At 41.2% G+C, this 243,793-nt stretch overlaps 1 protein-coding gene across 9 annotated transcripts; it reads left to right on the forward strand.

The window, feature by feature from the left end:
• Positions 1 to 5,357: 5,357 nt before the first annotated feature.
• On the forward strand, positions 5,358 to 242,976 carry EVI5 (ecotropic viral integration site 5). 9 transcript variants are annotated; one of them, XM_008264880.4, is made up of 20 exons: positions 5,358 to 5,495; positions 51,313 to 51,542; positions 81,321 to 81,510; positions 82,136 to 82,360; positions 83,634 to 83,708; positions 89,696 to 89,821; positions 90,375 to 90,518; positions 92,049 to 92,138; positions 92,232 to 92,329; positions 114,071 to 114,131; positions 126,944 to 126,997; positions 128,440 to 128,472; positions 129,044 to 129,190; positions 142,291 to 142,425; positions 150,817 to 150,957; positions 151,830 to 151,988; positions 163,796 to 163,942; positions 166,335 to 166,430; positions 201,994 to 202,089; positions 239,007 to 242,976. In XM_008264880.4, exons 2-20 carry the CDS (start codon positions 51,394 to 51,396, stop codon positions 239,319 to 239,321), a joined length of 2,481 nt encoding a protein of 826 aa, XP_008263102.1. In that variant the 5' UTR covers positions 5,358 to 5,495; positions 51,313 to 51,393; the 3' UTR covers positions 239,322 to 242,976. The 9 variants fall into 9 exon arrangements, with proteins under 9 accessions (XP_008263102.1, XP_069934135.1, XP_069934136.1 ...); XM_017346082.3 differs by lacking the exon at positions 5,358 to 5,495 and adding an exon at positions 5,557 to 6,054; XM_051857509.2 differs by lacking the exon at positions 5,358 to 5,495 and adding an exon at positions 48,357 to 48,492.
• Positions 242,977 to 243,793: the final 817 nt, after the last annotated feature.

Consider the following 243,793-nt stretch of genomic DNA (forward strand, 5'->3'; position numbering starts at 1 on the left):
CCAGTGCTGCAAGGCGGAGGATTAGCCTAGTGAGCCGCGATGCTGGCCGGCACAATTTCAAAAGCTGTTGTTTGGGTTGCTGTTTCATATGTGTGGTAGCACATATGAAAATGACATCTACACTCTAGAACCGGAGAGCTTGTTCTTTATCACAACGATGACAGATACAGAATCTACCTGTGCACAAGTGGCAAGAGATGGGAACAGAATTACATGCTTCTTAACAATGTTCTTTCCTAAGATGCAGCCAGTGTCATGCAAACAATGGATTTATTTTATTTTTATTTACTTGAAAGCAGGGCAGTTACAGAGATAGATAGACAAAGAGAGACCGATAGAGATCTTCTATCTACTGCTTTACCGTCCAGATGGCCACATGGCATGAGGCTGGACCAGGCTGATTCCAGGAGCCCAGAACTCCATCCCGGTCCTCCCATGCAGGTGTCTGGGACCTACATGATTGGGTCATCATGTGTTGCTTTCCCAGGCACATTAGCAGGGAGCTGGATCAGCAGTAGAGCAGCTGGGACATGATCTTGCCCCTGTGTGGGATGCTGGCATTGCAGTGTGCAGCGTAACACACAGTGCTACAACGCATGCTGCCAATAGAGCTTTCTGATGGATAAAGATGTCCTATATCTGTACTGTGCAGACAACATCCACTAGCCACATGTGCTATCATTGAGCACCTGAAATATGGGAATGTGATTGAGAATTTTTTTTTTAATTTGTGAGAGAGGAGACAGACAGAGAGCTCCCATCTGCTGATTCACTCCCCAAATGCCTGCAAAGGCTGAGACCAGGCTGGCCTGAAGACAGAAACTGGCAATTCAATCCAGGTCTCCACGTGGGCGGCAGGGACTCAACTACCTGAGCCATCACTCGCTGCCTCCAAGGGTCTACATTGGCAGGAAGCTGGAATCTGGTGCCAGAGGTGGGAATTGAATCCAGGTTTTCCCATGTGGATTGTGGGTGTCTTAACTGCTAGGCCAAATGCCTGCCCCTAAAATTTTAAGTTTGAATGTCAGTAGTTCTATGTGGCTAGTGGTTCTGCAAGCCCCAAACGCCAGCTGCCCAGGAAAAGCATGGTGTGTTGTTCATTGATGGGTTTGACCTCACTGGTGAGTTCTGCCTTTGCACTTGGGTTGTTTTTGACTCTCAGGGGAGGCCTCTCCCTTGCTTTGCTTTTCTGTGAGCAAGGGGTCTCACATGACTTAAACATGTTTTGCAGTTAAACATGTTTGGCAGATAAGAATCCTGCTATTCTGGGATTTAACCCTTGCCAGGTTTGGAGGGATTTTCCTTCCAAATGAATGCTAAGAGTGTGCAGTATCACAACACAGGAAACTTGAAGTGCTAGCTGAATCTACTGCTATCTCTGAGGGGGGTGCTCGGTGCTTCCCCCATCATCTATCCACGGGTGAGGCTCTGGAGTGTGAGGACAGAATGGCAGGAGCTGGAGCCAGGTGGTGTTGGTGTGGAATTCACACAATGGAATTTCACTTACGCAAGTGCTCAAGCACTCATGAGAGGTTGGAATTAGCTCTTTCTCTGGTTAGAATGAGCTATTTCAGTGAGCTGTTAAAGTGTAAGCTCTTCCACCCAATAAATTGATGTGCTCAGGCTGAGTGAAAGAAAAGGGTAAATAGGCATAGTGCTGGGGGCTCAGCACTCATGATGCAAGCTTCTGTTCTCAGGTGAGAAAACAGCCCACCATGTAGCAGAGCCGTGCCAAGTTGGTATAAATTATACATACACATATATAAGTATAGCTAAATGTTAATGTTATTTAGAAAATACAACACACACACATATAAATACAACTAAAGGTGTATTATGTAGAAAATACCAGAATATATAATTTGTCCTAATAAAATCAATACCAGGCTTTTTTAATCATTCATTCAAAATATATTTAAGAGCTACTATGTAAAGTGCTGGGGCTACTAAGAAGCTTAAGACCAAATATGGTTTCAGTTGTTGTTGAAGCTCTTGATCTAGTAGCCCAGATGAGTGAAAACATAAACCAAAAAATACATAAACCACCACTAGGCTGGCTGCATTCAAAGCTCTACCACCATTTTCCGGTGACATAAATCAAGGCAAATTACTTGGTATATGCTAAATAATAATTTCCTCATATGCAATGGGGTTATGATAATAATACCTATTCTCATGGAGATAGTATGAGGATGAGAATAAACAGTGGTATATTATAGCCCTGTGCACAGTGAGTGCCCAACTATGTGTCAGCTAGTATTGTTTTTAAAAATTTCATTAATTTTTTATATTTTAAGGTAAAGTTTGTATTCACTCAAATGTTGATAACATTACAACATTTATTTGAAAGTCAGAGAAACTGGGGTGGGAGGTAGGGGGTGTCCCATTTGGTGGTTCACTACCAAAATGCCTGCAGCAGCAGGTGGCAGAGCAGAGGGTGGGGAGGTGCTGGCCAGGTAGGCTGCAGGAACTCAGTTATCTGAGCCACCACCGGACTGGTGCCTCCCAGGGTCTGCATTAGCAGGAAGCTGGAATCAAGAGCTGAAGCTGGGAGTTGAACCTAGGCACTCAGTTGTGGAATGTGGGCATCCTAATTGGTGTCTTTACTGCTAGGTCAAATATCCACCCCTGTACATTTTTGGTTTTTTTTGATAGGCAGAATGGACAGTGTGAGGGAGAGAGAGAGAGACAGAGAGAAAGGTCTTCCTTTGCCGTTGGTTCACCCCCTAATGGCCGCTGCGGCCGGCGCGCTGCAGCTGGTGCACCATGCTGATCTGAAGCCAGGAGCCAGGTGCTTCTCCTGGTCTCCCATGGGGTGCAGGGCCCAAGCACTTGGGCCATCCTCCACTGCCCTCCTGGGCCACAGCAGAGAGCTGGACTGGAAGAGGAGCAACTGGGACAGAATCCGGCACCCCGACCAGGACTAGAACCCAGTGTGCCGGTGCCGCAAGGTGGAGGATTAGCCTATTGAGCCGCGGTGCTGGCCCCCTGTACATTTTTTGGTAAGTGAGTAGACTGGTATAACTCAGACCTCTATCAAGAGACATCCATTTTTACTACCCATAAAGTTCTCCACATACCTCCCCATTCAGCCGTCTGTCAGAGGCAACTACTGTTAATGAATTTTTCCATCACAGATTAGCTTTGCCTTTTCTGGAATTTCAAATAACTGAAATCATACAATAGGCACTCTGTGTCACTTATTTATTTTCAAATAGGTAATATATTCATGTGCTTTAAAATAGACAAGGTAGATTTTTAAACTTTTTGAGCAAGCAGTAAAATGTTTTCCCTTCATCCTTGACCTCTGGTCACCCAGTCTTCATCTCCAATGTTATTGGTTTCATGTGGGCCTATCCCATAGCTATATTACTAATTGAGGGGTTTATACAAGGCGCTTTGAGAACTCAGTTTTAAAGGTTACCCAGAAAATCTTGTGACAGCCTAGCTAAAACACTATATCATCAGTTTTAAAATATTTTTTTTTTAGACTCTAATTCCAAATGTCAAATTGTGACATTTTCACCTTTTTGTGATTTAGGTAACCTTTAAGACACATCTAGCTCAAGTTCTAGCATCTGTGAGTCTCATTTATTGAAGAAATACAAAAATATAACTGTGAACCAGACAAAACCAAGCTTCTGGCTTGATGGTGTTAATAGTTTGGTGGAGGAAACAAGAAGTGAGAACCGGGGCAGGGAGGTGAGAGGGTGCTTCTCAGCGTGGCGACTACACTGACGTTGGAAGGATGAGGGTTGGAGGGACATCCCAGGCCCAGAACAAAGCTCCCAAAAAGTGTGTGCGGAGAGGGAGCTGCCAAATAGGAGGGAACGCAGCCACAAGGGCAGGATGGAGTGCGGGTTGAGCCCTGAGATGTGGAGAGGTAGGCAAGGTGCCTGACCATGTAGGCCTTAGGAGATTTTGTCTGAGACAACAGAGCGCTATTGAAGGGGTTTATGCTAGGAAGTGACAAGGTCACATTATATTTTCACAAAGTCACTTGTTCTGTTAAAAGAATACAGTAAACCAATTAAAAGTCAGTTGTCCCTCCACTCCCATCCAGCAGGCGAAGATGGTGATGGAGAAGACAGGAAAGGTCAGATTCGGGGAAAACCTGGCAGATAAAAACCGGCAAGATTTGCTGATAGATTGAATATGGGACAGACAGGTAGATTATCAAGAATGCCTTAGTTTTCTTAGACAAGATGGATTTGGTTGCAAAGAAATTGTTCATTGAAACTTACTTTGAATAATGGCACGACCTGAAGTTATACAGAAATTTGCCTCAGATAAATTTCAAGTTTTCAAAGTTCTCAGCTGGATGCCTTAAGGATATGGCTTTACTTCCTATTTTTTTTGTATTTCCTAATTTTGTTGAAAAAATTGGGGAGTTTCTCTGAAATGCTTATTACAGCGGAACTCCTTCTGGATGCCATGTCTTACACATTTAAATTGGAAAATGACGGGAGACCTCTAGTTTCTAGTCAACAGTTTTGGAGTGTTTCGTGCTGATCATTTATCATCAATTTCTGGGTCGCTTCTGAATGTATAACGAGAGTAACTTTTCTCGCCTACTTTCTTGGGATACGACTGGAATTAATAGGCTGTTACTGCCCTACACTGAGTATTTTCCTTCTAAGAATTTCTTCGTTGATGTTGGCTGGCTGCCCGGCTGGACTTCACGTATTTGAGCCCAGGTTCCGCCCCCTGCCGGACTCCGCACTAGCCCCATGCGTCCAGACAAGGCGCTTGCAGGGAGAGTGCTTTACCAACGCAAGTGCCATTTACACGTTGATTAATGTTTCCGAGGGTGACCTCAGGATACCTCCCAGGGGAGCTCGGGGACGCTTTCGAAGCCTGCGCGTCTGCACCGCGTGCCCGCAGCCCAGAAGCCAGGCGCGTGGGCGGCGCGGCCGCGCGAGGCCCGCAGCCCCGGGCGCGGCGGGGTCGCTTCTGGCTCCCGAGGGGGTGTGTCTTCTGCAGCTCTAACAGGGAAAGGGGCGGTCCAAGCGACTGGGGAAGTCAGCAATCTGCAGGGCCGAGGGCTGCTGCTTTGAAAGAGAGGCGGAGGAGCGCGCGATTTCCCCGCCCCCGCTCCAGTCGGCCCAATCCCTTCGGCTTCTGCTTTCCTCGGCCAGCCCGCCCGGCCCCTAACCTGCTCGAACCCATTATGCGGTAGAGGCGGCTGGGTCCCTTTAAGGCCCTGCCGCGCCTGCGCCTTGGGCTTTCCTGACGCGGCCGGGCCGGACCCTGGAAGAACCGGCGGGCGGCGGGCGAGGGGCTCGGCGGTGGCTGAGACGGCAACGGTGCCCGGAGGACTGGGTGAAGATCGGGAGGCGGCCCTGAGCCCCCGAGCCAGCGCGGTGCGCCTGAGGACGCGGGAGAGGACGGCCCGCGGAGCCGAGAGCGGGGCCGAGGCTCTGGGACGCGGCGGCGCGGCTGCCGGCTGCATGGGAAGTTAATGTTTACAGCGAAGTCCACCCAGCGTTTCCAAGGTGAGGGGGCGCTGCGCCAGGCCGGGGCGGGCGGCGAGCCCGGGGTTCTGAGGGGCGCGCAGCTGGGCCGAGGCGCGGCGGGCGGGGGCGGCCGCCAAAGTTGCGGAGCGGGCGCTCGCGGCCCCGCCGGGGCCTAAGTTCCCTGCGGTCGCCGGCTCGTCTGCAGCCGTCGCCCGCGACCCCGCTCCTGGGGGCGCCAGGGAGGAAACCCGCCGGCGGGTCTTCCTGCGAAGTTGCGGGGAGGCGGAGCGGCTTCGGGGGGCACTTCCTCGGGAGTCCCGGGGAAACTGACCCCCCACCCCCCACCCTCGAGGCCACAGGTCCGTTCCCTCCGGGTGACCTGAGGTGGGGTGAGACCGCCTGCGTGCGCCCTTTACTTGCGAAGTTGGCGTCTGTGTGTGGCCTCGGGGGTGCCGGCGCGGCCGCGTCTCCGGGCAGGTGATGGACAAGCCAGGTGTGCCAGGCGACTCCCAGGGATGCGCTTGAGGAGCGTTTGTAGCCATCACTGAATCACCTTATGACTAGCGGGGCAAGCCTCAAATTAACCACAGGATTTCCGGTAGGTTGGATTGTGGTGCCGGTGTTGGTGTTACGGTTGCTGTGATTTTTCGCTCTTTTTTCATTCTGTCTGTCTTTGGGCGTCTTAGATCATCTCAGTCGGTACTGTTTCAGTGACGAGTTAACCCGAACTTTTGGAATGGCTCCCTCGCTTTTCTCCTGTCTAGGCTGTCAGGGTCATTTCAAAAAAGCACCAGCATTTTTTGCAAAGATATCTTTTCTTTGGGTCGCAGTGTGGGATAATAAACTCCTTTCTTTGCTGAGAGAATGAAGCCCAGTGCTTCATGAACTTGGAGAAAAATGATCTCTTGGTAGTCGTTATCTTTGTTTCTCGGCTGGTATGTGTTAGCAGCTTTCTTTTTGCTTTGGAATTTCACTAGTAAAATTTTGTCTTTGTCCCAGAAACTCTCTTTCTGTTCTGAAAGGCTAACCTTGAGCTCTCTGAGAACTTTGTGTCAAAGAAATATTAGAAAACTTGTGACAGTACAATATACACACAAAGTTCCCAATGCTGAGTGTGCAGGTAATGAATTTTTACTAAGTGAACCACCAGAGATTAGAAAATAGAACATGACTAGGAGGGGTGTATCTGGGAGAATAGTTAGCTTTTGAGGTGAGTGGATGTTAAACTTTAGTATTGGATATTGTTGAACAATCTTGAGGAATGCTATTCCAGTTGCCCCACGTTTGTGCTGATGCTTGTGGCTTCAGAAAATTGTTGCCATTCTGGTAGAGGTGCAGTTTTATAGCAGTGTGGTTTTATTTTGCATTTTCCTGGTGATTGAGGTTGAGTATCTTTTATTGGCCATTCCGGTGTCATCTTGTGAAATGCCTAGTCTTTTAGCTTAGTTTTCATCGGTATGATTAATATCAATTGATTTATAATTCCTTATTCTAGATATGAGTCTCTTCTGGTTTATATAATGCATTTGTATCTTGTCTCTCTCTCTCTTTTTTTTTAAAGATTTATTTATTTATTTGAAAGTCAGAGTTACACAGAGAAGAGGCAGAGAGAGAGAGAGAAAGGTCTTCCATCTGTTGGTTTACTCCCCAATTGGCTGCAATGGCTGAAGGTGTGCGGATCCAAAGCCAGGAGCCAGGAGCTTCTTCCAGGTCTCCCATGTGGGTGCAGGGGTCCAAGGGCATGGGCCATCTTCTACTGCTTTCCTAGGCCATAGCAGAGAGCTGGATCAGAAGTGGGGCAACTGGGTCTCAAACCGCTGCCCATATGGGATGCCGGCACTGCAGGTGGCGGCTTTACCCACTATGCCACAGCGCCGGTCCCTTGCCTCTTCATTCTTCTAATGATTTTTTTTTAATGTTGAAATTCCTAGTTTTTTTTTTTTTTTTTTTTTTTTAAGATTATTTATTTATTTATTTATTTGACAGAGTTCCAGACAGTGAGAGGGAGAGACAGAGAGAAAGGTCTTCCTTCAGTTGGTTCACCCCCTATATGGCCAGGAGCCAGGTGCTTCTTCCTGGTCTCCCACGTGGGTGCAGGCGCCCAAGCACTTGAGCCATCCTCCACTGCCTTCCTGGGCCACAGCAGAGAGCTGGACCAGAAGAGGAACAACTGAGACTAGAACCTGGCACCCATATGGGATTCCGGCGCCGCATGCGGAGGATCAGCCAAGTGAGCCACGGTGCTGATCTGAAATTCCTAGTTTTAATGAAATAATATTTTACAAGTCTGCCTTTCTTTCTTTCTTTCTTTCTTTCTTTCTTTCTTTCTTTCTTTCTTTCTTTCTTTCTTTCTTTCTTTCTTTCTTTCTTGTTCGTTCATTCGTTTGTTCGTTCGTTCGTTCGTTCGACAGGTAGAGTTAAAGACAGTGAGAGAGACAGACAGACAGAAAGGTCTTCTTCCATTGGTTCACTCCCCAAATGGCTGCTACGGCTGTTGCTGCGCCGATCTGAAGCCAGGAGCCAAGTGTTTCTTCCTGGCCTCCCATGCGGGTGCAGGGCCCAAGCACTTGGACCATCCTCTACTGCTCTCCCAGGCCACAGCAGAGAGCTGGACTGGAAGAGGAGCAGCCAGGACTAGAACCCGGCGCCCATATGGGATGCCAGCGCTGCAGGTGGAGGATTAACCAAGTGAGCCACGGTGCTGGCCCCATTACCAGACTTTTTCTTTATGGCTGCTGCTTTTTGTGTGCTAGCCTAAGGATATGAAGATATTTTTCTGTGTTCCCTTGTAGAAATTTTACTTTTTGCATTTAAGGCATACAGTTTACATTTAATTCTAGATGGATTGTAAGAATTGTCTTTGCCCACTTGAAAGGATAAACTGCATGATTCACTCTTTATGATGTGGATATCTGTTTGACCCAGTGCCACTGATTATTATTACAACAATTTTGTTTACTTCCATGTTATTTGAAAGAGAGAAATCTTTCTGCTCCTTTATTCCCCAGATGCCCCCAAATAGCCAGGGCTGGGTGGGGGTGAAAACCAGGAATCTGGGACTCCATCCGGGCTTCCACATGTGTGGCTAGGACCCAGAGTACTTGAGCCATCATCTGATGCCTCCCCGGTGGGCATTAGCAGGAAGCTGGATTGGAAGCAGAGTACCTTGGACTCGAACCAGGCATTCTAATACCAGTTGCTGGCCAAATCCCTGCCCCCTAGAACCATTTATTGAAAATACCATCCTTACCTTCTGTACAGTGATATTTTTTTCATGATCAGATGAATCTGTATGAGTAAGTATGAGTCTGTCTCTGAACACTCTGATTTGTCACTTTATTATCCTTGTACTGATACCGCTGTATTAAAGTAACTTTATAATAAGCCTTGATATGTGACTTTGATCCTTATAACTGGGCTATTCTTGGCTTTCTACACATCCATATAAGTTTCAGAATCTGCTTGTCAATTTCTACAAATTTTGGAATTGGAATTGAATCTGTACATTACTTTGGGGAGAATTGACTTTTTTTTTTTAAGGTTTATTTATTTATTTGAAAGGCACAGTTAAAGAGAGGCAGAGAGAGAGAGGTCTTCCTTCTGTTGGTTCACTCCCCAGATGGCCACAATGGTTGGAGCTGTGCAAATCCAAAACCAGAAGCATGTGCTTCCTCCTGGTCTCCCACATGGGAGGGACTCAAGGACTTGGGCCATCCTCTACTGCTTTCCCAGGCCGTAGCAGAGAGCGGGATCGGAGGTGGAGCAGCCAGGACTCAAACTGGGGCCCACATGGGATGCTGGCACTGCAGGCAGCAGCTTTACCTGCTATGCCATAGTGCTGGCTCCATTTTTTGTTTTTAAGATTATTTTATTTACTTGAAAGGCAGAGTTACAGAGACAGAAGAGATCGAGAGATCTTCCATCAGCTGGTTTACTCCCCAAATGGCTGCAATGGCCAGGACTAGGCCAGTCCGAAGCCAGGAACTTTTTCTGGGTTTTCCATGTGGGTGCTATGGCCCAGGTGCTTTAGCAGGGAGCTGGATCAGAAGCAGAGCAGCCAGGACTCAAACTAGTAGCTGTATGGGATGCTGGCATTGTAGGTGGTAGCTTACTTAACCTGTTAAGCCACAATGCTGGCCCCGAGAATTGACATCTTAACAATGTTAAGTCTTTGAATTTATGAATGTGGTATAGCTGTCTACTTTTTTATTAATCTCTTAAAATTTCTCAAGGTAGTGTTTCATAGTGTTCTGTGTAGAAGTTTTGCACATCTTTTGTTATTTATTCTTAAGTATTTGATGTTTTTCATGTTATTACAAATGATAATTTTAAAACATTTGTGACCGTCATATAGATCTAAAATTGAAACTTTTCAGTGTCTCTGGGATGATTTTAAATTAATTCTAGATGTGATTCTTTATCAAATTCTAAATCTTTGTTTTTTATTCATGACTCAGTCCAAATTATACTTAGTGTGCTGTGATATTGCAGGTAGTTTTGCATGGTATTTGTTTTTGTACAGTGTCTCCTGTGGCAAGTCATTGTGTTAGGCTCTGGGGATACAAAGCTGCATCAGATGCTGCTCTTGTCCTTAAGGAGCTTATAGTCTAGAGGGTGCAGTAGAAGTGAAAGACATTGTTCTTCAGTAGGACGCATACCAGGATGGAAATTGGTTTGACAGCATGCAAAACAGGGCACCTAAATCAAGTAGGGGCATGGAGAGGAATGGGGTAAAGTGGTTCCTTCTTATCTGCAGTTTCACTTTCACAGTTTCAGTTGCATATGCTCAAGCAAGATCTGAAAATATTACCTGGAAAATTCCAGAAATAAACAGTTCAAAAAAATTTTGAGTTGTATGCCGTTATGCATGTTGAAACCTCACTGCCCTGTCTGGGAAGTGAATCCTCCCTTTGTCCAGCATATCCACACTGTATACACCACTGTAACCTAGTAGCCACTTTTAGTAGCCATCTTGGTCATCAGATGGACTGTCTTTGGTATTGCAGTGCTTGTGTTCAAGTAACCCTTATTTTGCTGAACAGTGGCCCCAAAGGACAAGAGTAGTGTTGCTGATAATTTGGATATTCCAGTGAGTAGCTGTAAAGCACTTCCTTTAAGTGAAAAGGTGAAAGTTCTTGACTTACTAAGGAAGGAAAAAAAAAATGTGTGCAGAGCTACCTAAGATCTGTGTTAGGGACAAATTTTCTGTCTATAAAATTATGAAGGAAAGAGAAATTTGTGCTGGTTTTGCTGTTGCAAGGCAGACTGCCAAAGTTATGGTCACAACGTGTGGTAGGTCCTTAGTTCACACGGAAGAGGCACTGTATGAGATTTCAGACTTCCACACCACTCGGGGTCTTGGAATGTGTTCCCCAGAATAAGGAGGGGAGCTGCTGTGTATGCTTGGTCCTGAGATCTGGGCAAAGGAAGTAGACTGTGGGTCAGGGCTGCCGTTTGCTAAACGTGCTTTTGCTTAATCTCTTGGCTTTTGGTCTTGATCCTCACTCTATTATTTTTTTGAGTCTAGAATCTTTACTTTCCAGGGTTTCTGGAGGAAAAATTTTTGAGAAGCTCGGGATAGTGGTATAAAAAGGAACCTATACCTTATACTGATTTAAAGCCACTATGCTTCTCGTGAGCCCATGCCCTTCCACCACTGAACTGGACAGTGCTGGACCTGAGTGAACCAGATTGTCTTGCTTCATGACCCTGCTGCAGGCTGGCAGATTCTGCTTCCTCTTCTCTCTTCAATCACTTATTCCTCTGTCTCTTTTCTTGTTTCATAAATGCCATATCTTTTTTTAAAAAAATTTATTTACTTGAAAGTCAGAGTTACACAGCGAGAGAAGGAGGGGCAGAGAGAGAGAGAGAGAGAGAGAGAGAGAATGTCTTCCATCCACTGGTTTACTTCCCAATTGGCCACAACGGCCGGAGCTGCACCTATCTGAAGCCAGGAGCCAGGAGATTCCTCCAGGTCTCCCACGTGGATGCAGGGGCCCAAGGACTTTTGCCATCTTCTACTGCTTTCCCAGACCATAGCAGAGAGCTGGATGGGAAGTGGAGCAGCCGGGACTTGAACCGGCGCCCATTTGGGATGCTGATGCTGCAGACCGGGGCTTTGACCCACTGCGCCACAGCGCCGGCCCCAGATGCCATATCTTTTCTTACCTGGGGATGTCAAAGATAGTTCTTTTACGTTTTCTTTTTCTCACACAGTTTGCTTCCTCCCAATTACTTTTTGTTGTTTGTTTGTTTGGTATAGTCTCAACAGTAGAAACTCCCCTTATAGGTCTGGTAATCCTCGGTTGCCTGTTCATGATTAAGATTTGGTAGCTAGAAGCTGATCAGAAGCCCTGAGCTTGTAAGTATGGCTTTTTTTTTTTTTTTAAACTTCTGGTTTTACCCTGTAATCTAGAATCTGAAGCAGTGATTCTTAACTTTGGCTGCACATTAAACACATTAAAATCACATGGAAAGCTTTAAAAAAGCTAGACTCAATACATCAGAATCTCCAGGGGTAGGGTTCAGGTAGCAGTATTTTTGAAAAATTCAGATGCGGCTACATATAATAAAATGCATGCAATTTAAGTTTACATTTTGATGATTTTTGCTGTGTAGCCAGTATAAGATTCAAGAGCAAGGTGAAAATCTGAGAAAATTCCTTCATGTACCATTCTTTTATGTCCCCATTTCTTGCTCAAAGCTGACCACTGTTCTGATTTCTATCTCCATAGATTAGCATCCTTATTTTTTTTAAGCTGCCCAAATGATTCCAGTGTGTGGCCAAGACTGAAAGCCATTGTTCTGGAGGACTAGCGAGCCTGTCTCCAGTGTGTGTCTTTTCTTTGGGCCTGATTTTCCAGAGTATTTTCCAGTTTTCTGCTTGGAAGATTGAGGTCTGGTTGCCAGTGTTCTGGCATTGCAGTCAGTGAGGACTGGGTAATGCGCAATAGAGCGTTTCGTAGGGAGGGTCATATAATTTATCTCTTTTGGTTAGTATACCTACTAACGGTTAGTGTGTCTTCCACCATGTGGGATTTACCCTGCTGAGTTGATAAATCTCCAGTCATCTACCGTGATGAGGGTAGGACTGTTCAGCAGCTCAGAGGAGATCTAGTTTTCCACCTGTTCAGCGTTTCCCTAGTTCATTCTTATTTTAGTCTCCTTTCCCCTCTCTGTTCTGGCAGTTCTTGAGCCTTTTGAGGATTTTGTGATGTAAACTGGGTTTGTTTTTGGTCTTCAGAACTGGTAGTATATAATTTAACTGATCTGGGGCCTGCGCTATGGTGTAGTGGGTTAGGCCACCATCTGTGGTGCCAGCATCCTAAGTGAGTCTTGGCTGTTCCACTTCCAGTCCAGTTCCCTACTGGTACTCCTGGGAAGGCAGAGGAGGATGGCTTGAGTGCTTGGACCCCTTCACTCACGTGAGAGACCTAGAAGAAGTTCCTGGCACCTGGTTTTGGATCAGCTCAGCTGCAGCCATTTGGGGAGTGAACCAGGGGATGGAAGACATCTGTCCTTCTGTCTCTCCCTCTCTCTGTAACTCTCCCTCTCAAAATAATAATAAAAAAATTAACATCTTTGGGCTAAGTAATTATCCAACTTCTTTCTAGCTTCCAAAATTTTGTTACTCTTGTCTCTTTTTCCATTCTTCATGTGCTTATGGTTTATGTCCTAAAAATAGCATAAAATAGCAATAACGAAATCTTTATTCTTGTTTAGTAGAGTTTTGGGAGAAAGCAAAATTAGATGTTTGTGTTCAGTCTGCTGTCTTACCCTGGAAGTGTACTTTCCGTTTTATAAAAGTGTTGCTGTTTGTCCTCCATTGTTGTCTCCTCTTGATGGGGTTGCACTTTGAAATACTTGTGTAAGTGTCTACATAGTGTCAGGAGAAAGACACTATTGGGTCAAGTGGCTGTTTCTTTAGAAGTCCCAAAAATTTTTTAGAAGTACTCATTATCTCAGAATCTTATTATCTCAAGATTGGAAATGATTTTAAAGAAATCCAGCCTTGTGAGCTATTTGATACTTTCTGTAAAGTCATGTCAAGCCTAAAATGAGGGAAACTCATGTTGGGAGGAAATGAGTGACTGGAAAAATGGATTGGACTGTGGATCTCTGTGATCCCTCAAGGCAACTTTTTGGGATAGACTTTGACTCTGAAGTTCATGATTAAGTGAAATTATCCTCAATATAATAGGTTTTCTTTTGGGCTAAGTTTTGTAATTTAAAGTATTCACCTTTAAGTTTTATCCATCCTTTCCTGTATTAAAATGTTCTCATGATGCAAGGGGATGTGTTTTTTTCTTTTAAAATTTATTTATTTATTGGGGTCAGCGCTGTGGCGCAGTGGGTTAATGCACTGAGCTGAAGCGCCCGCATCCCATATGGGCGCTGGTTCTAATCCCAGCTGCTGCTCTTCTGATCCAGCTCTCTGCTATGGCCTGGGAAAACAGTAGAAGATGGCCCAAGTCCTTGGGTCCCTGTGCCTGCGTGGGAGACCCGGAAGAGGCTCCTGGCTCCTGGCTTCGGATCAGCGCAGCTCCAGCCGTTGCGGCCATCTGGGGAGTGAACCAGTGGATGGAAGACCTTTCTCTCTATCTCCACCTCTCTCTGTAACTCTTTTGAATAAATAAAATAAATCTTTTTAAAAAATTATTTATTTATTTATTTATTCAAAGGCAGAGGGACAGGGAGAGAGAGAGAGAACACGATCATGATCTTCCATTTGCAGGCTCATTCCTCAAATGACCACAACAGCCAGGTCTGGGCCAGGCCAGAGCCAGCAGCCAGGAACTCCATTCTGGTCTCCCTCATGTCTGTCAGGGTCCTGAATACTTGGCCATCTTCTGTTGTCTTCCCAGGAGCATTAGCAGGGAGCTGGATCAGAAGCTGAGCAGATGGGACTTGAACCAGTACTCTGGTTTGGGATGCAAGCCTTGTAAGCTGTGGCTTAACCTGCAGTGTCATAAAGCCCATTCCAAGTATGGATGGGTTTTTGTTTATTTTTTGGTAAAGTTGTAGCAGAATAAAAAGCTGTCAACACCAAATTGCTCTTCAAATTGATTTTAACAAGTTTTATACAAAAATCTGCTTCTGTACAAAATGCTCACTGCTCCTTTTACTTTACCACAAATGAATTGTTTTACATTTGTGTTTGCATATAAAATTCAAGATATCAACGAGGGATGACTCTGGCAGTTACTACTATGTTGTAGTATGCTAGTCCTTCTTCATTGGAAATATGTAAGTTAGCTAATTTGCATTTTGTAGATAGATAGAACCTGTTGACTGTGCCTTCATAAGCTTGCATTTCTCATTATTGCAACTTGCCTTGTGTGGTTTTTTAAAATTTATTTATTTATTATTTTTTTGACAGGCAGAGTTAGAGACAGAGAGAAAAGTCTTCCTTTTTCTGTTGGTTCACCCCCCAAATGGCTGCTAAGGCCGGCATGCTACGCTGATCCGAAGCCAGGAGCCAGGTGCTTCCTCCTGGTCTCCCACATGGGTGCGGGGCCCAAGCACTTGGGCCATCCTCCATTGCACTCCCGGGCCACTCCCGGGCCACAACAGAGAGCTGGCCTGGAAGAGGGGCAACCAACTGGGCGCCCCGACCGGGACTAGAACCCATAGTGCTGGCGCCGCAGGTGGAGGATTACCCAAGTGAGCCGCGGCGCCAGCCTTGCCTTGTGTGTTTATTTCTTGAATTTCTGTTTATTACTTACTGTATCTGTACCTCAAGAGAGCTTTCCTTGCCTGTGCTGTTTGCAGTAAACTTTTTTTTTTTTTTTTAAACAGGCAGAGTGGACAGTGAGAGAGAGAGACAGAGAGAAAGGTCTTCCTTTGCCACTGGTTCACCCTCCAATGGCCGCCGCAGCCGGTGCACTGCGCTGATCCAATGGCAGGAGCCAGGTACTTATCCTGGTCTCCCAAGGACTTGGGCCATCCTCCACTGCACTCCCTGGCCACATTAGAGAGCTGGCCTGGAAGAGGGGCAACCGGGACAGAATCCGGTGCCCCGACCGGGACTAGAACCCGGGGTGACGGCGCCGCTAGGTAGAGGATTAGCCTATTGAGCCACGGCACTGGCCGGCAGTAAACTTTTGAGTGAACAAAGACAATGTGGGCTTAGTAGTTGTTAATTGTTCTTTGTACTCATCCAGTCCTTACAGCTGTACTCTGAAAAATGTTCCCTAAAGCTGGTCAAACTGGCTCTTGTCTGAGTTTCATTGTTGGTTTTGCTATTCAGTGTCCTGTAAGTTCATTACTAGGACTCTCTCCATAGGAAACTGCTAGCCCTTATGTTCTTGGAACGGACTTTGCTGAGAGATAGGAACAGAACTGGCTTTGTGATGGATCATTGTGTTTTTGTTTGTTTGTTTGTTTTGTTTTCAGTTTGTTCATAGGAAGGTGTGAGCACTGATTTAGAAGTGAGGATGAGAATTTTGTCTTTCAATTGGTACGCAGATGATTAGTTATTGTCTTGTTTGGCCTTGTATGGATCTTTAGCTATTCCAAAAATGAATCCATTGTTTTCATAAATGATGCTTGTAAGTTTACTGAAACATTGTTAACAGATATTAGATAAAATTGTAGCTTTAAGAAAGAAATAATTATGTAACATGATATTTGAATAGAATACATGATAAAGAAGAAAAAGTATTATGTTCAGGTATACCAGATACCAGGGTTGAGAAGACTGCTGAGAAGACTGATGATAAGATAGACATTGATGTATGTTGAGAATGAACTTCAATAAGTTCAGGGAATAAACCCCTGAAAAAGATAGTTCTTTGAATGCTTATTTGGAATGCATGTAGAAACTTTTTGAGAATATGGAAAAGCATCTGTTCTGTTGAAGGAGCGAGGTTATATTTGAGGAGGCCATCAAACATGGTACATTTATGTTTAACATTCAAGATCAGAAAAATTAGCAAATGACCTAGAAGTTTATATAAACATCAGAGGTCACACATTTAGAATCCCCTGTATGTCAAGCAGAATGATAGATATAGAAGAGATAATGCAGACTTATATTCTGTGTAGACAAAAGCCCTTGCTCAGAATTTGCAAATCAAAAGAAGACCCAGTTAATATATTCTTGTTTCTGAGGTGATAATTTTTTTAAAAGATAACGTAGCAATAGCTTAATTTTTCTTAAATTTTGAGACTTTAAAAATTACTTAATTTATTTGAAAGGTAGAGACGAAGAGGGATAGAGAGAGAGAAACAGACTAACAGAGACAGAGGTCTCACTTCTACTGGTTCACTCCCTAAATGCCTGCAACTGCAAAGGCTGTGCTATACTGAAAGTAGCAGCTTGGAACTCAGTCTGAGTCTCTCTTGTGAGTGGCAGGAACCCAACTATATCAACTACTGCCCCATTAGCAGGAAGCTGGAATTGGGAACAGGAATGGAGCTGGGACTTGAACACAGAAACTCTCATATGGGATGCAGGCTGCATCAAATGCCCACCCTTTGAGGCTTTTTATAATTAGTTAAGGAAAAATGCAAATATGTTTTAAATCTTAATGTTTTCTTAAAAATTTTGTGAGATAAAATATAGGTAGTAAAATACACAGTTCTTGAGTATACAGATTAATGAGTTTTTTTTCAAAGATTTTATTTATTTGAAAGTCAGAGTTACACAGAGAGGCAGAGGCAGAGAGAGAGAGAAAGGCCTTCCTTCCGCTGGTTCACTCCCCATTTAGCTGCAAAGGCTGGAGCTGCACCTTTCTGAAGCCAGGAGCTTCTTCCGCGTCTCCCATGCAGGTGCAGGGACCCAAGGACTTGGGCCATCTTCTACTGCTTTCCCAGGCCATAGCAGAGAGCTGGATCAGAAGTGGAGCAGCCAGGACTTGAAGCAGCACCCATAGAGGATGCCTGCACTGCAGGTGGCAACTTTACCTGCTATGCCACAGTGTCGGCCCCTAATGAGTTTTGATAAATGTGTACAGCTGTGTGACAGCTCCTCCATCTCGTGGTTCCTTTAGTTAATTCCCAGTTGTGATTTCTTTTACCACAGATTAGTTTTTCTTATGGATGAACATCACATAAATAGAATTGTACCATCTGTATTTCTGTCTGGCTTCTTTTGGTCAACAGGTTTTTGAAATTCATCCATGTTGTTACATATTTGGTAGCTCCCTTTTTTTTTTTTTTTTTTAAAGCTTCATTTATTTACTTGAAAGAGTTACAAAGGCAGAAGCAGAATTACCAGTCTTCCACCCACTGGTTCACTCCCCAAATGGCTGCAGCTGCTGGAGCTGGGATGATCTGAAGCCAGTAGCCAGAAGCTCCTTCCAGGTCTCCCGTGTGGGTGTAGGGGCCCAAAAACTTGGAGCCATCTTCACTGCTTTCCCAGGCCACAGCAGAGAGCTGGATTGGACATGGAGCAGCTGGGACCTGAACTGGTGCCCATATGGTATCCACTATGCCACAGCATCAGTCCCAGTAGTTCCTTTTTAAAAAATGTTTATTTATTAGAGATATATATATATGTATACACACACATATCTTTATGTATATATGTATATACTCACATATATATATATATCTTCCATCTGCTGGTTTATTTCCCAGATGGCTGCAATAGTTAGACTGGTGGGCAAGTCTAAAGCCAGGAACCTGGAACTCCATCTGTATCTCCCATATGGGTGGCAGGGGCCCAGGCACTTGAGCCGTCATCCACTGCCTTCCCAGGTGCACTAGCAGGAAGCTGGATTGGAAGCAGTGAGCTGAGACTCCAGCTGGCATTCCCTTATGGAACGCCATTGTCACAAGTGGCACCTTAACCTGCTGTGTCACCACACTGGCAGTTTGTTTATTCTCTCGTTTGGCTATTGTGAATAAAGTTGGTATAAACATTTGGCTCTGAGTCATTTTGTAAACGTACAGTTTTAATTTTTGGATAAACAGGGTGGAATTACTGGGTCATAGACCAGAGGTATGTTTAACCTGAGAAGATGCTGATAAGCAAATTTTTCCAAATGGTTATACCGTTTTACATTCCAACCAGTAATGTATGAGAGGGCTAGTTAAGTGACAAATTAGAGTTGAGTTTCACAAAGGTTATTCTGGTGTGCTAGAGGTGTAAGACTTGAGATAGGAAAACCATATAGTAAACTGATACAGTTGAAAACTGATGTATTCATGGGGCTGGCACTGTGGTGCAGCTGGTTAATGCCTGGCCTGATGGCGCTGGCATCCATATGGGCGCTGGTTCTAGTCCTGGCTGCTCCACTTCCCATCTAGCTCTCTGCTATGGCCTGGGAAAGCAGTAGAAGATGGCCCAAGTCCTTGGGCCCCTGCCCCTGCGTGGGAGACTCGGAAGAAGCTCCTGGCATCGGATCGGTGCAGCTGTGGCTGTTGTGGCCAATTGGGGAGTGAACCATCAGATGGAAGACCTCTCGCTCTGCCTCTCCTTCTCTCTCTGTAACTCTGACTTTCAAATAAATAAATAAATCTTTAAAAAGAAAAGAAAACTGATTTATTCCTGTCCCAAGAAATTGGTTGGGAGGGGGAGAAGATTATAGATTCTAGAGCAATAAGAACATGGAATTCTTAGATTTGGTATGTGAGATAAGAGTAAGAGCGGGACCAAGTGACCCTGGATATTGGTATGCCAATCAATGATAGAGTGAACACAACAGAGGATTGGATTTGGAGAGAAGAGGGCCACAGATTTTGTTTTGTTTGTGAGTAATATTTGGGATAAAAGGAAGTGGATTTGATAGCATTGGGAATTTGTGTGGTGAAGAAACCATCCAGGATAGAATTAAAGCTTGGGAACCACTTATATTCAGGAAGTGAACTGAGGCAGGTGTTTGACTTTGTAATTAAGATGCTGTTTGGGATGCCTGCATTCCATATGAGAGTGCCTGGGTTTGAGTCCTGGCCCCACTCTTGATTCTAATTTCCTGCTAATGCACAACCTGGAAGACAGCAGGTAACAGCTCAATTAGTTGGGCCCTTACCACTATTATGGGAGACCTGGATTGAGTTTCAGGCTCTTGGCTTCAGACTGGCGCAGCCCTGGTTATTATGGATATTACAAGAGTGAACCAATGGATGAGAGAGCTCTGTCTTTGTCTCTCTCTTTCTGCCTTTCAAATAAATACATTAATTTTTTTTAAATGAGCTGATGGTGAAATGTCTGCAAAGGAATGGAAGAGCAGCCACTACACTGAAAGAAACCCAGGAAAATAATTTAACAGAAGTTAAAAGAATAGAACTTTGAGGAGCAGGTTTTGTAGTGTGATGTGTTAAGCCACTGCTTTTTGCCTGCATCACAGATTGGAATGTTGGTTTGAATCCAGGCTACACTGCTTTCAATCCAGCCTGGAAAGGCAACAGATGATAGCCCATGAAGTTGAGTTCCTGCCTTTCACATGGGAGACCCAAATGCAGTTCTTGGCTCCCAGCTACCACCTGTTGCAACCCTGGCTGTTTTGGGCAGTGGACAGAAGATTCTCTCTCTCTCTCTCTCTCTCTCTCTCTCTCTCTGCCATTCTTTCATAAATAAGTAAACCTTTTAAAAATATACCTTTGAAGCTGACAAGAGGGAGGTCCTTGAGTGTTGTTAATGTGAATAAAATTAGTACAGCCTTTTTGGAGATTTTAAAAATATTACAGCATATCATTTGATCCGGTAGTTGTACTTCATGGCTTGAATCCTAGTGAAACATTTGAGGATATTTTGTAAAGTGTGTGTAACAATGCAATTAAATAATTAGTTGTGGGGAGCAACCGGACTAGACTGAGTTACTGGAATTAAGACTTATTCTATGCATCTGCTCTCCTACAATATGGCGCTGGGAGAGAAGTAAACAGCTTCCGCACAGCTGCCTCGAGTTCAGCTAATAAACTGTAGGACTTGCTCCTGATTGGAGGAGAGCAGCGTACTCGGCGTGTGGGCAGCCGAGTTAGGATTGGCGGAGGAGGACTATAAAGGAGGAGAGAGACGGCATGCACCAGGAACATCTAAGGGGAACATCTAAGGGAACGCCTGTGCAGCCCCCAGAGAGCCGGCCGGTGGTGTGCCGCTCCCCTGCGGAAGTGGGGAATGTGGCCAGGGGGAACTGCCCTTCCACGGAGGTGGAAGGGATAGTAGCCAACCCGGGAAGAACCAGCAGCAAACCCGGGGAGGGCCGAGCAGACGAAAGAACAGCGCAGGGTCCTGTGTTGCTCCTCCACGAAGAGGGGGAGCGACATAATGGTGCCGTGACTCGGATATGAAGCCTAGGCAGGGCTTAGTGTCGTTCCTCCACGAAGAGGGGGAGCGACAATTAGTTTAATTTGGTGCAAAAAATTTTTGAATTCTGGGCATAGTTTTTTGGTAATGCACATTTCTGTGAATGTTTTTAAGTACCCGTGTGCAAATGTGGAAAGATATATTTAGAGACATTCATGGCTTCTAGTATGTGACCATAAAAAATTGACAGCAACCAAATTAACCATCAATAGAGGATTGGTTGAATAGAACATGGTGCATTCTTGTGATACAAAGTGCTTTACAGTTGATAGAATATGGTGTACATACACTGTATTAGTTTCCCATGCTGCTGTAACACATTAGCACACACTTAATGGACAAAACAGCACAACCTTAGTCTTATAGTTCTGAAGACCAGAGTCAGGATTGTTTCACTGGGCTGGGGTCAAGGTGTTAGCAAGAATTAGTTTCTTCTGGAGGCTGGAGGGCAGAATCTGCTTCCTGGCCTTTTCTAGCTTCTAGAGCAGCAGTCCTTGTATTCATCCTTGCATTGCATTCCTTGATCCCTTCCTCCACTGTCAAAGCCAGCACTGTAGTATCTTCAAATCGCCCTCTGTTTATACCTTTATATCACCTTTACTCTCTCTCACCTGTGACTGGGATAATTTAGGATGACCCTCTCTTCACGAGATCCTAACTTAATCAAATCTACAAAGCCACCTTTGCCATAAAAGGCAACATACTTGTAGATTCCTGGCATTAGGATGTGGCTCTCCTTTGGGGTTGGGTGGGGGGGTGGTTTGTATTAATCAGCATATCACAAATACCATCAAGGACAGAAGACTAGGGTACATTAAGTAAAACAAGTATTCAAGATGTATGTATAGGACAATCTAATTTTTGTAAAATTAAAAAAGTACATATATACTCAAGTATCAGAATGTATATGAGTATTATACAATAAATCTTGAATATGTACCATACTGCTAACAGTGACTGTCTTTCAGAGTGGTATTACAGATTATTTAGACTTCCATTTTTGTCTGTGATGTTTGGATTCCTGAACATGTATTTTCTAATCAGGAAAATTGAAATACATAAAAAAGCATATTGTACTGGGTCAGATGTTGCAGAGATGGGAGTAAGATAGGACTGTAATAGGTTTACTGGAGTTAGCAACAAAGAGGCTCTTGATGAGCAACCTTGATGAGTGTGGTTTTAGTAAAATGATAGAGTAGAAACCAGTTTGAAATGAAAAAGTGGGAGATGAGGAAGGAAAGAGTGAAAAAGCTCAACATGATTTCAGTTGCTTAGCTATGGTGGCAGGGCAGATGGTGAGGGATCTGTGGGACAGGGTAGTGAGGGACTTGTAAGATTCAGGGAGGTTTTTTTTATTTTAAATATTTTATTTTATTTATTTGAAAGAGTTAAGGAGAGAGGTAGAGCCAGAGAGAGAGAAAAAGAGAGAGGTTTTCTGCCAGTTCACTCCCCAAATGACCACAGCGGCCAGAGCTGAGCTGATTCGAATCCAGGAGCCAGGTGCTTCTCCTGGTCTCCCAAGCGGTTACAGGGGCCCAAGCACTTGGGCCATTTTCCATTGCTTTCCCAGGCCATAGCAGAGAGCTGGATTGGAAGTGGAGAGCTGGGACTCACACTGTCGTCCATATGGGAGGCTGGTGCTGCAGGCTGGGGCTTTAACCTGCTGCCCCACAGCACTGGCCCCCTCAGGAAGATTTTTAAAACATGGCAGAGCAGTACATTTAATGGTTGAGAGCAGAATCTGGAAAGAAGGGGGAGTTTGAACCCCAGGAAGGTTTAAAGAGCATCACGGCTGAGCTCTGCTTCCTTCCTTCCTCCCTTCCTCCCTTATTCCTTTCCTTTCATTTTATTTGAAAGGCAGAGAGATCGAGTCTTTTTCTGGTTCAGTCCCCAGAAACCTGCAACAGCTGGGGCTGGGCTATGCTGAAGCCAGATGCTGGAACTTGGTGTGGATCTCTGACATGGGTGTCAGGACCCAAGTAGTCAAGCATTACCTGATGCCTCCCGGAATGCACATAGCAGAAAACTGGAATCTGGAGTGGATTCAGGACTTTATCCAGGCCTTCCAGTATGGTCCCTGTAGCAAACACTGTCCCCTCTTGTGACTTTAGGTAGAAATCCCACTTGGTCATGACAGGTGAAAACTAGAGAGGAATGAATATCAGCAGTATTGAAGTTCGTAATGTTTTAGTTGTTAGAAGTGATGTGATGGAGTTCTCCAATCCTGGCTTCTGCTGGGGTGGGTCAGGGCTTTGTGACCATTTGGAGAGTGAACCAACAGGTGGAAGATGTTTCCTTCTTTGTCTCTCTCTCTTTCTCTGTCACTCTACTTTGCAAATAAACAAAAAGTAAATCTTAAAAAAGAGATTTATTTATTTACTTGAAGGGCAGAACAGCACTTTGATAGGGGATACTGGTGTCAACAAGTAGCAGATTATACTGCACCCCACAGCAGTGGCTCCAGACCTTGGTTTTATAATGTAACGTTTTCCCCTGTCTTTGAAACTAACCACCTCATTAGAGATATGCTTATTTAAGTTTGTATCAATTTTCTTCTGACTCTAGAATGTTACCACAGGAAAACATTAGAGATCTAATCATTCATTTCAAGGAAACCGGGGTTCAGAAGAATTTAATTTGTCAAGGCCATGCATCTTATTAATAGAACATGGTACTTAACCTTGCTGAAATAAATGCTGAGGACCTTTTAAAAAGTTAATATTTCATTGATAGTTACTATATCTTTGCTTAGATTTCCTGATTTTCATTTGTATATTTCTGTCTAGTTTTTTATTGATAAAACATGTTTTGTTTCCCTCATAATTTATTTTTTATTTTTTAAAGATTTTTTTTTTTTAATTTGACAGGTAGAGATATAGACAGTGAGAGAGACAGAGAGAAAGGTCTTCCTTCCACTGGTTCACTCCTCAAATGGCTGCTACGGCCAGTGCTGTGCCGATCCGAAGCCAGGAGCCAGGTGCTTCTTCCTGGTCTCCCATGTGGGTGCAGGAGCCCAAGCACTTGGGCCATCCTTCACTGCCCTCCCGGGCCACAGCAGAGAGCTGGACTGGAAGAGGAGCAACTGGGACTAGAACCTGGCGCCCATATGGGATGCCGGCGCTGCAGGTGGAGGATTAACCAAGTGAGCCATGGCGCCGGTCCTGAAGACTTGTTTATTGACTTGAAAGGCAGAGTTACACACACACACAGAGGCAGAGGCAGAGACTGAGAGAGAGAGAGAGAGAGAGAGAGAGAGAGATATCTTCCATCCACTGATTTACTCCACAGATGGCTGCAACCACAGGAGCTGGGCCAATCCAAAGTCAGGAGGTAGGAGCTGCTTCTGGGTCTCCCACATGGTTGCAGAGGCCCAACCAGTTGGGCCATCTTCTGCTGCTTTCCCAGGTGTATTAGCAGGGACCTGGATGGGAAGTGGAGCAGCTGGGGCTTGAACCGGCACCCATATGGGATGCCAGAACTGCAGGAGGGGGTTTTACCAGATATACCACAGTGCCGGCTCCTCCCCCTCATAATTTATTTTTTTTCCTTTTACCAGTAGCAATGCAATCAAAATGAATTTTAATAGAATTTCTAGTACTTTGTCATAATCTATACAGTTTACTGATTGGGAGAATTATATTGAAGATCCTTATTGTTGCCATCTTAGGATTTTTCTTTTTTAAAGACTTATTTGTTTGAAAAGGCAGAGTGACAGAGATAGAGGAAGAGAGGAGGGAGATAGAGATAGAGATAAAGGTAGATATATCTTACATCCAGTGGTTTACTTACCAGATGCCTGCAATAGCCATGGCTGCATAATACCAATGGCAGGGACCAGGATCTTTATCTGTTTTTCCCATTTGGCTGGAAGGGGTCCAACTGCTTGGGCCATCATCTGCTGCCATCCTGGATATATTAGCAGACAGCTGGATCTGAAGTGAGCAGCTGGGACTTGAACAGGTGTTCCAATAAGGGGTTGCTGGCATTCCAAGTAGTGGCTTAACCCGCTGCAGCTTAACCTGATGTGCCACCATGCCAGTCCTCTTTAGGATTTTTCAGAACAATGATAATTCATTCTTACTTCACATTGGGTATGAAGTGGTAGTTCTTTAGCACACTTGACTCAGTGCTTGATAGATTGTGTATACTGTTTAAAAATTCACACAGTGTATAAACTATTTTAAGAGACACTTGTGAATTTATATGTTTTAAGCCTAGCTTGAGACATAAGGAAACAGATATTTTAATATTCTTGCTACTGCCAGGAGAAAATTGTGTATGTGGATATGCCTCTTTTTTTAAAAATATAATTTTGGGTTTGCAATATTGGAAGGATGAGGTTAGGAGAGTTTTCATTGTTAAATTGCTTCTAAGTCATGAGCTTGGACACCTCAGCTATAGCAACTTAAATGATTAAATTTTAGTTTTTCATTGCTTTTATTTAACATATTTTAGATGGCATTCTCTCCTGCCAGTTTTAATATAAAAGTGCTCGAGGGGAAATTACGTCACTCATTTGTTAATACAATACGGTATTTCATGTAATGATAATTCCTACTTTATGAATGAAAATAATGCTAGATTTTGTTGGGGAATTCACTAAAACTGTGTTGCAAAGAATTTGGTTATAAGAAGAATTGACAGCTTAGTAAAAAGGTGGCATAGTATAGTAGAAAGAGCAAAAACTTATTTTTTTGTCCTTGTTTAACTTTTCAAAATCTGTTTCTTTATCAGAAAAATGTGCTTCAATATTTATTGTGTTATGGGGAGTAGAAATAATACATAAAAAGTACCTAGACTAGTACTTAGCTTGTATTTGATAGTATAAATAGCAACAATTATGATTTGGTGATCATTAAAGGAAGAATAAAAATGCAGAAAATTCAAATGGAATTGAAGATAAATGTATCTATAGATAGGTATCTATCTATGTATAAGGAGGATCTGAGAGCAGGATTGGTTTCAGTTTTATTGAATTACCAATTACCAGAATGATTAAGTAAATTACCAAACTGGCTATAAGATAGTTTTCTCATATGTTAATATGAGGAATTATACTGTCTACCTCATAAAGTTGTCTGAGGCATTGTATGTAAATAAAAATGCTAATGATCGTATTCTTTGTGTAATTTAGATTAGCCTAGTGGCATGGGAGCTTTTGGGTTTGTATGATTCCTTTATAGCTTGAGTATACAGAAGTGTATAGCGTTAAATAAGATATTTTTTATTAAGAATAAAACTTAGATCAATTGTTCATGGAAACTTTTTATTTGATGAAGATGGTTTAGAGGATCACTGCTTCTTCCAAAGAAATAAGTGTAATCTAGCAATAGATATACTGATACTACTGTATATACTACAGTTTTAGGTATCTTAGAATAAATCTGGTAATCATTAGCACCAAGTAGTAACTTAGGTTTTATTGAACTTAAGAGTATGGCTGGGGGCTGGTGCTGTGGTGTATTAGGTTAAGCCTCTGCCTGTGGCGCCAGCATCCCAAATGGAACCCTGTTTGAGCCCTGTCTGTTTCATTTCCGATTCAGCTCTTTGCTAATGGTCTGGGAAAGCAGTGGAAGATGGCCTAATTGCTTGGGCTCCTGCATCTCTGTGGAGACCTGGAAGAAGCCCGTGGCTTCTAGATTTGCATTGGCCCAGCTCCTGCCCTTGTGGCCACTGGGGGAGAGAACCAGCGGTTGGAGGACCTCTCTCTTTCTCTCTCTGTCTTTCCCTAACTCTGCCTCTCAAATAAATCAATAAGTCTTAAAAAATAAGAGTATGACTGGTATTATTCCTTATGTTAGTTGTTCTAGGGAGAAGTTTGTTTTTCTGAGTACACACAAAACTTGGAAGACTTCTTGCCACATCTCTGCTCCATTATAAATTTTTTAACTTTTTTTTTTTTTTTTTTAAGATTTATTTATTTGAAGGAGAGGCAGAGAGAGAGAGAGAGATCTTCCACCTGCTGGTTTACTCCCTAGTCAGCTGCAACGGCTGGAGCTGTGCTGATCTGAAGCTGGGAGCCAGGAGCCAGGAGCCTCCCATGCTTACAGGGGCCCAAGGACTTGGGCCATCTTCCACTGCTTTCCCAGGCCATAGCAGAGAGCTGGATCAGAAGTGGAGCAGCTGGGACTCCAACCACCGCCCGAATGGGATGCTGGCACTGCAGGTGGCGCTTATGTCACAGCGCCAGCTCTGCTCCATTATAATTTTAAAGATTCTAGGATTAACAGACATTTAAAATGCTAAAACTGAGTGGTACATCATTTATTCAAATGAAATGTTTCAATCAGATAACATAAATATCAGCAATGCCCGGATGTTTTAATCAGTTGGAAAAATGTGTGCCTGTGACAACATTGTACATAGCCTAAGGTGTTTCTGAACTGTGGCAGTCCTGTGGACTTAAGGGGATTTTGTTATCTGGAGAGCAGTGCATGTGGTACTGTTTAGTAAAGTTTTTTAACGTGAATATAAATACAGATTTACATCCATAAAACCATAAACTCACACCACTTGAAGTACTAAATATAGAAAAGTTACAACAAAACTGATAATTTATATTTAGAATATTTTTATTTTTATTTAAAATTTTAATTTATTTTCATTTTATTTGAAGGGCAGAGAGAGAGAGAGAGAGAGCCTTCATCTACTGGTTCACTGCCCAAATGCCTATAATAGCAAGAGGTCAGGCTGAACCAGGAGCCTGGGACTCCATCTAGGTCTTTGACGTGGATGCCAAGGACCTCTGTACTTGAGTGGTCATTTGTTGCCTCCCAGGGTGCTTGCCAGGAGGAAGCTGGATGGGAAGCAGAGGAGCTGGGACTTGAACCAGCCATTCCAGTGTGGAATGAGGGCTGTGCAAAACACCTTTCCCTAGAAGATTTTTAAAAATTTAAGTGTTGTAACCAAGTTAGATTAGTTGGAATTGAATGTTTCTGTTAGCTTTGGGTAAAAACTCCATTTACCTTCATAGAGGCATGCAGTAGTGATGCAGTGGCCATTGGTGGTTTTTCTCTATTAACTTCTTTTTCCCCTTCTCTTTTCTTTTTTTTCCCTCTCTTTTTATTTAGAAGCTATTGTGGTTTATAAAGTGGAAAGATTCCCTTTATTGTAGTGTGTTGATTTTGAAGTCAGGAAAATGTCAAATGTTTATCTAGATCTGTTCTAGGTTTTAAATTTAGCGTAAAACATTTAAAAGAGGTTTTTTGATATTCTTGAGACTTTTAAAATATGCTATTATTATTACATTGATCTGGAAGAAAAAGATTAAGTACAGTCTATAGTTGGCTATTTTCAGAGAAGCCAGGAATTTTCATGTGCTGTTGAAAGTTTTGCTTTCTTCTTTTTTTAAAAAATATTCATTTTATTTTGTTTATTTCAAAGCAGAGTTACAGAGAGAGAGGGAGGGGGAGGGGAGAGGGAGAGGGAGAGAGAGATGATAGAGAGATCTTCCATGCACTGGTTCACTCCCCAAGTGACCAAAATGGCCAGGGCGGGGCCAGGCCAAAGCCAGGAGCCAGGAGCTTCATCCTGGTCTTCTGCATTGGGTGCAGATATCCAAGTACTTGGACCATCTGCTGCTTTCCTAGGCACATTAACAAAGATTTGGTTTGTAAGTGAGCAGCTGGGACTTGAACTGGCAACCTGTTATGCCATAATGCTGGCCCCAACAATTTCATTTTCAAATATAATTTCCATCTCAGTATTTTACTTTATTGAATTTCTTAAGTAATCAAGTTAGTTTTAAGCAAGCCTTGTTTGTGAATAAAATCCTCAGGGCTATGATATAGTCTGATGTGCTGTGTTTTTGCTTTATTTTCTGCTTTATAGTTAGCTCTAGCTAACCTTATTAATGATTTACAGTTTTCAAGATTTTTTTCTGGGAGGAAGAGGGCGGCATTGTGGCATAACAAGTGGAGCCTTCACCTGCCATGCTGGCATCCCATATGAGTGCTGGTTCGTTTCAATCCAGTTTCCTGCTAATACACCTGGGAAAGCAGCGACCCAAGTCTTTGAGCCCTCACACCCATGTGGGAGACCCAGTTGAAGCTCCTGGCTCCTGGTTTCAGCCAGGCTCAGCCCTGGCTGTTACAGTCCTTTTGGAAGGGAATCAGTGGATGAAAAGTCTTTCTCTGTGACTCTACCTTTTAAATAAATAAAATCTTTAAAAAAAAAAACAGACTTTTTTTTAAGGGCTGAATGTTTAGTATCCTGGCCCCATCATTTATTGCTAAGGGACCCTGGCCAAGTAGTTTAACTTCCAAGAGCTTTTCAGTAAAAATTCTATATCAGAGTTATTGTGAGGATTAAATAAGATAATGAATGTAGAATCTTATCACAGTGCCTACTGTATATACATAGCCAATCTTGTAGTAGGTGATGGTAGCAGCAGCAATGGTATATTTTTGTGTACAGCTTTTGCTTTTCTGAAACCTAGCTTTCAAGTTAGGAACGGTCAGAGAGGAAAATAACTTTGCATGCCTGTAGAAAACACATTAACTTGGAGAAACTTGTCATTAGACATCAAAGGAAAGAGAATTAGCAGCAGCCTTGTCATTATTTCCTGTTTTCCCCTGTTTCTGTAATTCTTGCTCCTTTGTTTGTCAAGATGCGAGTTAATCTGCAGTGCCACAACACCCACCCCTCTTCTGGTTATTGACTTTGTTAATCCATTACTTCTTTTATCTTTGCTTCTTCTGTCTCTGACAACCATTAGCTTAAATAAATGAAAGCCATTCATAGATTGAAGTTCCTCTTTGTGGATATTTTATACTATGTTTTAAACGTGCATTCTGTATTTATTAATAATACTTAATATGCAAGACATTGCTGTTTATTTGTATATATTTATATAATGATACTTATTCATTTGCAGAGTTGGAATAATAATTCTTCTAACATGGCAAAAGACTAAAGATATTATAATTGTATCAACCTTAAATCCTATTGAAACAGATTAAATATAGATAATTTTTAAAACTTTCCCCATGTTTATTCAGTTGTATATCCAGGTTTTTATGGGCTCAGAGTTTCCAACACCTTGAAGACCTGTACCTATATGTACAGGTACATTTATTAATGACTTTTATATTTATATTGACTTAGACCATTTTGAAATTTGACCAAACATTCTAGAATATATATTTTTTAAAAAATATTATAATTTATTTATTTGAGAGGTAGAGTTACAGACAGTGAGGGGGGAGACAGAGAGAAAGGTCTTCCATCTGCTGGTTCACTCCCCAAATGGCCGCAACTGCTGGAGCTAGGCCAATCCTACGCCAGGATCTAGGAGCTTCTTCCAGGTCTCCCACGTAGGTGCAGGGGCCCAAGTGCTTGAGCCATCTTCTAATTTCCCAAGCCATACCAGAGAGCTGGATCAGAAGAGGAACATCCAGGACTAGAACTGGTGCCCATATGGGGTGACAGCAACACAGGCAAAGGGTTAACCTACTGTACCACAGCGCCAGCTGCTTGTATATTTCTGACTTTTATATATTGTGGTTTATTTTGGAAGCAAATAAGAAGATACCTTTCTGGACCCACTTGGTGTTACAAATACTTAGATACCCAATAAAAAATATTGTGCTATGTCAGTGAGCTTTGTTATTTGCAATTTTTATTTTAAATATTTATTTATTTGAAGGAGTGATAGACAAGGAGAGACAGAGAAACAGATCTTCCATTTGCTGTTTCACTACCTAGGTGACTGCAGTGGTGGCAGGGGTTGGGCCAGGCTGAAGCCAGGAGCCAAGAACTCCATCCCTGTCTTCCATGTGGGTAGCAGGGACCCAAGCACTTGGGCCATATTCTGCTGCTTTCCCAGAAGCATAAGCTTGGAGCCGGATCCAAAGCAGAGCAGCTGGGAGTGGAACCAGAGCTCTCATATGGGATTCTTGTGTTGCAGGAAGTGGCTTAATGCACTCGGCTACAAAGCTGGCCCCTGTGATTTATAATCTTGTTTAAATGGTCAAAGTTACAATTTAAATAATGATGCCTAAAATATAATTTCTAGTCTCTGAGGTACCTGCCAATTTCCTCCTAAGTTTATGGGTCCTATTAAACTTACTATGAAACTTTGAGATGCTTATAATAGTCAATTTTAGACTATAAGTATAAATAATTTAAAAAGTATGAAGAAGTGGTAGAGATTAGAGGTGTATAGAGTTATCTTTGCATTTTTTTTTTTTTTGACAGGCAGAGAGTTAGACAGTGAGAGAGAGTGAGAGACAGAGAGAAAGGTCTTCCTTCTGTTGGTTCACTCCCCAAATGGCGGCTGCCAGGAGCCAGGTGCTTTCTCTTGGTCTCCCATATGGGTGCAGGGCCCAAGCACTTGGGCCATCCTCTACTGCCTTCCCAGGTCACAGCAGAGAGCTGGACTGGAAGAGGAACAACTGGGACAGAATCTAGCGCCCCAACCGGGACTAGAACCCAGGGTGCCGGCACCACAGGCGGAGGATTAGCCTAGTGAGCCACGGCGCCGGCCCATCCATTCTTTCTTTCATCCAGCTTTTATTGTTGAGTGTATTATGTATTCCAGGTACTGTTCATGGAGGGCAAAGTAGCACCTTCTTCTTCCTCAGGGCAGAAAAAACAAGATGCTTTCGGAGGTTGCAGCTCTGCTCACTTCTCAGTAGTGCTGCTGACCTGCAGTCCTGACCATAACGTCTTACCTTCAACACTGTCTGGCTCTCCTCTTATTTCCTTACTGTATATTTTTTTCAGATTAGCACGTTTATCCTTAAATGATGGAGGATTCTACAAAAATAATGATTTCTGTTCATGCAAATAAGACATAATTGTCTAAGAAAACTTGGGAAAATCAAAACTATAAATAATATGAAAACCATGAAGGTGATACCTTACATTTTATTGAATTCCGTTGTGGTAATTGCTTTTGGCAGTAAAGGTGAGACTTGATTCCATGAACTCTGGCATAGGGTCCTGTGCCACAAACGCCTGTCTTACTATTTTCTTTAAAAATAGTTTTCTGGCCGGTGCCGCAGCTCACTAGGCTAATCCTCCGCCTAGCGGCGCCGGCACACCGGGTTCTAGTCCCGGTCGGGGCGCCGGATTCTGTCCCGGTTGCCCCTCTTCCAGGCCAGCCCTCTGCTGTGGCCAGGGAGTGCAGTGGAGGATGGTCCAGGTGCTTGGGCCCTGCACCCTATGGGAGACCAGGAAAAGCACCTGGCTCCTGGCTCCTGCCATCGGATCAGCGCGGTGGGCCGGCCGCAGCGCACCGGCCGCGGCGGCCATTGGAGGGTGAACCAACAGCAAAGGAAGACCTTTGTCTCTGTCTCTCTCTCTCACTGTCCGCTCTGCCTGTCAAAAAAAAAAAAAAAAAAAGTTTTCTTTTAAAAGTTAGTTTGGAACTTTTTTTTTTTTTTTTAAGATTTATTTATTTATTTGAGAAGCAGAGTTAGAAACAGAGAGAGAGAGAAACAGAGAGAAAGGTCTTCCATCTGCTGGTTTACTCCCCAAGTGGCACAATGGCTGGAGCTGGGCTGATCTGAAGCCAGGAGCCAGTATTTTCTATGGATCTCCCACGCGAGTGCAGGGGCTCAAGCAGTTGGGCCATCTTCCACTGCTTTCCCAGGCCATAGCAGGGAGCTGCATCAGAAGTGGGGCTTCCAGATCTTGAACTTGCACCCATATGGGATGCCGGCATTGCTGGTGGTGGCTTTACCTGCACGCTGGCCCCCTAATGACTTTTTGAAAAGATTTATTTATGTATTTGAAAGAGAGAGAGAGAGAGAGAGAGACAGACAGACAGACACAGACAAACACACACATACATATAGAGAGACAGAGAGATAGATCTTCCATCTACTGGTTTACTTCCCACATGACCTCAACAGCCAAGGCTGAAGCCAGGAGCCAGGAACTTCATCCAGATATCCTGACTGGGACCCAAGGACTTGGGCCATCTTTTACTGCTTTTTTCCAGACCATTAGTGGGGAACTGGATCAGACATGGAGCAGCCGGGACTTGAACCGGCACCTATGTTGATGTTGGCATCACATATTGGCTATACCTGCTACACCACAATGCCAGCTCCAAGAATTACCTTTAAAAATTTATTAGATTTTAGTTTTAAGAAAATTTTCTTTAAAAAAAAAAAGATTTATTTATTTATTTATTTGAAAAAGAGACAGAGATCTTCCATCTACTTGTTCACTCCTTGGATTGCCACAATGACCTAGGCTGGGCCAGGCTGAAGCCAAGAGCCTTATCCTGGTCTGCCACATGGGTAGCAGGAGTCTAAACACTGGGCCGTTTTCCACTACTTTTCCCAGGTTGTTAGCAGGAAGCTGGATTGGAAGTGGAGCTTTTTATGCCACAGTGCCAGCCCCTGTTTATATCTTTGAAAGGCAGAGTGACAGGGAGAAAAGGGGAGAGAGAGGAAGGAGTGGGAGGGAGAGAGAGAAGTATCTTCCATCTCCTGGTTTACTCTCCAGATGTCCACAATAGTTGGTGCTGGGCCAGGCCAAAGCCAAACACCAGGAGTTTCATCTGGGTCTCCCATGAGGGTGGCAGGAACCCAAGTGCTTGAGTACTTGAACACCTGGCTGCCAGGTGCATTAGCAGGAGGCCAGATCTGAAGTGGAGACAAGTCTCCATCCCAGGCATTGTGATATCAGATGCAGGTACTCCAAGTGGTGGCATCACTTGCTGTGCCACAGTACCTGATCCAAGAATTAGTTACTTTAAAACAAAATCATGGCACTGTGGCGTAGCGGGTTGAAGCCCTGGCCTGAAGCACCAGCATCCCATATGGGCACCAGTTCAAGTCCCAGTTTCTCCACTTCTGATCCAGCTCTCTGCTATGCCCTGGGATAGCAGTAGAAGATAGCCCAAGTCCTTGGGTCCCTGCACCCAAGTGGAAGACCCAGAGGAAGCTCCTGGCCCCTGGCTTCTGATCAGCGCAGCTCCAGCCAATGTGGCCATCTGGGAAGTGAACCAGCGGATGGAAGACCTCTCTTTCTCTCTGTCTCTACCTCTCTATGTAACTCTTTTCAAATAAATGAAATAAATCTTAAAAAAAATCATATTTTCTTTATCTTGTGTTTTTCTTTCTCTATTCTCTCTTCTTGACAATCTCTCACCTACATTGTTTTGATGTGCTGTCTGATCCCTTAATTATACAGTTTTTATGTAACCACATTGAAAATAATTGGAAAAAGAAAGAAAAAGACTATCTGCTCTTCAATTCACTGCTCTAACCTGGCTTTTTTCTTAATTTTGGTGTATTTTCTTACATCTTCTTCTTCTTTGCCTCTATATCTTTGTTCTAATCAGTGTGTGTGAGAGTATAATTTGAGTTGTTGCTTTCTTTTGTTGCATTAATATTTTGTGTGTGGTCTGCCATGTCTTCTAAACCATCTTTTGAAAGCAAAATTAGAAAAGTTCTATTTGATACTAGAAAATTTTAAATATAGAAGTCTCCAAAGTAGAAGAGGAAAGTTTTTTCTTGCTACATTTATTTCCTTTGCCAAATTCTCCGTCTGTTGAAGAAGCTTTTAATAGTTGCATATATGCCCTGTCAAAAAAACATTATAATGTATATCCTGTACTTTACCAATTACGTGATTGGTTCCATCATATTGGGAATTACATAAAAAAAAAAAAAAGGCTCCATTGCATTCTCTTGTATTAGAGGTGTTGTAATTTTTTTGATCATTCTGTTTTTTTTTTTTTTTTAATTTTATATATTTGAGAGGTAGAGTTACAGACAGTGAGAGGAAGAGACAGAAAGGTCTTCCTTCCGTTGGTTCACTCCCCAAATGGCCACAATGGTCAGAACTGGGCTGATCCGAAGCCAGGAACCAGGAACCAGGAGCTAGGAGCTTCCTCTGCTTTACCAGGCCACAGCAGAGAGTTGGATTGGAAGAATAGCAGCCAGGACTAGAACTGGTGCCCATATGGGATGCCGACACCACAGGCAGGGGATTAACCTACTGCACCTCGGCCCCGGCCCTTCTCTAATTTTTTTTTTTTTTTTGACAGGCAGAGTGGACAGTGAGAGAGAGAGACAGAGAGAAAGGTCTTCCTTTGCCGTTGGTTCACCCTCCAGTGGCTGCCGTGGCCGGCGCGCTGTGGCTGGTGCACCGTGCTGATCTGATGGCAGGAGCCAGGTACCTATCCTGGTCTCCCATGCGGGTGCAGGGCCCAAGTACTTGGGCCATCCTCCACTGCACTTCCCTGGCCACAGCAGAGAGCTGGCCTGGAAGAGGGGCAACCGGGACAGAATCTGGCGCCCTGACTGGGACTAGAACCTGGTGTGCTGGCGCCGCAAGGCGGAGGATTAGCCTAGTGAGCCGCAGCGCCGGCCGAGTTTAAGCTTTTTTATTAAAGATTTATTTATTTACTTGAAAGGTGGAAAGAGTGAGAGAGAGGGAGAGAGGTATCACTCCCCAAATGGCTGCAGTAGTGAAGTTTGGATCAGGCCAAAGTCCATCTGCGTCTCCCACATGGCTGGCAAGGGCCTGAGTACTTAGACCAACTTCTACTGCCTTCCCAGGTCCATTAGCAGAGAGCTGGATTGGAAACAGCAGAGCTAGGACTTGAACCAGTGTTCTAATATGGGACGCTGGTGTTATAGGCGGTGGCTTAACCCACCATGCCACAATGCTGGCGTCTGTTTAAAATTTGAAGGAGCTTAGGAAATAAAGAGGGAAGCAGAGTCAGTAATAATGGCAAACTTTTAAAAAATATTTATTTATTATCATTTACTTGAAAGGCAGTGGGAAAGAGAGAGACCAACCTTCCATATGCTGATTCACTTCCTAAATGCCCACAATAGCCAGGTCTGGGCTTTCCTGAAGCTGGGAGCCCAGGACACCATCTGGGTCCCCCATGTGGGTGGTGGGACTTGAGCTTTCCACAGCGCCAGCTCCCATTTCTTTCTTTTTTTTTTTTATAGGCCTCATATAATTGGCAAAAATTATAACAGAGAAAGGAGGAAATGAAGTAGACATTATAGTCAGGTGGAAGTAAAAAATTCTATTGTTGGATCTGTGGATGATGTGAACTTTTAGAAATTGCAGTTCTGGGGCCAGTGCTGTGGCTAAGCCTCCGCCTCCAGCGCCAGCATCCCATATGGGTACTGGTTTGAGTCCCAGCTGCTCCTCTTCCGATCCAGCTCTCTTGCTATGGCCCAGGAAAGCAGCAGAAGATGGCCCACGTGCTTGGGCCGCTGGACCCATGTGGGAGATCCAGAAGAAGCTCCTGGCCCCTGGCTTTGGATTGGCAAAACTCCAGTTGTTGCAGTCATTTTAGGAGTGAACCAGTAGAGGGAAGACCTCTCTCTGTAACTCTACCTTTCAAGTAAATAAATAAATATTTAAAAAAAAAGAAATTGCAGATCCAAAAATATGTGCATATAGTCATTTGTCCTAATATATGATAATATTTTATTTGAAAAGAAAATTTTCAAATTAATCATCTTCTGCATTACTTAAGAAAACAAGAATGTATCTTCAAAAATATAGCCTACTCATTACACAAATTGTTTACTTGAAGAGGCTGGCATTTTAGAGTAGCAGGTTAACCCGCCACTTGTGATGCCAGTATCCAGAGTGCCAGTTTGAGTACTGGCTACTCTACTTCTGATCCAGATTCCTACTGACATGCCTGGAAGGCGGCAAAAGAGGACTCAAGTACTTGGTCCTGGCCATCTACATGGGAAACCCAGATGGAGTTCCTGGCCCCTAGATTCGGCTTAGCCCAGCTTTGGTTTTATGGCCATTTGGGGAGTGAACCAGCAGATGGCAACTCTCTCTGTCTGTCCCTCTATCTTTGTCACTCTGCCTTTCAAATAAATACATTAAAAAAAAGTTTACTTGAAGATCTTAATTAATGGGAGTACTTTAATGTGTACCTTAGAGTGCCATTTTAATATCAGTGAAAGATAATGATGTGGTTTAGCTTTGTATTTGGAGATTATATACAACTTGACTCTGAGTCACTAATCAGCATTTTCCTTACTTAATCAAATGCTGTTCTCAGAAGCAGGCATTACAGCACAGCATGTTAAGCCACTGCTTGGGATGCCCACATCCTTTATGGGAGTTGCAGTTCATGTCCTGGTTATTCTGCTTTCTATTTAGCTCCCTTCTAATGCATCTGGGAAGTAGTGAATAAATGATGGTTTAAGTATTTGTGTTCCTGCCATCCACATGGGAGGCCCAGATGGCGTTCCTGGCTCCTAACTTTGGCCTCACCCAGCCCCAGCTGTTAGGATCTTTTGGGGAATGTACCAGTAGATGGAAGATCTTGAGTGCTCGCTCACTCTCTCTTTCCCTCCCTTTCAAATAAACAAACAAACAATTTTTAAAATGTTATTTTCATATCTCCAGAGCATTCATGTAATTTTCACATTCTACCATTTTCTCAGTGTGTTGTCCTTGTACCTGCTCGTAACATACCACAAATAAAAAGGTGTTTTTTCTCATCTGTGTATTTGAATTCTCTACTCCCTCAAAAACAAAGCCAAGTTCATTATGGTGTCTTCACTAACACCCTAACTTTTGATTTCTTGGTTTTGTTTTAAATATTGTTAAGTATTTAATTTTATTTTGTGAGATAGTATGATTTTCCTGCAGTACTATAGTTGTGTAACAAACCTCCATAAAATTTAGTGGCTTCAAATCATCATTTTAGTGTGTGTATGGATTTGGTGTTTCTGGAATTTATACTGGCTGCCACAAGAAAGGCTTATGTTTGTCTCATGATATCTGTGGTCTCAGCTGAGAAGAGAGAGACCAGAGCCTGGAATCATTTGAAAGTTCATTCACATTCTTTTTGTTTGTTTGTTTGTTTTTTGTTTTTTGACAGGCAGAGTGGACAGTGAGAGAGAGAGACAGAGAAAGGTCTTCCTTTGCCGTTGGTTCACCCTCCAATGGCCGCCGCGGCCGGCGCGCTGTGGCTGGCGCACCGCGCTGATCCGATGGCAGGAGCCAGGTACTTCTCCTGGTCTCCCATGGGGTGCAGGGCCCAAGTACTTGGGCCATCCTCCACTGCGCTCCTGGGCCATAGCAGAGAGCTGGCCTGGAAGAGGGGCAACTGGGACAGAATCCGGCGCCCCAACTGGGACTAGAACCCGGTGTGCTGGCGCCACAAGGCGGAGGATTAGCCTAGTGAGCCGTGCTGGCCCAATCATTCTTTTAAATGTAAATTACATTTCCATGAATATAAGGGAATTGCCCTGTGCCAAAAATAGAGCCAAAAGCTGGTAGCTTCAAACCTGTGTGTGTGTGTGTGTGTTTTATTTTTAATTTGGCTTTTGGAATAATCAATAGCAGTTTCAAATAGCTACATTAATTTCAGGCAAAGCAGACTTTAGAAGGAAAATTACCAGGGATAAAGACAGACATTACATAATGACTAAGGGGTCATTTCTTCAAGAAGAAATCAGTTTGTGAATCCTGAACTACAAGAAGAAATAGACAAATTTAGTATTATAGTTGGAGACTTCAGTACCTTTCAGTGATTTATAGATGCAGCAAACAGAAAATCGGTAAGGCTGTCTCTGAATAGCAGCATCTATCAACTGGATTTAGTTAATGTTTATAGAATACTTCCAACAACAGCAAAATACACATTCTTCTCAAGCTCACACGGATCATTCACCAAGACAGAAGACTACAATCTGGGGAATAAACGTAACTTGTGCTCTCAGACTATAGTGGAGTTAAGTTGGAAATCAATAACTTAATGATTTATGCAACTTGTATGGTATAGTTAGAGAGATGGAAAATTTAAAGATGCTTGGAGATTAGATGCTTATAATTATAACGTGGGTTAAGAAAATCTTGAGAAAATAAAAATACTTTGAAAAAAAGGAAATGAAAATCAGTGAAAGCAAATCTTGGAGGTTAATTAATTGCACTTGAATGCATGTGATAAAAGAAATTTGAAAAATCAGCAATCTAAGCTTCTGCTTTAGGAAACTAGAGAAAGAAGCACAATGTAAGCCTAAAGCAAGAAGAAAAGAAATAAAACTTAGGGAAAAGGGACCAGACCGGTGGCCTAGTGGCTTGGGTTTGATACCTGGCCCAGCTCCCGATTCCAGCCTCCTGCTAATGTGGACTTTGGAAGGTGGTAGTGATGTAGGAAGCAGTTAGGTTCTTGGCACTGAGGTGGGAGACAGGGATTAAGTCCTGGGCTCCTGCTTTCAGTCCTGGCTCAACCCAGCCTTTGTGGGCATTTGGGAACTGATATAGAGGCTGGGAGTTCTCTCTTAATAAAAATAAAATAAAAAATTAGAGTGAAATTGAAAACACGACAAAAAAAGGAAACTAAAAACTGATGCTTAACAAATAAATTTAACAAAACAGGCAGAACTCTAGTTAGAATAACCAAGAACATAGGTAAGATGATATGTCATTAATAATTTCAGGAATGAAGGAGTTAAGATTTCTTGTTTGTTTTGGTTTTCAGATTTTATTCTGGTAAAATGTGTATAACATAAAATTTAACTGTTTTAACTTTTTAAGTGTACAGTTCAGCGACACATATTAAGTACATTTGCATTTTTGTGCAACTGTAATTAGCATCCATCTTCAGAATTTTTTTCATTTTCCAAACTGAACTCTGTACTCATTAAACAATAGCTTCCAATTCCTCCCCCAGCAACCACCATTTTTATTTGAATTTCTTAAATGAAATTTTCTTTATTTTGTTTGAAGATTTATTTTATTTATTTGAAAGAGAGAGGTAGAGACAGAGAGGTGTTCTATCCGTTGGTTCACTCCCCAGATGGTTGCAATGGCCAGAGCTGTGCTATCTGAATCCAGGAGCCAGGAGCTTCTCATGGGGCTCTCACATGGATCCAGGAGCCCAAGGACTTAGGTCATCCTCCACTGCTTTCCCAGGCCATAGCAGAGAGCTGGATTGGAAGAGGAGCAGTGAGGACTCGGATTGGTGCCCATATGGGATGCTGGCACAGCAGGCCAGGCCTTTTAACCCACTGCACCACAGTGTCGACCTATGTATTTGAATTTAACTATTATAGAAATCTCACGTAAGTACAGTCACATTATTTGTCTTTTGTGTCTTTCTTACTTCACTAATCATAATATCCTCAAGGTGCATTATGTAGCATAAGTCAGAGGTTCTTCCTTTTTGAGGTTGAATTATTCTTTTTTTGGGTTCCATGTAATTTACTTAATCAGATTTGTAGAGGGTTCCAAAAACTTGCATTTTTAACAAGGACTCCATGGAATTCTAGGCTTTGATTAGAAGTATGGTTTGAGAAAGCATTGTATGTCGAACTATATCTACAATAAAATGAAATTTTAAGTGATGTAATTGAACTAAATATTTCTTTATATTAATAGGTACCTAAATACAATATAGTTTAAAAAATGAGGGCCGGGGCTGTGGCACAGTGGGTTAATGCCCTGGTCTGAAGTGCTGGCATCCCATATGGGTGCCAATTCGAGACCCGGCTGCTCAACTTCTGATCCAGCTCTCTGCTATGGCCTGGGAAAGCAGTAGAAGATGGCCCAGGTCCTTGAGCCCCTGCACCCACATGGGAGCCCTAGAAGAAGCTCCTGGCTCCTGGCTCCTGGCTTCGGATTGGCACAGCTCTGGCCATTGCAGACAATTGGGGAGTGAACCATCGGATGGAAGACCTCTCTCTCTCTGCCTCTCCCCTCTTTGTATAACTCTGACTTTCAAATAAATCTTAAAAAAAAAAAAGAAAATGAAACTATATGTCTACAATTGTGTTCATAAAGATAAGTATGCCAAACCAAAAGCTATGCAACAATGAGAAACATTAACAGCAAACCCAAGTACAAATGAAGATACTCTGGTGAATTTTAATGTTTCATCGAGTATTGAAAAATACCAATTTTTCAGCCTCTTTGTTTCTTTCATTCTTTTTTTTTTTTTTAATTTATTTATTTTTTTGAAAGAGTTACTGGGGCAGAGTTGGGCAAGGAAGGGAGGGACAGAGAGGTATATTCCATCTGCTGGTTCAGATGGCTGGCTGCAACAGCCAGGGCTGAGCCAGGCGAAACCCAGGAGCTTCATCCAGGTCTCCCACATGGGTACAGGGGCCCATCTTTTGATGCTTTTCCCAGGTGCGTTAGCAAGGAGCTGGATTGGAAGAAAAGCAGCAGGGACACAAACCGGCGCCTATATGGGATGCCAGTGTTGCAGGTGGTGGCTTTCCACAACGCTGGCCCCTCAGCCCTTTTCTTGTACGTTATTCTGTATCTACGTTCTCTGCATCTGATTGCGTCCCTGGATTCTGTATCATTTTCTGTGTGATATTCTCCACAAATGTGTATCACTGGCTGCTGCTTTGGGGGCTGAACATCATTCTGGGTGTCTGTTAGACTACTTGGGTATCACCTGCTGCCTCCCAGCATGTGCATTAGCAGAAAGCTAGAATTGGAAGCAGAGCCAGGACTCAAACTCGGACCCCCCAGTGTGGGATGTTGGCATCCTAAGTGGTATCTTAACTGCTGGGGCAGAAGCCCACCTCTGAGTGATGTTATCTTAAACTTCTTACCTCTCAGATGGAGAGATTACCTGTTTTACAGTGTCATGAATGAACCCTAAATGAGTTGTGCTGTGAAGAATTCTAAAGTAAAATGCTGAGTTGTTGAATTAGCCTTGATATAAAACAAGTTGACAAAAAGTTGTCACAAAACAGTGACAAAGAAATAACCTAGTAGCTAGTTATCTAAATTGTATCAGTTTTGTTTTCTTTTTAAAAGAAAATCAAATGGGGATGGGCATTTGGCACAACAGTTAAGATACTGCTTGAGGTGTCCATATCCTGTATTGGAGTGCCTGGTTCAAGTTGTGGCTCTGCTTCCAATCCATCTTCCTGCTAATGCCCACCTTCAGCAGCAGGCATAATGGCTGAGGTACTTGAGCCCCTGCCACCCACATGGGAGACTTGGACTGAGTTCTGACTCCTGGCTTCAGCTTAGCTCAGCCCTGGCTGTTCAGGGCATTTAGGGAGTGAATCCCCCGTTGGAAGATCTCTCTCTCTGTCTCTCTGTAAATAAAATATAAACAAACAAACAAATAACCCATTGGCTTAAAGTCATTTTTGGAAACTAAGATTTATTGTGTAGTAAAATTATGACCAACATTCTGCAATCTGTAGCCTTCAGCAATCAGTCTGAATCAAGACTTGAAAATAAAGATCATTGTGGTGAGAAGGAGAATATTTTGTGGCTACTGATTTTTCATCTTTTAGAAACTCCTTAACCTTCTGTAATTTGTTTTCTGCCTTCTCATGGCACAATGGACCACTTCCATTGTCAACTTTTTGTTTTGTCCACTCATGATAGTGGTCAGAAGCAAAGAGTTATAACCAGTTTGACTACATCTGGCTTTTTTTTTTCTTTATTCAAGAAAAAAGGCCTGAAAACATTCAAACTAACCAAAGTGGTACCACTGTGATTTTTTATAAAACATAAATGATTCATATAAAATTTTAAAATATCACAGACCCAATTAGCTAACCCGTTAGCAAATGCAATGGCTATGTGACAGAATGTAAGGTGACAATAAAATATCAAAGAACTTGTACACTTAGTGAAAACATCAGTAGCAGCAGACAGAACACAAATCTGTTTTTATACTTTTCATATTTTTAACTTTGTAAATAAAGCCACTAGTAATTGAGGCTTCTTTCAAGTATTAGACTTTTGACATTAAAATTACATTTTATAAGTGTTTTTATAAAGAAATAAAAAAGCCACAAACTGCATTGTTTGGCATAAATCTATATACCCAAAAGTAAAACATAATTCAACTGAATTTATCCAACTTTCCTTCTTCACCAACAACTTGAGGTATGTTTTCATGTACTTTATAAATTTAAAAATTTTTTTATTTGTTTGAGAGGCAGAGTGAAAGAGAGTGTGTATGTGAGAACTCCAATCCAGTGGTTCACTCCCCAGTTTCCCACAACAGCCAGGGGCTGAAGCTGGGGCCTGGGAACTCAATCATGTTGGTCTACATGGGAGGCAGAAACCCAGTTATTTGAGCCATCACTGCTACCTCCTAGGGCTTACATTAGTGGGAAGCTAGAGTCAGGAGCTGGAGCTGGGAATTGAGCCCAGGTGCTCTGATATTGGACATGGGCATCTTAACTAGATTACATGCCTGCCCTGGCCTTCTCTGTTGAGTAGAATATGCTATACAGATACATATGTGGATATTTCAAAGAGTTCATGAAAATAGAATTAAAATAAATTTATTTTGGTCCAAAAATTTGATATCTATGCAGTTTTTTTCTTTTTTTTTTTTTTAACTTTTATTTAATATAAACTTCCAAAGTACAGCTTTTGGATTACAGTGGCTTCCCCCCAGCCATAACTTCCCTCCCACCCGCAACCCTCCCATCTCCCGCTCTCTCTCCCATTCCATTCACATCAAGATTCATTTTCAATTATCTTTATATACAGAAGATCAATTTAGTATATATTAAGTAAAGATTTCCACAGTTTGCACCCACACAGAAACACAAAATGTAAAGTACTGTTTGAGTACTAGTTATAGCATTAATTCACATTGTACAATACATTAAGGACAGAGATCCTACATGAGGAGTAAGTGCACGGTGGTTCCTGTCGTTGACTTAACAAATTGACACTCTTGTTTATGGCGTCAGTAATCACCCTAGGCTCTTGTCATGAGTTGCCAAGGCTATGGAAGCCTTTTGAGTTTGCCAACTCCAATCTTATTTAGACAAGGCCATAGTCAAAGTGGAAGTTCTCTCCTCCCTTCGGAGAAAGGTACCTCCTTCTTTGATGGCCCTGTTCTTTCCATTGGGATCTCACTCGCAGAGATCTTTTATTTAGGGTTTTTTTTTTTTTTTTTTTTTTTTTTGCCAGAGTGTCTTGGCTTTCCATGCCTAAAATACTCTCATGGGCTTTTCAGTCAGATCCGAATGCCTTAAGGGCTGATTCTGAGGCCAGAGTGCTGTTTAGGACATCTGCCATTCTATGAGTCTGCTCTGTGTATCTCACTTCCCATGTTGTATTCTATCAGTTAGTATTAGCAGAGACTAGTCTTGTTTATGTGATCCTTTTGACTCTTAATCCTATCATTATGATCAATTGTGAACTGAAATTGATCGCTTGGACTAGTGAGATGGCATTGGTACATACCACCTTGATGGGATTGAATTGGAATCCCCTGGCACGTTTCTAACTCCACCATTTGGGGCAAGTCTGATTGAGTATGTCCCAAATTGTACATCTCCTCCCTCTCTTATTCCCACTCTTATATTTAACAGGGATCACTTTTCAGTTAAATTTAAACACTTAAGAATAATTGTGTGTTAATTACAGAGTTCAACCAATAATATTAAGTAGAACAAAAAAAATACTAAAAGGGATAAAGTATTAAGTTGTTCATTGACAGGACAGGGGCTGATCAAGTCACTGTTTTTCATAGTGTCCATTTCATTTCAACAGGTTTCCTTTTTGGTGCTCAGTTGTCACCGATCAGGGAGAACATATGCTATTTGTCCCTTTGGGGCTGGCTTATTTCACTCAGCATGATGTTTTCCAGATTCCTCCATTTTGTTGCAAATGGCTGGATTTCATTGTTTTTTACTGCTGTATAGTATTCTATAGAGCATATGTCCCATAATTTCTTTATCCAGTCTACTGTTGATGGGCATTTAGGTTGATTCCAGGTCTTAGCTATTGTGAATTGAGCTGCAATAAACATTAAGGTGCAGACAGCTCTTTTATTTGCCAGTTTCATTTCCTTTGGGTAAATTCCAAGGAATGGGATGGCTGGGTTGTATGGTAGGGTTATATTCAGGTTTCTGAGGAATCTCCAGACTGACTTCCATAGTGGCTTAACCAGTTTGCATTCCCACCAACAGTGGGTTAGTGTCCCTTTTTCCCCACATCCTCGCCAGCATCTGTTGTTGGTAGATTTCTGTATGTAAGCCATTCTAATCGGGGTGAGGTAGAACCTCATTGTGGTTTTGATTTGCATTTGCCTGATTGCTAGTGATCTTGAACATTTTTTCATGTGTCTGTTGGCCATTTGGATTTCCTCTTTTGAAAAATGTTTGTTGAGGTCCTTGGCCCATCTCTTAAGTGAATTGTTTGTTTTGATGTTGTGGAGTTTCTTGATCTCTTTGTAGATTCTGGTTATTAACCCTTTATCTGTTACATAGTTTGCAAATATTTTTTCCCATTCTGTTGGTTGCCTCTTCACTCTCCTGACTGTTTCTTTTGCAGTACAGAAACTTCTCAATTTGATGCAATCCCAATAGTTGATTTTGGCTTTGACTGCCTGTGCCTCCAGAGTCTTTTCCAAGAAGTCTTTGCCGGTGCCTATATCTCGCAGGGTTTCTCCAATGTTCTCTAATAATTTGATGGTGTCGGGTCATAGATTTAGATCTTTAATCCATGTTGAGTGGATTTTTGTGTAAGGTGTAAGGTAGGGGTCTTGCTTCATGCTTCTGCATGTGGAAATCTAGTTTTCCCAGCACTATTTATTGAATAGACATCTCCACTTGCAACAATGGCCCTATTGTAATAACTGCCAGTGGTTACATCAGCTGGAAAATTATTGCTTGTTCAGGGAAGTTGACTGAGGGGATGCTCTGGTGCTTGGGCTGTGGTGGAAGCCCCACACCAGTTGGCCTTTGCAGTTGTAATGCAGGCGCCTCATGAACTATTAGCTTTTGACTTCAGGTTACAGTCAGGTCTGAGAATCCCACGCAGTCATGATGGAGGTAGTGCCTGGACCCCTGGGCCAGATGAGGGACATGAGTGGGTACTCAGCCAGCAGGGTGGGTGTACCTCAGGCCTGGTGGCACAGATGACTCACCGTGGCGGGTCTGTCACGCCATTGACCCAACAAAAACTGCCCAGGCTCTACCTTCCTATGTTTGACTTGTTAGCTTTGTGATTTTATATAAGTTGTATATGATCTTGTGTCATCATTTCCATGTGAAATGGGAAAAGTGGTAACACCTACTCTATAGGGTTTTGACAGTTAAATGATCTAATACATTCAGTATGCTTAGAACAGTACCTGGCACAACTTAAATGTCAGGTTGTTTGCTGAAGCCTTTCTGTCTCTTCTATGAAATTTTATTTCCTGAACCTCTGCCACCATACAGTTGGAGTTGCATGGAATTCGGAGATAAGGTAGCACAGGAGGTTGATCTTAAGTTTCTAAAAGCCATACATGTGGAAATTGTTATTCTAGTTGTAAATACCATGTCCAAGACTGCCATACAATTAAATATACTAAAGGGACTGAGAGGGAAGCTATTTTTAGATACTTTTCCATAAGACTGTATGAAATACAGGAAAAATGACAGGGTGAGGACTGCCTTTAATTATGATAATCTGTGCTTTACGGAGTGACTTACACAGAGCAAACAGTAAGTATTATTTAATTTTATATAATTGTATGCACATACATAGACACCTGATACATAAATGAGCTTGCATAAATACAAAGGGTCTTTAATGATTCATAGAAAATACAATTTTAAAATTTGGTTTGAAAATTAAAATACATACATATTAAGAGTCTTCAGAAGGTTCATGGATGGTTAAGTGTTTAGCCTAGTGGTTAAGATGCTTACATCCCACATTGAGGTTTGATTCCTGATTCTAGCTTCCTTCTATTGAAGACCATGGGAGACAGTGGTGATAGATCAAGTAACTGGGTCCTGTCACCCACTTGTGTTCTGGACTCCTGGCCTTGGCCCCAGCCAGAGGCTGTTGGGACATTTGTGTAGTAAAGCAGTGCACGGGAGCTCTTAGCCTCTTGAATCAATGAATAAATCATATCCATGACAGCCAGGTGGTGCTCATAAAAAAAGAGTTCATGGAAAATTTGTATATGAAAAAAATACTTGGGGCCAGTGCTGTGGAATAGTGGGTAAAGTCACTGCCTGCAGTGTTGGCAATGCCCTATGGGCACCAGCTGCTCCATTTCTTTCTTTCTTTCTTTCTTTCTTTCTTTCTTTCTTTCTTTCTTTCTTTCTTTCTTTCTTTCTTAAAGATTTATTTATTTATTTGAAAGAGTTACACAGAGAAGGAGAGGCAGAGAGAGAGAAGGAGGTCTTCCATCTGCTGGTTCACTCCCCAATTGACCGCAATGGCTGGAGCTGCACAGATCTGAAACCAGGAGCCAGGAGCTTCTTCTGGGTCTCCCACGTGGGTTCAGGGGCCCGAGGATTTGGGCCATCTTCCACTGCTTTCCCAGGCCACAGCAGAGAGCTGGATCGGAAGTAGAGCAGCTGGGTCTCGAACCGGTGTCCGTATGGGATGCATGCGCTTTAGGCCAGGGTGTTAACTTGCTGTGCCACAGTGCTGGCCCCTGCTCCACTTCTAATCCAGCTCCCTGCTGATGTACCCGGGTAGATGGCAGAGGATGACCCAAGTCCTCTCTGTTCCCACTTGGGAGACCTGGATGAAACTCCTGGCTTCTGACTTCGGCCTGGCCCAGCCTTGGCCATTGTGGCCATCTGGGGAGTAAAACAGAGGATAGAAGATCGGTAGATCTGTCTGTCTCTCTGTAACTCTCTCAGATAAATAAATAAATAAATAAATAAATGTCTTTTTTTTTTTTTTTTTTGACAGGCAGAGTGGACAGTGAGAGAGAGAGAGACAGAGAGAAAGGTCTTCCTTTGCCGTTGGTTCACCCTGCAATGGCCACTGCGGCCGGCGCGCTGCGGCCAGCACACCACGCTGATCCAAAGCCAGAAGCCAGGTGCTTCTCCTGGTCTCCCATGCGGGTGCAGGGCCCAAGGACTTGGGCCATCCTCCACTGCCTTCCCGGGCCACAGCAGAGAACTGGCCTGAAAGAGGAGCAACTGGGACAGAATCTGGCGCCCCAATCGGGACTAGAACTCAGAGTGTCGGCGCCGCAGGCAGAGGATTAGCCTAGTGAGCCGCGGCGCCGACCAAGTCTTTTTTTTTTAAATAAATAATTAGGGATAGTTAAGAATAGCCTTATAATGTCCTAATATAAAGAGATATAAGAAGAGTGACTCTTTCTTATGGGAGAAACATAAACCTTTAAGAACTTGCTATAATTCACATACCACTCCTTTAAACTGTACAGTTCACTGGTATTTACTGTATTTACAGGTTTTGTGGCCATCGCCAGTAACCAGTCCCAGAATATTTTCATTATTCTTGAAAGAAACCCCTGTGACCATCAACAGTCATTCCTCCCTCCTGCCCCTGGGTACTACTAATCCATGTTCTTTCTCTGGATTTGGGTGTTCTAGACATTTTATATAAATGGGATCATATAACATGCAACCTTTTTTGTGTGATTACTAAGCCTTTTGAATGATGGTTTTGGTGTTTTTGAAATATGTTCACTTTTAAATATTAATATAAATACATAACACCTCTGTGAGGTAGACAGGAAGGTTGTGACATATCACATTGTCAAATTTATTTTGTGTTTGTGACCTGAAGTTACCATAGGGAGAGGGAAAGAGATTCAGAGACAGCTGGGTGGAAGTTCGGAGAAGTAGAGTTAAAGGCAAAATAGGACATGATGATATATGAGAAATGATTCAGTTCTGTGGGATTTCTAGAACCATGAGTATTAAACTCTACTAAACTATAACTGCCATTAAATACTCCAGCTATATTTCAAAAATTGAAATCTGAAGATGAGTTGTTGAGTCTTCAGGAGTTACAAGGCGAATCTCATTTCATGAAGACTGAAAGGATGTCAGAAATGTGCTCTTGTTTATTCCATACTCTTTAGATGGATGCCTGTCGCTGCAGAGTGCAGAAGGGGTATGATTAATTTATTTGCTTTAATCAGTTAGGGCAGATAATCACTTGAATAAGGGCCTTCTGTGTAATAGAAATATAAAACATTAATTCTTGGAGGTTGTAAGTATATTTGACATTAATGGTTGGTCTTGGTAAAGTGTGCCAATCTCATATTTATGTAGTAGGTTTTCTGGTTTAAAAAATACTGTCCTTTGGGGATGCAAATTATTGCCATTTTATAAATGAATTTTAATTATAGCTGTAGGTAAGACCACAAGGATAATAAATACCCTATTATTATTCCTTACACTGTACACTCATTATGAATGTTTTGTTTTGCCTTGGTATTTGAACACAGTATTCACATTGGTGTTCATTACTAAAGTGATCACTTCTGTTTGAGTATTGTTTATTACCATTTTATCTTTTGGTTGAATTTGTTGTTTTTATATCTACTTAAGAGATTGGCATGGTTTATGATGAATATGTGGACATATGTATAATTCATGAACTCCTAGAGAGGAATCTTAAAGGTTAATCTAGTCTTGGTTGCCCACCTAAAATTCAAACTCCTCTTTAATCAATTCTTTGTGACATTTGGCTCTTGTAAGTAATTGCTGCTGTAATGTAGCTATTGCTAGGGACTGTACTATGCTTTCTGGGCATCCCATCCTATTTTTGAATAGTTCCATGTATTTGAAAATTCTATCTTGAAGCTCTTTCATCTGTGAATAATTTATTGTAATTTTGTTCCTATGGAGGTAGCCCCCCTTCTACAAAAAATACTCTTTAATAGTTTGAAGACAGATTGGTCACAGGTTTCATTATATCTTTTATGGTAAGCGTTTCCTTTTTGTTGAATTGTTTGAAATATTACAGGATTTCCCTATCCTGTCACTTGATGATTTCTGTTAATTCCTTGGCATGCAATGTTTTTTTGTTTGTTTGTTTGTTTGTTTGTTTTTAAAGATTTACTTATTTATTTGAAAAGGAAGACACATAGAGGTGGAGAAAGATAGAGATCTTTAATCTGAGTGCACTCCTCAAATGGCTACAATAGCCAAGTGTGGGACAGACCAATGCTATGAGCCAGGAACTCCATCCTGGTCTCCTACATGGGTGTCAGGACCTAAGTTCTTGGGCCATCTCCCACTGCCTTCTCAGGCACATTAGACAGAAGGTAGATCTGAAATAGGAGGCTGGCTGGCACTGTAGCATAGTAGGTTACATGCTTCTGCTTGCAGTGCTGGCATCCCTTACAGTTAACCAGTTCAAGTTCTGCTGCTCCTTTTCCAATCCAGCTCCCTACTAATGTGCCTAGTAACGCAGTAGAGGATGGCCTAAGTGGTTGAGCTCCTGTACCCACGTGATAGACCTGGAAGAAGCTCCTGGCTCTTGGATTTGGATCAGCCCGGCTCCAGCCGTTGCATCCATTTGGGGAGTGAACCGGTAATTGGAAGATATCCTCCCTCCCTTTCTGTAACTCTGCCTCTTAAATAAATCAAATAAGTCTTTTTTTAAAAAAATCTGAAGCAGAGGATTTGAACATGCACTCCAGTATGGAATGTTGGCATCTCAAGTGGTGACTTAACCATTCACTGCAGCATTTGCCCCTCAAATGTTTTTGACTAAGACTTCAATAAAGAATATATTTCACATCCTGACTCAGTCCACCCACACATACACGTATGCATAGAACATTTTAATATATATGTTACTGGGGCCAGCATTGTGGCATAGCCTGCAGTGCCAGCATCCCATATGGATACTGGTTTGAGTCCTGGCTGCTGCTCCACTTCCGATCCAGCTCTCTGCTATGGCCTGGGAAAGCAGTAGAGGATGGCCCAGTCCTTGGGCCCCTGCACCTGTGTGGGAGACCCGGAAGAAGCTCCAGGCTCCTGGCTTTGGATTGGTGCAGCTCCAGCCATGTGGCCAACTGGGGAGTGAACCAGCAGATGGAAGACCTCTCTCTCTCTCGCTCTCGCTCTCTCTCTCTGCCTCTCCTTCTCTCTGTGTGTAACTCTGACTTTGAAATAAATAAATAAATCTTTAAAAAAATATATATGTTATCAAAGCAAAAATTTCATTATATGGTATATCCTTTAATATTTTCTGCCTTTTTTCCTCTTAAAGTATAATTTCTACTGTATTTTTCTGGAGAGCAGTGTTCTTCAGTCTTAAAGACTCAGTTCCTTACCTGGGCTTTGGTGGAAGTCATGGGGCAGCACCCACAGGTCTAAATCAGATTGGAGGTGTTCTATCCTTCCAGACTTCACAAATCGATTTTTAATTCCCTTGTTGTGAATGGCACAACTCACGCATAATGTATCTTCACACACAGCTTGGAAAGCACGTTGGTGCCAGAGATACTCTTGTTGGAAATGTTCCTGGTGGCTGTGGCCTCCATTATGTTTCAGTTGATGTCCTTCTTAATGGCCTTGTCCTTGGGCGTAGGTAGAGCTCAGTTCATGCAGCAAACAGGCTGCATGTGGCCACTGCTCTTTTTGTTGCAACTGTTGTTTCTTTTCTTTGCCATCATGGAAGGGAGGACTTGACCTGATCCGCTGTTTCTTTTTTCATTTTTAAAGTGTTCTGGTCTTACCTATCAGAATTATTAGTGGATTTCAGTTTGTAGTTTGGGAAGTATAGTTCTGGTCTGTTTACATTGCAGGACTGAAGTAAATAGTTTTCAAAAGCTGGGTGTTAGAGTACTGGCTACTAAAACAGTGTTTACCTTTGTCAACTCAAAGAATATTCTGACTTAAAACTTAACAGGATTATCAAGTTCTTGGTAATGAATGCCATGAGATCCATATATACAGCTTTCATTTTTGTTCTTAGGTGGCGACAGACAAGGTTGCAGAAAAGCTGAGTTCTACTCTCTCATGGGTGAAGAACACAGTGTCGCATACAGTCAGTCAGATGGCCAGTCAGGTGGCAAGTCCATCGGCTTCATTACACACTACATCCTCGTCTACCACACTGTCAACACCAGCCCTTTCACCATCGTCGCCATCACAACTGAGTCCAGACGATTTGGAACTCCTGGCTAAGCTGGAGGAACAAAACAGGTGAGTGAAGTTGTTTGACTCTTTTCCTCTCTAATTATCATACAATTCCAACCATATATATATATATATATATCTCTCACAAATAGATGCATGCATATACATATATATGTGTATATGCCACAGTCTGAATTTTAAATATTTAACAATGAAATGTATTACTTTTTAGTTTTTGGCTCTTTATTAAAATTACTATTTAAAGATTTATTTATTTAATTTTAAAGGCAAAGTGACAGAGAGAGACCAGAAAGAAATTTTGTATTTGCTGGTTCATTCCTCAAATGACTGCAACACCTAACACTGGGCCAGGCTGAATCTAGGAACTAGGAACTCCATCCTGGTCCTTTTTTTTTTTTTTTAACTTAATTAAAGATTTTTTTTATTTGAAAGTCAAGAGTTACAGATGAGAGGCAGAGAAGAGAGAAGAGAGAGATCGGTCTTGTGTCCGCTGGTTCACTCTCCAAATGGCTGCAATGGTCAGGGCGGGCCAGGCCAAAGCCAGGAGCCAGTAGCTTCATCTGGCTTTCCCACATGGGTGCAGGGGCCCGAGGAAAAAAGGAAAAAAGCATCTTCCATTGCTTTTCCTGGTGCATTAGTGGGGAGCTGGATTAGAAGTAGAGTGCCCAGGACTTGGACCAGTGCCCATATGGGATGTCGGCGCTGCAGATGGCGGCTTTACCCACGCTGACCCCCATCTTGGTCTTTTACATGGATGTCAGGGACCGAAGCACTTGGGCCATCTTCTGATGCCTTTCCAGGTGCATTAGCAGGAAGTGGTATCAGAAACAGAGTAACCAGGACTCAAACTGACAGCACGAGCAGCGTCTTAACTTGCTGCACCACAGTGCCAACTACTCAGGTCTTACATTGGGGAAGTTGATCTTAAAACAGACTAAAATTTTCTTTTGGATTAAATAGCTTTAGATTTATTTTGACAAGTTAGAAAATTGCCTAAATCCTTCTTGAATTTTACCAATTTTTGCCTTTTTTTTTTTAAAGTTTATTTATTTATTCGCAAGACAAAGTTACTGAGAGAGAGGAGTGCTCAGAGAGAGATCTTCCGTCTGCTGGTTCATTCCTCTAATGGTTGCAATAACCAGGGCTTGTCTGGGCCAAAGCCAAGAGCCAAGAGCTTCATCTGGGTCTCCAATATGGGTGCAGAGTTCCAGAGCCATCATCTGGTACTTTCCCAGGCACATTAGTAGGGAGCTAGATATGAAGAGGAGAAGCCAGAACTCAAACTGGTGTCCATTTGGGATGCTGGTGCTGCAGGTCTCAGCTTAACCCGATGCGCTACAGCACCTACCCTGCATTTTATCAATATTTGAAGGCAAACAAAACTACCATTTTTATTTTAAATTCTCTAACTAGTTCCCTTTAATTAAATCATAAAATAATTTAATATGGATTTCTGATTTGTGGTTTAAAGTAGAAAATCTTCATATGTTTATCCATACAAGATAAAATGCTGTTTTTTCATGGTGGGCAGGGAATACAGTGGTCGTGTACCATGCTGGGAACGGGTACTCTGGACCTTGTGTGCTTCTTCACTGTTTTCTTGTGAGAGCTTTTTAAGGCGTCATCCACACAGGACTATAAGGAAGAGTAATCTTTTGTGTTTAGACTTTAAGAAAAATAGCAAACATAACTTTTTAAAAGTTTTTCTGATATATGTAGTTGACATAATTAACTACACATACTTAAAATGTACAGTTTCAATATGTTAGATTGTCACCAAAATCAAGAAAATGAAGACCTCCATTTCCCTCTTCCCTACCCCAGGTAGCCATTATAGGCGAATTTGCATTTTCTGTTTTTTTTTTTATTTTTTTTTAAATATAGAAATTGAATCACTCAGTATATGCTCTTTTTGTATGGAGTACTTCATTTGGCATAATGATTTTGGCAGTCATCATGTTGTAGCACATTTTAGTAACATATACCAATGTCCATTCCTTTTCATTTGCTAATAATATTCCATTGTATGGGTGTATCACAGGTGGTGTGGAATCAATAAATATTTGTATGGCTGTGTGCTTTCAGTTCACTTGAGCAAATATGTAGGAATAGAATGGCTGAATCCTTCTCCTATGGTACATGTAGGTTTAACTACCATGCTGTTTTCCAAAGGGCCTGTACTTTTTCACATTCCCACCAGCAGTGTATGGAATTTTTAGTTTGTTTGTTTCTTTCTTTCTTTCTTTTTTTTTTTTTGATTTATTTATTGATTTGAAAGGCAGAGTCACAGAGAGGCAGAAAGAGAGAAAGAAGTCTTCCATCTGATGGTTCACTCCCCAAATGGCTGCAATGGCTGGAGCTACACCGATCCAAAGCCAGGATCCAGGAGCTTCTTTTGGGTTTCCCACGTAGGTGCGGGGGTCCAAGGACTCGGACCATCTTCCACTGCTTTATCAAGCTATAGCAGAGAGCTGGATTGGAAGAGGAGCAGCTGATTCTTGAACTGGCACCCATAAGGAATACCTGCATTGGAGGTTGTCACTTTACCCACTGTGCCACAGCGGTGGCCCCTTTTAGTTTCTTTATATGCTTGCCAACACTTGGAATGATCAGTGTTTTTAAAAAATTTATTTGAGGGGCTGGTGCTGTGGCGTGGTGGGTGATGCTGGCATCCTGTATGTATGCTGATTTGGGTCTTGGCTGCTGTATTTCTGATCTAGCTCCCCAATGGTGCACCTGAGAAAGCAGCAAAGGATGGACCACATGCTTGGGCTCCTGCACCTACGTGGGAGACTCAGAGGAGGCTCCTGGCTCCTGCCTTGCATCAGCCCAGCTCTGACTGTTGCAGCCATTTGGGGAGTGAACCAGCAGATGGAAGAGCTCTTTGTCTCTCTCAGCAATTCTGCCTTTCAAATAAATAAATCCTTAAAATTTTTTTTGAGAGGCAGGGAGACTGAGAGTGAAGGAGAGAAAGACAGGGAGAACTTACATCATCTGGTTCATTTCTCAAATGCCCACAAGAGCTGGGACTGGGGTGAGCCAAAGATGGGAGCCAGGAAATCAATCCAGGTTTCCCATGTGGGTGGCAGGAACTCAGTTACTTGAGCCATCATTGCTGCTTCCTGGACTGCACAATAGCAGGAAGGAGTCAGAAGCCAGAACTGAGTAGCTAATCCAGGTACTCCAATGTGGGATGTGGGTATCTTAAAAGGCATCTTAGTCGGCACCGCGGCTCAGCAGGCTAATCCTCTGCCTAGCGGCACCGGCACACTGGGTTCTAGTCCCAGTCGGGGCACCGGATTCTGTCCCGGTTGCTTCTCTTCCAGGCCAGCTCTCTGCTGTGGCCCGGGAGTGCAGTGGAGGATGGCCCAAGTGCTTGGGCCCTGCACCCCATGGGAGACCAGGATAAGCACCTGGCTCCTGGCTTCGGATCAGCATGGTGCGCCGGCCGCAGCGCGGCGGCCGCGGCGGCTATTGGAGGGTGAACCGGTGAACCAACGGCAAAAGGAAGACCTTTCTCTCTCTCTCTCTCTCTCTCTCTCACTGTCCACTCTGTCTGTCCAAAAAAAAAAAAAAAAAAAAAAAAAGGCATCTTAACCTTTCGGCTAAATGCCCACCTGTAATCAGTCTTTTTATGTCAGCTTTTTTTTTTTTTTTTTTCATTTTCGATTTTCTTTATATGCAGAAGATCAGTTTAGCATACATTAAGTAAAGATTTCAACAGTTTGCTCCCACAGAAACATAAAGTGAAAAATACTGTTTGAGTACTAGTTATAGCATTAAATCTCAATGTACAGCACACTAAGGACAAAGATCCTACATGAGGAGTAAGTGCACAGTGACTCCTGTTGTTGACTTAACAAATTGGCACTCTTGTTTATGGCATCAGTAATCACCCTAGGCTCTTGTCATGAGCTGCCAAGGCTATGGAAGCCCCCTGAGTTCACCGACTCTGATCATATTTAGACAAGGCCATGGTCAAAGTGGAAGTTCTCTCCTCACTTCAGAGTATTGTTAGCTATTTTAATAGGTATTGGTTATTGTTTTCTTTTTAACTATTTTTTTGAGAGGCAAAGTCAGAGAGTGAGTGTGTGAGACCAGAGCATGCTCCCCCATCCTCTCATATGCCTGCAGTGACCAGAACTGAAGTCAGGAGCTGGGAAACTAAATCCACAACCACTTGGATGGCAGGAACTCAGTTATTTGAACCATTACTGCCGCCTCATGAGATTTATATTAGTAGGAAGCTGGTATAAAACTCAAATACTCCCATATGGATGGTGGGTGACCTAACTGGCATCTGAATCACTTGGCTCAGTGCCCTTCTTGTGTGTGTGTGTGTGTGTGTGTGTGGGTGTGTGCATGTGTGTGTGTGTTTTTTCCATCCAGGAGCCAGGAATTCCATCCAGGTCTCCCATATAGGTGTGAGGGGCCCAAGCTCTTGGGCCTTCTTCTCCTGGTTCCCCAGGCATATTGGCAGGGAGCTGGATCAGAAGTAGAGCAGCCAGGACTTGAACTGGAGCTTATATGGGGTGTGGAGGCTTAACCTGCTATACCACAATGCCAGCTCCCCTCATGTGTTTTTATTTTGCATTTCTTTGATGGTGTTGAACATCTTTTTTATTTGTTGCCATCTATATATCTTCTGTGATTTTAAAAAGTTAAATTATTTGCTTTCTTTTTGAGAATTCTTTTTTTTTTTTTTTGACAGGCAGAGTGGACAGTGAGAGAGAGAGACAGAGAGAAAGGTCTTCCTTTTTGCCGTTGGTTCACCCTCCAATGGCCACCGCGGCCGGCGCACTGCGCTGATCCAATGGCAGGAGCCAGGTGCTTATCCTGGTCTCCCATGGGGTGCAGGGCCCAAGTACTTTGGCCATCCTATACTGCACTCCCTGGCCACAGCAGAGAATTGGCCTGGAAGAGGGGCAACCGGGACAGAATCTGGTGCCCCGACCGGGACTAGAACCCGGTGTGCTGGCGCCGTAAGGCGGAGGATTAGCCTAGTGAGCCGTGGCGCCGGCCTTGAGAATTCTTTACATAGTTGATATATAGGTCCTTTATTTAGTACATAATTTCTAAGTATTTTTTCCTCTCTGTGACTTATTCTTTTAAAAATTTCTCCCAAAGAACAGATTTTTTTTTTTTTCAGAGTTTTTATTTATTTATTTGAGAGGTAGAGCCTACGCGGATGCAGAGGCCCAAGGACTTGGGCCATCTTCTACTGCTTTCCTAGTCCATATCAGAGAGTTGGATTGGAAGTGGAGCAGCCGGGTCTTGAACCAGTATCCATATGGGATGCTGGCGCTTCAGGCCAGGGCATTAACCCACTGCGCCATAGTGCCGGTCCCACAGGGTCCTAAGTTTAATTTTCAATTTTTCATTGCCAGCTTATAGAAATACAGTTGTTTTTTCTTGTTTTGATCATGTCTCCTATAACCTTACCAAATTCACTTAGTGTTCTGATAGATTGAAAAGAAATCCATTAGATTTTCTGTATAGATGTGAGCATATTGTCTGTGAATAGGAGCACTTTTACTTTTATCTCTTGTCTTCTGGTTATTGCAGTGGATTAGAATGTTCTACTTCAGTATAAATTTGAATAGAGGTGGTAAACAGACATCCTTGTTGTTTTCCTCATCTTAAGAGGAAATCATGAAGTATATGATATGAATAATAGGTTTTAGCAGGTGCTTCTTATCATAAGGTTCAGGAGGTTCCTTTCTATTCTATTTTACCAAGTGTTTATATGAAACATATTTTGTATTTTGTCAGATGCTTTTTATGATGCGTGTATTGAAATGATCATATGATTGTCCTCTTTTTAGTCTGAAATATGGAAACAACTTTGGTTTTTGAATGTTAAGCCAACTTTTCATTTCTGATGGAATATACCCCATTTGGTCATGATATATTGTCTTTATAAAATATTATTGGATTTGGTTTACAAAAATTTTATTTGGAATTTTTGTATTTGTGTTTATGAGAGAAATTAGTCTATAGTTGTCTTAAAATGGTTTTGATCTTCAGCTATAATGTCTTGTGACCTGGTAATGTCTCTGTAATCTTCCTTTTCTAATAATGTTTTTTGCTAGCAACATCCTTCTAAATTTATGGTGACTCGTTTTATGGCCCTGAATATGGTCTGTTTTGGTGAACGTTTTATGTGTGTTTGAGAAGAATGTGTGTTCAGCTGTTGTTTGGTGAAGTATTCTGTAAATGTCAGTTTGTTCAAGGTGGTTGACAGTGTTTTTCAAGTCTACTATATCTTTGCTGGTTATCTTCTTACTTGTTATGTCAGGTACTGAGAGAGGAATATTGGATCTTTCAGTTACTTACATAATTGTGAATTTGTCTCTTTAAATTCTGTCATTGTTTTTTGTAATTGAGGTTCTGTTATCAGTTATATAAACATTTAGGATTGTTAGGTCTTCTTGTGAAATGACCTTTATCTCTGGTGATACCGTTTGCTTTGAAATGTCCTCTGTATTTTATTGGTATAGTCATGCAGCTGTCTTTGGAATAGTGTTAATATTTTATTTATCTTTCCACCCTTTTACTTTTATTCTGTTTTTTTTCTTTTTCTTTTAAGTTTGTTAGGCAGCCTATAGATGGATCTCATTTTTTAAAAATACATCTATTAATCTACAATAATAATCTTTGCCTTTTAATTGGGGGTATATAGACTATTTGCTTTTTTTTAGTTAAGAAAGTTTCATTTCTTGCTCATATTCATATTCCTATTAATCTGTGAGTTAGATACATCTTTGTTCTCCACTTCTTCACTTCAGGACTTGTACCTAGCCTGTATTCAGGATAAACTGTACTTATGGCAGATGGAAAAGAGATACAGTTGAGATACATTAAAATATTTGCTAGAGTGGTTCATATTATTTCTATTTAACATTTTATTGGCCAAAGTAAATTAGATGGCTAAACATTTTGAGTGAGGAAGGAAGTATAATCTTGCAGGGGTAGATTAAAGAAAACTTTTTTTATTATTTCGGTTTCTTTATTGGTATTTTCATTTTGAATTTAGTCATATGCCATAAAATTCATTCCTTTAAAGGGTACAACTTAATATGTTTTAGCATATTCATAGAATTGTGCAATTTCAGAATATTTTAATAACCCAAAAAGAAACTTGGTGCCCATTACTTTCCCATTTCACCCTTCTTGCATACACTTGTAACCACTAATCTACTTTCTGTCTCTATGTATTTGCTTGTTATATGTTTTATTAAGGCTTTACAATGGGGCGGGGGCATTATAGCATGCTGGTTCCAGACTCAGCTGCTCCACTTCTTATCTAGCTCCCTGTTAATGTGCCTGGGAAAGCAGTGAAGATGGCCCAGTTGTTTGGGCCCCTGCACCCACGTGGGAGATCTGGAAGAAACTCCTGGCTCCTGGCTTTCTTTGGCTTGACCCATCCCTAGCCATTAGGGCCATTTGGGGAGTGCATCAGTGAATGGAAGATCTCTCTGTTCTCTGTCTCTTCCTTTTTCTCTGTAACTCTGACTTTCAAATAAATAAATGTCTTAAAAAAAAATAAAGCTCATGCTGGTTCACTGTCAGAAACCCACAACAGCCAGGACTGGATTGGGCCAACGCCAGGAACTGGCAACTCAATCTGTGAGAACAGAGGCTGAATTTCTTGAGCCACCATCCATTGCCTCCTGGCGTATACATTGGTAGAAAGCTGAAATTGGGAGCTGGGACTGGGATTTGAACCCAGGCCCTCCAGTATGGGATGCTGATGTCCTAACTGTTATCTTAACTAGGCCAAAAATCCACCCCAATGCTGTCATTTAGTGATTACATTAAAGTTCATGATATTTGTGTTGAACTTGTCACAGAGTGCTTTTGGGGGATGTCATACCATTACACATGTAGTATCAGCACCTTAAAACAGTACACTTGTATTTCTTCCCTTCAGTCTTTCGAGCAAATTTTGTCATATATTTTACTTTTGTTTATGTTGTTGGTGCTCTTCTTTCCTTTATTTAGATCTGGGGTTCCATTTGATCATTTTCTTTCTTCTGAAAGGCTTCCTTATTTAGCTTTTGTATGTTTGAGAAAGTCTTCATTTTGCCTTTGATTTATTTTTATTTTTTATTTATTTATTTATTTATTTATTTATTATTTTTTTGACAGGCAGAGTGGACAGTGAGAGAGAGAGAGAGACAGAGAGAAAGGTCTTCCTTTGTCGTTGGTTCACCCTCCAATGGCCGCCCCGGCCAGCACGCTGCAGCAGGCGCACTGTGCTGATCCAAAGCCAGGAGCCAGGTGCTTCTCCTGGTCTCCCATGGGGTGCAGGGCCCAAGCACTTGGGCCATCCTCCACTGCACTCCCGGGCCACAGCAGAGAGCTGGCCTGGAAGAGAGGCAACCGGGACAGAATCCGGCGCCCTGACCAGGACTAGAACCCTGTGTTGTGCCGGCGCCGCAAGGCGGAGGATTAGCCTATTGAGCCACGGCGCCGGCTTTTTGCCTTTGATTTTTAAAGATCCTTCTTTTCTGACTGTAGAACTCTAAGTTGTCAGTGTTCTCCTCATGAATGATGTTGTTTCATTGATGGCTTCTCTTGCACGGTTTTCACTGAGAAATCCAGTGCGTTTCTTGTTTCTCTTTTCAATGCCTTTTTTTTTCCTCTGCTTTGTCAATGATTTTAGGCAACTTGCTTCTGAGGTGTCTTGCTATAACTTTGTTTCTTATATTTGATGTTTGTTGGACTTCTTGTAGATTTGCAGTTTTCTTCAAATTTGGACACTTTTGGGCCATTTTCCTTCAAATTTTTTTCTATTTCTCTCCTCTTCATAGATTGTAATTACACACAAATCAGGCCAGTTAAGTCATTCCACAGTTTACCAGTGCTGTGTTCATTTTTTTTAAAAGTTCTTGTGTATTTAAATTGACTAATACTGTCTTTTGCCAGATCTATTTTGCTGTTAATCCCATCCAGTATATTTTTCATCTCTCACATTGTAGTTTTTATCTCTAGAAGTAAAGTTGAGTGTTTTTTTTTTTTTTATCTCTCTACTAAATGTTTTAACATATGGAATACAGTAACATTAACTTTTAGTGGCCTTGTCTTATAATTCTACCATTTGAGTCAATATTGGTTGGTTGGTTTGTTTAATTCAGTTTCTGCTTGTTTCTGGGTATGCCTTCCTCCTTCTATGCATGCCTGATAATATTTTTTTTAAGGGAATGACCCATCTTTTATTTTTTTATTTTTATTTTATTTTCCCAGATACCTTTTATTTAAGGAATATAAATTTCATGCATTTCATAAGTAGAAGTTTAGGAATAGTGATTCTTCCCACTGTACCTGCCCTCCCACCCACACTCTTAGCCCTCCTCCTCTTCCCTCTCCTATTTCCACTCTTATTTTTTACTAAGATCTATTTTCAGTTAACTTTATACACATGTGACTAACTCTGTACTAAAGAGTTCAACAAATAGTATGCAGAAGAAGAAAAAAAACTATTCCTTAACAGTTGAGACAAGGACTGTTCAAAGTCATTGCATCTCCTAGTGTCAATTTCACTTCTATAGATTACTTTTTAGGTGCTGTATTAGTTATCACAGATCAGGTAGAATGTATGATATTTGTCCTTTGGGGACTGGCTTATATTACTAAGTATGATGTTTTCTAGTTTCATCCATTTTGTTGCAAATAATAGGATTTTTTTCTTTTTTACCACTGTATAGTTTTAACTAGTTGATGCTATCAGGTAATAGATTTAGGTCTTTAATGCATTTTGAGTGATTTTTTGTGTAAGGTGTAAGGTAGGGGTCTTGCTTCATGCTTCTGCATGTGGAAATCCTGTTTTCCCAGCACCATTTGTTGGAGACTGTCCTTGCTCCAGGGATTTATTTTAGCTCCTTTGTCACAGGTAAGTTGGTTGTAGATGCGTGTGTTGATTTCTGGCATTTCTGTTCAGTTCCATTGGTCAATCCATCTGTTTTTGTGCCAGTACCATGCTGTTTTGATTATAACTGCCCTGTAGGATGTCTTGAAATCTGGTATTGTGATGCCTCCAACTTTGTTTTTGTTGTATAAAATTACTTTAGCTATTTGGTGTCTCCTGTATTTCCATATGAATTTCATCATCATTTTTTCTGTATCTGAGAAGAATGTCCTTGGTATTTTGATTGGCATTGCATTGAATCTGTAAATTGCTTTCGGTAGAATGGACATTTTGATGATATTCTAACAATTCATAAACATGGAAGATTTTTCCTTTTTTTAGTTGTCTTCTGTTTCTTTGCTTATGTTTTGTAATTATCATCATAGAGGTCTTTGGCATCCTTGGTTAAATTTATTCTAAGGCATTTAATTTTTTTTGTAGCTGTTGTGAATGGATTGGTCTTAGAAGTTCTTTCTCAGCGTGGCATTGTCTGTGTATACAAAGGCTATTGATTTTTGTGTGTTGATTTTATATCCTGCCACTTTACCAAACTCTTCTTTGAGTTCCAATAGTCTCTTGCTGAAGTCTTTTGGATCCACTATATATAGAATCATGTAATCTGTAAATTGGGATAGCTTGACTTCCTCCTTCCCAATTTGTATCCCTTTGTTATTTTTTTTTTCTTGCCTAATGGCTCTGGCTAAAGATTCCCGGACTATATTTAATAGCAGTGGTGAAAGTAGGCATCTTTGTCTGGTTCTGGATCTCAGTGGAAATGCTTCCAGCTTTTCCCCACTCAATAGGATGCTGGCCATGGGTTTGTCATAGTTTGCCTTGATTCTGTTGGAGAATGTTTCTTCTATACCCAATTTGCTTAAGAGTTTTTATCATGAAAGGGTGTTGTATTTTATCAAAAGATTTCTTGGAGCCGGCGCCGCGGCTCACTAGGCTAATCCTCCGCCTTGCGGCGCCGGCACACTGGGTTCTAGTCCCGGTCAGGGCGCTGGATTCTGTCCCGGTTGCCCCTCTTCCAGGCCAGCTCTCTGCTGTGACCAGGGAGTGCAGTGGAGGATGGCCCAAGTGCTTAGTCCCTGCACCCCATGGGAGACCAGGAGAAGTACCTGGCTCCTGCCATCGGATCAGCGCAGTGCGCCAGCCGCAGCGCACCAGCCGCGGTGGCCATTGGAGGGTGAACCAACGGCAAAAAGGAAGACCTTTCTCTCTGTCTCTCTCTCTCACTGTCCACTCTGCCTGTCAAAAAAAAAAAAAAAAAAAAAAAAAGATTTCTCTGCATCTATTGAGATAATCATATGGTTTCTGTTCTTCAGTTTGTGAATGTGATGTATCATATTGATTGATTTGCAAATGTTGAACCATCCTTGCATACCAGGAATAAATCCCTTTTGGTCTGAGTGAATGATCTTTCTGATGTGTTGTTGAATTCAATTGGCTAGTATTTTGTTGAGGATTTTTATGTCTATGTTCATCAGGGAAATTGGTCTGTAGTTCTCTTTCTCTGTTGTATCTTTTTCAAGTTTAGAAATTAAGGAGATGCTGGCTTCATAAAAGAAGTTTGGGAGGATTCCCTCCCTTTCAATTGTTTTAAATAGTTTGAGAAGAATTAGAGTTAGTTCTTCTTTAAATGTCTGGAAGAATTCAGCTGTGGAGCCATCTGGTCCTGAACTTTTCTTTGTTGGAGAGTCTTTATAGTGAGTGATTCACTTTCTGCCTTTTTTATGGGTCTGTTTAGGTTTTCTATTACTTTATGCCTCAATTTAGGTAGGTAGTATATGTCCAGGAATCTATCCATTTCTTCTAGGTTTCCCGGTTTGTTGGTGTACAGCTCTTTGTAGTAATTTCTGATGATTCTTTTTATTTCTGTGGTGTCTCTTGTTACATTTCCTTTTTCATCTCTAACTTTATTGATATGGGTCTTCTCCCTCTTTTTTTGGTTAGTGGGGCCAGTGGTGTATCAATTTTGTTTATTTTTTCAGAAAATCAGCTCTTGGTTTCACTGATCTTTTCACTGAACTCTGCTTTTGCTGTATCACATAGGTTTTGACATGTTATATTGTCATCTTCATTTGTTTCCAGAAATTTTTTTATTTTTCTTTTGATTTCTTCAATAACCGATTGTTCATTCAGAAACATGTTGTTCAGTCTTCATGTGTTTGCATATGTTCTCGAAATTCTTGATTTGTTGATTTGTTGATTCATTACACTGTGGTCAGAGAAGATGTACGGTATGATTTTTTTTTTTTTTTAATTTGCTGAGACTTGCTTCACGGCCTAGCATATGGTCTATCATAGAGAAAGTTCCATGTACTGGTGAGAAGAGTGTGTATTCTGCATCTGAAGGATGAAGAGTTCTGTAGATATCCTTTGATTCATTTGGTCTATAGTGTCGATTAACTCTGTTGTTTCCTAGCTAATTTTCTGTCTAATTGATCTGTCCATTGCTGAAAGTGATGACCCATTTTTTTAAAATTATTTTTATTTATTTGATTAATTTGAAAGGCATAGTGGCAGAGAGAGAACATGGGAGAGAGAGAGAGGTCTTCCACCCTTTGATTTACTCCCCGATTGCCCATAACAGGTGAGGCTGGGCCAGGCCTGGATTAGGCCAAATCCAGAAGCCAAGAATTCTCTTTGGATCTCCCATGTGGGTGGAAGGGACCCAAGCACTTGAGCTGCCTCCCAGTTTGTGCATTAACAGGAAGCTGGATCAGAAGCAATCGTGGGAATCCATCCCAGGCAGTTTAGTATGGAGTGCAGGCGTTCCTGCTGGGAGCTTAACCACAGTGCCCTCCACTGCCAGCTAATTTTTTTTTTAAGATTTATTTATTTATTTGAAAGGCAGAATTACAGAGAGGACAAAGGATGGATGGAGGGAGGGAGGGAGGGAGAGAGAAAAAGAGTGTCTTTCATCTGCTGTTTCATTCCTCAAATGTCCGCAGAGGCTGGAGCTGGGCTAATCCAAAGCCAGGATCCGGCAGCTTTTTCTGGGTCTCCCACGTGAGTGCAGGGGCCCAAGGATTTGGGCCATCTTCTACTGCTTTCCCAGGCCGTAGCAGAGAGCTAGATTTGAAGAGGAGCAGCCAGGACTAGAACCAGTGCCCATATGGGATGCTGGCACTTCTGGCAGCGGCTTTACCCACTATGCCACAGGGCTGGCCCCTGCCCTATAATTTTTGATGTGATGTCTAGTGTTGTGAATTTTACCTTGCTGTGTTTGACTGTTTTCCTGTAACTATTCTTGAGCTTTTCTCTGGCGTGCAGTTAAATTACTTGGGAAGAGTTTGCTCAATAGTTGTGTACAGTCCAGGTCTATTACTCTCTCTCTCTGCTAAGGCTAGACCGTTTGGTGTACTCTACCCAATGTGCCTTTAATTGTGTGATTTTTCCTGTCTCTCTGGTGGGGACAGGTGCTATTCCCAGCCCTGTGTGAATGTTGACCGTGGTGTAGGTAACTTGAGGTGGTTTTTTTCTCTGGTATTGAGTAATTTTCTTTGTGATTGAGCTGGTGGGTTCCCAGCTGGATATTTGATGGGGATTCTTTACCAGTCTCTGCAGGTCTCTGCTTCTGTAGTTTCCTCTCTGGTGCTCTGTCCTGTGCACTCTTGCCATCTTAATCTAACTGTAGCTGACTAAAGACGTAGCTTGTCTGACTTGCCTTAGCTCCATCTCCTCAGTTCAGGCAGGATCCTTCTCTGTTGAATTTTCCCTTCCATGTCAGGCTCTGGAAACTCTCACGATGAGTAAGGTGAAAATCATATGGTTTATGTAATTTATCTCAAGAATTATTATCTACTGTCCAGACCGTTGAAAACCATTGTTTTTCACATATACTTTCATATATTTTTTCCGTTTTTTTTTTGGTTGTTTTAAGGAAGAGGGTAAATATAGTCTCTGTTACTCTATTACGGCAAGAATGACAATTTTTAGTTAAATTTTACATTTCCCTTTGGCATGATGAAAAAGTATGAATTAGATTAGAAAAATTGATTTGTTATTTGATAATCCAGTTTAGAAGTTACATATATTATAAGTGTTACATCTTCTCAGCTTTAGAAATAATTTACTGCTGAGTTTTATTACTGAAAATTTTGCTTTTTATGCTGAGGCATGGTTCCTTTGAAATGGAAAATGGAGGCAAGAAATAAATTCCTGAGGAACAGAATTTAGGCTTTATGGATTTTGAGCCTGATTTAATTAAGCCACATGAAAGAGGTCCTGCTGTCTGCCCATTCAGAAGAAAGCCAGGAGCTTCTTCCAGATCTCCTACTCAGGTGCAGGGGCCCAAGGTCTTGGACCATCTTCCACTGCTTTCCCAGGCCACAGAAGAGAGCTGGATCGGTAGTGGAGCAGCCCGGACTAGAACACGCACCCATATGGGATGCCGACACTTCAGGCCAGGGCATTAACCCACTGCACCACGACGCTGGCCCCATATCTTTTTTAAAAAAATATTGCTAAAACAAGAATCCAGGAGAAGGATATCTGTGTGGAGGATCAGGTGCATGTAGCAACATCTTGTTTTGCCTTAGGAGAACAATTCTAGTTGAAAATTACTTCTCTCTAACTTTAATAAAAAATAAAATGGCAAATACCAAGATCTAGCTCTCTTCCCTCTCTTCTGCCCTGCCACTCTAAGAACATAATGAGTCTGGGGGAAAATTTAAGATGTATGGTTTCTTTCCCCAATTATACATGAATTACCGATTGTATTATTTTACTCTCCTTGATTCAAAAGATATAAAAATGACAATATTTTAGAAAATTAAGATTTAAAAAACACAAATACCAAATTCTATAAGAAAACCCTTTCCTTCGTGTAGTTTTACTGTAGCTATTCCTTTTTAAAAATAAGTATATGTGGCAACTTTAGAAAGACATGAAGGATTTAGTGCAGTGTCAAAGATCTGTTTGATAATAGTTAATCATTAATTGTCTTAAAGTTAAAACAGGACTGCATTTTACCCCATGTGTTAAACGTGCAGTTTCTTTTTCATTTTAAACATACAAAAGCTTTGGAAGAGATGAATTTAAAGAGGTGAGTTTCAAGTGTAATAGCAGTACATTGTAATTAAGAAGGAATGTTATTAATTTAGATGTTAAACAGCCATTATTTGTAGGCATTTAAAATTTGGTTTATTTGCTTTATTGTTAGTTGGGATCAGATATTTCTAGCATATTTTTGGGGTGACATGAGAATAAAGAAATGGGAAGTGCTTTTAATATATATATGTGTGTGTGTGTGTATATATATATATTTAAAAATATGGTAAGCAGGAATCTTTGAGACCTTAATGTATACTTGATTGTATCTTACTAATATCTGAACCTGCACTGTTCAGTATGGTAATCACTGTGGCATTTGTAACACTGATATGCAATGATATACCATAAGAGTAAAATGTATACTAGATTTTAAAACTTGACTAGAAAAAAAGATCTCATTAGTTAAAAAATTTTTTATTACATGTTGAAGTGACACTTTGAATATATTTGATAAAATTATTGAAATTAACTTCACCTAGTCTTCTAGAGCATTTAAAATTACATTAAATGGCTTGCATTATGTTTCTGTTGGACAGGCTGAACAAGCTGTTCTAGCATCTGTCTAATGTTTGTCGTTTTACTGCCACAGCATTATCTCAGTTTTGCTGGAGATAGCCTCCAAAATCATCCAAGCAAAAAAGAAATTCCTAAGTCTCCGTTAAAACTTCATGCATTTTTAATTATAAAAAACTGTCTAAATCTGTATCCAAACTCTGTCTTTCTTTTCATTGAGGGTTGTTTGAAATTTCTTTTTAGCTATTCTCTCATTTCCTAAAGAATTTAATGACATGGGATTTTCTAGAAGTTCATTGAAAATGTGTATTATTAAAAACCTATAGACTTCAAGAAGTTTTGTGTCAGAATAAATTTCTAGTTTAACTTTTCCAGTTTTTGAAGTACCCTTGTAATTAATTTAAGTAATTGTACAATTTGTTCCATTGTAATTATCTTAGCTTCAGACAGTCTGTTTTGAAATTAAGATGTTTAAGAAGTGAAACTTTTTTCCTTTTTTTTTTTTTTTTTAAGATTTATTTGAAAGCGTTACAGAGAGAGAGAGAGAAGGAGAGGCAGAGACAGAGAGAAAGAGGTCTTCCATCCACTGGTTCATTCCCCAGATGGCAGACAGCCAGAGCTGTGCCGATCCGAAGTCAGGAGCCAGGAACTTCTTCCAGGTCTCCCATGTGGGTACAGGGCCCCAAGGACTTCGGCCATCTTCTGCTGCTATTCCAGGCTATAGCAGAGAGCTGGATCGGAAGAGGAGCAGCTGGGAATAGAAACAGCGCCCATATGGGATGCCGGCGCTTCAGGCCAGGGCTTTAACCTGCTATGGCACAGCATGGGCATCAGAAGTGAAATCATTATCTTTTTTTTTTTTTTTTTTTTTTTTTTTTGACAGGCTGAGTTAGACAGTGAGTCAGAGAGAGACAGAAAGGTCTTCCTTTTCTGTTGGTTAACCCCCCAAATGGCCTCTGCAGCCGTTGCGCTGTGCCGATCCGAAGCCAGGAGCCAGGTGCTTCCTCCTGGTCTCCCATGTGGGTGCAGGGCCCAAGTACTTGGGCCATCCTCCACTGCCCTCTCGGGCCACAGCAGAGAGCTGGACTGGAAGAGGAGCAACCAGGACAGAATCCGGCGCCCCAACCGGGTCTAGAACCTTGGGTGCTGACGCCGCAAGTGGCAGATTAGCCAAGTGAGTTGCGGCACCAGCCAGAAGTGAAATGTTAACAGGCTGTCTGGAATATTCTTATGAAGCCAAATCATCATTTTCTGATCCAGATTTTACAAGGAAGCTCTGACTCTTGTATTTACCTTCTCTGGGCTTTTATCTTAAATAAAACAAAAGAAAAATCTGTCATTATAGGTACCTCCTTTTTACACGGGCAACAACTAAGTTGTTTCTTGTGCTAATTCCTTGTGTTTTCTCTTAATTCTCCTTCATCTCTCTGAGATAGAGATTTGTGCTTGATGTTGTTCATATGAAAGGGTGTGACCCTGCTCTGAGTTATGTGTGTCATTTTGTTACTGTCTAAATCTTGATAGCCTTCCCAAATCTGTGTATTGAAGTCTAATCCTAATGTGAGAGAGTAAGAAGTGGGGCCTTTGAGAAGTTCCATCCTGATGAATGGGATCGGTGTGTTCATAAAAGGCTTGAGAGGGGTACCACCTGGGAGAAACGGGCCCCTACCAGACACTCAGTCTGCTGTGCCTTACCTTGGACTTCCTGGCCTTCAGAACTGTGAGCAGTAGTAGGTTTTTGTGGTTTATAGATTACCCAGTCTAAGGTGTTTTGTTAAAGCAGCCCAAATGGACTCAAGCAAGTTTGGTGTTACTCATTTGCTTGCTGATCTTTTAGTTGGCAGGTTGCCCTTCCTTTCCCAGCATGTTCACATCCTACTTTTTTAAATTTTTTTTATTTTTTATTTTTTTAAGGTTTATTTATTTATTTGAAAGGCAGAGTTAGAGAGGCAGAGGCAGAGAGGGAGAAGTCTTCCATCTGCTGGTTCACTCCCTAATTGGCTGCAATAGCCAGAGCCAGGCTGATCTGAAGCCAGGAGCTAGGAGCTTCTTCTAGGTCTCCCATGTGGGTGCAGGGGCCCAAGGCTTAGGCCATCTTCTACCGCTTTCCCAGGACACAACAGAGAGCTGGATTGGAAGTAGGGCAGCCAGGACTTGAACTGTTGCCCACATGGGATGCCGGCACTGCAGGCTGTGGCTTTATCCGCTATTCCACAGCACAGGCCACAATATCCTGTTTCTTTGGCATGAACATTATAAGAGATGATTGAAAAGTTAGAAAAGGAGCTTTCCACTTCTAAGTGTAATGTATTTAGCTTTCCAAATGTTTTTCTCATTGAATTTTTCTTCTTTAACTTCATTAGATCCTTATAAAATATGTTATAGGCTTGCAGATTACCAACTGGCATGTTGACCAATTGCTGTTGTATCTTTCCAGCTTAGTTCTGGTATCCACACGAAAACATTTTGCTTAGTACAGTAGGATTCTCAAAAAGTTTAATATGAACTTTTTGCTTATGGTTGCCAAATTTCTGTTTATAGTCTTCCCCTCTCTTGTGAGATTCAGACTTGTCTTTTCAGCTGCTGTAGTTTTAACGTGGATGTCCCCAAGTGCTGTACACTCCAAATACTCCAAAGATACCCTGTTCTTTTTCCTCTTCTCCTTTTTATTTTTCAGTCTATACTGTACTATATAAATAAGTGAACTAAATACACTATACATAGTAAACAGACTATGTATGCTAAACATGCTATACTATATAAATAAATATCTATAATACATGTACTGTAGATGAGTTTTTTTTGGGGGGTCACATGCATGCTGCCAACACATGAGCTGCTACTCTTTTTTTCTGATCTGCCCATCATCAAGGACACATACTGCCAGTTTCCTTTGATATGTGGCACCTTGGTGAGTTCTGAGAAGGTTCAATTCTCAGAACTAAAGATTTGGGGATGGTTATCTAAGATAATGGAGTGTTCTCTTGTTCTCAGCTTGTTTCCTAATCCTACCCATTAGGAAAATCAAAAAATGTTTTCTCTATATCAAGTCTCCTGTGCTTCTGGAAGCCATGAGTCCTGGACTTTTTCACCTTTGATACTATTTGAAAAGTCCAGCTTGGCCTCTGCACCCCCAACTCAGCTAATATGTACTATAGCCATTTTGAATGATTGCCCTTAGATTTGGAGCTACTCTAAGAGAAACTTGGAGTTTCCCAGTTAGGAGACTGAGAATTGAATGTCCTCCGGGTAGCAGAATCCAACTTCTGGGATGGGCATTTGGTATGGTGGTTAAGGTACTACTTGGAATGCTAGCAGGGTTCTGGCTCTGCTTCCCATTCTAGCCTCCTGCTAAAGCATACTCTGGGAGGCATTGGGTGATGACTCCAGTGGGTGAATCCCTGCCAACTGTATGGGAGACTTGAGACTTGGCCTGAGTTATAGTTCCTGGCTTCAGCCTGGCCCAGCCCTGGCCATTGCCGGCATATGGGGAGTGAACTAGCAGATGGAAGATCTCTGTGTGTCTATCTCTGTCTTTTTGCTTTTTGAATAAAATGAAAATAATAAGTAGAATGTAAAAAATAAATTAGAAATCCAACCTCTAATGCTCAGTCTGGAAGTATTCTTGAAGGATGAGCAGACCTGGGACTGTGTGTAATTGTATGGTAGTGGTAGGTAAGCAATGATCTGGAGGCCACACAAACCTGTGGGGAGTATCTTTGAATACAGTGTACAGTACTTCTACTTGTGTATTATTCTTTTCCTTTCATCTGATGAATTTCTTCTTGTATTAGTCAGAGGGAAATTATGGATAGCTTTTTTCCTCCCCTAATAAATCCATGCAGTGTGGGAGGAGGAAAATCACCAAGTTGTGGATAGACTTCTCATTAGCCCACAAACCCATGAGTAATGCTTCATTACCATTTCCCCAGTTGCCAGGCTCCAGTCTGTGATTGTTGACTTTCAGGTAATTTGCCCGTCCACCACCATGTCCGAATATTTTAACTATAATGAAACCAGGTGGCAGCCTGCTTAGGAATCTCCCTGAGTTATTTTATGACCTCTTTTAGTAATAAAGAATAAAATTAGTTAATTCTAACTGCATATCCTTAAAGCATGTGTAAATTCTTTCTGTATGCCATGGCTAAATATAGTCATGTGTCACTTGATGACAGAGATGTTCTAAAAATGTTTCATTAGATGATTTAGTCACTGCGCTAACATGAGAAAGTGTATGTACTCAAACTTAGATGTATAGCCTACTACACACCTGGGCTGTGTGGTGTAGCCTATTTATTGCTCCTAGACTGACACTTGTACAGCATCTCACTGGGCTGTAGACAGTTACAGCATAATAGAAAGTGTCTGTGTATCTAAACATAGAAAAAGCACAATGATATATGTTGTAAAATATAAAAAATTATCTGGCTGTATAGCGTATTAACCATGACAAGGCCTGAAGTCCTGGAAGTTGCTCTGAATGAGTCAGCAAGTGGTGGTCATGAATGTGAAGATCTTAGGACATTACCATACACTGCTGTGGGCCTTATGACACCAAACACTTAGGCTACACCAAATATTTAGAAAATTTTTTTTTCTGAGGCCTTCGTTGTAGCACCATGGGTTGCTTAAACTGCGGGCTATAATACCAGCATCCAATATGAGCATGCTAGTTCAATTCTTGACTGTTCTATTTCTGATCCAGTTCCCTGCTAAAGTGCCTGGGAAAGTAGCAGGAGATGGTCTAGGTCCTTGGTTCCCTGCCACCCACGTGGAAGCCCAGATCAAGCTCTAGGCTCCTGGGCTCATCCTGTTGTGGCCATTTTGGGAGTTATCCAGCAGATGGAACTGCTTTTCAGATAAATAAGTAAATAAATATTTTAAAAATATATTTTTTATAATAAATTAACCTTAGTTTACTATAGAGTTTTTACTCAGTTTTATTTTATTTTATTGTGAGAAAAGAAAAATAAAAGGGACCAAAAAAGAAATTGAAAGACAGTAACTAAAAGAGAAAGAAAATGTAAAAGGCAGGAAAAAGAAGAAATGGAAATTTAGAAAGAAAAAATGTGAAAAGACATGAGAAAAAGAGGAAAGACATGAGGGAAGGTGGGAGACAGGCAAAGAAAATGAAACCAAAATGAGGAAGAGAGAAGAACACATGAAGATTTAAAAATAGAAGAGTAGGAAAGGGAAAGAAAAGGTGATGAAAAAAAGCAAAAGGGAGAAAAAATAAGAAAAGACAAAGAATATTATTAAGTCAAGGTGGGGGAAGAGAAACAAAATTGTAAAATAGAGAAAGAAACTAGAAGGAAAGCAAGAAGAAAGACAAGCAGAAAACAGCAAAACAGAAAGAACACAAGAGCAAGACACTAAAAAAGAAAGAGAAGGAAGAGACAAGAGATGGTAGAAAAATAAACGAGAAAGAGAACATAAAAGGAGAGGAGAGACAAAAGGAGTCAATAAACTTTTTTTGAGATTTTATTTATTTACTTAAAAGAGTTACAGAGAGGCAGAGGCAGAGAGAGAGAAAGAGAGAGAGAGAGAGAGAAGTCTTCTGTCTGCTGGTTCACTCCCCAGATGGCCTCAACGGCTGGAGCTGTGCCTATCCGAAACCAGGAGTCAGGAGCTTCTTCTGGATCTCCCACATTGGTGCAGGGGCCCAAGGACTTGGGTCATCTCCTACTGTTTTCCCAGGCCACAGCAGAGAGCTGGATCAAAAGTGGAGCAGCTGGTACTCGAACCGACACCTATATAGGATGTTGGCACTGCAGGCAACGGTTTTACCTGCTACACCACAGAACCGACCCTGAGTAATAAGCTTTTTTATTTATTTTTTTATTTTTCATTTTATTTTTTTGACAGGCAGAGTGGACCGTGAGAGAGAGAGACAGAGAGAAAGGTCTTCCTTTGCCGTTGGTTCACCCTCCAATGGCTGCTGCGGCCGGCGCACCGTGCTGATCCGATGGCAGGAACCAGGTACTTATCCTGGTCTCCCATGGGGTGCAGGGCCCAAGTGCTTGGGCCATCCTCCACTGCACTCCCTGGCCACAGCAGACAGCTGGCCTGGAATAGGGGCAACCGGGACAGAATCTGGCGCCCTGACCGGGACTAGAACTCGGTATGCCGGCGCCGCAAGGCGGATGATTAGCCTAGTGAGCCGTGACACCGGCATGAGTAACAAGCTTTAAAAAAATATTTTAAACTTTCTGATTGTTTTATAGTTACACCTAGCATATTGTGGATCTGTACAAAAATGTTTTATTTCTTTATATGCTTATTCTGTGACCTTTTTTCTATTTAAAATTAAATGTTTTAAAAACTTTTTTGTATGCAAGTTGAGAGATGAGACACAAATACACACATAGCACTACACAGGGCATAGTCAATGTCTTATTTATTTTCATTTACTTGAAAGGCAGAGAGACAGAAAAGGAGAGAGAGAAGAAGAGGGAAAAGGGGAGAGGGAGATAATCAATAATCAATGTCACTGTCTTCACCTCCCTGACCCAAAGGGCAGCAACATGCAGGAAGTTGGTCTCTCCATACCTTTTTCTGGACAACTCCTGAAGAGCCTGCTTGAGATGTTTTTACAATTAACTTTTTAAAATATAAATAGGAGTACACTTATAAGTTTAGTAAATATGTAAACTAGTAACATTGTGTATTATCATTAGCAAGTATTAATGCAGTGTGTATATAGTTGTGTGTGCTATATATTTTTTTAAAGATTTTTTATTTATTTGAAAGAGTTACACAGAGAGAGGAGAGGCAGAGAGAGAGGTCTTCCATCTGCTGGTTCGTTCCCCAACTAACTGCAATAGTCTGTGCTGCTCTGATTTGAAGCCAGGAGCCAGGAGCCTCCTCCAGGTCTCCGAAGTGGATGCAGGGGCCCACGCTCTTGGGCCATCTCCTACTGCTTTCCCAGGCCATAGCAGAGAGCTGGATCAGAAGTGGAGCAACCAGGTCTCAAACCAGCACCCATATGGGATGCCATCACTGCAGGTGGCGGCTTTACCTGCTGTGCCACAGCGCCGACCCTGTGTGCTGCATTTTTATACCACTGGCACCGTAGGTTTGTTTACATCAGCATCACCTCACACACGTGAGTCATGCATTGCACTACAGAATCATGACAGCCAAGTTTTTGGTTGGGTGATAAGTTTTTCAGTTCCATTATAATATATATTTTTAAGATTTATTTATGTATTTGGAAGAGTTATATACATTGGGAGGGGGACTGAGAAGAAGAGAGAGAGGGAGAGGGATAGAGAGAGAGAGAGAGAGAGAGAGAGAGAAAGAGATATCTTTCATCTATGGCTTGGTCCCTAGAGATGGCTGCAATGGCCAGGGCTGGGGCCAAGCTGAAGCCAGGAGCCAGTAGCTTCATCCTGATCTCCCTTGTGGTGACAGGGGCCCAAGCATTTGGGACATCTTCCACTGCTTTCCCAGGCCATTAACAGAGAGCTGGATCAGAAGTGGAGCAATTAGGACACTAATCGGCACCCATATAGGATGCTCGCGTCACAGGCAATGGCTTTATCCACTATGTCACAGTGCTGGCCCCCTCATTATAATCTTACAGGGCCACCATCATATATGCAGTCCATCATGCAGCTTGTGGCTTGTAGTTCAAGTTCACTGGGGAAGAACTTGATCTTATCAATTCAAGTATTTCTTCTAACCTTCTAAAATGTTTTAACTTTCTTGGGAATTTTTTTTTTTATTATAGAAATTCTTAAGTTTTTCTTCATTCTAAAATTCACTGGGGGAGCAGGTGTCCTGGTATAGGTGTCCTGGTTAAACCCCCACTTGGGACACCCAAATCCCATATTGGAGTGCCTGGGATTAAGTACTGCCTCTGCTTCTGATCCAGCTTCCTGCTAATGTGCAACCTGGGAGGCACCAGATGGTAGCTGAGGTTATTTGGGTCCCTGTCACACAAGTGAGACATCAGATGGAGTTCCTGGGATTTGCCTTTGGCCTGGCTCAGCCTTGGCTGTTGCAAGCATTTGGGGAGTAAACCAGATGGAAGATTTTCTCCCTCTTTCCCTTCTTCCCTCTTTTTTTCCCCTCTCGCTCTCTGTTGCTCTGCCTTTCAAGTAAATGAAAATAAATAAGTGAAACATAAAATTTGCTGGAATGACCAAGAAATTTGAAAAGGTAGAAATGAAGTATTTTTTATTAAGATTTTATTTATTTATTTGAGAGGTAGAGTTACAGACAGAGGGAGAGGTTTTTCTTCCACTAGTTCATTCCCCAAATGGCCGCAACGGCTGAAGTGTTGCCATTCTGAAGCCAGGAGCCAGGTGCTTCTTCCTGGTCTCCCATGTGGGTGCAGGGGCCCAAGGACCTGGGCCATCTACTGCTTCCCCAGGCCACAGCAGAGAGCTGGATGGGAAGAGGAGCAGCCGGGACTAGAACCGGCACCCACATGGATGCTGGCGCTGAATGTGGAGGATTAACCTGCTGTGCCACACTGCAGGCCTGAAGTGAAATATTTATAGTTTCGTTTTGTTACAAAAATATACCAAAAGTAATCTTTTAAAAGTATTAGTAATGGTTTCTATAAAGTTCTAAGGACTTACAATGATAAAAGGCGGTAGTTTTTCACTTAATTTTCACTCCCCCTAGTGCCATTAAACAGAATATTTTAAACAAATACTTTTTTTGTCTTTTTAAGATCTATTTATTTATTTGAAAGTCAAAGTTACACAGAGAGAGGAGAGGCAGAAAGAGAGAGGTCTTCCATCCTCTGGTTCACTCCTCAGATGGCTGCAATGGCCAGAGCTGCACCGACCCGAAGCCAGGAGCCAGGAGCCTCTTCTGGGTCTCCCCTGCAGGTGCAGGGTCCCAAGGACTTGGGCCGTCTTCTGCTGCTTTCCCAGACTATAGGAGAGAGCTGGGTTGGAAGAGGAGCAGCCGGAACTCAAACTGGCGCCCATATGGGATGCCGGAGCTTCAGGCCAGGGTGTTAATCCGCTGCGCCACAGCGCTGGTCCCCAAACAAATACTTTTTAAAAAATATTTATTTACTTATTTTTAAAGAATTACAAAGGCAGAGAGAGAGAGAGCGAGAGCGAGCGAGCGCGCAAACATGCAATGGCCAGAGCTGGGCCAATTTGAAGCCAGGAGCCTGGAGCTTCTTTCAGGTTTCCCATGTAGGTACAGGGACCCAAGCACTTGAGCCATCTTATTATTTTTTTAAGGATTTATTTATTTATTCATTTGAAAGAGTTACACACAGAGAGAAGGAGAGTCAGAGAAAGAGAGAGAGAGAAAGAGAGGGAGAGGTCTTCCATCCTCTGGTTCACTCCCCAGTTGGCTGCAATGGCCAGAGCTGCGCCAGTCTGAAGCTAGGAGCCAGGAGCTTCTTCTGGGTCTTCCCACATGGGTGCAGGGGCCCAAGGATTTGAGCCATCTTCTTCTGCTTTCCCAGCCCATAGCAGAGAGCTGGATCGGAAGTGGAGCAGCTGGAATTCAAACCAGTGTCCATATGGGATGCTGGCACTGCAGGCAGCAAGTTTACCCGCCAGGCCACAGCACTGGCCCCAAAATAAGTCTTTTTTAAAAATTGATGAGCAGTTTGCATAGACATATATAGTTTATAAATGTACAGTTTGTTTTGACAAATGTCTCTACTTGTGTATACTTTACATTCCTGTTTAGACTTAGAAACTTATCATCTTAAAAATGTGCACCATCCCAGAATATTGCTTTGTATCCTTTATAGCAAACCCAACACTTCGAAACTTTTTTCTGATTTTTATTGCTAGTCATATGTTTTACCTTTTTATTCCTATTTAACAACTTTATGGAGATATTCATATACCATACAACTAATCCACTTTAAATGTTTAGTTAGTATTGTAGTTAGTTAGTATTGTAGTCACAGAATTGTACAACTGTCAATGCAGTCAATTTTTGAACTTTTTCATCACCCCAGAGAGAAGCCAAACACCATTAGTAAGCACTGCCCATCCCAGCACACCTCCTCACCTCCTAGTCCTCACTGTAACTAATCTATTTCTGTCTTCTAGACATTTCATGTATATGTAATCATACAGTATTTGTCTTTTTGTGATTAGTTTCTTCACTTGATCTTAGCCAAAAGGCCGAGAAGCGATGTGATTAGTTTCTTTAACTTAGCAAGATGTTGCAAAGTTTATCTGTGTTGTAGCATGTAGCTGAACTTCGTTCCTTTTCATGGCTGCACAATATTACACATTTCATTTCTTTTGGATATGTATCTAGGAGTAGCAGGTGGTGGTAATTCTCTGTTTAACCATTTGAGGAACTTGTTTTCCAAAGTTTTACACCATATTATATTTCTACCACTAGTATATGACAAAGTTCCATTGGCTCCTTGTTCTCACAAACACTTATTATTTATCTTTCTGATATAACCATCCTAGTGGTTGTGAAGTTGCATCTCATTGTACTTTTGATTTGTACTTTCCTGGTGATTCATGCTGTCAAATATATTTTCATGTTTCTATTGACCATTTGCATATCTTCTCTGGAGAAATGTCTACTTAGATCTTTTTTTTTTAAAATGATTTATTTATTTATTTGAAAGGCAGAGTTACAGAGAGGGATGGAGGGATAGAGAGAGATCTTCTGTCTTCTGATTCACTCTCTAAATGGCTGCAGTGGTTGGAGCTGGGCTGGTTGGAAGCCAAGAGCCTGTAGCTTCTTCCGAGTCTCAGGGTGCAGAGGCCCATGTACTGGGACTGTCCTCCTCTTCTCTCCCAGGTCATTAGTAGGGAGCTGCTATTAGTACTTGAACCAGCGCCCATATGGGATGCAGGTAGTGGCTTTATCCGCTATACCACAAAGTTGGTGCCTTTTGTACATTTTTAAATGTGATTATCTTTTTTTATTCATTTCCAAGAGTTATTTATACACACATATATGTGTATATAAATAAATGTAGATGTGGGATGCTGGTGCTGTGGCGCAGTGGGTTAACACCCTGGCCTGAAGTGCCGGCATCCCATATGGGCACTGGTTCTATTCCCGGCTGCTCCTCTTCCAACCCAGCTCTCTGCTATGGCCTGGGAAAGCAGTAGAAGATGGCCCAAGTCGTTGGGCCTCTGCACCCACGTGGGGGACCCAGAAGAAGCTTCTCGCTCCTGGCTTTGGATTGGCGCAGCGCTGGCCGTTGCAGCCATCTGGAGAGTGAACCATCGGACGGAAGACCTCTCTCTCTCTGCCTCTCCTCTGTGTAACTCTGACTTTCAAATAAATAAGTAAATCTTTTAAAAAAATGTAGATGTGAGTTTCTTGTGATTCACAATATTTTTCCCATTCTGTGGGTGGTCTTTTCACTTCCTTGATGGTAACTAGTGAAATACAAAATGTTGTTAATTTGATGAATTCTGATTTTTTTTGATCACATGTGCTTTTGGTTTTTCCTATATTTTCTTCTGCTATGTTTATATTTCATATAAATTGAGTCATATAGTATATACTCTTGATTTTGGCCTTTTTCATTGAACTTAACTTCTATCGGACTCAATCTAAGTTGATACTTTCATCAGCAGTTTGGTTTTTTAATGCTGAGTAGTATTGTGATGAATGAATAATACCACAATGTTAGCATTTAAGTTTCTGGATATTTGGGTGGTTTTGTTTCTGGGTTTTGGGTGTTATGGATGAAACCTCTCTGAACTTTGAACTGTAAGCATTTTATGGATACGTGTTTTCTTTCATTTCCTTTTAACTTTGTAAGGGATTGCCTAATAGTTCTTGAGAGGGGTCGTACCATTTTCAATTTCTGGCATTGATTTATGAGAGCTGCAGTTGTTCCCATCCCGGCAGACATCTGGTGTGGTCAGTCTTTAGAATTTCCGCTGTTCTAATGTGTACATAGTATGGTTTTAATTGGCACTTCCCTGGTGACTAACAGTGACGAACATTTTTTAGGTGCTTATTGCCATTTGTCTTGTTTTGGAAAGATCATTTTAAGTTAGTTATTCATTTAAAAAATGTAGTGCTTGGCTTCTTAATGATTGGTTTTAAGAGTTCATGTATTTTGGATACCAGCCTTTTGTCAGATACATGCATTGGAAATATTTTTTTCTCAGTCTAAAAGTCTAAAACTTTTCTAGTGTTTATTGAATTCTGTTTGTTTGCATTTGTTGAATGTTATTCAGTATGATCTATCTGGAATTTGGTAGTTTTTTCTTAAATATGGAATTAAGATTTTATTTCAATTCAGTAAATATTTAATATACTTTACACTGAGCTGAATGTCCTAAGGGAGATAAAGATGAGTAAATTATAAATTTGACTCCCCAAAAGGGTAGTTCTATAATTTGCTAAATTGTATTTGGTTCATATATTTCTCTTCTTTCTCAGATTTTCAATCTAATAAAATATTATTGGGAGTATTTATTGTACTCTAAGCAGGTGACTGTTTCTGAAGAAGTTACTGGAAATGAGTAGTAGGCATGTTAAATACACATATAGACACTTTGGGACACTTATTATTTGAATGACACATAATCTGTATCTTTATAGTGATAGAGCCACATTTTCCAACTTTCCTTTGTAGCCTGTGCATATAGAAGAAAGGACTTAAATGCTGTTATGAGTCATGGCATGAATCTTCGCAGTTATCTTTGCAGATAAAGGAAGAGGCCTGAAACAGGATTGCAAGCTAAAGTCTTGGGAGTGAAGAGGTCCCAGGATAACAAAACAAGCCCAGTCATAAACAGCAGCTGTAGATGGGCGAGCTGTGGGAATGCAGCAGAGACTGTAGAGACTGGGAGGGTTAAAGTCCACCCTCATCTAAAAGAAGACACTTCTACTCAGCCATCCTTTGTTTTTCTGTGCAGCAACATGAGCCTTATTTTTGCCCTTTTTATTTTTCAACAGAATCTGGAGTGATAAATAAAATGTAGATGTATGTAAACAAATGCATGAAATCTTCCAGTTTTATTATCAGTAACAGTGCTTTGTTTGTTTGTTTGTTTGTTTTTGATAGGCAGAGTTAGACAGTGAGAGAGAGACAGAAAGGTCTTCCTTTTACCATTGGTTCACCCCGTAAATGGCTGCTACAGCCGGCGCACTGCACCGATCCAAAGCCAGGAGCCAGGTGCTTCCTCTAGGTCTCCCATGTACGTGCAGGGCCCAAGGACCTGAGCCATCCTCCATTGCCTTCCCGGGCCACAGTAGAGAACTGGACTGGAAGAGGAGCAACCGGGACAGAATCTGGCGCCCCAACTGGGGTGCTGGTGCCGTAGGCGGAGGATTAGCCAAGTGAGCCGTGGCACCGGCCAATGTTGTTGTTTTTTTTTAACCCAAAAACTACATAGGCCAAACAAAACACTTTATTTGTGAAGATTAGTTATGTTATGCATGTGTGAAAGAAGTGGGAAAAGAAAAGAGATTTGGTTAACTTCTGTGTCTGCATTACTTTTTAAGCCCCTTTGTAAATATGACAGAATTAATAGTTCCACAGAATTTATTGTTCCTTTTCAAGTGATATGTTATCTTTTTTCTCAAGCCTGCCCAAACACTTTTTTTTTAACCCAGTATTTCCTATTTTGACTTTTTAATGGAGACTAAGGGAAATTTTACTAGAGCTAAGATAGTCCTCATAATTTTCTGATTGAAATATGGGAACTGCTATATTATAGGTGCAAAATACAGCAGTTATTTTATTGATACCAGCCAGAAATGATCAAAATTGTGCATGTTATAAAAGCCATAACTGAAAGCAAGGGCTAAATTGTGTTACTACTTTTCTCTGAAGGGAGGAGAGAACTTCTGCTTTGCTTATGGCCGTGTTCAAGTACCGATGGATTCTGTGGTCACAAAAGGTTTCCATAGCCTTGGAAGCCCATGGCAAGTGCCTCGGGTGATCACTGACATCATAAATAAGAATGTTAATTGTTAAAGGAACAAAACAAGTCACTGTGCACTTGCTCCCCACATAGGACCTCTGTCCTGAACGAGTTGTACTATGAGAATTAACTGCAAAACTTGTTCTTACACTGTACTTTATATGTTTGTGTGTGTATGTGTGTGTGTGGAAATTGTTGAACTCTGTACTTTACATAGAGTTGGTCCTCTGTAAAATTAAACTAAAAATGAACCATCATGAAGAAGGGGATGGGAGAGGGAGTAGGAGGTGGAATGGGATTTGGGTTGGGAGGGTGAGTATGGGAGAAAGAATCACTATATTCCTGAAGTCATACCTATGAAAAATGTATTCATTAAATAAAAGCTTTAAAAATAAATAAAAAATTGTGATACTAAAGCTCTAGATGTCATCGCTACTTCTAGCATAACTGTGAGGTGAGACCTTGAACTTTTTAATTATATTTTAGATTGTTAGAGACGGACAGTAAGTCTTTAAGATCTGTAAATGGGTCAAGAAGAAACAGTGGCTCCTCTCTTGTGTCAAGTTCATCAGCCTCTAGCAACCTCAGCCACCTTGAGGAAGACTCCTGGATTCTTTGGGGAAGAATTGTTAACGAATGGGAAGATGTGCGCAAAAAGAAGGAAAAGCAAGTTAAGGTATGCATGTTCTCTGTTGAAGTTTTTCCCCTTTTCTCAAAGTACATCAGGCATAGATTAATAGAGCATTAAGGGAAAAAGGCCAACAGATTCTAGTAATTTCCATAATACATAGTAAGGATATCTGCTTTATATATTTTATTTGTGCTCAGGGATTTTGATTTCTACTTATCATTTGTTATAGAGCTTCTGAAAATATAGAAATATTTAGCTGAAAATTAATAAATTGTCTACATCTTATATCAATATTTTTCTTTTTTGCCTTTAGTAAGCCCTTTTGAAGTGTCCTGTGCCATTAACCACAGCTCCACAGGTTTTCAAGTCCCTGATACCTTCAGAGGCATACTCTGAAATGACCAGAATTTACCCATGGCATTGCACTCCCCACCCCACCCCTGCGACACACGTACATGGAATACACCCAACATACACCCAGATCTTAGTCTGGCTTAAAAGACTGCCTAGTCTTAGCTATAAATAGTATTAAACTAGTTTTGTGAGTCATAAATTTGATAAAGTCTCACTCTCCACTCCAACCCCCCAGGAAGTAGTCTTTGGCTTGCAAGGTAAGAAACTTAAATAATTCATTTTTAAAATTTTATTTTATTTTATTTTTTACTTTTAGGAACTTGTTCGTAAAGGAATACCCCACCACTTTAGAGCAATAGTTTGGCAACTTTTATGCAGTGCACAAAGTATGCCGATTAAGGATCAGTATTCAGAACTCCTGAAAATGACCTCACCTTGTGAAAAATTGATCCGAAGGGATATTGCTAGAACATATCCTGAACACAATTTTTTTAAGGAAAAAGATAGCCTTGGGCAGGAGGTTTTATTTAATGTAATGAAGGTAAGTTCTGTTCATTCATTTTTAAAAAATGAAATGAATTCTTATAAGACTGAAATTACACGCTTCCCATGGTGATACATGAAGTCCCACCACAGTAATTAGTTACTTTGGCAATAAAATTGATTTTAGCATAATTTCTGTGTTAATTCTGATGCTGTGTTACTGTCCAGTTTGGAGAACTTATTAGAAAATTTATCACCTTATTCAGCATTAGCTGTTGGAAATGAAAGAATGTATGGGTCATGTGCATAGGGAGATCCTTGATGGAGATGGATGATTCAGCTTCTGAGAGGCTCCCTTCTGGGCTGTGGGTTTCTCCTGTCATGGCTGCATGCATTTGGCCAGCAGTTTTCCTGCTTGCATTAAGAGTCCCAGCCTTTAAAAGGTATAATGTAATTTTTTTCTTTAGTATTGCCTTGTCCCTTTTCATAATTTCTTTCTCTTCTAGCTAACTTTATGAAATACCAATTTCTTTTTAAACCATTTCAGTTTTTCCAGTGGTTTACCTTAACCTAATTTTATCTTTATCAGATACACAGATGACTTGATTTTAAAGCTCCATTACCTTTGTAAATATAGATCCCTTGATGTTTTTTCCCTCTTTTTTGTCCTCAGGAGCTGCTAATTCCTTCCTTCCTTCCTCCCTCCCTCCGTCCCTCCCTCCGTCCCTCCCTCCCTCTCTCCCTCCCTCCCTCCCTTCCTTCCTTCCTTTTTTTTTAAGATTTATTTATTATTTGAAAGTCAGAGTTACACAGAGAGAGAAAGAGAGGCAGAGAGAGAGAGGTCTTCCATCTGCTGATTCACTCCCCAGTGGGCACAAAGGCCAGAGCTGCACCGATCCAAAGCCAGGAGCCTGGAGCTTCTTCCGGGTCTCCCACGCAGGTGCAGGGGCCCAAGGGCTTGGGCCATCTTCCACTGCTTTCCCAGGCCACAGCAGAGAGCTGGATCGGGAGTGGAGCAGCTGGGTCTTGAATTGGCGCCCACAGGGATGCTTGGATCTGCAGGCAGCAGCTTTTACCTGCTACACCACAGTGCTGGCCCCAAGGAGCTGCTTATTTCTAATTCGGAAATTATCAAAAGAAGATTTTATGTAATAAAAAAAACTGTTGCTTTTAGGGTATTTATAGGAAAATACCTAAATAAGCAAAGAAGAGCTTTTGTAAAAGACAAATGATCTTTTAAATTACCTGTCTCAACAATTTTAGGTTTTTTGAAGAAGGAAGTCTAATATATCATGCTGAAGTATTATGAACAGTATTTTTTCACATTTTAGGCATATTCTTTAGTGGATCGTGAAGTTGGTTACTGTCAAGGAAGTGCTTTTATAGTTGGATTGTTGCTTATGCAGGTAAGTCAAGTTAAATGTCCAATTAAGTTCTTTTTCAAAGCTGCATTGGAGAATTTAAAAGTTATCTTTGTTTTGTTAAGTATAAATGTTTACTTATATTTGAGCATTTTTCTATAGACATAGTTTGAATCCTGATATTTAGTTTGCACTTTAAGAGATTAAAGTGTTAAAATAATATAAAATAATATTATTTTGCTGTTGTACCTGAGGGAGTGCAAACAAAGGCACTCCACACATTGATAAAATTTGATGGTCCTTTATTGCCAGCGGTGGAGAGTGGGCTCATGCCCTAAAGAACTCTCGACCCTGCAGCCCAAAGCAACAGGGTTTATAAAGGCAAAAACCGCAAAATCGGGAGGGGAATTCATGGTTGCTAGGAACAGGGGGAATACATGGTTACCGGGGTCAAGCTGACCTAAAACCTATGTGAAACTAGTATCAATTATAATCTTGACAATACCAGTTACAATCTTAACAATTCCAATTATAATCGACGTTAATCCAGGTGTGGCCTATCCACTTCCAAGCTTGAGCGATCATGCTAGGGGGTTTCTGTGCTCTGCCAAGTGTGATGTTCAACTGTTTTAGATCATAGTTTCAGACCAGAGTCTCACGGTGTGGGGGGGCACCTTCCCAGAATGGAGTCTCAAGTGCTCCAAAATGGAGTCCCTGCTGTCAAGGTGTTACTTCATTGCCACCAAATGAAATTTGAACTTCTTGGTATATACATTTGTACCATAATATTCTGCTAAAGGCTATATCTACTTTTAAAACTTAACTTACTAGTCAGCATTTAATTAGAACTAATCTTTTCTCAGCCCAGCAGGCCATGGTGAAAGTATTAGTATGTAAATCTTATTTTTGTTCTGTAACATTTAAAAAAGTACAGGAATTTGATTTGCCATTTTATTTGTTACACATATCTTGCTGTATGCTTTTAAATAGTGTCTCTCAAGCTACTTTTCTGCCCAGGGAGATAACATTTGCAGTGATTTATTTTTGAGTAGGTTTCAGAATTCAGGGGGAAGAGAGTTACAGCTTTGAAGGGAAATAATGTGCAATATTATCTCTTTAGTCTCATTCAAACTTTTTTAAAAGTCCACTTTACTCTTAATCCAGTGTCAGAATTTGTGTCCTGAAAGGAACCGTGGGGACAAGTTGATTTGAGTCATACAGACTGGGTTTTATATCTCAGTTGTGCACTAGCTCTGTGAACTTAGGCTAGATTGTTTAACCTCTCTTTGAGGTCTCCTAAGATGGTATGATTTACTTTCAGACTCATTTCGAGAGTCACATGAGCTTTGTAGGAGTCTGGCATGGTGTTTAGCACCCAGGAGATACACAATAGAAATTCAGTGACTTGCTCAAGATCACATATTTTGGTGGATAAAAGCAGAGTAGGGGCCGGCGCCGCGGCTCACTAGGCTAATCCTCCGCCTAGCGGCGCCAGCACACCGGGTTCTAGTCCCGGTCGGGGCGCCGGATTCTGTCCCGGTTGCCCCTCTTCCAGGCCAGCTCTCTGCTGTGGCCAGGGAGTGCAGTGGAAGATGGCCCAGGTGCTTGGGCCCTGCACCCCATGGGAGACCAGGAAAAGCACCTGGCTCCTGGCTCCTGCCATCGGATCAGCGTGGTGCGCCGGCCGCGGCCATTGGAGGGTGAACCAACGGCAAAGGAAGACCTTTCTCTCTGTCTCTCTCTCTCACTGTCCACTCTGCCTGTCAAAAAAAAAAAAAAAAAAAAAAAAAAAAAAAAAAAAAAGGCAGAGTAGGCATCAGAAACTCGTGTTTCCTGATGCTTTACTTTAATTTCCCTGCTGTTCCGCCTGAATTTCAAAACTCTGTAGCTGTCAAGAATATTTACATTGCATTTGTGAGTAGCATAAACCTGATGTCAGAGATGGCTTGTTTATGATAAAAATGACCAATTTTTACTCTGTGCTATAAAAGCTATTTTCAGTGGTTGTTGCAGGATATTTTTCCATTTGTAAATGAACTTAGGTTATAAATAATACAATATAAAACTAATTGCGAATGTTAATACTATAAGGTAGAAAATGTGAGGGAACCAGATTCACTAAGCTCCTCACTTTGTTTCTAAACTTTATTCTTTTATACCCCATGCCGTGAAGTCTCCCACAACTTTGGCTTAGAAATGTTAACTCAGAGTCTAATAAAATTTTGAGTTAGTAAATGTTTTGTTAACATGGTTAAAAGCGCTATGAGTGTGTGTGTGTTTTGTGTATTTTAACTTCCCTATAAAATTAGGTATATTGTTCCCATTAAACATTTGAGTCATGCAGACTGCATTTTCTATCTCGGTTCTACACTGGCTCTGTGAACTTAGGCTAGATTGTTTAACCTATCTTTGAGCTCTCCTTAGAAAATACAATTTACTTTCAGATTCATTTCAAGGGTAACATGAGGTTGTAGAAGCTTGGCATGGATTCTTATCAGCTCAGTGTCACAGAGAACATGTTTAGCAGCATGCTGCTCTCTGACACAAGTGTCTTTAATTTTTTTATAATAGAAATGATTATTAAACAACTGTGATCTTCATATTTATATGTATCAATGTTTTTTTTTAAAGATTTATTTATTTGAGAGGTAGAGTTACAGACAGTGAGAGAGGTCTTCTTTCTGTTAGTTCACTCCCCAAATGGCCACAACAGCTGGAGTGGTGCCAATCTGAAGCCAGGAGCCAGGTGCTTCTTCCTGATCTCCCATGCGGGTGCAGGGGCCCAAGGACTTGGGCCATCTTCTACTGCTTTCCCAGGCCATAGCAGAGAGCTGGATTGGAAGAGGAGCATCCAGGACTAGAACTGGCTTCCTTATGGGATGCTGGCACTGCACTTCCTTATGGGATGCTGGTGGAGGATTAACCTACTGCACCATGGAGCTGGCCCCCTATGTGTATCACTCGTGATATGATACTTTTTCATTTTGTCACCGTTATTTCTGTCTTTTTTAGAAGGACCTAGTGATAATATTTTTTTTCTATTTCCTTTTGTCCTTTTATCCAATCCCTCAACTTATTTTTAAAAATATTACCATTTAGAAAAAAAAAATCTCCTCCAGTTCTCATATCAATGCTATTGCAAAGGGAAAAGGGACATGAATCTTTTATACACCTAGAAAAGATAACTTAAAAAAAAGATTTTGCTTATTTATTTGAGAGGCAAAGTTAGAGAGAGAGAGAGAGAGAGACAAGAGAGAGACAAAAGAGAAAGGTCTTCCATCCATTGGTTCACTCCTCAAATGGTGCAATGGCTGAGGCTGGACTGATCTGAAGCCAGGAGCCAGGAGCTTTCTCTGGGTCTCCCACATGGATGCAAGGGCCCAAGCACCTGGTCCATTTTCCACTGCTTTTCCAGGCCAGAAACAGGGAGCTGGATCAGAAGAGGAGCAGCCCAGATAAGAACTTGCACCCCTGTGGGATACCAGCTCCCACAGGCTGAGGCTTAGGCTACTAAGCCACAGCACCAGTCCTCTGCAGGCTCATTTTTAAGTTGATAATTTTATATGGCCCAGGAATAATGTTAAAAGTATCCAAATGGCCCTTGGTAGAGACAATGATGGATCATTTCACTCCACTGCTCAAAGTACTCTATTGCCTTCCCCTATCTCCAATAAAAGCCAAAATTATTTTTAAAAGCTTTTATGTAATAAATATAAATTTCATAGATATAACTTTTGGAATATAGCAGTTATTCCCCCATACCCACCCTCCTACACCCAAACTGTCCCACCTCCTACTCATTCTCCCATCTCATTCTTCATTAAGATTCATTTTTAATTATCTTTTTTTAGACTTTTATTTTTTTAGAAAACTTTTATTTAATAAATATAAATTTTGAAAGTACAATTTTTTGGATTATAGTGGTTTTCCCCCCTATAACCTCCCTCCTACCTGCAAAACATCCCATCTCCTACTCCCTACTCCCTCTTCCAGATGAGTAGCCCTGAATTCAGAATGAGACCAGCCAGCATGGTTAGTGTTTTATTTTTCTCCAGCTGCCTAAATATAGATGTAGGCTTGGATTTATCCAAGGGTGGAGTTTTGCCAGTTAGAATTGGAGAGAAAAACCAAAGTAATTGTGGATTTAAGCTAGTGAATAAATAAAACAGGACAAGCAGCAAAGTGAGCATGGAAGTGTTGAAACAGAAAACATTGTGTTGGCCTGGCAAGGTATAAGTGAATTTCAGGCCTGACAAGTTTAGATAATTGTGACTACTTCATTGCTGCCCTGTGGAATAGATACTGTTGTTTTACCCACTGTGGATAGGTGATGAAGGTGAGCAACAGAGATGTTAAATAATTTGTCCAAGGTCACAGATTTATTAAGTGGAGAAACGGGGATTTCAGCTTTTGATGTGGCTCTAGAGCCTGAGCTAGTAACTGCCTACCAGGCACTTGGAGGAAAGGAAATGAGAGATATTTGCCAGGCCAGAGAGTGACTTGAGTGTTTATGGAAGCTACAAAAATGAGGAGTAAATGGGTAGTATCTGCTGGCATGTGTTTCAGACAGAAGGGGAAGTTAAGCTGTGGAAGTGGCTAAGAGGTTCAAGGAGGGACATATACCTCGCTAAGCCCTGGCCCTTTCAGCGCTATGGGAGAGAAAACAGCCACCTTAGGGGGAGAGCCAGATTTCAGCTAAAGAAAGACCAGAACATCTGGAGAAGACATTAAAATACAGGTGAAGACTGTAAGTAGGGCCAGATTAGGGAAACAATGGAACATTATAGGGCTCAGAGTTCTGGGGTATTAGGCTTCTTGTGGTGATTGAAATAACTAAATGGGGCTGTAGGGCTTGATAGGATGAAAAGGGATGGTCTGCAAGGCAGAATGTGGCTGTGTGTATTGGGAAGAGGGAAGTGCAGGTTTCTCCCAGAGTGTCAAGGTCATGTTACCTGCAACAGTCTTTAGTAAGAGGAAGGCCTAGACATCCTTTGGGATGTTCTCTTTTTAAACACACTGGGTTATTGTTAATGAATGAGAACTACCAAATTTTATTATTTTGAGAAAACTGACTTACCAGTTTGGTTAATGTTATTTGCCTAAATAATCTGAATGTCTTTGTAGCTCTTTATAAAGATTTCACACTCATTCTCTTATTTGATATATCTTCCTAGTGATTTATACATAAAATATATCACTGGTACATTGAAACTCCAATTACAAATAATTTGAAAACTCAGAAATTCTTTTAATGTTTACCCATATCATGGACATCTCTTCTGCTCAGAATTCTCAAAAAAGTTTCCCATCACTGAGGTAAAATCAGCCCAAGGCATCCTGCTTCCCTGTCGTTTGTCCTCTGTAACCTCCCCTCCCCTCGTAACGTCACTTCTGATTAGTAATCCCCTATTTACTGTTCCTTGCGTGTGCCAGGTGTGATTCCATCTTAGGAGCCTGTGACTGTTCTGTCCTCTGGGAATATTCTTTCCTCACAGAGAAAATCCTGTCCTTCAAGATTTTGCTGAATTGTTACCTAATCTAAGGACCATCCCTGACCTACATAAATGTCAGTGTATCGCCTCAGCATTTCCTGTTACCCAACTTTTTTTTCCATAACACTCATCACTATCTGACTTATCAGTTATCTGATTTGTTCCACTTATTGTCTGTGTCCCCCTACTAGAAAGTTCAAGCTCCTTTAGAATGAAGGTCATGTTTATTTTATTCACTAGTGTATACCGAGAGAGAGAGAGAAAAAAATCTAGCCCAACATGAGTGTGTGTTGGTTGGATAACTGAGTTAGGTAAGTTGAGGCAGTCACAGAGAGGTGTAGGGTTGGTCTAACTTCTCATCTTTGCTCATAGAATGGGAGACTGGAATCTTCTGATTGTTAGTCCATTGCTCTTAACATTGCATCACATGGCCACTCCAAGTGGTACATGTGGTTGGATGAGTACTTGATTTAAATATAATTTGGCTTATTTGTATATCACAGAACATTAACCTGTGTTACTTTTATTCTCCTAATGTAGATGCCAGAAGAAGAAGCTTTCTGTGTATTTGTTAAATTAATGCAAGACTATAGACTTCGTGAACTTTTTAAACCAAGTATGGCAGAATTGGGCCTTTGTATGTACCAGTTTGAATGCATGATACAGGTAAAAGTAAAGTTTAACAAACAGGCATATTGCATGTCTATATTTTGTCCTCTTAGTCTGAGTGAAAACTAAACAAATGTGGTGTTAAAACCTTACAACAGTTGAAAAAAAAAAGTCAGTGTTTTAATTATATGATCATTTGTGGATTAGTTAACATAAAAGTAGACCTGCTTCCAAATTTGCTCTATCTACAGGTAGATCAGTCTGCAGCTTGACTGCAGCTTTTACATTCAGACCTTAAGCATTTGTTCCAAAGGTACTATAAACCTGTAACCTAAATATGTGTTTCTTTGTTTTGTAGCATTATGTAGTATTATCAGAAATATAGTCTGAGTTCTCTTACAGGATACTCAACGATACCGTGACACTGATGTCACTTCATTGTTTCTTCCCAGATAGTAGTTACTACATCTTAGCTTTTCTGTTTAGCTTTTCCATATGGTGCTTGATTTTGTCCATGTGTTTGGAATGGCCTAGCCTAGTGCAAATACAGTGATTTGATTTAAAGTACTCAGTTTTATTGTGTTTTAACTCATCGTCTCTTCCTTTCTAGGAGCATCTTCCCGAGCTCTTCGTACATTTTCAGTCTCAGAGTTTTCATACCTCAATGTATGCATCATCCTGGTTTCTGACTATCTTTCTTACCACTTTTCCACTACCAATTGCAACAAGGATATTTGATATCTTTATGTCTGAGGTAAGCTAATGAACAGACTTGGAATAGGAACTGAGCAAAGGGATCGTTGAATTAATTAGAGCAGGACGGTGAGGCAAGCAGTAAAGGAGGCCCACATGTGGCATGCTATCTCATTTAAACCTTGTAACACCCCTGTCAGGTAGATGCTGTCATTTACTCGATGACAGATAAGGAAGCTGAGACTTAAAGGAAGGACAAGTAGTTTGTCTATGGACACAGAGTATGTAAGTAAATAGGATTCAGACGAAGACAGTTAAAATATGGAGCCCACGCTATTTGTGGTTTTTTAAAGATTTATTTATTTTACTTAGTTGAAAGGCACACTTACAGAGAGAGAGGGAAAGACAGAGACCTTCCAACCACTGGTTCACTCCTCAAATGGCTACAAGCAGCTGGGGCTTGAACAGGCTGAAGCCAGGGGCCAAGAACTCCTTTCTGGGTCTCCCCCATGTGTGGCAGGGACCCAAGCACTTGAACACTTCCAGTGTTTTCTCAGGTGCATTAGCAGGGATTAGAAGTGGAACGGCTGGGGCCGGCACTGTGGCGTAGCTGGTAAAGCCGCCACCTGTGGTGCTGGCATCCCATATGGGTGCTGGTTCGAGTCCTGGCTGCTCTACTTTCAATCCAGCTCTCTGCTATGGCCTGGAAAAGCAGTAGAAGATGGTCCAAGCATATGGGCCCCTGCACCCACGTGGGAGACTCAGAGGAAACTCCTGGCTTCGGATCAGTGCAGCTCCGGCGTTGCAGCCAACTGGGGAGTGAACCAGCAGATGGAAGACCTCTCTTTCTCTCTCTGCCTCTCCTCCTCTTTCTGTGTAACTTTCAAATAAATAAATAAATCTTAAAAAAAAAAAAAAAAGGGAAAGTGGAATAGTTGGGACTTGAAACTGCTTATATATGATGCTTGTGTGGCAGGCAGTGGCTTAACCTGCTATGCCACAACACTGGCCCCTGGTACCCAGCTCTTAAGCCTCTTTATCACCTGATGCAATGAGAGTAGAGGTAGAATTTGTTACAATGTGTCCGTTGTCCAAACAGTGAGAAAAACTTGCAATTAGTATAATTAAATTTTTCTATTCTGTGAACACATTGCAGGTTGTCGTTTTGTCAGTGACATGTAGTAGTGATCCTTTATCTTCTATTCTCTGAACCCAGTGTTCATTGTTATTAATTACTTTGAATTACCTAAATAATACATTTAAGTTGGAATTGGCAAACTGTAATTCATTTACTGATCTCTCCTGGTGTTCATGCCAAATCTGTCCTTCCATCTGTGTTTGTGAATGAAGTTGTCTTGGAACACAGCCTTTCCCGTTTGTTTCTGTGTTGTCTGTGTCTGCTCTTGGGCTATCTTGGGCGAATTGACTACTGGTGACAGAACCACCACGCCTAAAATATTTGATGCCTGGCTCTTACTGAAAATGTTTGCCATATTTTGGTTTAGAGCCTTAAATGTTTACGTTAGTAGTATTTTGAATGATTATTTTTTGGTTATGAGAGAGTAAGATGAATTTGACTTTGTTTCCTCAGGGTTTAGAAATAGTCTTCCGAGTAGGATTAGCGCTTCTTCAAATGAATCAGGCAGAACTAATGCAACTTGACATGGAAGGTATGTTACAGGTAAGTCAGTTCATGATTTCTTAAATGTCTTTAGATTTTGCTACTGGTTAGTTAATAACAAATGGCACTGAGTAGTTCTTGTGTTTCTCTTAGCACTTTCAGAAGGTCATTCCACATCAGTTTGATGGTGGTCCAGACAAACTCATCCAAGCAGCTTACCAAGTCAAATACAACTCAAAAAAAATGAAAAAGTAAGGACTTTTTGTTTTCATTTTTAGCAATGGAGATTTGTTAAAGCATAAGGGAAATTCATGGAAGTAGAAAAAATATTCTGGTGATAAGTGGTTTTTTCTTCCTTCAACTTTAGAACTATATTATTTTGTGATATGGTTTCAGGATAACATGAAGTTGATGTTAGAGTGTCATACTAGTTTTCATTTTTTTTTTTTAAGATTTATTTTTATTTTTTACTTGAGAGTCAGAGTTACACAGAGAGAGGAGAGGCACAGAAAGAGAGAGAGAGGTCTTCCATCCGCTGGGTCACTCCCCAGTTGGCCACAACAGCTGGAGCTGCGCTGATCTGAAGCCAGGAGCCAGGAGCCAGGAGCTTCCTCTGGGTCTCCCATGTGGGTGCACGGGCCCAAGCACTTGGGCCATCCTCCACTGCTTTCCCAGGCCATAGCTGAGAGCTGCATCGGAAGTAGAGCAGCCGGGACTAGAACCGGCACCCATATGGGATGCTGGTGCCTCAGGCCAGGGCGTTAACCCACTGCGCCACAGCGCCGGCCCCATCATACTAGTTGTAGTAGTGGTACATAGGACTACTGTGTACTCCCTTTCTTTTTATTTCTTTCTTTTTTTTTAAGTTTATTTATTTTTTATTTTATTTATTTATTTATTTATTTTGACAGGCAGAGTGGACAGTGAGAGAGAGAAACAGAGAGAAAGGTCTTCCCTTGCCGTTGGTTCATCCTCCAATGTCCGCCGCGGCTGGCGCGCTGCGGCCGGCACACCACGCTGATCCGAAGGCAGGAGCCAGGAGCCAGGTGCTTCTCCTGGTCTCCCATGGGGTGCAGGGCCCAAGCACTTGGGCCATCCTCCACTGCACCCCCGGGCCACAGCAGAGAGCTGGCCTGGAAGAGGGGCAACCGGGACAGAATCCGGCGCCCCGACCGGGACTAGAACCCAGTGTGCCAGCGCCGCAAGGTGGAGGATTAGCCTAGTGAGCTGCAGCGCCGGTCCCTTTATTTTTTTTTTCAACTTTTATTTAATAAATATAAATTTCCAAAGTACAACTTTTGGATTATAGCGGCTTTCCCCACCATAACCTCCCTCCCACCTGCAACCATCCCATCTCACTCCCTCTCCCATCCCATTCTTCAGCAAGACTCATTTTTTTTTAATTTATTTATTTGAGAGGTTGAGTTACAGTCAGTGAGGGTAAGAGACAGAAAGAAAGGTCTTCCTTTTTTTTTTTTTTTGGTCAGGCAGAGTGGACAGTGAGAGAGAGAGAGACAGAGAGAAAGGTCTTCCTTTTTTCTGTTGGTTCACCCTCCAATGGCTGCCGCGGCCGGTGCACCACGCTGATCCAATGGCAGGAGTCAGGTACTTCTCCTGGTCTCCCATGGAGTGCAGGGACTAAGCACTTGGGCCATCCTCCACTGCACTCCCTGGCCACAGCAGAGAGCTGGCCTGGAAGAGGGGCAACCGGGACAGAATCCGGCACCCCGACCGGGACTAGAACCCGGTGTGCCGGCGCCGCAAGGCGGAGGATTAGCCTAGTGAGCCGCGGCACCGGCCAAGACTCATTTTTAATTATTTTTATATACAGAAGATCAACTTAGTATATACTAAGTAAAGATTTCAACAGACTGCACCCACACAGACACACAAAGTATAGAGTACTGTTTGAGTAGTAGTTTTACCGTTAATTCACATAGTACAACACATTAAAGACAGAGATCCTACATGGTGAGTAAGTACACAGTGACTCCCGTTATTGATTTAACAATTGACACTAAATGACGTCAGTAATCACCTGAGGTTCTTATCATGAGCTGCCAAGGCTATGGAAGCCTCTTGAGTTCATAAACTCCAATCTTACTTAGACAAGGCTATAGTCAAAGTGGAAGTTCTCTCCTCCCTTCAGAGAAAGGTAATGTGTACTCCCTTTAAAATTCCCCTTTTAGTTTCCACACTGACTGGAGTTAGGAGCCTGGTATAGGTATAGGTGCTATTATTTTAAGAGCCACTTTTATGATGTAGTCCTGTTCATTGCATTCATTACCTCTCTAGTATCGTTTAACTTCAAGATGAGATTTGCATAACCAATAAGATAATGAGGTATGGATTGAGAACTTAAAGCTTTTGTTTATTGTGTGTTACTGTCCACTGAAGCTTTTCTCAGTTTGTATTTTATAACGTTCAAGATAAACTGTTGTGGCTCATTAGTTTTACTTTTAAATAGGATAAGTATATTTATGAAGTATGATAGCTATTCTTTTTTTTTTAAGATTTATTTTATTTGAAAGAGTTACAGAGAGAGGTAGAGACAGAAAGAGAGAGGTCTCCTATCTGCTGGTTCACTCCCCAAATGGTTGCAATGGCAGAGCTGAGCTGATCTGAAGCCAAGAGCCAGAAGCTTTTTCCTGGTTTTCCATGTAGGCCCAGGAAGCCCAAGCACTCCCATTCCCATATTGCACCCAACACCATGACACAAGATTTCCAAAAAAACTGGGTGCAGTCTGTTGAAATCTTTACTTAGTATATACTAAGTTGATCTTCTGTATATAAAGATAATTGAAAATGAATCTTAATCAAGAATGGAGTGGGAGAGGGAGTGGGGGATGTGATGGTTGCGGATGACTGTTTTCCCAAGCCACTAACAGGGAGTTGGATCGGAAGTGGAGCAACCGGGACTCGAACTGCTGCCCATATGGAATGCTGGTACTGCAAGTCAGGGCTTTAACCCACTGTGCCGTAGTACCGGCCCCATCTATTATTCTTTAGCATTCAGTACTTAGTAGTTCTGAAACTTGTGGGTTGGTCCCTGTCTAGGCTTGTTGCTCCTAGTTCTTGTCTCTACATGAGAAGGAATTCAAGAAATAAACATAGATAAAGCTGAGCAGAAAAGCAAGATTTAATTACATGCAAAGCAAAAGTACACATTCAGGAAGGAGTGAGGGCAAACTCCGGAGAGAGAAGTGTAATCAATAAGGTTCAGGGGCATCCTTTTATGCCAACTGGAGGCATAGGGGATGGTTCTGTTGCAGCTGGAGTAATGCATTGGTTCTTGTCCCATGCTGAAAAGGAATTTTCCATGCAGACACAAGAGTGAGCAGAAGTGAAGGCCTCCAAGGCAGGAGCTACTCCTGCTGCTTTCAAGTGCGGGCTTGTCACACAGAAAGTCACCCAGGGAAGAAAGGGTTATGGGAATACACACTTTTGATTGGTCTTTGTAGGTAGGGGTTAATAGCCACTCAAGGAGATACTCAGGGAGCCCAGGGTAGAAATTATTGTCCAATCAGGCAGCACTGGTCTCATTGCTTGTTATCAGGGTCAGGGAGGCATCAGCAAATACCCAGGTTTTATGATGAAGCTGTGTGTGGCTAAAGGCCGTTCCCAGGAGGGAAGCAGCGTTTTTTTGTTTGTTTGTTTTCATTTTGAAGGGACCTTGTCCACCTTTTCCATTCTAACAGGGCCCTTACCTAACTGCCTCTCAGCCCGTCTAACTCCTCATAGTTCTGGGGCAGGACCTAATCAGATATTCAAAAGGAATGGAATTGTAGGGCAAGGCTTGAGGACTACTCATTTCCTTGGTCGTTTTTTAGGAGATTTTGTGACATGGTGTTGGGTGCATGATGGGAATGGGAGTGTTGGCTATGGTAAGTTTATTATAACAACCTAAAAGTCATTGTAGGGACACAGCCTGCAGCCATATTGAATATTTCTAGCTGGCACTGGCTCTAAGTTGCAACATTATAGATAGAACCTGTTTCACTATACAAACAGGCGGGGAAGACTGGGTGCTACACAGAAGAGGGGTTTGGGCAGTACATGGGAAAAAAAAAAAAACCTGCTCTGTTCTGTAATAGATAAAAACCTCAAGGAATCATGCCAATTTTTGCATCTTTGTAAAACTACATTTAAATCATACTAGCCAAAAAGAGAATTTATTGCACTTTAAAAATGTGATAGAGAATTAGTTTCCTTAACCTTGATAACTGATTTTGTTTTATACCTTATCAGTACAATCTAGTTCTGAATTTTCACTTATTTCTTTATCAAACTCCTGACCCTCTAGTTATTTCACTCCCTTACTCATACTGTCCCTGTTCTGCTTTATCAAAATCGCTGGTCTGATGTCTAATGGCCTTCCTATGGTCTAAGTAAGTAAGCCTCCCCTGCCCTTTTGTGTCCTGCACTCATATGGCCAAGTGTTTCTGCATAGTAAGATTGATAACAGTAAGTTACTTTTCCAGTGTCCTTCCATGTGTATTTATGCTGGGTTTGATTAATTCTCTTGTACTCTACAATGATTATTTCGAACTATAGCATTCTTCCCAAGCTCCTTGTCCTCTCTCTGCCACACCTAACTCTTAGATGATTACCTTATTCTTAACTCATCATCCATCATTTTCAAACTTCCTGAACTTTCTATTTTCTAGCATATGAGCTTAGTCATTTCTTTTCTTCCCTTTTCAGAGTATAGTATTTTATTCCATTATAAGTAGCCAATTCAGAATACAGGATGTTATTCATTCCCATCTCTTCTAGATCCTTGCTCCATCAATTTCCCTTCTGTTCTTTATTTCCAACCCCTCTCTTTGCCTTATTTTACTTTTTCTTTTTCCTTTTTAAAAAAGACTTTATTTATTTGAAAGAGTTATAAAGAGAGAGGGAACAGCAGAGAGAGAGAGAGAGATCTTCCACCTGCTAGTTCACTCCCAAAATGGCTGCAAAGGCCAGTACTTGGCCAGGCCGAAGGCAGGAGTTTCCTCTAGGTTTCACATGTGGGTGTAGAGGCCCAACCACTTGGGCCATCTTCCACTGCTTTCCCAGGCATGTTAGCAGAGAGCTGGATCGGAAGTGGAACAGTTGGGGCTCAAACTGGCCAGTACCCAAATGGGGTGCCAGCGCTGCAGGTGATGGCTTAACCCGTTGTACTGCCGTGCATGCTCCTGTTTTATTTTTTTTCAGTCTAAGAAAGTAGTTTTGAGTTCTGACTTACAAGCAACAAAATGAAGCCTTCCTTGTTGTACCCTTCCATTTTCTTTTTATGCTGCTTAACCATGAAGGAAAGAATAGTTTATATTCCTTAGCTTCACATCATATTTTTTTAAATATTTATTTATTTATTTGAAAGAGTTACAGGGCCGGCGCCGCGGCTCACTAGGCTAATCCTCCGCCTAGCGGCGCCGGCACACCGGGTTCTAGTCCCGGTCGGGGCGCCGGATTCTGTCCCGGTTGCCCCTCTTCCAGGCCAGCTCTCTGCTGTGGCCCGGGAGTGCAGTGGAGGATGGCCCAGGTGCTTGGGCCCTGCACCCCATGGGAGACCAGGAAAAGCACCTGGCTCCTGGCTCCTGGCATCGGATCAGCGCGGTGCGCCGGTCGCAGCGCACCGGCCGCGGCGGCCATTGGAGGGTGAACCAACGGCAAAGGAAGACCTTTCTCTCTCTCTCTCTCTCTCACTGTCCACTCTGCCTGTCAAAAAAAAAAAAAATAAAAATAAAAAAATAAAAAATAAAAAAAAAAAAATAAGATAAAAAAAAAAAAATAAGATGAAAGAGTTACAGAGAGAGAGGGAGAGACAGAGAAAGATAAATCTTCCATCTGGTGGTTCACTCCCCAAATGGCTGCAATGGCTGGAGCTGGACCAATAGGAAGTCAGGAGCCAGGAGCTTCCTCTGAGCACTTGGCACTTGGGCCTCTTCCACCACCCTCCCAGGCCATCAGCAGAGAGCTGGATCGGAAGTGGAGCAACCAGGACTCAGAACCAGTATTCATTTGGGATGCCGGTGCTGTAGAAAGTGGCTTAACATGCTATCCATGGCATCTTATTTCTTTGCCTTTTTTTCTTCCTTTTTAAAAAGTATTTGTTTGTTTGTTTATTTATTTGAAAGAGAGAGAGGGAGAAACAGAGAGAGAGAGATCTGTTTGCTGGTTCACTTCCCAATTGCCCACAACTGGGGCTGGGCCAGGCCAAAACCAGAGGCTGGAAACCCAGACCAGATCTCCCACGTGGGTGGCAGGAACTCAGTGATTTAAGTCATCACTGCTGCCTCCCAGGGTGCTCATCAGCAGGAAGCTGGAATTGGGAGCAGAGTTGAGACTCAAACCCATGCACTTGGAAGAGGGTGTGGGCGTCCCAAGCAGAATCTCTGCCACTGTGCCAAACATCCACTCCTTGCCTTTCTTTTTATATTAGGAAACTTTTCTAACATACAGGAAAACATAATAGAGTAATAAATATCCATATGCTTATCATCTAGATTTAAGTTAATAGTTTGCCATATTTTATTTAGGTATTTCCAAATAATGTATAGAAGTCATATTTTGTTTCTTAATATGTTAGTGTTCCTCTTTAAAATAAAGGCATTTGGCCGGCGCTGCGGCTCACTAGGCTAATCCTCCGCCTTGCGGTGCCGGCACACCGGGTTCTAGTCCCAGTCGGGGTGCCGGATTCTGTCCCGGTTGCCCCTCTTCCAGGCCAGCTCTCTGCTGTGGCCAGGGAATGCAGTGGAAGATGGCCCAAGTGCTTGGGCCCTGCACCCCATGGGAGACCAGGATAAGTACCTGGCTCCTGCCATTGGATCAGCGCGTTGCGCAGTGCGCCGGCCGCGGCGGCCATTGGAGGGTGAACCAACGGCAAAAGGAAGACCTTTCTCTCTGTCTCTCTCTCTCTCTCTCACTGTCCACTCTGCCTGTAAAAAAATAAAAATAAAAATAAAGGCATGTGTCTCTCCTGTCATATTGTTTTAACCACTTAAAAGTAATTCTGTAATATTACCTGCCAGCTAGTTTATGTTTAGATTTCCTGAATTGCAACAAAAATGTCTTTTGCCATTGGTTTACATTGTGTTCTCTTATTCTGTCACTTAAATTTCTGTTAATGTATATCATCATTGCCCACTCCACATCCTCTTTTAAATATGTGGGTACTTCAAAAATTCATGGAGAGTGAAATTGACAGATAAGTTTATTTTGGTGTAGAAAATTTTTGAAATCCCTACATATGAGGAATATTCATAAACTTTATGAAAAATACATGTTATGATAAAATTACACATGGATTTGAAAATTTTTTATGCCTGAATAAACTTATAATTCTATTTTGCCATGGACCTTTTGAAGTACCCTCATGTGTTGACCTGTTGAAGAGGACAAGTTGCCTGTATAGAATCTATACAGTCTCTGAAGGATTTATCATCTGTTTGTCTTTGTGATCTCATTTAACTTTTCTTCTCTTGTGGGATTTTTTTTCTTGGTAAACTGAAAGCTAATTGTAAAGGCTTAGTTATATTAAGAGTGAACAGTTTTAACAAAACATACTGAATAGGAGATATCGTGTACTATATTCACTTATTTAAAAAGATTTATGTATTTATTTGAGAGGTAGAGTAACAGAGGGAGGGAGAGACAGAAAGTTCTTCCATCAGCTGGTTCACTCCCCCAAAGGACTACAAAGGCTGGAGCTGGACCAGTTTGGAGCCAGGAGCTTCTTCCGGGTCTCCCATGCAGGTGCAGGGGCCCAAGGCCTTGGGCCATCTTCTACTGCTTTCCCAAGCTATAGCAGAGAGCTGGGTCAGAAGTGCAGCAGCAAGAACCCGAACCAGTGCCCACATGGGATGCCAGCACTGCAGGTGGCAGCTTTACCCACTCAGCCAGAGCACTGGCACCCTTATATTCATGTTAAGAGATACATAACCTCTGTCTCACTGTTATTAGTGATGCCAGATGATTGATGACTAAATTAAGGTAATGACAGGTTTTTTTAAGTCTTTCAATATAGAGTTGAGGGGCCAGCACTATGGTACAGCGAGTTAAAGCCCTGGCCTGAGGTGCCACATCTCATATGGGCACCGGTTCTAGTTCCAGCTGCTCCTCTTCCAAACCAGCTCTCTGCTATGGACTAAGATAGCAATAGAAGATGGCCTAAGTGCTTGGGCCCCTGCACCCATGTGTGAGACCCAGAAGAAGCTCCTGGCTCCTGGCATCGGATCCACACAGCTCCGGCTGTTGTGGCCATCTGGGGAGTGAACCAGCAGATGGAAGACCTCTCTCTCTGTCTTTCAAATTAAAAAAAAAAAATCTTTAAAAAAATATAAAGTGAAAAATAAGATCATACTTCATATGCTAATTATTTTAATCTACGTGTTGAATATTTGATACAGATTTGTGGCTTATTAGAAGTAGTTTAGACATGACTTATTGAAAAATAAAATTTTTAACTTATTTTTACCATTGGGATAATCTTTTTCAGGTCAATATCTTATAAACTAATTTATGCTAATAGTGTGAAGAAAATAATAAGCTAAGAACATTTCTTTTTAAAAAATTATTTATTTATTTGAAAGTCAGAGTTACACAGAGAGAGAGAGAGGCCTTCCATCCACAGGTTTACTCCACAGCTGGCTGCAACGGCCTTAGCTGTGCCGATCTGAAACCAGAAGTCAGGAGCTTCTTACAGGTTTCCCACGTGGGTGCAGGGGCTCAAGGATTTGGGCCATCTTTTACTGCTTTCCCAGGCCATAGCAGAGAGCTGGACCAGATGTGGAGCAGCCAGGACTTGAACTGCCATCCATATGGAATGCCGGCACTGCAGACAGTCGCTTTACCCACTATGCTACAGCGCTGGCCTTGATAAATTTCCTTATAATAAAATTGTTTTCTGTCATGCAACAAGTGAGTACTCTGTAAAATAATATTTTAGCACCATGGGAATATATAGTTCACCAAGACTTTTTGACCAATATTGCTCATCGATATGTCATCGATGATACTTTTAATTCTGATATTGTTTCATTTATGACAACAAAATTAAGACTTTTTAAAAAAGATTTATTTATCACTTTTTTTTTTTGACAGAGTTAGACAGTGAGAGAGAGAGACAGAGAGAAAGGTCTTCCTTTCCGTTGGTTTACCCCCTCCCAATGGCCGCTATGCTGATCCAAAGCCAGGAGCCAGGTGCTTCTTCCTGGTTTCCCCTGCGGGTGCAGGGCCCAAGCACTTGGGCCATCCTCCACTGCCTTCCCGGGCCACAGCATAGAGCTGGACTGGAAGAGGAGCAACCAGGACAGAATCCAGCGCCCTGACCGGGAGCAGAACCCGGTAGCCTACTGAGCTGTGGCGCCAGCCTGTTTATTAATTTGAAAGGCATAGATACAAGGAGAGAAGGTGAGAGAGAGAGAGAGAGAGAGAGAGAGAGAGAGAGAGAGAAAGAAAGAAATCTTCCATCCACTGGTTCACTCCCCAAATGGCCCAACAGCCAGATCTGTGCCGATCCGAAGCCAGGAAACTGAAACTCCATCCTGGTCTTCTTAAGTGGCAGGGACCCAAGTACTTGAACTATCATTTATTGTCTCCCGGGATAACAGGGTGCCAAACTGGGAAGTGGAGTACCTGAGACTCGAACTGGCACTTGGATATGGATGTGGGCTTAACCTGCTTTGCCACACCACCTACCCCAATCAGGATTTTCTCGATCTGTCATTCTTCTTACTTTTATTAATTAGCCTTTTAATGAGTCTTTTCCTAATTAACTAGTACTAATGTCACCTTACTCCAGAGAAAGGAATTAGTGGGAATGATGTTCTATTCAATCATTCTTTTTTTAGTGTGGGATGTTATTAAGGATTTATAATCAGTATGCTTTAGTGTAGTATAATTCTTTTTAAATTTTTTTCTTAATTTGTTTAAAAATTATTTAACATGAAATGCTGTACTTTTTTTATGGGGCGTGGTATAATATTTCAACATATATACAGAGCAAAAACCAATCATACCGCATAACTAGCCTGTATATTTTCTTTTTATTTTTTTTTTAAAGATTTATTTGTTTATTTGAAAGAGTTACAGAGAGGCAGAGAGAGAGAGAAAGGCCTTCCATCCTCTGGTTCACTCCCTAGATTGCTGCAAAGGCTGGAGCTGTGCTGATCCAAAGCCAGGAGCCAGGACCTTCTTCCAGGTCTCCCACGGGGGTACAAGGGCCCAAGGACTTGGGCCATCTTCTACTGCCTTCCCAGGCCATAGCAGAGAGCTGGATTTGAAGTGGAGCACCTGGGACTCGAACTGGCACCTATATGGCACTGCAGACTGGGACTTTAATTTGCTGCACCTCCATGCTGGCCCTTGTATATTTTCTTATCTCTTCTTTTTATTTGGATCCTGCTGTGTTTTCCATTTTTTTTTACACAGTGCTTAAATCATTACTCTAATCTCTGGTTTCCCCTCTGTGCTATAGAGCAGTAGAAATTGTTACTTCTATCTGATGGTTTTTAAACTCATTATTCACTCTCCCTCTGTCTCGTCTTCCTCTTTCTGTCTTTCCTGGTATCTAGCAATCACTAGATTAAGTTATTAATATCTAATTTCAGATCAACTTTGTTTTGTTAACTCCTTTATGAAAGAGAATGTAACAGTATCTGCCTTTCTGTGCCTGGCTTACTTCATTTTACATATTGTTCTTCCTTTCCATCCATTCTGCTGCAAATGTAAGGGTTTCTTTAATTTTTAAAATTTATTTGAAAGGTAGAGTTAAGAGAGAGGGAAGGGGAAAGGGAGGGAAGAGTGAGAGAGAGAGAGAGAGAGAGAGAGAGAGAGAGATGGATGGAGAAGGAGAGGGAGAGGGAGAGGGAGAGGGAGATATCTTCCATCTACTTGTTCACTCCCCAAATAGCTTCAAAGGCTGGGCCAGGCTGAAGCCAGGAGCCTGTATGGGTCTTCCACGTGAGTGCATTGTCCCAAGGACTTGTACCATCTTCCACTGTTTTCCCAGGCACATTAGTAGGCAGCTGGATCAAAAGTGGAGCAGCCAGAACAGGAACCAGCACCCATGTGGGATGCTGGCATCATAGGCAATGGTTTAACTACAACACTGGTCCCTGCAAGTATAAAGGTTTCATTCTTTGCTATGGCTGAATAATATTCTAATTATTTTGTTTTTATTTACTTATTTTCATTTTATGTGAAAGGCAGAAAGACAAGAGATCTTTCATGCTCTTGTTGACTTCCCAAATGCCTGCAGCAGCCAGGGCTGGGCCAGGTTGAAGCCAGGAGCCCAGAACACTGTCTTATGTGGGTGTCAGGGACCCAAGTACTGAGCCAGCATGTGCTTCCTCCCATGGTGTGCATTATCAGGAACCCAAACTGGAAGCGGAGGCAGGACTCAAACCCAGGCACTGGGATATGAAATGGAGGCACTCCCAGCAGCATCTTAACCACTATGCCAAACACCTGCCCTATCTAATCATTATTTTAATACTCAGGTACTCTCAATTTTGGCTGGCTGGAGCCCTGTTAAGATGGCATCTCTGTCCTTTCAAACTTCCTTTTAATCTCTAAATACTCACTTGTTTTCAGATAGAAGAGATGTTCTAGCCTCATGTACATTATAGTTTCTAATATATATATTAGAAACTAAAGGCTGAGTGTAAAGGACCATTCTTATGTAGGATATCATAGTTTTTAGGAACTTTCGATGGACAAATTGGAAAATAAGCATGACATCATAGAGTGTCTCAGCCATTTTCTCAATCTCATGTAGTTTGGAATCTGCCCTTACTCTGTATTATGACATTTTGCATTAGTATGATGAAGTGACTAAGGCTGGATAGCTTTATGAAGAAAACAGATTAATTTAGCTTATAGTTGTGGAGTTCCAGGTTCTGCATGTGGCGATCTCTTGCTGGCACAGTCCCAAACCAGTACAGTGCCTCACATGGCAATAGATGGGGAGCGTATATGTTTGTCCCTTCTGGTCTCTCTTGCTCCTCCTATGAAGCCACCAGTATTCAATGATGCGGGCACCACTCTGATGACCTATCCCATTCTTATTACCTCCTAGAGGCCATACATCTAAACACCATATTTAGATTAGCTTTTCTCTCTCTTTTTAAAGATTTAACTTACTCATTTTTACATTATTGGAAAGGGAAAGAGACAGACAGGGATCTTCCATCTGCTGATTGACTCCCCAAAATGTACATAATTGCCAGCACTGGGCCAGGCCTAAGACAGGAGCCTGGAACTCCATCTGGTTTCCCCTGTGTGGTAGGCACCCAAGTACTTGAACCACCATCTGCCACCACCCAGGATGCTTAACCAGGATGCTTGGTCAGAAGTGCAGGAGCTGGGACTTAATCCGTTCCACTAGATACAGATACGATTGTCCCACGCAGCATCTTAACCTCTGCAGTTGCTGGTCCATTTCCAACCTCTTAATACCTCACGGTGGGGATTAAGTTTCAACCCACGAACTCTTAGAGGCACAAATAAGCTGTCTCCAAACTGAAATACTCTTCCACTAAATCTACTTGAAATCTTTCTTCATATTTATTTATTCAAGATACAGTTCTTGAGTACCCAGTATGCTTACATTATTTTAGGTGCTAGCAATAAAATATTGGTATGCTTTCATTCTCTCTGTGTGGTGAGGCAGGAATTAAACAAAATCACTTGTCAGGTGGTGATAAGTGCAGCGAAGTAAGAGAATCTCAATACATAGACTAGAGAGTAACAGGTTTTTTTTTTTTTTTTTTTTTTTTTTTTTTTAGATTTATTTATTTATTTTGAAAGAGTTACAGAGAGAGAGGGTGAGATAGAAAGAGATTGGGCCGGCGCCGCAGCTCAATAGGCTAATCCTCCGCCTAGCGCGCCGGCACACCAGGTTCTAGTCCCGGTCGGGGCGCCGGATTCTGTCCCGGTTGCCCCTCTTCCAGGCCAGCTCTCTGCTGTGGCCCGGGAGTGCAGTGGAGGATGGCCCAAGTCCTTGGGCCCCGCACCCCATGGGAGACCAGGAGAAGCACCTGGCTCCTGGCTTTGGATCAGCGCGGTGCGCCGGCTGCAGCGCGCCGGCCGTGGCGGCCATTGGAGGGTGAACCAATGGAAAAGGAAGACCTTTCTCTCTGTCTTGCTCTCTCTCTCACTGTCCACTTTGCCTGTAAAAAAAAAAAAAAAAAAAAGAGAGAGAGAGATTGTCCATCCACTGGTTCACTCCCCAGATGACCTCAATGGTCAGGGCTGGGCCAGGCCAAAGCCAGCAGCCAGCAGCCAGTAGCTTCATTTGGGTCTCCCATGTGGGTAGCTGGGGCCCAAGCACTTGGACCATCTTCCGCTGCCATTCCCAGGAACATTAGCAGAGAGCTGGATGGGAAGTAGATCAGCTAGAACTGGAACCCAGTGTCCATATGGATGCTGCTGTTGCAGGTGGTAGTTTTAACCTACCACCCCACAATGCTGGCCCCTTGTTCCTTTTTAAATAGTGTAGTGGGCAAAGGCTTTTGTCAGAGTGGCTTTTAAAATGACCTGGTAGAAGAGGCAGCACATAATTTGAAGAGCTCTTTAGACATAAACAGTGAACATTTCAAAGGTCCAGAGGCAGGAGTGTGTTCCGTTTATTTGACAAATGTCATTGTGGTCAGGAGCACATTGGGCCAAAAGAAAAGAGGTAGGAGATAAGTTAGAGGGGAAAAAAGTGGTCTTGTTGCTCATAGCATGGCTTTTGAGTGAGTGCACATGATCTTTTAGCAAAATCACATTGGCTGCTTTTTTAAGAATAAACAGTGGAGGGGCTGGCGCTGTTATATAGTGGGTAAAGCCGCTGCCTGCCATGCCATCATCCCATATGGGCACCAGTTTGAGACCTGGCTGCTCCACTTCCATTTCAGCTCTCTGTTATGGCCTGGGAAAGCAGTAGAAAACAGCCTAATTCCTTGGGCCCCTGCACCCACGGGGGAGACCCTGAAGAAGTTCCTGGCTCTTGGCTTCAGATCACCCCAGTTCTGGCCATTGCAGCCATTTGGGGAGTGAACCAGCGGGTGGAAGATCTCTCTGTCTGTCTCTGTCTCTCTCTCTGCCTCTGCCTCTCTGTAACACTGCCTTTCAAATACATAAGAATTTTTTTTTTTTTTGACAGGCAGAGTGGACAGTGAGAGAGAGACAGAGAGAAAGGTCTTCCTTTGCCATTGGTTCACCTTCCAATGGCCGCTGTGGCCGGTGTGCTGCGGCCGGCGCACTGTACTGATCCGATGACAGGAGCCAGGTACTTATCCTGGTCTCCCATGGGGTGCAGGGCCCAAGTACTTGGGTCATCCTCCACTGCACTCCCGGGCCACAGCAGAGAGCTGTCCTGGAAGAGGGGCAACCGGGACAGAATCTGGCACCCCAACTGGAACTAGAATCTGGTGTGCCGGTGCTGCAAGGTGTAGGATTAGCCTAGTGAGCCGCGGCGCCGGCTAGTAATTTTTTTTTAAATAAACAGTGGAGGGGCTGAGATCAGTGTAGATTTAGGGAGAGAAATTAGTGAGCTATTGTGCTATTCCAGGCAAGAGAAGTGTAAAAACCTGGCCTAAGGAGGGGAGCAATTGAGATATAAAGAAATTGTTTCCCAGTTAGCAGCAATTGGTTTTTATTCCTGATCATATTTGATATGTTAACTTTGGATATGGATAGTCACCTCCTCTTTATGTGTTATTGAGAGCTGTGAGAGGGAGGGAGCGTGTACTTGCATCTGCTGATTTCTCCACATGTCCATAATGGCCAGGACTGGGACAACTGAAGCCAGGAACTCAATCTAAGTCACCCACATGGATGGCAGGAACCTCAGCTGTTTGAGTCATCATTTGACTGGATGGAACCCAGGCACTCTGTTAGGGGATGAGCACATCCTAAGTGGTGGTTTAACTGCTGAGCCAAATGCCTTATCCTAAAAAACCTTTTAGAAGTCTTTAAAATGTCTTTGAGGAAACATTTGTTTAGCAGGTATATGACCAGGAAAATATAAAGATCACTGACATGGTGGGGTAGGAGGATGGTAGAGGGGGAAGTTTTAGGTTGCTCTCTGAAGAAGTTGACACTGGAGTACACTTTTGAAGACCCTTGTTTCTAATTGCTAGTGTTAGATGATGACCATGACAGAAGGCTCCTGTTGATGTGGGGCTGCAGAAATGAGGAGACACCAAATACACAGAATGAGGTCCAGCAGTGAGTGTGCCGTGAAGGAAACAGCAGTACGAGAGACATAGAACAGTGGGTCTCTGTTTCAGAGAGGACTCTTAGAGATAGGACTACCATTTGAGCCAACGCCTGGGAGAAGTGGGAGTAGGTACCAAGATTGGGGAAAATGTATTCCACAATGATCTACAAGGGTGGAGACGGAGAGAAGAATAAGATTGAAATGTTAAAGGAACAGTAAGAAAGCTAGTGTGAAATAGCTTAGGCAAATAGAACTGTGGTGGGCAATGAAGTCAGGAACACTGTAGGGTGTTTACATCTGTGCTGTCTGCCACCTACGTATGGTTATGTAGATGAGATGTAATGAAGTATAACTGAAGATTGTTTCTGTCAGTTACACTAGCCACATTTCAAGAGCTCATTAGTCATTCAGATTTCAAGTGCTTATTAGTAGCCAGTGACTACTGGATCAGACAGCATAGATATAGCATGTTTTCTTTTTTAAAAAATATTTATTTACTTTTTTTGAAAAACAGAGTTACAAAGAGGGAGAGACAGAGAGAGGGTCAGAGAGAAAGGTTTCCCATTCCTTCGTTCTCTTCCCAAATGGCTGCAATGGCCTGGCTTGGGCCAGGCTGAAGCCAGGAGCTCAGAGCTTCATCCGGGTCTCCCACATGGGTGGCAGGGACCCAAACACTTGGGCCACCTTCTGCTGCTTTCCCAGGAAGCTAGAGTGGAAGTGGAACAGCCAGAACTTGAACTGGTTCTCATATGGGAAGCTGGTGTCACAGGCCACGGCTTATCCCGCTGTGCCTAAACACTGGCTCCAAGCATCTTTTCATCATTGTTAAAAGGTCTGTTGGGTATTCTTAGCCTCCTCATGGCCCAGAATTTATTCTGAGGAGAAACCATTAGAGAATTTTGAGAAAAGTGACATGATCTGGTTTTTAAAGTTTCACTCTTTACTGTCTAGTACTAGAGGTTGGCCTAGCACAGCGAATAGGGGTACTTTAAGTAGAGGGTGGTGTGTACAAAAGCCCACAGGTTTCTTTCCAGTATGCAGGATACAAGAGATGAGTCTTAGCCTTTGTTTTGTTGTAATTTTAATTCTTTTGTCCTTTTAGACTTATAAAAAAGTTACAAATATAGTAAAAGAAATTTACACTTTTTACCCAGATTCACCAATTGTTTACATTTTGCCCCCACTTACTTTATTATTCTCTGACCCATATATGAATAATAATGATGAAAATGTATATAGGTAATTATAAATAAAATCCATGTTTATTTTGGGAGGATCTGTAGAAGAGTAAGTTGAGATATTTGTACCCTTTTTTTCTAAAATGCTCAAATACTTCCTAACAACAACGTTTTATATCTATCTATATATAGATATGACAGTGTTATTTAACCCTTAGCACATATTAAGAGTTTATCATCCGTCACAATAACATCCTTTAAAGCTCTCTCTCCTGCTCCTACTCACCGCCCTCTGAGCCCCTGGTCCAGGTCTTCTCCAGGATCATGTATTTGATTGAGTTTGGTCTCCTTAAATCTGAATGGTCTGAAGCCTTTCTTTTTGCTTCTTGACCTTGATATAGTTGAAGAGTGTGTAGAGGAGTTGTTTTGTAGAAAACCTGAAGTCTGAGTTTCTCTGAAGTTTCCTCCTGATAATTAAGGTTGAAAATTTTTGGCAGCTGTATTGATGATGGTTTATCTTCTCAGTTCACCATAGGATAGAGAATTTCCTTGTTTTGCCAAAGTGGGGAACCTTTTTTCTGCCAAGGTCCATTTGGATATTTATAACATGATTTGCAGGCCATGCAAAATTGCCAGCTTGAAAATTAGCCTGCTACAGATTTATTGAATTTTGAGTCCCCACTGTGGTTGCTTTAGCAGGGCCAGACCAAGTGATTTCACAGGCCACATATGGCCTGTGGGCCAGATGTTTCCCACCTCTGTTTTAGGGCAATAAAATGTCACAGGCTTATCTTCTACCTTCTCTTTTTCTACTTAGGAATAAGTCATTTCTCCAATGAGCTTTGAATATTTTTGTAAGCCCTTAGAATTCAGTCTGAAGGTCATTGGTAGCCACTGAAATACTATAATTCTACAGTGCCATGATCCAATTCATATTTTTAAAAGACCACTCTGTGAGTTGAGCATTTGGTGTAGTGGTTAAGATGCCACTTGGGATGCCTACATCCTATAATTGAGTACCTGGGTTTGGGTTCTGGCTCCACTTCCAATTCCAGCTTCCTGGTAATGCATACCCTGGGAGGCAGCAGTGATGGCTCAGTTGGTTGCATCTCTGCCAATCATAAAGGATACCTGGATTGAGTTCTAGGCTCCTGACTTCAGCCTGGCCTGGCCCTGGCTATTGCAAGCATTTGGAGGAGTGAACTAACTTTGTCTCTTTCCAAAAAAAGACCACTTGTTAGTATTGTGCAGAAAAAGTTCTGGTGTTGGTGTGAAACTAGCAGTAGAGAGAACAATTATAGTGATTTAGACAAGCTATAATTAAGGCTCAGAAACACTGTCAGTGAAGTGACTTCACAGCAGAGAAGCCTGACAAACACTAACCTCAGCAGTGATGTCCTACTGGTAGTTTGTACTTTACATATGACTAATGAGAATGGCACTTGCTGCTGTGGTCTTTTTCCTCCCAAAGATCTGTAATCCTGGTATAATGTTGAGGAAAACATGAGGCCAAAAAAAAAAAAAAAAAGGGCCTTTATTAGAGGGGCAGTCCATAAAATACCTAACCAGTACTCCTTAAAATTGTCAGGGTCATTATAAAGTCTGAGAAACTGTCACAGCAGAAAGGAACCTAAGGAGACATGACTACTAAAGTTATTTATGTTATCCTGGAGTAGTAGAAGGACAGTAGGAAGAAAACATATATTAACATGTCTCATTAATTGTAATAATGTACCATACTATTGTAACATGTTAGTAATAGGGGAAACTGGGACAGAGTAGATGGAAACTTTGTACTGCCTTCACAATCTTTTTGTAAATCTGAAACTATTCCCCTAAAAAAGTTTGTTAAAAAGCAGGGTCAGTGAACGTGAAGTAGTAATAATGGATTTCAGAGCCCTATGTTTCGGAGGTTGAATTGAACACAGAGGCAAGCATTAAGTGATGACTCCTAACATTTTTAGGTGTATGCATGAGTAATGATGACATTTTCACATAATACATAATGGTAACTACTTCAAAGTAGTCATTTTTGAAGGCCATAAGCTTATTTAGCAGTACAGTGATTGTTCAAAATGTTTTTTGGCTCTTTAGATATCTTTTATAAATTCTTGTGGATGTCTTCTACTCTTTTTTTTTTTTTTTTTTTTTTGACAGGCAGAGTGGACAGTGAGAGAGAGAGACAGAGAGAAAGGTCTTCCTTTGCCGTTGGTTCACCCTCCAATGGCCGCCGCGGCCGGTGCGCTGCGGCCGGCACACCGCGCTGATCCGATGGCAGGAGCCAGGAGCCAGGTGCTTTTCCTGGTCTCCCATGGGGTGCAGGGCCCAAGCACCTGGGCCATCCTCCACTGCACTCCCGGGCCACAGCAGAGAGCTGGCCTGGAAGAGGGGCAACCGGGACAGAATCCGGTGCCCCGACCGGGACTAGAACCCGGTGTGCCGGCGCCGCGAGGCGGATTAGCCTAGTGAGCCGTGGCGCCGGCCGTCTTCTACTCTTTTTAAGATATATATTACAGGGGCTGATGTTGTGGCCTAGTGGACTGCCATCTGTATCATTGGCATCCCATTATAGGTGCCTGTTCAAGTCCCAGCTGCTCCACTTGGATGCAGCTCTCCGACAATGTGCCTGAGAAAGTAGCAGAAGATGGCTCAAGTGTTTGGGTCTCTGAATCCATGTGGGAGACCTGGAAGAAGCTCCTGGCTTCAGCCTGGCTCTGCCCTGGCTGTTGCGACCATGTGGGGAGTGAATCAAAATGTAGAAGATGTGTTTCTCTCTGTTGGGGGGTGTGTGTGTGTGTGTGTGTGTGTGTGTGTGTGTGTGTTCTCTTCTGTTTCTGCAACTCTGCCTTTCAAATAAATAAATCTTTAAAAATTATTTTTTAAAGTTATACATTAGTGAGAGAGGGATAGTAGTATAGTAGTCAGTGGTGTATTAGGCTGAGTTTCTCAACATTTTCTGAACCCCAAAATGGGTATAACAACCTCTATTAAGAAGTTGTGAGTTATGCATATAGTAAATAGGTTTTTGTCCTTTGAGGAAGAATTTAAGTTTTAAATGCTGCTGAAAGTTACTTGGGACTTCACCTGGTTAATATTTGAAATAAACCTGGCTGAAAGCAAGATTTAAAAGACAATTGGTGGGGATAATTTTTATGTGTCCTATATATTTTTAAAGATTTATTTATTTATTTGAAAGTCAGAGTTAACACACAGAGAAGGAAAGGCAGAGATAGAGAGAGAGAGAGATAGGGAGAGAGAGAGAGAGTGAGAGAGAGGGAGGGAGGGAGAGAGGGAGATATCTTCCATCTGCTGGTTGACTCCCCAATTGGCCACAATGGCTGGAGCTGCGCCTATCTGAAGCCAGGAGCAAGAGCTTCTTCTAGGTCACCTACACAGGTTCAGGGGCCCAAGCATTTGGGCCATCTTCTACTGCTTTCCCAAGCCATAGCAGAAAGCTGGATCAGAAGTAGAGCAGCCGGGACTCAGAACAGGCACCCATATAGGATACTGGCACTGCAGGTGGTGACTTCACCCACTATGCCATAGCTCCGGCCCCATCCAATACATTTTCTTTTCTAAATATTTATTTCTTTATTTGAAAGTCAGAGTTACACAGAGAGAAAGAGAGGCAGAGATAGAGATAGAGAGAGAGAGAGAGAGAGAGGGGTCTTCCATCCGCTGGTTCACTCCCCAGATGGCTGCAACGGCCGGAGCTGTGCTGATCTGAAGCTAGGAGCTTCTTCTGGGTCTCCCGTGCCGGTGCAGGGGCCCAAAGACTTGGGCCATCTTCTACTGCTTTCCCAGGCTATAGCAGAGAGCAGGATCAGATGTGGAGCAGCTAGGTCTCGAACCAGCACCCACATAGGATGCCGGCACTTCAGGCCAGGGCCTTAACCTGCTGTGCCACAGCCCCGGCCCTGTCCAGTGCATTTTTTGAAGACAATTTTAAACTTAACTGTAGAGTTGCAGCAATAATATATTGCGTTTTTGTTATGTGTTACTCCCTTCTAATCAGTAACATTTCTTCCATCTTTCCTATCTTTCATAACATTGATAATTCTAAAAGGAGTTTGTCAGTTATTTTGTAGAGTTATTTTGTAGGACGTCCTTCAACTTGGGTTCATTTGATGCTTTCTTGTAATTAGATTGAGGGTGTGCATTGTTGCCCAGAGTCCTCAGAGGTGATGCGTCCTTCTTGGTACATTGTAATGGGAGTGTATGATGTCACTGTGTGTTACTGATAATGGTCACTTTGATCAGTTAGCTTAAGTGCTCTCTGCCAGGATTCTATGCTTTAAATTTACTATTTTTCCTTAGTACTCACTAAATATTTTTGGAATGATAATTTGAGACTATTTTTAAAACTTTGATGCATTAATTCTTAGCATCGTATGCTGATTCTTGTCTTTCTAATAGTTTTTATATTTGCTTTACTCTTTCTACATTTCTTAAGTGGGATTCTTCTGTAAGGAATAACTGTCTCTTTTCTTTCATCAAAAAATTTTTAAAAGATTTTTACTTATTTGAGAGGTGGAGTTACAGACAATGAGAGGGAGAGACAGAAGAAAGGTCTTCCATCTGCTGGTTCACTCCCCAAATGGCCACAGCGGCCAGAGCCGGGCCAATCTGAAGCCAGGAGCCAGGAGCTTCTTCTGGGTCTCCTATGAGGTTGCAGGGGCCCAATGGCTTGGGCCATCTTCTACTGCTTTCCCAGGCCATAGCAGAGAGCTGGATTTGAAGAGGAGCAACCGGAACTACAACTGGCGCCCATATGGGATGCCAGCACTGCAGGCAGAGGATTAACCTACTGTGCCACAGTGCCAGCCCCCATGAAAATTTTTTAAAATCAATGTTAGTACCAGGATTTATTGGTTAAGAGTTAGTTGAAGTATACAGGTATTTTAATTTTGAGGGAAAGGATAACTATTTTTTGCAGTTCTAAGATGAATAGATTCTATAAACTTAGTTCTGTATGTGGTGCTTTATATATTTCACTTTCTAAAGTATACTTTATAAAAAAAATAGAGAGGCATTTGTTTATTTATTTGTTTGTTTTTTAATGAACATAAATTTCCAAATTACAGCTTATGGATTACAATAGCTCCTCCCACCCATATATTTATTTATTTGAAAGGCATGGTGGGGGAAAGAGGGAGAGACTGACAGAGATCTTCCATCTGGTAGTCCACTCTCCGAATGGCAACAACAATTAGATCTGGGCCAGGCCAAAGCCAGGAGCCAGAAACTCTGTCTGGGTTTCCCATGTGGATGGCAGGGACCCAAGTGCTTGGGCTATCAATCACTCCTTTACCGGAAACTGGATTGGGAGGGAGCAGCTGGGACTTAAACTGGCACTCCTAGAACAGGGTGCTGGCATTGCCCGCAGCAACTTAACTCACTACTCTATGATTGCTGGCCCCTATACTTTGCTTTTATAGGGCTCTTATTTTTTGTAATTTATGAAGTGTTATTTTGTAAGAATCTGTGTAACTATTCAGATAAATATCTCAAGTTATAAGCTGGGAAGAATTGAAATTATGTTATTGATATATGTATGTATTATAATTTAATAACAGTTTATGAGTGGAAGCATACCTTTACTTCTTTTTTCTTTTTCTTAGGCTTGAAAAGGAATACACTACAATAAAAACTAAAGAAATGGAAGAACAAGTTGAAATTAAAGTAAGCACTTCAGGACTTTTTAAAGTTCCAGAGATAAATTAATTAAAGTCAGTAATTTGGCAATAAATGTTAGGTTATATGGATATATTGTTACCATCTGTAGTGAATTTAGCAATGAAGATTATATTTATTATATGCATTGATAAATTTATTTATCATTCTACTAGATTGTAGTTAAAAATAGATATTTCAAAAGACACAATGATGTAACTGAAGTGACTTTCCTCTCATGTGAAAGAGAGCAACTCTTCTTTGTTCTTGGATTTGTTGGTGAGTCAGCAGTAGAAAATAGTCCATGGGGAAGATAATTATTCCATTTAGGCATTTTTTTAAAAAGTGGCAGAGACTATCATCTGTAGCATAGTCTGTGCTGAAATGAACAGTGGAATGCATAGTCAGAGACAGACTAAATAGAGAAAACCATAACACTGGAACTGATTATGGCTGCCTTGGAGCTGCAGGAAGCTTTGACTAATTTAATGTTTTCTCCTTAAACAAATATTATACTTTCGAACTGCTTGTCTCCATAGAAACAGGTAGTTTTTCAATTTGAAGGATATATAAATACATTATATGTACTTTAAAACTTTTTGTATTCCCCGTAAGCCACGGGATTCTTAAATTGGAGGGCCTGTGGCACTGCTGGAGCAGGGACTCAGGAAGAATTGTGTTGACTGCTCTTGTGCTGCTCATGATGAATGGGATTGTGAGCCAAGGAGCTCAGTGACATGCTGATCCAGTTTCCTGTCTCTCTAGTTCTACCTTCCCTCAAAGGAAAAGGTCAATGTAAAACAATTTTTGTTGTGTGACTTCCTCCCCCATTTTTAAGCTTTTTGTTTGTGTGTGTCTGAATTTTGGCTTGGACCTTGTAAGACATCAGGCGATCACTTTATTTACAGTTAGCTGTGTATTAATGGAGTTTTACACTACATAGGTTCCTTTTACAAAACAATGGTTTCTGTTACACTAGTACTCCTTGCTTTGGTTCTCCTTAGAAGCCTCCTGGGAGACAGTCTCTCCCATTTTCCTTTGTGAATTGCGTCTTGTTAACTCTGTCCCTTTTCTGGATGTTTTACTCACATTTTTATCATCTGTTCCATTCCCTGTCAGTTGGAAATATGACAGTGCTTCAGAATAGTTAATGCAAAATTGAATTAAAAGATAAATTTGTTTTGGTATAAAGTTTTGAAATCATGTATATTTTTTTCATAGTAGGCATTTATCTGGTGAACTTCTTTTTTTTTTTTTTAAGATTTATTTATTTAAAACAGAGAATGGGAGAGATAGAAAGAGATAGTTCAGCTGCTGATTCACTCCCCAAATAGTGGCGGTGGCTGGGACTGGGCCAGACCAAAGCCAGGAGCCTAGATCTCCATCAAGGTCTCCCACATGGGTGGCAGGGGCCCAAGCATTTGGGTCTTCCCAGGTGCTGTAGCAGGGAGCTTCATTGGAAGTGGAGCAGCTGGGACTTGATTTAGTGCCCCAATATGGTATGCTGGCAGATTAACTACTGTGCCACAACACTGGCCCCATCCATGAACCTTGAAGACCACTCATACATATTTCTACATTTTTCAAAGAGAAGAACCCCGTGGATGTTTTTCCCTCCCGTTTTAAAATTCTGTCACCCACCTGCTGCTCTACCATTTGCTTTTCTTTTAGGTACCATGAGTAATGTTAATATTAAATCATATCCTGCACTTCAGCCTACTGAAAGTAAAAAGTACGTCATCCTGATGAGTGGGGAGAGAGTATGCGCTATCGCATACCACGGATATTCGGAACTGGAAACCAAGAATCTGAGGATAGGGAAGCCATCCTGTTCACTTCACCCTGCTATGTTATTGGAAAAGAAAGTCACAGTTCTGTGAACAATCCTTACTGTTGAAGAAGTTTCTTTTAAAATTAACTCACATGAATATAGAAACACCTAAAGATCTTGAGCAGACCTTAGCTTATATCTGTGTTTTTTTCATACTTTGTTTTTTGGGGAAAGTTACAGCTCATATGTCTCACAGAATAGATTTGAATACTAGCTCCATGTGTTCCAGGCAGGTGACATGAGACTCTTTATAGAGAAGAAGCTGGGGGAAAAAATGGGAGGGGAGAGGTGGTTAAAAATGTGTAGTCGGACCTATCAGGTAAATAAAGTATGCTGATCTCAAAGGTATATGCTCCTTTCTTACAGTCTTGTTTCCACGTAGTTCCCTCTCAGTCTTTAGCCAGTTTCTTCTCTTTCTTCTCTTCCCCAGCACCCTGAGGGACAAAACCAAAACTTTAAGTTTTGACTTACTGTGCTCTCTTTTACTTTATGTTTGGGTGTGTCTGATTTTGACTGGGACTAGTCATGATAAGTAATCAGCTCGCTCACAGTCTATTCATTGGTCACTTGTTAACTGATCCTTGCAGTAACCTGAGAAATCTACTTGTCAATCATGCTCCCTCCCTCCCCTGCAGGCTCCTTGTACAAGGGAATGGGTTCTGTTAAACTAGTATTTTCTTATCTTGCCCTCCTAAAGCCTCCAGGGAAATACTTTTTGTACCATTCTTTTTTGGACAGGCAGAATGGACAGAGAGAGAGACAGAGAGAAAGGTCTTCCTTTGCCGTTGATTCACCCTCCAATGGCCGCCACGGCCATTGCGCTGCGGCCGGTGCACGGCGCTGATCCGATGGCAGGAGCCAGGTACTTCTCCTGGTCTCCCATGGGGTGCAGGGCCCAAGCACTTGGGCCATCCTCCACTGCACTCCCTGGCCACAGCAGAGAGCTGTCCTGGAAGAGGGGCAACCGGGACAGAATCCGGCGCCCCGACCGGGACTAGAACCCTGTGTGCCGGCGCTGCAAGGCAGAGGATTAGCCTAGTGAGCCACGATGCCGGCCCCATTCTTTTTTTTTTTTTTAATTAATTTATTTATTTGAAAGGCAGAGCTACAGAGAGGCAGAGAGAGAGAGAGAGGTCTTCCATCCACTGGTTCACTCCCAGATGGCCTCAATGGCTGGAGCTGAGCTTATTCAGAGCGAGGAGCTAGGAGCTTCTTCTGGGTCTCCCACGTAGTATAGGGGCCCAAGCACTTGAGCCATCCACCACTGTTTTCCTAGGCCATAGCAGAGAGCTGGTTCAGAAGTGGAGCAGTCGGGACTCAAACTGGTACTTATATGTGATGCCAGCACTGCAGGTGGCAGCTTTACCTGCTGTGCCACAGTGCAGGCCCCTTGTACCATTATTTATACAAGCAAATGATATGGCCCTCAAATTACTTGATATTTTGATGTGGAAGTATAAAATCAGCCCTTAGCTTAGTTAATTTTTAATTAAATTTCTAACCCCTTTGAGATGATGACCTTTTATTCTAAGAATTATTATCTGTCACTGAGCACTTTGGTTAAGATGTCACTATTTTTTTTAAAGATTTATTTATTTTACTTGAAAGTCAGAGTTACACAGAGAGAGGAGGAGGAAGGAGAGGCAGAGAGAGAGAGTCTTCCATCTGCTGGTTCATTCCCCAATTGACCTCAATGGCCAGAGCTGAGCCGATCCGAACCAAGGAGCCAGGAGCTTCTTCTGGGTCTCCCACGTGGGTGCAGGGGCCCAATGGCTTGGGCCATCTTCTACTGCTTTCCCAGGCCATAGCAGAGAGCTGGATCGGAAGTGGAGCAGCCGGGTCTCGAACCAGTGCCTATATGGGATGCAGGCACTGCAGGCGGCGGCTTTAACCACTACGCCACAGCGCCGGCCCCAAGATGTGACTTTTAAGTATGGTTTTCTATCCCTTCTCTGAAAGTGTTATAGGAAAGTTTTGATAATAATGACTTCATATAGAGAATCTTATGTTTTACTGTGTGAAATTTTTATTAGTAGGAACATCTTTATCATTATCTATTAGTGTTCTACGTGAGGGGAAGGAGGTAGGAAATACTAAAATTATTGCTTTTATTAGGATAACATACATATTTATTTATTTATTTATTTATTTATTTTTGGACAGGCAGAGTGGACAGTGAGAGAGAGAGACAGAGAGAAAGGTCTTCCTTTGCCGTTGGTTCACCCTCCAGTGGCCGCCGCAGCCGGTGCACTGCGGCTGACGCACCACGTTGATCCGATGGCAGGAGCCAGGTACTTATCCTGGTCTCCCATGGGGTGCAGGGCCCAAGTGCTTGGGCCATCCTCCACTGCACTCCCTGGCCACATTAGAGAGCTGGCCTGGAAGAGGGGCAACCGGGACAGAATCCGGTGCCCCGACTGGAACTAGAACCTGGTGTGCCGGCGCCGCAAGGCAGAGGATTAGCCTAGTGAGCCGCGGCGCCGGCCCATTTTTATTTTTTTAAAGATTTATTGATTTTATTTGAAAGGCAGAGTTAGAGGGAGAGACAGAGACAGAGAGAGAGAGAGAGAGAATCTTCCATCCACTGGTTCATTCCCCAGATGGCCACAACAGACAGGGATGGACCATGCCAAAGCTAGGAGCTTCATCTGGGTCTCCTCCCACATTGGTGCAGGGGCCTAAGCAATTGGGATATCTTCTGCTGCTTTCCCAGGCTCATTAGCAGGGAGCTGGATTGGAAATGGAGCAGCCAGGACTCGAACTGGCACTCATATGGGATGCCGACATTATAGGTGGGCAGCTTAACCCACTGCACCCACTATGCTGACCGCAACACACACATTTTTTAAAAAGAAAATTCTTTGTTTTCCTACCCTTTTCATTAAGATGTACCAATCAATAATCCATTTTTCATATTTAAATTTGTACTGGGAGACATTGAGATCTAAAACTGTAAATGGGAGGATTTAGAAATTGTAATTGGTTTCTAGTCAAAAGTTAAATATGTTTTATTTCAAAATGTATTGAAGAATTTTAAACATGGTAGGGGCTGGCTCCATGGCTCACTGGGTTAATCCTCCGCCTGTGGAGCTGGCATCCCATATGGGCGCCGGGTTCTAGTCCCGGCTGCTCCTCTTCCAGTCCAGCTCTCTGCTGTGGCCCGGGAAGGCAATGGAGGATGGCCCAAGTGCTTGGGCACCTGCACCCGCATGGGAGACCAGGAGGAGGCACCTGGCTCCTGGCTTTGGATCGGTGCAGCACTGGCTGTGGTGGCCATCTGGTAGTGAACCAATGGAAAAAAAAAAATAGGAAGACCTTTCTCTCTCTCTCTCTCTCTCTCTCTCTCTCTCACTGTCTGTCTCTCTCTCTCTCTCTCACTGTTTATTTGACAGGTAGAGTTAAATAAATAAATAAATAAAATCTTTAAAAACAATTTCAAACATGATGAAAACCAGATAATAATATAAAAATATTTATCTACTGCCTGGCATAAAAAAGAAAACATGGTAAATATTATTTTAAGTTCTCCAGGAATTCTATCTAACGATCAATGTGAGATCTTAGTAGAATTAAAGCTCACATTTGTTTCATTTTTAATATATGATGAGTCATTTGCATGCATTATCTAACCTTATTCTGACAACAGCTTCATGAAAGGATTCTTATCCTTTTTCATTCTCTGAAGAAATTAAGCTTCAGAACCCTCAGGTCATGTTGCTAGGCAACAATGAAAGTCAAGGATTTGAACTCTGACTTGTGTTACTCTAAGGCTTGTATGTGTTCTTCAGTATATATAATGTGCTGCTTTCCGAGAGAGACTGATATTTTTCTGATGTAAGCAGGATTTGTGTGCCTATTTTTCTGTGGCATTAAAACTTTTCCTGCAAAACTGTTGGCTGCCTTATATCCATATTGGGGACAACAATAGTATAATTTATCCAATAAATCATTCATTTAACAGATAACTTATTGCGCCTCCTACATGCCCAAGCACTGTTACAGGCACTTAAGATGTGGTTATGAGGCTGGTGCTGTGGCATAGTGGGTTAAAGCCCCGGCTCGCAGCGCCTGCATCCCATATGGGCACCAGTTCGGTCCCAGCAGCTCCACTTCTGATCCAGCTCTCTGCTGTGGCCTGGGAAAGCAGTAGAAGATGGCCCAAGTCCTTGGGCCCCTGCACACATGTGGGAGACCTGGAAGAAGCTCCTGGCTCCTGGCTTCAGATCAGCTTAGCTCTGGTCATTGCAGCCATTTGGGGAGTGAACAAGCAGTTGGAAAACCTCTCTCTCTCTCTCTCTGTAACTTTTTTTTTTTTTTAAGATTTATTTATTTATTTGAAAGTAAGAGTTACACAGAGAAGGAGAGGCAGAGAGAGAGAGAGAGTGAGAGAGAGAGAGACAGGTCTTCCATCCACTGTTTCACTCCCCAGTTGGCCGCAATGGCCGGAGTTGTGCTGGCCTGGAACCAGGAGTTTCCTCCCAGTCTTGCCATGTGGGTACAGGGGCCCAAGGGCTTGGGCCATCTTCCACTGTTTTCCCAGGCCATAGTAGAGAGCTGGATGGGAAGTGGAACAGCCGGGTCTGGAACTGGCACCAATATGGGATGCCGACTCTGCAGGCAGCAGCTTTACCTGCTACTCCGCAGTGCCCGCCCCAAAATAAATCTTTTTTTTAAAAAGAGAGAGATGGTTATGAATTAGACCAATTCCTGTGCTCATGGAGCTCACATTCTAGTATGAATGCCGGCAATAAACAGAAAAGTGAAATGTTTAGTAGTTTAGATGATGATAAATGTTAAGGAGGGAAAAGTACTTCAGGGAAGGGGAATATTTGGGTAGAAAATTTGAAGAAATTGACCCATTAGGTTTTGAATAATGACCTGGAAGAAGTGACAGCACCAGATATTTGGCTGGCTGTGAGGAAGGTGCAACCTGGTTAGGAGTGTGCCTGGTGAGAAAGTGTAAGGAAGCCTTGTGGACAGTGCAGCGTGTGTGGAGAAAAGTGGTAGGAGGTCAGAGAGTGAGTTGCAGGTGCTACAGGGTGTGGTTGACTATGACAGTGATGAGATCGAAGCCAGGAGAGGATTTAGGTTTTCAATGATCTTCTTCTTTTTTTTGACAGGCAGAGTAGACAGTGAGAGAGAGAGAGACAGAGAGAAAGGTCTTCCGTTTACTGTTGGTTCACCCTCCATTGGCCACCGCGGCCGGTGCACTGCGGCGGGCACACTGCGTTGATCCAAAGCCAGGAGCCAGGTGCCTCTCCTGGTCTCCCATGCAGGTGCAGGGCCCAAGCACTTGGGCCATCCTCCACTGCACTCCCTGGCCACAGCAGAGAGCTGGCCTGGAAGGGGGGCAACCGGGACAGAATCCGGCGCCCCGACCGGGACTAGAACCTGGTGTGCCGGCGCCGCAGGCAGATGATTAGCCTATTGAGCCGCAGTGCCGGCCTTCAGTGATCTTCTTGGCTGCTGTGTTGAGAGTAAATTGTAGGAGGATAGAGCAGAAGCAGGGAGATTAACCAGGAGGCTGATGAAGTAATGTGGGCAAACAGTGGTTGGGGATAGGTGTTGTACATTAGGATAAGCTGCGCCTTGGGACACCTGCATCCCATATCAGAATGCCTGGTGTGTATCCTGGCTTTTCTGCTTTCAACCCAGCTTCCTGCTAATGTGTCCTGGGAGGCAGCAAGATGATGACTCAGGAACTCAAGTCCCTGCTGCCCATGTGAGAGACTCAGTTGAGTTCTGTGCTCCTGATTTCAGTCTGGCCCAGCCCTAGGTGTTGAGGCATTCAGGGAATAAGCCAGCAGATGGAAGAAATTCTCGCTTGCTCGCTTTCTTGCTCTGCCTTTCAAGTAGATGAAACTCTTTAAGAAATGATAGTGGCTTGGATTGAGGGAATAAGAAGCAGTTGAATTCTGAATGGATTTTTAAAGACAAAACTGAAAGATTGAATGTAGAGATGAGAGAGGGAGAGGAGTCAAAACTTTCTGGCCTGAGCAGTTAGAAAAGTGGAATTCTCATTACCTGAGATAGAGAAGATGATGGGAAGAACTGGTTTAGGGGTAATATCAGGAGTCCAGTTTGGGTCATTTTAGGAATGAAATGCCTACTAGATGCCCATTGCCTCTTGAATATTTTTATCTACAGTAAAGAGAAAACAGGCTCAAAGTAGAAATTTTAACAATTATTGCCAGGATGATGGTATTGAAAGCCATAATAGATACAATTACCTCGGGAATGAGTATAGATAAAGGGTAGAGGGAATTTGAGAATTGAGCCCAAGAGGAAGCCAAAGTTTAAAGGTTAGAAAGATGAGGAGAAAGCAGTAAAGTAGGAGAAAACCAGTGAAGGCAGGGTCCTTGGAACCAAGAGAACATGTTTCAGAAAAAGGGAAGTGGTCAGTGTGTCCAGTGCTGCAGGTAGTTTTTAACAGATGAAGGTAGAGAAATGGCCATTGGGTTTAGCAGCATGGCAACAAATTGTACACGAACAGAGGTGTGGAATTAGAAAAATTGGAGATATTTTTCAAGGAATTTGCTATAAAGAGGAGAGAAATAGGACAGTAGTTAGGGTAGAGATGTTACAGTGTTTCTGTGGTTGTTTGTTTCTTAGGTGGGAGAATTAACTGCATTCTATTTTGATGTTAGTGAAGTGGGAAAAGTAGATGATAGCGGGTGAGTAGGGATAATTGCTGGAGTTCAGAGGGTACGGGATTTAGAGCATATGTAGGAGACCTAACTTGGTATAGTAGAATGGATAACTCTACTATAACTTACAGTAACAGGAGATAAAGTAAAATATGTTGGAAAAAATATAGGTGATAGACAGGGTGGTTGTGGGACCTTGTGAAGTTCTCTTTTGATTTCTTCTTTTTTTTTTTTTTTCAGTGAAATTGAACATAAGATTATTAGCTGAGTAATGGTACTTGGTAGATTGTTGGTTTGGGGAAAGAGGGACAAGTATGGTGAGCTAGAAGAGTGGGCGAGGAATGGATTAAGGAAATACATGTGTATTATTTTTGCTAGAAAGCATTAAGAATCCAGCTGACTTTAGTGATCATTAATTTAAGTAAAGATGCTTTTTTACTGGGCCTTATTTCCTAGCACAGGTACTGAGTTCCCAGAGAGTTGATCTGGAATAGTTATTTCACCAGGCAAGTGCACTGCTAAAGAGGGGTAAAGGGCAATAAAGATTAAAGACAAGGGAAGGAAGGTAATTATTGGGAAGAGAGGACTTCAGGGATTGAGAGACAATGAAAAGTTGTTGATCACTGAGTTGTCCCAGTGAAAAAGAGCATTGTTGGGGCTGGGTTACTTTATAAAGTGAGTAAGCTGGAAAGAATAGGAGATGATGATTCAGGAGTAAGTTGTTTGAAACAGATTCCCCTATTTTGGTGGTTTTTCAATTTCATTATTAAAAATAATGCCAATAGCATTATAAAGATGCTATTTTCTATATAAAATATGTTTTATTTATATATATATAATATATTTTTTGCATTGTTGTTTCCACAGCCAGTATAAATTGTAAACTTATTGAATTATAGGAATACCAACATTTTTAAGACTTTTGATTAAGTAAATTTCCTGAAGAGTGTTTCCAGGGTATCTTCTTAACAGCAAGTGTGCATTTCACTGTTCCTTTGCCAAGACTAAGTATTTCATTCTTTCTGCCAGTTTCATTTTTCTTTTTGTAGTTTGGTAGGTCAAAGAAGTCTTTACTTTTTATTTTATGTGCAGGGTATACCTGTTTATGTAGCCATATCTAGTGATCCTTCTGTGTGTGTGTGTGTGTGTGTGTGTGTGTGTGTTTAACTGTAAGGTTTAGAAAAACTCTTCAAGAAAAATATGAGGGAGATATTGATAAATTAATGATAACTCAGTCAAGATGTAGATTTTACTTGTTTTCTACTAGTAATAAACAATTCAAAAATATGGAATTTGGAAAAAGTTCCATTTAAAAATGAAAACATATCTAGAAGTACCCTATATGAAAAATGTGATAGAACCTAACAAAAATTGAAAAACTGGACACAGAAATGTCTTTTTTTTTTTTTAAAGATTTATTTATTTATCTGAAAGACAGAGTTACAGAGAGGCAGAGGCAGAGAGAGGGAGAAAGGTCTTCTATCTGCTGGTTCACTCCCCAAATGACCACAATGGCCAGCTGGAGCTGGGTCCATCTGTAAGCCAGGAGCTTCTAGGTCTCCTACATGGGTGCAGGAGCGCAAGGACTTGGGCCATCTTCTGCTGCTTTCCCAGGCCATAGCAGGGAGCTGGGTTGGAAGTGAAGCACCCGAACCTGAACTGGCGGCACCCATATGGGATGTCAGCACCGCAGGCTGTGGCTTTACCCTCTGTGCCACAGCGCAGGTCCATAGAAATGCTTTTAAAAATTGAGTAAAGGTAGAGACAAAATAATTTTATGTTACATATTGATAAGAATTTTCCAACAAAATACATTTTAACAAATCCAATCAAATTTAATTCCTTGTAAAATTTCAGATTAAAAAAACTTAATAGTTCTAAAACATAAAAGTAATACTTATATTAATTGAGTCTTTGGTATATATTAGGAGCTGTGCTAACTCATTTGATGTTCTCAATATGCTTGTAAGGTTTATTCTAATTTTCTAGACGAGGAAGTGGAGATTCTGGGACATTGAATAACATGCACAATTATTAGTTGTAGGATAAAAATTTGATCCTAAATCTGCCTGACTTCACAACCTAGCACCTTAGCTATTTTGGCATATAAGTAGCTGAAGTTTGGGGAGGATAAACAAAATAATATAAAATGGGGTAAATCACCTCTACTCTACCTGATATCAAGAAGGATTTCAAAGCTGTAAGTATCAAAATACTGTGAACTTTAGTACAGAAGAGATAATACACTTGAAATTTGTAGGTAACTGAAATGATCATTATCATGATGAAGGTGTCACACAAATGAGGAAGCAATGGTTTTTTTACAAAGTGGTATTAAGATGTTTGCTTTGGGGCAAAATCAATTTCTATCTTTCTTTATAGCAAAATGGGTTTCAGAAGATTTGAAGGGGTTGAGGGTAGGAAATTCTGGTCACTGTTTTTAATTCTAAATTTACTATTTTTGTTGTAACCAATTTTGTTCACTCAGTTGTCTGGTTGGGACTTAATTTTCCAAATGTTTTAGGATGTATAAAATGTTACCTTTTGTTGATGAAAAATAGCAGGACATTTTGAGAATCTTGTTTGTTTCTTTGAATTTCTAAACTTTAACAGCATTAGATAATTGTATCTTATGTTTACTGCTATGCTGCACTGTGTAATAGGAGTAGCCAAGAGATGAGGAGCCAAGCTGTTATTTTGTAGTCTGACTTCATATGATGTCTAGTTCAAATCATCTAAATATGTTTTGGTGAATAAAACACGAAAATCTAGTTTACAAAATACTTTGTAATAACTCTAAGATTTGTTCTAATTTGTGATCTACCCAGTAAGATACAGTAATTCATAGAGTCTCTTATTTTCCTGAACCTGAGACTTTATATATATATATATGTATGTATTTTGCTAGTAAAGTCTTACATATATAACAATGTAAGACTTTACTAGCAAAATAGTAGATTGAATTGATAGATTTTCTGAGGAAGACATTTCTAACAAATTTAGAGGAAGATAGGGTTGAGAGAAGACTGGATTGAGATCTGGGACAAATTGCTTTAAAAGGTAAGAGGGAGTTTGAAATTTAGGTGATGGCAAAATGAAGGCACAACATATAGGATATGTAAAAATCAAAAGATAACTTGTACACGGGATTAATAAGAACTTATATTGATGGAATATGATTTTTTCAAAGGTGATTTTTTTCAAAGCATAAAGTGATTTGGCTTTAATACTTGTTAACGATAATTTGACAAGTTTTTGGGAGCCAGGCACTGAACAGTTTGGTACAGTTTCTTTTTCTTTTTTTTTTTTTTTTTTTTTTTTTTTTTATTTTCAGAATGTAAGAAATGTTGCTGCCTGGTATCCATAACATAAATGGAAAGTGGTCTATTCTAAACTGTTAGTTTGATATTTATTCTTTGTGCATTTTTTTCAAGTTTCTTGTTTCTTTAACTAGCATTTGAATACTCATTATATAGATAGGCTCTGTGGAGATAGGCAAGTATAAAATATCTCCTATCTTATGAGGAGGTTAAAAATGTGAAAAAAGTTATGAGTCATTATGATAAGTATAGAAAAGAGAGGAGTTCAAAAGTGTGCTTAAAAGACTCAGCTGCTCGTGGTTCCTTACATCTGCCTCTCTGGAGCCCAGCTCCTGGCTGCTGCAGCAGGAGGTTTCGGACTTAAATAAATCTTGCTTTTCTCTCAAAAAGAAAAGACAGGAGTTATTTCTGTATTTACTCTAGCTTATAGTTAAAATTCACCCACATCTAGAGTGAAAAAGGCTCATTTTCTTCGCTGTGTGTTTTTTACTCTGAGCTTTCACCATTGGGCATATGATACTGTGGCCATACCTTGGACTCTTGTTATTTATAAAAGGTGGTATATTTTCAGGACCACAATTTAGGAATCATTTTTCCTTTCAAGAATAGTTGCAGAGCCGGCGCCGTGGCTCAATAGGCTAATCCTCCACCTTGCGGCGCCGGCACACCGGGTTCTAGTCCCGGTTGGGGCGCCGGATTCTGTCCCGGTTGCCCCTCTTCCAGGCCAGCTCTCTGCTATGGCCAGGGAGTGCAGTGGAGGATGGCCCAGGTGCTTGGGCCCTGCACCCCATGGGAGACCAGGAAAAGCACCTGGCTCCTGGCTCCTGCCAGGATCAGCGCGGTGCGCCGGCTGCAGCGGCGGCCATTGGAGGGTGAACCAGCGGCAAAGGAAGACCTTTCTCTCTCTGTCTCTCTCTCTCACTGTCCACTCTTCCTGTCAAAAAAAAAAAAAAAAAAAAAAAAAAAAAAAAAAAAAAAAAGAATAGTTGCAAACAAAACTGTTTTTGTTTTTTTCTTTGGCAGAGATTACGCACAGAAAATAGACTTCTAAAACAGCGTATTGAAACATTAGAAAAAGTAAGTAAATAACTATTTTTGCAGCTATTTATGTTGAATGCATAATATTTTTTCTGTATCTCTTAAGTAAAGCCTAAAAACTTTGGCTTATATGTTTCCTAAGTTGTGGTATGAACCTATCTAACTTGCCTAGCTTACTGTTTTAACAGAATAATTTGATATGAATAAAATTGACCAGTACTACTCTTTGTATTTTCTTATTAAAGTTTTAACTTAAGTTGTTGGAGTAATATATTGATGCCATTTGTTTTTCTTTATATGAAATCTCTAAAAAGTATATATATTTTTTAGAATCTAGTTGAGAAATTTTCTGATGTAGCAGTTTAAAGATGGGTTTTTTTAAAATGTTGCCCTGTCTTCCTAGACACATTTTGGAGGTGGCAATGATTCCTTTAAGGCCTAGGATTGCTTAAGTTTAGTGAGAGTGACCAGTTTCTAATAATGAAAATTTGCTGTCATTTTGATTTTCAACACAAAGGAATTGTGCATAAACTTTCGATTCTTAGAATTATTTTTATATCTACTTTTTCCTCCTCTTTGCTGTTTCCTATAAATTAACTGGGAAAATGTGGAAATTTTGCAGTATTTGTCTTCTTGTGCTTTTGGTGTAAGGTCTTTTGTAGTTGTGTTTCTGGTGCTGTAAGAAGGAATCGAGTGATAGAAGCATAGTTCAGGAACTTTGCTTTATTAAAAGAAATACATCTAAATTCACAAACTCTCTTGGTACTTTTTTTTTGACCAAAGATGTGAATAAGATTTAAAAGTTCCCCTCATCATATTACCAAGAATCTTAAAATCTTCCTGAAAATCATTGAACCTCCAGAATGATGAAGATGCTATAGAAAAGTGTCATTTGGATTTTGCTAGGAAATGAAGTACCTGCTTTATACTGATTTAGATAGTATAGGTTCTATAAATACTTATATACCAATTGAATTCTATAACCAAGAAATTTACTCAGTTAATCCAAGAGTTCATTAGGTGGAGTGCTTAATTTCGTTTTTCATATTTTCCTCATTTGTTTCTCTGGAATTTGCTATTGCACAAATTTCTGTCATACTTTGTAAGTGGAATTACTTACTCAAATTCCTTCTCTCTTTCTTAAAAGTTGTTTGATGACACAGTTAAGTCTAAAAATAAAGATTTTCATGTGTATGCTTTCTAAAGAAGATATTTGTTTGTGCCAAATAATGAAAAACCACTTGGGTTTGTGTTGTTCTCCTCTAGAAACACATGATTTTCTGCAGTCTGTCCTAGTTTTGATATACTTAAGACTTAAGGATTGAAACACATTGAATAAAAAATAGTTTGAAATTTAAATGTCCATTTTAATTAGTAATGAGAAGTAGGTGGAATTTGAGTATGGTTGTTTCTTCTTATTCCTGATTTTACCACTTTTATTTCTTTCTCTTATATTTCCATCTGACTTTTTCCTTTTGTAGGAAAGTGCTTCCTTGGCAGATAGATTGATACAGGTATAGTTTTTCAATCTTTTTTTTTTTTTTTTTTAGCATTTTCTCTAACTTCTAAGGAAAGTTCTAAACCTAGAAATTCATATTTTAATGCATGCAACTTTACATGCATTTCCCTAGAAATAATACTTTTGGGTGGTATTTGTGGATGTAAACTTAATTTTTGATAACAGTTTTATTTTGGTTCATTAAAATAGGTACTGTTTGCACGTTTCAAAGCTAACCTTATTTTTTAAAACATTTATTTCAAAATAGCAGTCAATGGATTTTGCAAAATTAACCACTATTCATTGAAAATTTTAGCCTTGCATGTATAATTTGGTAATATTGCATGAACTGAATTTTTATTGACTGAAAATTATTCTTGAAATTGTCCGATGAAATTTTTATTTAGTTTCCCCAAATTTTCTGGAACAGTAACAAGCTGCTAGCTAATAATGACCTAGGCTGTTTTGTTCTCTGAGGTAATTTTTTTTTAACATGTCAAAGTAAATAACTAAACCTCACAAGACAGTCTTTCTTGAATCTATCCTAAATTGCTTTACACACAAAAAAAATTATGTCCTGACAAAAGGGACAAGTGACAAGAGCCCAGGAGGCTGAGGAAAACTACCTCATAAAACGGGAGCTGGCCACCATCAAACAGCAGAGTGATGAGGCCAGTGCTAAACTGGAGCACGCTGAGAGTATCATCAGGAAGCTCCAGCATCAGCAGCAATGGGTAAGGAGTCTGCTAGTGTTTCTTCTCATCTTTCTCATCCCCTTCCCTTTAAACCAAATTAAAAAAAAAAAAGCACAGCTTCTGTGCCCTTGTTTTAAGTAACTTTGTGGTCAACTTCAATTGAACTCTTAAATTATACCATTTTGTGGCCTACAGAGCTTTAGGGATCTTATTGTGACCTATAGATTCCTTATCTTATTCTAAGTTGTTTTTTTTTTTTTTTTTTTTTTTTACTGTCTGTGTAGTTTTGTTAGAAATAGATAATATTTTCTTTCCCGACATTATGTTCTAAGTCATAGAAAATGAGCAGTGTATATGGTATGTCAGGCTTACCTTTTAGGTTTGAGATCTGTTTCATTATAGATATTATTTTGCCAATGGTAATTTTAGAATCCTAACTTCAGCTAGTTTTTGTTCATTGTGCAGTTGAAATATTACCCAACATGCAGAAAATATGTAGTTGTCTCATTTAAAGCTTTGATAGTGTGGCAGTTTATATTTTGTAACTTAAACTTAACTGTATTAAGACATTGAATTATGGATTAAGATGTATGACTGCATTTTTTCAAGAGAAGATATCCAGATGAAAAAATATAACTCTTTAAAAATTTTGGTGACTAGCATAGGGTACTGAGCAGTTACTGGTTGTATAGCTTGCCTTAGTTATGTTTTGCAACTTAGAAATCATTTTCCATTGGCAAAACTAGATTAACTTGGTGATCTTAATCAGGAATATGAAGGCTAAAAAGAAAAACTAAACTGTTTATCTTTGAAAAATTATTTCTTCTTTCAGTTTTCTGTTCTAGATAGAAGCTAAATTGTAATAGGAGTGGGCAGAAAAAGTTGTGTTAAACCTAGTACTCTATAGAGATACAGAAGATGAATAGTATGGACACAAATTTGGATATTGATTTATTTAGTAAAATTAAGAAACCACATTGTCCTCTAGGTATGAAAATCAGAAAACTAAAAGCAAAAGAAAAAATGGTAATTGAAAGAGCCATAAATATGTTTCGTACTATTAGATGGTTAAGAAAATTGAATAGGGGAACTAAAAAGATAGGAACTCAAATATTTTCACCTTTGAAATATTGGTGTCAAAGCATGAAAACAAAACAACTGAATCAGTTGAGAATTGTATTGAAATGAACTATCAGTTCAACATGCTTGTTTTAGAAAGGAAGATAAGTATTATGTTTGAATTTAGCTTAAGCTTCAGCATTCTTCAGAATAATGAATTTAGTTTTTTGCATTGTTTTTCAATTATTGATACCTAAAATTAGATGTTTATTGAAAGGATAGAACATTGGTTTATAATGAATGAAAAGATTAACAGGAAAAGCAAAACTGGCCAGAATAAACTGTGACTTTTTAAAATTAAAAGTGTAACAAAGTCTGCTCTTTTTGAAGGACATAATAGGAGCTAAAATATAGCAAAGATAAGAAGATCTCTAATTTTGTTTCCATTTTTATCCCACTATGGAGATGAGTTCCGAAAATGAAATTAACTGTGATAGACATATAAAACAGTGATGCTCAGAATAGGTAAAAGAATAGGTAACAGAGCATTGGTTAAATTTCCAATTTCAAGCTGCATATTACTAGATATAAAACTTGATTTATAATATGATCATGGAAACATAATATTTAAATTATTTTAGAAAAATTAAAGATACAAAGAGCTTTAATGGTAAACAAATGCATTTCTTATGGAAAGTAGTAAATAAAGGGTACATTTCTGAAAAGTCTCTGGTGACCTTGGTGATGCTTAATTAAAAATTTCTAGGCCGGCGCCACGGCTCAATAGGCTAGGCTAATCCTCCGCCTTGCAGCGCCGGCACACCGGGTTCTAGTCCCGGTCAGGGCACCGGATTCTGTCCCAGTTGCCCCTCTTCCAGGCCAGCTCTCTGCTGTGGCCAGGGAGTGCAGTGGAGGATGGCCCAAGTCCTTGGGCCCTGCACCCCTTGGGAGACCAGGAGAAGCACCTGGCTCCTGCCTTCGGATCAGCGCAGCGTGCCGGCCGCGGTGGCCATTGGAGGGTGAACCAACGGCAAAGGAAGACCTTTCTCTCTGTCTCTCTCTCTCTCACTGTCCACTCTGCCTGTCAAAAAAAAAAAAAAAAAAAAAAAAAATTTCTAGAACGTCTGTTTTGTGAACAGTTGGGAAAATAACTTTGAAAAAAAAAGGGAAAGAATCTTGACTCAGTAAAAGTGAATTCACTCTTATGTCATAATAAAGTAATTTTGTTTCTATAATAAATAAAAACTGTGCCTAAGTGTGGTGTTTCAGGTTATTTGATAGGCTCTCCCGTGGTGGTTCTAGTCCAGGTAGAGGAATATAGATGCAAGTAGTAAAATTAGGTGGATTTATAAGGGATTCACTATATCAAGAGACTTTTTTTTTTTTTTTTTTTTTTTTTTTTTGGACAGGCAGAGTTAGTGGGAGAGAGAGAGTTATAGACAGTGAGAGACAGAGAGAAAGATCTTCCTTCCATTGGTTCACTCCCCAAATGGCCGTTATGGCTGATCCAAAGCCAGGAGCCAGGTGCTTCTTCCTGGTCTCCCATGCGGGTGCGGGGCCCAAGCACTTGGGCCATCCTCCACTGCACTCCCAGGCCACAGCAGAGAGCTGGATTGGAAGAGGAGCAACTGGGACTAGTACCCAGTGCCCCAACCAGGACTAGAACCCCGGGTGCCAGCACCGCAGATGGAGGATTAGCCTAGTGAGCCACGGCGCCGGCTGAGAGACTGTTCATTCTGAAGGGAGGAAACATCACAGCTATTTGTCTCTGAGCCCTAGATGTGAAATATTTTGTGTTTAAATCTCCTGTAGAAATTTATAGTCAAATATGAAATATTTCAAAAATGTAGCTAATATGTTGATGTGGATCAAGAGTCCAAAAATATTTAGTCTATTCAGAACAAGAAACTAAAATATTATTTTACAGAAACAAATCTAAAGGTCTGCCCTTAGATTTAAAATTTAAAGATATGTCTTAGCTGTACCTTATGTAATGAAAACCTAGAGTTTTTTTTTTTTTAAGATTTATTTGTTTATTTATTTGAAAGAGTTACACACAGAGAGAAAGAAGGAGAGGCAGAGAGAGAGAGAGAGAGAGAGAGAGAGAGAGAGAGATCTTCCATCTGATGGTTTGCTCCCCAATTGGCTGCAATGGCCAGAGCTGTGCCGATCCAAAGCCAGGAGCCAGGAGCTTCTTCTGGGTCTCCCACACGGGTGCAGGGGCCCAAGGACTTGGGCCATCTTCTACTGCTTTCCCAGGCCATAGCAGAGCGCTGGGTTGGAAGAGGAGCAGCCGGGACTAGAACCGTCACCCATATGGGATGCTGGCGCTTCAGGCCAGGGTGTTAACCCGCTGCAGCATAGCGCTAGCCCCAACCTAGAGGTTTTAATTGCCAGGAAATCAGAAATTAGCCAGTAACTTGTAATATGGCTGCCCCTCCCCCAGTCCCAAGCATAATCTCCCTAGCAGTGTAATGATCATGTTGAAGTCTAAGGAGCTTGCATGAAATTCATCATGTTGTATATAGTTTGAATACCAAAACTCACATGAAACAAGTACAGAGTATATTGTGGCTAGTATAGGAGAGACTGTGTGAGCCCACGATTTTTTCAGGCTGCAACAAAAAAAATATTTCAGAAGACTTCAGTCATTTTGAAATTGCTGAGAAACAGTCTTATGGAAAAATGATCAGCCTTTTTTGGGTACAGCTTCAGAAGCAGAATATATTTAAGATCCAGGCATAGAAGATATTTCCGTTGGAATTTTGAACATGGAGTAATTGCTTTACAAAGTAGCATGCATACGTCTGAGTACTACCTGTAGAAAGCAAACATATATTGCTAGATGTTTTGATTACAGCCTTCCAATATAAGTGTATTCTTTAAACCTCAGAAAAAAGATTACAAGTCTGGATTGTAGGAGATAATGAATCACCAATATAAACACATACCACCATCACCCCCTACTGCCAAATAGTATCATTTTACATGGTACAAAGAGCTTTGGATTGCAGATATGGAACTAGATTCTAGTCCTGTTTTGCTAACTCTGTGATCTTGGATATTTGAGAACACAGTTTTTGTTGTTGTTTTCTAAAATAATTAATTGAATAGGGCTAGCCCATTTTAGATCTATCTTTAAATGACTATTGAAGTATAATTTAAATGTAATAAAATTTATCAGATTTAAGGATGCAGTTTGGTGTGGTTGAAATGTATATAGTTGTATCACTGTCACCACAATCAAAATAAAAAATATTTCTATCACTCTCAAAATTTCTCGTGTCCCTCTGCAGCTCACCCCCCACCCCATCCCATGAACCTATCTGCTTTCTGTCACCATAGTTTTGCCTTTTATAGAATTTCATATAAATGGAATTGTATGATACGATACCTTAGTACCTGAGTTCTTTCACCTAACATACTCACTCACTTATTTGGGGGGAGGGTTTTTTTTATTGTGGTAAAATATTCATAACATAAAATTTACCATTTAAACCTACAGCTTGTCTGACTCTCTTGAGTGTGGTGGGGCACAAACATATGTAGGATGACTTTTCTGGTGAGACCGACTGTCTCTCAGAATTGCTTGATCTAATTTTAAAGCTTTATGCCCTATGAATGGCTGCTTATCACTTCAGGTACCCCGATTAAGCAATTTGTCCAGCTGTTCTTGGCTTGGATCAGTATAAACTGAGAAGAATTTAATAGTTGTAACTGCTGAGTGCTGAAATCCATTTTGAAGTTCTTGGAGCCTTTATACTAGGACGTACTTAAGAGGATGCTAGACAGGATTTCTTCATACCTTCACTGTTTTCTGTAATTTGAGAGAGACTATGAAACAATTGCACAGTACTTTTTTTTTTTTTTTTTTTTTTTTTTTTTGACAGGCAGAGTTAGACAGTGAGAGAGAAAGAGATAGAAAGGTCTTCCTTCCGTTGGTTCACCCCCCCAAATAGCTGCCACGGCCGGCGTGCTGTGCCAATCTGAAGCCAGGAGCCAGGTGCTTCCTCCTGGTCTCTGATGCGGGTGCAGGGCCCAAGCACTTGGGCCATCCTCCACTGCCCTCCCAGTCCACAGCAGAGAGCTGGACTGGAAGAGGAACAACCGGGACAGAACCGGTGCCCCAACCAGGTCTAGAACCCGGAGTGCCGGCACCGCAGGTGGAGGATTAGCCTAGTGTGCCATGGCACCGGCCTGCACAATACTTTTAAGAAACAATGATATATTATGAAGAATATAAACCAATCTTACATACATCAAACACATGAACACATGTTAATAAAATAAAAATTACCTGTCAGTGGAGGTTGTGAATCCTAAAATGACACAAGAAAGAAAGATGACTAAGGACTACAGACTTATCTTTTCCTTTGTAACTTCTGCAATACCAGAAAAGCATGCAGAATTGAAAAGCAGACTCTGCTTACTGTCAGTTTCATTGGAATGGACTTGCTGGTATCCCAGAAACATTAAGTGATTCATTGACAGAAATGATCTTGATATCAAGGGGAGGAAAGTCATTCATTATTGGTAGGCTTTCAAATAAGTGACCCATTGCTGATTATTAGGTGCCTAGTTATGAAAGTTATCTCTTGGTAAAACAAACTGTGTGTCCAAGTTACTAATTTGAATAAAAAAGGCACCCTTCTAGGAATTCCTTATTTCAGGAACATAATGTGAAACCTAGATGCTTTTTAAATTTTAAAAAAAGATTTATTTATTTATTTGAAAGAGGTGGAGATCTTCTGTCACTGGTTTACTCCTCAAGTGGCTGCAACCCAGGCCAAAGTGAGGAGCCAGGAGCTTCATCTGCGTCTTGCACGTGGGTGGCAGTGACCCAAATACTTGGGCCATTTTCTAGTTCTTTTTTCAGGCCATCAGCAGGGAGCTGGGTCATAAGTGGAGCAACAGGGACGTGAGCCAGTGCCCATATGGGATTCTGGCATTACAGATGGTGGCTTTACCCACTATGCCATAGCACAGGCCCTAGCAGCTTAGTTTTTTTTTTTTTTTTTTTTTAAGATTTATTTATTTATTTGAAAGATTACACAGAGAGAGGAGAGGCAGAGAGAGAGAGAGAGATCTCCCATCTGATGGTTCACTCCCCAATTGCCTGCAGTGGCTAGAGCTGCGCTGATCCAAAGCCAGGAGCCAGGAGCTTCTTCTGGGTCTCCCACGCGGGTTCAGGGGCCCAAGGACTTGGGCCATCTACCGCTGCTTTCCCAGGCAATAGCAGAGAGCTGGATCAGAAGTGGAGCAGGCCGGCACCGCGGCTCAATAGGCTAATCCTCCACCTAGCGGCGCCGGCACACTGGGTTCTGGTCCCGGTCGGGGCACCGGATTCTGTCCCGGTTGCCCCCCTTCCAGGCCAGCTCTCTGCTGTGGCCCAGGAAGGCAGTGGAGGATGGCCCAAGTGCTTGGGCCCTGCACCCCATGGGAGACCAGGAGCAGCACCTGGCTCCTGCCTTCAGATCAGTGCAGCGCGCTGGCCATGGCAACCATTGGAGGGTGAACCAATGGCAAAAGGAAGACCTTTCTCTCTCTCTCTCTCTCACTGTCCACTCTGCCTGTCAAAAAAAAAAAGAAAAAGAAAAAAAAAGAAAAAAAAGAAAAAAGAAGTAGAGCAGCCAGGTCTTGAACCGTTGCCCTTATGGCGCTTCAGGTCAGGGTGTTAACCCACTGCACCACAGCGCCGGCCCCAGTTTTTTGTTTTTGTTTTTTAATTAAACCATTAATTCTTAGGAAGGTATATATATATATATATTTTTTTTTTTGATCCGATGGCAGGAGCCAGGTGCTGCTCCTGGTCTCCCATGGGGTGCAGGGCTCAAGCACTTGGGCCATCCTCCACTGCACTCCCTGGCCACATTAGAGAGCTGGCCTGGAAGAGGGGCAACTGGGACAGAATCTGGCGCCCCGACCGGGACTAGAACCCGGTGTGCCGGCGCCACAAGGTGGAGGATTAGCCTAGTATGCCTGGCGCCGGCAGGAAGGTATATATTTAAAAAAACAATATATTAAATTCTTTCAACATTTACTATGGTATTAAAGTTAGCATGGTCTCTGTAATCCCTACCCTCAATTAACAGCACTATCAATTGTGGTTTACCCCTGCTAGGCCTTATTAGTTTCCTTATTAGTAAAGGAGTAGTTGTGGTGAAGATTACATGAGAATATAAAGTGCTTAGCATATGTCTGGCACATAGTAGATGGTAGCTGCTGTCATCACTGTCATTATTGTCATAAACATTAAAAAGTGTCTTAGGAAACTTTCTACAGAGAATTGTTTAAAATTGAAAATTGTAGGAGCTAGCTTCAGGTAATTCAGTAGCATCTTTCCCCCTTGCCATTGGCTATGAATTTTTCCACTTTTTGATTTTGTACTCTTTGATAAGTTATTTAACCTCTATGCTGCAGTTTGTCCTGTATATAAAGAACTAATTATAATAGAGGGTTGTTGAGACTTAAGTAAGTTGATTAGAACAATGCCTGGTGCTCAGTAAATGATAGCTATTAGTATTTTTATTTATTTATTTGAAAGTCAGAGTTACACAGAGGGAGGAGAAGGGAGGAAGAGAGGGAGAAGAGAGTAGAAATAATGTCCAAAAATTGGCCGGCGCCGCGGCTCACTAGGCTAATCCTCCGCCTAGCGGCGCCGGCACACCGGGTTCTAGTCCCGGTCGGGGCGCCGGATTCTGTCCCGGTTGCCCCTCTTCCAGGCCAGCCCTCTGCTGTGGCCAGGGAGTGCAGTGGAGGATGGCCCAGGTGCTTGGGCCCTGCACCCCATGGGAGACCAGGAAAAGCACCTGGCTCCTGGCTCCTGCCATTGGATCAGCGCGGTGCGCCGGCCGCAGCGCGCCAGCCGCGGCGGCCATTGGAGGGTGAACCAACGGCAAAAGGAAGACCTTTCTCTCTGTCTCTCTCTCTCACTGTCCACTCTGCCTGTCAAAAATTAAAAAAAAAAAAAAAAGAAATAATGTCCAAAAATGAAAATTCTGTTGTAAATATAGTAATGGATCAAATGGAAATGTAACAAACAACAGCAGCACTAACAATTATAATCAACAAATTTAAATTTACTTGGAAAATAAACCCATTAAGAATTGATCTTTTTTTTTTTTTTTTTTTTTTGACAGGCAGAGTGGACAGTGAAAGAGAGAGACAGAGAGAAAGGTCTTCCTTTTGCCATTGGTTCACCCTCCAATGGCCGCCACGGCTGGTGTGCTGCGGCCAGCGCACCGCGCTGATCCGATGGCAGGAGCCAGGTGCTTCTCCTGGTCTCCCATGGGGTGCAGGGCCCAAGGACTTGGGCCATCCTCCACTGCACTCCCTGGCCACAGCAGAGAGCTGGCCTGGAAGAGGGGCAACCGGGACAGAATCCGGCGCTCCGACCGGGACTAGAACCCGGTGCGCCAGTGCTGCAAGGTGGAGGATTAGCCTATTGAGCCACGGCGCCGGCCAAGAATTGGTCTTAATGAAAATGCTTTTTGCCCAGTAAAAATGTATATGGATATAATTGGACAGGACTAGCTTCTATATAGAAAAATGGATAACAGAATGAAATTGACTTGAATTACAGTCATTCTTAATATTATATCAAAGAAAGGATAATCAATGATTTTGTGCTTTTCATTAACATGTTCGTATTAACAGGCATGGAGTCAACTGTTCCTAAGGCTTAAAACAGTCAGTCAGGGTAGCCCCTACCTGGTTCAGATGGTAGAATTGTAAAAGTGTTTTCTGTTTGTTACAATTTAGTCTGAGAGGTAACATAAAATATAAAAAATATCAATAGTAAATTCCACAGCAGTAGAACAAAGAAGGTGACAAGAGTATGAATAAAGCTGGTGCCAATGAAGATGGAGAGGAACAAACTCATGAGATATCTGGAAGAAAAGTTACTAAGATTTTGTGATTGAATGGGACGTGTTAAAGACATGGGGGGTTTTGACTAGTCAGTTATTAGCTGATTGTGTCATTTGCATGATAAGAAATATGTGAGGAAGAAGTGAGGAATTCATTTGACATGTTGAATGTATGGTGAATAGGAGTTGGAGTTGACCTAAAGGGAGTTGTAAATATGGACCTGTAGCTTAGTAGGAAGATTTGGGCTGGAAGTCCGGATTTGAGAGTCATTGCTTACTTGTCTCTCTCTTTTTGTCTGTGTGTATCTTTGTCTCCAGAGTTCCAGCATTGTATTCATATCCTTTATCACTTCCTCTCTGTTTCTCTCCCTGTCTCCCATTCCCTCCACCTTCCCCATTTTTCTCTTTGATAGATTATTGCTTGGCTGCGTCCTCTATAATATATGATAGGTACAGACAGTATCTAAAGTTTCCTGTACATACAGACTGTATAAACACTGTGTGAAATAATATAGGATAAATTAATAAAATAAGAGGAAAAATGAAAGATGGAGAGAACACAGTGATGAAACCTAGAGGAGTACTGATTCATTCCTATATGAAGTAATAGAATATGCACAGGTGACAGAGAAAATAGGCAGGGTAACCCCAAAAGAGTAGTGTTTCAAAGTGTTAAGGAGGAGAAAGTTTTAAGTAAGAGTGGCCAATTGAGTTAAATTGAAGTTAAAACTGAATAAAAGAGTTTTCTTTTGGGTTTCTGTATTGTTGTTGGGTATCAAAATTGTGATTAGAACAGTTTATTATGGGATTAAGACTAAGCTATTACAGTGGGTTGAGGAACAAATGAGGAATACAAAAATAGAAATATCACATGTGGACTACAGACTTTAAAACTTATCCCTTGAACAGTGGAGGATAATTACAGCTTTGTGATTTAAGGAATTATATGATTGAAAGGAGTATTCTTGGGAACTTTGATACTAGCATACACAATCAGTTACCATGGGGTCAAAATGGCAATGCAGAGACCAGTTACTAGGGTAATGAAAAGATAAGGCTGACAAAGATTCTACAGCAAAAAATCCTGCTGTTCCCTGAAAGGCAGCAGCACTGAGGGTTCTTGGGAGGGATCTGAAATCAGTGGCAAGTTCGGAAATCAAAGAAAGGAATTGGTTGGGAAAAATGATGATCAACCTTTGAATTAAGTTTGATTTAAATGCAGAACATGAAAGATCTAGCAGTCAGAAACTATAGCTTCTGAAAATGGTAATGACTTAGTATTAGAGATCTAGTGTGGTATCTTAGAAAAAGTTTCTGGTCATAAAAGTAGGGACTAACGGAAGTATCTTATGAAAGCAGAGATTAATTTTTTAAGATTTATTTATTTATTTATTTGAAAGAATACACAGAGAGAGGAGAGTCAGAGAGAGAGAGATCCTCTATCTGGTGGTTCTTTCCGCAATTGGCTGCAATGGCTGGAGCTGGGTTGATCCAAAGCCAGGAACCAGGAACTTCTTCCAGGTCTCCCACGTGGGTGCAGGGGCCCAAGGACTTGGGCTATCTTGTACTGCTTTACCAGGCCACAGCAGAGAGCTGGATAGGAAGTGGAGCAACCGAGTCTCAAACCGATGCCCATATGGGATGCTGGTGCTTCAGGCCAGGACGTTTACTCACTGCGCCACAGCGCTGGGCCCAGGAGAGATTCTTAACTTGGGTTGTGTGTAAGCTTCAGGGAGGTCTGCGCTTGATCTTAGCCAAAAGGCCGAGAAGCGATCAGGGAGGTCTGAAATGATATAGAAAACTTGGTAAGTGTATGTTTTGGGGAAAGCAAGTTTTGTAGCCTTCGTGTGATTCCCATAGGATCTGTGACTCAAAGGTATCGTTGCTGGAGAATGAAGCAGGTGACTGATCATAGAAACAAGACTAAACACCAGGACCAGAGAACCAAGATAAAACTAGAATCAGAAGGTGCAGAAAATGACAACTGAGGGAAAGATGGAACTATGAAACTTGACATACTTGTAAAAAAAAAAAACTTAAAAAGGTACAGATTGACGTTTTATTTATTTATTTATTTAGGTTTTATTTATTTATTTGACAGGTAGAATTTTTATTTATTTGACAGAGAGAGACAGTGAGAGAGAGAGAGACAGAGAGAAAGGTCTTCCTTCCGTTGGTTCACTTCCCAAATGGCCGCTATGGCTGGCGTGCTGCGCCGATCTGAAGCCAGGAGCCACGTGCTTCTTCCTGGTCTCCCACGCGGGAGCACTTGGGCCATCCTCCACTGCCCTCCCAGGCCACAGCACAGAGCTGGACTGGAAGAGGAGCAACCAGGACTAGAACGAATGCTTATATGGGATGCCGGCTGCCGCAGGCAGAGGATTAACCTAGAGCACCATGGCGCCGGCCCCTGATGTTTTATTTATACCACCAGAAAATACTCTGTATTATTTAGACCATGCAGTCTGCAGTGTATCAATTGATCACAATCATGATGATCTAAAAATTAAGAATTATGATGTGTAGACTCCGTCACTGTCAAAGAAAATTTTTCATAGTACATGTAGAATGATTTTAATCCAGAAGGCTAACATATTTTAGTATATAAAAGACATGTAATGTACATTATCCAGAATGACATGTTATCAAGCATTTCAGCTCTTTGTGAAATTTGACAAAAAATTTCTCATTATTACTGCAGGTTTTTGTGCTTAGTTGAAATAGTAGGTTTATACCGCATAAAGGATTCTATTTCTCATGTAGGCCATTTGAGTTTGGCATTTTTCTTAAAGATCTCCTAATAGAGGATTTTGGCAGATATTGTCAAGGCTTTAGATTAAAGACAAAATTATAGTAGTGCCCATAAAATAATTGGGATCTCTTTAGACAAATTATGACATCTCTGTTTTGGATGTGGTCATTTCCGAGAGTGCTTTTTCCCCATTTGATAAGGTAAGTGTTTGCTAAGGTGATAGACACCTTGCATATACCCTTCTTGTGATCAAGTATCGTTTTAGTAGTGTCAAAATTCCTAGAAGAACTAATAATGCATAATGAATTAAAAAGACACACTTATACATGTTTTTACAACTAAGGTAGGAAACCACCATGTGTTTTAGTTATTTAATCATTTTTAATTGTTTTAATTTGGTTTCTATTTTTTCCTAATGCATAAAAAGTAAAATGAACTATTTTTTACTAATGCTAGTACAAAAATTTCTGTTACATCTTTACTACATGAATTAAATTAGAAGTGATAGATAATTTATTTTAGCCAGTCTTTTATGATGATGGATTAGATAGTCTTGTGTGTGTGTGTAGGGGAGAACAACTTAAAAAGGATTGGTGTTCACATTATAAAGGAGGAAAGGAAATGAGAGGGCTTCATGCTTCTGTGGCTAATTTCTTTCTGCAGCAGGTGCTTTTTCTCTGCTTCCAGCCGTCATTTCCTTGCATAACTTTTAATGGAATCTGAATTTCTAAGAACAAATAAAATTTTGTTCCGTTGGGATTTAAGATGGTTCATGTTATTATGGCTGCCCTCTTTTTATTTCCATTAGGTTAAAATAGGATTTTCAGTAAATGTGTACTTCTATAATCTGTAACAGTGCTGTCTAATAAGGATATAATGTAAACCACATATACAATTTAAAGTTTTCTGGCAGCCACATTAAAAGAAGTGAAAACAGGTAAAATTAATATTTTGTTACCTCAATAAGTTCAAAATATTATTTTAACATATAATTAACACAAAACATCAAGGTGTTATGCCTTTTTATTTGATATTAAGTCTTTGAATTCAATTTCTAATTTATACTTAAAACCTGTCTCAATTCAAAGTTGCCCCGTTTCAGGTGCATGGTAGCCCCATTTAGCTAAATGGCTACCCTATTGAATAGTGCAGATCTGTACACTCAGAATGAATTCTTAGTATCTAGACGAATGGAGAGATAAAAGGAGATATCTATGTAATGAATTTGATTTGATGAGGCTTATAAGTAGTTATCCAAACCCAGTTCAGCAATCATCTTTATATAAAGCAATACTGGGCTTTTTTACTTGTTGGAAAGTTAATTGGAGGAGATATGCAGGCTAAATGAAACTTTGACAGTTTAGTTGCCCGCAATAACTGTGTTGTGTGATTGCATTATTTTTATAATATATACATGTTCGTGCCTCCATGAAATTTCAATATGTATCTGTAACCTTTAGCATAAATGCAGTTCCAACTACAACGAAGATTTTGTGCTACAGCTAGAGAAGGAATTGGTCCAAGCTCGACTGAGTGAAGCCGAGTCTCAGTGTGCACTGAAGGAGATGCAGGATAAAGTCCTGGATATAGAGAAGGTAAGAAGCTACACACATGAGTCACTCCCAGATTAGAGGAGACATGTGATAGGTATTTTTAAAGTATTTATTCAACAGTTGAATTGGACTTGGTTTTTTTTTTTTTTACCCATTAGAAAATATACATATCAGTGCTGAAGGAAGAAAAAATATTTTTAAGATTGCCAGTTATTCTTTGTTGCTTCCATACTAATCAGGGCATCATATTTAAGGATAAAGGTGGAGGCCAGCGCTGCGGCTCACTAGGCTAATCCTCAACCTTGTGGCGCCGGCACACCGGGTTCTAGTCCCGGTCGGGGCACCGGATTCTGTCCCGGTTGCCCCTCTTCCAGGCCAGCTCTCTGCTGTGGCCAGGGAGTGCAGTGGAGGATGGCCCAAGTCCTTGGGCCCTGCACCCCATGGGAGACCAGGATAAGTACCTGGCTCCTGCCATTGGATCAGCGCGGTGCGCCGGCCATGGCGGCCATTGGAGGGTGAACCAACGGAAGGAAGACCTTTTTCTCTGTCTCTCTCTCTCACTCTCCACTCTGCCTGTCAAAAAAATAAAAATAAAATAAAAATTAAAAAAAAAAAAGGATAAAGATGGAAATTAGAGCTCCTTTAGAGGGAAACAATTAGAATAATTTGAATAGAAGATTTAGATATTTGAGAGGAGAAACTTATCTGTCATGAAATTTTATAATATCTTCATGTAGAAGAGGCAGAATAAGATTAGTGCATAGATATTTCTTTTTAAGATTTATTTATTTATTTGAAAGAGTTACACAGAGAGAGAAGGAGAGGCAGAGAGAGAGAGGGAGGGAGGGAAGAAGGGAGGTCGGTCTTTTTTTTTTTTTTTTTTTTTTTTTTTTTTTTTTTTTTTTTTTTTGACAGGCAGAGTGGACAGTGAGAGAGAGAGAGACAGAGAGAAAGGTCTTCCTTTGCCGTTGGTTCACCCTCCAATGGCTGCCGCGGCCGGCGCACCGCGCTGATCCGATGGCAGGAGCCAGGAGCCAGGTGCTTTTCCTGGTCTCCCATGGGGTGCAGGGCCCAAGCACCTGGGCCATCCTCCACTGCACTCCCTGGCCACAGCAGAGGGCTGGCCTGGAAGAGGGGCAACCGGGACAGAATCCGGCGCCCCGACCGGGACTAGAACCCGGTGTGCCGGCGCCGCTAGGCGGAGGATTAGCCTAGTGAGCCGCGGCGCCGGCCTTTTTTTTTTTTTTTTTGACAGGTAGAGTGGACAGTGAGAGAGAGACAGAGAGAAAGGTCTTCCTTTACCATTGGTTCACCCTCCAATGGCAGCCGCGGCCAGCGCGCTGCGGCTGGCGCACTGTGCTGATCCGATGGCAAGAGCCAGGTACTTATCCTGGTCTCCCGTGGGGTGTGGGGCCCAAGGAGTTGGGCCATCCTCCACTGCACTCCCTGGCCACAGCAGAGAGCTGGCCTGGAAGAGGGGCAACCGGGACAGAATCCGGTGCCCCGACTGGGACTAGAACCCCGTGTGCCGGTGCCGCAAGGCAGGGGATTAGCCTAGTGAGCCGCGGCCTCCGCTGGTTCACTCCCCAGTTGGCTGCAACAGCCAGAGCGCAGCCAATCTGAAGCAAGGAGCCAGGAGCTTCTTCCTGTTCTCCCATGCAGGTACAGGGACCCAAGGACTTGAGCCATTTGCCAGTGCTTTCCCAGGCCCAGCAGAGAGCTGGATTGTAAGGAGCAGCCGGGACTCGAACCAGCACCCATATGAGATGCCAGCACTGCAAGCAGTGGCTTTTACCCACTAAACCAAAGTGGCGGCCCCAGTGCACAGATATTTCAGGGAATATTTCATCGGAATGTAATTGTTAAAACTGTCCAAGCTACAGGGTAGTGGGTAAAGCCACCCACCTGCAGTGCTGGCATCCCATTTGGGTGCCAGTTTGAGTCCCAGCTGCTCCTCTTCCGATCCAGCTTTCCACTACAGCCTAGGAAAAAAAATGGAAGTTGGCCCAAGTGCTTGGGCCTTTGTACCCACATGGGAGACCAGGAGGAAGCTGTTGGCTCCTGGCTTCAGATCAGCCTGGCTCCAACCATTGTGGCTACAGTGGCCAGAGCTGCACAGATCGAAGCCAGGAGCCAGGAGCTAGGAGCTTCTTCTGGGTCTCCCACACAGGTGCAGGTGTCCAAGCACTTGGGCCATGTTCTACTGCTTTTCTAGGCCATAGCAGAGAACTGGATCAGAAGTGGAGTAGCTGTGACTTGAACCAGCACCCATATGGGATTTTGGCACTGCAGGTGGAGGCTTTACCCACTATGCCACAGTGCCAGCCCCTAAATAAATCTTAAATTAAAAAAAACTGCCCAAATAAAATAAATAGCCTCAGAATGAGTACCCCTTTTCCTGAGATAGACTTAATTTGTAGAAGCTAACTTAACCTCTTTTTAAGGATATTAAAGAATGTGAAGAATAAGTAGTAGAAATAGAAAAACTTTTGGTTTCTCTTTTAGATTTGAGAGTCTGTGTTCTAGATCATAAATTATGACCCCCTTTTTCCTTATTTGTAAAATCATTGAAAGCCTGGGCATATGTTCTTTATACCTTTCTACCCCTAGGTATTTTTTTTTAAGATTTATTTTATTCATTTATTTTTAAGATAGAGAGTTACAGAGAAAGAGGAGGAGAGACAGAGATCTTCAGTCCACTGGTTCACTCCCCAAATGGCCACATCAGCCAGGGCTGGGCCAGGCCAAAACCAGGAGCCAAAAGCCAAGAGCCAGGAGCTTCTTCCAGATTTCCCACATTGGTGCGACAGCCCATGTATTTGGGCTGTCTTCTGCTGATTTCTCAGGCACTTTAGCAGGAAACTGGGTTGGAAATGGAGCATTGGGACATGAATTGGCACCTATATGGGATGCCACAACACCAGCTCCTTCTTAACTACTGTCTTAATGAAATAGAACAAATGTAACTTCAATAAGTAGTAGAATATTTTGTTTAAAATTTCTTGTTATTATTTCATTTATTCTTTCATTTATTGAGGGGAAAAAGAAAATAGTAAGAATGCTGAGCCGGTGCCGTGGCTCAATAGGCTAATCCTCCGCCTTGCGGTGCCAGCGCACCGGGTTCTAGTCCCGGTCGGGGCACCGGATTCTGTCCCAGCTGCCCCTCTTCCAGGCCAACTCTTTGCTGTGGCCAGGGAGTGCAGTAGAGGATGGCCCAGGTGCTTGAGCCCTGCACCCCATGGAAGACCAGGATAAGTACCTGGCTCCTGCCTTCGGATCAGCGCGTTGCGCCAGCCGCAGCGCGCCGGCCGCGGTGGCCATTGAGGGTGAACCAACGGCAAAAGGAAGATCTTTCTCTCTGTCTCTCTCTCTCACTGTCCACTCTGCCTGTCCAAAAAAAAAAAAGACTGCTGAAAGAAATCCCTAATCAAATATTTGATCTTTCACTTATGTGTATTCTGGGTTCCATGATTTAGATAAGAATCTGTGTCTTATATTGAGAAACATTTTGAATATTTGGATGAAAGAAATGCACTTGAATCTGGTTTTAACATGGATTTCTCAGCATATGAAGGAGATACCTGCTCTGCAGTGTATATTCTAGCATTAGTCACAATAGTCAAGACATGGAATTAACCCAGGTGTCCATGGATGGATGAATGGATAAAAAATGTGTATGTATGTGTGAGAAAGAGATGGAATATTATTTAGCCATGAGAATAATGAAATCCTGTCATTTACATCAAAATAGATGGAACTGAAATTATTATGTTGCTTGAAATAAACAAGATACAGAAATACAAATACTGCATAGTCTCTCTTATATATGGTAGTTTTGAAAAATAGTCAATCTGAACTTAAAGTAGTGATAACTAAAGAATGGGAAGTGTGGAAGGGATAGAGAAAGATTGGATAATGGGTAACAGAATACTGTGAGGTAGAAGTAATAGGTTCTAGTGTTCCACAGCACAGTGGGGAGACTGCAGATCACAGAAAAGTATTATATACTCTCTGAAGAATTGGAGGAGAGGGCTGGTAGACTCTAATCCTAGAAGAAGTGTGCTCCAGGAGGTGAGGATGTTGTTTGCCTGATTTGATCAGTGTATGCTATATGCACGTGTTGAAATATTTGCTCTGTGACCCATAAAGGTGTTCAAGTAATACATGTTAATGAATTTGGGGCCAGCGTTGTGGTGTAGCAGGTAAAGCTAAAGCCTGAGATGCCAGCATCCCATATGGGCACTGGTTCATGTCCTGGTTGTCCACTTCCCATCCAGCTCCCTACTAATGGCCTGGGAAAAAAAGCGGAAGATGGCCCAAGTGTTTGGGCCCCTGCACCCATGTGGGAGACCCAGATAGGGCTCCTGGCTCCTGGCTTCTGCCTGGCCCAAGGCTGGCTGTTGTAATATCTGGGGAGTGAACCAGTGGATGGAAGATTTCTTATTCTCTGACTCTCTCTCTCTCTCTCTCTCACTCTCTCTCTCTCTCTCTCTTTGCTCTTTCAAAATAAACAAAAAATTCCTTAAAAAAAAGAGAAATGTTTTTAAATTAAAATTGATTTATTAAGGGATGTATTGTTACTCACATTGCAGAGTAGAAAGGAAATTGAAAGATTGTATTATCTCACTAGGCTAATCCTCCGCCTAGCGGCGCCGGCACACCGGATTCTAGTCCCGGTTGGGGCGCCGGATTCTGTCCTGGTTGCCCCTCTTCCAGGCCAGCCCTCTGCTGTGGCCAGGGAGTGCAGTGGAGGATGGCCCAGGTACTTGGGCCCTGCACCCCATGGGAGACCAGGAAAAGCACCTGGCTCCTGGCTCCTGCCATCGGATCAGCGCGGTGCACCGGCCGCAGCGCGCCGGCCGCGGCGGCCATTGGAGGGTGAACCAACGGCAAAGGAAGACCTTTCTCTCTGTCTCTCTCTCTCACTGTCCACTCTGCCTGTCAAAAAAAAAAAAAAAAAAAAAGAAAGATTGTATTATGGTTAATTTCATGCAGCATCTTTTTTCTTTCCTTCTAGCCATCTTCTTAATGCATATGCAACAATTTTCTAATTATTCAGTTGAGACATCACAGAATGTGTACATTGGTGAGAATAACTTTATTCCACAGTCCTCAGAGGCTGAAATCTTGTCCACCATGATATGTTTTAGAGAGAGGAACTTCCATAGAATTAAGTCTTAAAATCTGTACTCAAGGAACATTCCCTAGTAACTAATTTTGGATCTCTTGGTTATTCTTCAAGCAGTTTGATTCTAGGCTACCCAGGCGGGTCTTTCAGTGTGATAGGACACTAATCTAAATCTTGTATCTATGAAGCATGTATTTAGATCACCTTAGTATTAATTTTCTTGACTATTGAAGTAAGTAGTAACTAATACATCAAGAGTTGACTCTCGTTTCCCAAGATGACATGCTGAGAAATCACAACAATAAAAAGATTAAAAAAAAATTTTTTTAAATGTAAATAATGGGGGCCGGCGCTGTGGTGCAGTAGGTTAATCCTCCGCCTGTGGCACCAGCATCCCACATGGGCACCGGTTCTAGCCCCAGCTGCTCCACTTCCAGTCCAGCTCTCTGCTGTGGCCTGGGGAAGTAGTACAAGATGGCCCAAGTCTTTGGGCCCCTGAACCCACGTGGGAGATCAGGAAGAAGCACCTGGCTCCTGGCTTTGGATCAGCACATTTCTGGCCATTGCAGCCATTTGGGGAGTGAACCAACGAAGGGAAGACCTTTCTCTCTGTCTCTCTCTCTCACTGTCTGTGACTCTACCTCTCAAATAAAATAAATGAAATCTTTTAAAAATTAAAAATAAAATGTAAATAATGTTCATGCTTTTCTTTGAGTCCTAATCAGAAGTTAGTAAGCTTGTTGCCATGTTAAAAACATTTATTTCTTATAAAAATGGGGAACAGTGTTTATTCTTTATGTCCTACAAATCAGAGGCATATGGCAACATATCATTGCCCATAACTTTGTACAGTCCCTTTTTAGTAAGATGGTACAATAGAAATCTGTAATCTGCTGACTCTAACAAACATGTAAGAAAATGTTTGTGGACTGTCAAGTTAAGTTACTAATTAAGGTAATATCCAATAGAAAAATCTAAAAAAAAATCACTTCAAAGGAGCAGGGAAAAAATTGGATATTTTCCTTTTCTCTTACCTGAGATGTTGCTTCTAAAAGTGGATATATATCATGAACCCAGGTAATTACAGTTTCTTTACAAGTAATAAACACTTCTTTGTTCTGGGAAAAAAAATGGGGAATAAAAAAAAAAACCAAAAAATGTGTTTCAATAAATTTTTCTTTTTTTAAAAGATTTATTTATTTATTTGAAAGACAGTTATAGAAGGCAGAGAGAGAGAGAAGTCTTCCATCTGTTGGTTCACTCCCCAAGTGGCCACAACAGCTGGAGCTGGGCCAATCCGAAGCCAGGAGCCAGGCACTTCTTCTGGGTCTCCAGTGAGGGGCCCAAGGACTTGCGCCATCTTATACTGTTATCCTAGGCCATAGCAGAGAATTGGATTGGAAGTGGAGCAGTTGGGACTCAAACTGGCACCCATATGGGATGCCAGCATTGCAGGCGGCAGCTTTACTCAGTGCACCACAGTGCCGGCCCCTAAATTTTCATTTTAATTGTATTTGAAAGGCACATAGAGATCTTCTATCTACTGGTTCATTCCTCAAATACCCGTAATGGCCAGAGTTGGGTCAGGAGCCCAGAACTCAGTCCCAGTCTCCCACAAGATGGCAGGGACCCAACTGCTTGAGCCATCACTGCTACTTCCCAGGGGGCACATTAGCAGGAAGCTACAACTTGGACTCAAACTCTGGCACTCTGATATGGGATGTGGTTTTCCTAAGTGGTGTCTTAAGCACTGTGCCAAATGCTTGCCCATAAAAAACATTTTTAATCTTGTTGATCTGTAACTCTAATTAGTATTTTATTAACAAAGCAGAATTGGACATTATGCTCCCAAAATTAAGTATAATTACTTTCACACATTGCTAATGAAACTGTAAACTGATACAGCTGCTTTGGGAAACTCTGGAAGTTTCTTAAAAGTTAAATGTAAAATATTTAGTATCTGAGCCAGAAGTTCTCTCAATTATATACTTAACTGAATTGAAAACCCGTCTGTATAAACATGTTTACACAGGGGCCTGCATGTGGCACAGTTGGTTAAGTCGCTGCCTGCATCCCATATGAGTGTCGGTTCAGGCCCTATCTGCTCTGCTTCCGATCCAGGTCCCTGATAATGCACCTGGGTGAGCATTGAAAGATGGCTCAAATCCTTGGGCTCCTGCCACTCATGAGGGAGACTCTGGTGGAGTTCCAGCCTGCTGGCTTTGGTCTGGCCCAGTCCTGGTTGTTGTGGTCATTTAGGGAGTTCACCACTGGGTGGAAAATCTCTGTGTCCCTCCCTCTTTCTCTTCCTTTTAAATAAATAAGTAATCTTAAAAAAAGAAAGTTTGGGGCTGGCACTGTGGCATGGTGAGTAAAGCCGTCACTTGCAGTGCCAGCATCCCATATGGGTGCCAGTTCGTGTCCTGGCTGTTCCACTTCCAATACAGCTCTCTGCTATTGCCTGGGAAAGCAGTGGAGGATGGCCCAAGTGCTTGGGCTCCTGCACCCACATGGGAGACCCAGAAGAAGCTCCTGGCTCCTGGCTTCAGATTGGCACAGCTCTGGCCATTGTGGCCAATTGTGGAGTGAACCAGCAGATGGAAGACCTCTCTTTTTCTCCTTCTCTCTCTGTGTAACTCTGACTTTCAAATAAATAAATAAATTTATTATTCATAATAGCCAAAAAGTGTAAACAACTCAAATTTCTGTTAACTGATGAATGGATAAATAAAACATGTTATATGCATAGAATGAATGTTATTTAGCATTTAAAGGGAATGAATTTTTTTGAGGTTTATTTTTTATTTTACTTGAAAGGCAAAGTTACAGAAAGGGGAGGAGAGACAGAAAAAGAGATCTTCTATCCACTGGTTCACTCCCAAAATGGCTGCAACTGCTGGGGCTGGACCAGGCTGAAGCCATGAGTCAGGAGCTTCTTCTGGGTCTCCCACATGGGTGCAGGGGCTGAGCACTTGGGCCAGCTTCCATTTATACAAAATGGCCAGAGTAAGCAAATCCATGGAGATAAGAATTAGATTAGTAGCAGCCAGAGGCTCAGGGAATGTGGAATGTAGAATGACTACCAATGAATATAGGGTTTATTTGAGGATTAATAAAAGTATTCTGAAATTAAATCATGATGATGACTAGACAACCCTGTGAATACTTTAAAAACCACTTGTGTACTTTAAGGTTTATTTCAATACAGCTATATAAAATAAAGTATAATGTATGGGACAAAATAGCTGTTATTTATTCTATTTCATGAATTCAAAAATCCTAAATCAAATTTTTTCTTGCTTTAGAGGAACAACTCACTTCCTGATGAAAACAACATTGCAAGACTTCAGGAAGAGCTCATTGCTGTGAAACTGAGAGAAGCAGAGGCCATTATGGGTTTGAAAGAACTCAGACAGCAGGTCAAGGATTTAGAGGAACACTGGCAGGTATGTCAATATAAGTTGTGTGCTTTGTAAAAACAGTAAAACCCAACAATTCCATTTGTGAGAGTGTGAAATAGCTGATGTCCAGGAGTAGAAAAGAGCTGTATTGAGAGCATTTATAAATTGAAAATACATATAAGCTATTTCTACCTTTTTAATTCTTATAATGAAATAGAAGATACAATGGAAATCAAGTTATATTTTTGTTATTGTTCGTATTCTTGTGCATTGCAAAACTTTTTGTAAAGAACTCTAAGAAAAATATTCCTTTTGGCCGGCGCCGTGGCTCACTTGGGTTAATCCTCCGCCTGAGACGCCGGCACCCCAGGTTCTAGTCCCGGTTGGGGCACCGGATTCTGTCCTGGTTGCTCCTCTTCCAGTCCAGCTCTCTGCTGTGGCCCAGGAAGGCAGTGGAGGACGGCCCAAGTGCTTGGGCCCTGCACCCGCATGGGAGACCAGGAAGAAGCAACTGGCTCCTGGCTTCAGATCGACACAGTGCGCCAGCTGCAACGCACCGGCCATAGTGGCCACTTGGGGGATGAACCAACGGCAAAAGGAAGACCTTTCTCTCTGTCTCTCTCTCTCTCTCACTGTCTAACTCTGCCTGTCAAAAAAAGAAAAGAAAAGAAAAATACTCCTTTTAAGTTTGAGTTTTTATCCCAGGTCTGGTATTTCCTGGCTTTGTGACCTTCCTGAAGTTACTTAATCACAAAATGAAGACAATGGTTTCTAACTTAAGATTTTCTGGGGATTAAATAAAATAACAAAAATTTTTTAATACAGTGCCAGCCTTGAAATAAGTGCTCAATACAATTAGCCCCTATTTTGATACTGAGAGTATTTGTTGCAAAATACTTTTTTTTTTAATGCTTCAGCGGCACTTAGCTCGTACTACTGGGAGATGGAAAGAGCCACCTAAGAAAAATGCTGTGAATGAGTTACAAGATGAACTGATGACCATTCGACTTCGAGAAGCTGAGACACAAGCAGAAATAAGAGAAATAAAACAAAGGATGATGGAAATGGAAACACAGGTAAGATGAGAAAGTCTGACAGTTTTTTTAAATTTTTATTTAATAAATATAAATTTTGAAAGTACAACTTTAGAATTATAGCGGCTTTCCCTCCCATAACCTCTCTCCCACCTGCAACTATCCCATCTCCCACTCCCTCTGATAGTTTTAAAATAAGTATCTCATTAGCAGATCAAAGATTTCTGCACAGATTGTGTTATCCATAGAATAAAGATAAAAGGCAAAAATATGAAACTGTCTAGACTGCAATTTTCTAGCCTAAATGAAGAAGCATAAAAATTGTTTTCATTGATTTCAGAAACTTAATTTTTGCTTTCAGCCATTCAACAAAGTTTAAGGAAGTTAAATTCTATTTGATTTTATCAGGTAACACTCCTGGGGTTGCCTTGTTGCACAATTTGAGAGGGAACATGTTGAGCAAAATTTCTCAACCTCTACACTTAACGTTTTGGGCTAGTAAAGTCTTTGTCTTATGGAGCCAGCCTGTGGATTGTAGGATGTGTAGCAACATCCCCGGCCTCTATCTATTAGAATCTCCTGCCTCACACTGTGATGACAAGAATGCTTCCAGCCGTTGCCAGATGTCCTCTGGGGGGCACAGTTGCACCTAGTGAGAACCACAGGTGTAGAATATAATGTGAATGATGCTTCCTGTAGTCAAACTCTAAGGTAACCCTTTCTTCAGAAGCCACACTTTTCTCTAATAAACCCTATCTTAAACACACATGAAGTCTGCAAAGACATTTTTATAAAACCCATTTGCATTGCAGAAGCACGTTTGTTTTCTAGACAAGAGTGTGGGGCTGTGTTCCGTATGTAGTTGTCCTTGGTATCCTACAGGATTGGTTTCAGGAACCCCAAGGAGTAGCAAAATCTGCTGATGGTCAAGTACCTTATATAAAGTGGCAGAGTATTTTAGATGACCAACATGTATTTGCCCAGAAACTTTAAACAATATCTAAATTACTTGTAATGCCTCATAAAATATAAACCCTGTGTAAAGAGTTTTTTTACTGTATTGTTTAGGGAATAATGACAGAAAAAAAAACTGTACATGTTCAGTACAGATGTAATTTTTTTCTCCAGATACTTTTGATTTACAGGGTTTTTGAATTTGTCCTCTGAATGTTACTCCATCCTCAGAATATTTATGAAGTCAGTAGAGGGCAGAGTTAACTCGGTGCCATTCTATATGTATTGCAGTGTACAAAATACTCATCCCACCTTGAACGTGATGAGTACATCATTTCTTTAAAATAAATATATCTTGTTTTACATTTTCAGGTTTATTTTCTTATATTTGTGGTGTAATTAAAAATAATATTGAAGAGATCTGGAAGAGTAGAAATCTAGATCTTATAATGGGAAGTTTTATTTTTATGATCAGAATTAATCTTAGTAAAGAAAAATGCAAACACAGATTTTAGGCCTTTGTTGAGGATTTATCTCACAGTTGAGTGGAGGTAAACTAATCAAATTCAATGAGCATGATTTTGAGAACTTGTGACAGAGCATTATCATAGCCACTAAAGAACTTAGATTTGAGAAATCAGATATGCCAGAGTCTGGCAAGCAGAGAGTTAGATTGTAATTACTGTGGAGAATACAAAGAGATTAATTCCAATTAGATGGTTTTTGGGAAAGATTTCTAAGGAATTTTCATTTTAACCATGCCAGACAATTGAGTATGATATTGCTGGAAGTAATGATTTAAAGCACTGATCTCTAAGTGCCAGTCCTTGGAATGGTAATGATCCAGGGAGTTTTCTCATTGAAAAATGAGAAAAATAAATAATGATGTGGTAGAATGGTGATTGTGTAGAGCGTATGGTTATCTGGAGACTATTTTATCAGACAAGATCGGGCGCGTTCAGGGTGGTATGGCCGTAGACAAGACTATTATATCAAACACCCTTGTATTCACCATCCAGTTTTAGAGATTTGTTCATGTGGATATGGGTAACTCCAATTTTTTTTTAAGGACTTGTAGAACAGTTTGTTTAGTGAGTGGGCTTCCTTGAATTAAGTAAGCCACCCTCCTCTTGGTATTTGCGAATTTTTGCTCTTGAAAACAGCACTACTGTGAGCTTTCTTGCCTGTTTCCTTGAGTGTATTTCCAAGAATTTCTTAAGTACATTGATTCTTCTATTTCTTTGTGCCTTATTTGTTGACAGTCTGTACCTTATAGACTGCTTCTCAAAATAATATTTTTAATGTGTAAGAGAAAATGTATAGGATTTTAAAGAAAAATGGTTATATTAAGGTGGTTCTGAAAATACTAAGAACAAATTTGTGGGGCCAGTGCTGTGGCGCAGCAGATTAACGCCCTGGCCTGAAGTGCCAGCATCCCATACGGGCACTGGTTCAAGTCTCAACTGCTGTGTGGACTGCTTCCCATGTTGCAACATTCTCTCCTTTTTAATTCTAGCTATTATTATTACCAGACACTTGATCTTATTTATATGATTCCTTTAACATTTAATCCTACCTATTTGATCACTTTAACATTTTTTTATTATTATTTTTTGACAGGCAGAGTTAGAGAGAGAGAGACAGAGAGAAAGGTCTTCCCTCCGCTGGTTCACCCCCCAAAATGGCTGCTACGGCTGGCGCGCTGCGCCGATCTGAAGCCAGGAGCCATGTGCTTCTTCCTGGTCTCCCATGCGGGTGCAAGGGCCACAGCAGAGAGCTGGACTGGAAGAGGAGCAACCGGGACAGAATCTGGCGCCCCGACCAGAACTAGAACCCGGGGTGATTTCATATATTTCATAAGTACAATTCCAAGAGATTTTCTCTGTCTTGTTTGAGATGGAGCTCTCATCTACCAGTTTATTCCCCAAATGCCTGCAACAGCCTGGGCTGGGATAGATCAGGCCAGGAGCCAGAAACTCAGTCCAGGTCTCCTATGTAAGTTGCAGGGACCAAACAATTCATGTCACCACCTAGTGCCCTCCAGGTATAGGCCAGCAGAAAGCCGAAATCAAGACCAAAGCTCGGACTCCAACATGGGATGTGGGTGTCCCAACCAGGATGGTAAACACTAGACCAAATGCCTACCCTTCTCATTTTTTAGCAGTTTGAATGTGATATGTCTGTATGTGTTTTTTGCTTTGCCTTTTCTCTGACTTTCCCCTCTGTGGATTTCTATCTGCCAAGAATTTTGGAAAATTTTGGTCATTATTTTATGAAATATCTCTTTTGCTCATTCTCTCTTCTTTTGGGGTTCTAGTTACACATATCTTAGGTTACTCAATGCTTTCTAACAGTTCTGGGGTGCTTTTTTATCCTCTGACCTTTATTATTTTTTCTTCTTTGTTTTCTTCCACTTTCTATTGACTGCAATGTTTGTCCTGACATCATTAAGTTCACTGATTTTTTTTTTCCCATCCACTTATTCAAATGTTTTAGTGAACCATTGAAAGCATTACCGTGTTTTTCATTTGTAGATTTTCACTTTTCTGCTAATATTACCGGTCTGATCTTGCTTATTTTTCACCTTTCCCTTGAGCCATTAGCGTACTCGTCAGAGTTATGTTTAAATACCTGTCAGATAATTTCAATATCTGTGTCACATAGAAGACTCGTTTTGTTGTTTTTTTTCATCTCTTGGTCATGTTTTGTTTTTTCTTGGCTTTTCATATGCTTTGTGATTTTTTTTTTTGTTGAATCTTCTATAGGACAATAGAGTGGGGGAAATGATATTTATATCTTGAAATGGACGCACTTTTCCTTCTGCTAAGCCTTTAATGTGGGAGACTTGAGTTCACATGCTCAGGAGATGGGCAAAGTTTGAGGTTTGTTTCTGTGGTTCTCCGCGATGTACCACAGGTTTCAAAGTACTTTAGCAGTGGAGGTTCGTTTGCCAGAATGTTTTTGTCATTGTCTTTAGGCTGTCCCTGTGCACAACACCTTGGACAAGGATCTGTCTCCAGCAGCATTCCCATCATATGGTACAGGGAGCTAAAGGGCCAGGGATGTTCCCTATTGTTCTGATAAAGCATTGGTCTTAGACAAGAATGTGTCCTTGGACTGTGGTGTTTGGCATTTTAGTGTATCTGCCCACCTTCATCTGTGGTCCTGGGCCCAAAACACAGTCCTCTCAGGGGTAGGCATGTGGCACAGTTGTTAAGATGGCCACTTAACAAGGCTGGCACTGTGGTGTAGGGGGTAAAGCCATATCCTGCTATGCCAGCATCCCATGTGGGTGCCAGTTTGAGTCCGTGCTGTTCCACTTCTGATCCAGCTCCCTGCTGATAAGCCTGCCTGGGAAAGCAGCAGAGAATGGCCCAAACACTTGGGCCCTTCCACCCACGTGGGAGACCCAGAAGAAACACCTGGCCCTTGGCTTTGGTCTGGCCCAGCCCTGACCATTGTGGCCATCTGGGGAGTGAGCCAGTGGTTGGAAGACCTCTCTCTCTCTTTCTCTCTCTGCCTCTGCCTTTCCCTCTCTGTAACTCTACCTTTCAAATAAATAAAGAAATCGGGGATGGGGTGGGGTGGAGATGGCCACCTAGGATGTCAACTTCCCATATCAGAGTACCCGGATTCCAGTCCCACTTCTGCTCTCCATTTCATCTTCCTACCAGTGCACACCTTGTGGGGCAGCAGGTGATGGCTCAAGTACTTGGGTGCCCATTTGTGGGACCTGGGTTGAATTCCTGGCTTCTGGCTTCAGCCTGGCCCAGCCCTAGCCATTAAGGCTATTTGGGGAGTAAACTACTGGATGGAAGATCTCTTGCTCTCTCTACTTTTCAAATAAAATAAATTTTATTTCCCTAACTGTGAAATATAAAACAGAGCTTCAAGGAGTTAACATTGAAGAATACACTTATTGTCATGGGATAGGAAGATGTCTTTTTTTTTTTTTTTTTTTTTTTTTGACAGGCAGAGTTAGAGAGACAGAGAGAAAGGTCTTCCTTTCCCTTGGTTCACCCCCCAAATGGCTGCTATGGCCGGTGCGCTGTGCCGACCCAAAGCCAGGAGCCAGGTGCTTCCTCCTGGTCTCCCTCGTGGGTGCAGGGCCCAAGCACTAGGGCCATCCTCCACTGCTTTCCCGGGCCACAGCAGAGAGCTGGCCTGGAAGAGGGGCAACCGGGACAGAATCCGGCGCCCAGACTGGGACTAGAACTCAGGGTGCCGGCGCCACAGGCGGAAGATTAGCCAAGTGAGCCACTGAGCCACGGCGCCGGCCTAAAATAAATTTTTAAAAGGGGGGTACAGAATGGGTGTTGTGGGGTAGCAGGTAAGCTGCCACTTGGGATGCTCACATCCCATTTTATAATGCATGAGATCAAGTCCTGCCTCCTCTGACCCAGCTTCCTGCTAATGTGCCTGGGAGGCAGCAGATGATGGCTTAGGTACTTGAGTTCCCGCCACCCAGTTTGGATACTTGAATGGAGTTCTTGGTTCCTGGCTTTGGCCTGGCCCAGTCCTGCTGTTTTGGGCATTTGGGGAGTGAACAAGCAGAGATAGGATCTTTTTCCCTCTTATTTCTTTCTGTCACTCTGCCTTCCCAAATAAATAAAAGTGAATAAATAAACATTTATTTAAAAGGTGTTGAATGTTTGGCATAGCAGTTAAATTATTGCTTGGGACATCCAAATCCCATTTCAGAATGCCTGGTTTGTTTCCTGAGCCCTCTGCTTCCAATCCAACTTCCTACTAATGTGCACCCTGGGAGGTAGCAGATGATGGCTTAAGTACATGAGTCCCTGCCATCCACATGGGAGACTTGGGTTGAGTTCTGAACTCCTGGCTTCAACCTGGCCCAGTCCTGGCTGTGGGCATTTGGGAAGTGAATCAGGTAGATCTTTCTGTGTCAAGCTCTATCTCACTCTCTCCATCTTTCTGCCTTTGAAATAAATGGAGGGGGAAAAAAAGACCTCTTTCTCTCCCCTAACTCGGTGACTTTCACCAGTGCCCCAAGGCAGCAGTGTTGTCTCACTCCACACAGATGAGAACTTTGGTTTTCTAGAGAAGGCAGACAAGATTAGTGCTCCCCCAATAGTCTCATGAAGGCCTCTTTCTCGGGACCCTTACCAGTCTTTTTTGTATGTACCTGTTGGAGTACACAAAGAAAAAACGTGAGGGGGTTTATGAACTTTCCTAGGTCCGCTGTCTTGTGAGGTTCTACACTGTAACAAACCCAACACTGGGCCTCTAACAGTTTTAATATTTATTCTCGCTGTGTTATTCTTAATGGCTTGTGCCTGCATTTATCTGCCCCAGTGAGAATGTACTTAAATCCCATCCCTTCCGGCTGGCGCCGCGGCTCACTAGGCTAATCCTCCGCCTAGCGGCGCCAGCACACCAGGTTCTAGTCCCGGTCGGGGCGCCGGATTCTGTCCCGGTTGCCCCTCTTCCAGGCCAGCTCTCTGTTGTGGCCCGGGAAAGCAGTGGAGGATGGCCCAGGTGCTTGGGCCCTGCACCCCATGGGAGACCAGGAAAAGCACCTGGATCCTGGCTCCTGCCATCGGATCAGCGCGGTGCGCCGGCCGCAGCGCGCCAGCTGCAGCGGCCATTGGAGGGTGAACCAACGGCAAAGGAAGACCTTTCTCTCTGTCTCTCTCACTGTCCACTCTGCCTGTCAAAAAAAATAAAAAATAAAAAAATCCCATCCCTTCCCTCCTAAGGGGCTCCTGGGGTTGAATTTAAACTTTAGCTATCATATTTTTTTCCTTTTTAAACCAAAAGAGTGGTAGCCTTGCTCTAAGTCTGTATACCGTGATCAGAAATCCAAAGTCTTGATTATGATATGTTTGGAATTCTTGTATTTTGTACTTTCCATTTCTTCTCCATTATTTTTTCTTCCTTTCTTGCTTTTTATTGGATTTATTTTTTTCTTTCACTTTCTCTATACTGCCTTTTTTTTTTTTTTTTTTTTTTTCCCCGACAAGCACAGTTACAGACAGTGAGAGAGAGAGACAGAGAGAAAGGTCTTCCCTTTGGTTCACTCCCCAAATGGCCGCTATGGATGGCGCCACGCCAATCCGAAGCCAGGAGCCAAGTGCTTCCTCCTGGTCTCCCATGCAGGTTCAGGGGCCCAAGGACTTGGGCCATCTTCCACTGCCCCCCCAGGCCACAGCAGAGAGCTGGACTGGAAGAGGAGTAGCCAGAACTAGAACCGGCGCCCATATGGGATGCCAGCACCACAGGTGGAGGATTAACCAAGTGAGCCATGGCGCCAACCCCTATACTGCTGTTTTTAAAAATAATTCTTTTTATTTCCTATTAATGTTTATTACCTGAAAAAAATTTAAAGTGCTTATCTGACTGAACAAAATCTGAAATTATTATCTAACAGCCTGAAAGGAACTTCATTTATTCTCCTTCCATCTTACATGTTATTACTGTACGTCTTTTCTATCATTACAGATCGCTGGATGTTGTTACTGTTGTCCAAGGGAATGAGTGCTCATTTGAATTTGTCTGCCTGGTTACCAATTTTTCACTCTGTATTTTTTTCATTTGATAGTTTCCATCTGCTTTCAGTCCTGACTTAAAATAAATTTACTCTCTTCTCTCACTCTTTTTTTTTTTTTTTTGACAGGCAGAGTGGACAGTGAGAGAGAGAGAGACAGAGAGAAAGATCTTCCTTTTGCCGTTGGTTCACCCTCCAATGGCCGCCGCAGTGGGCGTATTGCGCTGATCCGATGGCAGGAGCCAGGTGCTTTTCCTGGTCTCCCATGCGGGTGCAGGGCCCAAGCACTTGGGCCATCCTCCACTGCACTCCCAGGCCACAGCAGAGAGCTGGCCTGGAAGAGGGGCAACCGGGACTAGAACCCAGTGTGGGGCGCCGCAGGGGAGGATTAGCCTATTGAGCCACGGCGCCGGCCAGTCTTCTCTCTCTTGTATGACAGTTTAACTGAGTATACTATTATTAGCTTAAGTTAATTTTTTAAACATTACAAGTTTTTGCTGTTGAGATGTCTGTTGGCCATTTTCACTGATCTTCCTTCACAGATACCCTGTTTTTACCTTGATTTGCCACCTCTTTTCTTTAGCATTCCTTGTTTAGTTACCATGTGTATTGGTGAGGATTTGTTTGTGTTTATCCTCTGTGGGACTAGTAGTGCCTCCTGAACTGTGGATTCATGTCTTTTTGTTTTGTTTTGTTTTTTCAATTCTGAAAATTCTCAATTTATCGTCATCCCTTAGACTATCACAACCTTTTTTATTTTTTTTTATTTTTTATTTTATTTGTTACTATTTTGTCTTTTAATCCCGTTTGGTTTATTTTGAAGCTTCTTATTCTTTTATCTATGTATAATGATCTTTTCTGGGACATCAATTATTTTTTCAGTGTATTTAACTCACTATTTAACTTTTCTTTAATTTTTAATAATAGTGGTTATGTTAATTTATAGACATTTTATTTGATTATTTTTCAAATTCACTGAATGTCTTTAGATAGTGGCTCATTCTTTGCTTATGTTTTTTCTTTTATGTCTAATAATTTCTAATAATTTAAAGATATACTATTTTATATATAGTTCTTATATACTCATTTTATTATCTAAATTTCTTAAAATATATTCTTGGTATGCTTTTTCTCACTCATGGTCAGTTATTGCATTTTATATATGAGTGTTTTGTAATTCTGAGTCACAATCTTGTGTTCAGGGGTATGGATAGAGGTTTTATGTATGGGAATTCTTTGCAGCTATGTTGAAAGTGTATTCCTCTGAAGTATAGTTATTTGTTGTCATGGTAGCAGCTAACATAGTAAAGAGAGGCTGTGGAACATTTTGAATACAGTACTAAGACGTTCACTTAATGTTGTAGATCGATAATATTTCTTGCTTTAAAAGGAATAGAGATTATTATGTTTAGAGGATGATTTAGGAAGAAGGTATATCTTCTGTGTGGCAGTAAGATGATGAAAAGTAAAGATGAAGACACTTGGAAAAGTTTGGAGCTTAAATCTGTTTGATGATCCAGATTTTATTGCATGAGGCAGCCTGTGTGTAATAATAGAACACCTGAGCATTTATTAAGTATCTGTAAAATTCCAGGCATTGTATAAGACTCTCTTCATAAACTTTTCTCATGTAATCTTCACCACTCACCATAAAAGGTGAATATTAGTTTCTGTACTAAATTTAATAGTGTAAATTCTGAAATTTGGTGGGATTAAATAACTAAGCCAAACTTGAAGAACTGGTAAATGAGGAGCTAGCTTTTACCTGTCTTTGATTATGAAGTCCCTACTGTTTAAACCACTGATAGAATCATTTAGGATTGAGAGAATTCAGGCTAGGTCAAGCTAACTGGGAAAACTACCTCATTACTAGTCAACTTAAGGTCTATATTTTTAACATGTCCTATAATTATAAGTAGCTAGCATTTATTAAGTTCTTCCTACATAAGTAGGCCCTACAACACATATTATATCTTAATTTTTTAAAAGATGCATTTATTTATTTGAAAATGAGAGTTACACAGAGAGAAGGAGAGGCAGAGAGGCCAGTGCCACGGCTCACTTGGCTAATCCTCTGCCTGCAGCGCCGGCACCTCGGGTTCTAGTCCCGGTTGGGAGCCCCAGATTCTGTCCCGGTTGCTCCTCTTCTAGTCCAGCTCTCTGCTGTGGCCTGGGAAGGCAGTGGAGGATGGCCCGAGTGCTTGTACCCTGCACCCGCGTGGGAGACCAGGAGGAAGCACCTGGCTCCTGGCTTCAGATCGGCGCGCAGCACTGACCACAGTGCACTGGTCATAGCAGCCATTGGGGGGGGGGGGTGAACCAATGGAAGGAAGACCTTCTCTCTCTGTCTCTCTCTCTCTCACTAACTCTGCCTGTCAAAAATAAATAAAGAAAAGAAGAAGGAGAAGCAGAGAGAGAGAGGTCTTCCCTCTGCTGGTTCACTCCCCAGTTGGCCACAATGGCCGGACCTGCACCGATCTGGAGCCAGGAGCCAGGAGCTTCTTCTGGGTCTCCCACACAGGTGCAGGGGCCCAAGGATTTGGGCCATCTTCTACTGCTTTCCCTGGCCATAACAGAGAGCTGAATCAGAAGTGGAACAGCCGGGAGTCAAACTAGCCAACAGTGTAGGCAGCAGTTTTACCCACTATGCCACAGCACCGGCCTATACACATATTATCTCATTTAGTTCTGAAGGCAACCAAATGAGAAATAGGAAATTTTGTTAATCTAAATTTTCAAGTGAGGAAGTGGAAACTCAGAGATATTAACTGATTTATTTAACCACTAAATTGTTGGGGTCTTAAGTCTGAGGCTGGCCCCTGACCAGCAGGGGACAGTACAAGCACTCCCCGACAAGGTGAACGGGAGAGGTAAGGTCGATGGGTCAAGCACACCGCAGCAAGCACCTGTGAGTTCTGTCGAAGCAGGAACTACTTTATTAAGGAAGTATACAGGCTTATAAGGCTTACAGAAGACATGCACAGTAAGGGAGCCAATCAGCGAAAAGGTCATGCAGGCGTGGGTGGACCATGCACAGGGGCATCTTAAGCAAAGTATAGGGATCATGCACTGTCCACGTGTCCGGAACTAAAGCGGACCTATCCCTGCCAGTGGTCTGATCTTACATAGATTAACCACAGCAGCCACAAACATGCCAGGCACCATATTGTAATGGAGGTTTTAGGCAATGCCCGATATTAGATGGCAAAGCCAGAATTTAAAATCAATCTGTGCTCTACTCAAAGTCTATTGGATACTGAGAGATTGTCGAAATACGCATGGCACATTTTGTGACATCAAGGAGTGTACAAAGGGCCGGCGCTGTGGCACAGCTGGTTAAAGCCCTGGCCTGAAGCGTTGGCATCCCATATGGGTATATGCTAGTTCGAGTCCCAGCTGCTCCTCTTCCGATCCGTCTCTCTGCTGTGGCCTGGGAAAGTAGGCCCACATGGGAGACCCAGAAGAAGCTCCTGGCTCCTGGCTTCGGAACGGCGCAGCTCATACCGTTGCAGCCATCTGGGGAGTAAACCAGCGGATGGAAGACCTCTCTCTCTGTCTGTACCTCTCTCCGTAACTCTGTCTTTCAAATAAATAAAATAAGTCTTTTTAGTTCACAAAGTAGTGGTGATAACCTTCCAATCAGTTTGTGCTGTCTTTGGGAACTGGAAAAGAGGAGTTAAATTCATTATTCCTTTGTCCACTTGGTACCCTCATTGTTTGTTTCAGAAATGAATACCTTTTCTTTATATTGTGTGTAAACATTCTTATAGTCCAGATATTTTTGTATAAATGGTATATTGTGTTACCATGAGGGCTTCTAATGTCCCCATTAGGTTTTTTTTTTTTTTATTTTTTTTTTATTTTTTTTTATTTTTTTGACAGGCAGAGTGGACAGTGAGAGAGAGAGACAGAGAGAAAGGTCTTCCTTTGCCGTTGGTTCACCCTCCAATGGCCGCCGCGGCCAGCGCGCTGCGGCCAGCGCACCGCGCTGATCCGATGGCAGGAGCCAGGAGCCAGGTGCTTTTCCTGGTCTCCCATGGGGTGCAGGGCCCAAGCACCTGGGCCATCCTCCACTGCACTCCCTGGCCACAGCAGAGGGCTGGCCTGGAAGAGGGGCAACCGGGACAGAATCCGGCGCCCCGACCGGGACTAGAACCCGGTGTGCCGGCGCCGCTAGGCGGAGGATTAGCCTAGTGAGCCGCGGCGCCGGCCCCCCCATTAGGTTTTTAAAGCAGTTTTATATTTTGTTTGATCAGTTTATTGATTGAATAAAGTTAAGTTGCACTAGTAACATTTTTATACTGTTGTTGAGGTATAAAATGGATAAATTTATAAAAATTCCAGGCCTTTTATCTGTAGTCTGAGTAGTTTTATTTCTGATTATTAGAACCAGATCAATAGTAACCATCTTCGAAGAGCAGAACAAGAGGTGACCAGTCTACAGGAGAAGGTGCAGTATCTTTCTGCACAGAACAAAGGACTGCTTACTCAATTAAGTGAAGCAAAGCGCAAACAAGCGGAGATTGAATGCAAGGTAAATGTCTTTCAGCCAGTTGTTTTTGTTAATGTTAATAATACCTTTTGGGGATTTATTTCATCAGGATTTAAAAAAAAAAATAGAATCAGAAAAACCCCCCTTTTACTTCTCACTTTCCCTGAACTTGTTTTGATGTTTGCTTTCTGACCAGGTTAGCTCATCTTGGTTCTGGGCTAGATTTTGGACAAGAAACCTTTTCAAACATTTCCTTGGTTAGTTTTAATTTTCTGCATTGGCATTCACTAGTATCTCTTTACAATGTTTCTTTTGACTGGTAGCTCTGTAAAACTGAAGCTTTTAATAGCTCCACCAAAAATACAGCTAATTTAGAGGGTTTATAACTCCCTTCTTTGACTGGTATTAGTAGACAGTCTTATATTATGTTTTCTGGATAGAGTAGAAAACAAAAGAAATTTGTAGGTACCAGTGTAATGGTAAAAATAAGTACATTTCCTTTTATTATTTTTTGAAAGATCTGTTTATTTGAAAGGCAGAGTGACAGAGAGAGGTAGAGACAGACAGAACTTCCATCTTCTGGTTCACTTCCCAAATCATCACAAACAGCCAAGTCTGGTCTGGGCTGAAGCCAAGAGCCAGGAATTCCATCCTGATACCACAAGTAGTTGGTAGGGGCCCAAGTACTTGAGCCATCATGTGCTACTTTCCCAGGTACATTATCAGGGAGATGGATTGGAAGTGGAGCAGGGACTTGAACTGGCATTCTGACATGGGAAGTTGGCATCATTGGTGGCCCTTAAACCTCTATCATAATGCCAACCCCTCCCTTATTCTTTTAATCAATCAGTCTCTCTCTGTCTCCCTCACCCCCAGTGTTTTGAATCAAAAAACATCGAAATTATTTGAGGTACATTTCTTCCTGAAATAAATGTACAGTCTAGCAGTGATGAGATAGACAGGGGTTGGGGGATAAGGTGAAAGGAGAGAGAGGGAGACTGTGTGTAAAATAGCTACAGAGATGAGTGTGGTCTGAGTTTTGGAGTAGATTACTAAAGGCAAGTTAGGGATTTTAAAAATAAACTGGACATCCACATTTTCATGGGGAGATAATAGGAATAATGCCCTTTAAAGATTCCAGACTTACTATTCTACAAGAAATAAGACTTTCAATGGCACATATAAAGCTGTAATTCCATCAACTTGTTCTGGTGTCATTAAAAACCAAGAGTGAAGCTTGAGTGGTTTATCAGTGTCACTGAAATCCAGAGGTGGAATTACATCCTAATAAATATGCATGGCTGTTACAGTTTACCCTGACAGAAATCTGTAGGCAGTACTGAAATGTGTGCTAGTTTAAGCATGGTTCTTTTTGAAGGATTTGACTACGCTAATTCAAAATTAAAATTATGTGAATTGAGATTATATCAGTCTTATTTTTTTCATGCCAGTACTTGAGGATTTTACTGCTAAATTGTCCATGTTGACTTGTCTTTAATATGAAGTAAATTTAATCTCTGTTCATTTTTGGTGTTAAGTTTCCCTTAGAATATTTGGTAATAGTGTTAATATTGCTTCTTAAGTGCCTTAGCACCTGTAAAACAGAGTAAAGTGTCCTTTAGAAATACATATTTTGGGAATTTGCTGATGAAAACAATTGTGTTTTCCTTGAATTAGTAATGGGCTCAGATTCAGAATAGTAGCGGGTTTTAAGAGTTGTTGTGGTATTTTAATTTTTGATGTTTGTTCAGATCTTTATGAAATCTGTTGTATATGCTACCACTGATTTCTCCCCCATGTTTGAGATATATATATTGATTATTAAATCTTTGCTATGTCTTTTGTAGATTTTGAGAATGACCAGTGTGTTGTCACCTCAACACTTAGTACATTCTGATTAAATGTGTGTATTTTACCTTGTTATAGTGGAATGATTCGGGAACAAACCTAATTTCTTCCAAGAAAAGCAGCCCTTGAGTTATATAAATTGGATCCATCTTAAATTTTATGATTATAGCTTATGACTTGTTGTTAATTAATCATTAAAGCTTATTTTATTTTTCATTTCTGTAAAATGTCAGGATATTGTTTATAATATTAACATTTTCCCTTCTCAACTGAATTTGAATGTTCTCACTTAACGGTGGAATAGTGCGAGTCTAATGATACCCAATTTAAAAATCCAAATCCTGAAATTTTTTCATGAATTTCACACAGATCCATTTGGAGGAAAAACCTGATTTGAATTGATGTATGGCCATTTATAATTTGTATTTATACTGGGTACACTGAGCATACTGTTTTATTATGGGTGTTGCCTCAGACCCTGCCAGGTTATACAGATGTACAATTTATGCACCTTATTACTTTCCTAAAATCTGAAAAATTTATAAACTCCAGTTCACATGATTTACTGTTTTGTTTGCTACCCTAGAATAAGGAAGAAGTGATGGCTGTGAGGCTCCGGGAAGCAGATAGCATAGCTGCTGTGGCTGAGCTGCGGCAGCACATTGCTGAGCTGGAAATCCAGGTACTGTACAAAAGTTAGAAAGTCCGTGGAAAAATTATGTCGTATTTTCTCCTTCCCGCTGTGGCTGAAAAATGATCTGCTTACATCTTCACCTTCAAAACTGATTCTGTATTCATGCTTACTTCCAAGTTCATTTTGTTTTATCATGGTAAAATGCAGATAACAAAATTTAACATTTTAAAGGATACTGTTCTGCAACATTACATACATTCACATTGTTGTGCAATCATTACAACATCCATCTCTAGAACTTTCTCATCTTCCCTAACTGAAACTCTGTACCCATTAAACACTAACTTCCCATTCTCTCTGATCCCCAGCCCCTGGCACCACCATTCTGCTCCTATCTCTTTCATCTTGACCAGTCTAGATACTTCCCATAAATGGAATTATACAGTGTTTTTCCTTTCATTACTGACTGGCCTGTTTCTATTAGCATAGAGTTCATTCTTATTGTAGCATGTGTCCAAATTTCCTATTTAAGGTGGAATAATATTCCGTTACAAGTATAGACTGCATTTTGTTTATTCATTTGTTTGCTGCTTCCACCTTTTGGCTATTGTGAATGATGCTGCTCTGAACATGGATGTACAAATATCTGTGCAAATATCTGTTAGAGTCATTTCTTTTTTAAAAGATTTGTTTATGTATTTGAAAGACAGAGAAATTTCTTCCATCTGCTGGCTAACTCCCCAAATGGCCTCAGCAACCAAGTCTGGGCCAGGCCAAAGCTAGGAGCCAGGAACTCCATCCTGGTCTCCCACGTGGGTTTCAGGGGCCCAATTTCTTGGACTGTCTTCCGCTGCTTTCCCAGATGCTTAACAGGAAGCTGAATCAGAAGCAGAATAGGCCAGGACTTGAACTGGCGCTCTGATACAGGATGCCAGCATCACAAGCTGCAGCGTAACCTGCTGTATTACAGTACCAGCCCCCCTGCTTTCATTTCTTTTGCATTTATACCTAGAAGTGGGATTGCAGGATCATGTAATAATTCTACTTAATTTTTTAAGGAGTTGTCGTATCATTTTCTACAACAGCTCTACCATTTTACACTCCTACTAGCAGTGCACAGGGTGTTCCATTTTCTCCACATTCTCATCCACACTTATTAATTTTGTTTTGTTTTTATACTCATCATCCTAATGGGTATGAAGTGGTATCTCATTGTGGCTTTGATTTGCATTTCCCTAATGATTAGCAATGTTGAGCATTTTTTCATGTGCTTAGTTGGTGTTTGTATATATCTTTGGATAAATGTCTACTTAAGCCCTTTTCTCTATTTTGAATCAGTCTGCTGTTGTTGCTGAATTGTAAAGTTATTTAAATGTTCTCAGTGTCAGTCCCTTTTTGGAGACTTGTTCATGGTTTGCAAGTATTTTCTTCCATCTGAGTTGCTTTTTCTGCTGATATTGTCCTTTGATGCACAAAAGCTTTAGTTTTGCTAAAGTCCAACTTACCTGTTTGTTCTTTTGTTGACTGTGCTCCAAGTCCATTGATGGTTTATCATATTCCTGTATTGTCAAGGCTGTTTTCAAAAGGAAACTCACAGCTGTAAAAATAAGCATATTTTGTCACTTTTTAGGGCTTACTTTAAAAAAAAAAGATATTTTGAAATGCAGAGTGACATAGATAAAGGGATCTTTCGCCCACTGATTTACACCCTAGATGCCCACCTCACCCTGGGGGTAAGTCAGAGTGAAACCAGGAGCCAGGAACTGCATCTGGGTCTTTCACGTGGGCAGCAGGAACCCCCAAGCATCTGGGCCATTATCTTATATCTCCCAGGTACACTAGCAGGAAGCTGGATTGGAAGTGAAGAATAACCAGGACTCCAGCCAGGTGCTCTAATATGATACACAGACATCCCAAATGGCTGCCCAACCTGCTGCTCTACAGTGCCTCCCTCCCCCATGTCCTACTTCTTATTGTACAATATGGCAAGGTAGAAAGTACCCTAAATAGGCAAAATATTATATTTAAATTTTTATGTCTTTGAAAGTATTTTCTGATATTTTACTCCCAAATCATAATAAGCTTGTTACTATAATATCTAGAATTTTCTTCCCACCTGAAATTTCCTTTTTCCTTAAATTTCAATTTAAAATTCAGTTTATTTCTAGACTTAACGTGCTATATTATAGCTTCATCTTTTGATTTGTATCAAAAGTAACAGCAGCATATTTTGATTTGTAGAAGTTTTTTAAAAAGTATCCTTTGGGGCCAGCATTGTGGCCTAGTGAGTTAAGCCACCACCTGTTACACCGGCATCCCATATGGTCACTGGTTCAAGTCCTGCCTGCTCTACTCCCTGCTAGTGTGCCAGTGAAAGCAGCAGAAGATGGCCTAAGCGCTTGGGGCCCTGCAGCCACATGGGAGACCCCAAAGAAACTCCTGGCTCTTGGCTTCAGCCCAACCCAACAGGGCCATTGCAGCCATCTGAGGAGTGAACCAATGGATGGAAGATTCTCTCTGTCTCTCCTTCTCTCTCTGTAATTCTGCCTTTCAAATAAATAAATAAATCTTTAAAGAAAAGGAAAGTATCCTTTCTGTTCTATTGATAATATTTCCCATAAAGTACAAATAGCCAGAAAAAAGTCAAATGCGAACCAACTATATACTATATTTGTAATTAGTTATTTAAATCTTATTATCACATGCAGTTCTACTTTTAGCCTATAGTTTTCTAATATCAACAAAATTAGAAAATTTGCTATATTTCTATACATCTTAATCACAAAGCAAGATTTAAATTATTCTTTACTCATTCTGAAATATTTATTAGAATGAAAAGTGTAGCATTGTTCCATGTGTTATTATAAAAAATATGTAACATGGTTCCATCCTTTTTGAAAATTAAGGACTGGCATTTGACATAGCAGTTAAGACACCACTTGGAATGTCTGCATCCAATATCAGAATGCTGGGTTTGAGTCCTAGCTTTACCTCCAATTCTAGCTCTCTCTCTGCCTCCTCTCTCTGTGTAACTCTGACTTTCAAATAATAAATAAATCTTTAAAAAAAAAAAAAGGACTAAGAGTCAAAGGGAGCACATAAACAAGTCTAGTACCTGCTAACACTAACCGATAGAATAAATAAAGGGGAGAGTGATCCAACATGGGAAGTGAGATACTCAGCAGACTCATAGAATGGCAGATGTCCTAAATAGCACTCTGGCCTCAGAATCAGCCCTAAAGGCATTCGGATCTGGCTGAAAAGCCCATGAGAGTATTTCAGGCATGGAAAGCCAAGACATTCTGGCAAAAGATCTCTGTGAGTGAGATCTCAGTGGAAAGAACAGGTCTTCAAAGAAGGAGGTACCTTTCTCTGAAGGGAGGAGAGAACCTCCACTTTGACTATGACCTTGTCTAAACAAGATAAGAATCGGAGAACTCAGAGGGCTTCCATAGCCTTGGAAACTCATGACTGGAGCATAGGGAGATTACTGATGCCATAGACAGGAGTGTCAATTGGTAAAGTCAACAACAGGAGTCACTGTGCACTTACTCCTCATGTAGGATCTCTGTCCTTAATGTGCTGTGCATTGAGATTTAATGCTATAACGAGTACTCAAACAATATATTTCACTTTGTGTTTCTATGGGGGTGCAAACTGTTGAAATCTTTACTTAATGCATACTAAACTGATCCTCTGTAAAAAAAAAAAAAAAGAAATTATCAACTCCCAACTTGACTCTCACTGGGATTAAACATGACAATAGGTCTGATCTGATTTCATCATCATTAAAAAAAATCATCTATTATTTTTCACTTTATGTTTCTGTGTGGGAGCAAACTGTTGAAATCCTTACTTAATGTATACTAAGCTGATCTTCTGTATATTAAGATAATCGAAAATGAATCTTGATGTGAATGGAAGGGGAGAGGGAGTGGGAAAGGGGAGGGTTGTGGGTGGGAGGGACGGTATGAGGGGGAAGCCATTGTAATCCATAATTCGTACTTTGGAAATTTATATTCATTAAATAAAAGTTAAAAAAAAAAAAAGTAGTATGCGGGGCCGGCGCTGTGGTGTACTGGGTTAATCCTCCGCCTGCAGCGCCTGCATCCCGTATGGGCGCTGGGTTCTCGTCTCAGTTGCTCCTCTTCCAGTCCAGCTCTCTGCTATGGCCTGGGATAGCAGTACAAGATGGCCCAAGTCCTTGGGCCCTTGCACCCGCCTGGGAGACCAGGAAGAAGCACCTGGCTCCTGGCTTCATATTGGCACAGCTCCGGCCGTTGTGTCCATTTGGGGAGTTAACCAATGAAAGAAGACCTTTCCCTCTCTTTGTCTTTCTCTCACTGTCTGTAACTCTACCTGTCAAATAAAAAAAATTAGCAGTTATTGCTACCTAAGATCGTGATAGAAACTAATGCCTGTACTCAAGAAGTCTATCCAGTCACTTCCTGTTCTCTTAGCTTCACTTTATTTTAATCATGCCATAATTGTGTCATTTTTAAGTGCATTTAATTTTCCCACTTTTAAAATTTTTTTAAAAATTTTTATAGGCAAATTTAGTGTTTCATTTTGTGTCTCCTAATAGATTTCTAAGTCATCACTTTAATTGTATGTGTTTCATTTTAAAACTATATCACGGTATATTTATTATATTACTAATGGACGTTTGGGCATTTCTGGGGTGGAACTGTTTTGAACAGTGCATGATTGTGAGCGATCTTGTGCATTATGCTGATCTCCTGTGCACAGGTTTCTATAGCATGTGTGCCGAAGTGTGAAAGTAATAGGTTGTAGGGTATGCAAATCTTTAGCTTTATTTTCCGAAGTGCTTGTTGTGGTTTAAACTCCTAGTGACAACATGTAAAAGTTCTTGTTATTCCTTCCACATCTTCTCTGATCCGTGGTCATGTCACATGTTTTGATTTTTGCCAGTCTGGTGGGTATGCCGTGATAGTTCATCATGACATTAATTTATACTTTCTGGAAGCTGGCCATTGGGATTCCTTTTTTGTTTGTTTGTTTTAAGTGCTTGTTAGAGGCTTTTGTCTGTTTTTTCTAGTAGATTATCTTTTTCTTATGAACGTTTGGTTCTTTATTGATACTAAGTTTTGCAAATATCTAATCCCACTCTCTCAGTTTTGTTATTTTTTTTCTCTTATTGTCTTTTCATTAATGGACCGAAAGTTTTAGTTGGCACTAAACAGTTCCACCCGAAAGTTATACAGGCACTTCCAATTCAACATGTTTAATATCAGACATATTCCTGTTCTATACAAAATGTCTCCTTCTTTTGTTCATCAAGTCTTGATTAGTGGATCATCGCTTAACAAGTTAGGACTTACTGTTTTCTTACCTCTAGAATATATACCTATGAATGTCTTCAACTTTAATAGATAACAAGTTATTTTACAAAGTACTTGTAATTAGTTCACTTCCCCACTGATGGTTATCTTTGGAGATCAGCCTTCAGATGATTCTTAATAGTTCATGCATGTTAAAGTGTTTTAGCCAGTTCTGTAGTCTTTCAAAAGAGTTAAATCTCGGCCAGTGCTGCGGCTCACTTGGCTAATCCTCCACCTGCGGCGCCAGTACCCTGGTTCTAGTCCCTGATGGGGCGCCAGATTCTGTCCCGGTTGCTCCTCTTCCAATCCAGCTCTCTGCTGTGGCCCAGGAAGGCAGTGGAGGATGGCCCAAGTGCTTGAGCCCTGCACCCGCATGGAAGACCAGGAAGAAACACCTGGCTCCTGGCTTCAGATCGGCACAGCGCCAGCCGTAGCAGCCATTTGGGGAGTGAACCAATGGAAGGAAGATCTTTCTCTCTGTCTGTCTCTCTCTCACTAACTCTGCCTGCTTAAAAAAAAAAAAAAAGAAAGAAAGAAAGAAAGAAAGAAAGAAAAAGTTGTCTCGAGTAAGTCTCTAACTAAATCAAAGTGAATATGAAAAATTGAAAACATGTTTTAAAAAATCAAAAAAGGCAAATGAATCATTTTAAAACTGTTTTTGACACTTTCATGGCATTTCTATTCCCCTTATCACCTCTTTGGTTCATCTGTTTACCCCTTATCTGAACTGTTGTAATAACTTCCCATTCAGATTCTTTTTCTGTGTTCTCAATTCTTTTTAAACTATTACCAGAGCTACCTGCCTGCCTGCCTTCCTTCCTTCCTTCCTTCCTTCCTTCCTTCTCTCCCTCCCTCCTTCCCTCCCTCCCTCCTTCCCTGCTTCCCTCCCTCCTTCCCTCCCTCCTTCCCTCCTTCCTTCCCTCCCTCCTTCCCTCCCTCCTTTCCTCCTTCCTTCCCACCCTCCCTCCTTCCCTCCTTACCTCATTCCCTCCTTCCCTCCCTCCTTCCCTTCTTCCCTCCTTCCCACCTTCCCTCCCTCCCTCTTTCCCTCCCTCCTTTCCACCCTCCCTCCTTCCCTCCTTCCCTCATTCCCTCCTTCCCTCCCTCCTTCCCTCCTTCCCTCCTTCCCACCCTCCCTCTTTCCCTCCTTTCAAGATTTATTTATTTATTTGAAAGGCAGAGTTACAGAGGGGCAGAGGCACAGGGAGAGGTCTTCCATCTGCTGGTTCACTCTCCAGATGGCTACAGTTGCTGGAGCTGTGCTGATCTGAAGCCAGGAGCCAGGAGCTTCTTCCAGGTCTCCCTCAGAGAACTGGATTGGAAGTGGAGCAGCCGGGAATTGAACTGGCGCTCATATGGGATGCCAGCATTGCAGCCGGCAGCTTTCCTGCTATGCCACAGTGCCGACCCCCAGAGCTGTCTTTCTAAAACATGGAAACTTCTGTTACCTACCAAACCTAATCAACATTCCTTAGCATAAAATCCTTATCTTTTCGTTGTGCCCAAATCTGCTTTCCCAGCATCTAGTCTCACTGACTTTCCCAGCCACCCCCTGTATACACTATGAACTCTTCCTGCAACTTTCACATTCTTTCACACTTCTGTACCAGTCTGTACTCTATCTTCCTTGATTGCTGTCTTTTTCTGTACTCCTGTTCCTCTACTTTTGAGTTATTTCTGCTTCTCTTTCATGACTTACGATTGAGTGTCCCTTGGCTAACTGGTAGTAAATGCATTTAATAACTGTGTTTTCATTAAATGTCTCAGTGATTCAACATTTATTTATCTAATGCAGATTAAGATCCATAAGTAGGTCTTTTGTTGAAACTTGGAGCTCCTTTTCTAATTTTAACACATTTTAGGTTATTCTTAGTCATGGAAGTATGTTAACATCATTTTCAGATTCCACTAGGGGGAGAACTCAGTCAAAGACCTTTTTATTCCAAATCTCTTCAGGTTAACTCTTCCAATTACTGTCAATCTTTTGTGAATAAATTTTTTTCTCCTAAATCAAATTTTCTCAAACTGTTCATTTAATAAGTTATATTTGCTTTTTAATATAATTATAAAGAGTATACTGTTATAACCATCATATTTAGGTAAATAATTTAGATGAAGACATACTTGTTTTTGTGAATACTATAACATTCTGTAGTATATATATTTATGATGCTTATGTTTGTTAAATTTGTTTTCAAAGATCCTGTAGTCAACTTGAAACTTTCATATCTAATTTAAAGTTCATGATCTACCCCATCTGAGTTCTTCTGACATAACTGCACCTGTAATCTTCATGTTCTCCAGAATGCCACATTCTTTGTTACAGTGAACTGAGCCATTTTTAAGTATAGCTGCTTTCAAGTTTTAGACATTTTTCTAGGACTGTTTTTAATATTATATTGTATTTATTCAAAAGGCAGAAAGAGAGAGAGAGAGAGAGAGAGAGAGAGAGTGAGAAAGAGTGAGCTCGGAATACCTACAATAATTAGGGCTGGGCCAGGCTAAAGTCAGGCAACAGGAACTCACTCCTGGTCTCCTGTGTGGGTGGCAGGGACCCAGCTAGTACAGGATGCAAGCATTCTAAGTAGCATCTCAACCACTATGCCGAATGTCTGCCCCAGAACTGTTTTTAAAAGTTACCTTAGATTCTTGGTTCTCAAGCAGGATGACAGTTACTTATTGGTGAATTTTAATCATCATTCTGCTTTAATAGTTATTTGGGACAAGTTATGTACCTATAAAACTAAGGGATTTAACTCAAAACTTTCATCAAATGTAAAAAATTATACCATGTATGTCATGTTAATATTTTTGAGAATTCTTTTATCATAATGAATTTGAATTATATAATCTCACTTCATTTAGATCTGTAATACTTTCTCAGATAGAGCTCTTTTGCCCAGATTTCTCTCTTGCAAAAAGATTCTCATCCTGATCACTATACTTGTAGCCTGCTTTATTTATTTATTTATTTATTTATTTATTTTGACAGGCAGAGTTAGACAGAGAGAGAGAGAGAGACCTAGAGAAAGGTCTTTCTTCCATTGGTTCACTCCCCAGATGGCCACTACAGCCGGCCCTGTGCCGACCCGCCGAAGCCAGGAGCCAGGTGCTTCTCGTCGTCTCCCATGCGGGTGCAGGGCCCAAGCACTTGGGCCATCCTCCACTGCCTTCCCGGGCCATAGCAGAGAGCTGGACAGGAAGAGGGGCAACCGGGACAGAATTCGGCGCCCCGAATGGGACTAGAGCTCGGGGTTCCCGGCGCTGCAGGTGGAGGATTAGCCAAGTGAGCCGCGGCACCAGCCCCCTGCTTTATTCTTAAAAAACAGTTTTTTTAGGCCGGTGCTGTGGCTCAGTAGGCTAATCCTCTGCCTGTGGCACCAGCACACCGGGTTCTAGTCCAGGTCGGGGCGCCGGATTCTGTCCCGGTTGCCCCTCTTGCAGTCCAGCTCTCTGCTGTGGCCTGGGAGTGCAGTGGAGGATGGCCTAAGTGCTTAGGCTCTGCACCCGCATGGGAGACCTGGCTTTGGATCAGTGCGGTGCGCCAGCCACAGGGCACCGGCCGCAGCTGCCATTCGAAGGTGAACCAATGGAAAAGGAAGACCTTGCTCTCTGTCTCTCTCTCTCACTGTCCACTCTGCCTGTCAAAAAAAATTTTTAAAACAGTTTTTTTTATCATAAATTACACATTTTTATTTTTTCTGTCTACATCTTTCTCCATGATGTAAACTCCTTGAGATAGGACTTTTTGTTTGTTTAATTAGTTGCTGTTTTTCAAGCAATGTAGTATATAATGTCTGGAACATAACAGTTGCTCAGTAAATACTTGTATTTGAACAAATTTATACAGTAATGCAATCATCTGATGTTATTTCTATGGGAATTGATTTTTATGTATGTAATTTGAATATTTAGATTTTTTAAATTCAGAGACTATATTTACACATGCATCAGTTTATAGACATTCATGCGTTTGCTCCTCTATGAGAAGGAGAAAATGAGTTCAGCCTCTGCCAATAACTATTTACGATTATATAAGAGAACCTGAGCCTGGCCCCTTCTTTGAAATTTAAACTACTGAAAATTCATGTCCATTTATTGTTAATGTGTGATGGTGCCAATTGTTGTGTTCAAAAAGAGGGATTCTGTTTCTTGCTATCTTCACAAATATTTTACAAGCTAGTTTTCTGATTGAATATCTTTTTTTTTTAACATTTATTTATGGGGCCAGTGCTGTGGCATAGGGGGTAAGGCTGCCACCTGCAGTGCCAGCATCTCATATGGGCGTTGATTTGAATCCTGGCTGCTTGACTTTCAATCCAGCTCTTTGCTATGGCCTGGGAAAGCTGTAGAAGATGACTCAAGTTCTTGGGCCCCTGCACCCTTGTGGGAGACCTGGAAGAATCTCTTGGCTCCTGGCTCCTAGCTTCGGATCAGCGCAGCTCCAGCTGTTGTGGCTATTTGGGGAGTGAACCAGCAGATGGAAGACCGCTCTCTCGCTCCCTCTGAGGAAGGAGAGATTTTCCATCCTTCCTCAGAGGGAGGGAGGGAGAGGGAGAGAGTGAGGAAGAGAGGAAGGGAGGAAGGGAGGAGAGAGAGAGAGAGAGAGAGAGAGAGAGTCTTCCATCTGCCATGGCCAGAGCTGCACCAATCCGAAGCCAGGAGCCAGGAACTTCTTCCAGGTCTCCCATGCAGGTACAGGGCCCAAGGACTTGGGCCATCCTCTACTGCTTTCCCAGGCCATAGCAGAGAGCTGGATCAGAAGTGGAGCAGGCAGGACTTGAATCGTTGCCCAGATAGGACACTGGTACTGCAGGTGGCAGCTTTACTCGCTATACTACAGTGCCGCCGGCCCCCTGATTGAGTATCTTAAACTAATGAAATTTCTTTAGGTAACCTGCAACAATAAGTATGATGGGTAGTATGTTGTGGTAAAGTGCGTTGTGCATCTGTGATGCCCACAACCCATATCTGAGTGTGGATTCAAGTCTCAGCTGTTCTACTTAGAATCCAACTTCCTGCTGATGTATCCTGGGAGGTAGTAGATGATGGCTCAAATGCTGGGGTCCCTGCTACCCACATGCAAGACCTGAATGGAGTTATGGGCTCCTGGCTTTGGCCTGGTCCAGCCCAGGCATATGGGGTGAACCAGCAAATGGAAGATATCTCTCAGTGTCTCTCATTCTGCTGTTCTGGCTTTCAAGTAAATAAAATAAATAAAACATTTAAAAATGCAGTCTAATCAAAATAAAGAGCTTCAAGGAATTTAATTATTAGGAACAAGAGGCCTCAATGACTCTGTGGTCACAACTTTTTATCTTTCTGTTTTCTTGTAATTGCTAGGATGGTGGTGTTGGGGTGGGAGAGGTTCTTTAGAAGAAGACATGTAAACAACTATTTGAAGCAGGTGAGATATGGGTAGTTGAGGGAAGAGTAGAAGAATAAGTACTGAGGGCCTGCAGCAGATCTAAGTAGAGTCTTAAACTGAAACGAGATAGGGGAGCAGAAGACTGAGAGCTAAGTAGCATCAGTTACGTGGAGCCTAAGCACTTCGATTTTTTTTTATGATTGCTTTTGAACATTGAATTGATCACTTAGATGACATTTAACCTATTAAAAAGATAGTATTTTCATTGGAAGGAAATGGTGATTAAAAAGTAAGTTTTCTTTTGATGTTAGTGTAATTTTCCTTCTTTGGTCTCTTGATCCAAATGTTCTATGTCAGAATTTGTTTGTTATTTGAAGACTATTTTTGCACTAATACGAAACAGAGCTGTCTCTACTTCCCAGATAGGGGAACAAAACACAGAAAAATTCATTTTTGCTCAGTTAGTTGAGGAAAATAGGTGGGAAATGAACCCTTTACATATTTAACCTAAGAATGAGTTTTTATTTTGGTGATTATAAGGCTATACATATATAAATAAGATATATTTATTTGTCATAATCACATTCCAGCCTTCTATATGCTAAGCTAAGCATATCTATAAAATCAGTGCCACCTTGTTATAAATGATGGAAAGTTTTTCATTTGAAACATTGTGGGTCTACTCAAATCCAACTTTTGGTTCTCTTCCTGGTACCCAGTAACATTTGCCCACTTTTGTTAGTTTGCCCAACAGATAACCTCTAGGGATGCCTCAGATGGGCAATACCCTAGCCACTCTTGGCTTAAAAAACACCCACTCACAATTCTGTTCTGACGTACAATGAGGGAGCTGGGTTTAAATCAGTGTGCTCAGATCAGCAGGCAGTTTTAACAGAGATGGAAAGGAAGTGATAAAATTTTTACCATTACCTCTAAAATACTATATTTTTAATCGTGAAATTACAATGACATTACTAAATGATGGGGTTTATCATTGAAATCAGTTTGGACTTTCCAATTTCCTGAGCTAATTTGCTAATAGTTTCACAATGGGTAATAGTTTATATGCCAGCTCTTAGGTAGCAAACTTCTTTTTGAAAGATTCTTTTTACCCCTTGAAGTATAGTTGTACAGTAGTTTAGAGTTTTCATTTTAAGCAACTAAAATGTTCAATTATTTTTTACTTGTCTTTAAGGACTTTCTCAATTTTAAGCATGTTTTTTAATTTGAGAAAATAGCTATTCTGTAATAATATCTAGTCTTCTTTTTTAAAAGATTTATATTTTATTTATTTGAAAGACAGAGTTACAGAGAGAGGTGGAGACAGAGAGAGGGGTCTTCCTTCCGCTGTTTCATTCCCCAGATGGCTGCAACAGCCAGAGCTGCACCAGTCCGAAGCCAGGAGCCAGGAGCTTCTTCCTGGTCTCCCACATGGGTGCAGGGGCCCAAGGACTTGTGCCATCTTCTACTGCTTTTCCAGGCCATAGCAGAGAGCTGGATTGAAAGAGGAGCAGCTGGGACTAGAACCAGCTCCCATATGGGATGCCGGTGCTTCAGGCCAGGGCATTAATACCTGCTGCGCCACAGCACTGGCCCCAATAATATCTAGTCTTAACAGTAGTTTTCACCAAAGGAAGTTAGGTATATAGACTGTTTTACTCAGCTTGCTGTTTAGTCATTAGGAATTAAGAAATTGTTTAAGAATTTTTTTCCTGAAGTGCCCAGAGATGGTTCTTTCCTATTCAACTTCAACATGCAGTAAAAGGAATTAAGTATCTAGAGGTTTTTAGACTATTGCTCTGCCTAGAAGGACATCATTCAGTTCTCCTAAGCCCAGCTCATAGAAAGGTCTCAATTAAGAACTAATGAAGGAAGAGTAGAACTATTGGTCATCTTGATGTCATTTAAAAGTAATTTATGTACACTTAGTGCCCAGATTTTTATTTCTAATACCATTCTCCAGGAAATGGAACCAACACTACTTAAAGACATGGCTGATTCTTGAACTGGGACAAGAAATATCCAAGTTAAGCCTGGAACAACTTGTAATGCCAGAAAGTAAGGAACTGCTCAAGACCAAAACATACCCCAGCATTAGTAGGGGTATGTTAAATGGACCAAGCAGCTAGCTCAGAGAGCTCCCATCAGCCAAAGGTAGAACAATTTGTGGGGATAAAAAAAAAAAAAGCACTTAAAGTGGTAGTGGATTATAACCCAAAGTATAAAATATCTATGAGCCCTTCCTAACATAATGATTAAATAAGTAAATAATAGCAGAGAAGTTACACATTTGTGGTAGAGTTTTGTAGACTGCCTTCAAGGAGGGAAGACGTGAATCCCCACTCCTTAATTGTGGACTACATGTAATGAGTTTCCCTCACAGGATGCATATAGAATGCAAAGTGCAATGGAGGGACCTGATGGACACTACCTAAGCCAGGTGATCGAAGTCAGTATCAACAGTTATAAATCATGTTACACTTGAACTGAGCCAAAAAGTTGAGAAGCCATCACAAATCATATTGATAGTAGGTGCTATTGGTATGAGTAATGAAAATGACACTCTGCCTCTATGGCCTTCCTCCCAGTAACCTGTAATCTTAGTCTTACCGTGATAAAAATATCAGACAGATTAATCATGGACATACTAAAAGTACCTGAACAGTATAGCTCAAGCTGCCAACGTCATCAAAAACAAGCAAATTTTGAGAAATTGCCACAGTCAAAAGAAACCTAAGCAAATAACCAAATGTAAAGTAGTCTCCTAGATAGAATCTTGGAACAGAAAAAAAGACACTGGTTAAAAAACAAAAAACTGAATAAATATGAATAAACTGTGGACTTTAGTTAGTAATAATATATCTTTATTGGTTTGTTAATTGTAACAAATACCATACTAATGTAAAGTGTAAATTATAGGAGAAGCTGAGTGCTGGGATATGTAGGTCTTCTCAGTTTTTCTGTAAATGTAAAGCTGTTCTTAAAAAATGTCTAATATAAATGGTTTATGTGAGTCTGTGGCTTTTAGGAACCCATTGAATTATAAGTACTGGCCACAACATTGATTCATTTCCCATTAAACTACAGTTTATGAAAAACATTTCCCCATGTTTGAACCTGGAATAAATCCATATCTTTTCATATGTGCATGTAATTAATTATTCTTAAAAGAAGCATCGCTTTAAATGTGTGTGTGTGTGTTTGTCTCTCTCTCTCTTTTTTTTTTTTTTTTTTTGACAGGCAGAGTGGACAGTGAGAGAGACAGAGAGAAAGGTCTTCCTTTGCCATTGGTTCACCCTCCAATGGCTGCCGTGGCCGGCGCACCACGCTGATCCGAAGGCATGAGCCAGGTGCTTCTCCTGGTCTCCCATGGGGTGCAGGGCTCAAGCACTTGGGCCATCCTCCACTGCACTCCCGGACCATAGCAGAGAGCTGGCCTGGAAGAGGGGCAACCGGGACAGAATCCGGCGCCCCGACTGGGACTAGAACCCGGTGTGCCAGCGCTGCAGGTGGAGGATTAGCCTATTGAGCCGTGACGCCGGCCATGTGTTTCTCTTCTAAAATGGAATTAAATCAGTCTTGGCATTGAAAAATGCTAGGAAAAAAATCTGATTTCTTTTTTCCCTTTATACTTTTCTGATTATATTTGTAATTGTATTAATGATTTTCATATGTGCTTTTTAATTTTTTTGTAGTTACTAAAAAGAAAATTAAAACCTGGGTCCATGACTTTTAAGTTACAGGAAACTGTTTAAAAACTTATCAGTAGGACATGGTATGAATATGATTTGTTTTTAGATGTTTCAAATGAGTCACCTTGAAGTCATGGAGAGGCTACCACTTACCACATTTACTGTTCTGATTAATTTTTCTTGGGGCGAAGTACAAATCAGTAATAACTTACTAAAACTTAGTGGTTGCTATTGATGTTTCAATAGTGTGAGTATGTTGATTAATCAGAGTGATTACTTATCTACTGTCATGGATTTACTCAGATCATTGAGTTTTCTTTTATAGGAATTTCATATGCAGTTGTAATTTTCTTTTGTATATGAATTGAAAATATAAAATTAAAACTTAAACTTTGTGCCCTTGCTGCAAGTTAACATGGTTGCTCCTGTGACCGTTGAACACAGTTTCATAACAGAGCCTTGAAAAGAAGTGTTATTTAACCTTTAGAACAGTCAAGAGCTCACCATTTAAATTATCTCCAAAAGGGTATGACTTTTACCCAAAAAGACTTTATTATCTCTTTATGTAGCATAACCTCTATTTTTGTGTGGATTTTTTCACTTGTGGGTGTAATATAAAATATTTTTTAAATGCAGGCTTTGTACTTGTATTTGAGACTAAGCAACCTGCATTGTGTCATGACCCTTCTAATACCACAACCTTCTGTAATGCTACTCCCAGAGAAAAACCCACATCCTATGTATAACCTTAGATTTATTTTGAAATCTCTATGAACAGAGCTTAGAGAGATTACTAATTGTTTCTGTTATTTCCTTTAAGGGTGTGATGTCTGTTTGTAAACCATGTTTTTAATTTCAATTACCAGGATTAAAATGTTAAACTATATTGAGTAGAAACTTCCTATTCTAAAGTTAATTTGTAAAAATGTGATAGCTGATTATATACTTCAGATTTGGGTGCTATGTTAAACATCTGGGGAAGTTTCAAAAAGAAGAAAGCAGTAGTACTTCCAGCAGCCAATACATACTTTTTAAAAGAGATTTATTGATTTATTTATTTAAAAAACAGAGTGTCAGGGTCTTGGAGAAGGAGAGACCTTCTGTCCACTGTTTCAATTCCAAAATACCCACAACAGTCAGGGCTTGGCCAGGATGAAGCCAGAGCCTAGGAACTCTATCCTAGTCTCCTCATGTGGGTGCCTGGACCCCCTGGAGCCGTCATCCAGTGCCTCCCAGGAAGATTAACAGGAAGCTGGATCAGAAGCATGGAATAGCCAGAACTTGAACCGGGCACTCCAGTATGGGATGAGGGCATTACAAGTGGTGGCTTAACCCACTGTGCCTCAATGCTTGCCCCCCCAATATGTCCTTCTATTCTAAAACCACTGGCTGGTAGATATTAGTGAACAACTGTAAATTTACATGAAAAGATACCTTTGTTTTCTATTTTATTTCTGTCCTTATTTTTATTTCCTTCTTTTTTTTTAATTACTATCGTAAACCTAATTCCTTTTTTTTTTTTTTTAGATTTTATTTATTTGAGAGGTAGAGTTACAGACAGTGAGAGGGAGAGACAGAGAGAAAGGTCTTCCTTCCATTGGTTCACCCCCCAAATGATTGCAGTGGTGGGAGCTGCGCTGATCTGAAGCCAGGAGCCAGGAGCCAGGAGCTTCTTCCTGGTCTCCCATGCAGGTGCGGGGCCCCAAGGACCTGTGCCATCTTCTGCTTTCCCAGACCATAGCAGAGAGCTGGATTGGAAGTAGAGCTGCTGGGTCTCAACCCAATGCCCACATGGGATGTTGGCACTGCAGGCAGCAGCTTTACCTGCCACACCTCAGCAGCAGCCCCCATGTAACTCCTTAAAATAGATCCAACATTAGTTTTAGTACAGTTTTTTTGGAAAATTAATCATTACTAGTCAATAGGAGAGTGGTTAAACCATGTTATATCCACACTCTGGGATATTCTGCATCTTTAAGATATAATGTAGAAACATCTTTAGGATACATTAAGTGAAAAAAGCAAATTATAGACAGTATATATCACATTTCCTCTTGTGTCTATTAAAAAGGAAGTGTGGGGGCTGGCACTGTGGCATAGCAGGTAAAGCTGCCACCTGCAATGCTAGCATCCCATATGGGCACCCGTTCTAGTCCCAGATGCTTCACTTCCAATCTAGCTCTCTGCTGTGGCCTGGCAAAGCAATAAAAGATGGCCCAAGTCATTGGGCCTCTGCACCCACGTGGGAGACCTGGAAGAAGCTCCGTGCTTCTGGCATCGGATTGGCTTAGTTGCAGCCAGTTGGGGAGTGAACCAGCAGATGGATGACCTCTTCCTCTCTATCTGCCTCTGCCTCTGAAAGTCTGCCTTTCAAAAAAAAAAAAAAGCAAGTGTGTGTATGAGTGATATGTGTGTATAAATATATACTCTTAATACATATGAGATGTGCTCCTGCATATGAATTGTATTTAATATAATACATTTTGTACATTAATATTCATGTATACTAAATACATATGCACATAGCATGGCTACATGCACTGGAAATGTGTACAGTGATTGCATCAGAAATTTTGAAATATTCCCTCTGGGGAGAGTAAACTTGGCACAAAAAGAGTAGAGAGTAGGAGTTCACTTTTTAATTCTGTATGAATCCTTAGGATTATGATTATAATTTTAAAAATGTACATACATTGACATCACTTTTAAGGTAACTTTGCTAGAAGGGATATAAGAATTAGAAACTTTCAGATAATGATAGAGAAAAGGCAACAAAAGAAACTTGCTCAACCTAGCAGGTGTCACACCACTTCCCTGGCCTTAAAGTTCCTGAGTTGTCTGGCCACTGCATGTTTCTCTGACTGCATCTTAAGCTACATTCTTTGACTAATTAGTTATTAGCAACACAGATTTTTTTTTTTTTTTTTTTTTGGCTTCTTGAATCAAGCTCTTTGTTCCCATTAAGGCTTTTGCTCTTAATTCTTTCCTACATTTGTAATTGTGTGCTCCGTCATCTTCCCTTGGTTGGTTCCTTCTCATCATTTGAATCTCAGCTGAGAAGTCAGTGACTCATAGAGATTTTTCCTGACCACCTTTGTAAAGTAGAACCCTGGGCCAGTGCTGTGACACAGTGGGTAAAGCTGCTGCCTGCTGCGCTGCATCCCATATGGGCGCTGGTTCAAATCCCGGCTGCTTCACTTCCAATCTAGCTCTCTGCTATGGCTGGGGAAATCAGGGGAAGATGGCCCAAGTCCTTGGGCCCCTGTACCCATGTGGGAAACCTGGAAGAAGTTCCTGGATCCTAGCTTTGGATCAGTCCAGCTCTGGCTGTTGCATCTGTTTGGGAGTGAACTAGCAGATGGAAGACTTTCTCTCTCTCTCTCTCTCTCTCTCTCTCTCTCTCTCTAGCAGGTGGAAGACTTCCCCCCCCCCCTCTCTACCTCTGCCTCTCTGTAACTCTGCCTTTCAAATACATAAATAAATCTTTTTTAAAAAAGTAAAGTAGAACCCTTATGCTGTCACTTTCTGTTAATCAACATGTTTTATATTCTTTCTGGCTCTTAACAATTTATAAAATTATCTTCACTTTAAAGATTAACTCTTACATCCACATGTGCATATATTAAAGCTTTGACTGATTTACTGCTATATTCGTAGTGCTTGGCATATAACAGGCGCTCAACAAATAATGGCTCAATGATTTTTAGGAAGAAGATAAGAATTTTGTAAGAGTCTTATATTCTGTGCTCATAAAAGCAAGTAGAAGGTTCTGTGTATAGACAAGTCCCCCGACTTAAGGGTTGTTCAGTTTTGTGATAGTGTAAAAGCACAATGCATTCAACAGAAACCATATTTTGAATTTTGATCTTTTCTCTGGAAAACAGTGGTATGATACTCTCTTAAATGCATTTTTTACTTAAGATATTTTCAGTTGACAGTGGGTTTATTGGGACATAACCCCATTAAAAGTTGAGGAACACCTGTACTTTATTCAGAATATTCATTTAGAGCTACCCACTCCAATCATCAACAAAATAACAAAAACAAACAAACAAACAAACAAAACTTCAGATAATCACAGTGAGGCCAGAGAGTAAGAATGGAAATCAACTATTAGCTAAGACATGATAACAGATAATATATCTCTAAGGGGAACTGGTATCCCACAACACATGGAAGGGAGATGTGTTCAAAGATATAAACAAGATGAGTTCCTTGAAATTAAGGTTAAGATTCAGATAACATCCTGGGTTCTAGGAAAATGTAACACAGAATACCCCTTAAATACTTTCGGTGATCTGCAAGGTGGGAAGATTAAGACTTGTCCTCCAGATTTCTACACTGCGTACCCTGTGTGCTGAGCCAGCAGGATAATGTCTATGCCGCACTCTCCAATACAATAGGCACTAGCCACATGTGCTAATTTAGTTTAAATTGATCTAAATTAAACAACATTGAAATCAGTTCCTTCAGTGACACTAATACCTCATGTTATATGGTAGCTTTTACCTACAATATTTGTGCAGATACAGAGCATTTCTGTGATCACAGAAAGTTCTCTTAATTTACAGATTCTGGGCTGATGTAGTGACATAGCAGGTTAAGCCACTACCTGCAACAAAGGCATCTCATATGGGTACTGGTTCAAATCCTGGTGCTCCACTTCTGATCCAGTTCCTTGCTAATGCACTTGGGAAAGCAGTGGGAGATGGCCCAAGTGCTTGGCCCCCTACACCCTAGTGGGAGACCTGGAAGAATCTCCTGGCTTCTGGCTTCTGGCTTCTGGCTTCGGCCTGGCCCAGCCTCAGCTGTTTGCAGCCATTTGGGAAGTGAACCAGCAGATGGAAGATCTCTCTGTCTTTCCCTCTCTCTGTAACTGTGCCTTTCAAATAAGCAAGTCAATCTTTTAAAAATAAGTAATAATTTACAAAGTCTGAGTTTGAGTGACCCAAAAATATCACAGTCAAAAAATTGTCATTCAAGTATGTTAAACACATTTGTGTGAAAAAAATGTACTCTTGGGTCATGATGGGTATTTGATAATTAAGATGTAACTTGAAGCCGGCGCCGCGGCTCACTAGACTAATCCTCCGCCTTGCGGCGCCAGCACACCGGGTTCTAGTCCTGGTCGGGGCGCTGGATTCTGTCCCGGTTGCCCCTCTTCCAGGCCAGCCCTCTGCTGTGGCCAGGGAGTGCAGTGGAGGATGGCCCAAGTGCTTGGGCCCTGCACCCCATGGGAGACCAGGATAAGTGCCTGGCTCCTGCCATCGGATCAGCGCGGTGCGCTGGCCACAGTGCGCCGGCTGCGGTAGCCATTGGAGGGTGAACCAACGGCAAAGGAAGACCTTTCTCTCTGTCTCTCTCTCACTGTCCACTCTGCCTGTAAAAAAAAAAAAAAAAAAAAAGATGCAACTTTAGGCTGGCGCTGCGCTCACTAGACTAATCCTCCACCTGTGGCGCCGGCACTCCAGGTTCTAGTCCCGGTCGGGGCACCGGATTCTGTCCCGGATGCTCCTCTTCCAGTCCAGCTCTCTGCTGTGGCACAGGAGGGCAATGGAGAATGGCCAAGTGCTTGGGCCCTGCACCTGCATGGAAGACCAGGAGGAAGCACCTGGCTCCTGGCTTCAGATCCGCGCAGCGCGCCGGCCATAGCAGCCATTTTGGGGGTGAACGAACAGAAGGAAGACCTTTCTCTCTGTCTCTCTCTCACTGTCTAACTCTGCCTGTCAAAAAAAAAAAAAAAAAAGAAAAAGAAAAAGAAGAAGAAGAAGAACGAAAGAACCCATTCCAACTTCTTATTAATGTGCACCCTTGGAAACAGCAAACAAGGCTGAAGTAGTTGGGTCCCTGCCACCCATGTGGTAGACCCCAGTTAAGTTCTAGACTCCTGGCTTTGGCCTGACCCAAACATGGCCCCAGCTGTTGTAGTCATTTAGGGTGTGAATAAGCAGATGGAAAATCTCTCTCTGTCTGTCTCTGTTTCTCTTCCTTTGAAATAAACTGAAGAAAAGAAAATTGCAGGAGTACTGTTCTCCTGAGATTTCTTGAAAAAGCTACTAGTTAATTAAATGCAGCTTAAAATAAATTAAAATAAAGAATTAAGAAATGCAGGCACTGTTAGAAAAAAATGGGTGTTGAATAATTAGCTTAAATACTGATACCAAATAAATATGGAAATAATGTTTAAAGATGAGACTTTTTCTTATAAATGTTGATGTAATATATGAATTACAGGAAATTTGTTTACCTTAAATAAAAGCATTAAAGGATAAAATACATTTTAAAAGAGAACTATAGAGTATCTGAAGATAAAAAGAAATGATAGAGGGACAAAATAACAGACATAAAGAAGACAATTTGAAACATATGTAGTTGGTTTCTCTCCTTTGGTTAAGCATCCATGTCCTTCTATTTAAGGAAATCTTTAAAAATATTTCTGTAGGCAGCTCACACAAGAGCTTAACATCAAGATCTCTTTAAAAATGAATAAAATTATGGTGTAGAATTTAAAAAAAGATAACAGAAATTTAGAAGTACATATGGAAGAAGGTAAATAAATACACTCATCTACCATCTTATAGCAAAATAACCCCTCAATGCAGCATTTAAAACATGTAATTTTAGAAGAGGTCTCTGATAGCTTAAATATTTTATTTATTTTAAGGTTATAAAGTTTTTAAAAAGGGAAATTAAATTTCTGTTATTGAAGAATTGTGTTCATTTTACTTTTTATATTAGTTTTAGCTAAACTTTAATTTTCTTTATATTTTATGCATTGCTTACTTTTTTTTTCATTTGACAGATGGAGTTAGTGAGAGAGAGAGAGACAGAGAGAAAGGTCTTCCTTCCGTTGGTTCAGCCCCCAAAATGGCCACCACGGCTGGCGCTGCGCGGATCCGAAGCCAGGAGCTGGGTGCTTCCTCCTGGTCTCCCATGTGGGTGCAGGGGCCCAAGCACTTGGGCCATCTCCACTGCCCTCCTGGGCCACAGCATTGCTTACATTTTTAAGATAATGGCATAATTTTACAGAAATCATTTTTAGTTAAAGAAACAAAAAAAAACTGGCTAAAGGTATTCCAAGATATTAATCTTGATTCTGAGAGGTGGAAATAGAAATAATTGCTATTCTCTTTACATCTTTTTGTTTCAGTTAAAAGCATTCTTCCTAGTTTTTTCTCCTCGGACATTTAAATTTTCTGTTCAAAAGATGAATTCCATTCATAAGCTAAAAGTAATGCATGTTTATTGGAAAGATATGTACAGAGCATAATGACATTATAGTAATAACTGTTAGTCACAACCAAGTCAAACCATTTCATTGAAATTCCTAATAAATTAATTTGATGGTCTGACTTATTTATCTGAAATGTGTAAAGTTGCATTGATATCTTTTGTATAGGCTGTCTTTTGTTGATCTGCTTTATTCTTTGTACCTTAACTTCATATTAAAAGGGAATACTGAATTCATAATCAATTATAATTTGGTTTTCCAAACAGAACTTCTTCCGTACTTAGATAATAATATTCAAATACTCTTATAATAGTCTAACTAATTGATAAAAATGTTGGCTGGCAAAGTCAGTTGCACATGGATCCTTCAAGCACGGGAAGAAAGAGTAATTTGTTTATCAATAAGATGAATATCAGTTTGTAGAAGCCATCTGGTTATCTGATGTTAAAGAGAGTACATGAGAAGCTTTGGCAGCTATCAGCTGTACTTGCCAGCTTTGGCTTGCTGTCATTCTTTACAGAGGGCCCAGGAGAAAATACATGAATAACAAATAAGTAAAAGCATTATTTTTTAAAAAAAGCAGATTTAGTACATATCCTGCTGCAGTCTATCGCATATCAGAGGCATAGTTTATATTGGAGGAGTATGTAATGATACAGGGAGTATGGCTTCTACCCCTTGCTTTTGCCAGACTAGCCACATGGTTGTTGATCCTCTAGTACTGTTGAGGCTAGGCTATACATAATTCGAGCCACTTAGGAGAACAGTCCTAGGTAAAGGAATCATGCCAAAAAATAAATTATTATTACTTTGTAACAAGAAGGTTTTTACTTTTTCAGTGTGGAGGGCATCTTGCTAAAAGAAAAGAAGTGAGGTTAAGAATACAAAGTATGGGAGCCAGTGCCGTGGCTCAGTTGGCTAATCCTCCACCTGCGGCACCAGCACCCCGGGTTCTAGTCCCGGTTGCTCCTCTTCCAGGCCAGCTCTCTGCTGTGGCCCTGGAGGGCAGTGGAGGATGGCTCAAGTGCTTAGGTCCCTGCACCCCCATGGGAGACCAGGAGGAAGTACCTGGCTCCTGGCTTTGGATTGGCACAGCGTTGGCTGTGGCAGCCACTGGGGAGTGAACCTACAGAAGGAAGACCTTTCTCTCTGTCTCTCACTGTCTATAACTCTCTTTCTCTGTCTCTCTCTGTCTAACTCTGCCTGGCAAAAAAAAAAAAAAAAAAAAGAAAAGAAAAGAAAAAAGACAAAGTATGAAAGTCCTAAGTCTAGTTTATGCCAAATCTTCTCTTTCTTAGAGGTGTTTCTGGTGAGTAACCATGTAAATATAATAGTCATTGTGTTGAGAGAAGAAGATCTAGAGAAATAACCGTGGTGGGTAGTAGAATGACAAAAAGATGAAATGATGTTTACATGGATCTAGAAAGACCTTTTGGAACTAATTTTTCAAATGTTTTGATATCCAGTGCACACACTGCCCAAAGGGCCCATCAGGATCTTACCCTGGCCTAATGTAATAGAGTTTATCATCAGTAAATAGAATATATCACCATATTGTTTTGCTTTATAGAGAAAAGATAAAAAGATCTTTTACACTATGAAAGCACTTATTTGGAGTTTAACCCTATAGTACCCAAAAATAAACAAACAGAAATAAGCTTTCACGATAAACTCCCTTGGCATGGAATAAGAAGATAATAAAGTATTAACAATACCACCCTCCAGAAATGAATCACATTTTCTTCAGTTATAGAATTCTCCAGCTGTGTGAACACTGTCTCAGTGAGAAAGATGGAGTTCACTCAGTGACTATTTGATGCTTACCTTTTATGGCAAGTCTTCCTTTTCTTAGAGGCTTTTTATTTTTTTAGTATCTAACCCAGTGCCTTTCCCAGAATTTAAACTTCTTCTTTTTTTTTTTTTTTTTAACAGGCAGAGTGGACAGTGAGAGAGAGAGACAGAGAGAAAGGTCTTCCTTTTGCCGTTGGTTCACCCTCCAATGGCTGCCGTGGCTGGGGCACCGCGCTGATCCGATGGCAGGAGCCAGGTGCTTCTCCTGGTCTCCCATGGGGTGCAGGGCCCAAGCACTTGGGCCATCCTCCACTACACTCCCTGGCCACAGCAGAGAGCTGGCCTGGAAGAGGGGCAACCGGGACTAGAACCCGGTATGCCGGCGCCGCAAGGCGGAGGATTAGCCTAGTGAGCCGCGGCGCCAGCTAAACTTCTTAACCTAATCAATATAGTATGTTTTTACGAAGAGACAAATGACAAAAAATAACAGACAGAGAGACATTGGTGTTTAAGGTGATATCAGATAGGGAGAGTTCTTTGGAACTACTCAGGTTTGAAAAGTTAAACCTATGGGTGTGTCTCCTGATAGGAGGCAAAAAAAAATCATAATCATCAATATTTGTTGCCTTTTATCAAATGTATGTAATAAAATACATATTTACCCATGTTATATATGAAATATTATCTTCTAGGCTATTGTAGGTTTTTGGAGTCTTTGGCTTTAGATATTTAAGTTTCTGTGCCCATGTCGTCTATACTTACTCCCTTGATCAAATTAACCATTGAACATTGTATTAGTTTATACTGTTGTCTACTTGGTCTGAAAAAGGGAATAAAAACTATACTTTATTTGGAATTTTTTAGGAATGGGAAATTTCTTTGTTTCAGTTTGCATATTACAGAGACTATAGCTCAGGACTCTTCGTAGAAAGTAATAGTGTCATGAAAATAAAAATTACAGAGGAACCAGTGTAGGTTAAAGAGATACTCATGGGCAAATGTAACCATGAGCTTTGACTTGATTCTAGACAGTAATAAAACACTATGGGTCCTTGTAGGGAAACTTGAATATGTTCAAATTTGAATATATGTTCAAGCGATATTATAGAGTAACTGTTAATTGTGGTGTTATAATGGCATTGGATCATGTAAAGACAGTTCCTTGTTCTTCAAAGATGTGAGCTGAAGTATATAGTAGTGCAATGTCACAATACCTGTAACTTACACTTAAATGGTTCAGAAAAAATCTGTACATGCACGTATATACATATACAGAAAGAATGAAAGCCAGTATGGCAGAAATGGTAATTGATGGGTATAGCTGAAAGGCATATGGTGTCATTGTACTGTTATTTCAGCTCTTCTTTAGATTGAAGTCTAAAAGTCAGTCTGCTATCTTTCTAAGGAAGTGTCCTTCCTGTGGCAAGATAGAGTAGGTTATAACCAACATTGAAAACACAGATAAAGAAGCAAACAGGAATGGACTGTTAGGCATATCCATTACGACTTCTCTTTAAAATGAGCCTGAACAAATTTGTACATTTAAACGAGCCTGGGATCCTTGTCTTTTCTTTCTCACCGCCCAATATTTTTTAAAGTTATTTACTACTAAACCACATCCTTCTCCCAAACACTTGTTCAAAGCAGCTTAAAATGGTACTCATTTCAGGTTTGCTGCACTTTAACATACAAGAGATGTTGACATGTTTTTTAGAACCATACAGAAAACTTTTCCCGTTGTCTCTTTAATCTTCTAGCTTGATGCAAGACTACATTTAGTTGTTCAACTTTTATTTATTTGAGAATTAGAAACAAGGAGACAGAGAACTTCCATCTGCTGGTTTATTCCCCAAATGCCTACCATGGCCAAAGCCAGGAGCTAGGAACTCACTACAGGAATCCCACTTACATGTCAGGAGTCCTGTTAGTGGAGCCGTCGCTGCTGCCTCCCAAGGTCTGTGTTAGCAGGAAGCTGCAGTCAGGACCAGATCCAGATAATTGGACCCAGGTACTCAGATACTGGATTCGAGAATCTTAACCACTATGTTAAATGCCTGTTCCTGTTCAACTTTTTAAATAGTATGTTCAAGTGCAGTGGATGTGCACAAAGGACCTCTGAATAAAATGTCTACTTTCTACCGTGACCATATACACACTGCACAAATACATACTCACTTTTTATTTCCTATGGACCATAGCATTTGTTGACTTTTTAATAAAACTATAACAGAGTATGTGACACATCCTGAGAACATTCCCTCTCTTCCCCATCTTTCCGCTAATTATAGTTGTCTGGGCGCAGGAATAACAACAGGGGAATGTGTATGCCTCAGGTTAACAGGTCATCCCAGTAGTTGAACCTCAAAATCACAGCTCTTACTCCAGTGTTCCTCTATATACATTTATGTGTTAAAGTACTAAACAGCTTTTTAAAATGTCAGCTTGTTACATAATAGTTTGATGAGAGATTTGGAGTCATTATTTCCCCTAATGCTATTTCTCCTTCAGAAATATTGATGCTTTTTAAATATTAAAAAATTATTTTGCTTATCTCCAATTTTTTTTCTTTATTCTTTAGAGCAGTTATCTTAATTTTTAGTCATAGTCATCATATGTGTGGAATTCTTTTATATCCTAAACATCGTATTTAGTTACTCTTCATCCATTACTAAAATTTAAGGTAATATTTTCTGTTTGAGAGCTGGGTTAACCAAGAAAGAAATTTGAGTTCAAAATTGAACCAGTGTCAGCAGACAAGGAACTGACCAGCTGAAACTAACATGGAAATAATGTGAAGTGAAACTGATAGCAGAATTGAAAGAAATATTAATTTAAGGGCCCTTGACAGTTTCCCTCTATTTTTGTTCTTAAATATATCCACTCAGCAGATGTAGGACCTGTTAATAAATTTATGAGTCTTGGTCATTTACCATGGTGGTAGTAACTTGAAGAAATATTTATCTCTTTGTTACATATAATATACTAAAATCTATAATAAGAATAAATGTGGAATGTATTATTTCAGGTCCTTAGAAGATAGGATGAGATATTTTATTATTGACATCTATACATAGTTTTTAATTTGTGTTAGAAATAGTTCTTTCCCAAAGGTGGTTTATACCAGTGCTTTTCAGACACAAGTCTGCACACTGATTGTGTGAAGACCACCCCATCTGTAGTTTTCAAGCCACATTCCAACTGCTTAGAATTTATATAAGTGTTCCTTTAATCCACATGTTTATAAAATTCTCAGTCATATTTTTTATAATCATCTTTGGGAATCATTGGTTTAAATATCTCCTAGAGAATGTTGTTATTTATGTTACCATATTCATTTACTTAGCCATGTCTTTAAAAAAATTTTTTTTTTATCCAGTGGTACGGTTTTACTGCAGGTAACAGAAAATCCATTTCAAACTGACTTAAGTGGCCAGAGCCGTGGCTCACTAGGCTAATCCTCTGCCTGCAGCGCCGGCACTCCAGGTTCTTGTCCCAGTTGGGGCGCTGGTTCTGTCCCGGTTGCTCCTCTTCCAGTCCAGCTTTGTGCTGTGGCCCGGGAGTGCAGTGGAGGATGGCCCAAGTCCTTGGGCCCTGCACCCGCATGGGAGACCAGGAGGAAGCACCTGGCTCCTGGCTTCGGATCAGTGCAGTGCGCCGGCCGTAGTGGCCATTTGGGGAGTGAACCAACAGAAGGAAGACCTTTCTCTTTGTCTCTCTCTCTCTCTCTCTCTCTCTCTCTCTCTGTCTAACTCTGCCTGTCAAAAAAAAAACTGACATAAGTAATAAAAGCAATTTATTGGGTCATGTAACTAAAAAGTCTAGAAGTGGACTATACACAGGAGAAGTTGGATTTGGCTCCAGCTTGCAGTTAACTGTGATTCTGAAGGCTCTGCCTTGTTTTTCTTCTCTGTTCTCAGGAGGTTGTCCTCATTGTGTTAAAATGGCTAATGGGTGAGCTTTATGTTCATATACAAGTTGAGCATCTCTTACCTGGAGTGCTGAGACCAGAAATGTTTTAGATTCAGATTTTAGAATATTTTCATGTACGTAATGATATATCTGGAGGATGGTATCAAAATCAAAATATGAAATTCCTTTATGTTTCATGTGTACCTTACAGAGTCTGAAGGTACTTATTTATATCCAATAATTTCAGCATACCTCTGTTTGACTACTACCCATCACATGAGTTAGGTGTAGATTTTGGAGCAATTTGGATTTCGAGTTTTCATAGGAACACCTAACCTGTATCATGATGTCTAGAATAAGATTCTATGGTCCAGGGCCGGCGCCGCGGCTCACTAGGCTAATCCTCCGCCTAGCGGCGCCGGCACACCGGGTTCTAGTCCCGGTCGGGGCGCCGGATTCTATCCCGGTTGCCCCTCTTCCAGGCCAGCCCTCTGCTGTGGCCAGGGAGTGCAGTGGAGGATGGCCCAGGTGCTTGGGCCCTGCACCCCATGGGAGACCAGGAAAAGCACCTGGCTCCTGGCTCCTGCCATCGAATCAGCGCGGTGCGCGCCGGCCGCGGCGGCCATTGGAGGGTGAACCAACGGCAAAAGGAAGACCTTTCTCTCTGTCTCTCTCTCTCACTGTCCACTCTGCCTGTCAAAAAAAAAAAAAAAAAAAAAAGATTCTATGGTCCATAATTTCCAGCAGAAGTTTTGAAAGCCACACTACTTGAGCAATCACTGAACCAATTACTGTGCAAAAGTATGATTATCCTGTCTGTTTTAGACCTTGCCTATCAGGTCCTAACTATGGGGTTAGATAGGCATAATTCCAGTGCTATTGCGAGTACATAATAAGAGAAAGGATTTTGAGGTAATAACCACAGAATCTACCACAAAATTTTATAGATATAACCTATAACTCAGCTGACTCTTTTAAAAATTCTATTTTACTGAAGGTCTATATGATTTAGTCGTACAGGTTGAGCATCTCTAATCTGAAAATCTACAATCTGAAATGCTTCAAAATTTTAAAGATAGTCATGACTCTGCAAGTGGAAGATTCCACACTTGACCTCACCTCTGACCCTAAGCATTTCGGATAAGGGGTACTCAAGCTGTATTACTTTCCAGTTTAAGTTGCCAGTAATATGTGTAGAGAGTAGTATCCATTACCAGAACAAAAGGTAGATTTTAAGTGAAAAATCATTAATGTTTGGGAGATACATTTCTTTCCATATATGCAAAATGAAGTACAGTGTGAACCCATGCTTGCTTCCCAGCAAATGGTGGGGATAATGAGGTTATTAAGTTATTTTTATTGTGTTTCCTCCTGGTATTTTACTATTAAAAATTTCGAACATACAGAAGTTGAAAAAATTGTTCAGTGACCACTCATAAGTCTGCAGCCTACATTCTATTAATATTTTGATGTGCTTGCTTCTCCATTTCTTTATCCACTCTTTCTTCTTTGATACATTTCAAAGTAACTTACTTTGCTGTACTTCACTCCTAAACATTTAAACATGCATATTATTAACTGAGTTACTGATGACCTTTTGGTTAAGAATCTCATGTACAAAGCTCTCTGGCTTAGGACTCTAATGTGAATCAGATTATTGCAGAAAACAGTACTGATTGCTAAAATAATTATTCAAAGATGTGATTTTGTACCTTTCACGAATGTCACTTTACACTCTCAATATAGTTTTTATTTGTGGTGTGATAAAAGGTATAAATTTAAACTCTTTACAATGAAAGTGCAGTAGAATACCAATATTTTTTTATATATTGGGCCTCTTTAAGTTTGTTACTTACCTAATTAGTTTTACTTAGGAAACCAGTTAACTGGCAATCTGTTGTTATCAGCTAGACCAAAAGAAAACCTCAAGAAAATGCAGGATCTTAGTAAATTTATTAGTGTAGCTGACATTTTCCCACCTGCTTATCAGAAACAAACATATGGACACTGTTTGAAAATAGAAAGCTATAAAAATACTTCTAGAAAAATCTTAACCATTGGATAGCTAAAAGAACTATCTCAGACAACCACTTCTTAGAGTATAGTAGTACGTTGTAATGTGTTTTGGTGTTGTAAAAATATGGTTACTCAGTTTTTACATTTAAAGAGCATCCTAAAAGGCTTTGAACTAACATTTAAATAAGAACCTATTAGCAGAACATAAAGAAATCAAAGATTTTTAGATAAAAAGTCATTCATACTTAATTAAATAGCAGTTAGGACCTCTCTCACTTTTCACTTTTATTTTTGAAATACCAGCTGTATTCCCTAGGGCAGTTGTTAAACCAGGACATCCAGAGCAGAGCTTCCTAACTTGTGTGTCTGTCACACTGGCATGCCACTAATGGGTACGCTGTGATAGTAGCTGTCTCATCCTGGGGTCTTTGTCAAAGCCTGGCTGGTTGACCCAGTAGGCGTTGAAAACTGTTACCCATTTTTTGTGTATGTTTGTGTTGTCTTCACAGAAACAGTTGGTTCTTAGGATCTCAGAGCCCAACTTCTTGAATATCAAAGTTTTCCAGAAGAAAACCCAACATTAAGCTTTGTGGTTACCATGAAGTCTGAAAGGGACAAATATATACAATAGGACTCGATATGTGAAGTTTTTTTATGTTTTGTCTCATTTTCTATAATGAAAAGTAGATCAAGGAACACATTTTTTTAAGTTATAAAATCCAGGAAGGCTTCTTAGATTTTCACAAGCGTCTTTCCAGAGTGGTTTTTGTTGTTTAAAACATTCCACCCTCTTATTGTAAAGTTTTTTAGCTACCCTGTTTTGCTTTGTTTACTGTCTTTCCACCAAAGAAATCAAGTGCTATAACAAAATTTTCAGCTAAGTACTATAAGTACTATAAGACCCACCTTTGGAGCAAACAGATCTTTGGAGTCCCTTGGTTGCTTTTTGTAAAGCAAGATTTAATGATTCCTGTTTTGCTGGAATTTTGTTTGAAGATTTGTTTATTTATTTGAAAGGCAAAGTTACAGAGAGGCAGAGGCAGAGAGAGAGAAGTGGTGGAGGGGGAGGACCTTCTATCCACTGTTTCACTCTCCAAATGGCTGCAACGGCCAGAGCTGGGCCAATTCTAAGCCAGGAGCTTCTTCCGAGTTTCCCACATGGGTGCAGGGCCCAAGCACTTGGGCCATCTTCTACTGCTTTCCCAGGCTATAGGAGAGAGCTGGATTGGAAATGGAACAGCCAGGTCTTGCAGAGAGTTGGTATGAATTACTGTTCCTGCCCATTCTATAGCCTTTCTTTTTTTTTTTTTTTTTAAGATTTTGTTTATTTATTTGAGAGAGAGAATTACAGACAGTGAGGGGGAGACAGAGAGAAAGGTCTTCCGTCCGTTGGTTCACTCCCCAAATGGCTGCAACAGCCAGAGCTGCGCCAGTCCAAAACCAGGAGCCAGGAGCTTCTTCTGGTCTCCCACATGGGTGCAGGGGCCCAAGGACTTGTGCTATCTTCTACTGCTTTTCCAGGCCATAGCAGAGAGCTGGATTGGAAGAGGAGCAGCTGGGACTAGAACTGGTGCCCACATGGGAGGCCGGCGCCGCAGGCAGAGGATTAACCTACTGCACCACTGCACTGCCCCCTCTATAGTCTTTCAAACCTAAAGTCTTTTCTGCATTCTTGAACTTTTCTCACAATGTTAATGGTTGCCTTGGGCTTTGTCATCTTGCTTGCCTTAGATTTTTCTGCTGTCCCACATGATATTATTGTTGTGGGATGTCCAAAGTCCACAAGAACTTTGCCTTCATTTAAAACTACTTGTCTCCAAGTCTGACTCCAAATTGCAAACATTTAGTCTTTCCGTCTCATCTAGAAGGATTTCTTCCTAGTGGTGGACTTTGCTTTTCATTTAATCAAACAAGCAAGTGAACATGATTCCAAAACTAGCCACACACACACACACACACCTCCAAAAAGAACAGCTAATCCTATGTATCCAAAGGGGTGATTCTTATCAAATAGTGCTCTTTGGAAGCTTATTTGCTGCCACCACTTCCCATGTCATGTATGGGATGAGAATAATGGTTTTGTTTATTTTATATCAGTGAACATTCTCCCTCCTTCTGTTTTGTCTCCTTCCTGCAGTCTTTCTTCCTGTTATACTCACCCACTCCCCTCTGCTTGACATCATTGTTTTCCACTTTATGGAGATGCAGCACTGAGGTGCAGTAAGTCTAGAGTCAATCAAAATCTTGGGATGAAGCAGTCATGAATATGACTGGATTGGAGCCGTGAGCTCCTTCATCTTCTTGTATAATGCTTTTGATCTGTGACTTTAAAATGTTTCCATTAAAATGATCTCACTCTCAAAAAAAAAAAAAGTGTCATGATTAAAAATAAGATCCAGGGGCTGGTGCTGTGGTGTAGCAGGTAAAGCCGTTGCCTGCTGTGCTGGCGTCCCATATGGGTGCCAGTTCAAGTCCCGGCTTCTCCACTTCTGATCCAGCTCTCTGCTGTGGCCTGTGAAAGCAGTAGAAGATGGCCCAAGTCTTTAGGCCCTTGCATCCACGTGGGAGACCTGGAAGAAGCTCCTGGCTCCTGGCTTCAGATCAGCTCAGCTCTGGCCATTGGCCATTGTGGTCATTTGGGGAATGAACTAGTGGAAGAAAGACTTCTCTCTCCCTCTGCCTCTCTGTAACTCTGCCTTTCAAATAAATAAATAAATATTAAAAAATAAGATCCAGACATAAGACATACGTACGAGTGTGTTAGCTCTAATTGTAAGGCCATAAATGCTATGTAGGGCTGTAACTTTCATCTTTAGTTATTTATTGCAGTTTACATTTAAAACAGCAGATACCAAAATAAATATTTAAATAAAGAAAGACTTTTGTACCAAATCCAGGCTAATTTACTCAGTCCTTCCCATGAATCTCCATATATACTTGTCTGCTTCATTGTTTCTCCTGATCAGAATGCTGTAAATTAGGGTAAAAGTTTCTTTGTGACTCTTAGGCAGCCAGTTCATTCAGTCTTTTTTAAAAAAAAATTTTTTTTTAATTTATTTGAAAGGCAAAGTTAGAGGGAGAGAGAGTCAGAGAAATCTTCCATCCACTGGTTCACTCCCCAAATGGTGACAGTGGTTGGGGCTGGGCCAGTCCAAAGCCAGGAGTCAGGTGCTTCCTCTGGGTCTCCCACATAAATACAGGGGCCTGACTTGGGCCATCATCCACTGCTTTCTGAGGCACATTATCATGGAGCTGGATTGGAAGAAGAGCAGCCTGGACTTGAACCGGTCCAGGGCTGAGAATGCTGGCATTGCAGGAGGCAGCTTTACCTGCTGTGCTACAACACCGACCCCTTCATTCGGTCTTTAAGTTTCCTCATCTGTGAAATAGGAGCATCGATAGTATCTTGCACAGGGTTATTGCCATGATTGCATGTGAAGAGCTTAGAACAATTCCTGGCACATTCTAAGTGCCAATCTCTCTCCACCAGAGCCCTATAGAAAATTAAACGCTACAGAAAAAAACATTTTGAATGAGTTCTTGCAAGGATGGTCCATAGTACCACTCTAGTTGCATAGGAATAAAATTAAATCACATGCAGTGACATGGTAGTCTTCAGGACTGAATCCCTTTGGGGAACCTGAAATGAGAAAGTCTGCTATGTGTTCAATAAATAGTAACCATTATTGTTTTATTTCCAAGTGACAGAAATCCATGTTCAAACTGGATTTAATAATAAAGGTATTTGATTGTTTTGTGTAAATGAAAAAGCAGAGAAGATTTCACAGATGGTTTGATTAGTTTTCTGGACTTGGTATCTTTGCTGTTTTGTTGGTTCTGACTTTTCTCTGGCCATTGGATCAAACTAACATTTCAACCAAATTTTTAAAGGAAGGATTTTTTTTCTTAAATTTGGCTTATGGCTACAAATCATAAGGTATCTTGTGTATCTAAGTTTTGGATTATAGTAATTATTAAGTAAGACAGTTGTTTGCTTATGTTGTATCTGATATTCTTGTGTTTAAATATATAAGAAAACATTTTAAAGCCTGTAGAAGGTATAATTTTGCTTTCGCAGTTGTACAAATATTAGTTAGAAGTAAGGCCATTTTCCAATTAGAGGCTTTTAAGACAGATTGCCAAGAGAAAAATAAACAAAACAAAAGGGAGAGGAGTTAGAGGAATAACTTGATGAAAATGTTTGGAGAACAGATTACAAGTAGTTGGGGATGCAGTTGAAGTAGCAAGGGCCACGAGTGTAGAACAGTACTCTGAAGTGTAGCTACCCGTTCAGTTGCTGAAGCAGTCCTATCTCGTCTTACTTCCTGCCGAAGATGTTGGGGGAAAGTATGTAGAGAAAGAGCAGGGTGGAGTTGGCTGAAGGATGCCCAAGGGCCTTGCATACTGTGATTTGAAAACCAGCAATAGGAATCTCCACATTGGAAAATGCTATAACCCATTTTTTAAAAAAGATTTATTGGGGCCAGCACTATATTCTGGTATCAGGCGCTATTCAGTATTTTCCATAGATGTCTCTGGACCAGAGCTTCTTAAAATGCTAAGCATCAACAGATGGCTCCCTAATTTTAAGTTACCAAAGACAGTTCTGGTTTTACTCTTTCATAAGCCCTTTATCCAAAAAGTTCATGTTTGTTTTCAGGTGATGTAAAACAAAAAGGAGGCCGGCACCCTGGCTCACTTGGCTAATCCTCCACCTGCGGCGCTGGCACCCCAGGTTCTAGTCCTGGTTGGGGCGCCGGGTACTAGTCCCGGTTGCTCCTCTTCCAGTCCAGCTCTCTGCTGTGGCCTGGGAGGGCAGAGGAAAATGGCCCAAGTGCTTGGGTCCCTGCATCCGCATGAGAGACCAGGAGGAAGTACACGGCTCCTGGCTTTGGATCAGCGCAGCGCCGGCCGTAGTAGCCATTAGGGGAGTGAACCAATGGAAGGAAGACCTTTCTCTCTGTCTCTCTCTCATTGTCTGTAACTCTCTGTCTCTCTCTCTCACTGTCTAACTCTGCCTGGCAAAAAAATTTTTAAAAAAAGGCAAAAAAAAAAAAAAAAAAAAAAAACACAAAAAAACAAAAACAAAAAGGAAGTTCCTGCAAATCCCAATCCCAGTCTGTATTCCTGGAAAATCATCCCAACAGTCTTTTTGGAACTCTTAGGGTTGGGGAGATCTTTTTGCTGGCCATCTCTAGGACTCCATATATATAATTTTTAGGTTGATTTATTTTTTTGAAAGGCAGAGAGAGAGAATATGAGACTGTATCTCTTCTGTCTGCCAGTTCATTCCCCAAACGCCTGTAGAGAAGCCAAAGCCAAGAGCCAGGAACTGATCTCAGTCTCCCGCATGGGTGGCAGAGACCCAATCACTTGAGCCATCATCTGCTGCCTCCAAAGTGCACATCAGAAGGAAACTAGATCAGAAGTGGAGATGGTGCTCTGATATGAGATGCAGTCATCTTAAGCATAATCTGCTATGCCACAGTGCCATCTCCCAGTATATTCCTGAGATAATCAAACAGAAGGGACACAGAGCTGTCCCTTTCCTTTTGAGAGTGATTTGGAGAACTTATTCTTTGTTTTTTTTTTTCTTTTTTAATTTTTCCAATGTATTTATTTAAAGGGCAGAGTTACAGAGAAAGAGGGAGAGACATACACACAGAATTCTTCCATGGCTGCTATGGCCATGGCTGGGCCAGGCTGAAACCAGGAACCTGGAATTCCATCTGGATCTACCACGAGTGGCAAGTGCCCCAGTACTCTGGCCATCTTCCACTGCTTTTCCAGGTGCATTAGCAGGGAGCTGGATTGCTTAGCCAGCTGCTCCACAACACTCACCCCTGAAGAACTTTTTTCTTTTTGCCCTTTCCTTTCTGTTCCCCAGGCAAAAACAGATGCCCAGTGTAGTTGTAGGAGGCTTCCTGCCATCTTGACTAAGCCATGGGTTTCATGGATAGTCATCTACCTTCAAGATAACTAGATAAGTGGCTTTAGAATCTAGGGTAATATTTTTCACTAGAAGATCCATTAGTTTTCTAAGACTCTCTCAAAAGGTGCGTTTTGTAAATTATTAACAACTTTCATTAAGCGTCATTTGGAGCCATTCAGTTTGAGTTACTTTTCAAAGACAGTTTAAGAATGGATTTGATCAGCATTCGGCTAATTGAAGGATATGCACTTATGCTGCCCTGTTTCTTGAAATATTTTAGTACCTGCTGTGAAAATTATCTCTTGTTTTTGCTTTGTTGTCACAAAACAGAAAGAAGAAGGAAAGCTTCAAGGACAGCTAAACAAGTCTGATTCTAACCAGTATATTAGGGAACTGAAAGATCAGATAGCAGAGCTGAATCATGAGGTAAGTGATAAATTTTGATCTTCACATATTTCTTCCTTCCGTCCCTTGTATCGTAACAACCCTTGACTACTGGTTATAAGGCTGACTTTTTCATGCTAAACATTTTCTGTGAGTCCTTGATTATAATTAATAATATTTTAGAAGATTATCTTTTTAATAAGGATTTTTCTATTCTAATATTGAAGACTTTTTTTCTTAAGACCTTAATCATGCTCTAAAAAATTGATGAATATTTTATGGCAGTTTTTTTGTGTGTATGTTTTTAAAAAGTGTTGATGGTTTGCCTAGGTGTCAAAGTTACTTCAAGTAAACTAAAATTTTCCTTTTACTTGTGGTATTTGCTATTGTGAATAGGAGGGAAGTCTTGTTACTCGTGAATTCTTTTCCCCCTCATGGTGCTATTACTGAGATTGCAAAAAAAGGATACTTGCCTAATATCAGTTAACAGATTTCTTAGAATTTGAACACTTTTCAAAACTGGTTCTGGGTCTGTACTGTTCAAGTCTTGAAATTTTAAGAGTTTTACTAGGAACTATACTGAAAGTATTGAAACTAATGTGTTTTACTTAGAAAGATAGTTTTTGTTGATGTTGCTCTAGATCAGTAGCTGTGTCTTTTATTATTTTGTTATGATAAGCATCTGGCTAACATGAATGGAAAGGCATGTTTATTATTTTGAATTATTTGTAAAATAATGTTTATTCACAGTAATGAGATTTGAAAGGATACTATAAGCCTTGTTTGTTTAAGAAAAAAAAAAAAAAAAGAGAGAGAGAGAGAGAAGAGAGGAAACTTGGTTTGGCCACTAAATAAATTCAAACCTCAAAGGAAAAAGTTTAGACATTACCCTTTCCTGGTATTACAGCCTTCAGTTAAAGTCTCAGTGGCTTGGGTAATACCTCCTAGAGGGAGGCAGTCAGAGTAGATTCTGAATGAAGAAGAAACAAAATAGAAACAAAAATGATAAATCTTAGACTTAGTTCACTTGTTCTGAAATGTTGGGGCTCATTCATGTAAATAAATTTTTTAGCCATGATAACGTTTGAGGGATTCAAGATCTTATACATATTATGTTTACCTGTTTGTGCACATTTTTTAATAATCTATTTTTATCTGTAGCCCTGTATGAAGGAACAAGTTACAAATAGGCATGTTCTAGAAATCCTTATTATTTTGAGAACTCTGGGAATTACTCCTTGAGTTCAGAGGGTGTTCTCAGAGGAAATTTTGGCTAAAATAAAGCATTTTAGTCCCATCTAAAATGTAGAAGTATAGTGGTAAGGAAGCTTTGATATTACTGAATTAAGGAATTTATATATGGAATGACTGTTTTTAAAGCTAGTCTAAAAAGTAGTCAATAAATGTTAATTTTGTCTGTTATGTGCTAGATTATCTGGTTTGTCTAGAGAAACAGAATTTTGGTAGGATGCATATTAGGTATTTGAAAGTAGACTTATTAGGATAGTTGGTTCATGCAGTTATGGCAACTGAGAGATTTCCCAAACAGATTACCTGCAGGGTAGAGATCTGGGATGCCAGGGCACGGTTCAGTCTACGTCTGAAGGCATCAGAACCAGGAAAATCAAGAATGTCACTCTCAGTTCAAAACCAGAAGCCTGGGCCACTGGTCTAAGTCCTGGAACCCCAAAGCCAGTAGTTGACACCCAAGACAAAGTCTAGAGAGCCAAGTGTGTCCAGCTCTCAGTGAGGGACCAGTGTACTTTCCGTGTTCATTCTGTCCACACTCCCACCAGGTGATGCTACCGCACACATCAAGGCCAGCTCTTGCCACCACGCCCACTCAGACTCACATGCCACACTCCAAAGGAAACACCCTCATAGACACTCAAAATAATGCTTTTCCAGTTCTCTGGGTATTCTGAATCCAGTCAAATGGGCACCATAAAATTAACCATCAAATTTCCCTTGTCTAAAAGTAATATTTTCCTAATCAGAACTGATAGAAAATAATTCACATGAAGTTTACTTTTAATGTTTGTGTGGGTAGAGGGCTTGTGAAGGAATGAAAAGAAAACTAATCAACAGAGAAGAATTTTAGATATATTGTGTGAATTAAAGGCCAGAGCAGTGTATAATGAGGTGTTGATCATACAGTTCAAAGCAGTCAAGGTCCTGGGCTTAAGCAGGTGCAGGTCAGAAGCTGTGGGGGAGAGCAGAGGAGGAGTACAGTGCAGCTGATGGTCCTGTGTAAGGCACCGGAGGTGAGAGTGAGTGTGGGTTGGGAGTTGAGAGGAGGCCAGATTAATGGAAGGGTTAATGTTTGTAGCAAGGTAAGGGTAGACTGAATAGAACCAAGTTATGGTGAATCCGCAGAGCTAGAAGGGATTAAATTTGCCACATAATTTAAGCATGTATGAGTATTTGGTTGGAGATTACTTTTCATGTTGCATTCTGAGCAGAGTTTAATTCATTCACCAATTTCAGAGTTTTATCAATAGGAGAGAATCAGTAAAAATAAGTGAAAGTTTAAACCAAGATATCGGTTCTAGTAGACTTACTAGAAAAGTAACATTTGTCAGACCAATAAGGTATTAAATAGAGACAGCTTTTTATTCCAGTATTTTCATTCTTTTGTATAGCACTTCATAATGAGAAAAGGGAAAAAAGATAACTAAAGTCAGTCCAATCTCTCTCTCTCTCTCTCTTTTTTTTTTTTTTTTTTTTGATAGGCAGAGTAGGCAGTGAGAGAGAGAGAAAGGTCTTCCTTTTTGCCGTTGGTTCACCCTCCAGTGGCGCACTGCGCTGATCCGATGGCAGGAGCCAGGTGTTTCTCCTGGTCTCCCATGTGGGTGCAGGGCCCAAGCACCTGGGCCATCCTCCACTGCACTCCCAGGCCATAGCAGAGAGCTGACCTGGAAGAGGGGCAACTGGGACAGAATCCGGCGCCCCGACCAGGACTAGAACCCGGTGTGCTAGCGCCGCAAGGCGGAGGATTAGCCTATTGAGCCACGGTGCCAGCCAGTCCAATCTCTTTAAGTTGACATTTACTCATATGGTAGAATTTGCCAGACCCATTGGGTTTTACATGAAAATTAACTTTGAAATATTAGTGTTGTGTTTGAGCATGTGACTGTTAATAGTGACTTTGTTAACTGATTTTTATGTTTCTCAGTGTTGAAGGAAATGTTGAGAGAAAAGTTGCAGATTTGTCTTCCTGAAGTTGGAAAAATGTCGTATAGATTATAATAACTATGATCCCTTAGCATAGACAACTGTATGAAATAATAAGATTAAGCAGGTTATGTTTTATGAATGGCTGAATACATTGCAGGTCTGTAAGATAATAGCAATATTTACCATTTATCAAGTACCAGTACCTACCATGGGCCCAGCATTGTGTCAGACACTCCATCCGTATTGGTTACCACCCCTCCTAACAGTCCATATGAAGGTGGTAGTGTTCTCAGTTCCATGAATTTGGAACTGAGATTCACAATGATTAAGAGTCTTGCCAGGCAGGCATACAAGTAGGAAGGAATTAAACCACTTGAGAATCCAATTTGCTCTGTTCTTTTCTGTGTTGCTTACACAGACATCAGAAAACATGTCATCAATATCCGAAATCTTAAGAATAGCAATTAATGACAGTTTTCACGCTTTTGTTCTGCCCTGACACATGAGTTTTGCATACCTCCAGTAGGTGTGTTCTGCCACTGACTAACCACAAGAACTCCTTGTTGATATTACAAATGGGGATTTATCTGCAGTTCCTGCTAATGCTGCTGTGATCCCTCCTGGTGTCTTCTCTGACTCCCAGCTCCTGCCATTCCTGCTCTAACTACATGACCAGTTTTGCTCCTAATTTTACCTATTTCCCATGGAAACTTTTAAATTTGGAGCCTCTTACGCCTTGCCAAGAACTTCACAGAATCCATTGTGGAAACCCTGGCTTCCCCAGACCTAGGATAAGAGCATGATGAAATCCTCCCCTACTCCCTGCCTCCTGTTCTCTTAAGAGCAAACCTGTAACTCCAATTCAAGTGCTTTCCTTATCCTACCTTCCACTACTCCTCCCTTCTCCCCCCATCATCAGAGCACCTACTAAATACTAGGAACTAGGTTTAGAAATGAAGATAAAAGAAGGTTGAAACACAGTCAACAGTGGAGATGGGCATACAAATAAACAAATTGCAGTACATTATGAAAAGTGAAGTAGCTGCTAGTTACCATTTATTTAGTGGTTGCTCTGAGCCAGACACTGTACTAAGTGTTTATATTTCCATTATTTAATCTTTACAGCAGTCCTATGAAGTAAGTAATATTGTTATTGTTCATATTTTACATGTGATAAAATGGAAGTTCCCAAGGATTCAGTGCCTCCTCATGATCATACACTAGTCAGTAATATAAGTTGGTTTTTTTTAGTTCAGGCTGTATGACTCCAGTCTAGCTACTATAAGCTACAAGCTCAGCCACTAATTGCTATATAGCCTGTTTGAAATATACAGGAATAAGATAGTAACAAAATCTGGGCTGAGTTTTAAAAAAATGAAAGTCAAGTAAATTGAGCATCTAGAGCATTTAAGTCAGACATGAAAGAAAATTGTTGGTTACAGGAATTAATAAGCCAGCTGCATTTCAACTGTCTTCTTACAACTGCTAATCACTAAAGATAAACAATATTTTATAAATGCCAGAAAAGGGAGAGAAAAAGAGGTAGAAAGGCATTCTGGTTTAGAAGCCAAAAGAAATGCACTTAGGACTTATTTGAATGTAGACATATTTGGAGCTATAATTGAATGGCTCAGCTACATTACCAGTTAAGTAGATTTCTCTGGGTCCATTAGAACCTTGCTACCATTTACAGTATTATTTATGGGAAAATGCATACTAAACAAATGGTTTGAACATTTTTTAGAGTATAGATGCGTTTTCACTCCTTTTTGATGGTGATGTAATAGCTGTTCTGGTGGATGTTATGGAAATAAATAAACTTACTTCAGACTAAGAATAACATTTAGTGGGGCCGCTGTTGTGGTGCAGTAGATTAGGCCTCCACCTGGGACACTGGCATCCCACATGGGCCTTGGTTCAAAACCTGGCTGCTCCACTTCCAGTCTAGCTCCCTGCTGATGCTCCTGGGAAAGCAACAGAGGATGGCCTGGGTGCTTGGGCTCCTGTATCCACGTGGGAGACCCAGAAGAAGCTCCTGCCTCTTTGCTTGGGACTGGACCAGCTCTAGCTGTTGCAGCCATTTCGGGAGTGAATCAGAGGATGTAAGACCTCTCTCTGTCTCTCCTCCTCTATCTCACCGTCTCCTATCTCTAACTCTGCCTTTCAAATAAATAAGAAGTAAATCTTAAAAACAAACAAACAAAATAACATACTAAAAATTACTTTTCCCAGTAAACAGCTTTGTTGAATTTTATGGTGTCAGTAAAACAATTTTAATGTGTTTTATGACTTAAAATTTCATAGCAGTTGGGGCCCACACTGTGGTTGATGGACTGTCTTTGCCTGCGGTACCAGCATCCCATATGGGTACAGGTTCTAGTCCCAAACTGCTCCCCTTCTGATCCAGCTCCCTACTAATGACCTGGGAAAGCAGTAGAAGATGGCCCAAGTGCTTGGCCCCCTGCACCCGTGTGGGAGACATGAAGGAAGCTTCTGGCTCCTGGCTTCAGATCGGCCCAGCTCCGACCATGGCAGCCATTTGGGGAATGAATCAGCAGATGGAAGACCTTTCTCTCTGTCTTTAACTCTACCTCTCAAATAAATAAAATATTTTAATAATTTTCATAACAGTAAATCTGGTTCTGTTTGCTTAATGACTTTTCTATATAGATCAAATTTCCCTGTTTTATTAAGCATTATGTGTGGCAGCTGCTAAGCCAGATGTAGATCCTTAGATGATTGTTTAAATATTCATGATTATCCTGTCAAATTATTCCCTCTTTGTAGATTCAGAAAGACTAAATAACCTATCCAAAGTCACAGAACTAGTAAGTGGCAGAGGCTAAATTCTGGACTAGGACTTTTGGTCAAATTGCAATGCATTAAACTGGTATAAATGAAATAAATGAATGAAATAAATAAATGGAATGAAATAAATATGGAATGAAATAAAACCAAACTAACTGTATTTTTAAAAAGAAAGAAAAGCCTTTAAAGCATTTGTATTCATACCCTTCCATGTTCTAAATTAAATTAAAGAAATATGCAAATGCTACAAAATAGCAAATTATAATTTTTTGAGGAAAAAGAAAGAAAAAATAATTGTAGGAATATAATATAGAACCATGAGTAAGACCAACACAGAAATGCATAAAAGGGGGATTTCTGTCATAAACACTAAAGGGAAAACTGGTCACTTAAATATTTGAGTGTCTGAAGAACAGACCAGTTAGTTAGGAGAGCCACAACTCTTCCTGACACTGAGACTTAACAGCTGTTTCTCCAGTGCATCTTCATAAAGGAGACCTACTATGCATTCCCTTAGAACGAATTCATAATCATAAAATTTGAACAATTTAAAGAACAAAAAATTTTTAATTCTTTTGTTTAGAGGCAAGGCATAGAGAAAAGTGCCCAGGTCACAAGTTAACAGCTCAGTAAATTACCATAAAGTGCTCACACTCATGTGCTACCCCCCAAGTCCGAGAAACAGACCCCAGAGACCTGTCCGTACTGTCTCCCTAACATTACTCATGCTGTCCTCCTCAAAGGTGACCATGAGCTCAACTTCTGATAAAACAGTTTAACTTTTGGAACTTTAAATTAATAGCTTCTTGCGGTATGTATTCTTTCATGTCTTGCTTCTTTTGTTCAACATTATTTGTGGGATTTTACTGTTTCATTTTAACATGTAGTAATAGGCTGTTCACTTTTTATTGCTGCATAGTTTTCCTTTGCATAAAGGAAAATTGCAGTTTATTCTGTTGCTAAACTTTTGGGTTATTTCTAGTTTGATCTATTAGGAACATTATTGTTACTTCATGAGCAGGGAAGAAAGTTTTTACTGTCCTACAGCCTCATCAACATGTGGAATTGTCTGTAATTCTAATTTCAGCCATGTTGTGGCTATGCCAAGGTTTTAATGTGCATTCCTCTGACTACTACTGGGATTGGATAGCTTTTCCCCAGCTTTCAGAAAGTGTCAACATGTGGTAGGTACTCCATGTAGAGATTTTTGATGCATAAATGAAGTTTGTGAAAATATTTACAGAGAAGATGACATATAAGCTGCAAAGGGAATGCTAAGAATTTTCCTGATGTGCAGATGTCAGTAGAAAGAGCATTCCAGACAGAAGTAGCAACTAGCACAAAGACCGCAGAAGAAAATGAGTGGTTTTTTGAGAAACCACACTGAGAAATTGTAGTGTAGTGGAGAGTGTGGGGAAAAAATGGCATAAGATTAGAGAGGTAGGTGGGATCAGATCATATACAATGCCTTATAAGCTAGCATACATAGTGTGTTTTATTTTTAGTATAATGGGAAGCCTCTGGATGGTTTTAAACAGGGGGAGATGTGATATCATTTTCCCTGCCTGATAAATGGTGTATTAATTGCAGAAAGGGAAGAATGGAAACAAAAAAATATTAGGAGTCTGTTAAAATAATGCAGGCAGGGGCAAAGGTGGCTTGGAAGGATGAAGGAAGTGGGAATGTTTTAGATGTGAATGTATTAGAGGTATGCTTCTCTCATAAGAGAAAGCAACCAATGACTCCGGAGATTTGGGACTTGAGCAATTGAGTGAATGCTGGGTTGTTGCCACTGACTAGGATTAAGGAAACGTTGCAGACCAAGAACTCTGTTTTGTTTACATGGAGGTTGAGATTCCCATAAACATTCAAAGGAAAGTGACAGATAGGCAGTGGATATGGGAATCTCAAGTTCTAAAGGGACATCAGGACTAAGAGTAGGAACTGGCATATAAATGGCATTGATTTATAAAGAGTAGGGAGTCTGTGCACAGGTTCTGAGGCACTCCTCAACTTCGAGGACAGACAGGAGGGAAAGTGGAGAGTATGGTAACACAGGAGTCCCAAGGAAGACTTTAAGAAGGAAACATTTCAGCACAGGGCTTAGGTTTTAAATTTCCTTTATCTTTCTTAGAAATGAACTTGCTAAGAACAATTTCATGGACCAAGCAGTGTTTAAGACACTGATTAGGATACCGGCATCCCCTATCAGAGTGCCTGGGTTCAAGTTCCTGCCCCACTTCCAATCCAGCTTCCTGCTAATGTGCACTCTGGGAGGCAGCAGATGATGGCTCCAATATTTGGGTCCCTGCCACCCATGTAAGAGACCCAGGTGGAGTTCCTGGCTCTTGGCTTTGGCCTGGCCCAGCCCCAGCAGTTGCAGGCATTTGGGGAGTGAACCAGTGGATAGGTGATTGTGTGTGTCTGCCTTTACAGTAAATGAAATAAAATTTTAAAATTAATAATAAAAATACCAAAGATAGAAAAGAACTTAGTCATTTGGTTCTGTAGTTACTGATGGCTGTTTTTTTCTCTTTCATAAGGAAAACTACTAGTTTTTACTTTCTTCACTATATGCTTGCAAAGCTCCACATTTGTTACCTAGTTTAAAGAGTGGTATACAAGAACAGTATTGGCAAACTACATTGACAGCAACAAGCTGCTTCTGGAGGCAGAAATAAGAATCAAAAATAAAGTTTTTTATTTATAGTGATGACTACTGATGACTTAATTTTAAGAAAATGTTAATGTTTGCAAGAAACTTTAAGGTATGGAACTATAAAATTTTGTATATGTTTTTGTAGTAGAAAATGCTAGTTTCCCTAAGAGTGTGGCAGCTTCTTTAAAAAAAAAAAAAAAAAAAAAAAAAAAAAAAAAAAACTATTACTGGTTTCATAGATTTGTGTTCTCTCTTCTTTTTATTATTTATTTGAAAGACAAAGCAACAGAAAGATCTTTATTCTCTGGTTCATTTCTCTTCTCAAATTCCAAGAACAGCCAGGGCTGAACCAGGCTAAAGCCAGGAACCAAGAATTCCATTTGAGTCTCCCATGTGGGTGGCAGGGACTCATCATCTGCTGCCTCCCAGAGTCTGCATTAACAGGAAGCTTGACTGGAAGCAGAGGTGGGACTCAATCCCAGGCATTCTAGTATGTAATGTGGTTGTCTCAAGCAGTGACTTAACCTGCTGTACCACAACACCCACTGTAGCTTCTTAGTATAAAAAACTATGCTCTTAAATTTGTTCTTTCTTTCTTTCTTTTTTTTTTTTTTTTTTTTTTGAAAGATTTATTGTATTTATTTGAAAGGCTAGTGACAGGGAGAAACAGAGAAAGAGATCTTCCATCTACTGGTTCATTCCCCAAAATGGTAACATGGCCAGGCTGAACCAGGCCAAATCCAGGAGCTCCTACATGGGTGGCAGAGGTCCAGGTACTTGGACCATCTTCCATGCCTTCCCAGGTGCTTTAGCAGGGAGCCGGATGGGAAGCAGAGCAGCTGGGACTTGAATTGGTGCTCCAGTATGGGATACCAGCATTACAAGTAGCAGTTAAACCCCTGTGCGATAACCCCAGCCCCTAAATTTGTTCTTTCTAAAGTACCACGCAGGAGCTCATTCATGCCTCAGGCAAGTAGTTTTTCTTCCCTGCCCAAAAGGTTTCATGGAGATAATGAGTTACCTTATTTTTCTTCCTGTAAACCCAGGCACTCCAGTGTAGGATACGTGCATGCCAACCAACATCTTAACCACTAGACCAAATGCCCATGCACATAAGTCTTAAGAAACCACTTCAAAGGAAACTGGAAGTCAAGATGCTCCTTGAATTACGGGAAATAAAGACAGATGAAGGAAATGACACTAACTATGTAACCCAGAGTGATAGTTTTCATGGTTATTTATAGCAGTTTTAAGCAGATTTTATTCAATGAAGAGGAAGAAACTTCTTTTTGCAACCCGTGAGGAGACCATACTAGTAGTATATTCCGAGCTTAGACATGAGGAAAATGGACATTAAGGTCTCTTCCAGGGGCCAGCATCATGGTATAGCAGGTAAAGCTGCTGCCTGCAGTGCCAGCATCTCATATGGGCACTGTGTTTGTTTCCCGGCTGCTCCACTTCCAATTCAGCTCTCTGCTAATGGCCTGGAAAAAGCAGTGGAAGATGACCTATGTGGGTACCTGCTAGGCACAGGGAAGACCCAGAAGAAGCTCCTGGCTTCAGCCTGGCCCAGCCCTTGGCATTGCGACCATCTCGGGAGTGAACCAGCTGTTGAATGATATCTGTCTCTATGTCTCCACCACCCCTCTTCTAACTCTGACTTTCAAATAAATAAATATTAAAAAAAATAATAAGTCCTTTCCATCCCAGTTCTGTGCTAAGTGTATGAAAGTCCCAGTTGTTAAGGAGTTCAAACTGGGAGGGAATGGCAGTTTAGTCTGGGCAGTGCTGTGGTGCCCCATGGCATCATGGCCTAGAAGCATGTCAGAAAGTCATAGAGCTGCCTGAACTGTGTCTTAAAGGAGGAGTAGAAAATAACCAGGAGAAGGATAGCAAGAGGGTATGTCCAGCAGAGGCATATATGCAAAGACTTGGAGGCAAATAAAGAAGACCAAGAAAGAGCACCATACAAGGATGAGGAAAGGAGTGTGCATTTGCCTTAGCAGTTAAGACACCGCTTGAGATGTCCATATCCCGTATCAGAGTATCTACATTTAAGTCCTGGCTCCACTCCCAATTCCAGCTTCCTTTAATAATGTACACCATGGGAGGCAGCTGGGAGACCTGGATTGAGCTCCCAGGTCCCAGCCTCAGTCTAGGACCAGCCCTGGCTGTTGGGCATTTGAGATTGAAGCGATAGAGATAGAAGTTCTGTCTCTGTCTCCCTCTCCCCTTCCTTCCCTCTCAAATAAATAAGTTTTTTGTTTTTTAAGTAGGAGGGAAAGCTTTAGCGAGGGGCAACTCTGAAACCAAAGAGAAACTTCCTCTGTTCGGTTTGTTTTTAGTGTGTGGTACTGAAAATAGCATTCATAGAGATTGATCTGAAGGCTGAAGAAAAAGCTGTCTTAAACAAAAGGAAATCTGTAAAATACAACCTGTTTCCTTGATTATGTTTTGGAGTGGCTTTGAATTATGTTCTTTTGAGGTCTTGGCCCATAAGATGTGGTTCAGAGCTGATTTGAATCTTTTTAGTCTAATTTGGATATTCTTTTTCTATTATCCACTAAGCTATCCAATTCTTTACCACACTTGTTTTTAATCTTGTATTTTTTAATTGTTAAGAATAATTTTTCACAACATGATTTAATTCTATTTGCATTCATTTTATAACCAAGTAATATATTCATTCTATTGAATCTCAGGTATGAAGTCCCCAAAGAGCTTCAGTCATTTTCTTTTGGTCATTGTAATACCCAGTATTAATTGGATCAGTGGGGCCTTTATGCACTTTCATTAAAGTATGCTCTATATTTTTAATGTAAAAAATTCAGTTTCTTCAACTATGTCAGTTTTTTAAAATACAGTAAGGTTATTTTAAAAACCTTACTTTCCTTCAGATAGAATAATTCAAATTTTTTAGAAGTTTATTTTGGGTCCGGCGCCGCGGCTCAATAGGCTAATCCTCCACCTAGCGGCACTGGCACACCGGGTTCTAGCCCCGGTCGGGGCGCCGGATTCTGTCCCGGTTGCCCCTCTTCCAGGCCAGCTCTCTGCTGTGGCCAGGGAGTGCAGTGGAGGATGGCCCAAGTGCTTGGGCCCTGCACCCCATGGGAGACCAGGAGAAGCACCTGGCTCCTGCCTTCGGATCAGCACGGTGCACCGGCCGCAGCGTGCCAGCCGTGGCGGCCATTGGAGGGTGAACCAACGGCAAAAGGAAGACCTTTCTCTCTCTCTCTCTCTCTCACTATCCACTCTGCTTGTCAAAAAAAAAAAAAAAAAAGTTTATTTTTGGGGACTGGCATTGTGGCATAGTGGATAAAGGGGCCACCTGCAGAGCCAGCTCCCAATATGGGCACTGGTTCAAGTCTTGGATGCTCTACTTCTGACCCAGCTCCTTGCTAATGCGCCTGAGAAAGCAGTGAAGGAGGGCCTCACTTAGGTCCCTGCACCCAAGTGGGAGACCCAGAAGAAGCTCCTGGCTCCTAGTTTCAACCCGGACAAGCCCCAGCTGCTGTGGCCATTTGGGGAGTGAACCAGTGGATGGAAGATTCTCTCTGATTCTCTCTCTGGCTCTCCTGCTTTCCCCCTCTGTGACTCTGCCTTTCAAATAAATAAATAAGTCATTTTTTATAAAACTGATTTATTTAAAAGACAGAGAAAGATAGTCAAGGACCCCTTATACTCTAATGCCCACAACAGCTAGGATTAAGCCGGACCTGAGCCAGGTTCCAGGAACTCAGTCCTGGTCTCCTACATGGGTGGCAGGAACCCAACCATTTGAACCATACCTGGTGCTTCCCATGGTACACATGAACAGGAATTGGAAGAGGAGCAAGGATTCAAACACAGGCACTCTGATGGAGAATCTAGGCATCCCACATGGTATCCCAACCACTTCATGCCAAAACACCCACCCCTAATAACTCAATTTTAAAATGCTACTTGTTTTAAAGAAACAATAACATGGCATTGACAGTTTTCCAAAGTGGGAACGTTTGAAAATGTGCTCTACTAATTTATAAGTGTCAATTAAAGGGAAATTGATAAAAGTTGATAGCTAGCTCTCTGAGATTTACAAAAACTAAAAATGTTAAATTGTGGTTGGAAGTCTTTAGTTCAATCACATGCTTTTCTTGAACCATATCTCACAGATGCAGCTGGACATGAGACAATCAGATTTTCACTCCCCACAAGCTGGACAGCTGAAAATGTCATGCCAGTAGTGCTTGTCACAGCCTCAGCGCTTCTCTGCTGCCTGCCTGATTTAAGTTGTTGTGGTCAGTCTGAGGAACCTGTGATGTGATAAGATAGCATTCATGAGGTCATGTGGTTTGCAAGTGCCCAATCTTAACTGAGCAGCCTGTGAGCACCTCAGGATGAGGAAGAGAGGAATACTAACCTTGTCTGTTAGAAAGCTTATTTTTGTGTTCTGTGGCAAAGTAGGGTGGGTGTGTGGCTATACGCATATAGTATATGTTTTAAAAGTTACTTTCTGTCAGGAGTTTATATTATTCTCCTGAAAAAGGTGAATAAAATAAATTCATTTTACTATACTTATTAGTACTTAAGTCTGAAGTATTAAACTTTTTATTGCAAGTATTTTCTGCCTACTTAAAATGAAGCTCTAGGAGGTAACCACGGTTTCTTTTCTGTTGAGGAAAAATCTGGATATAGATTTACATTGTTTATGAATATTATTTTAATCCATTAAAGTACATCTCTGCATTTCCTAGATAGGAAATTACTTATTAGGCAGGCATTTGGCTCAGAGGTTAAGCTGTTGCTTGGGACGCCTGCATCCCATATTGGAGTGCCTGGATTTGGCTGCACTCCAAATCTAACTTTTTGGGAGATGCAGGTACTCCTGAAGTACTTGAGTCCCTGCCACCCATGTGTGAGACGCAGATTGAGTTCTTGGCTCCTGACTTACGCCTGGCCCAGCCCTGGCTATTGAAGAATTTGGGGAGTAAATCTGCAGATGAAAGAGCTCTGTCTCTCTACCTTTCAAATAAATAAAAAATTAAATATATAGGCTGGCTCCACGGCTCAATAGGCTAATCCTCTGCCTGCGGCGCCGGCACCCCGGGTTCTAGTCCCGGTCGGGGCGCCGGATTCTGTCCCAGTTGCCCCTCTTCCAGGCCAGCTCTCTGCTGTGGCCCGGGAGTACAGTGGAGGATGGCCCAAGTCCTTGGGCCCTGTACCCGCATAGGAGACCAGGAGGAACCATCTGGCTCCTGGCTTCGGATCAGCGCGATGCGCCGGCCATGGCGGCCATTAGAGGGTGAACCAACAGCAAAAGGAAGACCTTTCTCTCTGTCTCTCTCTCTCTCACTGTCCACTCTGCCTGTCAAAAAAAATTAAATATATATGTATGTATATATATATTTGAAAACAGGAAAGAAAAAATTACTTATTTGTAGTCTGGAAACATCTCTATGGTAACATACCCACAAATGGCTGTCTGTTTTACCCATAACTATGTGCATATGTATGTATATGTAATAGCTTTTCTGAAATATTCAAAGATTTTACAGTTCACCCATTTAAAACACTAAGTCAGTGATTTTTAGTATATTCAGAGCCGTGCAGCCATCATCACAATCAATTTTAGGATATTTTTATTTCAAAAAGAAATCCTGTAGCTATTTGCTGTCACACCCCATTTTCCCCTAAGCTTCCCTTCTAGCACCAACAACCACTGGTATACTTTCTATCCCTGTAGATTTCCTTATTCTGGACATTTCATATAAATGAAATTGTGCGATATATGGTCTTCTGTGGCTGGCTTCTTTCACTTAACAAGATTCAGCAATGTTGTAGCATGTTGTCATTCCTTTTTATTGTCTAATATTTCATTCCTTTTTGTCTAATATTCCATCATGTGGACATACCATACTACATCTTATTTATTCATTAATTTGCTGATTATCACTTGGGTTATTCTCACTTTTTTACTATAAAATAATACTGTGAGCATTTATGTATAAATTTCCCATGTGAACATAGGAGAACACCTCAAAAAGTTTGTGAAAAAATTAAATTAAAAGATAGTGTGGGAGCCAGCATTGTGGCACAGCTGCTAAGCTGCCGCCTGCAATGCCTACATCCCATATGAGCACTGGTTCATGTCCAGGCTACTCCAAGTACCTGGGTTCCTGCACCCATGTGAGAAACCAGGATAGAGTTCCTGGCTCCTGGCTTCAGCCCTAACCGTCATGGCCATTTGGGGAGTGAACCAGCAAATAGAAGATCTCTGTTTCTCCCTCTGTCACTCTGCCTTTCAAATAAAATCAGTCTTTAAGGAGAAAAAAAAAAAGATAATGTGAACTTTCCATGAGCATTTTGAAGCCCCCTGATTCACTTTGATTTGTCTAGGTGTACACTTTGTGAAACTACTAGGTAATAACTGTGTTTCACCTTTTGATGAACAGCCATACTGTTTTCCGGAGGGGCTGTACATTTTGCATTCCTACCAGATGTGTATGAAGCTTCTTTCTGATGTCTCTGCATTCTTATTAACACTTTTTATAATTTGTCTTTTTGATGATAGCCATCCTACTAAGTATAAAGTGTCTCATTGTGGGTTTCTTGTGCGTTCCTCTGATGGCTCATAATGTTGGACATCTTTCCATGTGCTTAGTGACCATTTTACTCCTTTTGAGGGAAATGTCTATCCAGATCCTTTGCCCATTTTTATTTTCACTGTATTTGAAAAGCAGAGAGAGACTGCTGGAGAGCATGAGGCAGAGATACAGAAAGAGATCCTGGGGCCAGCGCTGTGGCTTACCAGGTAAAGCCTCCACTTAAGGTGCTGGTTTCCCATACGGGCTCTGGTTCGAGTTCCAGCTGTTCCACTCCAACCCAGCTCTCTGCTATGACCTGAAAAAGCAGTAGAGGATGGCTCAAGTCCTTGGGCTCCTGCACCCACATGAGAGACCTGGAAGAGGCTCCTGGCTTCGGATCTGCCCAGCTCCAGCCATTGCAGCCATCTAGGGAGTGAACCAGCAGATGGAAGATCTCTCTTTCTCTCTCTCTGCCCTGCCTAACTCTACCTTTCAAATAAATAAATAAATCTTTAAAAGGGGGGGGGGGGGCAAATGTCTATAGCAGCCAGGGTGAACCAGGCAAAAGTCAGGAGCTAGGAACACAATTTGGGTCTTCCACGTGGACCACAGGGACCTAAGCATGTGAGCCATCACCTGCTGTCTCTTTGGGTACATACCAGCAGGAAGTTGCATCAAAAATGAAGGACTGAGGGTCAAACTAGGCACTTCATTATGGATTATGGGCATCCCAAGTGGCTTCTTAACTATGCCAGACACCTGCCACTTTTGCCCATTATAAAATTGGTTATCTTTTTTTAAGATGTATTTCTTTATTTGAATGGCAGAATTACTGAGTGGCAGAGGCATGGAGAGAGAGAGAGAGAGAAAGTGAGAAAGTCTTTGATCCACTGATTTACTCCCCAGATGGCTGCAATGGCCATGAGCCAGGAGCTTCTTCTGGGTCTCGCATGTGGGTACAGGGGCTCAAGGACTTGGGCCATCTTCCACTGCTTTCCCAGGCCATAGCAGAGAGCTGGATTGGAAGAAGAACAGCTGGGACTCGAACTCGTGTCCATATGGGATGCCGGCACTGCAGGCAGTGGCTTTACCTGCTACGCCACAGCACTGGCCCCAACAGATGAATTCTAACTGCCACTTTCTAGATGTTTCTAGTAATACTTTCTAGTGTTATTCTAGACAAGTTAATTCACTTCTCTGTCCCTTAGTCATCTCGTGAAAGTTATTTTGGGGATTAATAGTAAAAAGGCACTTAGCACAGTGTATGGGACTTAGAGCTACATAAACGTTCTTATTACACCACCTATAGCACAAAACATTTATACATCATACAGTCACAAGGTAGTATTGTAGATCTAATGGCCCTACTCCCCTGCTTCCCTGGTTCCTTCATGATAACGTTCTGAGTCTTTACACCACTTCATGGCTTAGCACCTGTTTTCCTTCACGTTGCTCCTCTCAGTCTCAACTTGAGACCTGTATCCAGCCATGCCAAATCAACTGCAGTTTCCCAGCATGCAACACAGTCTCTGGCTTCTGGGCTTTACCCTATGCCATCTGTGCCTGGGTTTTCCCACCCTGCACCTTCTGCTTATCCTTTGAGACCCAATTCCTGCATCAGCATCTTACTCCTTCCCTAAGAGTTCTCCATTCTAGCCAGTGTATTGCTTCTCCTGTAGGCTTACATAATTGTTAATGTGCCATCTTGAAATTAGCTGTATCAGAATTTTTTATTGTTATTATTTATTTGAGAGTCATAGACAGAGCTGCATCCACTGCATGTAGCAAGCCAGAAGCCTAGAACCCAATCCATGTCTCCTATGTGGGTAGCAGGAACACAGCTCATCACCTGCTACCTCCCAGGGTGCATATTAGCAGAAAGCTGAAATCAGGAGCTGGAGCTGAGAGTCAAACACAGGCACTCCAATATGGGATGTGGGTGGCCCAACCAGCTTCTTAACCTCTAGCCAAATGACCACCTCTGTTTAGGTTTTGTTTGTTTTGATTTGTTTTTGTCTTTGTCTTTCCCTCTAAACTTTTAACTCACTGAAGGCCAGAAGCCTTGCCATTATTTGTCCTTGCCTTTCCCACATGTAGTACAATACTTGTCACCCAGGTGCTCAGTACACATTCTAGTTAAAGTATTGGAGACTAATAAAACCCAGGATACAGCTTTAGAGGACAGTATTTCCTCCTCTCAGAATTCAATCCAGATAGAAAAGAAGTACTTCATTTTCATGAGGGTATTTCACTAACGGTTTGACTTTTTAAAATGCTTTAGCTAAAGGTTAAATCAAATGAAATCTACGTGACACTTTGATGTAGCTTTAAAAAAAAGTTCAGAGTGAAACAAGTGTGAAGTGATTTATTTCCTGTAATTGGTCATAAATTTACATAGAACCTCATATATTCCTAGCCTTAGTACCACTGACATTAGACTGCCTTCTAAATAATGTTAATGGTTTCAATTTTGTCAAGATGTGTCAGCTGCCAGGAAGAAGACTTTCAGGGGCAGTTTCATTTTGTTTGCCCAGAACACTGAATAGAGCTAAGTATGCCCTGTTGAAAGACTAAGAAAGAATTCTCTGTAGGCTTCTCACCCCTCCTTCTCTGCTAACAAGTGTATAGTGTAGGTTTCCTCCAGTCCAAACTTTCCACCTTTTTCACTTACCAATGTTGGTACATATTTTCATTGCTTCTAAAAATGTGAGTTTTAGTGAATTCATCCATTTTATATAGAATATATAACTTTAAAAATTTTTAAATGTGCTTCATAATTGTATTATTATACAATACTGAAAAAAAAGTTCTTTAAGCTTTTCAGTATTATTTCAGTACAGTTCTTGAGAACTTTTTTTTCTTTTTGAACTTACTCTGATTTGAAGTACTGTGAGTAGGGTTTTGGTCTTGTCTGTGTAGTGCAGTGATGAAGAAGTCGTGACCTCCCGTGATCACTTTTATTGGTTTCCTGTTCTCATTCTCTGGAAGTCTGTCAGTTTGTATGCTTGTTACCAGTTTTAATCTTTGTCTTGTTTACAATTCAGTTTTTAAAGAAACTGATAATTGAGAATAAACTTTGATCATTTTCTGTATTTCTGCATTCTGTAGGGAATCCAACAAAATTACTGATCAAACTCTGAAAGAGGGGGAAAAAGTAAAGCCTCCAGAACCTAAATACAAACCTGTGTGATGGTGGACTTCACAGCCATCTTCTCACATAAAGTATAATGTACAGTTAATGTGCACTGCACATCACTTACAGAAATGTTACCTTTAGTTTAAAAAACTTTAGCTTTCTGTTTTACAAAGATTGATTATACAAACCCAAGCGTACAAATAGGAGCTTTTATAATCTGATATGACTCAGTCCTGGAAACTTACTGCAACTGTTTTGCAGTTCACTTGGTATCACATGACTCACTTCAATGGTTTAAACCCTGTCTAGTAGTGATCAAAGTTCATTTGGTTAGGGGTTTTTTTTGGTGTGTGGATGACTTTTTTCCACTTTGTTGTGGATTGATTGTCTTTCAAAATACCCAATGCAGTCCTTCCTCTTATTCTTTTGAATCTCAGAAAGTTGTAGTTGTCTGCACGGTGCAACCTCCAATCACACATGGGGGAAAATTTTTTTAACTTCAAATAATACACATGGAAGTACTTTTAACTAAAGTCTCATATGAATATAAGAGCTTATTATTAAGTCTATTATGGTGCCCCCAAATACTAAAATTGAAGAAGACTTAACTTAAGTTACCCATATCCTATGATATGCTAAAAGAAAGCATACATATAGAGAGCATTTTGGATACTTACCCAAGTGATTTAATTTTCTTAGCACAGATTTCTCTGTTATTTATTAAGAATCTATATTTGTTGTGGCACCGTCACTTGGGACAACCACATCCCCATTGGAGTACACAGGAGTACATAGTCCTGCCTCTGCTTCCAATCCAGATTCCTGCTAACATGCAGCACGGGAAGCAACAAGTGATGGCTCAAGCACTTGGATCTCCCACGTGGGAGACTGGAATGGAGTTCCTGACTCCTAGCTTTAGCCTGGCCAGCCCTGACTGTTGCAGGCATTTGGAGAATAAAACAACAGGTGGAAGATACCCCTCTTTCTCTCTGTCTTTCTCTCTCTCTATCACTGTCACTCTGCCTTTCAAATAAATGAAAGCAAATAAACAAAAAAACTTATAGTTAGAGACTACCAAACTCTAATACTGACATTTTTCATGTGTTTAACATTTACTGATTTAGATAATAAAGCAGACTAGTGAAAAACTTTACAAAAATATGTATTCTTAATGAGTATGAAGTCCTGTAGAACTTCAGGATGTTTATCCCTGCAGGTTTTCCAGCCTGGAAATTTCAGTGATAGTTTTTATGTGAAATAGCAGTAATGGCTTTTAATAGTCTTTTTCAGTGCTTGGATTTTTACTGTCATACAGTTAGAAACTCTGCTGTTTCCTGTCAAAACCTACATTCATCAGACTATGAACATGACAGCTTCCTGTTTTCTTATTAACTATACTGCATTTTGTGCCTATATTCTGTGTAAGTTGTTTAATATCCTATCACTTTCCTTTTCTATTTACCAAATGCTCTTGGGGTTATCTTTGTATAATGTACACAGAAAAATTTAAAAAACTAATCTCGGTTGGTAGGGCAAGGCTAAGATTCTGTTAGCTTTTTAAGTTAATGATGAGTTTATCAAATTCTTAAATATTATTTAAATATATTCTACACATTTTTACTTTTTTTTACTCTGTCTCCTAATGCATAACATGATGAAGCAGTCCACATCAGGTAAGAACCAATGCATTATTTGGGTCTTGATATTAGCACTCCCATCTGACTACTTATTAATATTCTCATTCAGCATTTAAAAGAATGGGATGATAATCAGTGCCTAGGGACCTTTTTCTTTTTTTCTTTCTTTATTTATTTATAATTTTTTTTGACAGCAGAGTGGACAGTGAGAGAGACAGAAAGGTCTTCCTTTGCCGTTGGTTCACCCTCCAATGGCCACCGTGGCCGGCACGCTGCAGCCGGTGCACCGCGCCAATCCCATGGCAGGAGCCAGGTACTTATCCTGGTCTCCCATGGGGTACAGGGCCCAAGCACTTGGGCCATCCTCCACTGCACTCCCTGGCCACAGCAGAGAGCTGGCCTGGAAGAGGGGCAACCGGGACAGAATCCAGCGCCCCGACCGGAACTAGAACCCGGTGTGCCGGCGCCGCAAGGCGGAGGATTAGCCTAGTGAGCTGCGGCGCCGGCCAGGGACCTTTTTATAAATGTAGTTCATCAGCCAGCAGTTATGTAACTCTTAGCAAGCCAGAATGCCAAATTCTAGAATGCATAAGTGATTAAGAAAGAACACCTACTGTTGTGAGGCTAACAGGAGAAATAGAATATATATAACAACCATATTTTTCCAAACAGTGCTTGTTTTAAACATTTGGTTCCAGTGCCAACTCATATGATTTGGGAAGTCAGTCATATGTGTGTTTTAGTAAGTACAATATTAATGAACAATATTTATGAAAATATGTTCATTGATTTTTAAAATACAATAAAATTGTAAAAAATATTTATTAAAATAGTTATTTTAAACTAACAATATAATACTAGAAAATAATACTCTTAAAATAATGTAAAAAGTGTTTTTATTTTCTTATTGAATCATTTATAGTTTTGTTCTGATTAGTTTAGCTACTACTACCAAAATGGTCAAGCTACAAATAAATTTGGAAGTATACTTTAGTGTTTTATTTATGATCTTACTCTTGGAATGCAACTTATTAAAACCATGAAGCTCATTGTACACCATGGCAAATGTTTGTTTTCAGATTTATATTCTACCTCTTTCCCAAAAATTTTGAGAGTTTACATAAATACTTCTAATACAAAAAAGCCTGAATGTTAGGGTAAGCCAAACTAAACTGCTGATACTTGTCTTTCACTTACAAAAATTACAGTATCATGTAGTTCAACCTAATTGTTAAAAAGAATCATTGTAAGGTCAAAATCTAGTGAAATCAGAGTAAATATTAGGACACAGAAATGCATACGGTATCCATATTTCAGAGCCCAAACAAGACATTTCTGTTACGGGTGGCCTTGAAGAGGATAGGAAACCTCACAGGACAGGAAGGCCCTAGGCTCATGGCCTGGCATCTAAGTAAAAGCACTTGTGTAGTGGACTGAAAGAGTGGAATCTAAATACATGGCTCACTGTCTTCTGGTTGGATACAAAGGTAAAATTTAAAACTGTTAATGGGGAAATGAATGACAGTAATGTATCTTTCCAGCAGCTTTCTGTAAGTGTTATTTCTTGGGATTTTATTTAGCAAACACTTTTATTGAACTATGAATACAGCAAAACACACAAGTTGTAAGTGCCCAGCTTGATGAATATGTTTATTTAACTACCACCCAGATAAAGAACTAGAACATCACCAGCGCTTCTCAAGCCCATTCTTCACTCTTCCCACGCACTACTCTCTTCTCACCTCCTCATTGTCCTTACTTCTAACGTCACAAATCAGATCTGCCTGGTTTTTAACCTTATACAAATGAAAGCCTATAGCATGAATTATTTTGGATTGGGCTTCTTTTTCTCAACACTGTGAAATTTATTTGGTTTTTTTATATATTCATTTTTGTTACTGTAAAATAGCATCTCATTGTATGAATATACCATAGTTTATTCATTCTGCTCTTTTATTAAGATTTATTTTATTTATCTGAAAGGAAAAGTTACAGAGAGAGAGGGAGAAACAGAAAGCAAGATCTTCCATCCACTGGTTCACTCCCCAAATGGCCTCAACAGCCAGGGCTGGGCATATTTGAAGCCAGGAGCCAGGAGCTTCATCCAGGTCTCCAACACGGTTGTAGGGGCCCAAGGAATTGGTCCATCTGCTGCTGCTTTCCCAGGCACAATAGCAGGGAGCTGGGTCAGAAGTGGAGCAGCTGGGACATAAGCTATGCTCATTCTGCTCTTTATAAACATTTGGGTTATTTCCATTTGGGGTTTTTATGAATGAAACTATTACAGCCCCCGTTATAATTTTATGTGCATTTTACTTATTTCTATTGTGCACATTCCTTGGAATGGAATTGCTTGGTGACTGGTACAATTTATTGTTTAAACCAGGATACTTTTGTGAATGAATATTAATAATTATCAATTATTCCCTGACATAATTATGCTGGACTATCTCAAGCAAATATGGTTGTTCTAGGAATAGGGTATGCAAATATTCAACTTTATGATGCTACCAAACCATTTTTCAAAGTGCTTGCACCCATTTATGCTCCCTCTAACAATATACAAGAGTTCCTCTTCCATGTCTTTACTCATATGGTTGGAGAGCAATGTTAAATTTTCTATTAAAAACAAAGAACAAAGGTATTAGTGAAGAGATCATTAATTTTCTTTGACAGCCAGTTGGACTGAAGGTTAAGGCAAAAGTTATCTTAGAAAAATTAAGGTGGCTACTGTTAAAAACATTTTGTAATGGTTTGACAGCATCTGCCAAAGCCTAACAAATTATTTTTAAATTAGATTTTTATTTTTATTAACACACAATAATTGTACATATTTATTGGGTACAATGTAATATTTCAATATGTGCATTAATTTTAATGATAAAATTAGGATAATTGGCATCTATCACTTCATTTATTCAAGATTTCTTTGTAGTGTGAACATTCAAAAATCTTCTAGCTATTTAGAAAAATGTAATACTAACATATTCTTTATGACCCAGCAATTACACTTCTGAGTGTAAACTCAAGAGAAAAAAGAGCTTAGATTCATATGTATAAGAATGCTTATAGAAGCATTGCATGTAACAGGCTAGAAATAACCCAAGTGACCATTAATGGCAGAATGCATAAATTATGATGTATTCACATATAGAATATTATGCCACACTGAAAAAGATCAAACTATTGCTCTACTTGCCATCCTTGGTGAATCTCACAGATACAATGTTAAGAACAGGAGCAGGTAAAGCCACTGCTTGCAGTGCCAGCATCCCATATGGGCACCGGTTTGAGTCCCGGCTGCTCCTCTTCCGATTCAAATCTCTGCTATGGCCTGGGAAAGCAGTGGAAGATGGCCCAAGTTCTTGAGCCCCTGTACCCACATGGGAGACCCAGAAGAAGCTCCTGGCTCTTGGCTTTGGATTGGCGCAGCTCTGGCCATTGCAACCAATTGGGGAGTGAACCAGCAGATGGAAGATCTCTCTCTCTCTCTCTGTCTCTGTCTCTGTCTCTGTAACTCTTTCAAAAAAATAAATAAATCTTAAAAAAAAAAAAAAAAAAAAAGAACAGGAGCCAGAACAAGCCAAGTACATTCCACATGATCCTTTATATTAAGTACAAGATCAGGCAAAGCTGGTTCTACGGTGAGAGATGCCGAACTGGTGATTTACTGTGGTGGGGTATAGGGTAATCCCTGAGTGAGGAGAAGACAGATGAGAGCTTGCTGGGGTGCTAGAAAGGTTCCATATCTTGACCTGAGTAACAGTTCAGGGGTTATATGTGTCAGTAAAAGTGTATCAATTTGTTCACTTAAAATCTGTGCATGTACATATTTTATCTCTTTTAAAAAAAAAACATAGTCACAGAATTTTCTCAAGCAGTTTTGCTTTGAGGATGTTGTAACCATAGAGAAATACCAGAGAAAATAACATTATATCTTGGAGGACAGTATTGGGTTTACAGAAAAATTGAATGGAAAGTCCAGAATTCCCATACACCCCCTCAACACCTTCCCCCAGGGTTCCCTATTATTGACGTCTCCTGTGATACATAGGTTACAACTGATGAGCCAGTATTGATAAGTAATTAATTATAGCCCATAATTTACATTATGGTTCACTCTGTTTTGTACTTTCTGTGTGTTTTGACAAATGTGTAATGACATGTATCCACCATTACAGTAGTATAAAGTTACTGACACTACTTCAGAGTCCCCTGTGTTCTACCTAGTCATCCTTCTTTCTCCCCCTGAACCTCTGGCAACTACCAGTCTACTTACTGTATCCACAGGTTTGCCTTTTCCAGAATGTCATATAGTTGTAATCCTATAATATCCTTTCAGGTAAGCTGCTTTCACTTAGCAATATGCATGTTTTTAGAGATTTATTTATTTATTTCAAAGTCAGAGTTACACAAAGAGAGGAGAAGCAGAGAGAGAGAGAGAGAGAGAGAGGGAGGGAGGTCTTCCATCCACTGGTTAACCCCCCAGTTGGCTGCAACAGCTGGAGCTGTGCCAATCCAAAGCCAGGATCCAGGAGCTTCTTCTAGGTCTTCCACACAGGTGCAAGGGCCCCAGGACTTGGGCTAACTTCCACTGCTTTCCCAGGCCATAGAAGAGAGAAGGATCGACAGAGGAGCAGCTGGATCTCAAACTAGTGTCTATACGGGATGCCGGCACTGCAGGTGGCAGCTATACCCACTACACCACAGCACTGATCCCCAGCAATTTGGATTTAAGATTCCTCCAAGTTACTACCCAATCCCAACACCTTAGCAACATAGTATTAAACTACTTAACAATTCCTCAGACTTACTGTACTTTTCCACCTCTATATATTTTTTTCTTTTGTTTAAGAGACACAGAACTAGCTCCCTACCACTGGTTTATTCCCCCGGATACCCACAACTGATGCTGAGCCAGGGCAGAGCCAGGAGTCAAAAACACAATCCAGTCTCCCACATGGCTGGCAGGAATGCAGTTTCTTAAATGAATCATCACCACTGTCTCCCAGGGTCTATACTAGCAGAAAGCCAGAGTCAGGAGCCAGAGCCTGGGATTGCACCCTTGCACTCCAAGCACCTGCTCCCACTTCCGTACTTTACACACAAGCTTCATCTACCTAATGAGGCCTTTCAGATGTGTGACACTATGTGATACTTTCTAATCAGAAAGAGAATCATTCAGAAAGAAACCAGGACCTTACTAAAAATCTTAAATAGCTCTGCCCTTAAGAAAAGTATATTTCATGTATATTTCTTTTTTTTTTTTTTTTTTTTTTTTTTTTTTTTGACAGGCAGAGTTAGACAGTGAGAGAGAGACAGAGAGAAAGGTCTTCCTTCCATTGGTTCACCCTCCAAATGGCCGCTATGGCTGGCACTGCGCCGATCCGGAGCCAGGAGCCAGGTGCTTCCTCCTGGTCTCCCATGCGGGTGCAGGGCCCAAGCACTTGGGCCATCCTCCACTGCCCTCACATATGCTATACTTACACATCCATCTACCCCTTCTAGCTTCCCAATCCTCTAGAACTCTGATAAGGGATATGGGCATCTCAACTGGAAATTTTTTTTAAATTTATGTAAAAGGCGCAGACAGAAATTGTCCATCAACTGGTTCACCCCCAAATGCCTTCAACAGCCAGAGCTAGGCCGTACTGAAGCCAGGAGCTGGAAAATCAATCTGGGTCTCCCACCTGGGTGGCAGGGAGCCAAGTACTTGCTGATTCCCAGAATGCACATTAGCAGAAAACTGGAATCAGGGCCAGAGCTGGAACTCAAACCCAGGTGCTCCGATAGGGGGTGTGAGCATTATCACAGGCAACATCTTAACTGCCAGGCCAAATGCCCACCCTAGGAGCTGTCATTCTGTGAGAAGCCAGGGATCCAGAGGGGAACAGCTGGGAGGTAGATCCTCACTGTGAGCTGCTGTTGTGACTCTTTCAGCTGAAATTGTTAAGAAATTCTAATTAATACCCAAAATAAGTTAGTATTAAGTATTAATAGAAAATAGGGGCCGACACTGTGGCTCAGCAGGTTAATGCCCTGGCCTGAAGCGCCTGCGTCCCATATGGGCAACGATTCTAGTTCCAGCTGCTACTCTTCCAGTCCAGCTCTCTGCTGTGGCCTGGGATAGCAGTGGAGAATGGCCCAGGTCCTTGGGCCCCTACACCGGCATGGGAGACCCGGAAGAAGCTCCTGGCTCCTGGCTTTGGATTGGCGCCGTTCCGGCCATTTGCAGCCAATTGGAGAGTGAAACATCAGATGGAAGACCTCTCACTCTCTCTCTCTCCCTCCCTCCCTCCCTCCCTCCCTCTCTCTCTCTCTGTGACTCTGACTTTCAAATAAATAAACAAATCTAAAAAAAAAAAAGTATTACAGAAAATAGAAGGCATTCATTAAAAGGAAACAAATGTTCTAACACAATAAGCTTCTTTTTACTTATTTACCAATGAGGATAAAATAATCTGAAGGGCAAAATTAGATTATGTAATATGTTTTTCTTACAGTTTTTCCAACTCAGCAGGGCAAAGTTACCATTTTAAAATCCTTTTGGGGCTGGTGCTGTGGCGTAGCAGGTAAGCCGCTGCGTGCAGTGCCAGCATCCCAGATGGGTGCCAGTTCATATCCTGGCTGCTCAACTTCTGATCCAGCTCTCTGCTGTGGCCTGGAAAAGCAGTGAAGGATGGCCCGAGTCCTTGGGCCCCTGCACCCACATGGGAGACCCGGAGGAGGCTCCTGGCTCCTGGTTTCGGATTGGCACGGCTCCGTCTGTTGTGGCCAACTGGGGAGTGAACCAATGGATGGAAGACCTCTCTCTCTGCCTCTCCTTCTCTCTGTGTAACTCTTTCAAATAGATAAATAAATCTTAAAAAAAAATCCTTTTACAGTTGCTTCCAGGCAGCCCAAGTTTGAGGGCAGGGGTAATGTATATGTTGAAAAGGAAGTACCCATACTTTGATAATTGCTACAGCTGAGTGGTGTGTCAGCATGTGGGTTTGTCGACTTAATCTGCATTGCTTAAAAAATATTCCATAATAAAAGTTTAAAACTTTGTACTTATGTGATTGGTGTACCAGTAAGAAAAAGTGGTGCAAAGTTGTTGGGAAACCACAACTTTTCAGGCAGTATCTTCACCCCTTTCTGGAGGGCAGTTTACACATAGAAATCAGTATTCTTAAGAATGGTGAAACCCTTGTGCTATAGTTTCTACTTCTGACTGGAATTCTTCAGAACATAAAAAGGCAGTTCTATAGAGCTGTATGTTCAAAAGTGGTAAAGGCAGTGCTGTTTATAACAGTGATGAGTTGGAAACCAAATTTCCTGCCAAGAGGTTTGGTCAAGCTGGTGATGATAACATTCTTGAATGGGGCACCCAGCCACCATGAAAGCCGGGGCACTAGAGAAGTATTTATGATAGTTATTAAATGGAAAGCAGGTTACTAAACAATATGTGTAGTGACTGGTCTGTTTTTGCAAAGTAAATGATGTTAGAGATATTATATTAAAAGGTATATTGAAATGGATTATCTCAAGATTGTGGATTGTGGAATTGCTTTATTTTCTAAGTAGCCTTTAGTTGACACATTGTGTTTATGTGGTAAATACATATGGAAACTGAATTCCAAGTCAGACCATTCTTGACAGTTATCTATAAACTTCTTTTTTAAAAAAAAAAAAAGATTTATTTATTTATTTATTTATTTGAAAGAGTTACACAGAGAAAGGAGAGGCAGAGAGAGTTCTTCCATCTAATGGTTCACTCCCTAATTGGCTGCAATGGCCAGAGCTGCACGGATCTGAAGCCAGGAGCCAGGAGCTTCTTCTGGGTCTCCCATGCGGGTGCAGGGGCCCAAGGACTTGGGCCATCTTCTGCTGCTTTCCCAGCCATAGCAGAGAGCTGGATCGGAAGTGGAGCAGCCGGGTCTCGAACTGGCACCCATATGGGATGCTGGCACTTCAGGCCAGGGCGTTAACCCACTGCACCACAGCGCTGGCCCCTATAAGCTTCTTTTTACATAGATACTATCTTCACAAGTAATTAATAATTTTATTTTAAAGTTCCCCCGCCCCCTAGATAATTTGTGTCTTCCCAGTTTCCCCTCCCAACCTCTCACCCTGATTCCCTTAGATGCTGTCTTTGAATCTTTGGTAGTGCTTGACTGTGCTCACACTTGAAGTCTGGGCCACCAAGAAGCTGACAGGAAATCAGAATCTAAGTACTACTCACTGGCTGCGACCTTTGCTGTGGGGAGGTCTAGCCGAGACCTACCTTTGAGGAATTCCAGGATTCCCTTAAAAAGAGTCCCTTTACTTAGAATTCCCGAGCCTGGTGCCTGTGTTTCATTGGTGAGTCTCAATAGTACTTGCAGGCATGTTCAGTGACTGTACAACCTGTGTCTGATTTCACCTGAACGCATAATGCTTTTTCTTCCTCTTCAGTGCAAAAATGCATTGTGGGAATTTCACAGTGAAAGACCTTTGTCGTTGCTCAGTGTCATGAAGATATTTCTGTAGGATTTATATGAAAAGTAGGAAAGACAGTGGGCTTCAAAAATAAATGTGTTTGGACTTTTTAAGACAGGGAGAAAGCCAGCACCGCTGTTTACTAGGCTAATCCTCCGCCTGCGGCGCCAGCACCCTAGGGTCTAGTCCCAGTCGGGGCGCTGGATTCTGTCCTGGTTGCCCCTCTTCCAGTCCAGCTCTCTGCTGTGGCCAGGGAGTGCAGTGGAGGATGGCCCAAGTGTTTGGGCCCTGCACCCCATGGGAGACCAGGAGAAGCACCTGGCTCCCGGCTTCGGATCAGTGCGGTGCACCGGCCATGGCGGCCATTGGAGGGTGAACCAACGGTAAAGGAAGACCTTTCTCTCTGTCTCTCTTTCTCACTGTCCACTCTGCCTGTTGAAAAAAAAAAAAAAAAGTCAATTACCTGGACTTTTTTAAAAAATTATTTTTATTTTTTGGAAAGGCAGAGTGATGCATAGAAGGGAAGAGACAGCGATGCTCCATCCGCTAGTTACATGAATGAGGCTGTTTTTAAATTTCATCACTGACAACCCCATTTTAACCATTGAACAAATTATACTTAAATTAATAGTAGTAAAAATGTAATAATTCAGATTAAAACATAAAAATATGAAACAACAACAACAACGAAAGAACAGGAAGTAACTTCATTACCAGATTAATAAATTCGCAGACGCTCAGATACTTACTGAGGCATATCAAAACACCTACATCAAAGGTTGCATTCATTTGAGAAATACACATGTCCAGTGCTGAGACTATCTGTAGCAGTTACAGTATACAAAAGCAGCATTAGAAGACTATGGTTCACATTTGAGAAACAGATTTAAGCTTTATGCTACAACTTGCCAATTTAATATTACAGCTAACGCAGTGACAGTTACTCATCCCATATTTTTTTCTTCTGAAACTCAATAAGCAAGTTATCATTTAAGCACATGGAATAATGTTATGTCTTCTCCCTTACAATAGTAAATTTTAAAATCCAAATACTTTGTATCATGGGAGCTTTACCTAGCTGTACAAAGGCTCCCAAATACAGTACAGTCATAAAGCTTCTTCTTTGTAGATTCTATTAATTTATAGTTACTTTAGTACAGATAAATGCAGGACAGTACTCCAGATTATTGGACAACAAAAATGTCAGTGTGGGCCAGCGCTGTGGCTCACTTGGCTAGTCCTCTGCCTGTGGTGCCCACATCCCATATGGGCACCGGGTACTAGTCCCGGTTGTTCCTCTTCCAGTCCAGCTCTCTGCTGTGGCCCAGGAGGGCAATGGAGGATGGTCTCCCACATGGGAGACCAGGAGGAAGCGCCTGGCTCCTGGCTTTGGATTGGTGCAGCGCCAGCGATGGTGGCCATTTTGGGGGTGAACCAACCGAAGGAACACCTTTCTCTCTGTCTCTCTCTCTGTCTCTCTGTAATTCCACCTGTCAAATAAATAAATAAAAAAATCTTTAAAAAAAAGGTCAGTGTGTCACTACCTGTATTTACGTAGGAGCATACTACAACCATAACCATGGTAAGTAAATGCCCTCACAGGTCCTCCACTGCTTCTGGGGTTCTTTCCATGTCGTAGGAGCTAGTTTAATGGATACCATTGGGTCTCAACCTATCTCTGAAAGTTCGTTAATTAAAAATTTTTAAATTGAACTAATGGAACATCTGCAGTTTCAATAAGCTAGTTTTTTTTTTCTTACTCTTCACTAACTAGTTCAAATACAATATGTAAGGTTTTAAATTTTTATAAACATCTTAGTAAAATGATTAAAGGTACCTGAAATATCATTATGGGTAAAATATTAATCAAAAAAAGACACTAAGAGTGTTTTTGAGACTGTTTTTTCCTAACTAGAAAAGCTATGGGATGCGTAATGAACACAGATATAATGACACTTTAACCCTGCTGTTTTATAACATCAGTAATGAGAGTAAATGCATGAAGAAAAGAAGAGCAGGATTTCAGGAGAAACATCTAGTAAACACTTGCATTCTGGATGCCTCAAACACAAAAGTGTTCACAGTGCTTATAAGCACTATCGTTATTTTCATCCTGTAAGTAGTTTAAATCTATTTCATTTCTAATTTTATCCAGAAATAAAAACCTAATTCATTACATAATATATATTACCAATTTCATTTTTCAAGTATTCAAGTAATGCAAACCCAAGTATTTCCTTTTATGGCAACAACACAGTTATGAACTGAGCTTCAAAGACAGGGAAAATTTCATTTAAATTAACTGATACACTCTTCTTCCCAAAGACATAAGAACTAAGACTTAATGACACAAATGGTATGTAATAGGAGAAGCGGGAAAAAAAAGATAATTGAATATAATAAATGTCTTCTTTTTAAAAAGATTCAAAAACAGATTGCCTTAATATATGGCTAAATTCCACATATTGTGGAATAATATGTGACAGTATATTCTGAAATCTAAGGAACTACAGAAGAAAAAGAGTAAGTTCAGTTTCCCAGCTATTTCTCCATAAATGCTCCCATTGTTAACTTTGGATCTCCTTTGTATTTCTACTGGGAGATTTTCTGCCTTCACCTTCTTTCATAGTGACCCTGTTTCTGTGTGTAACACATCCATAAGCATCTTTTTTAAGGCTGGAGGAGTTTTCTGTTTGTTATGGAAGGTCTTTATTTCACCTTTATTCATAAATGAGAACTTTGCAGGGTATAGTATTCTGGGTTGACATTTTTTTTTCTCTTAGGACTTGGAATATATCTCACCATTCTCTCCTAGCCTATTGGGTTTCTGATGGGAAGTCAGCCGGCAGTCTGATTGGAGATCCTCTAAAAGTTTGGCATTTCTCTGGTGCACATTTTAGAATATTTTCTTTATGTTTCACTGTGGAGAGTTTGATTACAATGTGTCATGGTGAGGATCTTTTCTGTTCATGTCTATTAGGAGTTCTGTGTGCTTCCTGTACTTGGATCTCACTTTCTTTCCCCAAATTAGGGAAGTTTTCTGTAATTATTTCACTAAAAAGACCTAATCCATTCTCTCTCTCCACGCCTTCAGGAACTCCTAAGATCCATATGTTGGGTTGTTTGATAGTATCCCATAGATCTCCAACACTGTTTTTTAGTTTTCTAATTTCTTCTCTTCTCTCTTTTTTTTTTTTTTTTTTATTGGTCTGACTGTAAACTTTTGAGGTTTGTCTTCTAACTTGAATATTCTTTCTTCCACCTCACCAAGTCTGTTGTTAAGGCTTTCCACCACGTTTTTTATTTGATCTATTGAGTTCTTCCAATATTTCATTAGATTTCTCTTGAAATCCTCAATTTCCTGGGGAAAGTGTTCATTCATGTCATTTATGGATTTCTTTAATTCTTGGATTTGCTTTTGTTTACTTCTGAGTAATCCTGTGATCAATTTTTTGAATTCCATTTAAACGGCATTGCTTTCATCTCTTCACATTCTAGCATTGAAGTGTTGTTGTGTTCCTTTGGAGGCATCATGTTGTCTTCCTTATTCTTGTTTCTTGAGTTAATTCATTTATTTTTGGGGCATTTGCAGAGATACTTGTTGGGTCTTTTTTTTCCCCTGTGATGAGTCGACTCTTTGGACTGTGCCTCTGTGGATTAGTGGAGTGTCTGCTCTTTCAGTGAGTATCCTGAGGCGTGTGCTGGGTGTGGCCAAGGAGCTCTGTTCAGTGCTCCAGGGTGAGGGGAGTGTCCAAGGTAATGCTCAAATTGGGCATGGTAAATATCTTCTTTTTTTTTTTAATTAGAGAGGAAGATTAATCTTCTCTGTTGGCAATATTCTCATGCTCACCTCCTGTCCTCCAAGAAGGCCAATGCCTAGTCGCTAGGCCCAGTGGGTATAGTATTCATCCACAGTGCTACCAAGAACCACAGGAAGGATCCGTGCAGTCCTCAGTGTGAGCATGGGTGCTGCAGCAATGACCCTCACCGGGCAGTCAGGGAGCCCTGAGCATGTGGAGCCATCCACAGTGACTGCCCAGAGTCCCAGCCACACCCTGTACCCTCCCTCACAGCCACAGCGTTTTCAGTCCCAGTACACTAGGCTCCCACAGTCACAAGCACCCAGCTCCCTGTCAGTTATCCCAGCTAGACTCAGGCATCTTTGCTCGGTTGGTCCGCCAGGCCCATGGACACAAGCTGGCACAGCTGTTACGTACTTCCAAAACGACACCTTCTCTGGGCTAGTTACAGGACACCAGTGCTGGGTGGTCAGTGAGAGAGAAACATGCCCTCTTTTTTTCCTCTTGGTTGGCAGGTACACTGACTCCACAGAGCTCCAAGCTGTACGCATGCCAGGCTCTTCCTGCGGCTTTATCACCAGTGGCTTGGGTTGCTGCAGTCTGGTCTCACCTCATTCTCCAAAGCTGGTGCTGAGTCTCTTGGCTTCAGGGTCCTGAGTTGTGTGCGTCTACATCCTCCATGTAGATCCACAGTGTCCCTCTCATTTGCATGGAGTTTCCTCTGCCATTTTCTCCCTAATTCTTCCCTGATATTGCACTCTCTCCACGTTTTTGTTTTTTTACAGGCAGAGTGGACAGTGAGAGAGAGAGACAGAGAAAAAGGTCTTCCTTTTGCCGTTGGTTCACCCTCCAATGGCCGCCGCGCTGCAGCCGGCGCACCGCGCTGATCCAAAGGCGGGAGCCAGGTGCTTCTCCTGGTCTCCCATGGGGTGCAGGGCCCAAACACTTGGGCCATCCTCCACTGCACTCCCGGGCCATAGCAGAGAGCTGGCCTGGAAGAGGGGCAACCGGGACAGAATCCAGTGCCCCGACCGGGACTAGAACCCGGTGTGCCGGTGCCGCTAGGTGGAGGATTAGCCTAGTGAGCCGCGGCACCGGCCTCTCCACATTTTTTTTTAAACTATCTTCCCCTAGACTAGAGCATTAAGCTCCCTCCCTATTCTGTCATCTTAGTGTCTCCTGTTGTTATTTAAATGTAATTAGCAGGGCTTGTGCTGTGGCACAGCCAGTTAAAGCCCTGGCCTGTAGCGCTGACATCCCATATGGGCACCAGTTCAAGTCCTGGCTGCTCCACTTCCAATCCAGCTCCCTGCTAATATTCCTAGGAAAAGCAGCAGAAGATGGTCCAAGTCCTGGACCCTTGTACACATGTGGGAGACTAGGAAGAAACTCCTGGCTCCTGGCTTTGGACCGGCCCAGCTCCAGACATTGCAGCCATTTGGGGAGTGAACCAATGGATAGAAGAGTCATATTCATTCATTCTCTCTCTTCTCTCTCTCTCTCTTTCTCCCTTTCTCTCTCCATCTGTAACTTTGCCTTTCAAGTAAATAAATCTTTTTTTCAAAGAATTATTTTATTTATTTTAAAAACAGAGTTACAAAGAGAGGTAGAGCCAGAGAGAGAGAGGTCCATTCCTCTGGTTCACTCCCCCAGATGACTGCAATGGCCAGAGCTGAGCTGATCCGAAGCCATGAGCCAGGAGCTTCTTCCCGGTCTCCCACAGGGTTACAGGAACCCAAAGACTTGGGCCATTTTGTATTGCTTTCGCAGGCCATAGCAATGAGCTGAATCAAAAGTGGAGCAGCCAGGACCTTACTTGAACATCCCATGTGGGATGCCAGTGCTGCAGGCTGGGGCTTTAGCCTGCTGCACCACAGAGCTGGCCCCTCAAATAAATTAATCTTAAGTGTATGAATGAATATAGTTAGCTCCTGAAAGTCTGGGATTAAGAATAAGAAGTACAGGCCGGCGCCACGGCTCACTAGGCTAATCCTCCACCTTGCGGCGCCGGCACACCGGGTTCTAGTCCCGGTCGGGGCGCTGGATTCTGTCCCGGTTGCCCCTCTTCCAGGCCAGCTCTCTGCTGTGGCCCGGGAGTGCAGTGGAGGATGGCCCAAGTACTTGGGCCCTGCACCCCATGGGAGACCAGGATAAGTACCTGGCTCCTGCCATCGGATCAGTGCGGTGCGCCGGCCGCAGCGCGCCGGCCGTGGCGGCCATTGGAGGGTGAACCAACGGCAAAGGAAGACCTTTCTCTCTGTCTCTCTCTCACTGTCCACTCTGCCTGTCAAAAAAGAAAAAAAAAAAAAGAATAAGAAGTACAGCATTTACATCCAGGTAACCAGGACTTCAGAACTCCTACCAGCCACACTGCTGCACAGGATGAGGGCTCCTGGAGTTCATGCCCATCTGAAGCCCATGCAGCCCCTTCTAGACCACACTGTGGATTCTGAAGTCTCTGGAGCTCCCTGTCCAGATGCCCACTTTCAGGGCTTCCTAGACCATCTCTCATCAGAACCGATATGCACACCTAAATCCAACAGACTGCCTAAGTGTTACCAGGTTTGTCCTTTAACCTTCATCTTCCCTGCACCAACAATTTCCTCTGTAGTTGCTAGTTGTGCTCGCCATTCTCGAAGAGGTGTTTAGACATTTCTTTTGATGCTGAGGAAGTGGCCCCTCAATCTATAGTTAATTTTCTGTAATTGCATCTGATATGACGCTGCAGTGTTTTAATTGCAGTGAATTTTGTTGGGGCAAAGACTAAGCCGCAGCTTTCCAAACTGAGAAGTTGTGGTTCTTCTGCAATGCTCCTCAACAGCCAGGAAGAAGGAAGACACGTGTTCCATATTATTTCTTCAAAAGGGTCTCGGGGGGGGAAAAAGAGAAAGGAAGAGATTAACTGACTTAATTTAACACTTGGAGCTATAAATCATGTGTTGCAATGTGGTGATGGGATGTTGCATCAGAGCATGGCAGTTGTAATAGTGCCATGGGCAGCCTAACCTGAGGACATCTCTCTGGTGCTCCATGCCCTCGTCCTAAAGATTCCACTCCTTTTGTTCAGCCAAGGACAAGGCACTGTGTAAATTGCATTGTGCCTCACTAATATTCTGCTCTCTTGGTCTAAGGCAGGAGAATTCCTTTAGAGTTGAAGGTCTGACTGGGCCAGACATCATTATACTTCATCCCAGCACCCTTCTTTTTCCCTTTGTCACAGACAAGTAGGGAAGTGATTAGGTGTCTTCACTTTCTTCCTGAAGTCTGTCAGGCAAGCTGAGAGGTAGTATGGCGGGGTTGTAACGTCTTTGCCCTCAGAACCATTCATTTTGAAAGTGTATGTAATATTTCCTGATTATTTCTCATTGCCTGTATCTCTAGCTTTGAAACAGAGTATGCGACTAGGAATTTGTCCCTGAGAAACGAGGATGAGGCTTGATAGGTATAAGTAGAGGAGACTTGCAGAACACTGCAGCAAGACTCTTACCAATTAGCTAATTGGTAATTAATTATTTTAATTATTTTGTAGCTAATCATTGTGATAATTTTTGTCTTCTTTTATTGTAGGAGAAAATTCATAGTGTGTGGCTTCAATTTAAAACATAAACTCTTGAAGACAGGACTGGTGTCTTAATTGTATGTTAATGGTAGTGGTGGTGTCTGTGATATGGGCTTGGGAGTTTGAGGAAATAGGCAAAGAAGTAACAGATTATGAAAAGAAAACAGCTTTAAACCTGATTTTGTAGAATGTGATGTAGCTTCAGATGTTGACACCAGTGTTTCAGATCTGAAACTGCAGAATTAGTCAGACTTACCCACCCAGTAGCAGGGAGCATTTGACCTTGTTAGCCCTCCCCTCATGAGGGTCTGGCCCTGGAACACTCTAGGGTTATGAGAACAGAACCTCATTCCCACAGACGGAGAGAAGGAGAGGGAAAAGAGCTGAGCAACGTGTGTGCTTCCTCTCACTACACCCGGGCGAGACGAGGGCTCCTCCCCACAAGGAGCCAGGGAGAGAAGGCAGAAACGTTACTCAACCCGCTTCTCCCCCAGCGCAGGGGATATCAGGAGTGGGAAGAAGCATCTCTGCCTGTGAGTGAGAGTGACGTGGTGGTCTTTATAAAAGCATGGAGACGCCCAGCAGATTTTAATGATTCGTAGATCATTTTGAAAATTTACAGAAATGGGGAAACATGCTCACAAGATAGTATGTGTGATATTTAAGATATAATCTTGAAAGTCATATCTTCTAGAAATCCAACTGAAATGTTTATAAATCCATAGGATATCTGGGATTTACCTCAAAATAATCTAGAGAGGAGACAGGTATAATGTAACAAGGTTGTCCTTGATATGTTGGTTGTTGGAACTGAATGATGTATACATGGGGTTCATTACATTATCTCTATTATAATGAAGAGTCAGTTTGAATCTAACTGCTATTATTAGCTATCCAAATGTCCTTAACAAATTACCTGAGTCTCTATTTTCTAATCTATAGATGACGATAATAAAATTACCACATGGGACTGTTAGGACATTCAAGATAAATTATATACCTATTTCATAACCCATAAAAGCATTCAAGGATTGATAATTATTATAGCTATAAGTAGAAAAATATTAAGGTATTGTCTTCCTTCAATAGGAACATTTACCTTCTTGTTATATGTATGTTTCCCCAATTTGCATATATTAACTAGGATTTTGTTTTAACAGCTCAGGTGCCTAAAAGGCCAGAGGGGCTTCTCAGGCCAACCTCCTTTTGATGGAATCCACATTGTCAACCATTTGATGGGAGATGACGAGTCATTCCATTCCTCTGATGAAGATTTTATAGATAATTCCTTCCGGGGAAGTGGCATTGGTTTTCCTTTTCACAGAAAGTCTGGCCCGATGTCTTTGGACCCTGCTGGGGCAGATGGTAGTGAGAGTGAAACGGAAGACAGTGTGCTGGAGACCAGAGAGAGTGACCGAGTGATTCAGAAGGAGCGGCCCCCCACAAGAAGAGAGCCGTATTCAACCACTGTCTGACCATCACTGTGACCTAGACTGGGTTTCTAAGGGATCAATTGTCATGACAAGGGGTCTTTGAGACTTACCTGTTTCCTATGTACATATATTTATATACATATATACATATACATATACATATATATATATATATTTTACAATCTTACCTGCCTTTTTATCTTTGCCAAATCTTTACCACTGACTGACCATTGCCATAAAGTAGAGTGGAATATGGTTAATGGGTATAATAAGGCTCTAACAGTATTACTGAATATTAAAGTTTCATGTTTAAAAATTACAATTATGTATGTGAGAACCATTTTGAAGTTCAAAACCATGGAAAAATGAACTTTGTTCACAGAAAACTCTTGTGCAATATCTTATGCTTAGTGAACAAATTGTGTATTTGTGTTTATCAGCTTGCTTTCAAGCTGGTTATCTACAGACATTTGACCAAGACGTACATCTGATTTGCCTTGTGTTTTGTGTTTGGGGATTTTTTTTCCCATTAAAATTACTATTTTAGGGGCAAGAATTTGGCATGCTCAGTAAAATGCCATTTGGGATGCCCACATCCCATATTGGAAGACCTGGCTTCAAGTCTCAACTCCCCATCTCATTCCAGCTTCCTGCTAATGTATAACCTGTCAACCACTCGGATCTCTGCCACTTACATGGGAAACCTGGATTGAGTTCCCAACTCCTAGCTTTGACCGGACCCAGCCCTGGCTGTTGTGGGCATTTGGGGAATGAACCAGCAAACGGGAACTCTGTTTTTCTCTTTCTCTGTCTCTCTGTCTCTCACTCTCTCTCTCTCTCTCTCTGTATGTGTGTTTGTGTGTGTGCATGTGTCCCCCTTTGCCTCTTGAATAAATTAAGTAAATAAAATTTTAAATTACTGTTATTTTAGTGGGCCACTGAAAGTTCCCAAACACAAAGCCTTTTTTCTGTATGATTTTTTAAACACAATTTAATTGTTATATATTTTGAGAGTTTTAAGTTTTGTTTTAATTTCTAATTTCTATGTGCAAATGATGCTTCCATGTGTTGGTTTCTGTCAGAGTAGTAGGTTAACTGCAGATGACGTTGTTTATTTGTACATATTTGTAAATCTGCACCACCCAACACTGAACAGCATTTTATATGAGGAGCCTACATGCTGCAAAATGACTGCTATCAGCATTCTAACAGAATTTATGTAAATAATAGGTTAAAAGAAAATTGAAAAATAAAACCAAACACTAATATTCTCATAGCTTTAGTATTGTGCCTAGCATTCAACACTAGCAGATTTATAACTTAACTGATGCCTGTTCAAAAACACTTGATGAAATATTTCATTTTGTGTGGCTTATAACTATTAAATTTGTCATGGTTAAAGAGGTTATAACACATGTTACTTAGTGCTAATATTCTACTTAATATAATTTAAGCAATGGGCTAAGGTCCAATATACACAGCAGTTAATATCTCCAAATAATCTATGAGTGTTATTTTCAGATTCTCTAGTTCCTCATTAATAGATAAAGCCATAAAACTTTTTTCCTGCCAGTTCTTTATTTTTCATCATTTAGACATTTTTACAAGAAAACTGAATGCCCATCACTAATAAATTGGGAGAAACACCCAAATAACCCTTACCCAAATCTCAGCACAGGTTGATAAGTATAGATACTAGTCCTGTGATTCCCTAGAAACTGTAGCCCATGGGTTAATCCCAGCCTTACCTTTTTAAGGAGGGGGAAATCTAAAAGCGTAGTTTGTGTAATGGGAAAATTATGTGAAATTCAAATACCTGTCCCTAAGGAAGGTTTTATTGGAGCACACCCATGCTTACCCATTTATTTACATCTTGTCTGTAGCTGCTTTTGTGTTATCATGACAGAGTTGAAACGGAGACTATATGGCTCATATAGTCTAAAATATTTTCTGTTGGTTATTTTACAGAAAAGAAAAATCTGCTAACCCTTGATCTAGAAACTCTAAAATGCTAAAATGTAGGTTTACTTCTTTGTATTGGCTCAGTGGAAGATCAGACCATGTGTTTTTGCTGTTGAGCTAATGATTTGGAAACAGAATTTCTTTATGGATGTTATACTCAGAGCTATTCCAAATGGAAAATGTGCCAGCCGTTTTTATGAAGTCTTTGATTCCATAGGCAACTTTGGAAGGATGTCCATACCTTTGGAGAAGGAGAAAGGAAGGAAAGAATTCCAGAGTCCTAGCACTCACTGTTCCTTAAAGAATGCAGCATTGACCTTAGGGTACATTTCAATGAATAAATATTATAAGTTGACGTTAAACTTAGAACATCTTTTCTAAAATTATGTTTGAATTCTCAACTTTGAAACATACTCTTAGAGAATTTCTTAAGTACTGTTTCTGGGTAGGAATTAGATGTTTAAAGAATCCTGGTAAACAAGCCTTAATGTATTGACATTGTTATAATTTGGACAATGAAAATGTGGAAGCAACACTCCTCTCATTCAAGATCTTTGATTGAAATAGCCATAAAGGGTTTAAAATTGTCCTCGCCTTTAGGATGCTGTGCCCTGATTTGACGTCATTCTGTAATTTGAAATGAATATAGGATTATTATTCAAGACTTTGAGGCATTGAACAATGTTCTCTTGGTTGATTTTATTTCATCTGTAATGTTTTCGTGTCATTCAGATGTTACTCAATTAAATACTTAGAGTTGAGGAATATTCAGGGAAGAAAAGTAAGTGAAGTGACTCAGAATAGAACGACTTGCTGCTTTGGTATAGGTAGCTTCCTGATGTGCTGCTACCCTGGGTTGAGATGCTGCGTGTACAGGCTGTGACCTGAATAAAGTGGAAACTGCATTGCGATCATGAAACAGAGACCTTTTAGATCAAGAAAACACATCAACAGCCTTTTAAAAAATAAGGGGAAATTTTTTCTTCTTGGAAAAACAAGTCAAAGATGTAACTTTGCACAGTCTCCACTCTTTTATTTCTTTACTAGATAGCAGGCACTCAGATGTTTGCTGGCTAATTGAGAGACATCAGGTTCCAACTCACTGGCCAGTTATTTTGAAGGAAAGAAAAGCCTTTTTCTCAGCTCTGAACGTGGTGCAGCTTGTTACTCTACAGATAGTGCCTTTGAATGAAATAAGTTCTAGCCCTTTTCAAGGATATTGTTTCTGGCTTCATACACCAGTCATTCCTCATGATAAACTGTAATATTTTACATGATAAACGATAATATTCAGATTTACAATTTAAGTATATAGATATGTTTTTTTGATAAAGTTCTTTTGTGACCACCTTGGCTATTGACAGCTAACATTTCATAAAATCAGTGAGTTACTTAATAAAGCAGTGAGTTTAGCTTGAAAGTTATTGCTGCTCTATCATTAACACAACAGTAAGTTTTAAAAATTAATTTTAATTCTACTGAAATTAAAGTTTCTGATTCAAAGTAGTACGAATACTGTTTATAATCAGAGCTTTTACATCACATCCATTGATCCCTTCTTTTTACTTCAAAGAAGTGATGGTAGAAAAATACGTTCAATATATTACAGAGATGCAAAGTGATAATGTATTTCATTTTACTGTTGGGATTTTTTATTGTAACATTGTATGATAACCTGAAATGTTTACTTGTGCCTTTGCTTTAAACAATTAAAAAGTTTTCCATTTTATAACAATTTCCATTTCCTTTAATTGTTGGACTTTAAAAGGGAAGGGGCATCACAACACTGTTTAAAAATGCTTGACCTAGTATGAGGTTTTCCATAATGAAGTCTGTGCTCCATGGGGGGCAGGGACTACCTCCACCAGGCCCCCCAACATGTATTTAATTCCAGAGAGTCTGGGACGTGATTGGCATTCAGCAAGCAGTTTTCAGTTTAACAGAAGGCCAGGTGTCTAAATTTGTTTCCCTCAGGAACATGGTAATTAAAACAAAACAAACAAACAAACAAAAAAAAAATGATAGTATTTTCATACTTAAGATTAATGAATCTTAAACGAATGTAATAAAGGCATTTAAATACACATGATTTAAATACACATATAGAGCATATTGTTAAAGGAAAATGATGCCCTCTGTATCTTTGTCATGATGTTAATATCTCTGTTGAGTGAACATTTGGCATAGTGGTTAAGACACTGCTTGGAATGCCTGCATTCCATATCAGAGTGCTTAGGTTCAAGTCTGGCTCCACTCCCAATTGTAGCTTCCTGTTAATGCACACCTTGGGAGGCAGCACGTGATGGCTCAAGAGAGGCGCCCTGCCACCCACAAGGGAGACAGATGAAATTCTCAGCTCCTGATTTGGCCTGGCCCAGCCCTGGCTGTTGCAGGTTCTGGGGAAATGAACTAGTTAATGGGAAAAAGTTTTTGTCTTTATTTTTCACTTTCTATTTGAAAGTCAGACACAGAAAAAAAAAATGGAGATATTCTGTCTGCTGGCTCACTTCCCAAGTGCCCACAGTGGCCAGGGGATGAACCAGGCCGAAGCC

The sequence above is a fragment of the Oryctolagus cuniculus genome, chromosome 7 (genome assembly GCF_964237555.1).
Source record: "Oryctolagus cuniculus chromosome 7, mOryCun1.1, whole genome shotgun sequence".
Lineage (NCBI taxonomy): Eukaryota > Metazoa > Chordata > Mammalia > Lagomorpha > Leporidae > Oryctolagus > Oryctolagus cuniculus.

What these genes read in the sequence shown, in the direction of transcription:
- EVI5 (XM_017346082.3), top strand. Translation starts at nt 6,013, where the DNA reads ATGACTAGCGGGGCAAGCCTCAAATTAACCACAGGATTTCCG. An exon ending in AACTCAAAAAAAATGAAAAA is followed by an intron (nt 92,330 to 114,070) that starts GTAAGGACTTTT and finishes TCTTTTTCTTAG; the next exon opens with GCTTGAAAAGGAATACACTA. An exon ending in TCCAGCATCAGCAGCAATGG is followed by an intron (nt 129,191 to 142,290) that starts GTAAGGAGTCTG and finishes TGTAACCTTTAG; the next exon opens with CATAAATGCAGTTCCAACTA.